Source organism: Pelecanus crispus, chromosome 6, assembly GCF_030463565.1.
Source record: "Pelecanus crispus isolate bPelCri1 chromosome 6, bPelCri1.pri, whole genome shotgun sequence".
In the NCBI taxonomy this organism is placed as follows: domain Eukaryota; kingdom Metazoa; phylum Chordata; class Aves; order Pelecaniformes; family Pelecanidae; genus Pelecanus; species Pelecanus crispus.
The window spans coordinates 56,208,775-56,425,039 of record NC_134648.1 but is presented as its reverse complement, the minus strand read 5'-3'; the positions used below and the strand labels follow the sequence as shown (position 1 = coordinate 56,425,039).

Below are 216,265 nucleotides of genomic sequence, written 5' to 3'. Positions count from 1 at the left end.
CTACTTTGTAGGACACTGATTCATCAAGAATGCCATGTTCCTGGATTTTTTCCTTTTTAATCCTAACTCTAAGCCACACTCTTGGCTACAGATCTAGGATCCCTACGGAGTCCATATGTGTTGGATTCCGAGGAGAAAACTGGCATAAAGGAGGAGAATAGGGCATGAGCCTGTGTGCTGGTCCTATGAAGATCATACCTAACCTTAAGCTAAGGGGGTTAGACTAGTTTTAGGGTAGGGCTAAGCTACGCTAAGGAATGAGGGATGAAGCACAGAGCTCCTTGAAAATGCTCACTTGCTGGTTTATGGAGGAGGAGGGCAACTGACAGAAAGGAAGACTTTCTTCAGACCCTGATAAGCTCCCATCTCCTCCTTGTACTCAAAAGGTAGGGCACAGAACAGCAAACTGAAGAACCACTGCTTTGATTGGAGAAAGAAAACACACATGGAAACTCAAGCCTCACGTGGCATCTGCCCTCAGCTCCAGATGGGCAAACACCCCTACGTGTTACAAGAAGAGTTAGTACTGTGTTTATAAAGAAATACAGAAGGGAAAGGTTTTTCAGTGAATCTTACGTAATGCACTCAACAAGCTGAGGCTGCGTATTGGGAAAAGAGAATGCCTTTAGGTTTTTTTTCTCAGGACAATGTTTGTAGTGCTCATGTGAATTTTTGTCAGTGAGTGAATGAATGCCCAGTGTTTTTGCAGCTTGTAGCAGTTTTGTTTATTACATGTAATTGCAGTGAATTTCTTAGTATCTTCTTGTGGTGTAATAACTTGTTTTGATCAGTTTCTTGTATTATCATTTGTTGTGAGTCAGAAACCTTAGTTTCCCTCAGCTTCAATTTCATATGCTTTATTTCATGTTTTATGAATCTTTACGTTGTATTTTATAACATTTGTTTTTTCTGAAAGACTAACAGTCTTCTGATTCTCCTTTTTTCTTGGGTGGTTATTTTGCCTTTACTGTTGTCTTTCCTTGAACTTCTCTGTTGGAAATATCTGTTGCCTTATGGGGGGTAGTATATTCAGTATTTTGGGAGCATGTAAGGTACTTTTCTCTATGTTGGCATTTTTATATTTTATTTCTTCTAATTTTGAATTGAAATACTATGTTTGCTTGTTTTGGCTACGTTGACCACATGAAGCAGAGGTGTTCAGTGAGCTGTGTGTAATCCACGGTGATCTTTTCCTCCTTTGACTTGCTGCTTATACTTTGAAATGTTGGGACCTTAAACTACCTTGATCTTTAATTCCTGAAATTCTGTTCTAGCCTTTGTTTCTTAGCAGCAGCCACATCTGAGTTAAGCTTCAGGCAATCATGTTGTCCAGGTTCTCTGAATACCAGCCATACTTTGTTTCTTGGTTCTGAAAATATTTACCATATTTCCAACAACTTTTTTTATATTTACAAATGGAATAGCTATCTCATTCTCCCAAAAATACACAGTAAACATCTGCCAAAGATAGGATTACACACTATTACCGTTTGTCAGAGTGCCTCTAAAGAACAGAGTCTTTTATGAAGAAGGGCCTTGGCATTTTGGACTGAACTTTTAGACATCATTACAGTGATGCTCTTTGTTCATTAGGTACCACTGAATATAAGCTTCATGTCTACATTGTTTGCGGTCAAAATAATTCTGGCAGGAAAGAGATAAAATCTTTGCTTTTACCTTCTGTTTTCAGCCAATTACAAAGTGGCTTCAAAGTTTAGCAAGAACTGACAAAACATACTAAAAGAATACCACCAGAGATGGTGAATGAATATTTCTCTCTGTGGCATTTATTTGAACAGAGGACAAATACAATTTATGCAGAAGCAATGCAGGTATTGATCTCACAGCTCCGGCAATATGACCCAGCATTGTACTGATCTAGAAGGAAAGAGAGCTATCCTGCTGAATTTTGGTCAAAGCAGTTTTCAGTTACAAACTGCATTTCAGCAAAAGCATTATTCATTACAGTTTTTTGATTTTAACTCTCCACAAATAATATACCACAAAAAATCACTTCCAAAGCTGCCATTAAACTTCCGAGAAATCTGCTTTTCCATGATTTCAGCTGAAGTCTGCTCATACTGCCAGAAAGGAAGCTACTGAATTTCCATGCTGGGTTCGCTGCTGCCAACATGTTTGTTCATGTAAACAAGTTAACTGAAAAGTCACCCATGTTAAAAAGAAAAACAGATTCACAACCAGGGGTCTGCAGGCCGAAAATGCTGGCTTCAGTCAGCTGGCCTAAAAGAGCTACTTTTCAACCATCAGCAGAAAAAAAGGTTTTAAAAAAAAGTCCTCTCTGAAGGTCACTCATTAGAGATATGCACTGTCCTTCCTTCTTCCCTCCATATACATATTCCAAGAGAAACATCTGGCCACATGAGGGAGTGACAGCACCATCCTCATGAGAGGAGGTTGCAATGACACTCTTGCTTTTTCTTTTTTTTAAAATTTCCACTAATTATCTTTCCTTCTGTGGTGCCTTTGTGAAGCAAGTCAGTAATACCATAGAATGACTTGAAAGAGATTTAGTTATTGTCTCTTCTGAGATTCCCAGTTCCCAGGCTGTGCCTGTCTTGCGTAGACTATGAACTGTGTGCAGCAGGGAATATCTATATTTAGACTTTCCTGAAGCATAACTTTCTTTTACTAAACAAACACTGAAAGAACACAGTTCAGATTAGGCCTTTTCCCACATTTAAAGGATCCCAGCTTTTTTGCATAGATCTGGATGGAAGTTCGGGGGTGGTAGAGAGGATATTGTTTGAGATTTGCTGAATTGAAGCTTTCTTTTTTTTTTTTTTTAAAAAGGTGTTTGTGTACGTGTGTGTCTTCTTTTAGGAACCTCTTCCCTGTGTCCTGTTAGAGCTTAGGAATTAGCACATAGTTACCAACTTCTAAAATGTACTGCAAGAGGCATATGTGTAAGACGTCCACCCATATAATCTGAGGTTTGATAAGTTCTTAGTCACATAAATGTTTACATACATTATAAAAAAACAGAACTCCCACTTTCCTACAGAAGTATCAATATCTTCCTTTTTCTATCATTTAAATTCATTCTGTTGTTAAAAGCTTTATTATTTCTCATTCTCTAGAATACTTCAATCACCTAGTATTTAGCCACTTCATAACATTTTTACTTGAAGATTTTGCACACTGATTTGTCTCTCAACCATAATCTTATGTGGGTTTTTTTTCAGAACTGTTCTACATATTCTTTGCTCATTCCTGAACCCCACAATTTAGGTTTTGTATGTAAATAATGGAAAGGATTGTGTTGGGCACTTGAGAGTCACATGGTCAAAATGTCACACAGTCAGTCCCATTTATTGATGGTATTTATTTAGTCTAGGCAAAATTGATAGCTTATGCTCTCCTGGTCATAAACGCTGCATTTCAGTTGCCTGTTGAGCTGCCTGCCTGATACAGCAGGTATTCCTTACAGTTCTCCTATTTTTTGGTCTCTTCAGTATTCCTTCATCATCCCTACAGAAAGAAAATCTAAGCCTGGATGAATAACAGACTTGTCCGAAGCATGGAAAATCCTTGTCAAAGGCAGGCCGAATGACAGAAGTACCTCATGATTAATCCTATCATCAGACCTGGAGAGCACCTCGTTACTCACTGAAGTGCACACTGAGAGCTGTCAGCTCAACTGGAAGGCCAGCATCTGGTGGGGAGCTTTCATATAAAGCAAATCTTCATCCTCTTCTGTATGGAGGGCTTCTGTTGTTATGGACTTTAGTGGAAGATAAAAGCCAGTTCACTGTAGTTGTGAAGCTTTTAAGTACTCACCTACCCCTTTACCTGAATTTGACTTTTTCTGAAGCCCATGCTAGAGGCCTGTGCCAGAAATCAGCACAGAGACCCAGAATGACTCAGGCATTTGAATGGAGATATTAACAGCAGTTGAGATTTCTCTCAAAGGATGAATTTCATTAATTTATTAGTAAGCTAATATTTGCATTTCATTTAACAAAAGTGCATTAAGCAGTATTTGCAAATCTTTAGTAAAACAAAAGGTATTACATGTTTGTTCCTTACTGTGCAGAGTTGGTAAGCTGCTGCTTTTATCATAGCTGTATGAAATGAAATTTCAGGCAGTAATGCCTACATCATACTCTGTCATAAAGTTCCAGGTGAATATTTAAATGTCTCCATCTCAGCACACTTATTACCACATTTGCTGGCATTCTTACAGAGGCAACATGTCTGCTTTCCCACACAAATGCATGTTCTGTTTGCCTTTCCCCAACAGAATATAAACATAATCATGACAATATGAAGGTACTTAGAAGGTAAAGAAATATGCTGGTATGAGTCTATAACAAGTTTAAGTGCATCCAAACTAACACCTTCTTCACATGACAAAGTATCTAGCCTCAATTAATGTTTCACCGAACGTGTGTTACTACACTGCTTTGTGTAATAGGACTTACAGTACCTCCCTTGCAAAATGATGCCTTTACATAGTGCAGAGCTTGTTTGCAATAAATTCATAGTATTCTGGGTAATTGTCACCAGCTGAAACGTTTCACCAGCAAATTCAGTGTGTTAATGATGTTGTTGCAATGGATTGTGATACAAACTAAAACCTAGCTTCATCTGGGTGTTGAAGCAGAGGTTACAATTTCAAGTTTTTTCATCTTCTCTTCTGTCACTTACCTTGTTTTCACCAGCCAGCCAGTATAATTCTCAGGTTGTTGCATGTTTTCAGAGTACTTCTGTGTTGTGGTTTAACCCCAGCCAGCAACTAAGCACCACGCAGCCGCTCGCTCACTCCCCCTGCCCCGGTGGGATGGGGGAGAGAATCAGAAGAGTAAGAGTGAGAAACAGTCCTGGGTTGAGATAAGAACAGTTTATTAATTGAAATAAAATAAAGTAAAATAGTAGTAGTAATAATTATAGTAATAATAATATACAAAGCAAGTGATGCACAATGCAATTGCTCACCACCTGCTGACCGATACCCAGACAGTTCCCGAGCAGCAATCGATGCCCTCCAGCCAGCTCCCCCCAGTTTCTATACTGAGCATGACGTCATATGGTATGGAATAGCCCTTTGGTCAGTTTGGATCAACTATTCTGGCTGTGCCCCCTCCCAGCTTCTTGTGCATCTGGCAGAGCATGAGAAGCTGAAAAGTCCTTGACTAGCATAAGCAGTACTTAGCAACAACTAAAATATCAGTGTGTTATCAAAACTATTCTCATCCTAAATCCAAAACACAGCACTATGCCAGCTACTAGGGAAGCAAATTTAACTCTATCCCAGCCGAAACCAGGACATACTGTTAAGTGGTCTGGCAAAACAGCCTCCCAAGCAGTGGAAAATCTTTAGCTTGAAAACCACCATAGAGGTGGAGGATGTAAGTAAAATCAGGCAGCCTGATATTTTTCTGGAGTGGCTTCACAGTGAAAATGCTTACAGAGTTGGTCAGCCAGCAGTGGGCTGGTGGGTGGGAAGACCCACACTAACCTGGAAGGCTCAGAAAGGACGGCAGAACATAAGGTGTAGATGCCACTTCTCTGGAAATCTGCACAAATGTGACCTCCAAAGCACCCATGTTAGCCAGCAACAGGAGAGGTTTGTCACTGTAGAAAAGACTGTGACACCTGGAAGCTCTCCTTTCCCCAGCTGTGTGGAGAACAATGGAGTGACAGTAAACCACTCCTTTGGGGCTATTGTTGTTGACAGCAAGTGGAGATTAATAATAAAGAAGAACTCAGCTTTGAATTCTCTCAAAATTGAGTAGGTGAGATTCTTTGACAAGACCTACATGCCTATTATATCTCATTCTCCCCCACCCTGATCCAGGCCTCATCATCTTCAGAAGAGGTCCTACAAATTGTGGTAGATCCCTCTGGCAGCTTCTTGCTTTTTTGCAGAGTAGGCAAAATTTCACCTGAAATCACTATCAGTTTTACCGTCAAGACATCTGGGCTAACTTCTACTTGTCTGGCTTATGAAACCACTGTCTAGAGAGAATTCTTTAGTCCAAGTAGCTGTAAAATGACTCCAACATATGTGTGAGATTTAAAAAATGCTGGAGGTATGATAACAAGGATGGAGGTTTCTGAGGAAGATTTACTGTGCATTAGAAATGTTGCTGTGTTTTGCACTTTGTACGTGAAAATAAGGGAGAGTATTTTAGTGAAGGCTGGGGAACAGAGCCAGGAAGGACTTTCAAGTTCTTTTGACTTTTTTGACAGACAAGATGCCTGCCGGTACTAAAATTTCCTGTTCATCAGGGATCCAGGGTTGCAGAGCAGGATTGTGGGGACGGAAGCTATGTTACCCAGTGAACAATGATAATTTAAATAAAGCCCATGACAGAAAAGGCATATGCATTTATGAATTTATATTATTAGGATTATTATGCTATTAGGGAGAATTGTGCCCAACTGAATTTATTTTCAAGAGTGCAACTTTCAAGCAATACAAACCCATTATTGATCTGACAATACCAAAAGACAGTACAAGGCAGGCTTTAGCTAGAACATTGAATGTGAACACAAAGCAGCTGTGTTCTTTGGAGAGCTTGTCCGTCTCGGCACCATGTCTGGTACCCTTTGCCACAAGGCCTCTTCTTTGCCTAGCAGTAGGAAACACTTTTATGGCAGCTCCTTGGCACATCCTGAGGCCTCATCTGTCTAAATGGTGGTGTGAGTTCTTTCCTCTGTTTTAGGGTGTTTCCCTCCCTCTCTGCTTTCTCCTGTCAGGCCTTCATGTTGAACAAGAATCCCACTTCATGGGCTTGGTGCAAATGGTGCAGAAATAACCACTACACAAAGTGTAGAGGGTTAAAGAAGGGCATTCTTCTAACCTGTCCCCCCTCTGATTTGTTTAGATTGTTTTCCTCAGTAAATAAAAGAGGGAGTGTGCATGTACCTGGATTTGTTGCACAATTTCAAAAAAATTACATAGAAGGATAGACCTCTTTAAGACATTGAACTCCTATATGTGTTGGGACAGTTGGCAGTCAGGTAATGGAAATTGTGTCCTGAAGGAGGGAAAAGGTGCAATGTGACCTCACCCCTTATCAAACAGTGGGAATCTTCATAGGCACGGGTTATTACAAACTTTCCGTCCATGTGAAAAGCTTTCTTCAGAGGTCACACCAGAAAACTGAGGCACAAGGCAAGCAGGCTTCATCAGTTTAGCCACTAGCAGTCCTTTTTTTCCCTTTTTTTTGTTTCCCCAGGAAGGGAAAATCCCAAAGGGCAGCATAGGGATTGTATGTTCAACTCTAAAGGCTCCTCTTATATATGAGGTATATTAACATGAGGCACAGAAGTGGCCTGTTCAGGGATGCACAGAACCACTAGGAATATTTGCAGTGATCCTGTCTGGGGAAGTGTCCCTTGAGCTGTCAGAAAAATGATTGGGAAGCACTACCTGCCCAGGCAGCTCCCTAATGATGCTGTGGCATTATAGCATGTCCCACATTCTGATGTTCTCGTTGCCTAGGTTTTATTTACAGACTGACAGGCACTGAATATGTGAGATAATAAGTTTAATGGCACGGTGGTACAACAAACAAGTATTAAAGGAGTTTATCATCCATGCAAACTGCGAGTGTCTTACCAGACCTAGGCAATTTAAAATGTCTGAAAGTTTGTGGTCTTAATGGGCTATATATCTCACTTAACAAGCCTGAGCATCTAGTAGAAGCTCGGAGCTATGACTAAATTGTGGGCTGTTGATTGTTCCAGCTTTTTTTTTTTTCCTTTTTACGCTACAGCTGATTATCTCCTGTTTTCTGTAACTTGCTTGTCTCCTGAATTTCCAATTCTTCTCTACATGACCTTCCTCTTCCTTCAGAAGGGCTGCATGTAGTAGGAGGTAGAAATGGGATGCTACAGGAAAGAGAATGTTGGTAATGGGGAAGAGATGTATAGTTTCATCTCTGGATATGAGATTGGTATTTTAGCAAGAAGAAAAAAAAGCCTCTTTTGGTCATTGAGTATTGAGATTGTATAATGTTTCAAAATGCACTCTGAGTGGGGAAAAAGCCAAGGATGGGGATGACTGGTGGAGCAAGACAGGTGCTATTCCTGCCTCCAGTACAGCAGTAAGGAGGAGTCAAATCAGTGCACCACTGATTCCTAAGTATGAAAGGTTTGCAAGCGTAAAAGGAACAGCACCTAACTCATAGCAGGGCTTTCCCAGCTGTGTGTCTACATTATCTCCCGGTAGCATCTTTAGTTAACTTCAGGATAGCTGTGGCATATCCTAAAGAACTCTTGGCTGTCCAGGGGAAGCTCCTTTTGATTAGGATCAGGGTTGTTTCAAAACAAACTTGTAAACCTTGCTGATGAAGCATGAGTTCGTTCTGTGAGTGCATCGCAGGCAAAAATGAGGTCTGTCCTTCTACAACATGCTCATATGCAGGAGATAGGGTCAGATGGATCAGTTCTGGGTTTTTTTCTTTAATATGCTACACTTAGTTGGCTTTGGAATAGTGCTGGCATGGGCTTTGGAAATGCTTTTCTGCACCTATTCTTTTTGCACTTGTAAGTCTACACATTGTGGTAGCTTCTGAAAAGATGAAAATTGCTGCCCTTCCCAGACAGCAAAAAAAGCCAGTGTCTCCTGGTATGACCATGCAAAATCAGAAAGCACAATGGCTTTCTGAGACTCGTGGCCTGTGAACTTTTAGTGAACTCTAAGGAAGCATTTGAACAAAACAGGAAAAGCGTCCTCTATCTTTGGAGGCGTAAGTATGAGAAGAAAGTGCAAGTGATGGTGTGGCACTGCAGGCCACATCAGACTTTCATCTTTCCTGTTTTCTCAGTTTTAGCAGTTTAAAAGGTTCAACTGTAGCCACAAACAACTCGTGGAAGTGGAGGACCACTGGAATGAGGATGTGTGCTTTAGGTCATCTGGAACAATGTGTTCTTAACACAAGAGGCAAAGACAGATGTAAGCCAGCAAAATATGGGATAATAGTGGTAGGACTCATATATGGAATTGTTTAGCCTGGAGAAAAGGAGGCTCAGGGGAGACCTTATCACTCTCTACAACCACCTGAAAGGAGGTTGTAGTGAGGTGGGTGTTGGTCTCTTCTCCCAAGTAAGAAGTGATAGGATGAGAGGAAATGGCCTCAAGTCGTGCCAGGGGAGGTTTAGATTGGATAGTAGGAAAAATTTCTTCATGGAAAGGGTTGTCAAGCATTGGAACAGGCTGCCCAGGGAAGTGGTTGAGTCCCCATCCCTTGAGGTACTTAAAAGATGTGTAGATGTGGTACTTAGGGACGCAGCTTAGTGGTGGACTTAGCAGTGCTAGGTTAATGGTTGGATTCGATGATCTTAAAGGTCTTTTCCAGCCTAACTGATTCTATGATTCTATGTCCAGGTCACTTTATACGTAAGAATTATACGCCCATGACAGTCTTATTTACATTAATCATTTTAAAACTAGTTATAGTGTTTTAAAAAATAATAAATTGTAGCAATACAAAATATATATGATTGATTTTTTTGTGGAAAGATAGCTCATTTTGCTGGAAGCATGCTCCCAGAATTGTCATAGGTACTTAAAACTACCTGATTAAAAAAAAAAAAACCAACTATAAGCTGATCAACTCTGTTACCATGAAACTGTAGGTAGAGCAAACCTCACTCCAACCTAATCCTTATCCAAGTCTTAATCCAAACCTAATGCACTGTCAGGTCACCCAAATTCTTCAGATAACAGTCTTTCAGAACTTACCTGCACATGTAGTTTGAATCATTTTAACTATGCTGAAGCAATCAGGTAAGTAAATCTCTCCATGTGTCTGTAATGAAAGAATTTGCATGAGCATTATTTCCATGTAGCTTATTCCCATAATCAAAGGCAAGAGAACTACAGCAATATATAGCAGCACAGACTGTATCCACACTTAGGATTTGACTAACAAACGTTAATCAGTTTAAAAAAATCTACTCCTACTGAGATAATTATACTGGCACAGGACTTCTCCATCTTTTGCATCTTGGCCACATGGTTTTTGTGGTTTTAAAACCACAATTTAAATTCTTTGTTCACTGATGATATGCTTCCCTTGGCTTATGAGCTCATACAGAGTCTGCACCCAAAGTGCTACAAGCCAAGCGAGCAAACTTGGCAGCCAGACCCTTTCTTACTTTCCTGCAGCATGTACATTCATCAGAGCTCAGGATAGCCAAACTTTAGAGCTGTACATAAAGACAGACATACTTTCTCATAATGGTGGTTTCAAAAAACCCCATAGTTATCCTGGTGTCATGACTGGAACATTAAGAGCTTGCTGTGTTACCAGTGTAACAGGTAGCAATCTAAGCAGCGATCCACTGGGGCTGGTGAGAGTTAGCTCAGAAATCCGTGAACGGCACTACATTGGCTCACACAGGTCTGGTCATCTGCCAGGCATCGTTGTTACCCTCTTTTGGAAGGTTTTTGAGCCCTTCTGGCTGAATTCCTTCTTCTGCTCTCTAAAAGATCTCGGAAATAACTGATGAGTCTCAGCCAGTCCTCACTAATCCTTTTCTTTATAAAACCAAAATACTGCAGTATCCGCTGCATAGGTTGTTAGGTTAGTAAGGGAGCAGTCGCATGGGTGAACACCATGCTTTCACCATCCTCTGCTGCTGCTGTAAAATGGGATTGTCACCAAAAGAGGCAGCTTGGTGCTTTCTCTACCTGGCCTCCTCCTTCCAGCCTCTTCACTGCCTTCTGCCACTATAAACGGGTAGGAAGAAGAATGGTGGTCCAGACTGGGGAATTGGTTTGGGTTAAGACTAAAATACTGTGGTTGACTTTCTGAATTTGTTTTAGTCCAGCTCAGTTCCTAGCTCCCTGATGCTGTTCACACACAGCCACATGAGCCCTTGGGCTGTTGTAAAGGAGGGCATGGCAGAAGGTGAGAACAAGTGGCAGTTTTTGGAGGGACTGTTTCTCTAAACAGCAACACCTGATTTAGCTGATTGTAAAGTGACAGTTTGATTTCCAGCTAGTGAGGCCAATCCTCCTGTGCGGTATCTATGGGCAACGGGTCATTCAGAAATGAAGTTGGGCTGAATCAGCCACTAGAGGGGCGTCCCTCCCAGGAGCCACTCACTACAGGGACCCTACAGCAGCTGGCTGAAGCATGTCCCTTGTCTAGACTTAGCCTTTGTGATTTTGAATACAAAAGTCAGAAATGAGCTTTCATCCCTGAGTACTAACTTTCACTGGTTTATCATTTAAAAGCTGCTGGTCCAGAGTACATGCCGAGAAGCTTCCAGACAATAGCTGAGATTGTAACATGTTTTGCCAGAAGTTAGGCAAAAACCAACCATAAACTGGAGAAGCTCAGCTTCACTCACACACATCCTCTAGTGAACCACTGTGAAAAGAAGTAATATCTGGCCTTTTTATGAATCTTGCAGTAATTAATCAGTTATAGATATAGCAGAGACCTGAGGAAATGGTAGCCCATCATGCTTCTCATGCATTTCTCTCTAGCAGCCCCACTGGTGATGACCAGTCCCAGATGCTGTGCAGCACCAGGCCTCTTCTTTAAGTCTCTCAAAGCCAAGAAGAAGCTACAGTGCAGCATGTGCAGGGTTTTTTCACACTCCCTCCCGCCTACAACCTCATTCCAGCAGTGCCACTTCAGCACGCAATCAGACTTGGTGGTTTGCTTGACTGCAGAAAGGGGAGGCCTGTCCTGATATGTAAAGCTCAGCACTTCCTCCTGCCCATCTGCAGCAGAGTAACATCTGTCCTGTAGTAACAAAAAATAAGATGTAAAAAGCTTAAACTACAGGTAGTGAAAATCACTTCACCTTCTTCTTTCCACTCCTTGCAAAAGATCCTATCATTACTTTTGCCAGGTGCTGATAAAATTGCTCTTAATAATTCATTGAGAAAACACACTTTGATAACTAATGAAGTGAATGGAGATGCCTCATCTTATTCCAAAATGAACTCCCACGGAATTTCACTAACTTGTCCCACATTGCAAGTGTCCAACCTCATCTGAGCCCCTGTATTTGTTGAAAGAGTTAGAAGACAAGGTGTGAGAGGTTCCAGCTAAACAAGGGAAACCTGCTTTGACCTGTAGCTGAAGCTAAGATGAATTGCCAGAGGGCTCAAGATCTTAATCAACCCTCACCCCTTTAATTAGCATGAAGCAGCTCATGAGTTGCGGCTTACAGCATTGGGCCACAGAAAAGTCACAGAAATAGTCAGCTTGCTCTTGATCAGAAATTGGGTAAACATGACCCTGGGGCTTCGTGTGGTCACAGGTTTGGCATTCCCTGAACTGGCTCTGCAATGTAAACAGAGGACTGTCATTTATTTAGCAACATTGTGCAGCAAAATGCAGTACAGTGGTGCACCAGACTAAATATATTTCCCACATCTGAAATTGTTCAAGATTCAAAAAAGGCAGTTAAAATGAAGGAATTTACCAGCCATCTCCTTCCTAAGATTGAATCTGGTCTCCGATACATGTCATTCAAGTTCATCTATATTGGAGCAAAGCAAATTCCTCCTTTGTAGCTCCTGTGCTTCATTTCCACAGGAGCCAAGAATGCTCAACACCTCTGAAAACCTGTTCTCCCATATCTGGAAAGAAGTTAATAAATCTTTCTGTCTCTGCAGACTGTGTTTTAGATTGGTCTGAAACAGTGACATTTCTTAAAGAAAAAACATTCTGAACGAAATAATTTAGGAAAATGGCTTCAATAATGTCATCTTTCAATACATTCATCTTCCATTCTGATACAAATATAAATTTTGAGCTTAATATATTGATGCAAATTTTAATAAAGTCTAAAATAAGTCCAGTAAAGTGATAGCTGAAATATAGCAACGATACTACCAAAATGAAACACTTCAAAACAGGAAACCCAAATCAATTTGTTTCAGGATTCTTACTTAATTTTAATAATGTTTGATAAAGTCTTGTATTTGGACCTTTTTCAGTTACAAATTTTCCTGAAGTTACCACGCTTCCCTGAAATGTTTAAGTATCAGTGAAACATTCTGCAGCAGGAATCCTACTATCAAAATATTTACTAATTCTAATTACATTAATTGCTAGTTTTTACTTTCATTATAAATGATCCAGCCACCAAGCCAGGAGGTGTGGGGTTGCTGCTCTACCCTTAACTGGTTTAGTGGTGGACTTGGTAATGTTAGGTTAATGGTTGGACTGGATGATCTTAAAAGTATTTTCCAGCCTAAACGATTCTATGATTCTATGAATTAATGAACCGTGCAAAAATTTGTGAATATACTTAAGATAGAAAGTGCTCTGAAAAATAAAGGTTATAAATTATTTGCCACCGATATGTTAAGATGAAGGAGAAAAATATTTATTCCTCAAAGGCATCACAAATGGAGAAAAAGTACTATAATCTACATTTTCAAAAAACATTGGTATGAGCTGTTTGGAGGCGATTCCACTCCCTGCCTACTTTCTAATTTACTCCTGGTTTAGGATGACTTTACTGTTCACGTAAATAACAACAGGAGTGTAGAATGGTCTCTACCCACTCCCTAGGTCAATGACCCCTTTCGTATTTCTTAAGGCTTTCCCCCTTCCTTCCTGTGAATGTACGCACGCTTCTACCACTCTTCCGATTCTCTGCTGAAGTTATTAAGCCGCATTTGTTGTGGCACGGTGAGTCAGCAGAACTCGCCGAGCAGTCTCAACTGTACAGGGCTCCACGCCTGTTCACAGAAAGGGTCATCGTAGGAGCATCATCTGCATCTCAGATGCAGGTACTGCCAGCCACTCTCTGAAAGACAAAATTGTTACAAAAGCTATGCTTTCCATTTGCAAAGAGACAGAGAAAAACGTTCAGGCTGGATGATACTCACTTCAGATGAAGAGGGGAAACAAAGATGGGAAAATTAGACTTGTGATGCGAGAGAACCACAGTAACTCAGACTGAAAGATTCCTCCTCTGAAATGAAGCACAGAACAGCTGCCTTGGTATTTAGGAAAGCACAACCCAAAAATCAAAATGCCAGCTCATGCTGGCAATTGCCTGCCTTCTGAAAAAAAAAAAAAAGTTGAATAAGAAATAGCTCTTATTGAAACTTCTTTTAAATCTTTACAGATACTTGCCAAACGCTGGAAGATACTTGGTTTTGCAGTGAAAACTCCTATTGACTGGAACCTTTTTCCTGTGAAAGACGTGCACCTTTACACCGAATAACCATTTTTAGTAGCTCTAATAGGAAATATAAGTAGCTGTATAACGTGTTCTTCGTTTGGAAACCCAAATCCCAGGGCTCGTCGGCGGGCCTTGCTGCCGGCGCGCACCGGACGCCTGCGGCCCCGTGAGCACGGCGGGGGCTGCACCGGCATCGGTCCGGCCCCGGGCCGGGGCGGCACCGGCACTCGGGCCCGGGCCGGGGTCCCCGAGGGGTTTGCCCGTGGGAGGCGAGGCGCGGCCCGGGCCCGGGCCCTCCCCGCCGGAGCCCCGGGGCTCGCCTCGCGGCGCCGAGGGGGCAGCGCGGGGGTTGCCCACCCGCTGCCGCCTGGAACCGTTTAAACGTAACCCCGGGCACAGCGTTCTTGCCCTGAGTTTTGACGCAGACGGCCGAGGCCGCGTTTCTTCCCTTCTCCAGGCAGCCGCTTTGCGGGCAAGGCAGCGGGGCGGCGCGGGCCGCCCCTCACGGGGGCACGGCTCGGCTGCCCTCGGCGGGCAGGCCCCGGGCCCTCCGCCCGGTCGCGGCTCCGGGAGGGGCCGGAGCCCCGCGCTGTGCCGGCAGCAGGCCGCGGCGGGCAGAGCCGCAGGGGAGCGCGGCGCAAGCGCCAGCGCCGGGCCGGGCGGCGGGGCAGGGGCCGCGCTGGCACAGCCCCCGCCGGCGGGGCACGGCCCCTTTAACGGGCCGGCGCGGCCCCGGCCGCCCCCTGCTGGCGGCGCCGCGGCGGGCGTGTCCCGCGGTCGCCCGCCCGCCCCTGTGCTGTGGGCTGGGCGTGGGGAGAGGAGGGGACGAGCCGGAGGAGGAGGAGGAAGTGGAGGCGGCCGCGAATAGCGGGCAAATGGGGAGCTGAGCCGCTGCGGCAGCACCGCGGCCGCGCAGCAGCAGCAGCAGCGGCGGGCGGGCACGGAGGCGAGCCGGCGGCGGGGTCCGTGCGGGCGGAGGCGGCCCGGGAGAGGGGCGGCGGGGGCGCCGCGGCGGGTGCCGCTCGGCGGGGAGCGGCGGCATGCCCGCTCGGCTGGCCGCTGCGGGGCTGGCGGGGGTAGCGGCTTCCCCGCAGGCGGAGGCACCTTCTCTGCCCGCCTCGGTGAGCTGCCGGCCGGTGCGGGGCAAGGCCTGCCGGGGGCTGCTCGCCGCTCGCCGCCGGCGGTGGAGGCTGCGCCTGGCTCGGTTCAGCGGCGCAGGGCGGGCGGGGGGGAGGTAGCGCCGGCGTCCTCCGCGGGGAACCGACTCATTTTCCTTTCTCTTCTTTCCTTAAAGCCGTTGCTTGGCAGGCGCCGAGTGCGAGCGGTGGCCGGGCTGCCCCCGCCGCCCCGGGCTGATCCCCCTCCTCGCGGGGCGGCCGCCGCCTCTCCGGGCCGGCAGCATGCAGACCTTCCTGAAGGGGAAGCGGGTGGGCTACTGGCTGAGCGAGAAGAAGATCAGGAAGCTGAATTTCCAGGCCTTCGCCGAGCTGTGCCGGTAAGGAGGCGGCCCTCGCCGCGCCGCGGGGAGCGCCGGGGCGGCCGCCGAGGCGGTGGGGGCGGGCGGCGGCCGAGGGGCGCGGCGGCCCCGGGATGGGGCTGGGGCCGGGGCCGGGGCCGCTCCGCTCCGCTCCGGGCTCGGCCGTGGCCTGCGCCGGCCCTCGGGCGTTTTGCGCTCGGTGCGTGATTGCCCTCAGGCGGCCCTGCCCGCCAGGACCGGGGGGAGGCAGGGCTGGCCGGTGCCCTCCGGGCGCCCCGCTCCGTGCCCGCGGGGCCGCGGCTGAGCTCTCCCGCCTGCCGCTCACCTGGGCGGCTGCAGCGCGCTCCCGGGAAGCTCGGTCCGGGGCGCTGCGCGGCGTCCGTGTGCGTGTGAGAGGGCCCGGCACAGCCCTGGCTGACTGCCCGGGTGAATGTCAGTCTGCCGCTTCCCAGGAGGTCTCCGGTATTCCCGGTGAAAGCCTCATTTGGGACCTCTGCGGACCTCGCTAAGATTTGGAGTTGAAGCCGAGTTATTATTAGGAAGCGTGAAATGAGCGGGAATAACTTTCCTTCGTGTCATGCGAAAACACATGAAATTAGGGTGCGCGAATCCCTGAGCGAGCTTGTATTCACCTGAGATGCGGATGAGATGTCTGAAGGAGGTATAACTGCATCTATTTCTGCAGTCCCAGAGGTGAAGGTTAGTTCGATAAGCTGTAATTAGACTTTATCTGAATAGCTTAGAGGATAATATATGCAGTATATTACACAATTTTATTATTTAATTGGCAATGTAAACTCCATGTGGGTCCAAGGTCTTGTGACACATGCATTGCAGCTTCTGATACTGAATAACAGCTTTTTCTTACTTATTTCATTCTAGCAGTAAATATATAGCAAGTATATGAAGTAAGTTTTGGTAATCGAAAATATTCTAAGTAACCCATGTTCTGGTTTCTGTGAAGTCTGTTCAAACTTTGCAGAATGTATTTTATGAGACTTCAAATATACTTTATTAAAGCATGTCATGCTAAAAACACCAATCCTTTTGAAATTTCTGTTGGCAGGACTTGCTCCTTTCTGTAAAGATGAAGGAGGCACATGAAACAAAAAACTATTTTGAGAAAGTGACAGAAGCCTTTACATCAGCTTGTGTTCTTGGCATTCTGTATCTTCTCTGTCAAACTTCAGCAAAACTTAGCAGAGTTTTTTAAAATACAGAAAAGGCCCCAAGTTCTGGTTTAAAGTCTTTTTAAATTTCATATGACTCTCCCAACAAAATACTTCTGGATGAATAATGCTAAGCTCTGACCTTGCCTAAGAGATTTTTGGTTAGTTTTTGTGACGCTCAAAGTAAGCATAAGTAACCTCCAGTAAGCATAAGAAAAGTGTCATTTCCAGGTTGAGGTTTGGTATAGGCCATTTTTCATGCCCAGAAATCAAGGGGAATCTCAGAAAATACATAAAAAGCTTTTTGTAATAATTTGTCTTTCATCTTTGGTATTATATGCTGTACGTTCTTATGTTTACGAATCTCCAAAAGTGACTTTCTGCCCTCCACTGTCCTTGTTTCTCTTTTTGGCTAAGTTCTTTGCTTCATTTTTATCTACTTCAGAAATTCCCTATACTTGTGTTACATAACATGGATCTACAATTTATTTGTGTACTGTACAAATCTATTAATAGTTTTAGGTCCTCGTAGTGCTGTGAAAATTGACCCCAAAGTGTCTTTCTTGCTACACTTTACTAATTTCTTGATGAAAAGTAGGCTGTCTCGTTCTGTACGGGCTAAGCTCACTTTGAATAGCATTTACAGCCATTGGGTAGATTTATCTCTTCAGTCATGCTTTGATATTTTTAAAATCATTTAATATTAGCCTTTCTCCAGAAGCAGAGTTAAGTGTTTGGTTTGAAGATCAGTACAGTCACTGGAGCAAATTGCGCTGGTATCTTGGATGCTCTGTAACTTCCATTGATGCCAGTGGGAGGCTGCATTCATTTAGGCAAAGATTTCAAGTATTTTATGCATAATATCTACTTGATTACTTGTGTGTTTATAAGCTTTTGTTGCTGTAGAAAAAGTGGTGCCAAGCTCAACACACATCTTACCAGAAATACTGTGTATGGTAGGAATAACGCACGCGTACTCATTCCCGCACAGTGATTCACGTGTTAGGAGTGGACTATGTGTCTGTCTGTCTCTACTCTACGCACTTTATGGTGACTGTTACTTGGAATTTATTTGCCCGTTGCCTAGGGATATACTTTCTGGATGACTACAAAGTTCAGTTTTGTTTGTATGGGTTTGCAATGAAGCGGTTATATAATCTGGGAAAGTAAGAGAAGCCTTCTAATGAACTCCTGAAGCATGCTGGGTTTAAATCAGGAGTATTGTTAGGATGAGAAAAATCTTCATTTCTTTGCAGTCTGTCAGTGCAGCCACTTCTACTGCAAAACACTGGTGTCCTAGAGGGATCATGGATGGACATTTCCAAATCTGTTTGAACCATCCTCTGAGAGATAGTCTTAAGTGCTGGACCACTTTCTTAAAAGCGGTTCCAGGTTTTGTCTCTAGCAGCACTCGTAAGCTGGAATGTTGTTACACTGTCCTAGCTGAAATGAGACATGAGCCAGTGTGAGTGGACCAGCAATTAAGGTGTTGCTTTGGGGCATAGGCAGGCCTGCTTTCAGGTTTCTGCCTCACAAAGACTGGGCAGGAATCTTAAATACTTTCCTCGTGTTTGTATCTATCTTTAAAGTGCAACTTAGGCTGCTGGGTTTCAATAGGGTTTCCCTGTTAAATTTTGGCGTCTGAATTCTTCCAGTTTTGTTACTGGAGCACTTACAGGCACCTGCCTTCTTTTCTTAAAATTTTCACTTGATTACGTAAAGTTCTAGTAACACGTGTGACTGACACTGCAGTTGTCCTGCCTGAACACAGTGTCTTGGGGCTTTTGCCTAACCTTTGTATGCACAAGGTAATCTGCCTTCTATCAAAGGCCTTTGAGCTCACCTGCACTTTTGGTCCTCCCTGCAGCACACTAGGTATGTCCTACCTGAGCTGTATTCTTCGTAGAGCGTACAGCCTTGGCTGTGCCTTCCAGGTGTAGCCCAAGGAGATGAAAGCAGTGCCTGTGGTGATATCTACTTCCACATTTATAGCCTAGACCAGTGGTTTCCAAATTGTTGGGTTACAGCCCACTGCAGCCCTTAATGCTTCTACATCTCTTTCAGGCTTCTGAATGGTGTGGTGAGCAAAAAGACCGTGTGGTTTCAAAGTCCTGTTGCAGAGGATCAGTGGTCCCTGCATAGCACCTTGAGAGCTGTTGACCTGGAGGACAGAGCACTTGCCTGGCAAGTGGGAAGCCCGGTTTCAAGCCTGCAGCTGATGTCTCCCAAGGGAGACTGAACTTGAAGATGGGCCAGACTCACTCTGATCCTCTGGCTGAACCTGCTACTGTGTATAGAGAGGAATGTGAGTTCCCTCCTTAGTGCCAGGATAGCCATCCTCCATGCTATGTCTGTAGCACCCTGGCGGGAGCATTCCTTTGGGATGAGGTGCTTCCTCAGTTCTGGTCTCTGCTTCCCACAGTGGTTTTCAGTTCCACCCAGCAACTCCTTTCTACATAAACTGTTGGTGGAGTAAAACTTTTATGTTCCTTTCTGTGCATGGGTACAGTTTCAGTGGGGAGAAGAGAGTCTCTGTCTCAACCTTGCTGATAAGAGGGCATTCATATTTGAGTTGTCATGTGGGATTGAGCTCTTCTGTGTGGAACAGGGCATTTAGTACAGGCTTCTTATCTCCTCAGTGAATTTATTAGTCACGAGGCAATTTAAGAAGCTACTACTGCCAAGTTGTCCTGTGCTTTTGAGTGAAGCTGCTAGTTAGGTCACCATGCTTTGTGTTGAACTTGGTATTATCTGCATGCTGGCATATATGCTGCAGCTGCAGTTCCCTGACTAGGGCCCCTTATGGGACTGCAGTGTGCAAATGTCTGGTTTGTGCATCTCAAGCAGACTTCCCTGTGAGCCTTTATGTTCAGCTTCACCAAGGTGATGGCATGGTCTCAGAGCTTTAGGTTGCTGGCTATTGGCAAAATATAGCCTGCCAGAAAGTAAGGCAAGGTTTCTAGGGACTCCTAACTGAGAATTTAGGAGCCTGCGATGTAAGCGTGTAGTTCTGACATTGTCATGTGTCCCTGCCACAGCTGAAAGGAACAGTTCATCCTTCCTCCAGCTGGTTGGTCTCGTCCTCTGTCTCGAGCTGGGTTTAGCGGTTGTGCAAAGACTCTCAATCCAATCAGTTCCCCGCTCATCACATTGACCTTGGAATGGTTGTCACCATGCAGGTGTATGAGCACTAATACAAGGTTAGGGAAATGGAGATGCCCCATTCCATTACCGAGATGACAGAGCTGTGGTGTGAATTGCAGATGGTGGTAAAGACTCTTGGATACCAATATTATCCTTTTGTAAAATATGCATAGATACACTGCCAGGTATCTCTGGACGTTGTGAATAAAAAGACTTCTGTTCAAGCCATGTGAGGAGTGGTGGTGGTAGTACAGAAGAATGCATATATCTGTTCAGAAGATGAATTGTGTGTGTGTTTGGCACCAGTTCAGATTAGTGAGGTGCAGCCATTTACAAATGGCTGTTCGCTCTATAAAAGCCTCCATTTCCTTGGTGGTTGTTCTGCATGTCATCCATTAATACAGTCTCTTCTGAGAGCCACGGAGATGTGAAGCAGTAAGGTTATGGCAACGTGGATAAGTTAGTGATAGGAGGTGAAGTGAAACATACTTCATCCAAGAGGAGATAATTTAAAGTCACCCTGTTCTGAATGATAAGCTACTTCTCGGTTATTTTGGGCAAAAGCATTCACATGTGCAACTCTTAAGTTTGCATGGTAATGTGGTAGCTTTTCTGTGTAGCTATATACATAGTGAGTCAGAATTTCCTCTTTATATCATGTAGAAAATGAATAGCAAAGGAGTTGAAGAGTTGTCTGAAGATGTAATCTGTGCCATGATAAATCTTGCAGTTCGACAGACAGAAGAACTGTGCTTGTACATTTTAATGACCAGATTATTTATGGTCAGATTTTATTGTGCTGTGTTTTTTCATAAAAGCAGGGTGAGCATCTGGGAGGAAAAAGTTCTCAGGAAATTATAGCCATTCTGCGAAAATCAGATTTTGCCCACAGAAGAAGAAAATGGAAGTGAGGTAATCGAGAATGCCTTCTAGTAAAGCCCAGTTGTCTTGATTTTTAGTGAGCAAGCCAAATTGTCTTCTTCCCTCCTTGGGAGATCATCCATGACAAACTGGTAGCGTTCATTGACACACAGGAACCTAAGGCTTCTTGATCTCTGAGCAACCTGATCTAGTTAGAAGCTGTCCCTGCTCACTGCAGGGGGGTTGGGCTAGATGACCTTTAAAGGTCCCTTCCAACACAAAGAATTCTATAATTCTGTTCTGTGATCTTGTTTGGATTTCCAGGTGCTACCCACTGCTGAAGACTGTTCTGAAACCAGACCATGTTCTTAAATTGCTATCTGCATCAGTTTAGCAGGTCTTTGTTTTGGTTTTATGCAAGGAGAAGTACTTTTCTTTGGGTATGTAGCTCCTCTTAGAACACGCATCACCTGTACTGAAGACCATTTGGGTATGACAGGTCACTGTGGTGGGCTGGTTTGGTGGTTTTGGTGTTTGGTTGGTTGGTGGTTTTTTGGGGGGCTTGGTTTTTTTGGGGTGGGGTTTTTTTTTGAGTTATGATGAAGCTGTTTTGATGCTGGTACCAGATCAATCTGCTGAACATCACAACCAATGATTTTTTCCTACTAAAATATTAGTATGCCTGATTTAAATTTCCGTGTGACTTGAACTTGCTCTTTTTTTTTTTTTCTTTTCTTTTCTTTAAACTAAATTGATTCTTCAACTTCTGCCCATTTCATTTCTGTGACAGATAGTTAAGCCTTCTTTTGGCACATATGAGAAGCTACTCTGTTTAGTAAATCTACCATAAAATGGTAAACACTGTTGTCGGTGCTGTAGATCTGTGTGGCTCTCTTTTTCTCTTCTGAACTTTATTTGTGGTCTCTCATGTGCCATGGCCTGTGCACAAGAACCTAAACATGAGTTTTAAGATAAATTTAAGAATAATGCTGGACTGCATGTATTAAATTAATCTGTTTCTTTATATAGCAGGCCATGAAGTACATTGCATATTTTTTCCAGGAAGAACTCGGGGGATTTTCTTTAACCCCAATTCCCTGTGAAAAAATACTACTTTTGTTAAATGCCTGGCCTGTTCCAGTTAGCTTTTATAGCCTTAAAAGCTATAAAAATAAAGCGTATGTGTGTTGATCAATAGCTCCCATTGTTGCTTGTGTTAGTCTGAAATACTATATCATGAGAAGTAACTGGGGGCCAGATGGGTGGGTAAGTTTCTTTGACATCAGCTCTAACAAAAACCTACAACTAGTCTAATGGTAGAAATTGTACTAAGCTGTGAAAAAGTGTTGAAGGTAGTAGCAAAAAACTGTCTTGGAGGAAAAGTTCACTGTATTTCTGGGTTCTTGCTCCTTCTTGCAGTAGTCTGTAGAGAAGACTACATCCCAGAAGAACTGGATATGTGTGCGTTTTCTTAATCTCTGAGAGCACGCACTTACAGGCATCCTTCTCACAAAAACCTTACTGCGTTATGCTTGCAGAACCATTCCATGGGACTGCAGAGCACAGCCACTGGGCAACGGAAGCGACTGTAACAATCACCCTTTCATAGCGTCTCTTGTTTCATGATCTAGCAATCATTTACCTTAGGTTCAGGAAGTTTGCGTCCTCCTTACAGTACATCCCTTTACCACAACCTGTTTGAACTGATATGCAGCAAGGAACAATAATAAGCTTGGTCAGGTGGCAGCTCTTCCGAGAAAGATCTGCATTCTTTTGCAGATCACAGGCTGAATACAAACTGTCAGTATTGCCAAAAAAGAAAAAAAAAAAAGCTCATGTCATCTTGGGGTACGTAACTTGGAACACAGCCTGCAAGGCGTGTGAAGTAACGCTTCCATTCTGCACAGCACTGATAAGACTGCTGCTGCATTAGCCTCACCTACTTCCTTTTGTTTGGGGCATGGCATTTCAAGGAAAAGGCAGATCACCTGCAAAGTGCCCAGAAGAGAACAGTGAGAAGGATCGGAGGTCTTGGATAACGCAGTACAATACACTGTATTTTCAACATAAAGAAGAGGAGGCTGTATATGGATCTTGGGACACTGTAAAAAGCTGTTGTAGGGGGGAAAAAAAGATACAACCCCCCCCCGCCCCCGTGTATTCCCCAATTCCACTAGTGGGCTTCAGTTGTGCCAAGAAGGAGGGATGATAGGTAAGTGGAGAAAATACTGTGATTGTCTAGGTAGGCAGTGGAATTCATTGCTTGAGACTTCCAAGAGCAGTGTGGACAAACATGCTGGGAATGACGTGGTCTCATTTCAAGGCAGAGATGTTGACTTCTCCGTTGTCCCTGGTTTGGTCCAATCTGTAATAGCATAGAAGGTGCCTGAGAAACAGTTCTTTGTGTACATTAAACAGTTTGAAGTCCCTTTACTGCTTCAGGAATCATGACTTGGGAAGTCTGGGCACGCAATCTAAATGTGTGCAGCTTTTTCAAATATATAGGCTCAACGTGAGAGGGGTGTCAGAGATGACTGAAAGCGTTTGCTCTGCCTTAATGTACTGCACCTGGGAAGCACTGATTGACAGTGTATCTCATGATATTGGCCAGAAAACATGCTATTCATCTCCACAGTTGACACTTTTTGGTGAGGTGACATTCTTGAACACGTTCTGAGGAAACAAGGAAGCAGAGCATGTGAAACACACTAAAATAAGCATGATAATAGATAAACAGGCACCTGTGCTGAGCACATCTGTGCCATAGTGTTGTGGAACAAACCGTCTTCTGTCTGGTTATCTTCTTTTTCTGATGTTTGAGTTCAGTGTTCAGTCCTTGAAACAATGGTTTGTTTTGTACTGATGGAATTTAACTCTCCTCAGAAGGCGTTATGCCCTTTATATGATCAAGGAGGAAATTGCTGATACTTCCATACTTTCCAAATAATACACAAATACTAGTTAGTATTCTCTCTCTCTGCAGAGAGGAACCCTATTTGGAGGACAACCATGTACTTTAAGAATGGCTTTCAAAACGACTGAGTTTCATTGCGGGGGAGGCATGTCCTTTAGTTCCAAGTAAAATGTCCTTAGTTGTAGTTCTCTTTCCTCCCTGCTTGGGCTATTTTGGCTGGGGTGTCATTGCCACTTGTACAAATGCTGTCAAATAATTCCTGTGAATTGGGAACCAAAGCAGCAGTCTGCTCTTTCCCACAGCTGGGCTACTACCTGTGTGGGCAGGAGGGTGTGCGCTCATTGAGGTTGCTCTGAGGGCTCCCAGGGGTCTGATCTGTCGAGCGGAGAAAGTAATGTTTCTAGATCTAACGGTACTTTTAGGAACGTAATTGGCAGAGCCAGGCCCAGAACCTGGAAGCAGGTTCAAGTTCATGTTGAGCTGTTTAATCGTCTCCCCTTGGATGCCAGTCAGTGAAGATTTATAATGCGTCTCATTTTGTCTTGTCACATACTGCCGAGTCATGCTTGCTTGCTTGGAAGAATTTTAAGTTGGTCCTTCTTCCTCAGAACCCAAGGCTTATTTTTGCTCTTCATCACACTCCTCCCAGGCTCTTCTTCCTTCTTGTCAACAAGCCATCTTCAGTCCTTTCCCTCGGTAACCCATTGGTTCTGCATGTTCGGTCTGGGTCCCAAGGCATTGCCTCGTGAAACTGAATTCATGGTGCCACTGGCAAAGGAGGAAGAGTACTTGAATGAGACATGTCTGTAGCAAAAGACAAAACACTAAATCATGAGCTGTGAGGCTGGGATGCTCCTGGCTATCGTTCTGAAGGTCCATGTTTGTCCTGTCAGGCCACGCCACAAACATGCGTGCATGTTGAAGGAGTCTCCCCTCCTTGGAGAGTGCTAATGGACTAAAAATTGGTGCTTTAAGAGGCCTGGTTTGAGTTGAATGTTTTGGCCAAAAGTGACATAGTTGTCCTTTTCTGAAATTGTGTTTTTTAAAGTACTAGTGACTTTTTCTACTTTCTGTAACTTTTTCCTGAATGTTTGGTATGGGTAAGTACATGTAGTAGTGTAATGTTTGTTCTTAATAGCAGAAGGAAATAGTTCAGAGGGTTCTTTGGAAACAAGGCCTTTGGCACTGCATGTTGTAGGCTTAGTAATGACTCGCACTGCCTAACCTTGATAAAGTTATCTGCGCATTGGGGCAGCTGGTTAATAGGTGATAGAACAGGTGATGTCTGGGGTGATAATGGCGCTGGAAGGAAATGATATCATAAAGGTCCACTTGTGGCATGCCACGCCTGCCCCATCTGCAGCCACAGCACTGCAGTCCTTTCTCCCTGCCACTCAAATGACTTTGGTGGTTACAGGAACTGGTGTAATGACTAGGCTTATTCCTTATCTTGTCAGCCTGGTTTCACTACAAGGATGGAAAGTGTCATCATTGTATAGGTGGGCTACGAAACACTGCCTGTTTCAGCAATATGCTATTTTAGTGAGTCCAGCAGTGACTGCTTAAACCCGATTTGGGTATGTCATTTCTTAAAGGTGTGTTTCAATGAGAATCTCGGTTCTTTCCTTGTAGTCAAAAAACGAACCGCAGAGATGAATGTAAATACTGATACTGTTGCTCTTTAGCTCTGTCTGCATGTGATACAGCTGTGTGTAGATGCTTCTTTGTTCAGCAACATGCTGTTCCTTTGTGTTACAAAAACTCATCTCAGTTCAGGAGATTCTACAGGCTGAGGATCCAGCCCTCTCTGCCTGCTGTCACTTGCGTCTGGTACTGGTGCAGCCAGCATGGGCTCTCCTTGCTGCCATTTGAAAGTCGAGGTTACTCCTGCGCAAGTTCATCAGTATGTTTTGTTTCATAGCAGGGGCCCTAACTGCTCGGATGTGTTTTGGTTGACAAGCCAGCTGACGAGTGTGAGGCCAGCTAAATAGACCTGAACCCGGCCAGCTGGGACCTGAATGATGGTTGTAGCAGATGCTTAGAGAAAGTATGAGGCACAGAGCAAATGTGCTCACCTTCCCCTTGGCAGACCCTCTTGCCTTCTGCCAATCACTGGTTTACAGACTCTGGTGGCAGCAGTTGTGTCCATGGTACTGTGTTTAAGAGCCACAGATGGATCTGCTCTACATAAACCTTTTCATGCATTTTTGAACTCACTTCATTCCTGACACCACAGGAATGTAAGAAGGCTATTGGCGCATGTTGGCTATTCTCTAGTTTTGCTGTGAGTAAAACATGACCAAATATAAAGTTGCTTCTGCTGTGTTGTGGGTTTTTTGTTGGTTTTGGGCTTTTTTTAAAACCTGTAAAAGAATAGGCATTACTTATTTTTAAGTATATGTATACACGTTCATTTTACTAAAACACCCTGGCTCTTGACCAATTAAAAAAAAAAAATATTTCAGTCAAGATGTCAGAAGTCAAAAGTTCTCCCCAAAGAGAAAAGAGTTTCATGCTAAAAATAAAAAAAGCTTGCAAAGAGGGAGGAGGAGGAACTAACTAGAAGCTGGGTACAGTTTAGGAGCCATCTTCTAACTTCATCTAGTGCATGCTAATCTGTGACTTAAAACCAGCAGCGGAGGGTTTTGTGAAACCTGCCATCCTTGTAATTGAAGAGGATGGTGTCCAGGTCCACATTTGCTGCCTGACCAGGTTAGGTGGTAACACAGCAGAGGAGCATCCTCCAAAAGTGAAGTACAGTATTAGTACTGCACTAGTAATAGAAGCCCTGTCTCTGTAGCATTTATGTCAAATGTAAATTCATTATCAAATAAAATCTGTACCCATCTTTTGTCTGATACTGAGCACATTGAATTTTTCTGGTCTTTTTTGTTGGTTTTTAGTTAACATTGCCTTTCTGTAGTTTCAGGTATGGCTTTAAGAGTTGCTTCAACTCAGCGTTCTTTCACACTGTTGTCTAACACAGATTTTCTTTGCCAGTCTTTAAGCACGCAGACTTGCGTGCACTCAGACCAGCCTCATGGTTTTAGAGTTACTGCGCTGTCTGGCACAGGTGCATGGCGATAATGTGTCAACTCATGATGTTTCCATCACACATGGCTTTAACATTAGTGTCCTGGGAGATAGTCTGGTTAAACCACATTATCAGAGACTCTTTACAAGGCCCCCTGGTATGATAGAGCTGTGTGTGAAGCTCAGCATTCAGATATGCTTGCTAGTTGAAGGGGTGGGAAGAGGAGGATAGAGGGAGCTTGTTCTCAGGTTGCCTGTGGTGCTGCTCTTGTTTTGTCGACAAAGAGGGGCTTAATTCACTGGAGCTGTCAATCTGGTAGTTTCGAAGCACTGAAAGAAAACTCCTGTAAACGTGCCTGTAAGTGTGTGTGAGGGAGGAAAGGGAAAAAGAAACTAAGCAAGTCTACTATTTTGGTGAAAGGCTGATGGTGGAAAAAAAATAGTATTTGTAGTTGCTGACCTGCACCCTGTATCTGGCAGAAAAGGGGAGAACATAAGAGGAAAAGGGGAGAAGTATTGTTGCTGGCACATTGGGTTGGAGCACCATGTGCTGTGCAAAGAGTACGTGATGATAAAATTGAGCAGCACCCTTTGTCACTCAGTAGAAGTTTTCTTTTTCAAAACTGCCGCCTTTTAGAGCTGGTTTAATCTATGGAAAGAAAATGGTTTCTGCTATGCCTTTACCTGTTCTGGTTGCATGGACTGCAAGTGGGAGCTGGGGCTATAGGAGGAAGAGAGATATTTGCCGGTGGACAAGCGCTGGATGGGGTTATATTTTTGACATTAGGGCTTGACATTGTGGTGTAATTTTTCCATCTGTCTTGAGGAATAGATCAAAGTCCAGGGACTCTATCCACGCTGGAGTGAATTTTGAAGAGAGTAGGGTTTTTTGACCTGTTTCCTGGCCTTCATAGAATCAAAATTCTAGCACACTTTGAGGAATAGAAAGTACAGGCTTGCTGCTAGATAGGGGGTTGACGCTCCATTTTCTTCTTCTCTTTGTGATGTTATTTTAGGCCCTCAGTTCTCAGCATCTGGGAGAATTTGTGCTTTGAATTTTGTTCTATGCACAATTCAGTAGAGTGAAAAATCTTTGGTCATAGACATCCCCAAGTTTAAATTGCTTTTGTTTGGGGCTAACTTTTGTGCAAGAACTCTTTAGCTAGTTTCCCTTCTGTTGCCTTTGTTAGTGCAGTGTGATCGTAGCTTTACTCTTTATATATGCTACAGGGCATTGATCTTCATCACTTTTGTTGCTTACTAGTGATGGATTGCCTATTTTCAAATGGCATTGCACCTCAAGGTAGAGCTCTCTTGTGGATCAGAACTTGCTTTTTTGCAGTAAAGACAGTGGATCTTACTATTGTCTGGTCTAAATGTAATTTAAAGTCTCTCTTGGCTGTCTTTTCCTTAAAGGATATAATAGGTTGTCACTGGTTCTGAGTATTGTAATCTGGGTATTGTGGTAAAGAACCACATGGATCTTTAGCATACAAGTTCATGTCTCCCTGAGAAGGCTCTGAAGGGTAGAGAAGACTTTACTTGATCGATGCTAGTCATCTGTGTGTTTTAATTGTGAATGTTTCTAAGAGACTGGTGGGATGTAAGTGTTCATTTGAGTCAACCAGGAGTCTGACGTTTGGAGCCCAAAATGATGCCAGAAACAGCCAGAAGGCATTGAATGAGAAAGGCATAGGATCATTGGGGGGGTTGTCTTTTTTCTCTAAGTAAAATAAACTCAGGTGCATAGTACAGAGTTATGGTTACAGCAGACTATCACTTCCATGTGTACTGTGCTGACCACCAGCTTCTCCAGTAAAACTTTTTTCTCATTTTTGTGCTACTGTGTTAAGCAGTTTCCTGATCAGCGTAATGCTGCATCTTGGCTCACAATAGGTATTGTTTGGGTGGGGGTTGGCACAATATTTTTGTGCTGTGATTCGATCTCTCGTTTGTCTTGAATAATCTATTAAAATGTAATGCTTAATCCCATTCCTTTTTGGCAGGTTTTCCTCTAGTATTGTTGCAGTGATAATGAAACAGTGCAAGAGATCACTGAAGAAAAACAGTGTTTTGGGGTGTTTCTTTTCTGTCTTTGGCTTTAGAACAGAGAGAACAGCCATGCTAGAGGCAGAGTAGGTTGGACCTTCAGTCTGACGTGCTGTGGCTGTTTGTATGTTAGCAAGTAACTTCCCTGATTTTCCCTTGTTCGTAGTTTCTTCTGTTTGCTGTTGTGAAAAAAGTCTGTAGGACCAGACAGGAGAGCTTTCTTGAAACAGAAAAATGTGTTTCTGAAACCACAGAACACAGGTAGAGCATTTACTGCAGCTACCGTGTATTTTTAAAGTTACTTTTCTTTCTTCGTCTGTCAGCTTTGGTACCAGTGGACTGTGGAAAAGCATGTTTCCTCCCTGCCCTGTACCCCAAATTACACTAACTGCAATTAGGAGACCTTAATTAAAATGCTTGGTTCGTAGCTTGGGCAAAGAATTTGGAAACAAAGTCACTTATTCTAAGGCAGCTTTACCACAGATTTCTTCTGCGGCAAAGCTGTTTCCTGATGTGTAAGATCAAGATCTCTAAATCTGTTGTTCTGTAGACAAGTTAGAAGGGGGTCAATTTCTTTGTACTAGTGCTTATTCCTAAAATAGTAATCCTTGCATATGAATTAGGCTGAGATTCTCAAAAGCTTCTACTTGTTCAGGTGCTGAGTTTTCTTGACTTTGGTGAGAGCTGAGCATGTTTGCAGACCTTGGCCTAATCCAGCTCTGTCTGAAATCTCTGTAGTTGGATTCCTTGGGAACTGGATATACCTGGTGTTCAGATTTATTTTTTTTTTTTTAATGGAAAGCCTGAGAGACAGGGATGGAAATTGAATTTGTTCACAGTGGCACAAGTTTGGTGGCAAACCTGGGATCAACATATGGACTTCTTTTGTTGGTTTGTTCTTGTGTGGTTGCACCATAACTACTGAGAGCAGGCACTTAAAAGATTTAATGGCTTGATAACAACGACTGATGGCCAAGAATCAAAAGCGTGGTAGGTAGTAATTAAAACATGCAACCACGATGTCATTGAAAGTGCTCTGAATGCCTGCTTGGCCCAGGGAAGTATCCGGTAGCGTAATTTGAAATGTTTTTGTAGGACCAAGTATAGCATTTGAGTTTCCTGTTACTTGTTAGTGCTGCTGCCACCTTTTCTTATGTTGACTGATATGTGGGTGTGAAAGCTCCCTGTAAGAATAGATTTTTAACACACTTGGCTGCTGCTGGTAGTGAAACCTGAAACACAAAATGTTTGTTTCTGGAGAATGCACATGGTCCATGTAAAATCTCCCTGTTCCCTCCCCCATTAAATAGAAGTAGATTGCTGGTTGTTTGGGGCTGATCCAGGCAGAGTGGAGCAGCCTAGCAGTGCTGCTAATATTACAGTACAAGAAGGCTTGTGCTGGAGAATGTTTTTGGTTAAATATTTTTCGGTCTTTGAAACAGTAATGTCGGTGTGGGGGTGTTCTCAGCAGCCACTTCGGCTTTGAGGGGACGATTGTTGGAGCCTTTGTAAGAACAGGGATGAAGATTCTCTTTCAGTAAAGCTTGACCTCTTTTGATGCAATAAAAACTCTTAAAGGGTTAACTCCCCCCCCTTCTCTGTATGTCTTTGAATGTGAAAATTCTTTCCCTGGCTTTTTCCCTCCCCTCCAACACTTCAGGAAATTAAATTGTTTATGCAAAATGTCTGATGTCGGTGTTGGACGCCTACACTGGCGCAGGAACTCTGAGGCATTCCTGCAAGGCCAGTCCCAAAAAACCTGAGAGGTGGCTCTTTCCTGCTGTACTGTAAATGTATAGTTTGATGAGGAAGGGTTTTTGAAGCATGCTGCCCAGACAGCTTTGAAATGCAGGTAAAGTCTTAGGTGTACGTAGATGAGCTGCACCAATTGAAACGTGTTTAAATCTTGATGTCTTCCATGTATTCACTGGGGTGGGGGTTGTACAGGGAGTTTCCAAATCAAGGAATACTCTGTGATCCAAGAGAGAGAATAGAGAAAAGTCTCTTGAATCGGGCATTGGCCTGGCAGACAAAATAGGGTTGGCTTTTGGTTCTGTAGTAGGCTTGATTGTAACTTAAGCAAGTCAATGAATTTCCCAATACTTTTTTCCCAAAACTTTTTCTACCTGTCAAATGCAGAAATAATAAAAAACCTGTCACAATGCTGTTGTATGGCTGAACTGACTGCAAATTGCTCATAGATCATTGGATCTCAAAGGAGAGCCAAAGTGTTTGTTTATCTTGATATTTGTCAGCAGCTCTTAATTCACATCTACCTACTACAAAGCATAGTTCAAATGAAGAATTGAAGTTGTTCAAATTTGTGTGCTCCTCATTGACGATTTCTATAAAAGAAATATCACTGAACCCAGTTGTAGAGAAACCCAACACGTTTTAAGAATTTCAGCTGTCTCTTAACTGCTGTTCTCTCTCAGACTTATTTAACTAGTAAATGTTTCCAGTTTATCACACACAGAGTAAGTGATTACTCAGCTTTTGCCAAGCTAAGATTTCATCTTCTTGCATTGGCTTTCCTAACGGTCATTTTAATTTGTGGTGAAAATGAAGCTATAGTTTGAAAAGCAAAGAGGAGAGGAGGAGCCAGGAGGCTGTGTAACAGTCCAGTCCAGAAGAGACAGTGATAGTGATTAAGTGTTGTTTTCTTGCTTATGTTTTTCTCTGCTTCTTGTGTGGGTGCCTGAGTTCCAAGAATGCCCTTGGAACCCTGTAGATAGAGCAGAGCAAGTAGTTGCCATTTTCCAAGTAAGTGCACACAAACCCTGATGAAATACCGGAAAATGAAAACTCTGGAAGCTATAAATAAATTTGAGCTTGAGCCTAAACCTGCTGAGGCTAATGGGAGGGTTTTTTAGTGATTAAACAGTTTACCTAACAGGGGAACTTTGGGAAAAAACAAACAAACAAACAAAAAAACCAAAAAACCTCTCAAAAAGTAGGAGTCTTTTATTCTTCTTACAGCAGCTTATCTAAGAAGGTGCTATGTAACTTACTGATCTAGCTGTGAACTAAAAAAAACCGCTTCTCAGAAGTGATTAATTTTCTTTCACATCTGCAGGTTGTTTACTGGGACTGGCTCTTCAGGAAGCCTTTACTCCTTTGTGTTTATTATACACAATTTTACTTGTAATAAATGTCTGAAACACTTGAATGATTGGCTGGCTGAGGGTTGTATCAGAAGTGGGTAGCAGCTTGGGTTTGTCATGGTTATTTAAAACTTAAAAGATCAGGTACGCTCTGCAGCCTTTTTTCTAAAGGAAGCTGCTGTTCACCATTGTACCAAGAAACTATTTTTTCCCCTCTAAATGAGGCCCTGGATCTCCTAGGAGATTTTAAGACTGCATATTTATTTTCTGAAAAATAGTCATTTGATGAGCCTTCTGAAATGATGCTTGAGAAATAGCAGAATACCTCTTTCAACTGATCGACAAGCAGCACACAGGCAGTGTTTCGGTCTTCCTTTACAGGTGAGGCAGTAGCCGTGAGCCACTGGCCAGATCACATCCTAGCAGTGAAAGTGGAGGAGTGTAATCTAAACACTCCCAAGTGAAAACAAGGAGGGCAGTTAATTTGCTTTAAATGAAGCTTAGTATTTTAAGGTGGGCTCTGTTTATGTCTTGTCTCATCTACAGGACTGAAAACAGTACGCCTGCAGAACATAGTGTGTTCAGTTAATCTGTCTGTGTATGTGAAAGTTTCTAGGAGTGGTCTCACTCACAGGAGAGAAAAAAATGCCCAAACCAGAATGAAGGCTTTTGAGATTATAAGGCCCTGTACCTCCTCTACTGGTTGCTTTTCAAATGGACAGCTGTGAGCCACATCTAGGAAAGAAGACGGATGTGGTGATCGGAGCAGGCTGCCTGCTGCATGATGCTCTGAAGTGGTGTAAGCACCCTTCCCGATCTGAGGCAAGGGGCGTTGCATGTACTTACATTGGGGTGCTGTTCCTACTCCTTCTCAAGGAAGTCCATGTTGTTGAATTGTCCTGCTGTGGGAAAGACTATTTTCTTTTTACCATGATTTTCTGGATTACTTGTGGACTATTAATAGCTTCTTTCCCTGATGTAATGCATTTGGTTTCAGGAGATCCTTATGGGTGTTCTCATTTTATGCTCAGACTGAGAGTGTCTCAGATTTCCCATGCTCTTGACCGATTGGAGGTTGCCTTTCTGCTCCCTCTGGCTTGCCTTTCTAAGGTGTGGTTTTCTGGTGGTGTTTGTTTGTTGTGGGGTTTTTTGTTTGTTTTTCTCCAATGGAAGGAAGCTTTAATATGGTCTTTTCCTTTCAGCTTTGGAAATCCTTTGGAAGGATTTCTGTATGGTCCCACTTGTGTTGAAGAAATTACGTTAACCAAAGCTATGACTGCTTTGTCCATTAGGCAGGTATGTGGCAAGTGGTAAAGGGCTGTTGGAGTAGTTCCCATTCTGAATGGAGTACTTAGTGATGGTACTAGCCCAGGATGGCTAATCCAGCTGTTGTCTTGAGCGTAAGCACAGAAGCTATGAAATTCAGGATTGTTGTTGCTATGCAGGTGCCAGTTTATGACAGGCTGTCCAAAATGATCACTGTCATCCAAAAGCTCACTATTGGTTGTTTTGGGTATGAAAGATATGACGGTCCCTAGTAGGTGCTTTTCTCTTTCCTCCCAGGCTACCCTGCTGTGGAGGATAGAAAGGGCAGGACCACAGCTGCCACCTTGTCTTGTATCACTGGAGTGAGAGAGTAGCTGGGATGGTTGCAGTACCCTCCCAGGCAAGGACTGGGAAGGCTGAGGACTCTTTAGCCCGCTGTCTTTGGGTCTCAGAATGAGCAAATGTCATGTTCAAGGTTTCTGATAACAGCAAATGAAGGCAAGTGGGTACTTCAGGATGAACATGGAAGGACTGAAGGAGAGATGTTCTTTCCACACGAAATGAGTGTAGGGTAGGTGGGCCTTTTGGAGTGCGATGCAGAAGTGGTCAGGATAACTGAGCCAGAGCCTGTGGGATGCAGCCAGTGGAAGCCTCACTGCTCCAAGGAGTATTTAAGTGAGAGAGCAGTGAGATGGGTGGGAGGGTAAAGAGCATCAGCTGAAATACTGAGGGCCAGCGTGAGAGGCAGAGCTTATATAGTCCTGGCCTCCTGTCCCTGGGACGTGTTCTGATTGAGGCGTTGATGGGACTCAGTATGTGCTCCTCAGAGATTATCAGTTTTGAAACCCATTTTATATGAAACCTCTACATTGAAAAATTGAGTTCTAACTTTAGCTCTTTAAAAACACTTTTGTATGTGGGCTTACGGAACAAATACAAACTTATGCTATGAAGAGGAGCTTCCAGAGGAACAGCTTGACTACTTTAGAGTAGTGCTCTGTAGCTTCAGTTATGTCATGGTGTCAGTTCTTGGAAAATCTGTTAAGCTAGTTATTCAAGAATGCCTTGGAAATCATCTCTATGGCTTAATTACTGGGAAGTAACTGTCATCTGTTGCACGTTTATGTAAAAGGCATGTAGCAAGTGGAAGAGTTGATGGATAGAATACAACTGTTCATATGATCCTAATGTGTGTATGTGGGAGGAGTAGTTTCCCAAGTAAGGCTCATTTCCAGACAAGTCCAGTTAATCTGTCTGTACAAGTATTAAATGACTTGCAGTGATTTTGCTTTTAGTGTCAGGGAATCAACAACAGAGAAAGATTGCTGTTACCCAAGGTAAAGCAGCATGGCACTGTTAATGCTTTTCCTTGACTGACTATTTTGATGAGGACCTACAATGAGAGGTGACAAAAATCGGAGGATTTAGCATATAGTTCTGCCTTGTGAAAGTGGTTTGGGTAAAAGCTGCTTGGTTCTAGTGGGATCTTACCTAGGATAGAAGCCTGCGGTGCTGATCTTGCAGCTGTCTGATATAACGGCAGACTTGTGCCTTACATCTCAAGGGGCAGTGCCTTACAAAGAAGAGCTCACGCAGCTCCTCTGCAAAACCCGGAAAGGAGGTAAGAAACAGTAGTGCTGTGTGAAGTGTGTGTAATAGCAAACTTCATCCACAGCTTCTGTTGCCCATATTCTCCTAGCATGTTCATCATCAGTGTAGGTGTTTGGTACTCAACAACATAACCATGCCATGCCAGCTTACACTACTAGAAAGGTGGAAGAGCAGTGATGTTTGGCTTGGTGCCGTTAAATTACAGCACAAGAACAATATGGCTGTAGGTGGCTAGAGGCATAAGACAATGCATCTTGAGCAATCCTAGCACCAAGGCAGTGGTAAAATTTGAGGAAGAAATGGAAAGAAACTTGGTCTTTGATGCTATGTTCTCTACAGTTCTCTCTCGTGTATCGGCAGAGGGAGGAGTTTAATGGCAAGTTCAGCATGCAGGTTATCTTTAGAAGCATGTGTAAATAGTTTATTGTTAGGTAGGATGCAAGACTTTGTGAGTTAGTGCCTTAGTCACAGTGAAATATTTTACAGACAAATACTTGAAAAAGAGAAATCTTTTGCTTTTAATGATACTAAAATTTTGTTTTGTTTTGACATAGGGGTGTTTTCATTCTTTCTCAGTTTATAACCTTAAATGGCCAAAAATGCAGTTTTAGATTTTTTTTTCTTTTGTTTCCTAATTGTTTGTCTGTAGGCTTTTTTTTTTCCTAGTGATGTGAGTAGAGAAGTTATTCTTCACCAGGGAAAATCTTCCTGAAAAAGTCTAGGCATGACCTTACTAGGATTTTTCTAAGGGGAACACCACAGTGTGAAAACACTGGAATAAAATCATAATGAAATGGTCTCTTATCTTTCCAGCATCACTTCTGACTGAATACCCTGAAGTAAGACAAGGATATAAAGCTGTAGTGTACCTCTGTAAGCAGGGTCTGTGGTTTAAAAGTGCCCTTTTAAAGGGGCACATAGCGGCTGTCGTAAACTCCATCTGAAATGAGTAATTGGAACTATAGGTGTTATGTCTGACCAATATGCAGGCCGGTGCTTTTTGTCGGTTCAAAAAATTTGCACTTTAGTACTTCACACTGAAACCGGTCTTCTCTTGAAGCCAGGCCTTGAGAGAGGATTCTGCTGCAAAATCAAGGCTGGCCTTGATACTGTTAGACTGACATTGATGGGCTGTTGGTTAGCTGTGCCTCGCGGAGGGTGCTGGGTGGTCTGCAGCCTTGCAGGTCTGGGAGCTGTCTGTGGGATTGGGGTGATCTTTGTCTGGTGTCCGCCTTGGGGTGGTGGGTATGGAGACATGCAGGCCAGCCTGGAGCAAGACTTTTACACGTTATGCGTGATGATGCTAGACTTCAGATGGAGGAAAAAAAATGTAGGTCCTCAAATTAGTCTTGAAAAAAAATTATTATCCTGGCAATTTTCTTGCTTTTAGCTGGAAACTAATTAGAGAACATAATGAGGGGTGATGTAGTGTTTCATTGAGATGTAAGGGTGTAGTCCAAATAAGATAACAACAGTTTATGGCCTCTTAGAGTGCAACTTTCGCAAGGTTTTGATTATCGTTTTATAACCATCGCAACTTTATTGTTCCTGAGGACTGGGAAGGTTTTGAAGAGAACGTTTTTGCTAAATGGGAATAGCTTCTGCCCTTAAGGTGATGTCCGTGTATTTTGCAGTTTATACCATGTGCTGACCAAGCATGAAACCCTGCAAATCCAAGTAGGCAGGTAATACCCACCCAGCGCGAGGGTGAAGTCAGCAAGGCTGAGCAGCTGTGTGCGAAGGGGTCACGTACAGCTGGGCGTGGAGCAGCCTCCTATCTTTATGAAACACGGCTGACTGCAGGGATCTTATGTGCAAAGAGCTGTGAAAACATGCTGCCTGGGAAAAAGACTTCTTGGGATAAGAAATCCTGCTGTTGCAAATAAATGTGTTAGTGAGGTGTAAAAGCAGACAGTTGGTCAGGGATTTTCTTTTGCCTTAACAAACAAGAATTCATGAAGATATTCTGAGCAAATGTTATTTTTATTTACTAAGAAACTGAGAGGTATCTCTTTCTCTGTATGTAAAATCCTAATAGTATTACATGCTTCAGTCATTTTCATTAATGTTACTTGATATCCCTTTAGTGACAGTGAATGAGATGGACAAAAATAACTTTCCTCAGCAGATGTAGTTCAAGGATCCATCTAAGACACCCAGAATTTTCAAAATCCTTTGAAGCTATTATTTAACACGGATTTTTTTCCCATGTATAATGAATGATTCTTCAAGTCCTTGTACATATTTCAGATTTACAGCAATTTGAAAGCTGTAACCTTTCTACAAGTCCCTTTGTTTTATGCTGATTGTATCTCCAATTAACCTGTGGTGTAATTCTGGCTGTATCTTTGAGCTGATCCTGTGTATGACACCCCCCAGTCAAAGGTCAAAGCCTGAAAGAGAGAACATGTGGAGTTAGCAGTATGCATGTGATGATGGGCAATGTGGAAAGCAACCTGAAACAGCAGAGGAATCATCAGCTTCTTCTTGCCTTGTGTTGTGCTGTCATCTATAGGCTTCAAATCCCAGTGTGTGGTACAGCATCATCTCCACAGTTCTTATCTCTTATGTCTACAAACAAAAGAAGTGAGCAAGAGAAAATGAGTACGCTTGTCCAAGGGAGATTTGTTCTGTGATCATGTTTAATCAAACATGTAATCAACATTTAATCAAACATTTAATAAACTGCTTGCATTTTCCCTTCTAATTAGTTGCTGCCAATTATTGGGATTGAAGAGTGAGTTTCAGGGCGGAGCCAGACAAAAATAACCCAGAGGAAAACAACTAGCTGCTGCTGTGCCTTTGTGTCTGCCTTTCCAGCTCCTACTCAAAAGCTGGATCAGCTGTTTATACATCCGCCTCCTTAGCAATGATAAGGACAATGGTAATTTGGTAGATTAGAATAGAAATTTAGCTTTTTATTTTTCCCTTTAAGAGGGATTTAGGTTATCGTACAAACTCATCAGTGTGTTGTGATCACACCAGTGTTGTAATGGGGAGGGGCAGGTACCAGAGAATCTAGATGAAGTGCATGAAGAGAAACAAACGTAAAAGATGCAGCTGAGCTGTTGGCTTTTTTCTGAGAGGGAGAACAAGGGTATGAGTAACAGAGCTCTGGTATGATGGTATGATTTAGCTTGTCAAGGCAGCTTCTGGAAAATCTGAGGAGGCCCAAGAAATTGCCCGCTTCTTCCAGTTACGCAGTGTAGCAGAACTCCCAGCTGATCTCAATCTGGGCTACAGTGGAGTCTGGTTAGAAAATGTAATAGCATTTTGGGATTTGTATATCAGCTCCTGTGTGCCCTGGCCAAATTTGGGCAAGTTGTAGTCTTAAAACACATATGCTCACTCACTGATGGAAATGATGGGTGTAACAGCTGCTGTGTAGGATAAATTGGGGGGGGGGGGGGGGAGAAGGGCAGGATGAATTAGAGCACCCTGTGTGTGTGTACCCCAGTGTGTCTATGTGAGAGAGATTAGTAGCAAGATGTGCGGTGGAAGGTCAGGGGTGTGGGAGACAGCAAGTCACGCGCTGCGGGTGTTGGCCCAAGGCAGAGCTCTGAAGGTGACCTTTTGGGCAAAGTGCTGCCTGCAGAAGGACTGAAGCCAATCAGAAAAAATTGTTAGGTTCAGAGAGATGGGATGCTCTGAATTTCTTGTAAGCGAACAGGATTTACGTTGAAGAACTTCTGTCTTGTCATTCACTTTACCTTACGGAGGGATGTGCGTTTTGTCTAACAGCTTGGATAAAAAACAGGCAGTAGTTGTATTTTATGATTTATAAACTTTTTTTTTTCTCTTACTGCACTGTAAACAATCCACTGAAGCAAACAAGAAAATGGGTGTTCTGGCAGACATGTACATATGCTACTGCTTAAAGCAAGAAGCCTATGGACTGGACGAAATAGGGAGAATTTTAATCTTTCTTTAACAGCAGACTTCAGTGTAATGTAAAGCAGATAAAATGCCTGATAAAATAGATCTGTTTGTAACACACACATAGATGTGCTTCTCTGAGGTGGTCTAGACACCAGGACAGGGAATTTTCACCAGATAGGGTAGAGATTTTTTGGAGACACCGTTTTGCTCTCTTTGGGTGCAGAAACTATCATGAGTGATGGAGACTTTTTGTCTTCCTGTCTAATCTCTGCTCCAGCTTCAAGTTTGCACTTTCTGACCTTGACTGATCCTATGTGTAACAATCCTATGTCCATCCCTGGCCAAAGCTTTTGGTGTATTTGTATAAATCTTCATGACTTACATTGCCTTGATATTAAAAGGTTGGCAGCAGTACCTTGTTCCATGTGTTGGATTTCCAGCTCCTCAAACTGCAGCCCTGTTACCTTAAGCGCGTATATTTTATTCATTTAGATAGAAGTAATCCAGGACAAATTACTAACTAAGAAAGAGGTTATAGTTTAAGGACAGAAACTAACACATGAGAATTGCAGTATGCATTATATTCAAGGCAAGAGACAATGAAACGATACATGCCTTGCTAACAACTATACCCACAAAGACGAACTTCAAGGATGGAAACATCCTGCTACAAGGAAGGCTGTGAAGATAAGAAGAATGCCACAAACGTGAAGTCAGCAGAAGTCACAGTAACGAGGGAAAGGTAGAGACGGCAGGGGGAGATTGCGACCACCGACTCAACTGGAGACTTGAGCACGTGCAGTAAATTAAAATCACACTGTAGCTTTAAATCGAAGCGAGGCGAATATGGACTAATGAGAGGCTACTTACTAACAAGAAGAGTTTAGCAAATGACTATGTATAATCAAATTGTATAAGTACTGTACTTGCCTGACTGAGCAGTGTGCTTGATTTGTGCAAGTATTCCACCTTGCACCCTGCGCAGAATAAAGCAACGTCTCCTCTCCTAACATACGTTGCGTGTTTCAGGAGTTATTTTATAATACAGGTAACAGCCCCATCCAACGAGACCAGTGGAAAACTCTATTCTCTTATCTGAACTTTTTGGTAAGGTTTTTGCCCAGGTTGTGTGGTGGGGCTTTTTTTTGTTGTTGTTGTTGGTTTTGTTCCCCCCTCCCCAAATATTCACATTGGCTATTAATATTATTCTGTATAATAAAAAAACACTTATTAATTTGCTGGCTCTCCATTTATATCCTTTTTACTTGTAAATAGGACCATACTCAAATATTGCATGTTGCAGAAGTTTTATTTGATTTCCAGGATCACGTGTAATTTGTGCAGATCACCAAGATGATTCACTGCAGCACTATTCAAATGCTCTATCCTGTTGCTTCTCAGGAAAGTTGGCCACATGTCAATAAATGGAATATTTTCAAACAGTATGATCATCAGTTGTTGCAAGCCAAGCTTTCGTTTTATTGCAAGCCTCTCTAATGAGGCTTCCAAATAAAGTCAAGTAATTTTTCTTTGATCTATGTTGACATAAACTCAAGCAGAAGAGTCAGTTTCGGGGGAAAGAAATTCCCATTATTGGTATTGGCATCTGAATCTGTTGAAATGGAGAAAAGCAATCGAGTTCACATTTCTTTAATTGTATTTTCTGGTAAACATCTTTTTCTTCTCAGATAGGGTACTAGGCTGCAGAATTGCACTTTTCAAATTCCAAGTGCTTCTCTGTTTTCTATTGACGTTGTTCATACAGTGTTTGGGGGGAGCTGCATAGCGAAATAAAGGTGAAACCCAGTTTCAGATGATACTGGAACTGCTTTTAGCCAGCTTTTTATTTGGGGCTTAACCAGCCAGTCCTCTTTAAAATAACAGCTGCATTCCTAAGTGCCCCAAACTAAAGGCTGAAGCTGAAGTGGATCTCAAAGGGAGCAAACAAAATGGAGGAACTGACTGGATGAGTTATGAGCCTGAACTGATGCAGAGTTTGAGGAAAAAAGATTTCTAGGAACATCTCTTGGATGTCCTTTTAACCTGATGAAACATTGGATTGGTATCTGTGACAGCGTGTATAGCTGGCCACAGTAACTTCTCAGCATAGACTCTTGTTGTCAGTTATGTCTATGAATCTATGACTGACTCTGGTTCCATAAATGAAGAGGAAAATTTATTCCTTGCATATGCAAACAGCGGTCACTTGGTGAGTGTAGGAGACAAGAAATCACAAGTGCTCTCAAAGCTAATGAAACTTGAGGGAGACTTGGTGTCTGACTTGTACAGTGCCAAAACATTAGGGCTATCCCTTATGGAGGCGGGAAAAAAAGTTGCAGTCAGGTTTCTTCAGTAAGCAGACATGTTAACTTTCTCGCGTTAACTTTCTCTTGTTTGTATAATGAAGTTTTGCATGAAAGAAAAAGCCCCAGACACATATATATCTTACTTGAAGCCTGGCTGGAGATGAATAAACTCATTTTTGCATGGCAAGTTGCTGAACTTAAATACGTCTCTAATTTCTGCCAAAAAAATGCCCAGTCTCTTTTAGAGATCCAAGAAGTGGAAAAAAAATTGTGTATTACACATTTCTTATGCATGTCTCGGTGGGTGTCTGGCCTCTATAAAAACTCCCAAAAGGTTTATTCGAGGCTCTTTGCCAAAGTCTTGGAAAGTTGCAGTGGATGTACAGCATTTGGTTTCAGGGTTAGTGGATTAAAAGCCATTTCTAGATGAAAGCTGGCTTGGCAGACATGCTCTTCTCTCTGTACCCTTGGTTTTAGCAGAGTGGAGATGTGCAGGAGACCTACAGAACCTGCAGTACCAGCCTGGGGCCCAGCAGAGCCTCATCTCACTGACCATACTGGGCTGATGGTCTTCCTGCAGCATGCTTACATTGAAGATGGGAGGAGCTGAAGCTCCTTCTCAGAACGTTGAGGCAAGCCACTGGAGTGCTTTTATTTGGGTAAAAGGCAGGAATCAAGATAAGACTTACAAAAATAAGTGGAGCACCTGTAGCATGCTGGAGAGAGGTGATGGAGAGGAGGGGGCAAAGGGAGGGGTGTGGAAGTGGCAGCTTTTAGCCTATGCACGAGTCTACTTTGAGTACCTTTTTTTTTTTTTTTCACTGCTTTATTCTGTTTAAGAAACTCAGTTCTGAGCTTTGGTTAGTGTGTGAGAACCTAGCAGAGACAGAGGGCTTTTTAGGTTGGCTTGCCATACCTATGCCATTTGTAGAAAGGCATTTGCAGGAAAGAGATTCCTCCCCAGATACTCTTAATTCATTCTTAGGATTTCAAGGATTGTGACAAAACTTCTTTGAAGCCTCTGTGGTGTTACAACAAATGCCTCAAAGTGGTCTTAATATGCTGAGCATCAACTTGGTAGGAGACCCACAAGCTCTCTGCAAACCTTCCAGAGACTTGAAGAAGACACAATGTTTTCTTGAATCATTTTTTGCTGTCAGAGTTGATTTGCGTTGCTTAGAGTGCTGTGGTAGTTCTCTGGGTCGATGGTGTGGGATGCTTTACAAATGCACTGCCTAGAGGGATTATGGTCCTGTTAAGACAAACTGGATAATGGTTCTGGTAAATGGTTGTTTCTAATACGGTTTCTTTTTCTGTATGCTTTTGTCAGGTAGCTGTGTGCAAGCTCCAACGAGATTGTTAAAAGTGACTATGGCAGATACCTAAAACTAAGAGAAGCCTGAAGGGGCCAGATTCTCACAGGGCAATTGCTAGGAACTTTCAGAAAGTCTGTTTGTTGTAGGCGAAGATAGGTTGGGCACTCAAAATTCTTATGTGAGCTTGAGAGAGCAAACCAGTTCACCTTTTGTCATTCTTTCTGTTCTTTCTTCTTCTTCGAAAAAGACAATGGCTGTCAATAGTGTTATGCACGTCATAGGTTGGCTTACCAGATGAGTTCACTTCTTCCATCTGAATTCTCCCTGTCCAAATAGAACAGGGAGGTATTGGGAAGGCTTATATGTAGGGCATGACATAAAGATATTTAATCTGAAGAACCCTCTCTAGATAGATAGATACAGTGAGATATATAGATAGGTAAATATAGCTAGATTTATATTATCAGCCCAAACCCCTGTATTATTTCTTTAACCTTGCTTGGCAGCTGATAACAGTATGCCATTTGGATTAATACTGGTAAACCCATATTCATGATTGGGATAGCTTATCTGCAATAATAGAGAAGATTAATTTGATGCATAAATCTGATTGATAGTGCTTAAGTCTAAAACCACTGATGAAACAACTTCCTGGGTGTCCTAATGTACGTTGTGATTCTGTATTGTTCAAATGAAGGGAAAAATGTATGCTGTCCCGATGTAAATCTCATCTTGCCTTACAAAAGCCCCAGAAACCTTGAATATATTTGACTAACCAAAACATGGGAGGTAGCTGTTTTAATAAGGGGACATTGGTAGTTGTTACAATTCTGAGAAAAAGCTCTACATAAAATATATATGCACACCAAGGCTAGTAAAACCTGCATAAGTTAAAAATTAAAACATATTTAACAGTAAGTGACTGTATGTTGGGTCACAATGAACAGTAAGGCAGGAGCCTAAAGGAAGCCCCAGAATAAACCAAGGCTTGCTTGTATCTGGCTTAAATCTTTTATTTCTGAGAGCTGCTCTCCTAGATCGATATCTGTAGGAGCAACCTGATTTTGTTGGCCTTCTGGTACAGATGTGGGGTGGACCAGTTTTTTCTCCCCACTCGCCTTGAGAGCCTTGCCTATGCTGGAACAAAAAGATCTATTCTCTTCTTACCACTGCTCTGCTCTTCTGTTTTTCTTTTCCAGTCAGAGTGGGCCTGTGGTTCAGTCTAACTTTGACTGTAGTACAAGAAGATACCAGTGAGATAGCTTTAAACAAACCAGTTCAGGGGATTTTGAGAGTGAAAAATAAAGTTTGGCTGCAAAACCCAGAAGCTGGCTACATCCTCAAGTGAGCACTGCAGTCTGCACTGTGCTGCCACAGTAAAATAGCTTAGTACCTGAGCTGAGGAGTTTAAAGTTACGTGAGGCTCCAGTTTCTAGACAGATTTATAGGTAGGTAGGCAGAAGCATAGATGTATGCGTTGATTCAACTCTCTATGCCTTGCTTCAGCACTTGTTAATTCTTAGTTCCTGTTGCAAAACATGTGGTCTTTAAAAGGAGGCAGACAGGCAGGAAGCTTGATTATCTTGTCTGATGCAGCTCAAGGATTTACCGGTAAACCTCTCTGTTCAAGAACTGATACCGCTCAGAAGCAATGCAGAGGCCAACATAATTACTGGTAGAGTTTGGAGGAGCGGTACTGCAACTGACTTCAGATGCGATGATATCTCAGTCTAAAAGAGTAGGCATTTGACTGTTAGCTAGTTTGGTTTGAGAACTGTCTGAGCATAAAGTTAGAAAGACCCATGCAAAGGTAGAAGGAATTCTGCATATTGCTGGACAAAGCTTACTGAAGGACACAGTATGCACCTGGCATACACTATAAAGCTGTATCAGTCTGTCACTACGTGATTTGTGTGCTGCCAGCTCTCCCTGCTGTGACAAGGAGATTCCCAAGATGGTGATGCTTTGTAGGGGAGAAACTTTAAGCCTGAACTGAACCTGCAGCCCTGCACTTTCAGGTTGCAACGCTTTTGTAGTTGAGTGTGCCCTTGTCTGTAAGTCCTCATAGGACCTTCAGCATAAGAAATCTATTAGCTGTAGCCAGGGTATTTCCTGACAGTAAATACCTCTAGTTAACTGCCAGCAGGGTCGCTGAGTGTTCCTTTACATTTACTGCTCTTTGTTTCATGTGACTGTTTGTGACTGACCATCCTGATTTGTTGTTAACTTTCTTAAAATGGCATTGTTCTGTCAGCCCTTTCTAATGTCATTTCACACAGTTGCTTACCATTACATTGTGCTTTTTGAGCGCGTAGGGTGTTCTCTTCTTTGACATGAAAAAGGTGGTGACTCGTGCCATCTAGAAAATGGAAAAATACTAGCTGCTTCTTGGATCCACCATTGGTGCCAGGGAGAAGTGGAAGTATGCCTGTCCCATTAGCTTTCAGGCTGGAGCAGTTCTAGCAGTGTTATCCAGAAATGACACTGATGAAATCTTCATCCATTGAGTCAATCCGAGTTGTCCTTTCTGCTTCAGTGTAGGCAGATTTTCATGGCAAGTCTTTCACTATGGTTTTATTTGCCTTACATTCCAATTTAGTAGTGGAGGAGTTGAGGAGACACTAATATCTGCCTTCCTACTTCAGCGTAATAGACGTTAAGAAGTGGGATATAGTTTTTCCTGCAATTTGGCAATATCTGGAAAGTCAGACGTAAACAAAATACTAGTCTGCTAACTAATTCACTACCTCTTAGTGAATAGGGGGTTGCCCTTCTTGCCCAAGTTGTGTGAAGACTCCCTTGATGAAGAAGAAAATCTGCATATCTGATTTCTAGGGCTCCACTGGCAACGGAAAATGGAAGGTTTTAGAATCTTTTTTGCTGACTAGTGACTTATTCTCTGAGTCAAGAGAATAAGATGCTAATAACTTGTAACTGCTGGCTTAAATTAATATGGGAGGAGAATTGCTAAGAATAATATGAAACAAGGTTTTAGAAGCTTGATTTCAGAGTATAAAATATTTAAGTGTTTTGTGGTTATAGTACCAAGAAGTTTTATCAACACGTGCAGAAAACTTCTGCCTCAGTGTGACAGCTAATGGAATGTATCATGGCAGTGGAGAGTAAGTATGCAATATTAAGCATCCTTCAGATTATAAACCTGTTAATGTGAGGTTATTGCTCATTTTGTTTGTAAAATGTAAGTATGTTCATATGTTTCTAGAAGCCTCTAATAGCTTCTGTAGTAAGAGTTTAATATATGTATATATATATAAAAGAGAAATACCGTATTTGTGCCGGGAAGAGATACTGTCTTCTGCCTTGTGATTCTGCTGCCTCTTCTCAGGTCTCTTTTAGTCATCAATGGTGCCTCGTGACCTTAGAAAGACTTTCGAAAGGGATGGGTCATGTGTTTGCTTTTTGCAGAGGGTCATATTAACACTGGGGTGACTAGGGTCATGGGGAGACAAAGGGAGCTGGGAGCAGAGAGGACAGGCATGCTCTTTGCAGTGCTTAAGGAAGCAAGCAGTTTATTGAAGCCAAAGGATGATGCTGGAACAATTTAGCATGCGAATTTGAAGGACTCTGACCTTTGGGAAATTAATGTCTTGTAATGGAAGATACAGTGCCAAAACAGCTTGGTGTGAAGATGGTTTTTAATAAGTTTATAAAGAGATCACATGGTGTGGCTGGCTGCCATGGCTGGGAACTGGATCTGATAATGTCTGGTGGTGTAAGCCTATGGCTGATGCTCTGCCCAATTCCTTATAATTGTCATCAGGTACTAAATATGTCTCTGACTGTCTGGTAGGATGAATAACTCATTGCCTTTAGTAATTTTTCTGTGCAGCTGTTAATCATTCCTTCTTCCCACTGATGGCTCTTCAGTTTTTTTTTTCTCGAAAGACCGTGGTTAAAGGTTTTGTGTCCCTGCTGGGAAAGCAGCAAGTATGGACTCTCAGAACCTGGGGTCACTAGTTCCAAGAGAAGAGTCTGGCAGAGCTCAGCAGCACTGATCCATCTTAAATGCCTAGTTTAAAAAGAAAACAGAAGAAAAGAGATCCTTTCGAGTTATATTTAATGACTTTATGGCTTTTATGACTTGGGATTTACGGATTTTATTTCTACAATACCTATTGTTCAGTGCTGAAATTAGTAGCCCTGTAATGTTTCATTAAATCATTACTGCAACTTTGTCTTAATATTTAGTGACTAGAGGCAGTTTATTTCCTCTAGTTACTATTTACACTGTCTGCTTTCTTTCCTTTGTGGCTTATTCCTCCCTGCTACTTGAACCTCTGAAGTCATGATGTTGGATGCTTCAGTTTCTCATTGCTCTTGCAGGGTAAGGGGTGAGTGGGTTTCTAGCTGGTTCTTTGCTGTGAGATGCTGGTGAATGTTGTATGTGTCGTGGTGGGAATTTGTGGTGTGTGGAAGCATTGCGGTGCTGCAGGTGAATGCCGGAGTGACGCTGCTGCTGCCCTACCAAGATCCTCTTTTATTTTCTAGTCATTTTTGGGCACTTTGTTCTGATACAGCACTCCAAGAAGCACTTCTGTAGCTGTAAATGGAATGATATAATGCTTTGAAGATGTGGAGATGATCAGATGGTTCTACCAAATGTCATGTGTGAATGGGGTGGTGGTGTGAAAATCACTTACAGTGTTGTAGTGTCTGATGTATGAGGGCTCTTATTGGTTGGACCATTCCCTGTTTATAAAAACAAGGAAGAAATGCACACATGTGGCTACCCTCTGTGATTTTTTTCTACTTAAAAGGTCCTCTGTGACAGCCCAAAGTCTCCTTTTTTTCAGCCCATGTAAAGGGTAGTTAGAGTTTTAAGTGATACCTTTTCTCCCCTAAACTACATTATCTGTTGCTACCAGACTATAAAGGTGTACTTTATTTTCCTTCTCCTTTGGATATATGATGCTTTACAGACTGAGAAAATTAAGGACTCCCTCCCCCAAATGCCAGCTTTTGATCCATTTCAGTCATAAATCTTTCCAAAATACTGATTACTGAAGGGGAAAAGCTTGCTGAAAAGTAAGAATAATTGGATATAAATTGGTAATATTAACTCTGATTAATTGCCTGCTTGATATCTGTGTGCAAAAAAACAAACCACAAAAAATCCCCACGTTACAGCTGGGTCTTGCCATGCTTCAGATGCCCTCAGTTAACTTCTGTGTGCACTGATGGCTGCGGCTGCGAGCCAGGGACCGTGGACAGTGAGCACCCCTGTGCTGGGGTTGCCCCATGTTGGTTGCTTCCCTGATAGACAGTAAGGTGGAGTCTGTCAGTGATGAAAAATGATAAAAGCAGGGATCCTCACAAATATTTAATAACAGCTATGCAGGGTGTTCTGCTGATGGAAAAGCTAAGGCAAATGAGCTGAGCTTGCTTTTGTGCCAGGAGGAGAAACGGGCTGTCCGCAAGGTTGCGGATAGCCAGTATTGCTGGTTTTCATGCTTTGCTTTTGTATTGCTTGCCTGGTGCCTTCCTCCATGTCTGATAATTTCAGTGTGGTGCAAAGTCTTAATGGCTACAGGTTTTTGCTCTGATGCATTAATATTTATACAACTCCCTTTGCCAATGTATTTTTTTTCTGGGAAAATGCTTTTTTTTTTTTTATATCAAAGCAGTACATTATTATTATTTGCCACTTTTTTACATGGGAAATTTTGGAGGTGAAACATTCCCCTGTCTGAGAAAATGAACTTCACTGCATGCACTAAGAACTTCTTAGACTGTTAAAACAGATACAAAGATTGCCTTTTACTTTTGAAATTGTAAACTTTGTCTGGCATTTTTCAATCTGTCACTCAGACCAGACAGCAAAAATTTGTTAGGTAATTTAACCATGGCTATAATATATGACCTGATAGTAATTTTCTCTTTTAACTGCCATTCACTATAATGTTCAGGTCCTAGATGCTGTGGGGAATTAGTCCAAACTGTTTACCTTGGACGTTAAAAAAACCAAACCCAACCCCAAAAGCCAACTATTCTACATAGTTTGAGGCTGTGGTAAAACATCAATTCCAAAACACCAATTAATGTGCTTTTAGTAACTTGATATTGAATTCTTCTCTAAATCCATACATCATTCTAACTTAAACATGAAGTCAACTTGCATGGTAATTACTTTAATCTCTATTGCATATGGTGAGGCTTGCATTATCCAGTAGAGTTGTTCACTGGTTTCAGGTATAGAACTGTGTATAGTCATAACAAGCTTCTGGGTTTTATTCGGTATTGCAGGCTAATGCAGCGGTTACTTAAAACATTTCTGGTTTTCCTTTAAATGTTGCAGTGTGTGATTCAGCAGAGCTGTGTGCTGAAGGAAGGGAACACGAGAAGCACCAGTCAAGTAATTTGTGCTGCACCTGAATAGGTTTCCATAGCTTTAGGCATACTATGCCAGTTGAAGACATTGAAGCTTTGCTGTAAGTTAGGTTTTTAGTTTTATCACCTTCAAAGACTTTTCTCCTTTCTCTTTTGTCCCAGAGGTTTTCTAACATTCACTAATAATTCCTTTTTTTTTTTTTCCCCCCCCCGGGCTGATGGTTAGAGTACAAGATCCCTGTCTAGATGATCTTTGGAATTCAATGTATTTTAAAAATAGTGACTTCTGAGAATATAGTTTAGAACTGACCATTTTTCAAACATCTGGTCAATGAAAGCGGGCAGACGCATTCTCTCTTTGGCCCAGTTGTGTTGCCTCTTTGGAGGGAGGAAGGAAATACAGCTAATAATGATCTTTTTCCCCTCAGAAAGGGAGACTTGCTGTGGGTTTTGTATAGCCTATTGCCAGTATCAGGAGGCAGCCAGGCCAGCTGGGAATGGGAGCCTTCCTCTGGTAGGCTGTGTCTCGATTTCAAGCTACATGGGAAGAAAGAAGTGTCATGGACAACACCATGAGGGACAGAAGAGTAGTGGTCAACACTTCAAGTGAAATAGTCCCCCTGGGAGTCAGCACGTTTGAAATGGGCATTGGTACCTCTGGAAGCATTCTGCCTAGCCTGGACACATTCGTGTATCCCTCCAGGTTTTTTTTAACTGTCTCATTTGTCTGGCTTGTTTGCAGAATTTGCAGTTCTCTGCTTGTGTCTGAGCCGCAGTCCTGTACCTGTGCAAGCATCTGTGTTTTGCCTTGGGAGAGTAGTTTCTTGTAGTATCTCATGTGTTTTAAGTGCATCTGCGGTGCGTGTCTCAGCATAGCTTAACAGAAAACCTGTCTGCTAAAGAAACAGCCCAAAAGAATGTATATTAAGGCTGTAGGATGCATTTTTCTTACTAGCTTTTTAAGCATCGTGTGAAGCAATGGTGGCTGGTCCATGGCTCTGTCAGGCTCCCAGAGCAGTTAATTTGGCAACCATCGTGTCTCCATTGAGTATCCCAACACAGACAGGCCCTTGGTGGGGAATTGCTTGTGGCCCACAGCCTGCTTTGTTCTCTCTGTTTATTTTTTGAGGGTCCTAGAGTTTCTCATGTGTAGGGTCAGCTTTCTTTCCATGCCTGTCCCCAAGCCCTTTCACATGTGACATGAGGCAGTTAGCGTGGTTAGATGCTATTGCATGCTTGGTTGCATAAGAGATGTCTTGCTGCCCTGCGCCTGCAGCTGCGACTTGCCCTGCCAAAAAGCCTGGAGTCACTGCCTTAGGAAATCCTTGAGGCAGAGAATCAGCTAGTGCCAGAACTGAGGTGCATGGTTGCTTGACATCCTGATTGTTTAGATACCTTTTGTTTTCAAAATAATTTCTTTTCAAAAAAAGCTATTTTGGTAGAGGATTTTTCCCAAATTAACTAATCCTCAAAATATGCATGCTTCTGTGGTTTCCGGTCCCCTGGACTTCAGTATAAAAAGTTCTCATGTTTCAGGTAACCAAACCCCCCCGCCTCCGAAAAAGGGGAAGACACAATGCTACAAGCCAGCTTTGCTAAGCGCTTCCTCCTTCCTGTAGCATTTTAAGCGTGTGTGAGGTCATACCCAACAGCAGGCACCCCTTCTCTCCCTGCCTGTGTGCTGGTCTGGCTTCTTCCCTTCTGCTAGGGCAGCACAGTCGGTTTCAGTAAGTCCCAGTAAATTTGCAAAGTCCATTTGGGGGGGATTATAGAAAACTTCTGGACTGATTCTTTCTCAAGTGGGTTTGGCAACCAGCTTGCAAGTATTTTTCTTCTTCAGAGTAGAACAAAACTTATTCAGTGTGGATGCGGGCATGGCAAGAAATGCAGCCTTTGCCATCAGCCCCTATTCTTCAAGGGGCTCTGGAGCAGTCCTGTCTGAAGCTTGTATTTCAATGGCAGTTTTGAGTTGTTCTGTTTACTCCAGGGCAGACAGAGCAAAAATGTAGCTGGTTTGGTTATTTTAAGTTTTAGCTTACAATACTTGGAATGCTTCTGAGTAGGCTGCTGCCCTAATTTACAAAAAAGCATTCTCCACCTAATATTTCTTATTTATCTTGCTTAGCTGTGTGAAAATCACTGTTTCAACAATTTGGCTATTAAGTCTTTCTCTATGAGATTCATATTTTCTTCTTAAAACACAGTTGGAACGCAGCTGGCCAGCCTCAGGTGATGGTCTGCATCAATGCTTCCCATGCCATAATGGCAGTATATTCATCACCCACCACTTACAGGCTATTGTTATCTGCAAGAGGGCTTTGAAATTCTCTGCAAGAGGTGCTTGGTTTCATTTTCTTTTTAATTTCCTTGCTGAGCAACGACGAGCTCTCTGTTGTGGCTGTGCAGTGCATGCTGCTTCTAGGCCAGAGAAACTCCAGACCGGTAAAGTGGAAGAAGGGAGCAATTTGTGTCATAGATGCTGACTGATCGCCTGTCCCTTTGGGCATCTTTGTCATGGCCTCCCAAAAGAAAGACTTACTGTATTGGGCAGAAAACTGGAGGAGCCATTGTGTATTCAGCAGTGTGCGGCAGTTGCAACTACGGACAACGCCACAGACGCTCTTAGACAGAAAAGCATTGAGGGCAGAGTTAGGCAGTCCTGCTCTGTGACCTCCCCAAAAAGGGTCTTTGGTTTTCACATATGGGGTTAGCGGGAATGAGGAAGAGAGATTCTTGTCTTATGCTTGCTGAGGCTTTTGATTTTTAAGTTAAATTTCCTGTGTCTTCAAAGTGAAGAGAAGGTTATAACATATTTAAATAGACTGCATATATTGGGAGGGTGGTGTGGAGCAGGGATGGCTGGGCTTTGTGCCAGAGATTCAGTTCTGCTCTCAAGACTAGAGCAGAATTGGTTTGTTTTGCTTGATAACTTGTCAAATGCAATGACTGAGCGTTGTCTGGCTGCATGTACCTGAATCTCAATTCTCATACCAGCAGAGCAGATAAGCATCTCTACAGATCTGCCTAAATTGGCTCTACCAGTTGCAGTTCTCAACATTTTGGTGTGTAACTAGTAGGCCTCTCCAGTCTCTTATCCCTGGCATTTCAGGATCACTATAACTATTCCCTGTATGGCCAAAGCAGTGTTCAGAGGCTTGGGCCTTTCTGACAAACCCCAAGTATCTGAAGTCTGCTCTTGCAAGAACCAGAGTGACTACAAGTCTTTGAACTGAAGTCCAGGGATGTGTCTAAATCCATGGGGCATTGCACTTTCTGGTGTCCCCACATCCAGACTGCCCGCCATCTAGAATGGGCTGTCAGAGTACGCTGTTGTCTGCCTCCCTGGTCACATATCTGGGTGTGTGTCCCTTTCTGCCCAAAGGAAGCCACAGCACTGGGGGCTGATGCACGCTCAGAGTCCCATCCCAGCCTGTAGCCTGATGCTTGCTCGGACTGGGACAATGGAGCATACTTGCTTTATGGGGTTGAATCTGTACGTGTTTGCTTGCATGGCTGCTTGTGTAATTTAGTAGCTTTTCTTTGGGCACGGCTACACGATGGAGGGGTTGTTGCCTCTGCTGAGGCCAGCAGTTAGGTCCATCTGACACAGTGCAGTACCAATCACCAGCTAGAGTTTTAAATAATTGTGGTTTTGAGACACTGCTTCCAGAATGGATTGTCTGTCTTGAGCAGTGGATCTATGGGGATGTATCTGCAATGGAGTTGCAGCGGGATGACACATCTGGGCAGGGTGCTCCAGCTGCAGGGCAGTCTCTGTTCTGGACTTGACCTGCGCCTGTATCCTTCCTTTGTCCCCTTCCCTGCTCCCTTTGCAGAGCTAGTCTGTGGAGCCAGCCTGGGTATCGTCGTGCTTGTGATGAAGACAAGCCATGGGACAGCTTAAAAATTTCTTGGCAAGGGTTTCGAGCACAACAATTGATGCAAGTCACTGTGTGTATGTAGCTCTGGGAAGCATTCAGTGTACCAAGATGATGGGGGTAGAACAAGGGTGTAAATAAGAAGATAAATGGCTGCAAGGTGCTGTGTTCATTCTCCCTGACATTTATACATGTATCTTTGGATCAAAATCAAAGATCTATCAAGCATGTGGAATGTGCTGTGGTGCAATTCTCACACTCTGAGGGCAGATGAGAAGTGAAGAGTAAAGTAGCACTGACTAAAATTGAGGTGCTCCTTCCCTAACATCACCCACTTCCTCACCTGGCAGCTGTATCAGTCCTGGCAGTGCAGCTGCCTAGTATGCATCCTGGGTCACTTCTGAGGCCATGATTCAGAAGCTGCTGAAGTGCTTACTGGGCAGGGAATGGAATTAAACAACTGCTCTCTTGAATTCAAATCAGGTTCATTAGCGCAGATTTTTATTGTTTGAATTCTAGTTTGAAGCAACCCTTTTCCAGTAGTGTTTGTTTTTACATTTTCCCCACATTTCCAACATTAACCATTTTTTTTTTCTTTTCTTTTCCAGGAAAAGAGGAGTAGAAGTAGTACAGGTGAGTAAAAACTAATTTGATTTTTTCCCCCCTCTGTTTTCTTATGAAGAAGGCTTACTGATTTTAAATGCTGTTGTTTAGATGTCAGCATGACCTGGGCTTCATTATTTTTCTTTCTTTTCCATTCAATTCTCCGCTATGGATACTGTTTTTGGAAAAAGAGGATCCCCCTTCTGTGAAGCATGTGATGAGTCCATCTAGTCTTAACAGGTGTCCTGGTGAAAATGGGAATGCAGTTAAGCTTTTCTTGCGTCTCTTAATAAGATCTGATAGTTAATTAGGCAATGTTACTCTGTGTTTATTGCATTCACGGACAGTCAGGCTTAAGAGAAACGAGAGCTGGCCTTTGAAAAAACCATGGCGGAAGGCTAGTGAACAGAGAAATGATACTAAAATGCCTTCAAGTTGTACTCCCATCTACAGATAAGCTCAGGTGTTGGCTACATGTGGTCTTTCCCAGCTCTGAATGGTTGTATTTCACACAAGGTGTTACTTAAAGGATGATGGCAACTTGGGAAAGGAATTATGTTACCATGACAGCTGTAACATAGAGCACTATAGCCCTGAAAGATCAAAGGGGAAGCATGCTCATTCCTTCTGGTTTATTTTGTATACTTATAAGAGTTGTATGTCATAGGTTTCCCTCTTGCTGATGCTTACCTAGTGCTCCTTTTGCACTCTAAGGTGGTCAGTGTTCCTCACACTTGTTTTCTCGTATCTCAGTAGCAGAGATGAAACTGCGTAAATAGAGAGGACGGAGGAGAGAGGAGGAAAATGGGGTGTTAGCCACTGATAGTTGAGGCTGCTCTGAAGTCCATGTGAAAGGTCCTTCTCAACACCAACAGGGAGTAGGAGAAAAGCACTTAAAAATTTTTTTTGAAAAATCAGGCTACATTACTTTAAAGAATCCAGTACCAGGAAAGGCTTAAAAAAATACGCATTGCTAGCTAAAGTAGAGAGAATATGTCTTTCAGGTATGTGTGGCTGTCTGACAACTGCATGGTATTACAAGGAAAAAGGGCATATACTTTACTGGCTGCATCTAACCTTTCACTACTACAGCATCATCTTCCTTACTTGTACCTCCTATTGCTCAGAGCTAAGGAGCAGCTTCTTTCTTCAGCTGTGATAGTGGCATCTCCAGATCAATAAATACAAACCAGCATTTGCAAAGCACAGCTTCACAAGCAGCACAGAGAGAAAGCTAGCCTATACGTGTGTCACTTTCTAGAGGACAGTTAATAATACCCCAGTGTATTACAATCCAGTTTGTTACACATGCCTTGTGCCTGCACTATACATTTAAGCATCAGGGTGCTCATATGAGATGAATTCAATGATGCACTGATTAGCTGAGCAGAGGGCAAATTCCATTTTACCTTGTGGATTAAAGTTGCTGTCTTTCCACGGGTTACCTGTTAGTCTTCTGATGTTTGCGTAGCTTAATGGCTAGTCATCAGATGGGCACAAAATAATTGGAAAGGATTTCTTTATTGGAAAACCATTTGGGGAGACATTTGGACAGAACTAGACAGGACTTTGTACAAAAGTACTTCACAGTCTCAAATTTCACGGCATAGTTGAGATGTCAGACTAACCTGCCCTGGGAATTTGTGCCCCAAAGGCATACTGCGAACGCTGATGCCTGCTGCTCTGCTAGAGCAGGATGAATGGCGGTGTGTGATCACCCCTCACCTATCACGCGCGTGTTGCTTCATGTATCCTGATGCATGTGCTTGTAGCCAGTAGGGGATGTATCAGAAATGGGCTCTTTCTCCATCGAGTATTAGTAGAAAGCTTTGCTTGCGTCACCTTGCATGATCTGTCCCACTAGCCCTGCTTCTAGGTGGAGGATGTCTTCGTGTTGATCTGCTGGACAAAGTTTATTTGACAGAGGGAATATTGTTTTCCTTTGTTAAGCAGCAGTGTTTCTTTGACTTGTTTCCCCTTCTCCTTTAAAGAACCTATACTGTTCAAGAGAAACCAGCTCTTACACCTGACAACAGACAAGTAACTCAAAACACAAAAATACACAGGCTATTTATGTATTTTCTTCTCTACATAAATTCAAAAATTTTCTGAATGCAGATGTCCTTTCCAGTAATAAGTAGTGAGTTGGGAGGTAAGGTTCAGTTACTGGCTTCCAGATGGCAAGCATGATGGACTGCTATGTGCTGACTTCTGTGAACAGACATCAGATTATTCTTTTCCAAAGATGTTGCACAGGAGCAGGAAAGAATTTCCTACTGCTAAAGGGAAGTCTTCGAAGTCTTTAAATAAGCACCTGTGTGACATCTGTTTTCTTCCTGCAGTGAGGAATTAGGATGGTCCTCTATTCTCTACCTAGACCATTGAAATCCACTTATTTTGTTTTCTTAAGGCTAATTGCACTGTATCAGTGAGCTGCTGCTAGACAGCAATTAAGATTCTGTGACCTGTGTTCAAGTTCTGTGTTTTGTCTTGTCTCAAACTTTCAGTTCCAGCAGAAAGAGTGGTTCCAGCTTTCTGTGTTTGAGGGGGGAAACATGCGCATCCTCCAAAGAGAAATAATGGAAGAATAGGACTGGCAGTGGGATGCTAAGCAGGCATGCTCCTTTATCCAGCAGTAAGACATTATTCAAGCATCACATTGAAAACAAACAAAGAACCTCTCAACTTGTGTGGTGATAAGTAATTGATTTTTTAGAAATACTGATTAAATTCTAACATAATGAGAATTTACTGTGAACTCAATGCACAGGCGGTGAAATGTGTGACATTATATAGTACAATTGAGTAACATCCATCACGCTGTCTGGCTTAAAAGATAGTACAGTAGATGAATCAAATAAAAAGCTTTCAAGGTTATGAAATTTCCAAAGACAGTATGAGTCTGAGCCTGCACCCAGACATTTGGGAGCATGAATGGATAACTCGTTTCTGTTTTTCCAGTGGGCAGTGGCAGAACTCCGAGTAGCAGCATCTTTAAGATCTGGCAATGCTCTGGATCTAGATTGGCTTTCTGCAGCTTAAATCCAAGTCAGTGGGGCAGCTACAAACCAGCGTTATATTGCAAGAGAAAACCAAATGTCTTCTGGCTTTTAAATATGGTCTCTTAACAGAATACTCTGCTATATCTCTTACCTTGTGGCAAGTAATTTCCTTAGTTATTTTAAGTGGGCATCACCACAGAATCAGGGTGCTTACCTGTTTGTACCCCATGAGGTAAGGAAGCGCTCTTGTTCCAGTTTTGCAGGAGGGAAGACTGAAGGTTGTACCCCAGCTCCTACAGGGAACCTGTTGCTGTGCCAGCCCCAGTGCTGTTGGGAGCTGTGCTGCCAAACTGGCGCAGCAGGAGTTCCAGCTGGAGTTGGCTCAGCAGGGGTGTTGGGGCTTCCCCGTGCTGTTCTGTGGGGCACGAAGGGAAGAGCAGGTGAAGGTGCTCAGCAGACCTGGTGTTGCTGGCTTTCTTCCAGTGAAAGACAGCACCGATTCAGCTGCATTTAGGGTATTCTGATTGTGATGCTCTTTGCGGTTCCTGTGGCAGTTACGTGCGGACCAGTCAGAGCTGTAGGGCGCTTTCTCAGTGTCTGAGTTGCTCCCTGTCATCCCCTCCTTTTTTTTTTTTTTTTTTTTTCTTTTCTTGCCAGCTCTTCCAGCCCCTTGCAGCTGCGTACTCAGCTGGAGTGGCTTGAACTGGTGGCCAGAGGATGCTCTGAACAGGTGACAAACATGGCTGAAGACCATCTGCCATGGCCTGCAGGCGGTTACTGGGCAGGCAGCAGCTGGCAAGGCTGAGGCAGAGCAGTTCTTGCACTAGCATTGGGGTGACTTGCCAGTAAATGCTTACATTGAAGCATTTCTTAATAATTTCTTTCATTACCATTTCAAGGGAAAGACTGTCTCTGAAGTTATGCAGAGGTAGTCTGATGAGACATTTGCAATAAAAAAAATTCTGGTTTTAATAATGGAATCTAGCAAAGAAGGTTTGGGTAGTTTTTAAAAAGTAAAGCTGTTCCTGATCTTTTTCTAATAAAAGCTTGGTTTTGTTCAGTTGCACCCCTCCATCCCCAAAATTAGCATAGGGCCAAATTTAAAATTGCAAGTTGACAGTTCTTCTTTAGCCTGTGAAGTATCCAGTTTCTTATGACTTTGTATGCTGGCAAGGGAAAGAGAGAACATCTCAATCTACCTTGTTTTTCAGGAAAAATCTGTTTGGCTTAGTTTGAAGAATGTAAGATTGAAAACATGTGCAGTGAAGTGGAAATGATCACAAGTACCTCTGATGGGGACATGCATTTATTTTTGTTTCACAAGCTATGCAAATCCAGAATAATTAGCTGCAGCCCTTTGGCTTCTGACAAATTGCCAGTTCAGTCTTTGTGTGACAAAGTTTGGAGCCTTCGCATTTCTCGCAACTTCAAAGCCGTTTCAAGCACTTCCACACCCAAGCTTTCCTAGAGCTCTCGCTTGCACTTTTTTATTTTAAAATAGCGAAGATTTCCTATTTTTGGTGGGTATTTTTGATTCAAATGAACACTAATGCTCTCTTTTATCTTAGAAAGATGTTCTAGTCAGTTGGCTATAAAAGTGGGACTAGTCATTGTATTTCAAGCTGCACATTTTTTAATAGCAGTGGGATATGGAGGACAACATGTTTTTCAATGCCGAACAGCTGATTGTAGTAGTTACAATGGTCTCGGCTGCTGGTTTGTTTTTCCTTTTTCCCCCAACTCTCTGGGAATTGAGATATTTGAAATCTTTTACTTTGGAGAAGAAAACTGTCTTTTGAGCTGTGGGTTTTACTGAAGCCTGCGAAGGAGAGTTGAGGGTCCCCTCCCCCCTTTTTAATTCTTCAATCAAAGTAAAATACCAATGACAACAGTTTCCACTAATTGTTGCCAGGGAACTGTTGTTTTCTTGAAATGTGGAGAGGTTTATTTTCACATGAAGTATTAACAGAATAAGCTTGGAACAGCAGTGTTCTAACCGAGAAAAGGAGCTTATAAAATATATATCCGATAGCATATACAGAAAGATATGACTGGAAAGCTTCCAAAGCAAGCAGGGTTTTTGAGATGTTAGAAAGTTGGCTCTCTAGTGCAAGGGAGAAGAAAGTTTATTTTCACACACATGCCAGCCCCTCAGTAAAGTGCATGTTCTCCTGAGGATGGCAGTCAGCTTTGCCTTGAATGCATTTTTGGAAATGATGCTACAGAAGCCCTCCCCAGTCTGGATTGTGTTAGGTACTTTGCACATGCTTGAAGGTGGGGATTGCTGGTTAAAAGCTTAAGATCCTGATACTTCTTAGTTTTGGTGCTACACAAAGTGTGCTGAGCACACAAAGTGAGGTCTTCCAAAAAAGCTGTAATAATCTCAGCTTCAACCCCAGAAATAGCAGGGATGTCCCAGTCAGAATCCTCTCTCTGGTCCTTCTCAGCAGGGGAGATCTTTCTATGTGAGACCTCTTTGGTACCTAAGAAGCAGCACTGCCCAGCACCAGTGAAGCACAGGTTCCAGTGGAGGGAGAGGTGTTTTTGGCATGCTGCTATACATTGCATCAGCAGACGGGTCAGTTCGGTACAGCGTGGCCCTTTCTGGTCCAGTGGGGAAGAAGAATAAATACACATCTGTTGGGGCAGGGAAGGAAGAGAAAACTACAGAACATTTCCACCATGTGGATTAAGCAGATTAAATAAATAAGCACTTATTCTTAAAATTAGGCAGAGTAGGCCAAACAAATCAAAATGCATTTAGATCTGATTTATTTTCACTCTTGGTGAGTGAATGAGAGAACCACGAAGACAATTTTGTGGCTTAGTGAGAGCCTCTTACTGACTGGTTTGACTGCTTTCTTTTGCCTGTGAATCCCAGTGGCCTAGGAGAGGTGTGGGCTCCACAGTCACCTGGGTGAGTGAAAACATTACTAAGATTTAGAAATCTGTAACTAATGTGTAATGAATGGCTGTCAGGTTTGAGCTTGTACCGCTTTGGCCCATGGAGCCAGCTCTGCCCAGGCCCTTTGTCTTCTCCTGACTCCTTGGTATGTCGTGATGAGGCAGTGATTCCTAACAATGCTAAAGGCTGGGAGTTGGGATGTCCTGGGTGGAAATCCAGTCCCCGTGGGACCTCTGCCAAAGATTTTGGTGACTATAATGGGACTGGGATTGTAGTGGGGAGTTGGCCTCGCTTTGTCACTTACTGCGGGCACTTCGGGCAACTGCCTTAAAAATTCTGCCTCTGTTTCCTAACAAAGGTAATATTCCCTGTAGTGGAATGCCATTTAAGTTGCTCTGAGATATCTGAATGGTGGAGATGTAGAGTAGGATGAGTGTATAAAGGAAAACGGGACTATTAATGGGGGCTGGTAATTTCTGAAGATTGCTGTGTATAATAGTCTCTCGGCCATCAGCGTGTGTCTTCCCAGATACTTCTTGTGAACTGCAAAGCTTTATAAATCCCTCCTCGAGAAACAGTATGGATAGAAATAAGACCCTGACAGAAATGCTAGGGAATAAAACTCAGTATTTGCCTCCTTTTGACTAGGAATATTTTGTAGCATACAGTCCCAGTCTTCGCACAAAACGACAATTAGACATTGCTTTTATTAATCATTATTACTGGAGTGGTGCCTATGGGCCAACAAAGGCTTTAATATGAGGCTGCATTAAATAATAGGATTATTTGTCTTGCTGGGTGCAGGTGTTCTGATATGGTATCACAGCAGGGCAAATGGAGTGTTGTTTGGAAACATGAAACTCAGGAAATGCCTTATTTTAAAACCAACCTGTCTCATTTGTGGTTTGCTGCAAAGTCTGTGTTGAAGTACAAATATGCATGTAGCGCTTTTGACCTTTTCTTCTGAAGTTTTTTCTTGGAGTAGGAGAGATGGGGAGTTAATTTGATACAGTGCCAAGGGTGGCTGTTCCTGACCCTAGTACTGAGGTATCCTCTCCCAGTGGAATGCCCCATCCTTCGTCTGTTGCAATTCTCCTGCTCAGGCAGAGCTGCAAGCTCATTCCTGTGACAGCAGTTGTAACCTTGTCTTCAGCCCTGGGGTTTTGTTCCACAGGGACAACGATATTCCTTTGGGAGCAAGGACTGGTGTGCACCATCACTCAGACTTGATTGCTTTGAACCAAAGCTTTATAGAGAGAATGTCATCAGAACAGTAAAGGAGACTATTTGTATGCCTGCCTTCCTCAGTGAGGGTGCTGGTAGGTCTGAACTTCCAGAGGACTCTACAGAAGATCAGTGGAGTTTGGGGAAGTCTTTTTAGTATATGTTGTTGACTCTTCCTTTCTCCAGCTTCTGCAAAAGTTACTTATTCCTTTGATCTTGGCTGTGACCTGAGATAATTGTATCTGGAGATCATTGCATGTTTGTTTGCTCTTCTGGCACTTCACAATTAAATGAGATAAACGTATTCATGTCACAAGATTGAATGGGGTTCCAGTAAACCCTGGTGCTTAAAGACATTAGGCCCTGAAGTGTCTTAGGTTTTCCTGTATTTGGTCTTTAGCCTTAAGTTAGAGAAACTCTTAGCACATGTACTTCAGCTGCCCCTATATAAAACAGGGCACATTCAAACACAGCAAAACCTGGAAATGTTTTCCCGAACCTGATTGCCTTAATGGAATTACAGTAGAAGAAAGCAGAATGGCTTCAGCTTAATCAGAACAGCTGAACAATTTCCCTGCCCCCCCGCCCCTGTTGTTGTTTTTCTCCAAGGTGCACTGTGTTTTAAGAATGATGTCTTTTGCTAGAAGGAATATTTATCATTCACTTCAACTCTTCATTTCTGGTGAAAGGAATGCATCTGTTTTTTCTTTTCTTTGGCAAAAAGTGTAGACCTCTTTTTGCTGTATGTCTAAAGGTAGGCAGATCAGACAGGGTTTCTGCACGTGCTGTAGATGTTTTCTATGCCTTTGTTATTTTGCAATATCTCTCATACTGACATAGCATATTGATGGAAAACACTCGTGGACTTTCTGATAGTTTATTTTAAATTACTGTCTTTGTCTAGTTTTTGAGAATATTTACTGCTAAAGGTAATTTTGCACTGGTACCAAAAGCAGTGCAATTAATAGCATAGGGTGGGAATTGTTGGATGTAGGATTTCAGTCTGAGGAAGAAAGGAGAGAGCCAGGAGAAATTTAGATGATTACAAGCATAGTTTCTGCAAAGTGAGGTAGAAATGGGTTACCAAAAATGTGTGTTTCTTTAACATAAGGTCACATTTGTGGAAAATTTGAGAACTGTGGTATGTTAATTTTATTTTTTATTTTTTCATCCCTCTTCCCTCACATGACTTGTCAAAGAGGAGACTGCTGCTGCAACTTCCTAGATGAGATTAGTGTGGTTCTCTGCTGGCTATGCCAGGAGCAAGGGTGGCCACCCACAGTTAATAAATAGATTGAAATAGTCATTGGATACCTTAGGGTATGATCTGCCCTAAGCAGTCCCTTAGCACGTGGTGGAAGTAGAGTCCCTCCTTTTGGAAAGCTCTTTTCAAAGAGAAGGTTGAGGGCAGGAATTAATTTTCTTCCCCTAGACTGGGGGGGAGCCTAGAGACAAGCCTCCTCTGGAAGGTTTGTGTGAATATATCTCTCTTGCTCAGATTTATACTGGGGATGATACCATTAGTATATTTAAAGACAGCATGCTACTGACATAGTAATGAATCTGTATAAATCCCAAAGCCAGAGGAACCACAAAAGCTGCTGAGCTTTGTCTGTGCAGCGCTGTGAGGCACTCTCATTTGTGGTAGTCACAGCCTGTGCTCTGCTGCTTCCCCTTCTGCTCACCTGTCTGTAGTTTTGTGGGTTTGTTCCTAGGAGACTCTGTATCCAGGTGCGCTCTCTGTGACTCAGCTGCACATTAAAAACAAAGGAAATCCAAGCCTGCCTTTGGTATACAGCTTAGATCCATCACTGAAATGGTGATGCTGTAGTACATTCTATTTTAATTGTTCTCGTCTTATGTTAAGGTTATTTTTGTAAAGGAGTTGAAAGAATTAATTGTTGCTCATATTATAGATGAATAAAAGCATGTCAAGAGAACTTGTCCTCTGTAGTTTTGCTTAAAGTTTGCTTGTTGATCTGTAGGATCCTAAGGCATTGCTGTCAATTAACCGGTTATTAAGATATCAGGCATTTCAGTCATAATAAAAAAACCTAAATCAAACTGCGGGTGTTGCTCCTTTGTCTTTGAAAGGTAGCACAACAGAGGTTATGAGTGGGTGATCAGAAACCACATGTATATACAAACCGTAGCCTGCTTCTGTCATTGCTAAGCAATGGGCTTACCTTGTACTATTCTTCGGCTGTTATTTTAGAATCCAGGGTAGTTCAGTGTCTTTCTTGAGTTCACTAATAATTTTTTCAACCTGAGGATGCTTCACTAAATTATAGTTGCCTCATTTAATTTCCCAAACTGCGTGCTTTCCTGAATAAAACGTGTTTTGTATTTAATTTAAAGTTGCCATACATGTTAACTTACATGTATATTGCCTCCTTGTTTGAGTATTTGTTATCAGGTGGGTATTCAGTAGTTAGTGAAGACCTTTATTTTTAAAAAAAATATTCCTCCTGGTACCTTGCCAAAGTGCAAACAAGTTATTTACAGTGTTTTGACAGAATCATCTGAAGACGGGATGGAAAAGATGCCATTGGGACTGAGCTAATACTGTTAGAGACTGAAATGTAAGGGAAACAACTGTTGTAGAGGAATTTTTGGCTGACTTTGCAAACAGAAAAGCTTTTTAGTATTGTTTTTGTAGTAAATTGTTGATTGGAGCCAAGAGCTTCCTTTACTCAAAGGTCTAAGTGCATCTGAAAATGTTTTTTGTACAAGAAGCTTCATTGCACAACTCCGCTGTCCTGTAAGCTCAGCAGCATAGAGTTACTGTGTTAAAATTGTTCATTGACTTACTGATGGCAAAGATTAGAGGACAAGCTAACTGTAGCCTATAGAGAATTTATGTTGACTGCAGAGATATCATTTGTACTTTAGGTTAGCTTGGAAAATGTTCTTTCCTGTGACCTAGATGAGCTTATCTTGTAATACCCTTTCCTTTATGATAACATCCTTAAGTGGCTGAAAAAACAACAGCAGCTGTAAAGGGAAAAACAGAACTTTTTCTTTATAACTTCAAGTACAAAGCAGTTTGAAATGGACTCAAAGCGGATTAGATGTTCATGAGCCCCCTGTGATGAGTTGCATACCATTCAAGGCCTTAATGGCTGGTTATCAGTGAACTGACTAAAAAGGAGGTAGAGATAGCATTTGCTCCCTGCTGGTTACAGATCTTCCCACGCATCCTTGGTCCTGATTTTTTCCACCTGTGAGCCAAAAAGTGCAGGTTAAGGTTGCTGGTGGTTTTCTAACAGTGATGCTCCTGCATTGGCTAGAGGACCTTTTTCCTGCCAGTAAAGTGCATGCACTGCCCTTGCACTGCTTTCAGTTCCTGCTAAGTGACGAAACTACACCCCAGTTGTGAGTCTTGCCTAACAGGTGTGTTGAGTGCTCAAGTTCTCTGCTTTCTTTTGATAAATGCTGTGATTACTTGTCTTTGATGTTACTGCCTGCTGGGTCTCTTCTTAGCTTCTTCCAGCTGCTTGTATGATTAGATTGGTGCATCTCTAATTCTTTCTGTGCTTCCTAAAATCTCGATCTTTTTGACTGAGCCTGTAGAAGTGGGTGCACCCAAAAGCCGTGTTGGCTTTGTGAGCACTGTGTGTTGCATAGATGTGATAGTGCTGAGCCTGAGCTGGTACGCCTGGTCTCTGGTTTGTATGCAGCTGCTAGGGCCAGAGCGCGTTCAGTCTATCCGATACGGCCCAGGCTTTGCAGTGCCTTTTAAGGGTCAGTTGGTGTAATGTCTTTTCACTAATTCAGGGCGGTCACCCCTTTGTACAGCAGCTCAGTGGCTTCCATTTACTTCGTATTGGTATAGAGTAGGTCCGACTTCAATATAGTGCAAGGAAGAAAAGAGGATAGCAACACACCCTGATGGTCAGTGGGTAGTTTAGTTTGTGTTGTGGAAAGTTAGAGAGCAAGTAGAAATGCATTTTCCCAGCCGTCTCTTCAACTTCTGCATTGTCGAGTTCCTTTTTTCTTAAATGGCAAAGTGCTGACTTAGACACTAAGGTTTAAATGATGTTTTCAGCAGCTCTCATCACACTCCTGGCTTTGGTTATCAAGCCCCTGCTCTGCCAACCAACGTACGCTCTTGTGTGTGAGGAGGACCTCTCCAGACAGCGATGGAGGAGGGAGTGCCTTAGCCAGAGGTTGTCCTAGGGGCACCCCAGGGAGCCAGCTGGAAGCCCCACGCTTGCAGCGTTGCAGTGGGAGAGGACTTTGCTCAGTTTGGAGGGACTGAGCTGAAACCAAAGGCGCTTCTAGAAGGCAGGTGTGGCCAGCCCACCGCCCTCGAGCTACCTGGGGCTTGAAAGCTGTTCCTGTGCAGCTGCTAAGCCGTGGTCACGCGCCAGGACTTGTGGTAGTCCCACATCAGCTGAGGTTATTGTGGGGTGTCCTGTGCTTTCTTAGCAGCAAGAAAGGGGTCTGTTGTGTGTTTTTTTATAGCTCTCAGCCCTGTGATTCTTTTGATGCATCCTTTTCAAATCAATGAATTTGTCTGGTTTTGCCTTTTCCTTAGTGCTGAGTATTCCCAGTTTTTGAGGATTGTTTTTTATAACTGTTGTCTGAGACTCTCTTGGAGTGGGTACAGCTTAACTCTGCTCACAGCGTAAGTGATTTGCAAGTAATAGTACGCTGTCTTTTTTGCTTTGTGTAAGGAATTGCAATGTAAATGCTGCATAATCATGCATGAAAAATAATCTGTCCATGGAAATGCTGTCTTGAAGTTTGTCTTTGTTACTGCCCAGATATGTCTGTCTGTAGCCAAGTTCTGGTGTGGTAATACCATCAAGTTAATGTTTAAAAGAAGAGCTAACAGTTTAATTCATCTTCAGTACATAGGAGTACCAAGCATAGTTGCTGATGACTGGGAATTTTAATTTCTTACAAGTTTTCTTAAGATTGATATATTATATATTAACTTTATATATTGAATCTATCAGGATTGTTTATGATCTTGTGTCAAGAACTTTGTGTGTTTGCAGGGGATCACTTAGCAACAGCTTACGGCACAGTGAGGTTGCCTGTGACATGTTCATGCTAGTACGATGACCCATAAAACAATGAGGAAACACCCAGAAAGAGCCAGTAAATAGAAATTTAAAGCAAGTAAGCTCACTTAGTGAAGAGTTCCATGTTTCTGTAGGGCACTGTTTGTAAAATTCTTTGCTTTTCAGTCTTTACTTATGTGTTTGTAATCCTGATCTAATGATACTCTCTGCTTCTGTAGGTGTTCATGGGGTGTCTGCAGCTGTTGTAACGAAGCATCTCCTGAGTATTTAAAATAGAAGCAACTATTTGATATTAAAGCAACTCACACTTTAATCTGTTAAATCTTCTTAATTAGTCCTTCACCAAGCAATAGCTAAGGAATAAAAGTTCCCCAGAGGGATCTAGTCTGATATGCCAACTTTACAGCTCTGTGCTAATGCTCTAAGACTCTGCTGTTTCTAATAATCAACATTTCTTTTCCTGAGAGTGGTGGGATTTTTATCTTGTTTAGGGTTATGGGTTTTTTTGAGATTGAGAGGGATTATAAATTCAAGTCTGAATGTCTGCATATTTCAGGCCATTTATTATTGTATGTGGATACCAATAACTTGCTTGACTTTTAAATGACTTAGCTTGCACTGGAGGTGAAAGCTGAATGTAATCAGAAACATTTTCTTTTTTAAAAATTGTCCTCAGGGTCTGAGGTATGACAGTAAATACATAGGAAATGCTCCACATCTGTGTTTGGCAGGCAACAGTAACTTGACAGGAACCTAGCTGATGTTGTGTTTATGGATCTTACTGATTTAAGGGGCACGCAATAGGTGGAGGAAATGTTGAATGTTGAAAGACAATGCTTTTTTTTTTTTAACTATTCTTTTTGATTCTGAGACGTGGGCTGAAGAAATTCTACCATTTCTTGAGCTTTTCAAGGAAAAACCAAACTGCAATATTTGCATTTAGGTCTAGTGTTACCTGAGTTTTAAAAGAGTTTGGGCATGAATCTAAGTTTTAATGAAAAATGTGAGATTTCAGTGCAATTCACTTTGTTGCTGGTATTCCTGCAGTTGCTTCAAATTCTTAGTCCCCTGACCTTAGAATCTGGTGTCTTCAAGGAGGAGAAAACAGGGAACGTTATTATTTTCCTCGGAAAATATCCCATGTAAAATAGACTCTCGTAGTCAGGAAGGTCTGAAGATGTAGTGCTGAGCATGAGCAGTGATATTTTGAACTAAGGGAGGCTGACTTAGTGAAGGACCTCAAGTCTTTCCTCAATTGCAAACCTACCCTGCCATACAACAAACCTGTAAGTTGGAACAGTGCAACAAGAGAACAGTCTGCTGAATTATCTCTCTCAGTTTGCAAAACCAAAACTGTGTCTATAATATATTATAACACTGAGGGGCTGAAATCTTTCGGTGTAGCATACTTTGCTGACTTGAAGGTTGTCATGCTGCACGCTTACTTCTAACGCTACAAATGTTGAAAATCATACTTCACTGTGTTGTCAAGGTTATGGGTTTATCTGAGATAAACCAGCTATAAGGAGCTAGAGCAAGGTTACACCTTTACACATGAGGTCTGTTTTGGGAAGGGTTGTCTCACAGTTTGTTTAACTTGACGGGGTAGGTCATTCCAAACTTGTCTTGGTTGTCTTGTTTTGTGCGTGGCGTAGAGATTATCTAAGGTTGTGCTGTCATTTCTGCAGATACATGGAGCACTCAGGGATTTGAAGAACCTACATTTGACAGGAACAAGAAACCATTAGTTGTGGCTAGAACTTTCATTTAAGTGCTCACATTGCACTTGTTTGCATTTCAAAGTGATTACAGTGTTTCCTGTCATTTCAGTCTGGTTTTAGGAACTTTAGCAGACCTTTTTCTCCTGCCTGATTTCTGTGTGGAGCAGTGGACACCTATCTACTTCAATATCCATTGCCTCACGTGCTTGTCATTTCACCTATATCAAAAGCTGTGCATTTGACCAAGAATAAGTGGGTAAAAAAAAAACTCTGTACAAACTAATTCTAAAACTAAAGACCATTAAAATAGTACTTGTGTATGTGTTTTATTGAGGCTAACATGAAAAACATTAGATGATGCTTTTCTACATGTTGTAGTTTTGGGATAAGATGCTCAAAACAGAGCAATGGCATGTCTACCAAAAAGTTCAAGTCACTTAATCTCCATGCTGAAAGCATGTATTTTATGTCAAGGGTGCATATAGCTTGCTGGTCATTGGTTTGCATTTCGTTCCTTGTTTTATAGAGTTTTACTGGCTCATTTGTTTAAGCTCTGAGTATGGGACTTCTTTTGAGCTGAATGTTTCTGCAGTTAGCATAAGCAGGTTAAGCTTGAAGGACAGAGCTTTTGAAGAGCAAATTTCAAACATCAAACTACTCTTCGCACTGGCTCCATATCCTTCTTTGTTCCCCTTCACAAATATCTGGGCTGTGGTGTTCAGAACAGGCTGTACTGAAGGATGTGTCTTTGGGGCCTGTCCTGTGCTTTGTACTTGAAGTTGCCTGGAGGCAAGCCAGCTTTTCATTTTGAGGTTGCAAAATTGTGCTAGCGTGGTGGAGGACTGGCTTTCTTTCTCCATGGGACTTACTAGCCTCCCAAGCCCCGTGCCACATCAGTGAGGCCAGGCAGGATCCCTGTTGGAGCCAGGTTACGTCTGCTCTGGCTGCGCAAAGGGAGGCAGATCATGCATGTTGCTGCCTGTGCCTGTATGTGACCGCAGACCTACCCAAAATCTGTTAATCCATGCGAGTATAGCATTTGAATGACTGTTTATGTAGAGAGAGCACTGATGATGGGAAGCCTCCTGCAGCGCGGTGAACTATTAGGACAGTCCCCTCTAAACTGCTCAGCTCCCTTCTGCTCCTTGCTAGCTGTGTACCAGCTTATGCTGCTGTGTTTCTCACACCTTGTTTCCTGCACCGAGATAAGCAGAAGAGTGCTTTGCACCTCGCGTGTTACCTTGCAGCACAATCTGGGTAGTAAGCTATGGTGCTAGCTGTCAGCTGAAGGTGGAAGCCTGAATGTTCGAACGCTTGCAGTAGTGTCCCGTGACCAACCTCACTGTGGAGTCTGGGCCATTGCTGAACGCTGAATTACAGCCTGAGACTGTTACCTGTATTATAAAATAACTCCTGAAACATGCAACGTATGTTAGGAGAGGAGACGTTGCTTTATTCTGCGCAGGGTGCAAGGTGGAATGCTTGCACAAATCAAGCACACTGCTCAGTCAGGCAAGTACAGTACTTATACAATTTGATTATACATAGTCATTTGCTAAACTCTTCTTGTTAGTAAGTAGCCTCTCATTAGTCTATATTCGCCTCGCTTCGATTTAAAGCTACAGTGTGATTTTAATTTACTGCACGTGCTCAAGTCTCCAGTTGAGTCGGTGGTCGCAATCTCCCCCTGCCGTCTCTACCTTTCCCTCGTTACTGTGACTTCTGCTGACTTCACGTTTGTGGCATTCTTCTTATCTTCACAGCCTTCCTTGTAGCAGGATGTTTCCATCCTTGAAGTTCGTCTTTGTGGGTATAGTTGTTAGCAAGGCATGTATCGTTTCATTGTCTCTTGCCTTGAATATAATGCATACTGCAATTCTCATGTGTTAGTTTCTGTCCTTAAACTATAACCTCTTTCTTAGTTAGTAATTTGTCCTGGATTACTTCTATCTAAATGAATAAAATATACGTGCTTGAGGTAACAAGACTGGCTGTAATGTTCTGAAAGAAAAATGTGGCAGAACTAATGCTGCCAGCACTAAATTTTCACGTGTTTCACCAGATTTTGAAAGGTGACGTTTTTTATGGAGTAGAAAGTCTAGTTGGAACATGAAATTTGCAAGCATTGCGATGGAAATGAGGTGATCTAGTTGAGGGGAAATAATCATTAAAAGATACTACTAGATATCAAATTAGCTTTACAGTTAGTTGAAACTGTTTAAAATAATGATTTTATTATTTTCACAAAGATAAGTATTTTGGCAGGTTGGCGGTTATGATAGAGGTCACGGTGAGGGGAAGTTCTGTGGCTTGGGCCATAGGACAAGTCAGATGACCATAGTGGTCCTTCTTCTATCTGAAATCTGAGGTTAGGTTGCTAAGTATTGGGCCTGCTTTTCAAAGGTGCTGAGCAGCTGCTGTTAAGGTTCATGGAAAATGCCAAATGCTCTAGCTGTTTCCTCTGGATGTAAATATGAATGCAGCAGCCCACTCTGCACAAACTTTTGTGTGTGTGTGAGTGTCCCGTTCCATCTGTCCGTCCCCGCTTCCCCCCCAAAAAAAACCTTAGCTGAGAAATTTTTCTGAATGAATTCCATTATCAAAGCTGGCAGGTTTTCTGACCATCTTTACTGTTGCACTGCTTGTGTTGCTCGAGACCTCTTTTATTATTTAATGATGTAAACGTGCATGGGTGACTTCTAGTTTTGGGGCACAGGGAGGCAGAGCCTCTCGGGTCCTTGTGCTGAAGCCAATCCATTGATCTCTTTCCCTCCATGAAGAGTTTGGCCACTTTTGAGGGACTTTCCTAACTTTGGAGCAAAATATACAGAACCCCACATAGAACAGCCTGCGTGTCATCAACAGAATTCCGGTCTCAATGAGATTATCATAGTTATACGTTACAAAATAGCATGATTTTGGTATTTTTGTTTCTCATGGGTCTATTAAAAAAATATTACATTTGTAAATCTACTACTTATTGGCAGTGCAGTAGAAGAAAGCTAAAATTGCCGCCTTTTAACCTTTTATTTCCTAGTAGCTTCACAGACCAAGAAATTTGTGTTAATGGTTCAGTCATTGCACTCTTTTTCCTTTGCAGTTAATGAGATACCACTGTATGCAAAAGGAATATGCATCCTCCATATGTATGCTAGTTACATGGGAGGGAAAGGAGGCAAGTAATAAAAATTTCAGGATGAAAACTTTTTTTTAAAAAAAAAAAAACTAAAAAGGTTTTCCCCATGCAATGAGATACTTTCAGTATTCAGTAAGGGGCTTTGGTTCTGTGGGAACTGGTCAAATTTAGCAGACATAAATATAGAAGCCAAGGAGCGTGGTGACTTGCAGAACCTCTGCCCCTATAAAGAAAAAAAAACCCAAACAAACATCACCAGCTTAATGCTGCACTTCTAATATGCCTTTTTGAAGGGGGTTGAGGAGGTGTGGGGGTGAGAGATTACTCTTTCCAATATTATAGAGAGACTTCTTGCCTCAGCACCTCTTGGAAACAGGGTTTCAGCAGGATGTTTGGTGAGTCTACACCAGGGTATAAGAAAATTAATAGGAAGGGTCTGAAGGCTGTTCTCATTGGACAGTCGAGTTTAACATTTTAACTTAACCATGGTTGACGTGGGTTGATGCTTACTTTGGTTTTGCCAGAGGGGACTGGGCCAGTTGTGTAAACAAGCCTAGCTTTACAATGTCAAGATCTGTGCAGGTTAAACACTTTTTCTGTAGTCTGGTGCGTCCTGCGGTTGGAGGAGGTGGCTCTGGGCAGGAGTTGTGGGAGTGCTGCTGCCGTGTAGCTGGGAAAGTGGGGTTGCAGGATTAGCCATTACAGGTAGCAACAGGGGCATCTTTTCAATGTGGACCGGTCAATCTGTTGAAGAGCATGAAATATGTAGTTACGTTAATAATCTGGACCAAAGTCGATGCCACTGTGTCCTCCTTTGCTCATTTTCCTAGGAAGATTCAGGCTAACACAAGTGTGTGACTGTGCCACAACCACATCTCCCATTGCATTTTAAAATAGCACAGAGCAGTTCCAGACGTGTTTTTGAGGATACCACCCATTTTCTCCAAAACGCTGGACAACTTAAAATTCTGAAATAGCAGACTAATGTCATGAGCTTGGTATGTCTAACATAAAGACTAAGAAAGAAAAGTTTTATTACCAAGAAAACAAAGGTCACCCCTCCTGCAGGCACAGGATGAAGAGAAGAAACTTTATATTCCCTGGTAAAAATAATTCCCTCACTGTTGGTTCCTAAAGTAAATCCAACCAAATCAAAAAGCCCAGAATAAGTCCAATAAATTGTTACTCTGCTGCTGTCACCTTTATATAATAGGTTGTTAGCTTATGTCTAGCTGTCTTGTGTCATTTTGAGATATAAATAAAAATGATAAAAGGCAATTTATTGGATGGGCTGGAAATTAATTGCTGCTAGGTCTTAGTTATTTCTCATCATGCTTGCTGGGAACTTTTCCCTAGAAGGAGACGGCTTGAAAGGCACCCGTTTTTCATAAACTATTTTTAATACTTAAGTTACTTGAAGCACTTACTTGAGACGTTTATTTTCGGCAGAGGAGAAAACAGCTGAATTCTCCTGTATACATTCTTAGTCTCTGCTGCAGGGTGAATCTCCTTTTTTTTTTTTTTTTCTTTTTCCCCCCTCCTTGACAGGCTCTGTCTGTATTTCTGTCTCCTGCTCCCACTTGTCTCATGGAGAGTAAGAATTTGGAAGCTTTACCCAGAGGAGGCGGCAAAATGTGCTGTAACCTCCTTTTCTGCACTTGCCTATTGATCCCAAACATATTGCGATAATCATGGTTCAGATTAACGAGGAGGACATGAGGTCAAGCATTTGGCAAGTTGCCTTTTATAAGCTTTAGTTTCTTAGCCTGCAAGTGCAGGGTTTGGAATGGAGGTGCCCCTTTCAGTGACTCGCATCCTGCTGGAGCAGAAGGGAAAAGCCGACGGGGGACACGAATGGGTGGGAAAGCTGGTCCCTCTGCATGGTGGGGTGATGCAGGAGGCTTCTGGAGGGGTCAGGCTGGCTGGCTCGTCTGCGGGATTTTATTGTTCCCTGGGGAAACGGCTGGTTGAAGGAAGTAAACCAAAAACCTAGCCACTCATGTTTTAAGCCAGTTTGTGGTGGGTGTTCCAAGCAGTTAAAATACCTGTTTCCATTCCCACGTTGGAGACTTTGGATAATTTTTCTGGGCCTTAATTTGGCCCATTAGCAGTATTGGTCTGAACCTCATTGGGGATTTAGGAGCCTTTAACTGATCGAAGAGGTTTTAAGATCCTCTGAGGGGTAGTGAAACACTTTTCCCAATGGAATTACTGCATAGTTTGGATTTTATATTTACCCTCTATTGCTTGGCACACACTTTTGCATGATGAGAGGATGTTTTCCCTAGTTAATTCACCAGATTACCGCTTGTCACCCAGTTGCTTTGATAAAGGCAGAGATGTTCTGCATCATGGGCACTGGTCTGTTAGTGACCATGGAACAAAGAGGAGACCAGAAGGGGCTACAAAAAGAGGAGGGGAGGGAAGTGATCTACTGGGGAGGAAACCTACAATGATGTATGGGGTTAATGGTCATTTGGGGGTTTTTTGGCTTAAAAATCCTTGTTGGAGAATTTTCTCCTTCATTCTGAAGGTGCAGCCTGTACCATTGGTGCTCTGTGCCCCGCCAAGTGCCAGGCAGCGGAGAGAGAAGCTACTTTCCTTCTCTCCTTGCCCCTACCTCCAAGCACCCCTCCTTACACTTAGGTGGCTGTTCAAAGCCCACCGCTGTGGTGGAGATACGGCTAGATTGCAGTGCCTCAGCTCCACTGCTGCCAGCATACACTGCCCTTTCTGCAGGAAAGCACCTGGTTTTCCATTACACCAGCCTTGATGGTTCCAGCTGCTGCTTTCTGCCAGTCTTTTCTTAAGTTTTGTTAGTTTTGCAACACCAGATCTGTGAGATTTCATACAAAATCAGTATGTTTTAAGAACATGCTCTTTCAGTTGTAGCTGCTTGGGGCGTTTTCTCACATGCTGCACCCTGTTTGCTGGTGCTACCGGCAGTGGTTAGTTTTTGCTCCGGGGTGGTTCTGTGCCACTAACTGTGGCAAGTGTGAATAAGGTGAATCCAAAATAAGCATAAGGAACTTTCTGAAATTTTCTGGATAATCCTGTTCTCCTATTTTCTTGTATATTATAGGATCAGCTACATAAAAGAAAAGATTGATGTATCTGATAGGTGTACATATGTCTTGTTGGTTTTAATCATAGGAAGAATTCCTGCTGCATATTATCTTGATAAATTTAATGGTACTTAGCATGTTTCAGCTACTCTTCCACTTTGCTTATCTACAGGCAATAAAATATTTAAAATTGAAATTGCCAGTGTGAGCAGGAAAGTGAAAGGTGAGCCTGGCCACAGCATAGTACTCAGTGCTGTCTGGAGAAGAATTGTCTAGTGCTTGTGCTTTCTGGGGTCATCCTTGGTTGTAGGGTGCATAGGGGGAGGAAAGGGAAGAAAGATGGCAGATTTCAGTGAGAAAGGGTGACGAGCCTTCAAGTCCTATTGTCAGTTACTCATTGTGGTAATAAATATGACAGGCTATCCTTTTCATTACCTACCTTTGCCTCTTACTACATCTTTATCAGGTGTAGATGCCCACAGTGTTGAAACACCTGACTTGGGATGTGCTGTGGAAGTGCATGTTCTATAATCTGTGCTGCCTAGCTACTGGTGAGCCAAGGGTGCCTCTGAAAGCTCTTATCAGACAGTAAATAAAATCAGTTATGTTTGCATAGGGCGTTTCCTAACTGCACTGGTAGCCTGTTTGGTGTCAAAGTGCACATGCTGTAGAGACTATGAACTTGCCAAATATTAAAAAAAGTCACTTCTTTAAATTTCTGTGTGAAGGGAGAGGCTCTTGTCCTTTCATGAAATGAACTGGACTTTTAAAAGTCCTGGTTGTTGGTGGTTGATAGAAGGAAGTGCCTGGAACCCCAGCGTACATTACAGCACATAGCACTTACCAAAATATATTTACATTGGTGTGTCCCTTTGTAAATAGCTATAGGTCATGGCTAATAAACCAGCGGTTACCCAGCCCTGTATTGCCCAGGTTAGTTAATGGGCTGAACTCGTAACTACAATAGGTCTTTTTGTATTATTAGTGTATTCAGATGTACTGCTGTCTACTGTATTTGTGAATGCCACAGAGCTGAGCTGTGTAAGGGCTTGTTAAACTTCAGTGCAGATTTATTTGGAAAGCTCTAGTTAAAGGTTGAACGACACATGTCTGTAGTAAGCAATATATTAATGTCCCGGAACACTAACCCTGTAATCCTGCCTCAGTTAAGGACATGGCAAATGTCTGCAATCTCTACAGAATGGTTTTAGTCAGTCATTTTCAAATGCAGGAGGTAATTTTCCTTGGTCTTAGTTTCACATCTTGCAGACCGGCAGAGTCCAGAGCTGACAGCGGGCAGCACGGAGATCGGAGATGGGCAGCCTGCGGTTGCAGAACTGGTGCTGCCTTACGGAAGGAGACAGGCCTGATTGCCCCGCACGGTGGCTGGTGTCAAGTGGGAGCAAAGCTGCTGTGGCAAATAAAGGACCCAGTTATAAAAAGACCTGTATAAAGCTTTTCTGGTTGGTTGAATTGGGGAGGGGGACTCTGTAGATGCGGAAATACCTATGCTCCGCTTCCCTCAAGTGCAGGATTCTTTCCTATGTTTTTCTATTGTTTGGTGTAAAGTTTTTCAAAAAGCTCCAACCCATTGGGCTTTCACCAGTTCCTGTGGGAGATTGCTCCATGGTCTAACGCATTTGTCTGCCAGGAGTCTTCCTGCTAATCAGCCCATACATTTCCTTTCTTTTCGTCCCATCAGTCCTAGTTAACCCATTTTGTATGTTGCTCATCTTAAGTATTATTGTCTCTCTTGTAGGGCAATGCACCTTTCAGATGCTGATACTCTTTTACCTTACCGCCCGTTCACCTTGGGTGAAAGTAGGGTTGCTCCACAGCTACCTGCCTTCAGTGTTGTTGACGAGCTGTAAATCCACAGACTTTATCTTACGGTAACTTTTTTGCTTGGTTGTAACCTGAGTTTCAGACTAACCACTTAGGAGATTGAGGTACCTGAATAAATTTAGCTGTCACCTGGGAATCTGAATCCTTATGTTGCCTTGGATCTCTCAGCTATGTTTAGCTTTCTTGGTGGAAATCAAGCACTTTTGCCTGTTTCTGTTGCTGGTCACCACGTTCCTTCCAGTGTTGTCGTGTTCTTTTTCCTGGCAGCCTTGAAAGGTGCGGAAAAGAAATTGTTTCCATTCCATGTCATTAGCAAGGTTACCGTATATTGACTTAATGGTGTTTTAGAAAAGGGCTATAATTTACTTTATGTAAAGCTTGATGTCATACCACAGAAGTTTGTTCTCCTTTTTTTCCCTTCCCTCCCATTAGTACTTGAGAAGTCTCTCCCAGCTTAGCTCCCACACCCTGCAGTAGAAAAGCTTCCTGTATTGCTGGTCTGGTCCTTTTTGCATGCTTGATTATATTACCACAGGGGTATATTTCTGAGGCACATACACTTCTGCTTTCACTTAGTATATACTTCTTGAAGCAGCCACGTGGTGAGTGAACTCGGGTAGGAAACAGAACGATGTTTGTTATGTTACAGAGCATGTAGCATTGTGAAGGATTTCATATTTTGATTCCAGCCTTACACTTTTCCCCAAAAGGTTGATTTTGCTGTGGAGCAGGCTTACAGGTAGTATTACAATATCAATTTTAAAGCAGGTAGTATTAATAAATAAATAAATACCAACCAACCACTTGCTGGCTTTCCGCTTCTTTCCCCTGCTATGTTATGAAATGCTTGAAACGTTTTCTGCCACTCAGAAGTTCCCATTGCAGTGTGTATAATCATCCTGCAAACTCTGGGGAGTGTTTCCAAGGGTTCCCATTCACTTTTAGAAAAATTTTCCTATTTCCACGAAATACCATTTGGGCAGCTCCCTTGTTTTGGGATCTGCCCTCCAGGGTTTCCTTGCAGGATTTCAGGCCGATTCAGATGAAGCCTTTTGCATGTCGATTCATTTTCACTCTCAAGTGAATTCGGCAAAACTGCGTTGGCAGTTTTTTGCATCCTTAGTGTTCCTGTTTCTCCTAAAGAACACTTAGTCCTTTCTGAAAAGGTTCTCAAAGGACATTCATCTAACTTGTCATCTTTTATTCTTATGTATTGCATTGCTCCTGGGAGTAATCGTCCAGCTGTAGCGTGGTGCTATTTTATCCCCCCGAGTGGCATCCCCAGCTGCTGCTTGCCTCTGGCAAAGAAGACAAATGGTTATTGTGTTCTGGAGCCATGCCAGCTCTTCTGTGTCTCCACTTGGTCAGTATTGTTGTGTTTTATTTAGGAACTAGCAGTGTTTGAATAACGCTGGTTTATTTTGAGCCTTTCCATCTCCTTCCCTCCCCCCTTGTTGATTTTTTTGTTTAGAGACCTGGTCTTAGTAAAGAGAGACAGCCCAGCCCGATGGGCTCTTCAGTAACCTGAGAATATGCTTTGGGCTTTTTTTCCTTCCTTCTGTTTGAGATTTTATAATAATTGTGAGGAGACTGTTAAGGCTTTCATATAAATTTCTGAGATTATTTTTGTCTTTAGTTAAACTGGTTCAGAAGAGAAATTTTACCAATTTTGAGCAAATTGTTGCATTCAAATTTCACTTAGGAGAATGTGAATAAGCAGCTCAGCCAGACTTTTATATATGCCTTTCAACATTTGTTTCAGAGCAAACACACCCTCACCAAAATCAAATGACTTCTCTGTTTTTTCTGTCCACCCTTAACCCATGTCTGCAATGCTCACTTCCTTTGACAGTGCAAACAAGGCTTCAGCCGTGGTCCCTCTGTTGCTGCTCTGAATAGCAGCTGACTTTACAGGACTGTTCCCCGCACTGCTGAAGGTTGGCTATCCCCTGCACACGCTTGTGTAACCCCCTTCCTTGAAGAGCCTGTGCTACCAGAGCAGTGACACGAACCGTGTGGGCAAAGGGTTTGCACAAGTGGCTCTCACTCAAGGCAAGCGCACTCTTACCTTCTCTAGCCAGCCCTCGTTTAGCAGTCATAGCCATAAGTAATGACGTGGCTTAGCTAAGGGTGTGATTAGGAAGTAGTTCATTCATTTTCTTAGGAAATTGGGCATGTCTCTTGGCCATCTTCTTAGCAATAAATTAGGGAATTTTTTTCTGTGCCAGTGTTGGAAAGGGCATATTTGGTCAGCATATTTTAAATACTTCATGAAGGATGTGAAAAGCTTTGAACAGCTGAAATAACTGGAGGAAAAAAATGGAACGGAAAAAAATGGAATGTCAAAACTCAAGATCGATCAATATTGAAATGAGTTTCCTTCTTTTAAATTGCACAATGGAAAATGTGACATTGCCATAAATATGCTAAATGTAGTTATTAGTTTGCTGTCTCCATGTCTTTCCGTGTTAGAAGAATGTCTGCTTATGGTTGTGTAGAGATGGGAAGGGGACTTTCAAAATGACATTTACCCAAACAGCAGAAATACCTGGCCTGTACCAGCCAGATGTTTCAAAACACATTTTTCACTTCTAATTTTAACCCTGTAACATGATTTTAAATCTGTGTTTAGTAGCAACTTGAGCTCAAATTTGGAAGGTACTCTGTAGACCGTTGTGGTGGGTTGACCCCAGCCAGCAGCTAAGCTCGCTCGCTCGCTCAGATGGGCTCAGCTGTCCCGGCCACGTCCCCTCCCAGCCTCTTGCCCACCCCAGCCGCTGGCTGCAGGGGCAGCCTCAGAGGCAGAGAAGGCCTGGGCATTGTGCAAGCCCTGTTCAGCAGTAACTATAACATGGGTGTGTTACCAACATGGGTTTTGTCACCAGTTTAAAACACAGCGCCATGCAGGCTGCTGTGAAGAAAATTAACTCTACCCCTGCCAAACCCAGTGCAACTGGCCTAAACAGTCTGCTTCTTCAGAGGTCGGTTCCCACTGTCTTGCTGAAGAAGGAGTATTTGGTAGCTCCACTTAACAATGTGGAGCTTTGTCACAGGGAAGCAGCTCCAAAACCTTCAGCATCTTTGGAGAGTTGGTCAGAGTGTGGGAACTGCGGGATGGGGTTTTGAGAACTTCCACTACAAAAAGTTGCACTTGAGTCGTCTAGTCCCATGGCTTGTTTCTCATAGGAGAAAACAATACAGTTGTCAATAAGTGAAACAGGATATTGTGTAGACCGCTTGGGTATTACAGTTAGCAAATAACTGGTGTTGAGAGATGTTTTTGCACTTCTAATCAACCGCAGGAGGGTAAGTTAGCTTACACTATTGCCATGCAGTTGGGAAGTAGTAACAGAGTCTGCTCCTGGCTAGCTGCAAAAGTGGAGTAAACAAGTTGTGCTAAACACAGCACTGTAACAACCTATGGGATTTTTGAGTTTGGCTGGTGGTCCAGAGACTTGAAAATCTCAGAGTTGAGACATAATCAAAGAGCCTGGGTGTCACCTCTGTTCTTGTAAGGCTTACAGCTGCTGTAGCTTCATAAACATCTCTCTGATGCCTTGATCCAGTATTCAAACACCAAGTAAAATGGGCTAATGATAAAAATGTGTGGTGGAGGAAATAACTTGGAAGGGCTTTAATGACCTCTTGGATGGTGAACTTCCAGATGTGAGAGCACAGACCTATGAATGAGGCACTGCAGCTTAAAGGAAGCCAGTCTGCTAAAACTAATAAAGGTAATGCTGGTAGTAATGGGACAAAAGACAAGCCTCCTCAAGGTGAGTATGATGCATTGGAGCACAGTTTATTGTGTTTTAGTTAAAACATTGCGACTTGATCGGTTTTAATCTTAGTATTTTTCCTCTGAAATGCTGCTGTGTAGAATAAAGCGTGCTTGAAGGTCGGCACTGAAGGGCACTCCCAGTGCCTGTGACCACAGCCAAACTGGCCCCACAGCGGGTCCTGCTGTAGGTCACTAGGAAGCCAGTATGGAGGACACCTCCATTGTTTTTCAGTCTGTGTGTTTTTCTGAGGACTTGGCTTAGAGTTCAGCGCTTCAGGACATGCATGTAGATCCTGCAGTGCTTCCTGTTTGCTAGCAGTTACATTTTTTTACTGCAGTGTAGGTCTTGTACGTGTTAGACACTGCATTATGGCTGCAGTTGCGTACAAGGCACTGGGAAGGTTTACCTCTGGTTTTGCGTGTAGGTCTCTGCCTTTCCCTGCACTGCCTCCCCCACACCCTGCCTCTCACTTGCATGTGAATAGGAAGAAAGAGGGAGAAATAATGGTAAGTTGCTGTTTATTAACACAGCTATGGAAAAAAAAATCCTTTATTAATGCAACATGTGGCCGAAGTTTCCTGACACAGGCAGCTTTCTGATTCATAGTTCTCCAACATCCCCTGTTCCAGCTCAGACAAGTCAATTATTTCCTGCCACCAGCAGATGTAGACAGGAACAATTGGAGCTGTGATAACATTATCTTTAATAGGGGCCAGCTGGGTCACAACACCTCGGTCTTTCCTGTCTGTAAACAGCAGCGAGGGATGGCCCCGCAGACTGCTGTCAGGGAGTCGTGGCCAGGCGAACTCACTGAAGAGGAGGGAGATACGAGTTCGGCAGTAATCCTCAGTGGCCAAGGAAGGATGGAGGGGAATAAAGGGGGCTTGTAGAGAGATGGAAAGCAGCAGAGGGGGAAGCCATGGTTGGAAAACTTGAAACGCTCTTTTTAATCTCTCCGGTAAGGTGAGAATCAGGAATTGGACAGCTCTGGATTGACTGCCTTCTGGTGGGAGCCCTGACTGAATAAGGCCATGCTCATGTTGCAACACAGCTTAGAGGAGGCAGCCTTTGGAAATTGCCTTACCAGCTCCTGCTGGGAAGCAGTTAGCTTTTTACACTGCTGTGATGCACAGGGTAAACTTCATCTGCAGGAACTCTCCTTGCCAGTCGTCTGAGGTTTTTGTCAGCTTTTCTGTCCTAGTGGATTCAGCAGGTACAGTAAGTCAGGGAATGCAAAGGGGGCAAATTCTGCTCTTTTTTTTCAGCATGGTCCATTAAAATCCTCATTAAATAGAAGTTTTCCATGAAGTTTTATGAAGCCGATTCTTATGTGACTGTTGCCATAAATTAAAATGGGAGTTTGTTCACATCTTTTGCTTTCAGTAAGGAAAGGATTTTTTTCATATGGAAATTGAGATTTGTCCTGAAAGTTTCAAGTGTGCTTGTGCCCAAAAGGTTTCAAGATTCTTTGCTTAGACTAACAGTGAAGACCAAACACTCAGGAAGCACGTGGAAGGGGTTTTATCATCAAACAGGCTCTTTTTTTCCACTTGTATGTGAAAACTTCTGGGTGTAAAAGCTGTGCCAGCGATGATATGTGGTTTCAGTTTTTCCTGCTCAGACAACTCAGAGGTGACTGCTTATGGTGAGGTGCTTGGCTCCTGAGTGTGGGACAGGCAAGGGGAAAGAGTTAGCGGTCATGTCACAGCTCAAAGGGCTGGTGTTGGAGAGTAGTTCTAATTGTGAAGTGATGTCAGTTAACTGCATCGTAATGGTTTCAAGCCCCCTTTCCTCCCCAAAATGTAGTCTTTTAAGCACTACAGTGCCGAGAATTGACTGTAGGGAAAAGCATAGAAGCTCAACATAAGTTCTCAGTTTCAGAAGATGGCTTAGAGTGGCAACATGTGAAAGCTTCTTCTGTGCCATATCCCAAGTGAAAGTTAACTAGTTCAGAAGGGAAGGAGAGGAAGAAAACACATATGTGTATCCTCTCCAACAAGGGCTGTTGGAGAGGTAGGAATATATATGTGTAAAAAAAATACGTAAAATACATTTGTGTATGTTACACTTTTCTGGTTTTTAAGAACAACTTTCTTACTGGCCAAGGCTCTAACTTCAGGTGAGATGCCTCTCTGCTCAGCTGGTCTCTGTGAATGTTATTCTGTCCTTAGTAGTTTAGCGTGTCCTTGCTGACCATCTGGAAGCTGTGTAGCCATGTTACTTTAGGTGCAATGTTGCACCAATACTCTTGTTTCTCTGTATCTTTGTGTGGTCAAACCAGCAGATGGAGTCAAGTAGCCCTTTGGAGAAAAGGCAGGAGAATTTTGGGGCTTTGGCTGTTTTAGAAGTGACTTCATGTCCCTCCAGCAAAGCAGGAATTGGAAAAAGGGATGTGAAGTCTAGCAATGACAGAGCTTTGTAAATGTTTATGGCAAGCTTCTCTGAAGTGGAAGCAGCAGGATGGAAGACAATGCAAAGACACTGGTTGGATTTTTGAAGTGGACAGTGGAAGTTAGCTTTGTGGGTAGATGAGAGGTGGGGAGAGAATCAGCTCAAGAATTTTGAAGGTGAACAGGGGAGGGCTTCTCTCTGATCCAGAAGGAGGGAGGCGTGGTGAGGGAAACAAGGAAACCGGAAGATTTGGATTGCAAGAGGGGGAGAGCTTGAGAGAATTGATGATGTCTTCTAAACAGTGGACCTGGCGGCTCGGTGATATTTTTCACAGCGACTGATGAAAGTGGGGAGTTCAGAGAGCTAACTGGGACAGGAGCAAGAGCAGAGGTTGAGGGAAGAGCCAGAGGTAGAAAAGCAGAAACTAGGATGAGCTTGAGGTTCAATTACAGTGAAAAGCAGAACTGAGGGAAGAAAGAGCAAAGTGTCAAAAGGGAGGCTGCTGGGGATGTCTGGTAGAGCCGGGGCCAGGGAGGAGACAGGAGCTGGGCTCAGCCCTCTGCCAGTTGGCAGGATAGGTCTTGCCCAGGCGAAAGCAGTGCAGAAGAGATGCGAAAGTGAAATTGGGAAGGAGTTACCCCAGTGCAAAAGAGTGGAGAAGGAAAGAAAGTGAGAGCAAATGAAGCATCATCTGTGCTGATAGACGAGAAGCAGCACAGGGAGGTAGGAAGTTGCTAGGATGTCTTGACAGACAGCTGAGTGACAGTCAAGACAAGTGCCTCGATATTAGAGCTCAGGGCAAGAGTGCATGCAAACATGCTTTGAAAACTAGGTTATCACATGAGACCTTCTAGGAGTTTATCTGGTTTTCTCTGTTATGAGGTTATAAGCTACACAGACAGGCTTTTCACACTCTAGCTGTGTTCTTATATTTTAACTATTTTCTCCTCTTCCGATCTTTGCCTTTTAAAATCGGTATGAATACTAAGGATGGGATTTGGTGTCTGTAGAAGGCATACCAACAATTTATAGACTCCATTTTCTGAGGATGTTTTATCTGTTGCTGTGACAGGAATGCTTGAGATTCCTGTACACAGAGTTGAGTGAGGAATAAGAACTACAATTTTAGCTGTTCTTTTTCTCACTCGTTTAATTACCACTGCATTCACTGTCTTCCCTGAATAGGAAGTCATTTTCCTGTTCGCTTGAGCCTTTCAAACAGTGAAAGGGAAAAGAAAATGAATAGTGGGGGGCGGGTAATGTCATTTTAAAGCCCCAACAGTCAGGCGGAAGATAGCACCTGAAACTATTCTTAACCAGTTAAGATGAAGTTCTGACCTAATTTCATGTCGCTGATAGTCCTTTAAGTCACCACAACCATCTTAGCAAGACAAGGTATCTGCAGGATCCTGCAGAAGTCCAGCGAGGCCTGGTTGCCTTGCCAAAGAAGGAGCTACAGCTTCCTTCTCCATCTGGTGAGGAAGGCTCATCAGTCAAGGTGGGTGAGGAAAAAGCCCAGAATTAGGGGTGTGCCAGACTTGATTTACGGCTTGATGGCACAGTGCTTCTTTGCCTGCTTCTTCCTCAGTGATGTTTCTGATGATCTTTTTTTTAATCTTGCCTTTGTGCTGCTCACTTAGCACTCTGTTTATGATGGAAGTGAAATGTGAGTTTGAATAATTTGAAACCTGAGATTCTTCTATCTGATCTCCATTGCTGCATGTCCTAGTTCTTTTGTAGTTCTCAGTAGTGCCTTCTATACTAGCTTGACTCTTACAAACCTCACCCAACATACCCTGATCCTGGTGAAGCTGAGTTTATCTTTGTCACAGTCATACTTCAGCTACCATACTAGCATCCTTCTCTGTGCACAGGACAGATTTTTTTGCATCATGAGTCCAGCTATATGTAGCCTTTCATTTTGTATTTACTTGTGTTGCCCTATTTCTCATTCTTCCTTCTGCATGATACTTCTGTCTGGATGACGGTGTAAATTACATTCTGTGTAATTATTAAGGTCTATCGGTAATCTACTTACTGTGCTAAGACCACTAATGAAGATACTAAATAAAACAGTCAGAAGACTAGTGCCTGGGGAATGCCAGTAGCACACCCTTTCTGGTTTGCCACTGCTGCTTTCAGCATGCAAGCCATTGTTGTCTTCTCTTCTATTTAGCTCTTATTCACCTTCCTGTTCTGCTGGTCCTTGCCTTTCTCCAGTTTACCTGACTCTGTGCTTTACTGAACTCTGAGAAAATAGCTTTGCTGTATTTTCTTTGTCTAGAGAATCAGTGGTCATACAGCCAGTTACATGGATTTGATCCATCTTTTGTCGATTCATGTCATGTTTTACTACATTTTTTTATTTACCTCTGGAGATCGGATTGTTTTTCAATATCTTCACATGTGCTGAAATGCTTGCATATAGTACTAGGGTAGATGAACAGTCAGTAGCTGCCATTTTCGCCCTCTCTTTCCCTGATATAGTTGGGTTTTTTGGATCCTTGGGAGGCACTCCATAATGGATAGTTATTCAGAACCCTTTTATCACCATCCTGTGATTTCCTATGCCATGTTTTGGTTAATAGGATTTTGTTTTCTAGAAGGTTTGTTGGGGTTTTTTTTGGTTGGTTTTGTTTTGTTTTTTTTTTTAAAGTATACCATTATGGGAGGGAGGCAGCTTCCCCTCACCTTAGCACATTAAACTCTTCTGCCTGCAAGAAGCAGCCTGAAATTACAGCGTAGTTATCAACTCCTTAAAATAAGGTGAAGTGAATCTCACTCCAGGAGTTCTGGCTTTGACTGCTGGTACCCACTGATATATCTGTACCCATCTTTGTTTACCAGCTTGCCTTGCTCCCATGGTCAGTATCTTTATTCTTGCTGAAAACTGAGGCCAGATATCTGTGTAAAGTTTGGGGCCGTTCCTATATGATCTTTAATATTAAACCTTCACTTGCTGTACGGAGATCCGAATATTTTTTGTTTTTTATGTTTTCCCGAAATACATTTCACTATTTGGCATGCCTGCAAGAAATGCCAAGCGTCCTTTCTGATCAAATCCTTGAGCTTTTCACAGCTCAGCAGTCTTTGCTAATTATTTCCTTTAATTTATCAATTTGTCATCCTGAGATCATAAAAAAATTGCTTGAGCTGTACACCATTTTATCCTGTAATTTAAACTAACCCAGCTTGATGTAGTATTCTTTGTATTACTAAATTTTGGGTTAGTTTTCCTGCTTTGGAATAGCTGGGCCATAACCTTAGTCCTAGTGCTTGTTCTCCTGAGTTTAAGAAGCTGATCTCCCCTAATGATATGGTTCCTCTTGGTTTCATTCTCATTAATGTCTGGCTATGTCCAAATAGTACTGTGAGATTGTCAGACCTCCTCAGCACAGCAAAAGCAAGACTTTTTATCACTCATTTAAAGGGAATTTACCTAAAATGTTCTGCCTGTGCCAGTGGTTCACCGTATGTGTTGGGTGGGTGCTGTGTTGGAAGACAGTTCACCTATGTGGGAAAAGATGTCTGATGCACGGTTGAGCCATGGAGCACTTGTGAGAACTGTGTCAGACATGGTAGAAAGTAAAAAGCAAAGATACCTTGCAGTTGCTGAGAAACAAACTTAGCTGTTAACTGTTGTGATCACCTTGTCTATGCCAGGGTGTTTGCTGAAGCAATGAGCCAGACCTGCTGTGCTTCTCTTGCTCATGTTAAAGCCTTGCCTATGTCCCAGCCACCTTCTCCTGGCTTCGCTTTCTGCTCCTTTCTCCAATACCTTCTAGCAGGTGCAGCACCTGAGAGGGTGGGCTGTCACAGTTGTGATCTCCATCCATGCCCTTCTTCCTCAATTTGAGAAATCATGGGCTGTTTTATCATCGTGGCTGTGTTCATTTCAGACCATTTCAAATGTCTTTAAATTCATCCTTGGAAGGAACGGTTTCATCATTTTGTCTCTCTGGGAGCAATGGTTTCAAGCTGAAGTAACACTTTTGTAATTGAAAGGCAACGTCATTCTCCTATAAATAATAGTTGCTGGAACAGGATGGAAGGGAATGCCGCAATCTCTTCTATCTGTTCATGGTCTCTCTTCTGATTTCTGCTCGTGCAGCACAGGGATATGATATAGATCAGCCTAAGCGTGGCCTTGTCTTTGTTTAAAAGCAGCCTTACTTGTTTTTATTTCCCCCTTAGGCTGACTAAGTCTTTTAAAACCTTTGTGTTTCTTCCTTGTCGTATTCCAGTGTACTTCACCATCCTCCTCCTCTATCCTTTGCAGTTGCACAAACATTAGTAGCTACCCAATGTCTGTGAGCAGCACTATAAGAATATGTTTGGATGAAGGAGGATCTTTTGTTAAGAGAAATATGTTTCGATTTTGCTTTGTTTTTCAGAAGGGATCCTAATTAGTTTAGGCAGGGGGCGAATAAAGAGCATAAAAACTTTCTACCCTGACAGCTATTGCTCTCTCCACATGTATTTGAACTCCCTAGTACACAATAAAGACCACATAAATTCAGCAAAGTAATGAGCAGACTGGATTAAATGTACTTTGGGTGCTACCTGTATTTGCTTACAACTCGGCATCATCCAGAGCCGCCTGAGAAAGGGAAATGCACCTAGAAATCCAGCTGTCCTGGGGCTGGTAGCTAGCAGAAGTGAAGGGCGTGCCAGCAGCCTGGCTGTGCCTCTGTGCTCACCAGCTGGAGGCTTTGTTGAAGGGAGAATTTCAGCAGAGACACTGGCGATCTCTCGGGAAGTGCAGCTGTGCCCACGGGAGCACCGACTGCTCTTGATGTTTGACAGGTTCTGCTGAAGCATTATCCTTAAGCTGAGCCTGAGCCATGTGGTGCAAGTCCAGAGCTGAGCTTCCTCAGCCCTTAGGATGAAGGATGGTAGCCAGGCTTTCTGGGGGATGTTTCTTATGTATCAGCTTTTCTAAATTATCTAATCCCAAAGCCAAAGGGAGGGGGGTTGTGCAGTGCATGTTTACATGGCTCCAAGAGAAACTTTCAGAAGAACACGTTTCCTTCTCTGCAGCCAGTAGTTATTAAACAAAAAAAATGTATTTGCAGTACTGTCAGATCTTGATATTATTTTGAATGTTTATATGATGTTATAATTAAGCACTGAAAGTTTCCAATAAGTGTGCCCCTCTCGCCCCCCTCGCTTTGCTTACCTGGGCCGTACTAGCTGTAGTGCTGCAGTATTTCTGTATTCTGGATTAGTTGGAGTGTTCTCCATGGATGGCTTCTCCATTCCACTCCTCTTTTAATGTCTGCTCTCCTACAGAATTGATTGATCTGTCAGTTCAATAACTGGGCTAGAGCTGACCCAGTTCGCGCAAAGAAACATTAAAATTCTTCCTTGTAAAGTATTTCTAGTCTTTCTGGATCTGATCTGCCTATTTCAAAGCTTTAAGTTCAAGAAGTGAATCAGAGATTCTGTGAACTACTTTGTAATTTTGCCAGACCTTCCACTACTGGGATTACCTATATAGCCTTTTAATCTGCTGTACGTGAACACTGTCTTTTTGAGGGTTACAGAAAGTAAAGCAAGGCAGTCTCAGCAGCAGGTTACGCCGACTGCAAATTCTCCTTGGGATCTTGTTTTTCTAGAACTTGCTTTCCTTCTTTGGAGCATTAATCTTTCCATGTCACACGTTTTCTGTTAAACTTTTCTCCTCTGCTAATCTCTGGATTTGTTCTGCTGCCCTTCCTAATCCATGGGAGCGTTGGTGACCTCAGGAGACACCCTTGGCAAGAGGCTTTTTTGGATTCAAGTAACATCGATTATTCCTCCTGAAGTGCTGAAAATCAGCAATTGCCTTTCAGACAGTCCCTGAACAAGACTGAACTCCTTAACCACTTGCCTACCAAAACCTGCTCGCTGCAATGCAGCCCTAATGGGACATGAGCTCTCAGGTTAATACCGTGCTCAGAAACAGCCGGTCCTGCATCTTTGCAAGTTCTGAACTTTCTGCAACTGCCAAAATATTGTACAGGAAAGGAGGGGATAAGCCAAGCTGAGTTACAGTTTAATTTCTAGAAATGTTTTTTTTGCATTGGGCTGTAAGTCAAAAACAATATAGTAACAAAGTTCCAGTCTTGGGTAAAAAAAACTCTACTGAAAAGAAAATCATTGCCTGTGAAGAGCTTTAGCCATAGCTCAAACATGGGATTTCTTGTTTTGCTTTTAAAGAAGTGAAGGGGCAAAACATAGTGCTAACAGGAGGATGATGCTTGGTGGAGGTTTATATGCCAGGGTCAGAGGAGGGAGCAGAGGGGCACAGTGGGAGAGGTTTGCGTAACTGCGATGCAGTAACTCGTCCCAGCATTGCCCTGCACGCTGAGTAGGAGTCGCGAGTCACTGTCTGTCCCTGTAATTGCACAGGCGACAGCAATGCTGGCTCGCTGTGTGCTTCTGTGGGAGGGTGCAGAGGAGGCTGTGGGGAGGCAATGCTCGCCGAGGTTCTGGGGGATGGCGTGACTGCACAACAAGCCTCGAATGTGCAAAGGCTAGCCAGTTTATGTAGTAGTTGGGGAGGTGATCCATAAATGGTGTCCGTGTGTGTTAGTACATGTAGTGTAAAAAAAGCTATGAGATTCCTTTTACCTCATTTTATCTAGAATACAGCTAGAAGTGAGAACTTCCCAGACGTTACGGAGATCATACCTAGCTTCCAGGGGAGTGGCAGCATGTGACTCCTGAAAATGTGTAAAGTGCTCGCACATTCTCTCTCGTAACTTGAGTCAAGCAGAATGCAAAGTAATCCGCTCTGGCGCCAGAACAAGAAAACGCAAAGAAACCATCTGTTAAACCCAGAATTTTCTCCTCTGGTGTTAAAGTTTCAGTATCTGAGAAAATGGGAACCCAGCAGGACTTCATAGCTTATGCTGTGCTGCTCCTCACCTTTAGGCATATCTTGCTGCTTGGGATGTTGCTGGCATCTGAGATTCTGAGCAATGTGTCCCAGTGTGGGACCTGCATTCCTCCTCCTTTGGAGGTTCTGTTAAACTGAGCTGGGCAGAGCAACAAAAGATGACCCGTAGAGTTAGTGTCCTGCAGTGGTAGAAAGGTAAGCTCTTTGGCTTGTCTTTAATTTCCTCGATTCCGAGAAGACTAGCAAAAAGGTAGGGTATTTTTAAGCTACATTTCCTTCCTGCTTAGGAAAGAGTTCTCCTCTGACGTGGCGGCTGTTACCGATGCTGCGATGCGCTCTCCTCTTGTCAGTGTGAGAGGAGAGCCGGAGAGCCGAGGGGTGAAGCCTCCTCACCACAGCGGATTTCCTGTCTCAGATTGCTGCCGCTGCAAGAGGGCATGCAAGTTAATTTGGCACCAGGGAAGGATGGCTGGAGAAGGCAGGTGTGGAGAGAGAAAATAGGGCCTCGTGGAGAACTTTTTGCTCTTTCTTTACAGCCCTTGATGGTTGGGTCCGTTTTTGCCCTTTGCAGTGGGACAGAACTGGTGTTTCCATCGCACAGAGGGGTTTATGTTCTCCCTCAGTATCCTTGGGCCCCGTTAGCAGCAGCAGCAAGTGCTGAATACTTGCACTAGCTGTGCATGACAACAGCCCACATTGCTTTCTTGCTTGGCCAGAGAGATGTGGAGGAGCTCTCTTAAATCTGTAAATGTTTATTTAGTTTGAATATGTGAGTATTTTAGGAGCTATGGAGAGCCTGTATATCAGTGAAAATACCTGGTTTTCATCTACCAGGTAACATAATGCCTTTCCTCATGAGGAAATGTATACCGATACATACTTCATCACCTTCCACGGGCTTTGGCAGGGAGTCACTTGTGTCAGTTCTGTGCTTGCAGAGATGTGACAGCAGGGTTTGCAGGAGTGTAGTCCCGGTGGAGGGGGACTACTAGACTGCTTCTTCAGGATTTAATTTGGGAAAGGAGGATGTGCTGGTCTTGTTTGGAAATCTGTGGATTTCCTTTGGTTTGTCAGAAGAGCAGGCAGGCTTCAGCGCCATTCTGTTCTGATGCTGTTGCTCTGCACAAGTAGGTCTCAGATGTATGGATGGACATGCACAACCGTTTTCCTGATTTCTTTTCAGGGAATTTCCCAATTCCTTTCAAATACAAGCACCTTCTCTCCTGTATTTAGACTATCGTGTGTATTTTTGCTCACTTTTTACGATAAGGTGAAACAGTGAGCTTGGCAGTATTGATCTTTGCTGCTTCCCTTCCCTCTCCAGAGCGCTTAAGACATTTTTAGAGGCTTTCATCTCTGAGCTTTTTGGGGAGAGAACAGCATCCACCAATACATCAGCTGTCAGGGTTCAGCTTCTTGAAGTCTTGGCTTTCCAACCCAGAGCTTATGACTTTTTTTCATTACGCCTTGCTCAGCATTGATGCACAGTGAAGGTAAACAGTGGGGCTGGGGTTGGGGGAAGAAGGGGAGAATTTAAAAAGCTTTGTTTTACAAGCCTTTTGATAGAAATGCATGTGATGAAGATACAGGGTAGAAAATAGCCCCAGGATAGGAGGAGGATGACTAAAAACCTGAAGGTCTATGTGTAGTGGAGTTTAAGAAGCTGAGTTAAGATTGAAATAAGCCCCACATGTTTTGGGGTCAGTGCAGCCTTAACTGAGTATCTGAATAACAGGATACAATAGATTTGTGTAGAAAATTCCACATGCAGCCTCAGCAGTCAGGGAGCAAGAGAGGTCAGGTCATAGCTGGTGCTGTATGTCCGGTTCACAGGGAGGAAAATAGTTAAATTACCACAAAGGGACTTTTGAACTAGGACTTGTAAAAATTTGTAGCAGAGCATTGACAGGTCTCTACTGGAAAATTGGACAGATTCGTTTGCTTTTGTGGCATTTTACTAAGCTTTCTACCACTTGAGATAACGTCTGATGATTTGGGGGTATCTGCCTAGTGAGAAGGCTCAGAACACACCTGTCATTTCTGATGATTTTCTCCTTATCTTCATTCATCTCCTTTGGGTGAAAGTTTCATGGGCTTTTTCCACCTGCAGCAAGACGGGCTGTGGAGGGACACATGCTCCTATTCTGTCGCTCCCAAGGAGCGCATCAGATAAAAACTGAAACGAAGCAAGAACTTAGTGCAGCAACCTGATGAGTGGAGTTTGTTGGCCGATTGAAGGCTGGGAGCAAAATGCTTAATAGATTTATGAGGGGTTTTTGGTTTGGTTTTTTTCTTAAATGAAGATATTTTAAGAGAAAAGTGAGGATGAATAGAAATGGAGAGATGAGTTGTAAATTCCTTAGGGATATAGCAGTGGACAGATCTGTCTCCAGTTTAAAGAACAGCACAGGTTGGTATTAAGACTTCGTTTCACGTGACTGATAATCCAAAAACTATTTCTGAAGAGCAGCTTTTAAAAAAACCACAAATCCTGCTCAGCCAGATTCTGAAATAGTGTTGATTTATAGTATGGACTGGAAAGACTGAATAAAACAAAAAATACAAAACTATTTTTAATCATTTAGATAAATGATATTTCTTTTTGCTAAATCCAACATTTGCACTTGTTTGGTTTTTTTTCCTGAGTGAACAAATCCAGATTTTTTTTCTCTTGGACATAGTTTTATTTTTAAACACGGCTTCCAGAAATGCATGTGTGTGGGACTGCAGTTGGGACCAGTGGAGAGCCGTGGCACTCTGCCAGGCACTCGCCCTGTCCCTGCAGCATAGATGGAGCGTTCTGGAGAAAAACAAGCCCAAAACTTTAAACAAATTACGTTTAATGGAAATAAACTTTTTTTGCCCTCCTGGGTAATGATTTCGATAATGTGCTGGCTCTGTGTTTCTGGATGACAGAGGAAGGGGGAAGGGGAGAGGAGGGCAGAGATGGAGCTCTGTCTGCCTGCAGCTTGCTCTCCGGTGGATGCTCTTGGAAGGCTGTGGGTCAGACTGTGATGTTTCTAAGCTTGGAGCATTTTTTTAACTCCCAGCCAGTCTTTCTATTAGAAGGTGAGCTGGCTAGCTACAGCCCAGCTATAAGAGCATTTATCTAGAGGTTGTTTTCTTCCATATATAGGTCTGTAAGACCTGGGGAGGCATATGCCTTGTATTTGGCATTTTCTGTGTACAGCTCTGACACTGTCCTCCATGTCATTCAGCTGAATTCTGCTGGGTTTTGATCATAAGTGATAATGCCATGAAACCAATACCTGATTGATTTTTCTTCTTTTTTTTTTTTTTTTTTTTTTAATATAACGAAGGGCGAGCAGAGTAGGCTATAGACTACTTAAATGCACCATAGTCATATCTCTCTGATTTTTCAAGCTGGTGCTGATACATCTTTTCTCTCACTTCTGTTGCTATGGTGTTAGTTCTGTGCAAAAACAAACCTTTGGGTGATCATGTCAAATGCAAAGATCATTTGGAGAGAGAGAGATGCTGAAAGAGAAGGGAGGTAGGAGGGCTCAAATTCCAGCTGATGACAAACAATGAAATCAGTGTTTGCTTCAGCAGAGGGCCATCTGAAATTTTGCACTCTACTTTCACTGATTTCTGCTTGGGTCTGATAATCCATTTGAAAAGGCTTCTTTTTTCCCCCCCTTCAAACCTTTTTTTTCTTCTTTTTATTTAACTTCTACTTTTTTTTTTTTCTTCTTGGTATATAAAAGGAAGGTGGATCTCTTCCAAATTCCGCACAGCCCAGGAATATTTGCTTTTTGCAGCATGGCCCAGAACAGAGAGAACTTACTCTTGCAAACAGTTTGATCCTCCAATCCACAAAATACCGGGTCAAATTTTGAAGGTTTGTGTGGTTGAAACATACCTGCTGTCCTTGTTGAGCCAGTTGAAGTTGTCATTGAACTTCCTATCAGAGGAGGAGCTTCCTTAGCGTGCTGTCATTTCTAGGATTGCTTTCCTGGTGAAGGGGAAGCAGAGTGCTGTTAGGAGGGGCCCTTTTTAACACTTTCGGATGTGCAAAGTAGGTGCATTTGGTTTCATTCTCATGCCAGTTGCTTTTAGCTGGCACAGCTGTTGCGAAGAAGTTATCTTGCCCAGATGTCTTATGCTTCTGGAAAACACTGTGCTGAAAATGCCTGGATATGCCTTGAAGGCTTATTTCTATTCTTGGGTCAAGGCTGAAAGGGAGAACTGTTTTCTTGTTTTCTGAATGTTTCTGTGCAGATTGAGCTGGAAGTGCAGGAAGAATGTAGAGGGGTAACCAATCTCATACTTACTTGATTCTCATTGTTTTTCAAACTGGAAGTCCTGAAAATGGATTAATTCACATTTTTGTACCTTGGCAACTGGGAACTTTCTGACCTAGTTAAATGGACCCTTTGTTTTGCTGTTTCCTTCCAGATGTGATAGGCAGATGAAAAAACCTCAGGAAAAGCAGCGTGGTCATCTGAGATTTCTTTTAAGGATATTAACTGATTTTTCTGGAATTTAGTTGCAGAAGTAGATCATCTCCTTCCAAGCTGCAGTTCACTTCATTTTGCCTTAATTTTCCAACACCTACGCTTGCCCTTAGCCGTCGTGCTGCACTACTTGCGGGAGTAAAAATGTAAGTGCCAGGACAGCCAGACCTTCTGTGGACTGCCTCACCCAGCCAGAGCTTACCAATCACCGAGCATCCACATCAAGTCTCTCTTGTTTGTCTTTACCATTGCATAGTCTTCACTTGTAGAGAGTCTGCTGCCCACCTGTGAATGGTGCCTCTGTTAGTCTCCTCAGAAGATAGATACACAATATGTTTTCCAGTTGTATTACAATCTATGTAAGTACTTCAAAGATAGTACTAGAACCTCAACCTATAACTGTTAGTAGGAGCGTATAGTAATGGGCAAGCAAAGGTGGTCTCTGTTGGGGAGAATTGGCAGTCTCTTGGTTTGCTTTTGTGCCATAGGTAACTTCAGTTATTCTACTCAAGTAAGCCTAGCCCAGGTAAGAGTGCCTACACAAGAAAAGCAGTTCGGCTACATGGATCAGTTAGATTAGCAGCTAGCAAATTATTATAAGGCTGCTAGCTAGATCTCTGCTGTTTTAGTTTTATTGGTCCTTGAGCTCCAGCCATCCTGTCTTATCGTCACCTTCCTTAAGGCACTCCTTAATTCAAAGCAGGGCCATTTCTGTGGGGTGGGAAGTTTTATTAGGATAAAACTCAAGCTAATGAGACAGTGAAGACCAGGCTTCTATCAAAACAGAGCATCAGTAGCCTCTTCTGCCCAGCCTTCCTCTCCCTCCTGTACCCCCCACCCCCTTCTCTGCCAGAGTTGAATAAAAGGGATAGCAGCAATGGAAGGGGACATGCGTGTAACTGTAAAATCAGATGCTAACTTTAGTTTAGTGAGCACACATCTGTCTTTCATTTCAAAGATGTTCCCTGTTTGAGGTTTACAAGGTTAAGTCGCCAACTGGTGCGGTAGATCTCACAACTGGTTGAAAAGCAGTGCTTGATGATGTGGCAGCTTTTGTGCTGTGGGCAGCCCAGTGTGTTGGCTAGAACATGATCCAGTTCTGGTACTTACACTGTACAAATGTTCAAATCTGATAAGTAGCTTCATGGGATCATTAAGTTTGGTAGGGACCTGAGGGTCCATAATACATCATCTTGATCAAAGTAGATTCAGCGTTAAATTCAGACCAAGTTGCTTAGGGCTTTGTCCAGTCAGCTCTTGAAAACCTTGAAGGATGGAGATCCTACAGCCTCTGGGGGGCTCTGTGCTGCAACCAGACTGTCCTCATGGTGGAATTTTTTTCCTGATTTAGTTGAAATTTCCACAGTTTTGATTAATGTCCTGATAAATCTAAGCCCTCACCATGAGATCGGCCAGTTCTCTTAGTACCATTGCATGCATCCCATCAGGACCAGTAGTCTTCTTTGCATTAAGATTTCCTCAAGAGATCCCTAACTCAATCCTTTTCCAGTACAGGTGGTTCCTTTGCTCCTTGAACCCTGTCTTGGTACTGGGGACCAAGCCCTGTGACACATTGCCACCACTTTCATGCCTTCCCATGCTGTCTGGAGCAGAGTTTCTGCACACCCCACCCAGATCTTTGTCCCCTATCCAGCTGACTGCCAAAATCTGCTAGTGGAGTGCTCTGGGAGCTGCATTCCTCTTTACCAGCTAAATAGCTGTCCCTGCAGATGAATTTGCAAAGATCTGGAGTCACTTGCTTTTGTGCTACCTGTATTACTGTCCTGGGTGTTGTGTTGTGCAATCCCAAAGGGTGAAGGGCGCAGCAGGCATTCCTTTTATTAGTGGTGATAATCTTTGTTGGCTCATTCCTTTTGCATGTATGTGTAAGTACCAGGAAAGAAGGTGGAGAGGGAAATGTTGGCTCAGGGTGGAGAAGCACAGGAAGGTGTTTGGATGAAGGGTGCTTGCCAATGACTAAACTGCTTTTTCATGGAATTAGATCTACACTGCTGAGAAATAAATGTCCAAGTAAAGTTTTCTGACATTCAGTGAAATGTAAATTCTCAGGAATTTGAGTAACTTACCAAAATAAAGGCAGCGTGTAAACTAACTGCCTTCAGTGTAGCAGCAATACCTTGGACGGTGGCAGGGGCAAGAAACTCACAGCCTCCAGGTATTAATAAAAGGTTTCTCTCTGGTTTCTTCAGCTTGACCTCACCAAACCCATTGAAGATCAGGGACCTTTGGATGTGATCATACATAAACTGACAGATGTCATCCTTGAAGCAGACCAGAATGACAGCCAGTCACTGGAGTTGGTTCACAGGTTCCAGGTAAGTGGTTCTTTCATAGTCCTTCCACATTTCGAGCAGGAGGATGATCATGGTGCAGCAAATTCAGTCTGTTTCCTGTGCAGTTGGTAGGGTCTGATGAAAAGACCTCCCTGGCACAGTGCTGCCCTGCTACTGATAGCCCAGTAAAAATTGTTTTGTCAGTCTAAAATGGATTTGCACCTTTAGATAGGTTTTACGTTGTAGTGGTAAGGTTAGTAAGAACTGGTTTCCCACCAAATGTTGTCCTGATAACCATTCCAAGCACGAGTGCTGTTCACAAAGAGGAACAGGATGCAGAGTCCTTTACATGTATCTCTCCACGACAGAAGACACTAAATTAATTTGGCCCAGTTCTGTCTAGTCTTCACAGTTCCTGGAATGCTAATTTCTGTAACATAAAGATTACTGTGAGTGATTCTGTCCTCTAAAGCTGAGAATCCTGTACTATTAATTTTTTTTTTTTTTTCTCAAGTGTACATTGAAGGTCAGAAATATGCAGGACATAGTGGTAGCGAGAACTGTTTTCCCCAAGAATTCCTATCAGTAGTCTGAACGCAGATGAAAATGACAAAGCAACACCTTTATCACTTTAAAAGGTGTTGCTTCTGGTGGATATCTTTGATCAAAGGTATATTCTTTTTTTTCTCTTTCAAAGAGAAGCAAAATTTAAAAAGATATTTTCAGAATTTTATGGAATATGCTTAGGGGGAAAAACGGCTCAGAAAAATTCTGCAATTCTGACAACTTTACTTTCTTGGGAAATGATGTTCTCTTTGCTCTGCTTAATGTTCTGCAACTAGTAATGCAGAAAATATTTTGCTTAATGGGGTCAATATTGTCTTTGCTCGAGTTACAGAGCTTTTCTGCTTCTTCCCACCTGCATATTACTCAAACACACACAGGAGACAAAAAGGTTTGACTTGTGGGTCTGGCCGTCTAGCACCAGTTCTCTGAAGAGTAGATGACTATTCATCACTAAGTAGTGCAGGTATCCACTTCCCACAGCACTGGAAACTTGTAAATGTCCAAAGAAGCATATGGAGAGGTGGGTTTCAGGGGCTTTCTGCTCACAGTCCTTCCCTGTTTCAGTTGTTAACTGGTTTGCCTTCACAATATACCCATCCTATTGATGGGAAAAAATGATGACCAAAGAGGCAAAAGGGCACATGTGTTAAGTTGCTCACAGCTGATTAAGACTCATGAGATTCCTTATTCCCAATTCTTATGTTGTTTCATGCATTCCTGAAGGCCAGGCTTTGAGGCACAGAGAGAGCAGCTCTGTGTAATACTGTGGCACCTCCCTTGTCTCCTGGAGCACATGCTGGTAGGGAACTTGTGCAAGCAGTTTTAGAACAAAAGTTGGTGTGTAGTAGTACAATTAACATCTAAAACACCTTGCTTTTATTCCTGAGCAAGAACTCTTCAATGGAAATGGAATATTTTTAATAAGAACTCCAGATAGTCAACTTACTGTATTTGGTAGCTTAAGGTCACAAGCTGATTCTTTCTCAAGAAACTGGAGTGAGGTCTGGAGGAAACGGTAGTAAGTACAGAGGATGCATTTTAATGCATTTAAAGCTGCTGTTAATCAAGGTGAAGTTTGGTACGAAACAGGGTAGAGCACTTTGCAGCTAGAGCCTTAGCTTTGGCCGAGGACTTAGTGGGCTGTTCTCGGGTCTGTGTGACAGCTGCTATGCTGCTGGAAGGCTGGTAGAGGTAAAATGACCTGCTAAAGCTAAATCCCTTACCCTGATAGATTTCTTAAAGTAATCATAATATGATACCTTGACATTATTCTGTGTACCTTTGTTACTGTTTAGATAACTTAATCCAATATTTTTGTATAGGTTAAATCTTGAAGCTTTGTTTTTAAAGATATTTAAGTTAGAAAATCTCAGTGAAAATACACTGTTTATCTAACGAGTTGGCGGGAGAGATTCTGAGAGTGGTGAGAGAGAAGCAGTATATATGGATATATTATCCATGTGTAATTATGGATAAATATCCATTTATTCTTTAGTTCAGGGATTTGCTCTTTGTATCTTTTTTTTTTTGTTAACACTTGGAAAAGAATAATATCACCTGAATAGAGATGCAGTGGCCTAAAAAATACAACAGAAACATCCCCTTATGAAAAAAATGAAAACCCAATCAAAACTGCAACTACAAGCCAAAAACCCAACGCCCTCCACCCAAAGTCTCTCCTAAAATTCTCAAATTCTACAGAGCTATGTAAGTTAATACATATCACTGATCTTACAGGATTTATTTTCTTTCAAATGATAATATCAAATACAGCAATATTTTTTAACCACAGACTATTTGAAGTTAAATCACTGATTTAAACCTTCAGAAATGTTAGTTTGCATATAACAGTTAATACAGCATAAAAATAAGAAACGTATGTGGGGATATTGTTTCCATGTTCTAAGCTTTTGTGCTTTGGTCGGGAAGAAGGTATTTTATGTAGTTCAGCTTGGATTTTTTGTAGAAAGTAAGATATAATTCAGTTTCAGTACAGACTTGCCTACTGCAGAGATCTCAATTCCCACTTTTTTTTTTTTTTTCGCCCCCAAAGTGTACAGGGAGGCAGGGCCAGGAATAGGAGACCGGAGGCAAAAGCTTTGCAAAACTTGAAGAAATTGTACATTTCTGTCAGGATTATTGAATCTGTTTGCTACTGTCATGCACGATGGCATTGATTTTACCACCTGGACCTTTTGGTCATGCTATTTATGCTTTCTCTAATACTTCAGTTCTACCAGTTCCTCGCCTGGTGCTGTTTCTTCACTCTACAGGATAAGTCCAACCTGCATGCTTAGGGCTGTCTTCATGGTCCTCAAGAGCTGACCACAGTTAGAGGAGTGCTCTCCTGCAGTGTGTTAGGCTATAAGCCTGAATTCGGAGTGGCAGCTGAAGGGCTCTTTGGTTTAAGTGTAAATTTCAATGGCTGTTTGCTCTCAGACTTCTTGAGCCCTTGGCCGTAAGGAGATTGGGATACTGGGGGAGCTGGGCAGGTGGGAAGGAGTCTGTTGACTATCATGAAGGCATTGGCCAAAGTAATGAGAAAACCAGGTGTACTCCCAGGAGGCTTACGTCCTCTGTATGGCAGTCCACGGTCACGGTGGATGTCTCTAGAGATATGCACATCAGAAGAGGCTGCAGACCCCTGATTTACAGGGATATTCTTACTGGGACGATATTATAACCTTCACTGGTGCTGGCAAATCTCACTTGAGCTGCCTCATTTCAGAGCAGCTGAGAAATAGTTGTATTAAAATCCCACATACTGTGGTATGTGGCACTGGGACCCCTCCAGTTATATGCCTGCCGGCAGCTACCACCTATTAGTGTACGTGCCTCCTTATTGTTCCTGTATGGCTCACCTGTCAGCTTGTGCCCTTGATCCTTTGATCAGAATCGCAGGCAGTGGGTGCATTGTGATTCTGCTTCATCGCAACTGCTCTTTTCCAAGATGTGATTGTCCGTGTCCTACAGTGAATTTACTGCAACATTTCCACGTCTTGCAGGCTGGTTAACTCCTCCTGTGTTAAAACTGTGGAGCAACTTGTTGCAAACAGTTTTAAATCATAGCCTTAATAAAAGCTAAACAACCAAACTCACATTGCCCTAAAATTCCACTTTATCTATTTGAGTATAGCGTTGTGTGCAAGTTCAACAATTCAGCCTTGCCTCTCCTCTCCATCCCATTAGAAGTAATAAATCAACAGTGTCACTATATTCAAGGTGATCCCGTTAAAGGAAGCTGCATAATAGCATCCCTGTGCTGTGTTGTTTCTTAGGACTGCGCTGCAGCTCTTGCTATTTTTGTTGATCTTGGAAATCACAGAGCTTTCTTTTTAGTGACCTCTGAAGAAAAGCAGTAAGAAACCTTCCCTTAAGATTTGGGGCAAACAAATCTTACTGCTCTCTGTGTTTCCTGACCCAGCTCTTCTCTCCCATACTGCCAGGTTCATTGGTGTTAACATCATCTCCCCTATCTCCTGCGCCTGAGTTTTTTGTTGGCAGTGTGGCCTTAATCTCATACAGAGTAGTACAGTAATGGGTGAGCTATCGGGTCATTGATTTGGACTGGGGGTATGCTTCTTGTGACACACTAGCTAATGTGGAGAGAACAGTTGTTGATCCCAGGGAGTCATGGAGAGTACTGACGAGGTATTTGATAAAGCATGTCAAATTCTTTCTGTAGGATTTGCGTAGTGATAAATTGATTTAAATACCTGCACAGCACAAGAGCATTCCGTTACATTAGATATTCTTGCAGACCTGTCTGCTGCCTTCTAAGAATAACAGAGAACAAAACGGGAAACAAGTTGGGCTGGAACAGGTTTGGGTTACAGTGGAGTGAAACAGGAATAACTGTAATCCAGAGACTAGATAATAGGGTTGAAATTCAGTCTTCTGTCTGTTATCGTTACTGCTAATTTGTTGCTGTAGAACGCTTATGTCTTTCTGTGCCTTAGCTTACCACTACCCTTTCATAAATTGGTCTCTATTTCTTAATAATGGCTTTCATAATTTTCCTTTAAGTATTAGTATTCAAGCAAAAATAATACTGTGGTTCTTGTGAAGCTAATTTGCAGTATGTTGATGGGAAGTTGAAACTTCTTTTTATTTTGATAATACTGTGAACTAGGATTGCATGTCAGGTATTCTAGAAAGCAAAGGTATTGTTCACATACCTGGGGCATATGCTGCATGTAAGTCAGTGCCCTTTAATTGTCAGCAAGTGTATTATTAGAAAACCTCTCTCTACAGTAATGCATGCTCCATATATATTTTTCCAGAGCTCAAGTAGTAGAGACATATGGAAGCGAGAATAAGTTTCTGAGCAAGTCAGATGGAGAAGTAGTTCCCTGTCTCCTGACTTGATTGGTAAATAGTTGAACTTGTTCAACTAACAGTATGAACTGTGTGAGAAGGAAATAAATCAGGTGAAAAGCACGCTATGGATACAGAGCATTGTCTTATACCAGTGTCTTCTGTGCTTCAATTCACAATGGTAGTGAATTCTGCTCCTGCTTTGAGGACTCCTCTTCATTTTCATCTGCGTTTCATGTTCCTGTTGATGGTGGGTTTAGTCTTTTTTGAGCACTCCTCCTAATTCCAGTTTAGCATTGCTGGGTTCACAACAGCAAGCTTCAGCCAGACATACTCTAGAAAGGCTGTTGCAGGGCTACACTAAGAAACTTGCTTAATTCTTCTTGCGAAATGCTTGGATCCAGCTGGCTGGTGCCTTCAAGGCCTTCATTTTTAGGAATATTAAATTTAACCGCAAATGACAATAATAAAAAAGCCAAGAATGTTAGAGGAGAACTTGATGTTCTTTCTTTTCTCCCTGTCATTAGTTCTTGGTTGTACAGTAAACAGTGTATTATCTAATATATCGACCCTTTTTGAGGATGCCATCTTCCTGCAAAGAAGTGCAGTGTAATGCCTAAAGGATTAGAAAGGGATCCTGGCATGTGGATTCAGTCACATGCTTTTCTACAGTTTCATTACGTGATCTAGATCGTCCCATTTGCATCCCTAAGTTTTTGTTTTGCAAGCTGTGAATTAAAGGAAATGGTATTAACTCCCTTTTGAGATTAATATGAGAAGCCTTTTAGGTCAACTCAGAACGGCTGTCATAAGGACTTGGGGTTTGTTTCTGTTTGGAGCTCTGGTATGAGTTTGTAGTAGCTATGATGACATCTGATTTACTGACCAAGTAACAGTGGTCACACTGATGTCTGATGATCTGTTTTTACAGATAGAGTGTTCTTTGGCATAGCCCAGTGGATGACTTGTCCACAATCATGTAGTTGAACTAGAATGTAGGTTTCCATTACTGGACTACACATATTTCTGACTGTGGGTATGGAATTATAATCTCTCATTATCTTCAAAACTCATTCATTAGAAAAAGATCCTCTCCCAATGCCTTCCAGACTGGGAGAGGATCTTTCTCTAGCGAATGAGATGGAGGGCAGGGACCCCTGTGAGCAGTCTTCTGAACGGTATCTTCTCCCCAGTAAACCAAGGCCCTGGGCTTCTGGTTCCACACATCTGACTAAGTTGTGCCACATCACTGGCATGCAGGGAACTTTCATTGTAATAAGACATATACTCAGGAACCAGCAGAGCAGAGGAGAGGTCTGTCAGTGTTGAATTACATGCCAAAGTGTGTTTAAAGGGTGTACTCTCACGTAATTTTGTATACAGGGCAGAAACTGGCAGGAAATTGCTGCCTGTCTCCATCTGTCCCGTATTATTTTTAAGACATTGAAAACTATTAGAAATGAAGAGATGTATATTCCCTAGAAAAAATCCATTTGTAAGAATCCATTTGTATATAGTGTGTGGGGTGGGGTTGTTGGTTTGGGTTTGTTTTTAAACTAAAATCAATGAGCATCCTAAAAAATGTAAAGTGACCACCTTGCAAGAGAGCTACTTATGTGTGTGTGATGCTGCATAAGCACTGTAGTATTTCTGGCACCTGCACGCAAGTGGAAATAGTGTGGTTCCCTATTGTTCATTAAATTGACTGAAAAAGTTCGGATGATCTTAACCAGACCAAACAGTGCAATATTCATGATGCTATTTTTCCTGCTACTGAATATAAATGTAACAGCAAGATGATGCCTGGCACCAGTCTTACCATTGGCTCCATAAAGCGGTCTTCCAGGAAGCAGAGAGCAAGGGATCCTTGACCACAGGAGGAGGAGCAGTCTGCCAGGCTACATTTATGACCTTTGTAAGAATAACTTTTTTTCAGAGCTGTATTGTAGAGGCCTTGACCATCTCATCTGCAAGAGCTGAGGAGGAAACTGGCTTCACATTTACATGAGTCTGTGTGCCTCCTCTCTGGAGTCTGTGATGAACCGTTGTACAGTCTGGTGGAGAGTGCTAATCGACTAGGAAGCCTCTTAGTGTGCCCTTTTTGTCTTAATGTTTAATGACTGTTCTCAATTGCCATGTAAAAAGTAATTATTACAGGAGACTCTGAAAATGGCAAGGAGGAGTTACCTGTTGCCAGTGGGCTTTTTGCCTGCAGAAGACCTTTAGGGCTGAGCTTTCAGAGGTCTTCATGCTAGTTGGATGTGGTCTGGACTGCAGTTTCTCAGGGGACTATTGGTGGGTGCAAACTGTTCTCCACTGCACTGAAGATCAGTGATGACTGCCTAGTGATCTCATCGAAAGCTAAAATGAAGACTGCATGCAGCACCTCGTGTAGTGCATGAAGTGCGAAGTAGAGAAATCTTTTCACTTGTTTCATAGGACACTTAGATCCTTATTTTGGGGATGATGATTAGTCTCCCTACCCCATGTTACACTGGGCTGAATGGGTTGAACATAGTTTATTTGTTGTCTAGTAAAAATTGTTAGAGTCCTTGGTGGTTCCTTCTTGACCAGAGGAACATGGAGAGAAGTCAGGTGGGAAGAGGCGTAGTCCCCAAGGGTCCCTTTCACTTGCTGGTGCTCCAGTTCCTGTCTTCTTGGTAAGAAAGGGAACCAAACTACCCCAGTTCCTGCATTCTAGACAGAGTTTATGACTTTGAAAACTGAGTATGTTTTGGCTTGTGTAAGACATTAACTGGGGAATCTTAGTTATGCTCTGATCAGAGCAAAATACTCTCTGAGCAGCTGCCCGTCATAGCTGTACAGGGGCTTGAGTATCTTCATTCATTGCAGCTTCATACTAGTCTGTTCCATTCAAAATGATGGCTCAAGTGATGGAAAATCAATAGGGTTATTAATTTCTCTTTCATAGCTTTTTCTGAACAGGTTCTCTTTGCATTAGCCTTCTTAAAAAGATAGATCAGAAGCAGGTTTTATGCCTAGGCTTCTGCTATCAGGTTGATGAAAATTGTTTCCTCCCCCCTGCCCTTCAGCTGTTGACTCTCCCACTCTGAAGTTGTCGAGGAAGGGCTCTTCTGTTCTTGATTCAGATGCTTCCTTAGAAGGCTTTGGGACTGGGAGGAAGGAAAATTAGAGAGATAGTTTGGAAGGGAAGGAGTTGGGGGATTGCTCTTCCTTGGAAGGGGAGAAGTGCATTGTTCTTGCTGCACTCATTGCTTTCTTCAGAAGTCTCAGCTGCGAGAAGGTGATTTGGGTCTGTATTCATGGAGATTATGCCAGTGGATTTTTAATGCTGGGGTTTTTTTGGTTTTGTTTTGTTTTTTAAAGATACTAGCCCATTCTGTTCCTGGTTTTCATCTTTGTACTCTGAAAATACTTACACATTTCAAATTTCTTTTCATGTGCTCTGCTGACAAAAGGCAAGTGAAAAACCAAAGGAAACTATAAAATCTTCGTAATTTTTTTCTTACTTGGGGGGCAGGGTGAGACACAAAGTTGAAATGCACCTGAATTCACAAGCCAATGCCTGTGTTTTTCCAATTTGAAAAATAATTCTGTCTTACATTTGTTGAGAGAGCCTTATAAGCTGGCAAAATGAACTAAAAATTTGTCATTCAAGTACTAACTGGTCGGATGGCTTCCTGTGGGTAGGTGTTTGCAAGATGAAGCAGTGGTGGACTTTTGAGGGCAAAACAGGGAAGCTCAGTACTGAGAAAGTTGCTTTGAGATGTACAGTGAATAGAAATGTAACAGAGAAGATCTGTCCCCACTTCCCCTTGCTGCCCTCCAAATCCTTCCCAACGACTGCAGGAATCTCTTCTAGATTTAGAGACAAACAATTGTGAGATGAGTGTTTGTTCAAGATCCAGCTTGCCTACACCTTTCCTTCTGGCAGGAGATGTCCGTGAAAAGAGAGCGTCACAGCTCAAGACAACAAGAAGGAACTTTTAAGTCTGAATATGATGCAAACTCTTTAGACAAGCTTGTGTCTGTCTTTACATCTGTTTTCCCCTTGGAAAATGTCAGTCTGTTGTTACAAGCGGTCATCTTCATGTTTCTGTACACAGGAAAACACAAATCCAAATGCTGTTATTGCTTCATTTGCTAACTTTTTTTTTTTTAATACGGAACTTTTGTTTAATATTAAACAAAAGATTATAGAAGTTTTACTACTTAGTAATAAAATCAGGTCAATGAGTGCGTGAGTCTCTCTTATCATCTAATGACCTAATATTTGCAGTAGATACTGTATCAACTTTCTGTTAAAATATTAAAAAAAAAACCCCAAATATTAGCTACCTTTTTGGCTAAAATTACAAACAACTCGCTTCTCATCTATACACAGGCTTCTCAAGAAAAGTTGGGTTTTGGTGGGTATTTTTTCAATCTCTGGGTTATATCCAGAGGTATTTAATAGGGAACATGAAATACTTGGTCTCTCTTTGATTTCAAGTTTCATTGCTGGCCTTCTGCCAGTAACAGGGCTGGTACGGAGCATGACTGAACGCCAAGCCTGGAATACAAACAAAGGAGGATCTGCTAAAAGTCCTTGTTTCTTCTTGTTTGCTTTTATTATGTCAAAGATTAGAAAGAGGAAAACATAGATGTTGTCTGGGTCAAGCTGAACTGCAGCCCAAGGACAGAGCCTTTTCAAAATATTGTTGGGAAGCCTAAATATGGTTGGACTGGATGATCTTAAAGGTCTTTTCCAACCTAAACGATTCTATGAATGTTGCCTGGGTTGTTGGAGTCTGCTGTTGGATGCCAGTCTTTGGTAAATCCACCAAAGGAGCGTGCAGAGTTGTGTTATTGGAATGATCAGAGAAGGTTTGAACATTCAAAGTTGAAAGGTTGTGCTGTACTGAAAGCTATCTCTTGGATTCACTGTTTCTCTTTTCCTTCTGCAACTGCTCCATTTTCAAGTTCATATCTGTAGTAGCTCATCTGCTATCAAAATTCTTAGACACAAACCCTTCATGTTCGTCCAGATCTGTATTTCTGGTAGTGGAGCCATTCTGTGCCAGGGGAGGAGTGCTGCTACTTAGGCTACATCAAGAGTTTTTCAATCTGTTAAGTGATCTTCGCAGTTTTATAGTCAGTAAAATGTGATGCCTGAGTGTGCAGCGGTTCCTACTAAAGAATCAAAGTTTATGAAAGGTTTCACATAGGCTACCATAATTGTTCCTGTGAAGCTAACAAAATTGATTTTTCTTACTGTAATTTCCTGTTGTGGGGAATTGGTGTTAAGGTTTGGACTTTTAAATTATTTATTTGTTTTAGTTATTTTTCTGTGCGTAGATATTGGAACTGTTTCTTTTGCATGTGCTAGTGATGTACTGGTGTGATGTGTGGGAGACTGGGAAAGTGTTGGCAGCGTACATGCCCAAGGGGAGGCTGGGTGATTTGATTGGGGATCCTGGTGCAACTTCACAATTCTGTTTTTGAATGCAGAGTTAATGCTTTGTGATGGAAATCCAAGCAACACACAGTACCTGAGAAGAGATGCAGAGTTAAAAGGACTTGAGTGCATTTTGGTGCTCCTGTCCCCGAAGCAGCTTCAGCAGTTAACCACTAGCTGTGTTCAAATAGAGATGCCCTATACAAATACATTGACCTTGTTCTGCATTGACAGACTCCTTTGCTTTAAAGGGGAGGCTGTTTCTGGAATCAGTTAAAATGAGAGATCTGTAGCCCATCCCCAGAGCAGCTCTAGAAGACACTTACTTAAGGTCCCAGTCCTTTCCTTTACTCAGATGATGCAGATTTTCACTGCCGTGCTGACAGTGTCTGAGTTTTGCCATTCCTCTGCCTTCTGGTTGTCCAAGTACCTAAGCGTGTAAATGGAGAAGAGCTGGAGAATAGTACCTGAAATAGAATCATAGAATCGTTTAGGTTGGAAAAGACCTTTAAGATCATCCAGTCCAACCATCAACCTAACGTTACCAAGTCCACCACTAAACCAATTAAGGGTAGAGTAGCAACCCCACACCTCCTGGCTTGGTGGCTGGATCATTTATAATGAAAGTAAAAACTAGGAATCATTAAGATTGGAAAGGACCTCTAAGATCATCATTCCAATCATCAACCCAACACCACCCACTAAACCATGTCCCAAAGTGCCACGTCTACCCATTTTTTGAACACCTCCAGGGATGGGGACTCCACCACCTCTCTGGGCAGCCTGTTCCAATGCTTGCCTACTCTTTCCGTGAAGAAATTTTTCCTGATATCCAATCTAAACCTCCCCTGGCACAGCTTGAGCCCATTGCCTCTTGTCCTATCACTAGCTGCTTGGGAGAAGAGACCAACACCCACCTCGCTACAACCTCCTTTCAGGTAGTTGTAGAGAGCGATAAGGTCTCCCCTCAGCTTCCTCTTCTCCAGGCTAAACAACCCCAGTTCCCTCAGACACTCCTCATAAGGCCTGTGCTCCAGACCCTTCACCAGCCTTGTTGCCCTTCTCTGAACATGCTCCAGCACCTCAATGTCTTTCTTGTATTGAGGGGCCCAAAACTGGACACAGTATTCGAGGTGCAGCCTCACCAGTGCTGAGTACAGGGGGACAATCACCTCCCTGCTCCTGCTGGCCACACTATTCCTGACACAAGCCAGGATGCTGTTGGCCTTCTTGGCCACCTGGGCACACTGCTGGCTCATATTCAGCCGGCTGTCAACCAGCACCTCCAGGTCCTTTTTGGCCAGGCAGCTTTCCAGCCACTCTTCCCCAAGCCTGTAGTGTTGCATGGGGTTGTTGTGACTCAAGTGCAGGACCCAGCACTTGGCCTTGTTGAACCTCATACAGTTGGCCTCGGCCCATCGATCCAGCCTGTCCAGGTCCCTCTGCAGGGCCATCCTACCCTCCAGCAGATCGACACTCCCACCCAGTTTGGTGTCACCTGCAAACATACTGAGGGTGCACTCAATTCCTTTGTCCAGATCATTGATAAAGATATTAAACAAGGCTGGCCCCAAAACTGAGCCCTGGGGAATGCCGCTTGTGACCAGTTGCCAACTGGATTTAACTCCATTCACCACTACTCTCTGGGCTCGGCCACCCAGCCAGTATCAACCTAAACTAATAGGGTTGATGCTGAGAAATTTCCTTGTTTTATAAAGAAAGCTCATGTTCAGGCTCCTCTGTGTGTGTGTGAAGTGACTCTCGCTTTATACTCAGTGCAGTTCTTCTCGATATTAGTTTAAGTCCTCCAGACTCTAAATGGCTTCTAGAAACAGCCCTCACCTCCTTCATCTTCATTGGTTATTTCATGTTTGCCTCACAGAGCTTTTTGGAGGTTTCTTTAAGCAACAGGATGAGAAACCAGTCACTGGAAAGTCAGCTAAGATGTTCACTTCTGTTGACACGTCGCCTGGCGTAGAAAGGCCTTGGGATCACGCCTTCGTTCCTGTTAAACTTCATTATGTTGTGTCAAGCTTACTGCTTGGATGATCTTTTAATATGATTTAGAGCTATTATCGTTACACATAAAGCACTGTGAAGTTCCTTACAGAAAGCATATAAGAGCAAGGCTCCCTCTGGAAATACTTAGAGTAACGTGAGCAAAAATAACAAGTGGAACACACCTAACCCAGGGAAGTGAGGATAGTCCTCAATGCCGAGGTGAGCATCAGGAAGATTTGGGAAGATGCACAAGGAGCTAGGAGAGGGAAAAATCACTCCCTCCTTGGAGGGGACCGAAGGGGATGGAGTCACAGGCAGGATGAATGTATGTGTGAGAGGAAGGATTAGTATGTACAGAGTAGGGGCTGAGCCAGGATGGAAGTATAGGAAGCTTGAATTCAAGGTGGAACCAGAGACTGGTTGAGGCAGAGGGATGGTCACCACTGTGTGAAACGAAGAGATAGTATACGCATCAGAAATGCCACAGGACGTTTGCTGTCAGATCTCATCTGAGGTCATGTTTCGGAGCTGTGGCTTGTTCAGTCTGGTTACCGTGTGTACTTACCTGCTACCCCACCAGGGTATTGGTTGTCTGTAATGTGCTCATCCTCTCAGTGTGCTCATGAACATGCACATTATGGTAGCTCCCTATCTTTTAAGCTGAGTCATAGAGGGGCTAAAAGAGCTGTCTTGCTATGCTTTAGATGTGTTGAGATACTCGAGTACAGTTTCATGATCCGCAAGTTTAAGCCGATGCCCTAATCACTGGATCATCGTAGCTCCACAAGGTGTCTTGTAGCTGCTGCGTAGAAGGGCACGTATGCATAGACGCATGTACATGTTTAAGATGCATTAGGTAACAAGTTACTCTATCTCTTAAAAAAAAAAAAACTACAAACCTCTTTGGTATTTGAAAGCTGACCGCTCTGCTTGAGACTCTGGAAGTATTGGAGGTAAGAGACTCATGAAAACTGTTCTCTGTATGTTCTGGGTATTAATGACTTGAAATGAACCCAGCTTCTGCTCCAGTGAGCTGAAGAGGCTTTTTATGCAGGCTACGCTGCAAGGTTGACACAACAGCTGGGTCTGACAGTCTTGATGACTGACTGTGCAAAAGGTTCTGTCCCTTACTTTTCCCAAGTGGCAACAAGGTTGAGCATATCTTTGGGGAATTCACTTTGTGTTCCGCAGGGATTATTAAATATGTCAGCCACATTTAGTGCCACTGAAGGGTGCCTCATGCCCTGTGAAGGAAAGCTGCTTGTGTGCTGTGGGTGATGCAGTGGGTTCATTAAACCCCAGTGTGGATCCTCTTAGCCTCAAAAGAATAATCCCCTTTTAACAAGCCATCAGTTCAGAGTATGTAGTCAGCAGAAAGCAACAGTTTGCCACTGCTAGGAGGAGTAGGGGGAAGTCTGCTTCCCCAGTCAATGTCCAGAGTGAAATCACTTGCTGGGAACAGATGATGCCATTCTTTTGTCTCCAGCTCGGTATCCAGCAAAGTGCATCTCCTGAGGCCACCTCATCATACTCCTAAGTAACTTCTGGAGTATGTTTTGTTCTCTGAAGGAACCAACTTAAGGAAGTAGGACCTCATGGAAGTCCATGATTTGCAGGAGCATTTAGCATGCATTTGCATGAATGGATTTAAAGAAATGAGTGGAAACGCAAAGATGGTTTTGGGAAGTTGGATAAAACAAAGGCAGATACTAAATTTGGAAATGTTTGGTTTTGGATAGGGTAAGATGAACGCTTGTTTGTTGCATTGACGTTATGGGGCCAGGTTGAGGCAATGATGGAGGAACTCTGCTTCTATTGTGAGAAACAGAAGGAAGTTTTGTTGGGTTTGCAAGGGCAATACCTGGCAGCTGTGTCTGTGTTCATGGCCAAGACGCAGTAGTGCAGTCATGACCTTAGGGAATGGAGAATTGAGTTCCCAAGATGAAGATCCATGAGAATATTAACTTTGCTTTGTTCTTGTAGTCAGGAGAGTATGAACTTGGAGAAGTAGCAAGATAGATGCTTTCAAAACTCAATGAAGACGCAGTGAAGCAGCAATCTCTTCAGCTCTGCCAGAAAAAATTCCAGCCCTTATCATCCAGCTCTTAATACTGTCTTCAGCCCAGCTAGAGGACAGCAATAACAACATTAAATAACCCAGATGTAGTTCTGAGCTTAGTTCAGACAGTTGTGATGTTCACGTGCAGTAATTCAGTGCAAGGCTGACCCCAAGATAGCCGTGTGTCATCTTTCTTCTCCTAATTGCTTTTCTCAGCCCTGATCATAGCTGTTACTGTGGCACTTTGCCACTGGCTCCCTTCTGAGTTGATGTGGTTGCAGCGCAGGTTTCACTGCTGATGGTGAGTCCAGAGGAGAAATTTGCCATCCTAAACCAGTTAGCTGTCACTTTTGTGTTTGTTTCAACTGTCAGTGTCTAGACTGTCTGGTGACTTCCTGCATTGCCAATGTCCATTTGCCTCCCCTTGAAGAGAGGCTGGACATTGGGGTTTGTAACATTGTCTGTTCTCTTCCTGTCATGGTTTAGCCCCAGCCAGCAACTCAGCACCACGCAGCCGCTCACTCACTCCCCCTGCCCCGGTGGGATGGGGGAGAGAATTGGAAGAGTAGGAGTGAGAAACACTCCTGGGTTGAGATAAGAGCAGTTTAATAATTGAAATAAAGTAAAATAGTAATGGTAATAATAACAATATAATAATGATAATAACAATAATAATATACAGAGCAAGTGATGCACAATGCAATCGCTCACCACCCGCCGACCGATACCCAGACAGTTCCCAAGCAGCGATCGCTGCTCCCCAGCCAACCCCCCCCCCCTCCCAGTTTCTATACTGAGCATGACGTCATATGGTATGGAATAGCCCTTTGGCCAGTTTGGATCAACTATTCTGGCTGTGCCCCCTCCCAGTTTCTTGTGCACCTGGCAGAGCATGGGAAGCTGAAAAATCCTTGACTAGCATAAGCAGTACTCAGCAACAACTAAAAACATCAGTGTGTTATCAGCATTCTTCTCCTACTAAATCCAAAACACAGCACTATGCCTGCTGCTAGGAAGAAAATTAACTCTATCCCAGCTGAAACCAGGACACTTCCCCATCTCACTATTTTTCCACACTCTTCAGCTAACCTAATGCCTTTTTTTTTTTTTCTTTTTTTTTTCTTTTCCTATGTATTTGTTTTGCAGGAGTATATTGATGCTCATCCACAAACCATTATCCTGGACCCTCTTCCGGCTATTCGTACACTTCTGGACCGATCCAAGTCTTATGAGCTAATTCGGCAGATAGAGGCATACATGCAAGGTAGGCCAATACTTGCTCTCCCTGAAAGCTTTTGTTGTGACTCTAGAGAAGGAAGCAGCTGGCTTCTGGAGGCTGGATGTGAGGTTTGAAGTAGTGAGTTTGGGCCCCTTGTGTTTTGTCTCTCCATGGGAGCACAAACACTGAAGCATTCCTGTGTCATTGGATTGCCCTCTGGAATCCCGTGCTCCTCTTTTTCCATATATACAAAGGAGGTTTGCATCTGGTTAAAAATATGATGTGGATTTAATGGGGAGCATATTTACTACAGTGAGCACTCCCAGAAATCTTCTGGAAAACATTGTCTTTTTGTGCGTGCTGGTAAATTGAAATGACTGTACAAACTTAGCAGCTTGTCATAAGAATCCTGAGGCCTGAATTTGGGGGGGATGTATGGAAGAAGAAAAATCAGTTTTGGAAAGGACTGAAAGAAATTAAATTGTAAATAGAGCTAAGATCTTTGAAGTTAATTGCTAGGAGGAACTTAAATGCACTTCTGGTGTTGGCTAGTTACCTGACATAGACTGTTGCCTTTAATTGGCATCATATGAGTTGTATTCCCACATTTAGAAGTTATGCCTCTTCAACCTGAATAATTCTAGTATCTTACCATTTTAACCATTGTAACTGTTGAGTTAAGTTAGTCTTTCATTCCCTTTCTACTTCTGCTACTGCCATAGTCTTGAAACATTTATTGGCTTTTGAGTTTAAATCTGGAGTAGCTCTTGAAATAACTGTTTCATATGTTAGATGACTATACTTGGGAGAAATTGCGTCGCTGAACTGTCTTCTAATGGGACGTTACTGGAATTACCATTGTAATTGTGTTATCATTATCTTGATGGGCAGATAAGAAGCTCATCAATTTGTATTTTTATAATTGTGGATTTATAGGCATACCGTTCACAGGGATCTGCCTGACCCCTTCAGTAGTGTCTGTGTAAAAATAAGACTAATAATTCACAGCACTCTCCCTTGTTTTTTGGAATCTCTTTAGCAGAAAATATTCGATTAGTTTAAAAGGATTGTGTTTTGGAGTGGTTATTGCTGTTTGTGAGTGGGAGAGAAGTGCTGAGGGAAGCCTGTGCTCTGAAGAAATGGTTGGGATTTTGTTCTAGCAGTGGAGAGATTCAGTAGGTTTGGGGTGTTTTTTTTTTTTCCTTAAATTGCTATCGGTATTATTATTGATATCTCTTGAGAACAGTATGTTCAGGAGAGCATCCAGCTTTTGCAAGTAGTTTGTCTTGTGCATATTTCGGCCTCCTCTGGTCAAACTGATGAGAAAAAGGAATAAATGTTTAAGGAGGGGAAAAAAAAGTAGGTTTGTATTCAGTTAAAACTGACACTTTAAAGAGAAGCTATTAATAAAGTTGAGGAATGAGGTAAGGAAAAGCTTCACGTGTTCTCACTGGCCACTGTAGTGTTAGGTGACCATATTTCCCCTGTCCCTGTGTCCTCTGTCTGTGTCATGTCATGTCCTGTCCATGTCAGCCCCCCCATCTTGTCTTATTTGTGTCTCATCATCAGAAATATCATGACAGAGACCTTGAAACAACTTTGTATTTAGCAGGAGAAATCTCAGGAGAGCTGAGTAATTGGCTAACTTCTTGTTCTGGCCTAAGTAGATCAGCCTCTATATTCCCGCACATAATGATCTGCAGTGAGAAATTCAGGAGACCAAAAAAGTTATATCCCTCTAGACAGTGTGGTGGTTTCCCCCCCCCCCCCCCCCCTTTGTTTTCATCTGCTAAATTGTCTTTTCTACTTTGCAGCAGTCATGTCATATCCCAAGGCCATGAGCACTTAGAAAACTCAAACAAGAAGTAATACATCTGTGAATAGCATGAGGTCTTAAGAGCCACATCGTTTTTGTTCTGGAATTTCAAAATGGAAGTCACTACCAAGCAAATAGTATCCTAGCCTTTAGCTGTAACTAGAGAGCCCAGTTTATCACAGGATACAAAATTGATGGGATGGGTTAAGTTCAGTGCAAGGGATGATGTATTCCAAAGGAATGCCATAAACTCTGGAGCCTTGAGTATGTGTGTAAGGAGAAATCTTCTGCTTTTGAAAGTCTTTCAGAAGAAAATTAAATGTTCGTTTACAGACTAGTTTTGGATTCAGGTGATCATTATCTCTATTTGAATTATGTTTTAAAGTAACTAGAAATAAAGTATAGTCTATTTATGATCTTTAGTTTGCATTTCATTTCAACCCTGTAGACCTTACAAGAACTGTATAACTAAAGATTTAAACCAGCTGGGTTAAAGGGAGGATGACCACATGCTCTGCTGACTCCGGTTTGTACAGTGCTGAATCCTCTTCCCTCTGTTGCCTGCACCTTTGAAAATGGCAGATGTTGCTGAGGTGACTGCATTCTGCAGCAGTAGGGTCCCATGTTCTATAAACAGCTTGATTTTAAATGTAATTATCTTTCAGTTGTCCAAGTTAATGCCTTGCCTGTCCTTTTGACAGTGAATTCTCCATGCTTCCTGAAAAAGGGACTCCGTTTGAAACTGGGCATCTAGACATTTTTAGACTTACTGAAAGTCCTGTAGCTTGCTCTTTATTTAATCAAGTGTCTGAGTGATAAGTACTTTGATCCAGCCTCATGAGAATGGGTTGGAAAGATGCTTTGTGGCATACTCTTTGTCTCTGCTACTACAGTCTTTGGCCACTAAAGGAACTGAGGTGGAGGAGAACTAGTAACTAGGCAAGAGGTGTACATGCAGTCTAGGGGAAAGCATGGGGTTGAACCTGGACTTTCCACGTCATAGACTGACATTGTAACTGCTCAGTCCTTGTGGAAATATGAGGTTCACAGATTTGCAGAATCATTGAGGTTGGAAGACACCTCTTGAGGTCATATAGTGCAACTCCCTGCTCAAAGCAAGATCCTCTAGAGCAGGTTCCCCAGGTCCATGTCCAGTTGGGTTTTGTATACCTCCATGGACGGAGACTGCATGACCTCTCTGAGCAACCTGCTGCAGGATTCACCTGGAACCTGGTGTGCTAGCATGCAGCGAGCAGTGGCTGAGGTGACTTGCAGAGGTGGTTATTTTCTTCAGTATAGGTAGTGGCATCTCCCTTGGAAGGAAATGGGACTCTCTTCTTAAAAAAAAAAAAAAGAAGAAGAAGAAGAAAAAGCTGTAAGAGATATTTTGGTATTTATTTTAATGGATTCTTTTTTGGAAGCAATAGTCTGGCCAGGGCTGTGACTTCCTCTTTTTCCTGTTCTCTGTTATTTTGAGTGCAAGCTCTAAAAGAGCTAGTCATTCTGAAACCTTCACTTCCAAGTCTTTTTAAAAAGACGTGAAAAAATAAAGTTTGCACTCCCAACTTGTGTCCCACATAGCTGGCAGGTCTATCTTGAAATAAATCACTGAATAGATTTTTTGGTAAAGTAGTTGAGTTCTCTCAGCAGCTGTGTTGCTTTGTTTACTTATCTGCAAATAATTGCTTCTGATATAAAAGTGCTCTAGATCAGGTTCTGTAACATTTGGTGAGAGATTAGGAGCATTATTTCACGGAAATTTCATTTTTAGCAGGGTATTGTGTGGTTGGAGCTGTCAGCCTCTTTTAGGCTTTAACCTCATGAAAAATAACTAAATTTTCTGATGCGGTGTTGAAAAGCTGTGATCCTACAGCCTCGGAAGGCAAGATCTGACTTCTAAAATTATGCTTAAGATGGTAATAGATAATCACTGTGACTAGGCACTAACTAACCTTTTTACGTTACATTTTTAGTTTGAAGATTAAAAGCTTTTAAAATTTCCTACATATCTTACAAGTGATAATCTAAACTTGAAGGAGTTTAAACCAAAACTGAGGTAAGCATGCTACTCACTCAGTGCTCTACCTAGTTAGTGTTCCATCTACTATTTGGCTTCCTTTGCAGTCTCAAGGGACTGCAGGTTTCTTTGATCGTGTTTGAACTTCAGATATTGCAGACTCTGGAGTTCATTTCTTTAACCACTTCTACCTGGCTTTTTTCCCATGATTTTACAATCTACTTGTTCTTAGATTCTTAAATTTAACTCCGAATCTAAAATTTCTACAGAAACATCTTTGTGGGGTTCCCCTAGAAGAGACAACTCCTGCATGACCCAAGCTGCAACTCCTGAATTTTTCTCTCTCCTGACAGTCTTTTTGGAAGTATGGGAACTATTCCCTCAGGGCACTCTAAACAGTAGAAAACCCTTTAGCTGTGGTATTTTCATCCCAGCATGTAATTGAAATAATTTATGTTTGATTGTTTACTATTCTATGAGATGCTGTTGCTGCTGTGTGCGCCTCTTTCTGATTTGGGGGGATATTACGGAATGGATCACGGCGTCCCTCTCTTTTCCCTGGATTTCTTTATCAGATTCTGTCCGTCTGTCTTAGAAATACTCCTTGAACAACTGCATGTAGCTTTTGTGACTAGGAGACAGGCTCAGCATGATCTAATGCATAAGGCACTTTATTTGGAGCTCTGGGTTTTCTGCTTGGTGCTGGTTCCGACTTGCTGTATGAATTTGGGCACAACATGTCACCCCTGTGCGTCTCTTTCTTCTCTTGACACTCATCTGCCTGTCTCTGCCCTTTAGATGCCACATTTTTCTGGGCAGGAACCTCTTTTCCAGAAATACATACACATACTCTGATATAGTGAGTGTCTGATGCCAAGCAATCTGTGTAGGTATTTTGTTTTAACAGAAATCATAGCTCTGTTGTTGAGGAGAAAACTGGGTATTTACAATTCAACGCCAAAGTAGGTAGTCTGGTTTTATTTTTTGACATTATGGAGCAGTGCATACTCAGAACTTCTCAAAATCAGGCCACCCAGTTAAAAGTGCCTGAAAATAGCTGTATATACATAGCTCTAGGCATTCACCTTTTGAAACTGTGGACACTACTCTCTGTGGCCTACTTTTCTTAGTAGTTTTGGTCAGAGGGGAGGGAGAAGAATAGTCACACAGGTCAACTTCAGGCACCTGTATCTGTATTTGAAGCTCCTATTAAAATGAAAGGAAAAATCTGGTTTTAATTTAAAGGCTCTAAATCACCCACCTGAGGCTCACTTGTTTATGTAGGGACGTATCAGTAAAGCATCTAAGTTAGAGGGCTGATGTTAGCTACTGCAAATAACTGCACCAATTTTTGGATGCAAAAGTCTCCCTTGTTGACTGTATGCTCTCTTTCCACCATGAACACATGCAAACAGATGTCTCATTACCTCGCTCCAAGTGTGGTGTGTGTTCACTCAATGCATTTTAATTTCTCTCTGAAAACTAGTGTACAAGCATGGAGGGAAGTAATCGGAATGGAATTGATATCCTCTGTGACTGGAAGGACTTTGTCCAAAGTGCATCAACACACAGCAGTGTTGCACATGGCGGTGCTCTGTACCCCGGCTGTCAGCACTTGGTAGGTCTCAGCCCTGCTCTGTCAAACTGGAAAGACTTGGGGACTTTTGACCCAGGGAGGTGTCACCTGACATCCTTCTCATAAAAGCTCATTCATTCATCTAGGAGGGGGTTGACAGAGGGACACGGACATGTTGGTGTTACAATAAACAAGCCCTGGCTTTGAAATTTAAAGTAGACAGCTGCTTCCAAAGGACTAACCATGTCCTGAGAGAAGTGGCAGGAAAAGAAAGCAGGAAGCCTGGAATCTCCTCTTTTGTACTGTTGCTTGCTCTTGTTAAGGTAGTTTACAGAAGGATTTTCTAAGGTAAGAATGCTGAAGTTAGCCATTTCATAAACAGAAAATATGAACCAACTCCCCTTTCCCTTCTTGCCTCTCTTCCCCCTTCCCAGGTTTTCATTATTTTGAGCAGTCAGCTCTATCCCAGCATAGGTAGGAGGGACCAGAAAGCTGGGGGCCTCTTTGGGAATGATGGTCACAGTCCCTGTTCTCGGAACCAGGAGTGGCAATCTGCTGGCCTGCTGCTTCTGGCCTGCTAAGATACATCAGCTTGGTATTGTTCAAGCTGACCCTGCAGTCCGACACAGACACAAAGTCCAGAGAACATCGAAAACATTCTTATCTTTTTGTCTCTCAGTGTGCCAGCCAGAACTCCTTGAACCAACAAACAATCTCCATCTTCGATCCTGGTAGTCTTGGTGGTCACTGAGCTTTCAAAACAAGCCTGTCTGTAAAGTTCAGATGTTACCTTTGGGTGCACTTAGGTTTAATCTTTAAATCTTGTGTGCTTTTGTGGCTGGACTTGGGGAATCTGCATCCTATTTTCAGTCTCCTTTGCTTATCTGAATCTAAAAAGAAGCAAGAGTGGACCTTTTATCCATTTATTGCATGCTAGTGTTGGAAACTTTTGTTTTACATCTACATGCATCATTTCAAAGCATTTGTGTACTTGATAAAGCTGAAGATGTGGGAAAGTTTATAGCAGTTTAAGCAAGAGCTTCTATGAATTTTGTGTTTGGGGCTTGGGTGGATCTGAAGAATGACCGAATCTGCTTTTATGGGGTAAAGATATAAGCCATGACTGCACTCCATTGCCATGGGGCATTCCTAAGACATTCTTAAAATCATTGGATTTTAAGAACAGAACATGGATTAATTCTTGAGGATTATTTTCTCTCTAGAATTAGGAAAGGAGGAGCAGGGATTCTTCTTGTCATGAGGAAGTCTTCACTGAATAAACCAGATGTTTTAAATTCCAGCACAGTTGTGTTTCAAGTTATTCTGATCCTCTTGAGCAGAAATTTCCTTGGCTGGCATCCAACAAGAGAAGATACTTTTCCAAGTATCTGGGTGCTAGAAAAAGTTAGGAAGGGACAATGAAAGATAAATTGCTCACAATATCAATGTAAAACTTAACTAGGAATACTTGCAGCAAGTGGCTTTTTCCTTGATGTTTCTACTCATATTGTCGTAAGATCAGAGGTCAAGAAATAAGTCTTGAAAAATAGGACCGTTCATCTGAATTGGAAAGCAGGACTCAGCTGGTGGAACATTATTCCAGTTCTGACATTGATGTGTTCATGTCACTTTTGCTGCTGAAGAAGCAGTTTATTTTAAGATGTGTTACAGTAGTCTAGTGTGGACAAGAAAGGTAGCATCCCTCACATTTCCTCAGACAAGTATCTAGCCAACATGTGAGACCCCTGGTTAGAGTCTAATCTCTCCTCATGAAGAGTCCAGCAGGGCCTTAAGGCTTTATCAGGATAGTGTGGGGTCAGCTGATGATAACAGTACCAGAGAGATTTCATGAAGAGGATGCTTTCCCTTACCAGGGCCACTAACATCCAGTCTAAAAGTACTATCAGCTCCTGTTTCCCTTACCTGCTGGCTTTGTGCAGCTGTTACAACATTTGAATTTATCAGCAAAGAAAATAATGAAAGCTTAAGTGCCTTTATGTTCCTTGATGTCAGTAGTTGGTTGTCTCATGACTTCTCCAAATGGCTTTCTGAACTTAGAGTGGAAGAGGCTGCAAGTGCAAAGTTTGATGAGAGGGACTTGAGACAATCTGAATTTCTTGTATAGTTTATAGAATCATAGAACGATAGAATCATTTAGGCTGGAAAAGACACTTAAGATCATCGAGTCGAGTCATTAACCTAACACTACTAAGTCCACTTAGTACATCCCTTAGCACATCCCTAAGCACCACATCTAGACATCTTTTAAATACCTCCAGGGTTCGTGACTCAACCACTTCCTGGGTTGTTATGATTGAGTGGAACCAAACTTCTGTCATCAGTTGTTTGATAGTCTTCCTAAACAAGGTTATTTGATTTGTCATTGTCATTTGATACACCTCTAACATCTTGCTTTTCTCGCTGTTTGTGGTACCCTTCTTACAGTAGTGATTGGAAAGTGCTGATGTGTAAATGCTGGATATGGGGTGGAAATGCAGATGTCCAAATGCATCCATAGGCTGGCATGGCTGTATGGAGACAGTCAGCTCTTATGGAATGTCAGTAATCACTGTTCAGGTCGCTATACTGCATTTGCATAAAGGAAGCAAAACTGATTCTGCAGGATACAGCTTAGCTCCATGAAAATGGAAAGATGCTATGCTGAGAAGGAGTGGTAGTGTTACAGGCATATGTTGCATCCCGTTATACCCTGTTTGGTGAGCAGGGTGTACATGGAGCATATTTCAGAACTCCTGGCATTTGTAGGGAAATACGCAACTTGTTTAGTTCTGTACATTGAGAGTGAACCACTACTTGTTAAATCAGGTTAAAATATTCTGAATAGTAGAAATTGTGTGTGTTGCAAATGGCACTGTGTGGCCATGTTGCTTCGATTGTTTTCAGGCCTATTAGAGTTCTTTGAAGCTGTCAGCTCAAGATTGGATAACTGGATACAAGTCAGCACATTTGAAATAACTTTCGGGGGGGGGGGGGGGGGGAAGAAAAATCACTCCTTTGAGGTCAGATGTTAAGTAAACTGAAGCATCAGAAAGTGCAAGACAGAGACCAAAGACAGAGATAAATAAACTGCTTTCAATGTGGCAAGTCAAGCATCCCATACTAGTGGTGTTCCAGGACATATTAATAAAACTCTGGAAAAGGCAGATGAGCACAGGATGGCAAATGTTTCAGATAAATCCAAGTTGTTTAGGTTTTTCCAGGCGATAGGGGAGACGGCACTATGAGATGGGTCTACCAAAAGTCAGTGAAGAGTCAGCAGGATGATAGATTCAGTTTATTGCAGTCTCTTGGGCCCATAAAGAAATAATATGGACAGCTCATGCATTGTTAACTTCTACATTGACTCACAGCTCAGGAAAGACATCAGCGTCACAGTGGGTAGCTCACTGGAAACTTCTGCCCCCTCTGCCTCAGTAGTCAAAAGAGAACATGCCAACAGAACCAAACAAAAAGATTATGGTGGCCAAAAATAGCATTGAAGATACTGAGCATACAGTTATGGAAATAAAGTGCTTTCTTACTGTCGTGGTTTAGCCCCAGCCAGCAACTAAGCACCACGCAGCCGCTCGCTCACTCCCCCTGCCCCGATGGGATGGGGGAGAGAATCGGAGGAGTAAGAGTGAGAAACACTCCTGGGTTGAGATAAGAACAGTTTAATAATTGAAATAAAGTAAAATAGTAATGCTAATAGTAACAGTATAATAATGATAATAATGATACACGAAGCAAGTGATGCACAATGCAATTGCTCACCACCCGCCGACCGATACCCAGACAGTTCCCAAGCAGCGATCGCTGCTCCCTGGCCACCCCCCCCCAGTTTCTATACTGAGCATGACGTCATATGGTATGGAATAGCCCTTTGGTCAGTTTGGATCAACTCTTCTGGCTGTGCCCCCTCCCAGTTTCTTGTGCGCCTGGCAGAGCATGGGAAGCTGAAAAAGTCCTTGACTAGCATAAGCAGTACTCAGCAACAACTAAAAACATCAGCGTGTTATCAACATTCTTCTCCTACTAAATCCAAAACACAGCACTATGCCTGCTGCTAGGAAGAAAATTAACTCTGTCCCAGCCGAAACCAGGACACTTATCACGGAAGACTGTTTTCAGTTCTACTTTCCTGAATTTAGAAATATGTATTAGAAATGAAAGGAATCCTGGAGAAAAGGGACATGGTCAGTGCCGAGAGGTGGCCACACAAGGGCAGAGTGAGATCAACCTGGGGCTAGCAGAGGTGGAACAAAACATGGGCAAACAAAATATGAATAAATGGAGAAACCTTCTCCTTTTTCTCTTTCCTACCATGTCAGAGTAGAGTTCCACTGAATATCTGTGCAGTTGCCATAAAATATCAACTAAGGTCATAGTTGGACTCCAAAAGGTAGGAAACATTCACAGTTAGGTTTAGAAGGTTTACAAACCATCATGCTTTGGAGCATATGGTACTGACTGGTGGGTGTTAGAAGGAAATTCCATTTTTGAACTCTGAACTCAGGATATGTTGGGAGACGGTATATATTCCCTTCCCTCTGATTTGAAATCCACTGTGAAGTAGCAGAAATGGAGGTGACACACCATCAGCTGAACTGTGGTCCTCATTTGATTTGGTAGTTCTGTGTTCGGTTCTCATCACTTAGGAAGCAGGGATGCCTAAAAGCGCAGTGATGATTTAAAGCATTTTCTAGTTCTACCTAAATTTTAAACCTGGTACAAGTAATAACATTTTGGCACTCTTACTGTCTTGTGAATAAAGTTTTGGGATTTTATATTAACTATTACGAGCACTCCACATGTTAAACAGGAACTTCAGATAGAGCCTGTCATGTTAAAGCTGTTACTCCTTCAGAAATATAGCTGGATGATTTGTTTATGACTATTTTTTCTTTTATATTTCTCTCTTCCGCTGCATTAAAGCCCACACAAAACCCTGTGGAGCGAGGCAAGGTGGTGTGCATGAGGGGACAGAACCGTGGCACTGTGAGGCAGGCACTCGTAATACATGATAGGGACTTAATGGTACTGAACACCCTTGAAGGAGTTTGTCTATTAGCTCTTGTTCTACTAGAGGATCAGGGAGGTTGTCCTTCAGATCATGCTGGTGCATTGTCTGGGACAGGGTGTTACTTAGCACACTGGGACTTTTCAACTTTTAAAGCTTTTTGTTTCATTTCCTCCCTTGCTGCCTGGCAAAATCATGAGGAAGACTGACTGGTTGCAAAATTTATCTCCCACATAAATATAAAAATGATTGAACAGATAGTGCTTTACAGGTCTCACCCTCCTGCCTGCCCTGACAAGCCTGCTCCATGAGCAGAATAGCTGCAGCTTTTTCTCCTTGCTGCAGCTCAGCTGCCAGCTTCTTTTGTGTCTGCCGGGGCAAAGAGGGAAGTGAGCACTCAGCTGTTACTGAGCGTGTTAACTTTAGACGCGGCATCGGGATTCCTACACAAGGCAGTGTTCATGTTCCAGGTCCTTTTTAACCAGCTTGAGGATGCTGTGGGGGTGTTTGCTCTGTCTCTGAATGCCAGCAAGCAGCCAGCAGTGAAATCTATCCTGCAGAGACGCAAAGTGTCAGTCTTGCAGGCATCTACCCACCACGCATCTTTACTGACAAAGGGTATATGAATATTCTGAATGAGGTCCTTCTCTTGACCAAGAGACAATAAAAATATTGAAGGCGATAGAAGATGTTAACATTCAGAAAGAGCTGTGTCCTTTCTGATTTGTGTTTTATTAACGTTTGAAGGTCCACTAAGATCTTGGTCCTGTGGGAAAGTTCAACATCACTGAAGCAATTTCTTCACTTAAAACTGAGAGCGTGTCAACACACCAGCAACTAAGTAAGGTAGTGTGGTAGAATAAAATGCCCATCCCGGTGAGTAGTAGGGACACTGAATTTGAGCCCCATCCTGTGCTAAGTCCTGGTTCATGTGTAGTATCGCTAGTCAATGTGCAGCATTTCAGGCAAGGTATATGTTAAGGGAATTTCTGACCTCTACCAGAATATGGTACTGAGATTTTTGGGGTCTGTAACACCAGTGCAGTTTCAGTGCAGCCAAATCTGCAGGGATACTTAAGTTTTTTCAAATAGTCCAGTTTGACTTGCCTTACCTGATGTTTCTGAAGAAATGCAAGCACATAGAGCCTCAGGGCCAGGAACCAGGCATTTTTGATATCTGTTGCTGAGATTCAGGGCACTGATGACAGCCCTGCTTACTCTCTTGATTTCTAAAATGCCAGCCAAACTTCCCTGCTTCACCAGGGAAACCTTTCGAGGGTTAGTCAGCCGGTGAGTGTGCTGTTTGAACACCGGGAGGAGGTAAGTACGATAAGATTTTTGGTTGTAAGGCTACTGTAGTGCAGGGGCAAACTAACGGAGTAGTTATGAACCTCCTGTGCTGGAGGTTTTAGGAACGGATTAGATAGACAAATGACTGTCAGTGTTGGTCTTAGCATTTCATCTTGCCTGAATGCAGTGGGACTGGGGTAGGTAACCTGGTGAGGTCCTTTCTAGACCAGTATTTTGCGATGTTGAATTGTCCTTCAGAATGAAAAGCATCAACTGCTGACAGCTTGAGCCAGGGAGCTTAACCAAGTCATGATGAAATGTTAATAGATACTTGTCCTGTGCGGGGCCAGCACGGAAGGAGACGTGCAGTGTATGCTTACCTGTGCTGGCATAAGAGCTAAGCAGTACAAGTAGTCTTGAGCTCCTACTGGGGTAAAGTCTCCACGGGGCAATGCAGGCAGACCTGAATATGTTTGGCTGTGCTCCCTTACAAAAAGCAGTATGTTTTAGCTGGGCACAGTCCCATTACTCTGGCTATATGACTTCTGGGCCGAAGCTGTTTTCATTCTGCTTTTTTGGGATGCTGAGAGAGGAGCTGTGGGCTGGCTGCACCTGTTCATGTGGATGTGGCACAGCAGGAGCAAATACTTCCCTGGTGGAGAAATCTGTGGAATGAGTTTGTCACTTGCTTCACAAGGGTGAGGCAGTTGAGCGATGCATTCCTGAATCAGCAGGCTCCTCTTGCCCTGCGGCATTAGTTAGGCAACCACACATTAAATCTAAAGCTATAAATTGTATAATTTGCATAAGATATTAGGCAGAGAAGCACAATGGGACAGATGCTAATTGCTGATTTGGGAATCCTCACAAGCATTTGCTAGGAGATAGACTGCAGTTATTTCAGTATTGGGCAATTAGCGTTCGTTTTCTAGAAGGAGAAGAGTATATCACACCAAGTGATTTCTTGTACTGTGTAATTTGCTGATGCTATTGTTGCTCTTGGGGGACAGGTTTTTAGTTCCTATTTAAGAAAATACTTTTAAAAAACCTGCTAGTTTTGGCAGGAAGGCAGATGCAGTTCGGGAGGGGCGCTTCAACCAAGAAAGCTAGCCAGTTCAAATGCACTTGTCTTGTATTTTGCTGCAGGGAAGTGAATTCTACCATAAATTCTTTGGCATTGCATAGATTTGTCCTAGGTTGTCTTGCAGGTACACCAGATTGCAGATGGATTTTTGTTTGGTCGATTTTTGCTGCCTTTGCAACCTGGAGTCTGGTATGACTTGGGGTAAAATCTATGCTGACATTTTATTGCAGTCATCATGGATTTTGACACTGAGTTTTCTAATCAGTTGTTAGGCTGCCAGTTAGTTAAACTGCTAAATCTTGAAATGTGTTTACCTAGAGAGCAGAAGTGCTTAGGGGAGCACAGAGCTCTATATTTGCTAGGTTTTGTAGTCATATTCTGAGTGTTGTGTCTTCCAACACCGCCGCAGAATATTTGAACGCCTTCCCATTTTATGAGCTGTTTATGAAATACAGGCAATTCTGTAAGCATGATGCTTCCCCTCAAGGTCCTGTGCTGTGGGAATGTAAACGTCCTAGACACTAGAGCTGATTGCAATTGCTTTTGTTTTTCAGTATTTTGAAAGAGAATAATGTTAGAAGAGGTCAGAAAATAGCCATTTTATTTTCACTGAAGAAATGATCATTTATAATGAACCTAAAAGGGGTGGTGGAGAAAGTCAGCATTTTTGAGATTTCAGAATTTGGAGAGGAAGAAAAGAGAGAAAAATATCTCCTCTTTTCCTCCCCTTCCTCTTCCACTGTTACTCCACAGTCTAATGGCCCAAGAGTCCCTGGGAGAAAGGTGACTTGTTCTTTTGGACACCTATATGAGGTGAGAGTAAAGGAGCTTTGCTTTATGGTTCACTGAAAAGCATCTTGCTTCACACCTGTGACAAAAGTGCGAGCCCTGTTGCAGGCAGTTTGGCTTGTCCATTTGTTTTGACCTTAACATTAAGGACTTACTATAGCTGTAAACTAGTTGTATGCAAAAGTAGAACACAAACTGTGCTCACGCTGGTGGGAGGCTGGAGTTACAGGAGAGTCCCATCTAGGAGGGTCTGAGGGCTTGTCTGCATTAGGTGTGTTCCTTTTCATTCCTTCCAGTGAATGGCAGCTCTAATGTGGATGCCCTTACACAACTTCCTGCATGTGAGGAGGGATGAACTGTACCAGAAGAAAGCACCTTTATAGTCTGTATAACTACATCTCTGCAGGTGTTGGGGCAGGATAACCATTCCAGGTGGTAATTGCACTTCTGGCGGGAACTGCTCCATGGATGCAGCTCTCTGCAAGTGCACACCTGTCCTGAGCCAAGATCATGCAGTGCTTTGCCTCTTCCCTCTTGCCTTAGTCCTTAGAGTGATTATTTTCAAAGACACTGTTGTGAATTAGGACAAATCCTTTGTGAAACAGGCTGAAGATGTGTAACTGGTGTCACCATCTAAGTGGTTGGACAAGCTTTCAAAGTTGTTTATGTAACGGAGTAGCTGAAACAATAGTGCTACCTGTGCCAAACAGGCATATGTTGCTCTCTGGAGGCAGGTATTGGGTGGAGGACCTTATATGGTTGGTTTGTGAAGGTTTGCCTGGGGCTGGCTTCATGCACCATATGCAGCAGCAGTAGCCATCTAAGCTATTTTTGCTGTGTCGTCCCTCCCCCTCATTCATCTAGTGAACTGGATCAGAGAACTAATCCATCTTTTAAAACCTGCCCCCACCCCCACCCCCAGTCATTATTTTATTTTTACTCTGGGTTGGTTCTCTGGTGTGTTTTCCAGCATTGCCCCACAAATACTTATCCCAGTACAACTCAGGGACAGTATGCCAGGGCTTGAAAGCAGAAACAAGCAGGCAGGAAGGAGTGTGTGCTTGCGGGGCATGGGATGGAAGAACAAATAAAAGCAGAATTGCTGCCGAACCCTTCATCATGTTAAACCCCAGCCTGGGAGAAATCACAGAAAGGCCAGAGATGCTGAAAGAAAAGATGGGAAGTAGCTGGAACAGATTCAACAAGTGGTACATATGTGCCTATGATGCTGCCTCCCCCCCCCAACCCACAAAAAAGAGAGAGTGAGACAGAGTGACTGCTTATGCACACCAAATCCTCCTTTTTTTAATTCTTCCTATAAGGAAATTAGACTTTCTGTGTTAGTTCAGTATCCAGGCTTATCAACATACATAACATAGCCAGGCTTATCAAGTCCCAGCCCGTCTGTTGTAGGCACTTCATCATCCAGCCTGTTCCAGAAACCCAGGCTGAACCAGTGGGAAGAGCAGGCTTTCCCCCCTCTCCCCACACTATTCCAACTGGCAGGTGGCTCAAGAGCCGGGATACTTAAATTGTGGAGAATCCCTTCTAATTCCAAGTCCAAATTGATTGGCGGTCAGGTTTACCCACAAAAAGAAGTACCATCTTCTTTTAACAACATAGGTTTCTGTTTGCATTGGCTGTTACACCTTTTGTTGGAGCCTGAACATTAGCACAAACAAAACCAGCTCATATTGAGACAGAGCTGGGATTCAAAGCATGACAGGCATTTACTGGATGAGAATTACATCTAGACATGCACACACTTCTCTGAAGCTGGCAGTACTTGTCTTATCTTCCCTATCTATATCTCTGATTTACCACAAGAATTTTATCTTTAGGAGAAAAAAACAGTCATAGTTCTCTACCTAATCCTACAATCACATTATTTTTTTTCCTTCTGTTTTAGGAATAGGAAAGAATCCTTAAAGAAAATTTATCTCCTAAATAGACATATATCCAATTTTAGGTATATTTTTAACCATATAAGTTAGTGAATTGCATCAAATCATTAGTGTTTGTTTAGTTGCAGTGAAAATAAAAGCCTGCCTGGTACTGAAGAGTAAAACAAATGCATTTTATATTAAATTTGATGTCTCTAGTCATAAGCAGCCGGTTTTGATCCATTTTCCTTCTGCGCTCTCATGCAGTCTTTGTTTTTCTTTTTATTTTGTCCAAGAGAATTTCTTCTAATAACTTTCCATACTTGGTTAGCCTTTATAGGAAAATTCATTTTTCTTTTTGTAAAGGTAGATCCACACGCACCGAATGTTTGTTCAGGCTTATAAGGAAGTTTGTTTTCTTTGAAACCTAAACATAAGTAGGCTTCCTCTCCTCTTCTTTTTTTGACTTTAAAAAAAACAACTGATCTTTTCAAAATGTTTTCTGGTTTGTGCTCTGGTGGTGTGATTTTTTCCCGCTGTACACACATGTACTGCAACTTGTAAAGACTAAGGTGTTGATGTGTGTTTTTAGTGGCTGTAGGGCACATAGTATTAATCTAGGCACTACATCATCATTATCTCCCTTAGAGCAAGGGTATCGTGTCATCCAGGAAGGTACAGAAAGAGACTTGAAGTTGTTAAAGACAAACCTGTAGAAGAACTCCACTGTGTTGGGACTTGAAAGGCTTGACCCTGTGCCAAGCCTTTCCAATGGTGCCTGGGCAGGTATTAATCTCTCCACCCCCTTGTTTCTTCATTTCACACCTCTGTCCTTCATCATTCCTATTTGTTTGGTTTGAAACTTCTCCAAGGGAGACACGACCTCTTATCATGTGTTTCACACAGTGCTCAAAATACTCGCCTTCCAGTGCCTCTGTAATACAAATGATCCTATGATGTTAGGGAAGAATTGTAAGGCTTCCATGGTCTCCACATAGCTTTTAATTGTAACTGTATACAGAGGAAACACTTTGAAACAGCGTTTAGTGAAAACTGAATTCTGAGCTATGACCTGGTTTCTTTAAACATTCAGGTTTTGTCATTATTTTGAAGCCTGCAGTATCTGATGCTAAAAATACACTGTGCTGAACTGCCCACGTGTAGGTAGTTATATAAATCTTGCCATAAATAATACTTGTTCACTCAATCATTATAGAAATGTCTTGACATGCAGTTCATAAGGGATTTGCTCAAAGCAAACCAAAATTGAGTAGAAAAACGCAGATTAGTATGAGAGTTCCTAGACCTATTTAGATTCTGCCTTTATAGCATCATTTCAGTCATTTAATGGCTTTGCCATTTCTCCAATATCTAGGCAAGTCTGAAGAAGGCTAAGGAGAATCCTCCTGTATTCTTCAGTCAGCTGTGAAATGCAAAGGGTTAGTAGTGCACCTCTGCAATTGCACACCTTAAAAAGGTTTAAACTAAATATCTTAATAGTCTGTCATTGTGCTATGAGCATAAGCATGGAGTTGAATGCTTTAGTCCTTTACAGTTTGGATTTCACAGCCATTTTGTAGAAATGCTTGAGACTGTAAAACAAATACTGAGTGATACGAAAGTCCTGGTTGTTCTGTAGTTATTGGGAGAAGGTATATTTCATAACTGGGAGGGAAGAAAGCATAGATGAACTGTTGGTACGTGAGGCTGAATTCTTCAGGGTGATGAGACCTGTGCTGTAGTCAGTCTCCTGAATCCAGGTATCTTGACTAAAACAAAAAAAAACCCCACAATTCTCTTTCTGGACCGAAATATTTCAGTCACAGAAAAGTCCAAGTGCATTTGAGCTTAAAAAAACCCCAAAGAATAAGAAAAAAGATTGGTGCTGAAGGGGGGGGGGGGGGGGGGGGGGAGGGTGTCTGGACAGTGGGCAGTTATGAACAATAACTCGTAGGATATCACATATAACATTGCAGGTATCAGTGTAGCAAAGCACAGATGCAAAGATGAGCGTAGGTGCAAGCTTGTACTAAGCAAACTGAAGTGAAGTCAGTGAGATGGGAGTGAGTGGTGCAGCTGAGCTGTGGAAGAGTATATGTAGCAAGCATATGACAGAAGGTCTTACTGGGATCTCAGGACTGATTTAATTAGGAAGTGAATGTTTTAGCTTAATTCTCAGAAATGAGCAACCCCTACTTGCATGAATCGCAGTTTTGCCTTAGGTTCTTCTGTCAAGTGATGAATGTCATCGGTGCCCAGTCCACCAGTCCCTCAGCCTGACTGATTGCCTTCACGTCTCCGAGTTTAGTCCTGCACACCCTGCTTCAAGCTGAAAAAATAGGATTGTAAAAGCATTGTACCGGGAACTGCTGTGAATTTTGCTTCTGCAGAGAAACAAAGCTGCAGCTTGTTAGACCTATTATTAAGAGCCAAACTCTGTAGAACCTAGTTCAGACCTTAAAATAAACCTTGAGAGTGAAGAAAATTACAGTGCACAGAAGAGCAAGGCAGGAATGCTCAGACAGCTCTGGAGGAGTGAAACCCGTCTCCCATGAAGGGTGGTTTGGTTTTTGGTGCCCAGGTCCTTCTGTCCACGGAAAGGCCAGCCTGTCTGTTCCCTGGGACCCTGCAGAGCCTTCATTATGCTAGAGCACTGGAGTGGGAAGGATCATGTATTGATTCTAAGAAGCAGAAGGATTGCAGCGTTTATTTTAAAAGTATGCCATTTTCTTTGTGGGTCCCGGATCTCATTTCTGTGCTGTGTGTGAGGTGAGAATTGTGGTGCGTAACTCTGTTTTGAGTTACCCCTGGTCTGGGTGCAGTAGGGGTAGTTTGTTGTTTTACAAAAGGCAAATGGAAGATGAATGGAATTACTCAGGCCATCCTGGTTTACCTCCAGCACTTCTCATCCAGCTGATTTGATTCTAACTAACATTTGTGGGTCAGATCTGCAAGTTCACTGCCTTTTGGTGTAGAATGACGTTGCAGAAGAATTTCCATTTTCTGACCTTTTGTTGTTCTGTCATTTCTCTGCCTTCCCTTTTTCATTCTGGCTACATGATCTATGAATGCATGATTGAGCAGGGATCCTTTCTGGGAGGATACTCATCTGTTTCCTTTAAAAAGGAGGCAGGGAACGTGAGTGAGAGAAGGCAGATTCAGAGGAATAGGAAATTCAGGCTGTGTAATGGTATTGCATTAATAATAATGAGAATAAATTGCTAGTCCTCATACTGGTTTTTGAAAAGGATATTGCAAAAGAAGTCAGTAATTAAAATTTAAGCAGTTTAGGTTTTTGTGAAGCCATTTAAAACCTAATTATTTAACAAATTATTTGATAGAACTTAATGCCAGTTATTACAAAGTAGTGAGAGAACAGATATTCAGATGTCAGAATTTTCCTGTCAGGGCATGACCGTAGCAGTTAGACTTTCAGGAGAACAAACAGTGAAAAAGATTTTTCTTTTTTTTTTTTTTTTAAAAAAAGTTTTCTCTGTCCATATCAAATAACATGCTAAAAGAGGATACCAAGAGCAAAGGAAGCAGTTTTTGATTGTTCATCCTCAGTTCCAGGTGTCAGCAGTGCTGGAAGCAGCTCTTCTCATACTGCAGCTCTCTTCTCACCCTGGTGAGAAGAAAAACATTATTAGAGAACATCTGTTCTAGTTCAGTGGATGCAAGCATCAAACAAGGTTGTGTGTAAGAGAACCTGAGGCCACCTAATTCTAGGTTGTACAGATGTACGAGACTAGAGCATGAATTCCACTGGAGAGTGCTTGTTCTTAGAAAATAAAACAGACAAAACGTTCCAATATATGAATGCAGATGCCTTACCTACATCTTAAATCTGGGTGCGGAGCTTGACAGACACCGTTTGTCTTCCGAGTGTCTGGAAATGTGTGCACATTTTTCCCTTTTCCCATTTTATTAACTCTTAGTTGTGCCAGGGCCCCCACTGGGGAGGATTTCTGACCTGCTCAGTATTTGCCAGTTTAAAATATTGTAAGTTCATTCCACAGTGAGCTTGAATTGCTGGCAATAGCCACTTTTCCTACCAAGCTGGGGACGGGGAAGTGCTGTTTATGTTCTCTTAATGAAAGCTCTCTCTATAAAGACGGGTATACTGGTGACAGTGGGATTGCTTCTCTGGGCTCTTGTGAACACTGGCCGCTTGAGCAACATCCACGCTACAGGCTATGGCCGTACGCCTGTGAGGTCTTCCAGCTGAACATCCTCTGTGCCCCATCCCAGTGTGTCCCATTGCTGCAGTCACCTGCCTGCGTGGGACGTGGCCCAAGGCTGTGCCGTTCCAGGGCATCATGTAACTTTTTCAGTTACTCTTGTCAATGAGTAAATGTGTTTATACAAGGATCAGGAGGACTGTAGCAGAAACCTTGATGGACTGACAGTGTTTAAAATTTTAGGGTTAGTTTTAGTTTGCATCTTAACAGGAAGTTTATGAAGTAGCTGGAGTGAAAGTGGGGTCCCAGATCTAACCCATGCGTGAATTAAAGTACCTCCAAACCTAGCCACACATCTCTGTGTTCATGTCATCTGGGTTAAAACTGTCATCTGAGTTAACTACACAATATACATATGTCCTTCCATACCAGCAGTAGATCTGTACTTACACGGTAGCGCTGTATTATGCACAGGGTCTAATGCCTAGTCTTTTGATTTTTGTCATTCAGACAGTGATGTTTGTCTCACCATTGCAGAATACTTCTGGCAAGCAAGAACGATGATAAGAGATGCTATTTAAGCTTCAGATCCCAGTGTCCCCCAAAGTAGCCAAAACCTAAAGCAGTGTTTTTTTTCCCTGTCCTCATCTGTCAACATCTCCAAAATTGTAGTGTCCTGTTCTTGGCTCTAGAGCCCTTCTCTATTCAGTTTGCCTAAAGCCAAGTAAAAACTCAAGTGTTTCATGTGACGTAAGGGGTACAAGAGACCTGGTGGGACCCCTGAGTACCTGTCTCCCTCCGTTGTCTTCTGCTTCCTCAGTGTTAAATTAAGGCCAGTGTCAGTGCTGGGCTTTGTTGACTGTTGACAGAAGAGGGGTTATGGAAATTCAGCACAGGTTGTCATTCAAGCAATAAAAGACATGTTTAATAAAAAGAGCCCTGGGGATCGAACATGAAGAAATTTGCACAATGAAACTCTTTTCTTGCACTCACTGTCCACCCTGACTCACGCTCCTCTTTTCTGCTTCACCAGCTAATCTCCAAAAGTACTTGTGGGCTTTCAAGTTTGATCAGATTGCAAGGAGCAGCCTCTTGGAAGAAGGGATCAGAGAAAGATGAACACCGCTGGGAACTTGGTGTTTACCATTTCAGTGGCGTGATTTAGCTTTCTCCTTCATAATGATTGTCATTAGGGTTAAATAAATGTCATGGCTTTTAAAAACAGTCCAGAAGAGAGAGATTGCTTTGTAGTTTGAAACAAAACATATCTTTAGGGCTGGGCAACATATCCAGAGTTGAGAGAGCATGGTAATTAACATTCATGATAATTTAATGTAATGATCCTTATCATGTAGGAAGACTTGTTTGCACAAAATGAAATATTACATATGTTAAAGTCAAAGTTTGATGTAGGGGAGGAAAAGTCCATGGGCTGGCAATACATCACCAAATGTAGTTCGGATAAACCAGACTGTATGTTTGTTTTTTAATTAAGCTTCATATATGTGTCTGTGAAGACTTGCAGCTAAACTTTGGTAGGCCGATTGACCAGAGCACTGCTGTTCCTAAAATAGGATTTATTTGTTATTTTTCTATTGCATTTACCATTTGAGACATCTCTAGGTGATGGCCGGATAAGATAATATTGGGACTGGACTGCCATTTGTCACAAGGCTTCCTGAAGTGTCTTTTGCCAGTGCTGACCTTTATGGTACAGAACGACTGTGCCCTTCCTGAAGGGTTTTCCATAATGGGAGAATGCCCATCGACCAAACTCTCACCATCATCCTGCAAACGACTCTCCTGAAAACCAACACCTCTGATGTAATTACTAATTCAAGTGATATTACCGAGGTCAGAGATGTCTCTTTGCTTTGATTTTCAGTCTTACAGTGTCCTGAAATACTGTGCTCACCTGTAGCAGGCGAAGCCTAAAGCAGCAGTAGCGCTGTGTGTTCGCTGTGCAGAGCGTGCTGTGTGCCGTGTTGCAGGGGGCAGGTTATTTCTGTGTCATGGCTGCATCTAGCCATGAGCATTGCATGACGCAGGAGAAACACACTTCCAGGCTGTTACCTTCTTTCCAGTAATGGGATAGCTTTCATTGCCAGGCGTGTGTTAGCTCAGAATCATAGCAGCCTCTGAATTTACAGCTCCTTTTCAAGGTAAAAGGAAGAAGATGGGCTATGGAAGGGAGTTACGCAGATCTAGTTCCTTTCACGCTGCCGTTGCCGAGGGATGCTGTGTAATCAGCTGAGCACATCTCCACTGGTAGGGGGGAGAGCGAGAGCGTTGTATGGAGTTTCTCCAGGATTCAAAACCAGCATCTGAGCAGCTTTCTGAGCTCTTCAAGCTGAGCCCCAAACCAGACATCTACTGCTACAAAGCAAATTAAAAAAAAACCCCGAAACAGTCCAGCTACAAAATCTGATTCTTGATTTGAAGTTAACCTAAAGTATAAACCTTATTTCCGGCTATATGTTATTGCTGATGTTCTTAATTGGAATTGATGAGCAGAACGTGTGGTATGGCTTTTTTTTTATTTTAAATGAGGCAAGTGAGTTTCTTGGGGGGTGGGGGACATATGCAGTGTATTTGGGCAGTGGGCGGTGTTAAGCAAAGCGATTCCCTGCAGGCATCACACTTGAATGTTGTTCCCTGCCTACCCACATACTAGTCTTTGAAAATTCACATCTGGACACAATTGTGGGTGAAAGTCAGTCTCTGACCAGCAGTACCAAGTTCTGAGCTGGGCCTGCAGTGCTTTTTTGGAGCAGCAATCTTCTTTCTTCTGAACACAAGGGTGGGAGGATTTACAACCTGCATAGGTATTACAGAATATCTCTTTGGTGATGGCCTCTGATTAGTTTTCACAAAAAAGGAATGTGGTGTGTTTAATGCTCTGTAACTGTTTAAGTGCAGCTTCTCATCTTCACTATAACTCTGCTGAAATGTGTTCCCTTCTGAACTAAGAAAATTTAAATAAAGAGCTAACTTTTAAGTATTTAATTATCTTTTTAGAGCAGTTTCTCTTTCTTAATAACTAGGCTTGTTGGTTTAGTGCACTTTAATATGAGAGGTAGAGACTTTGTGTAGGAGACTGTGTTCAAAATCTGACCTGCATCTACAAGCATAGTATTCTCTTGCATTTCTCCAACTTCTTCCAACCAAATATCTCATTTTCTTTCAGAAAGTGGCTGTTTTAGCCTTACAAGGGCTACGTAATAACCTTGTGCATTGGAACACAACCTAAGTAGCCTGAAGTCCCAAAACAAGCTGAGAGAAGTGTGATTTTCTTTTTTTTTTCCCCTCCAAATCTTGTGCAATAAATAGAAGATCATCTGGTTGTCTGTGCTGTTAAGAGTCTCTACTAAAGACTCTGCATAAGTCTTTGCAGGCAAAATCAAAGATTTTCTGACAGAAACTTGCACTGTGTTACTGAAATGCTTCACTACAGCGGCCAGACCCTTTCTTTTCCATCCCCAGTACAGTAACTTCACTGGCAAAGGATTTGATCAAACTGAAATGCAGAACTCAAAACTTCTTGAAGCAGCTGAGAGGGGAGCACAATGGAGGCCTGTGTGAATCAGGAGCAGCATGCTGGTGATGAATGGGAACAGCAATGTGGTGTTTCTTCTGGTAAATGTGAAAGTAGTATGTGGTAAGCTTAAAAAAAAACATTTTCACTATCCTATACTGCATAGCTAAACGGGAAACTCAGTGCCACAGGATATTGTAAATGCCAGTTTGTGTGGGTTCAAAACAGCAGTTAGATTGATGGCAGAAAAAACAGAACGGATAAACCCTTTGCTTCCCTGAAGAAGTCCCTAAGTGGCTGCTGCAATGGGGTATGATGTGGACAATGTCATCGTAAGCTTTCTGTGGTTTTATACTCTTCCCTAGACATCTGCCACTAGCCTTTGTCTCTGCTGATTTGTCCTATTAGGATCAGGTGTTGTCCTGATGCTGGGAAAAAACCCAAAAGCAAAACAAATTTGCAAGGGATGCTGAAGTTCTCCCTAGCAAAGACCAAGGAGAAAAGGAAGTGGGGAACCTAAAGGAAAAATAAAAAACAGAGAAACAAAGTGAATACTAGGGAACAGTTTCCATGGGAGAGTGTGGACATGTACCCCATCGCTACAAATACATGTCTGAGTTTCCATCCTTTGGAAACATCACAGGGCTCTGCAAAGCTGGAATGCAAAGGATGAGCCTTGTCCTGGGGAACAAAAACACCTTCCTGATCCAGGTTAGATGAATCTTTTTGGTCTCTTAGAGAGACCACTATTCTCTTGTGGACTAGGATAAGCCTAGGGGCATAAGGAAAACTAGAAGCCTGTGAGCTGGTTCACATGGTGTGTTAAGTCCCATCTGCTCTCATTCCTCCTGTTGGTCGTACTGTAGTCAGGAGGGTATTAAAATAGAAAGCCAACTGACATCTTTCTAGTCTTCTCTGATGAGTATCTGGAATGAAATGCATGTGAAGTTATTTTAAAGATGTTGGTGCTGGTGTGTGCAGGTTGTACCTGCTGGCTGATGTGGAACGCTGCCTGTGAGGACCCCTCCTTGTGCTGAGGAGCAGCTCTTGAACCACTCCTGGGCTGTGTTCCCCTGAAGAAACGGTCTGAAATTTGGCTGGCTGCAGTTTAACCCTGGGTTTTGGCAGCTTTACGTAAGGCAGAACATAATGACTAGACTCATGCTGCAGAATATAAGCGCTTTTGAAATGCGATGCAAAGGTTAAAAATAAAATGAAATTAAAATCCTTGGGTATTTTTTGAGGAAGCTGAAGTAAAATGAGTACAGGGCTGTGCAGAAGTGATCATGACCTGTAATAAATGAAAATCCTTTAAAAACCTTAAGTTGGTTCTTAGAAAGATACTTCATTAAATGTGGGCTCTGAGACTTCTCTAGGGTTTCCTGCTTAGTAGGGTAAACGGAAGGGGGAGAGGAAGGGGTGGTAACTTCATTCATACCTAACTCTCAAACTCGTGCAAGTGAAGAAACAATAATTGCCCAGTTGGCAATGATGTGTCTGCAGTGCTTCATTTTTCACTGTGCTATGTGAACGTCTATCCTACTATTTGCCTTCCATACAGAAAATGCATTTCTTCTTGTCTGAGATAGACTTGCAAAGTATTTATAGGGGAAGAGCTATAAAAGTACACCAATATTACGGCAAATAACATAAGCGTATTGGCTAGCTGACAGGGATATATTTATAGAATATTCTCTTACTTGGGCAGACTTCAGAAACAAGCACTGAGGACAGGGTATTCATTTCAGTAACAGACTAATAACCATTGCCAAAATGCACATAATTACTGTTTCATGGCACACAGAGCAGGGGTCATCCTGCAGATTTAAAAGCAAATTCAAGTAAGCATCTAGCTCAGCCTAATAGGCGAAGAGTATGAATTGAATAAAGCACATAGTGTAGAAGAGTTACAGTTTCAAAAGATGCTGAGCTATCATCTGTGTGCCCTGAGTGTGCCCTGGCTTAGACACGTCTTCTGCTTTGTTTTAGACAGCAGAAGCTGTGGTAGTGCCATCCTCCTCCAGATCTCACTTTGTTTGTTTGCCTTCTGTGGCCATGAGGTTGCATCCATCTAGGAAGCAGCCTACCTCTGCTTTCCTTTGCAGTAGGATTCAGTCCTGACACCACAGGAGCATCAAGCCCCTGGTTCCTCCAGCGAGGTGGTTGCATTGGTTTCCCACTGGTTGTTCCAGCAGCACATCCGCACACTAATTGCTGTACTGTCATGGATAGCTTATGGTTGAAGTAAGTGTGAATGGCACAAGTGTCCTGTCCCCTCCTGAACTGTGGGTGGATGCTTGCCCTCTTCCCCAGCCTCACACCAGAAAAATGCAGGTGAATGACAAGGGCTTGTTAGGAAGGAAGGGGTCTTGCTGGTTTTGTGGTTTCCTCGTTGATCAATCTTGGAGCTACTACTCACCTTCTGTGAGTCTGCTGTAGTGTAAAGCCCGTGTCTTTGTGCCGCTAACAGGTGGAAATGAAAAGTTTAGTTCTACAGGGTGCATTTAGTTGGTGCAGCCCCAGAAGTCCAGTAATGACTGTATTAAGTGCTCTGAACCAAGATCCTGTCCTCAATTTCTCATTTAGAAGGAGAGTTAGGGCATGAGTCCCATTAAACTTTGTCTCCTCTCTGTTCATAACTGGCCTGTTCCTACCTGGAAGCCTGAACTGTTGTTCTCAGATGAACAAAGTACACAGGATGCTTCCCTGCTCTGTGTACTGGTACGAAAGTGGTCTGCAAAATCAAGCGGCAGTAGTGACAGATTTTTGCATGAGTGAGATAGGCTTACAGCACTGCGTACTCTTTGCTGGTACCGTGTCATCTTGGTTGTGGCTCCCTGGCTCTTTGAAAAGCTGTGATAGCCTAACCACCGTCAGGATCGCAGCCGTGTCCTTTGCAGCATTACTCAGAGTGCTGTTGTCTTTTTTTCACAAGAAACTTGGCGTGTTCTCTGCTTCCTCTTTTAGTAAAGCACAAAATCTCCCGACGGTTTCCTGCCTTTGTACTCTGCTGTACGCTGTGCAGACAATTCCTAAGGAACTTAAAGAGACTATTATTAAATTCTTGACGGAGAAGCTTGAAATGTTGATGTTACATGCCTGAAGACTGGAAAATATTGGCACCTGCTGTGATTCTCCAGTTCTGAACACAGATTTTTTTTTTTCTTTTTTTCTTCCACTTTCTCGGTTCAACAGTACAACCGATTCCTCTTCCTGTGGAGACGCTGCAAGCAGTGCTCAGGGCATTTCCTCCTCTTATTCTGCTAAAACTAGAGGTTTCCCGAGGACAAGTGCATTGTCAGACTGAGCTGTGCTATATTCCTGCCTGTTTTCAGGTCCTGTGTCGCCTCTGACTCCTGGTACATTTTTGGAAACAAAATATCGCCCCTACTCTTGGAGTGAGAATCCTCCTCTGTAACTGGCAGCACGTTGTATTTTGGCACAGGATGAATGAGTTTCTGGAATTGCCTGTGCAAGTCTCATATGTCTAACTACAGCATTTGGCTGCTGCAGTTGGTGCATAAATGTGACTAATAGTCAGACTTACTGGAACAAAACAAACTCTGGTACTGCCCGGGTTGGTGTCCCGGTAGGGTGCTAACACGTCCTTGTTTGGCATACACAGCACTCCTTCCTGAGTGCTTTCCTCTTCTTGCTGAGCTGAATTCAGTAGCACGGAGAAGCAGCAGCGTCCTCCACATTGCATCTCGGAGAGAAGCTGCTGAGGTCAGGTTTTGAAGGCTGTTCCCCATAAGACAGAAGGTACATTGCTCCTGCTTTTTAGCACAGTGTTGAATTTTACAGCACCCCATCCACAGTGGCCTAATGTCTTCTGTTGCCCTTTTCTCTGGTAACGTGAAGAAATTACCCAGAAAAGCTGTATGTACGCTGTTTTGCTGCTTAACACGTGGTGCTCAGCTTTCTGCTAATGAATGGCATCAGTGCTGGCCTCAGGGAAGAGGAAGGAAAGCTAAAACGTTGTTGTCAGGGCAAATCCATGGTCTCAGAAGTCCTGTGTTTGCATAATCTCATCTTCTCCAAATAGGAGTTCAAGTCGGGAAGAGCAGCATTCCCGCCCCAGAGAACTGATGTGTTTGTACAGCATGCGTCCTGCTTGTTTCTGAAGTGCTTTGAGTGCTGACATGCAGATCCTTGTGTTTGAGAGGCTCTGCGGTACTGAGCATGTTTGGATACCTGTGCAGTGCTGGTGGCACAGTTACAATTACATGAAATCATCTGCGGGCACAAAGGCCAAAAAAGCAATCTCTAGTAATCACAACAATGCAAGAAGATAAAGTTAAAACCAAACAAATGGACAAGGATTTGAGCTTCCAGACACATGAGGAAATCTCATATAAAGCTTGAGCTATGTGTCTGTGTTATGTATCTTTGCAAATCCTAACATTATTTAGGATTCGCGTTCTGGATTCTTGGAATAAACTAAAATGCTCATACTCTATGTGCTGGTCATAGTTTTATAAACTTTTCCACTGCACTTCTTTACTTCAATATTTGTCTCCTTTCTCTGTGTTTAAATGCTTCAACAAATGTCATTCAGCTGTTGTATTGTGAGTGGCTCGTGATTTGGGGCAGACCCAGGAACTGATAAGTTCTTGGTTCAGATGGAATCGGGCACAGAGGATGAGGTTTTCCACCCCTGTCTGCAGGCTGCCTCTTGAGGAGTCCTTTTAGGGTTTTGTCTCTTGTTTTCACTGTCTGTAAAACAGAGTGGTGATGAGCGCTGCCTTTGTAAAAAGGGAAGGATCTCCAAATGAGGAGCAGTGTATGAAAGCTTGGGAGAATTGCTGGTACATTCCAAGCCAGAGCCTGCTGCTGAAACCCATCGTTGCTTTGGTCAGTTCACTGAGGGTCTGCTTCAGCTTCCCTGGTAGTAAAATGAAACACCCATTGAATAGCCCAGGGATGCTGGAAGAATCTTTGGTGCATGTGAAACACTTTGTGTGTTTGAAAAAGTTTGTATAAATGAAATGTACATCACTGACAGAAGCCTGGATTTTCTATGAGCATTCTTTTGTCTGTATTTTAGCTAGTTGGTAAGTTTAATCTTGGTATTTACTCTGTGTTTTTTTTAATCGTTGCAAATACAAGCTAATTCTTTTCATCTACTAGGAAGCAGATTAGTAAAGTTTTGACTGAAAGACATGACCACATGTCTCAGAAATCTACTAATTGCCCTTGAAGTATTTAGCTTTCCCAGACCTACAGATACGTTCCTCGTTTTGGAAATGCTGTCTCTGAATGTCTTCTGTCACCCAGACTTTGTTACAGCATTTTCAGTCTGTCAGAAAGAAAATGAGTACCCAGATTCCCAAAGCCTGGAAAAAGGTCATTAAATAGATCAGACAAAAAGGAAATAGCATGTCTACTAAATCAAAGTTGTTTTATACAAACCATGATGGGTCATGCTGAGAGCTGTCTAGCTCGTTGAGTTTAGCAATGTTTCTCTCCTTGAAAATTAGCCAAGAATTTAGCTCTTTCCATAACTTTCTAATCCACCTACACAACAGAGTTCAGATCCTACAACTGGTATGGTATGAGCACAGCATTCTTCTGACAGGGTAGTCTTTAATGCTTCTTTGATTACAACATAATTAAGAATAGAGTCTAGCCTGTGATTTTACTTATCCTGTTAGTAACTTTTAAATTCTTTTGTGCAGGGCATACCGTATGTAGAGCATAGGATTTTGACATACCTGTGCAGCATTGTCACCCACCAAAAAGCAGGTTGGAAGATAGTCAGCAGGTGCAAATGAAGTACTCCTAAGTCTTTGCAGCTATTTACTTCTCAAAGAAGTGCATTTCCTGAAGACATGGGGATGTTCCTTTTCCTTTGGGAAAGGATCTGGTGAAAACTGGGAATTGACTCTGAACAGAAGGGGGACTTTCCTCTTCACTGATCAGATACTCTGAGCCGCAAAGTATGGTGTTTTCTAAATGGACGTGTCTGTGTGGCTCAAGGCATCTTCCAGAGGGTCCATCTCTCAGCTGCTGTCATGCATCCTGTCGCTGGCTGTTGTGAAAGGGGAAACCCTTGTTATTTCATCACAAGCTCATAGGACTCCCAGCCCCCTTTGTACTGAGTAGCTAAGGGGTGGATATGGTACTAGTCTGGCCTTCTAGGAGTCTGCATCCCCTGTATTTCTTGGCATAGGTGCAGTAGGTCTGGGGAATTGTGGACAGTTGACCAGGAGTTCAAAGGGCTTCCTGTGCAGCTCCCTGCACCTACTCAGTGCCTGTTGTCTTAATGTTCCAATCTGGAGGTATGCTGTAGCTCACTATTCTTCAATTCCTTCATGATGTTTGAGGCATGTTCCTCCTGAGGTATTACTTGGCTTTTTCATATATACTTCATTGAGAAGACTAGTAAATGTAAGACTAGTAAATGTTTCTTTACAGTTAGTTAGATAGGTTAACGAGGGGAGATGTAAAAACGATCCAGCCGCTCAGGGAAGGGAAAAAAGTGATTGTATAAGCTTGAGTTTTGGCAAAGGGGGCTTGAGGAAGGACCTGGTTTTAGAAATCATAGAATCATAGAATCGTTTAGGTTGGAAAAGACCTTTAAGATCATCTAGTCCAACCATTAACCTACACTACCAAGTCTACTCTAAGCCAGTCAAGGGTAGACTAGTCTAAACCATGTCCTGAAGTGCAACATCTACCCGCTTTTTGAACACAAATGTCACAGGAGGAGTTTATCCTTGACAAAGCTTTTGACAAGACAGCAGCGTAGGTGGGAAGGGGAAGGTCAGGGGTGGCAACAGGGCGAGTCATTAGTTAGAAGAGCAGGTGGGACGCTGGGGTGGACAAAAAGGACAGCCAGCAATGTGTGAGAAGACCTGAGGGCAGTCCTTTACCTAAAGAACCCCCAGGATGAGAGGGCCTAGACAGTGAATGTTTTGCCTCATCCATAAAAGGGAGGGGATAAAGAAGAGGTAAATGAAGAAATGGCCATTACATGTAGAAGACAGCAATTTTTAGAATGTTGTAATTTTTAGGGAAAGCACCTTCTATGCACCTTAAATCCTGACTAATTCGTTTTTAGGCATCGCAGCTGTTACATCAAGTCTTAAATAGATAAACCAATGGGAAAAAAAAAAAGTATACCTCGGTACATTATGTCCCTTATGTTAGCAGATGTGAACTACTTGCAGAGGCCAGTATAGCTCCTCCAGCCTGATGCAGTACAAAGAGATACACAGAAAAAAGATTCCCCTCACTGCATGAGTCCATACCAATCAGTTAGGCAAGAGCAGGAGGTGTAATCCGGGACTAATACGTTGTTACGAGCAAAAGATTCAATAAGCAGCAGCAAGCTTGTGCTGAGGAGCCCAAGATGAAACTGGAGATACACCTACAGTCAGGTGGACCAGGGTAATATTTGCACTCCCTTTTAAACAAGTAAAATTATACTAGTAAGTTTATTTGGGAGCTAATCTTTGCCAAAGTGGAGAATATGATTCAGGAGACTATTTGTCCTGGCCTGTGTTGCTAGATATAAACAGAGGAAATCGGCTGCAAGTTCTCTGTGTTTCTTGGGCTTTCCTTCAGGGCATTTCTCCATGTGGTTATCTCCTCCACCCTTGCTGTCGTGCTTCTTTGACAGAAGATGGTAGCAGGTTCATGAATTAGGAGTCAGTGCAGTAACTGAAGCCAGAAAATGATACGTATTTCTTTGTGTATTCAGACTATACAGGTCAGTATTGTTGCCTGCAAGACAGGAATGCACGTTTCAGGAAAACAAGAAGATTACTTTGCAGCAACAGTTCTTGTGAAGGTTATTGTCTGGCAGCAAAGGGCAGTTCATGGCACCTGACACTGTCTAGCTAAAAGTCGCATGTGTATTCAGTACTAGGAGTCCACATTTCTCTGCAATCAGTGGGCAGAGATAAGTATGTCCAGAAGTGATTAATCTTAAACTATTGAATGTATAAGGTAAATCACCGTACAAATATGCCCGTTTCCACTGACTAACAGACAGCTTTTATAGACAAGTTGGCTGGAGTTAGGTGAGATGAATTCCCCCTTCTGTCACAGTTACTCATTGGCACATGGCTTCTGGGAGCTCACAGCCACACTCAGGAGGCTGCTGTTGCGGGGCGCCTGGCTCCTGGTGCTGCTATGTGTGCTGGCATGTCGGTCAGGGACTCCACTCTGGTGGAGTTGTCCTTCCTCCCGTTGCCTTTTTATTGCCATCTCTCTCCTGCCCAGGTGTTATTGGAGGAGATCAAATGCTGGACTTGCTGCTTTGAAACATTGAGGTTTTCAGGGATCAAGAAGAGGCTTCTGGCTGCTGCTAGCTGCTTGACATGCCCAGCATCAAACCAGAGACTCAGGCATCAATTGCACCAAAGATGGTGCCAAAGACCCAGCCTCACAGCACAAGAGAAAATAGAAATAGAAACCACTTTGTTCTGGATACTGGTAGAGGGCTGCCATCTTAGCAGATGACATCCACAGAAATGCCAAGTTTGGACACATGCCCCTTCCAATGCAGCAGCCACCGCCTTTTCTTCATAGTGCCAGCCAGAATCTTAGTGTACAGGATTTCCTCCTTGCAGAGCGTCAGCAGCGTGGAAATAGCGTCTGTCAGCTCCCTAAAACAACACGGCTTCGGGGTTGTGGGTAAGGACTGCTGGTCCTCCCAATAGCTTCTCACAGGTGTTGCACAGTGTTTTGCTCGTCTGGGATCCTGTGTGGGAATGCTGTTCCCTGCAATATCTACCCAGAGTGTTTTGCAGTTGTTTAGGGGAAAAAAAAATGTACAGGGCTGTCTGAAGACTTTTTAATGGAAGAAACTAATCCAGTGTAAACAAAGTGGTGTGTATGCATTCCTTTGCTGCAGTTGTACTAACATAATTATAACAGAAAATCATACACCGACAAAGCTTTCCCACATAGATAGGTCTTTGCTTTTTTTCTTTCTGGTGTTTAAAATACACGTAGCTTGTTTGTCTCAGAAGTTACTTCTTCTCATTGGTTTCAGAGTGGGCCCTATCCACCCCACTGTGGAAAAATCAAGTCGCACCAGTCCCTGTAGTCGGCAGCAGCCTTGGTTGGTGTGCCATACTCCACTTAAGCCATCGCAAAGAAGTGCAGAGCAGGATCCTTCAAGGCCAGAACCAGCGTTTCACAGTTACGTTTTTCCCAAGTGTTTCAGGATTGTCTACAGGTCTTCTTTAAGATCTTAATTTGAAAATACAAAATGTTGCTTAATAAAAATCGTTCATTTGGTGGTGTTCCTTTCACGCCACAAACTGTAAGCTCTGAACGATGAGCGGTGTGGAAGGTAAAAGCCCCCCGTGTGTTAGAGAAGAGTGCTAACCTGTGCAAAGACAGCATTAGGGCAGGGCGTTACCTTCTTCTTTCCCACATCACATGTAAACTTGGGACCAATGGTCATTTGCATATGTTGTTGAGTTGGTCTTTAAGTCTCTGCTTAGGTTTCTCTGTCCTTGTTTAAACATATATTTGTTTCAGACTAAACAGTTCTTTCCACTGTTGTTATTGAAATACCATGTTCTTATGTTTCACCCCTGAGGCAGTAAGAAGTGCATTGCTATTGTATAGTTGTGTTCTGGTGTCGCGAACGCAGATTTGTGAATCCTGCTGATTATGTTAATTTGTCGTGAATGAGTGACTTTACACAGTTTGATTTAGTAGCCGTTTAGAATTTACTTGTGGCAAATCGCAGGATTTGATTGTGATATTTTAATAGTACTCAATCATCAGCGATTAAACAAAATTAATCAAAACAGCAACTTAGTTAAAGATTCGAAGATGGCAAGGTTCACTCTTATCACTACATGGAAGAAGTGCACAAAGGAAAATTAAGTTAACACTGAGTTAGAATTATTCACAGGGAGATCATGGATGCAGGGGATAAGGAGCACCCTCCCGCTGAGTCACAAGTTCAGAATAGACCCCCTTGCTTTCTAAACTCCTTTTCAGAGAATAGCCTAGATGCAGCTGGGTCCAGTCTTAGTCTCAGACTTGGTCAAAGGTTTATGTAAATAAGGATAATATATATGTATATATCTAGCAGCAGTATAAGACTCGCTTTGTAATTAAATCACTTAAATTGGTTTACACATGCATACACACAGACATGTATGTGTGTATATATATTTATATACCTATATATATAAAGGTATACCTGTTAAAAATTCCCCTCAAGTTCAGTGAAATATTTCACGTTGAATGTCTTGCCATTTCTCAACAGGCGAGGGTTGAGCCTCGAGGAGTGAAGGGTTTCAGCCCAGGCTCCACTGTCGGTCTTCGGCAATGGACCTCCAATTTTAGCAAGCTTTAAGAATTTGCTAGCTCTGAGACGCGTCCCACTCAGAGGGAGATGCTGGTGCAGCCTGCTGCAGTCCAGAAGATCTCAAAAGGCCTCACTTAGGACTGCTGTTTTATAGGACTGTGAGATGATTGGCATCAATAAATCTCCATCCGAGCCACAATCCGGGTTGGTAATTACTGGAATTCCAGTAACGATGATACTGCTCTGTTTCAAGGCTGTCAGGAGTAACTGATTGTTCTTACTCCCCACGTCAACCATGTAGGAATTTCTGATAAGGACAGGGCCACTCTCTGCATTAACCATGTAGGAGTTTCTGCTACAAAGGGCTGCCTGACTGACCAACTCACTACACACGGCTGTGGTCCGGCAGGAATTCCTGAAGTCATAAAGCAGTCAGAGAGAAGAGGGCGGGGGGGATGCGCCACCACATCTGGGAAGCTGCTTTACATAACGAAACTGAAATGAAACCAATGGTCACCAAGTCTCTGGAAAACCCTTTTGACCTCACAGCACAGAGGTGGACCCACAAGATAGCTGACAAGATGCTCAGCCACAGGGCTTGCCATCAGCCCTGCTCGGCAGTGCAGCAGCAGTGATATGCTGCTCCTGTTATTCAGTTATCCCAAGATCTTGCTGTGTTTTAATAGATCTGCATGTAATCTCTTGCACTTCACTTTGTGTTCACATACCTGTGAGTTGGTAAAGTAATGAAAGTCAGGTAGTTATTCACATTTCCCCTGTCATTGGTGGCATGGTCTGGAACAGGAGCCCAAAGCCCTGTTCCTCCCTGGCTCCAGCTGAGGCACAGCTGCTGCAGGAGTCTTGCTGTACTATGGAGGCTTGATCTGGGCATCGGCTGATACTGTCAGAGCCCTTTCCGGCCTGTTCCTGACATGCCTCCCTACCTTGGGAGGGAGTTTTGTCACCATTGCGCACTCCTTTTGGGCTGCTGCTTTGTCTCTGACTCAGCATGTTTAGATTGGAAGTGGTACTTACTGAAAATGTGGGGCATGCATTGTGTAGTCTCTCCCAGGATTTAGCTTCCAAAAGCTCATTAAACTGATCTGGTTAAGGGCCATCAACCCTCTTAGATTAGAGCTATAAAGAACTTCAGTGGACTCTACTCTTCCGGGTACTCTAATGTCTGCAAATGAACTCTGCCATGCCCTGTCCTGGAAGTGTCCAAGGCCGGGTTGGATGGGGCTTTGAGCGACCTGGTCTAGTGGAAGGTGTCCTTGCCCATGGTACAGGGGTTGGAACTAGATGATTTTTAAGGTCTTTTCCAACCCAAACCATTCTATGATTCTAAGAAAAAGCTGCCTGTGTCGTGTCTGTCATCATGCCCCTGCCATAAATACACTCACTGGTGTTTCTCTTTTTTATTAGACAAAGTGCTCCATGTAAGATACGGAGAGTACATGCAAATAAAATCAGTAAGAAGTTCAGCATTGGGCCTTTAAGGCTCGCCTTGGAGTCCTGGGTATGGTTAGCATCCTGCTGCATGGAGCAAACTGCTGGTCTGCTGTGAATTTCTCATCTGCATCAGTTGGTTATGAGGAACCTTGGTGCCACATTATCTGTTCAAGCACATGAGGGCCCTAGCACTCACACTTTTCCTTCAAGCTCCAACACATAGTGTATAACTATATGTTTGCATGAAATCTGGTGCTCCCTGGCCATTTTCAAGCTGTGTGTGTTTATACAGGGAAGTGCAGACCACTATCTGTTGCTCTCACCCACCATCTAGGCCAGGGGGATGCAAACCAGCATCCCACCAGCTCCTGTCCCACAGGTGTGTTGTTTCCAGATGGGAATTTAGCTTGGAAATTGTTTTGTACTAGTCTAAGTAGTTTCTTAGCTCAGAATGGCAGTTCTAACTATCATTCCTGTATCCAACATATATGGGTAAGCATATGAAACAGCAGATACAAATTACTGTTCAGAGACAGTTGAATTGGCTTTAATCAGGGTTCACATATTCCCACTGAACCTGATGTTTGCATTTGAACATGGAGCAGACACGTAGACTAGATTTTGCATTGTCTCTCTTCTGGAAATGCCTTTGGGGTTTCACAGATATCAATACTTTCAATGCCAGGGTTCTGAGTAGAGCATTATTGGAGTAAAAATGCAGGTAAAGTCTTCTTTGAGCTTGCCAAACAATGCCTTTCATTTTTTTCCTTGATGAGGAAAATGGCTTTCATTCTACCTGTAACGCTGGAAACACTCCAGCCTGTAAAATGATTCCCCAAGTTTTGGTACAGCTTCAGTGCTTGAAGGAATAAATGTTACCGTTTCAACAGAAGCAGTTCTAGCAGGTTTTCTCCACCCTTCCTCATTACTTATCGGAGAGTTTTGCCTAGCATTCTTCATTACACAAAGTCTAAGACGCACCAGAAGGTTTATTTCCTTCTCATGGAAAGTTGGACCATTTACCTCCTTTCCCTGTGGTCAGGCGTGCCAGAGTGTCCCCTTAAGAGCCTTTGCATGTGATGATACTGAGAAACCTGAAAAACAGTGGAGGGGGGTGAATTGAAGTTGGTAGGTAATCCAGTCTCTTGGGTAATCCTGTCAAACTGCAGGAAATAAGCTTTAGGTTTTGTGTACAGTAAGTGTACAAACATAGCCAAAATGCTGCATTTTTCAAACACCCAAGGTCATGTGTTCTAATAATTGGGGGGGAAAGGGGGAGTGGGGAGGAGTTGTGCTTGTTTTTTTAAATTCAACTGCAAAGCTTCCTATCCCTTGCATTTGCAAGGTGGTGGGTAACTGCTCTTACCTGCTGAAAAATGAGGTTGGTTGATGATGAACACACATCTCCCAGCCTTTATTCTGTCTCCTGAATGAGGTAATCTTTCACCTCTTAACTTACATTTCCGTGAGCTCGCTTTATTGGGCTGTGTCAATGAAGGTGTTTCACCACAGGTCTATTTTAACTGAAGGCATGTCTGTAGCTGTACTCCTCTACTGCCAGGTACTCATGAGGCTCCATCACCATGAGTAAGCTGAACACTTGTTTGCGAAACGTGCCTCTTTGAACTGGAGCACCCAAGAGATGATGTGAATTCCTTTCTTGGGAATCAGAAAGGAGTATCCTGCTCACTGAGGAGGGTGGGCATAAGATGAAAGTCTAGTTCTAAAAGGCAAGGGAGGATCCTGTACAGACCATAGCTTTGTGAAATGGTTGTCTCTGAAGAAGAGTTCGGCTGGGGGAAAAAACTCCATCAGGTTGACTTTACTTTGACTTTCACCTTTATTTGTATGTCAAGCTAGGGTAAGGTTAAAATCATACCCTCAAAGCTGAGTCTGCTCTGCCCTCTTGTGTCTTTGGAATGTGCTGCCAAATGGTCCCCAAATACAGCTGCTTTATCATGAGAACTGGAATTTTCCCCCCACAGACTTAAAAGTAAGATGCAAACACATAGGTATTCAGTTACGGGTTGATTTTTGAGTGATGAGTACAGATTGACATACGTTTGAACTAAATCTGTTCTGCCAATATTCCTCATGCACGTATGTCTGAGGGGAAGGGAAAACAACTTGAGAGTATTTTTAATACAGCTCACAAGTGCTAGAATAAACCTGATCTCTCTGTAAAGTTGTGGGTTTTATGAATAAAGTTGTGGGGTTTATGAAGCTTCAACTGAAAAAGTATCTACTACAGGAAGGAGTACTTCCAGATGATAGAGACTGGCCTGTGAAGTTGTGGATTGGCTTAGCTGGTCTGACTCCTTGATGTACCAACTTCTGACCTTAGCAGAAGTGACAGTCCAAAGCTATGATAAGTTTACAGTCATTAAAGGGATTCTGAAGGACAAAAAAACCTAGTCATGTAGTGATTTAAATTAAGATACCTTCAAGATAAGGTTCAGCTGCATGCTAAAAAACCCCCTGCTGACTTCTCTGTGTGGTTGGTTGTTTTTTTGGTTGAAAATGAACTTAGGAGGCAGGGGTGAGCTGGAAGTTCAGATTTCCTCCCCTTATTGTATTAGGAAAAAAAGACGTTGCCCTGGTTGGGCATCTCTCTATCCCCTCAGGAGCAGAGGGGAGCAGTGCAAGCTGGTGGAAACTACAGTGAAGCACAGTTTACTGAAAATACATTTATTTTTAAAGGGGCTTAAGCGTTTTCAAATCGCAAAGCTGACTATGCTATTAAAAAGTGGCTTTTCTCAACAAAGTAGGAAGTTTAGAGTTTGATATGGCCTGCCGTAAATCTTTCAGATAGCTTACGACTTAACATTTGCTCCATGAGCATTGGATGATGACTGACCTGAGCCAGTTCTGATTTTGACAAGGATGTTTTTCTCCTTATCTTAATAGGTGTTTACAGCAGACGCCAGCACTTTTCAGGAGCAGCTTTGTCATTTCTCTGCGTAGATCATTGTGCGATATGGAGGTCGTGCATGCTGTTTCTTCAGAAATAATCCTGGCAGCCTTTCCAGCCACAGAGAGCAACTCAGGCACAAGTTGTGCACCGTTTGTAATTGCTAAGCAGAATTAGGGGATCACACACTCATGTGCTTTGGGTCAAGTCTGTCGCACACCCAGGGGACTCCAGGCCTCCTCTTGTGCTCCTTTGACAAACTGTGTCCTCCCTCTGCCTGTTTCAGAAATTCACTGTACCAACTTCTTTTACCTGTCCCTTCTCAGTGTGCCCCTCATTTGGGACTCCTGTTATCTTCTGTGTGCAAACAGAAAAGAAGATGCTGCTAACAAGACAGTACTGAGCCTGATCAGAAGATAGGATATTCTTGAGTAAACACACCTTTTGTTTTATGTTTTTCCAGACATTTTGTTTTATCTTTCTCCAGTAGCACTCTTAGGATTTTGGTTGCTGATGTTCAGACTGAAGCTTCAAACAGGTAGTTTGTTCCGCTCTTGTAATGACCCTGGTAGCTTCAAAAAGTCATTTTTCCTGAAACCTTCCTTAAACCAGCTCCATAAAGCACCCCCTTGCCAAGGGGAGGCGAAGCCTTCTTCCCACTTTGCAAATGGGAATGTAGAGATAGGATGTATTTTGTGATTTAGTCATGGTCTTGTGGCAAGAGATGCTGTGAATAAATACTCGTTCTTCATCCTGTATGCTCTGCTTCCTAATCCCTAAATTAGGTAGTGAAGGATGGTGAATTACTAGGTAGGGAGACATGTTGAGACTGTAAATCTGAAGTCTAATGGGCAGTAGCCTCCTCAGGGTTTCTTTTCCTAGCTACAGGTTTTGAGCTGTCCTCACAGAAGATCTCTGACCATGAATGCTGTTTTTAAATTCCATTTCTGAAGACAAAGAAATGCAGTTTGTTGATCTATGAATGCCGAGCACTGGGTCTGCGATTTATTATTTGTTGTCTTATTTCTCCAAAATCGTAAGGACCAAAGAAATCTGAATAGGAAACTATAGGAAAACTGATTCACTTGTTCTTATGGTTTATTTTTTCCCCATGGTGATCCATGGCTGCCATCCATGTCAGCACCTCCTGTAGTGCAAGGACCACCTGCCCTCACTGAAAACTACCCAGGGACTGTCTTGTACAGCCCGGTCACAGTGGTTTCCATTTACTATCACATAAGATCTGGTTCAACTGGGAACAGCCATGTGTTACTCTTATTTTTGCTATATCTGTTTTGCCTACCTGCTGTATGGGAGTGTGTGTTTAGTGTTGGGTTTCTCGTGCCTTCTTCCTTTTGGGGGCTTGGGTATCCTGGTATCCTATAACTGTTTGGCAGTCTGTCTGCAGGCCACCAGTGGTGCACAGGCCCTGGGTAGAGGAGCACTGCTCAACATCTCTTACTAAAGCAAGTCCCAAGCATAAAGATTTTTGCCAATTCTCACTGCCAGAAAATTTTTTCCCCAGCCAGTATTTAGTCTGCATCTTCCCCATCTTCGCATCGCATTGCTTCTGTCACTATACTTGAACTTCATCTGGAATAATCCCATCCTTGGCACCAACTCCCTGGTATAAGTACTCTTTCACCTCTCTCCTGTTGGTTAACTGTGTTACTCATCCTGTAAACTGGCCTTCATCAGTCATGTTTTCCACCTTCGTAATAACTTGTTGCTCCATGGGAATGGAGCAGTGCTCTGACAAAGCTCACCCCAGATGTGCCAGAGCTGACTGCCCTGACGCTGTGCATGGGGAGGCGATTGCTGCCTGTCACCCGTGACCTGTTAGTGCCAGCTTCCCTGCTGTCTTCAGAGGTCCTGCTGCAAACACTCCCCCTGTGTTTGCAATGACCGTGATCCCAGCCGTGATCTCCGTTCAAAGGTGATGGAGGGATAAAGCGTAGGTAGCAATGGAAGAACAGAAATGACAGTTGAAAAAAAGACCAGCATAAAGAAGAAATGAGGATGGGGGTGATAAAAAATGCAGAAAGTAAAAAGGAGGAGAGAGGGAGCTCCCTATGAGATCAGATAATCTTGAAGAAAAGGGAGAATAATTTAAGGAAAATACAGAAAGCAGACACCACGAAGTTTGTGCCAAGGCATACAATAAAAATGAGAACAAAGACAGGGGAGGAACACAGTGACAGCATTTTTTACTTTTATATTTAATTATGATGTGTTGTTTCTAACAACAAAAATGCTACAGATACTTTTGGTACTTGGCTGAAGTGAGAGCTGAACCCTCTCCTGATCTGAAGAGTCTTTCCTTGTTGCTGTTGGGTTGGCAGTTCAGGACCTGACATGGTCCACCTGGAGTCCTGGCCATGTTTCAGAGGCAGGTCTCTCAGAGACGACCAGGCACTTGGAAAAAGAAAGAAATACCACTCTCTTAAGTGTGCCCTATAAAAATGTACAGCCTCTTACATCACAGCAGTCCTTTGACTTATGGAGAGATTTTTCCTGCTGATATCTTCAGTTCAGTAAAGGCTTCCAGTCAGTGGCATCCCAATGCACAGCTCAGAGCTGAGTACCGGTGGTAGAAGAGCATCAGCGTCAGCTCCTTGCGCGGGTTCTGGGTTGTATCAGCTCTGTGTCCTGACTCACGTACAGAGTCACTTCTGCTAGCGATGCACAGCTAATGCAGCTCCGTGGGAGGCATGCTGTAGCTGCAACCTCATACTTCAATAGTTCTCAGACTGCTTTTGTCGAAGTGCTTCATCCTCACTAGGGCTGTCTCATGCAAATGAGAATATTGCTTGGTTTTAAACTGGAGGGTTAGGCTGTAGTGTCAATACCAAGGGTCAGTGGTAGGGCCAGACTCATGTCACCCATTCTCACCTCTAGACTGTTATGTATGTTTGTTTGTGTATTTATTGTTGTCCTTTTTGGCAATGGTTTCCCATAGTGACCGGTCACTACTGGTTTGCAAAGAAGCAGTGACAGTGGCCAAGGGTCCAGTGCCTGACCACAACTCAGAAAGATCCTGCTAAAGCAGCTTACCTCGGCAGGAGGAGAGGGGAGGGTTCAGTGTACCACTGGGTGTTTGTTTGCACTTTGTGGTTTGTATGGTGTAGTTCCTTGCTGATGTAAAACAGTATTGAGATTGACCCTCAGCCATTGAATTAGGTCTGTCCTGGACCTCAGTGCAGAGAAGGTGTGCTGAGACTGCTGTCACTCTGATAGCAGGAGCTTGGTGATGAGAGATAGCTTCAGCATGTGTTTGCCACCCTGGGAAGGAGGAGAGGATCATTGCTGGCAACTGGAGGAGTTTTTTTTAAACCTACAGCTACCTTCAGAATTGCAGTGTGTGCAGTGAAACTCAGAGCAGCAGCTTTCTAGCTGTAGGCCGTACTGAAACCTTGTGTTCAGTGAGGGTTTGTTTGTCCTCACGCCTGGCTGTGAATTAATGGTCTGTTTTAGAGGCTTCAGTGGGCTAGAATTGCCTTCTTGGTGGAGAAAATGCCAGTGCTGTGCAAAGTCAGCAGGAGCACTTTGAGATGCTAAGAGTCTTCTCTGCTACTTTTTGTTGATCCAGGTGGTCTTTTCTAAGTACAAAGTCAAAGAAATTACTGTTTGCCCCTTCCTTCATCTCCCCATGCAAGTGTCATGTAATCGGCAGGAATGCTGAATCCTCTGTCTCCCATTCCTGTTTGCATGGGAGATAAACGGAGGGAAGTGAGATGGAACCATATGTCCCTCTGCATCTGCACTCTGAAGGCAAAGTTATTTGTGAGCCTTATGGGTGGGAGAGCTGCCAAGCCAAAGTTCTTCCCAAGTATCTGTAAACTAAATCTGATTCCTTAAATGCATCCAACTAAGGAACTTTCACTCTGGCAAAGGCTTGTAAATATTACAGTACCTGTCACTTTTGGATGCCGCTTTCTGTTTTCATAGCAGCAAACTGAAAGCTTTGAAGTCTGGGATGTTTTGTTTAGCTTTGTAGAGGTTGACCTCAAACATCAATCTTTCTGCTCCTTTTAGGATGTATGAAAATAGTCTTTGCTTTTAGCAGAAAACTTCTTGTAGGAACAGTATTGCTAATGGCTGGACTTCTCAGATATTCTTGGAGCGTTGAAGCATGTATTGAGAGATGTATACCAAAATATAGAGAGTTTTGTCTCTCTGTTATTTTCAGTGATTCAATTTTCTCTTCTGTGTGAGGGAGCATGCATAAATACATACTTATAATGAAGTGGAAAGCGTTAATCTAAACAATGCTTATAAAGTGGTTTCTGGACGCATGGTGCTCTCAGACTATCTAGTTAGTTTGGATGGGGTTTTAGTTTACATGTACTTTTCAGTTTCTGCACCATCTGCACAGCGTAGCCTCTACCTGTTTGGATCCTCTGTGCTCACTGGGATAGATGTGGATGGTAATAACAGTCATATTTTGCTTATTTTCAAGACAAGTTGCTGGTTGATATAAACCTGTGACTTGAGTTTGCCAGATACAGTTGCTCCCATCATTTGTGCTGGTCTCCAGTTACTTCTTGGAGGAAGGTGTCACACTGTTTCTCGTGAAATAAGTCTTAGAAGTGAGTTTTGGCAGACCCGTTCTGAATTGCAGTTCAGTACTATGCAGGTAACTCAAGTTATAACTCATTTGTGACTCCAAAGTTAACCTGGCCATAGCTAAAACTCCATGGAGAAAATACTTTTAAGACTGTGCTCACTGAGGAGTTAAGTTGGATAGTTGCTCTTACTTGGGTGATGTTCTTGCTTTGACTTTGTCAATGTGCGCACACCTTTTGTCTGAAAGCCTTTGGGCATGCTGACCTGTCCCAGAGCCGTGGCTGAAGCCAAGGTTCTCTTTGCACTTGAAACTGCAACCCAGCCCTCTTGAGCAGGGGAGATTTATGCTCAAGTACTTAAGAGTCCTACAGTACTTTCCCCCTTTTCTGCTGCGTTCCTAGAGGAATCAAAGTTCTCTTACAGTGAACAGGATGTGAATCCTAAAGCAGTTCAACCTATTGAGTCACTAAGAGGGCTGGGTTTTGACTCCAGCCTTCCTGCAACCCCATATGAACAAGCACAACTTCAGCAGAAACACCCTGGAGCAGGCCTGCTCTGTTAAATTTTACCATGGCTTCCCGTGGTTTTCATCTTCAACCAAAGTCCACTGAGCAGTCTTGCCAAGGTGTCTCAGTGTTTCAGCAGTGCTCTGACTGGCTTTGCCAGACTAAATGGGCACTGCTTTCATGGCAGAGAGGTCCCAATGGACAGTGGAATGTATTACGTGGCTGGCACCTTGACTGAAGTAAATCCACACTGGAATCTGCCACCTGAGAGGTCCTACAGTAATGATGGCTTTGTGAGACTGCCTGCTTCAGCTACACTTGCTGACCATTCAGGTTTTTGTAAAATGTTTTCGAAAATTATGCTTGAAGGCATAATGTTAAGAGCTAAGCTCCCAATTGCTTTTCACCTCACTGGCTAAGTCTTCTGCAGCTACATATTCCTAAGCAGGTGATCATTTTTGCTGCCTAACTGTGAAAATATGGGCTTTATGGTTCCATTTAGATTATCACAAAATTAGGCTGTTCATCTTTTGAAATGTTTCCAGTAACCCAAGTCCGGGCCTGGCTGATAATCTTTCCAGTGCTTTCATATCAACTGTTAAAATAAAGCTGAATGTCAAGAAGCAGTTAGTATGGAGAGAGCTTGTAATGATGCAGCTGAGAAACTGAACCTCTCATCTCCATTTGAGTCTTTTTTTTTTTTTTTTGTCTTGCAGATGAGAGGATCTGTTCACCACCCTTTATGGAGCTGACGAGCGCCTGTGGAGAAGATACCTTGCAGCTTATAGAGAAGAATGGACTGGCATTCCCATTCAGTATGTACATGGGCTTTTCCTTGGTCTTTCTAGTAGGTTCTGAGTATTGCACATGCACCCCCCAAGACGTAGCCAACACCGTAGGAGTGTGGGTTTCATTGCCCAAGTGTCAGGGATGTTAAAACCTGAAACAGATGTTCTGAAGCAGTCTGCTTGGAATGTGGGACAAAACCCCTCCCTATCAGCTTTTACTTTACCTTTTATTGATGTTCTTTACTTTAAACACCTTGCTACAGTAAACATGCATTCCTGGGAAATGCTAAATAGTTCTAACAGAGTTAGCCTCTTGCCCTGAACTTGCGCAAGAAGTTTCTCCTGCCAGCTGCATTCATTATTTTTCTTGAGAAAATCACTTCATTGCTGACTGCCCCCTTTTTCACCCACCCTTCCCTTTCCCTGGTCCAGGCTACAAATACAATCGTAGAGGGTAGAAGAAAGAGTGTAAAAATTACCATAGATAGCAGGCTCCAAGGGCCCACAGCCTCAAACAGCTGCTATGAACTGTTTGTGCTTTGCAGCAAGTTTCGCTGGGGGGCTTGTGCTTTAATTCATTCCTTTATTTGATTCCTTGCAGTATAAAGTGAGCAGAATTGGTTAGTCGCTGTTTGTTCCCTTGGTGCTAGCATCATTTGTAAGGTTCAGAGGTAAAGTCATGTGGAAAAAGCATGTTTTGCCCTCACTGCCATAGCTCTTCCAAATGAGGCAGGTCTCCTGAAGCTAGATTGTGAAACAGTAATTTAAAGCCCACTGGATGGCTTTGACCCCCCCTTCCTCACATTGTCTTCTTGATGCAGGCTGGCTAGTGCTCAGTAGTCAGCAGCATAGCCCATATATTCAGAAGGCCTGAATAAACACCTCTAAATGATGATGAAATTAAAAAAAAAACATTGGAAACCAATATAACATGGTATTGGGGGAGTGCTTTTTCTCTCTCTCTCCCCACCTCCCCCCCTCCCCCCACCTCTGCTCTCCAGAGCATCTGTCTGTGAGACATCATATACCACCTTCCAAAATTTCAAGTTACCAACTTATTTTGGACTCTAGTACAGGTCATCTGCCTTTCATAGCTGCCTGTCCTCTTGCCCAACAATTCAACTCTTCCAACAACCCCCAAAGAAATCTTGTCCTATCCACCCCCTCATTACTTGCAAGTTTTCATCTCCTCTGCTTAATGTATAAATAACATCAGCTCTAGTCATCGTTTGGGTCCCAGGATCTTCAGTTCTTCTCTGGTCTCATGATAGCAGGAGCATGTTGTTTCTTTCCTCTTAACTGTTTTTAGGATGGAGGTGAGAACCAAGATATACAGAGGAGATAAGGAATATGAAGGAGAAAGAAGAACTGTGGGGCTCTTTCTACTTATTTTTTCACCCTCTATGGTTGCCTGGAAAAAATATGTTGTCTCTTAGTTTGGTTCACCCCATTTGGTTTCCTGCTATTCCCCAGAAACAGGGAGGTAGGAAAAGAAGTTGGTTTCCACTGTGTCCCAGCTCCCTTGTTTTCGGAACAATGGTGTTTCCTGTTACCTGGAAAGTAGGTCCAGCCTCAGGCAAAATCACATACTTGTGAGGATGCCCTCTGAGAAGGCAGGATGGCAGTACCAGTATTGGTACTAACTTCTTAGCTGATGCTTTGCACCTCTGACCAGTCCTAATAATGACCTCTGCTTACACCTTAGTTACAGGGAGGAGATGAGAGGGCAGAGCTGGGAGCAAGCCAAGCTTTGCAGTGATTGAGGACACTGTTCAAGCAGAGACTGTCACTAGCATCTGGTACAGTCAATGCCTTGGTCTGGTGAACTCAGTGTTTGCACGTGTGGGTGGGAAACTGTGTACTGTTTCAGTGGTGCATTGTTTTTTTCTTTTTTATTTACCCAGTTTGTAAAACCAGAGTGGCCCATGGAACCAACTCTCATGAGGTGAGTTAAAAAACTTCTGTAGTGTTATCCCCTTGCTTCCAGTCTCTCCAGGGTGGTTTGGCTGGTGCTTTCTGATCCTGTAGTAGGCAGAATGAGGGCTATGCCCAAATGACTTCCCTTCCTCCACCTCTCCCCTGTGTTTAATTACACCATTATTTTTTTCAGATTTATCTGAAATGAAGTTAAATATCACTTTGACCTCTTGACGTGGAGGTTCCTTCTAGCAGTTTCTAGCTTCTATCTAGTTGCTTTTAGCAGTTTGTAGTCTCCAGTCAGGTCTGTCTGCAAGGAATCTCCTTCAGCCTCTCCTTTGGTGGGAGGTCACACTAAGTGATATTTCTTCCCCACCATGTTTCTCTTCCAACTTGTATGTGGTGCAGGTGAGAAATGGTTTTGTGTTGCAGATGAAGCAGAAGTATGAGTGAAGGCCAGCTGGTTCCTGTCCTTGAGGGGAAGGGAATAGCAACTAGAGACAGTTTCTAGGCATGTTCAGTTATAATAACACGGCTGGAGCTGTGGAAAGGACAGGGCTGGTAGAGCTGTATGCTTTCCCTCCTTCCCGTAAGGCAATTGCAGTTAAAATGGTTGTGTATTCCTGGAAGGAGTGTGTTGCCCATGAGCCTAGCTTCCTCTAAATTTAGGTGAGATGAATCCTATTTTAATTCTTTTCCATTTGTGCTTCCTGCCTTCCTGCTTACCGCAGCTCGGTTTTTAGAATCCAGCCCTCACTGCTGGCTCTCATAACGCCTGGCTTCCTTTGTTAACAGCATGGTCGTCAGTCCAGGTTTCCCAGCTGCTCCTGAAGTGTGCAGCATGTTGCTGCAGCGTCTCTGAGAGCTGAAGGCCTTGAAGTAAAATGTAAACCTAGTCAAGCAGAATGCCTACAGCTGAAATCTTGAATGACCAGCACTACCTTTTAAAAACCCAGCTAGATTTTTCATACAGGCCTTAGCTTGGATTATTTTACAAGTATGACAGACGGTCCTGTTAGTTTGCCGGAGCAGCCACTGTAAATTTTTGCTATCATTCCTGAGAACACTTGGGGACTGGGTTGTGAATTAATTTAAGACTCCAGCTTCCCTGTTGATTTTTCTGTAGAGGGTTCCTCTGCAACTGCAACCTGAAATGCATGAACCTTTCAGTGCTTGTCCACTCAGGCTTGGACTTCGTTTCCCTGGTGAATCTTTCTTCGCTGTTCTTTTACACAGTGCAGACATAGCTCAGCTTCCTGCCAGAATTCCATTTTCTGAGCAAAAATTAGACTAAAATACAGTTGTAGGCTGCACTTTATCACAGGAACTTATGACTAGAGCCTAGGAGGACTCCTGGAAAAAAGCCTGAAGTCTTGCGTGGTACTTTACATAGTTGGGAGTAGTAGTCACTTTTGGAGTTGCTGTGTTCTCAGGAGTGATCCAAAAGTGTATTTATGATCAGAGGGGAACTGTCTTGTAATTGCTATTTTATGGTCAATAATGGCAAGGGAAGTGTAGAATAAATACTCTGCTTACAGTACAGTCTGTCTAAAAGGTGGAGCATAGGTCTAGAAGCAAGAAATTGTTGCCTGTTTTATTAATGACTCCTTCTTTGGCTTTTGTTAAATTGCTTCATTTTCTGTAGAGTTACTACCACTAGAGATGACACTGGAACTAGAACCCAGCCTGGTCAGAAACCTGCTTTTCTTCGCAAGATGACTATTCAGAAAGTTCAAGTACTGGCTGACAGGGACAGCTGAAAGTGCAGGCTTGAATTTGGGTTTGATGCCAGCCAAGGCCAGCAGACCCCACATTTTGCTGTGAAAACACAAGCTAGTTAAGCCAAGGTGCTGTTAGTTAGTCTTCTTGTCATGACGCATGGTTCCACATGGCCTCTGCACTAGAAGTCACATTGGCCAGCTCAGCACTTGAACCCCACTTTGCCAGCCCTGCTTGTTAGACTTGAACAGAGAGAGATGATGCCTGATGGTTGTCCTTCCTGGCTGTCAGCAGGTCAGAACATAACTGACCTTTGGTAAAGCTGCCTTGAGACATCACTGACACCTGTAACCTGAAGAAATGTGTCCAGAATTACTTTTTCTAAATGTTGAGCAGACAGGAGTGAAAAGGCAGAGAATCACTGTGTTTTTTGAGACTGAATTCCTTAAAGACATTGTCAGTAAAAATTCTTGGTGCCAAATGTTTTGTTTTGCCTTCAAAAGAGCTCTGCATTTATAATGAGGAGTGCTATTTGGAAGTTATCGTATAAAGTATTGCTCCCATGTTACTGCCAGACACAGCAGGTCTGTGCTAGATGACAAAGAGCTTGTGCACCCTGCAGGCGAATTCTTGGAGCTGTATTCATGCGTGCTAAAAACCACGAGACATTGCAGTGAACCAGCATAACGCAACACCATGGGAGTTATATGGGTTGTGTGCTAGTCCATGGGGCTGTCGGCACAGAGCCTTGCAGAAGAGAGGTTTCACATGGTTTCCAGTAGCCCGGATTGGTTCTGTGCCAAGAAGATAAACTCTCTGGGTTTCTGCACCTCACCTTTCTGTACCCGCTCATCTTATGAAAGAGTGGTTTGTGGGGATTAGTTAACTAGTATTTGCAGAGAGCACTTGAAGGATAGGAACAGCATAGGTTTGCCAGTATGATGTTGTAGATATTATAAAGCCAACAGTCTACACAGGAGGAGGAGGAGAGCAGTGTTTCTTGCCACCAGTGAGAGACAAATGAGGTATGATGATGTTGCTGTGAATCGTCTTGGTGGACAATTCTGCTGGTTAGAGTAGGTTTCTTGCACAGGTTATTACCACTCACAAATTTGGTCTGTGCTGTCAGATAGATAGCATCGGATATAATAGAGACAGAGTAAGATTATCAGCTGCAAGTATGTATTGAATGCATGCATTGACTTGAATTCAGAAAATGTTAATCTACTGAGTCATTGTGCATGCGTGCAGACAATTATGTGATCTAATGTGGAGGATAAGGAGGAAATAAGGACAAAAATGTGCTCAGACTTTTGAGTATGTAATCACTACATCATTTACCATGGTTATGTTTTTGAACAACAAAGCCTATTATATTTACTATTTTTATTACAAGAACAAACTAAGATGTTAGCAAGAATTCAGTCTGAATCAAATGAGCAGCTGATCATATATAATATATGAGAGAGAGCACAAAGTGGTAAAGTTTCTTTGTAAAATCCTTGCAGTGACCCGGACTTCACTAAGATACAGCTAATCTCAGAAAGCACAAAAACTGACAGGAAGCATGTGGAAAGAGAGAGCAAGCAGTATATCTCACCTGCACCATGCTGAGGCAGGAAGCTCCGATTTTATTCTGTATGTCACTGCGAAGTCACTGTGGGACCCACAGGAATTCTTTTAGCCTCTCTGGACTGTCTTACATCCCAAGTAAAACACTAGACCCAAGGAGGCCAGTGAGAAAATATTAACAGGCATAAGAAAAACTCGTGTTTCAGAGCTAAGGAACTTTTCTGGCAAGTGTTGTACATCCTGCACTGACTGAGGTAGGCAGCAGGCTCAAGACATGGATGGTTAGGTGTTGTCTTCGAGGCTCTTCAGAAGGGGAAGGTGCTCTAACCAAAGCATCCCTACCTGTGGGAGGGAGTTTTGCCCAGAGGAAAGGACAATAAAACGTGTGTTAGGTTCTCTGGCCTTGAACAGTCCTTACTCGTATTGACCTCACTATCAACATGCCCTTCTGCCACTGTGGACAACAAGGCCCAGCATCACTGCAGTAACGAAGCAAGGTCAATATTCAGATAACTAGAGCATAGCTTTTTCAGGGCTTTGAGGATGGAGAGCAAACCTAAGTTTATCCTCACTGCTGTGTAGGGGCACACTGATATAAAGCAATTTCATCAACCTGTGCCAGAATGGTGCTGGTTGCCAGTTCTGCGTAGGAGCCGTGGCAGCATCCATACTCCAACAACAAACTGACAAAATGGGCACTGCGGTTATGATAATTATATACGCATGCAAGCATGGTAATGGAGGTATTGCGGGAAAGAGCAGTGTAACATGTGCTGAAGAGATGCTGGCTTGTCAGAGTACTTTATGCACCTACCAGCATCGCTTCTGTGCTCTTTGAGGCAGCTGTTGTTCATCATTCAGGCCCTATAAATGCCTTCCTTTTTGGCATATTTGTTCCAGTCCCTCCAAGAGGACTATCCGTTTAGAGTAGTGGGGTGAAACCAAGCCAAGAAAATCATTAGGCCAGCATTTGCTAGCAGTAAGAACTACTGGAGTCTGAAAAAAGTTCTCTGGTGATGTGGGTGAAACTCTGGTGCTTAGGCCATTGCAACTGGACTGAACCAAACCACAGGAAGTAGAGCTGTGGGGAAGAACTCATATAGTTAGTACATAGAGCTGTTCATTCTGTTGTTCTCATGATACACACTTGTATTCAGTACAAACTTTGTCCTCTGCGTTGGTCAGATGTTTTACCCTTTCATTGTACCTGCGGTTGCAGTAGCTTCTCAACTAAAAGCAGCAAATGAAATTGCAAAGAGCTGAGAAGAAACTGTTGATGGAAAATGAAAGCTGCACTGCCAGTAGTGTTTGGAGAGTTGTGCATCAGTGAAATGAAACGTAATGAAATAGGACTAGCTGCTGAGGAGGGATTCACACGTGGTCAGTATATATCCACCAGTAGATGTTCCCCCTCACTGCTAGTCAGGTGGTAGATAAGCATGAAATTATTGAAAGATTTGTGCGAAACTGTGTGTGTGTTTCCAGATGGCGATCATCTTCAACCAGGAGGGCCTGAAAGCTGTCCGCCCCCCTTGTGTCATTCAGAGCTTCATCAATCACAATGCCGTGCTGTATAAAGTCTTCGTGGTCGGGGAATCGTACACAGTGGTGAAAAGACCATCTTTAAAGAACTTCTCTGCAGGAATCTCAGGTACGTTGTGCTGATTCAAAAGGAAGTGTCAGTTCTTGGAGCCTTGGCAGCGAACAGCTCAAAAGAAAAATATCTTTGGAAAGGCTGCTGAAGTGAAGGCAGCTGGTTCTTACATACCATGTTTCCTCTTCTGTACTATTTCAATAGGAAGGGAGATAACTCATCTGCTCTGAAATACATACGAATGACATTCGTATAGTAAATATTTATGCAATGGTAACCTGAGTCTTACCTGTTTAGAAACGGTGTTTTATGTCATATGGAAAGGGTCAGAGGGAGAGAAATTCTCTAATTTCACAGTAAGTTCATGTGTCATTTGTTCCGGAGTTTGTTTATAAATGTGCTTTGGAGAGAATTTCCTGGATTCCATCATTTTAGAACTTCCTCTCCCTATTTTTACCTTGATTATGTATGTGTGTTTAAATTAAAGATCGCTTGTGCTCTCCCCTAAACGAGCCTCTCTATTCATGTGAGGCCCAGTCTTGTAAACCTTGGTGGGAAGTGTCCTTTGGTTTGTAGATACCAGCTGTGTTGGAGGGAAGGAGGAATGGACAGTGATCCTCCTATGTGTCACTAGACAGCAGCACTTCAAGGGATTTCATTAAAGATTACTAAAATTTCCTTTATGGAAAAAAGCTGTTCTCCCAAGAGCTGCATTCTCTGGGCCTTCAGAAGCAAGAAGGAATTAGCAGGGCATGGATGGGAGAATAATCTGCCTGCAACTGGACAAATCCAGGAGGTGGGGATGGGAGGGGAGAAGGCATTAAACTGAAGGAGATGAATGAACAAGTGCCAATTTCTTGTCACCTTTCTTAGTGGTTTCTGCTGATCTGAGTGTGTCCATGTGTGCTCACCATTGCATTCTGCACACAAATGTGTATTTTGTTTGTATATGTAGAGTAGGATCTCGCTAAAAGTCCTCATCTGTAGGTATGCATACCTGTATTTATATTGAGGTCTGTTCTATGTCCTGATCAAATTTAGTAGGCCAGAATCTGTGTTCAGATAAACTATTAGGACAGTTGGTCTGTACTTTTGCTGGAAGAGAACATTTTAAGGCATCTTTCTAAAAATGCCTTAGCTAGCATCTCATCTGTTAGCGTAAGACTTGAAAGTTGTCTGGAAGCCCACATAAAAATAAGTTTTGTGGGCAGATTAGGTTAAGTGTCTGGCTTGCTTAGCCTCATCAGGAGAGTTGAATGGGGCTGTGCTACAGGCACCTGACTAGGCAGATCTGACAATAAAGCAGATCTGGCGGCTGTGAGGCACTCCAGGAGCTGATTGTCTGAAAGTACAGGGCCTTTCTAAGTGGGAGAAAAGGCAAGAAGAGTATATGGTGGTGTCAGACCACGGAGTGGATTTAGGTTTGCTTTTCACAGCTCCGCAATCTTTATCTGCATGGTCCTGTGGCTGCTCCTAAATGTCCACTCAGAGAGACCAGCACAGCAGAAACACTCTATTGCTGGTGCCAGCTGCGTGCTGAGACTTTGGTCCGGGTGTTCCCATGCCGGTTGTCTGCACAATGCCATCAGTCTGCTGTGCTGGGAATCCCAAAGGGAGACTTGTTCTGGTGGATTTCTCCCCACCAGTAAAACCTCCAGCACAGAGCGAGCGGTGCGCAAGGTGCTGGTACAATTCTCTCCATGGTTTCCACTATGGTACATTAGTGGCTTCTGTCACCTCAGAGTGTCTCCTGCATTCCTGTGATGACTCCAAAGGGAGGGCATGTCCTGACCATGAAATTTACTGCTTTCCTGCATGGTGACAGTGCCCTCCCCAGGTTCACAGGCATCTCAGTGTACCCTGGGTGCTATCGATCTGCAGTGAATGCAGCTTCTCCATTCTATCACATGCCTTCCCATTGGAACTGTCAAGTGTAGCAAATTAGTAGAAATTAATTTCATTATCTTACTAAACTTAGTTAATTTGTTCTGGTGAAGGAAGGGAAACTGGCTTCTATTAACCCCATGCAGTTCTATGTATTTGTGGTCTGAGGTCTGAAAACCATGGGCGACCTGGCGGTGCAGGCAGCTAAGTGCCAGGCAGGAGAGGCCCTATACAGGGGCAGGGTGGGTGGCGGGGGACTGCCCTGTGCTGATGAAGACTTAGATTGCCAGGGCTGCAGTGCCATCTACTGTTCCTTGCACTAATCCTTTGGAAATTAAAATCTGGTATAAAGTTATTTACAACCTTCTTTTAATTCCAGACAGAAAATCAATATTTTTCAACAGCCACAATGTTTCAAAGCCAGAATCCTCATCTGTCTTAACAGCAGTAAGTACACTTGGTCTTTTTCCCTCTAGCGCGGCTGGAAAACTATCTAGTCCTTTCTTATCAAAGCGTTAGTAGCTAGTGACTCTCCGTCACAAATTGTCTGCTTCTGTGTTGCAGACTGAGGTGTGTTTGGTACAATGAACCAGCATGACTGCGTGTCCCTCTGGTTTTCCTTACCGAGCTCCGGTGAGGAACACTGATGCAGCAGACTTGTGCTGCTTGCCAGGCCTAAACTCCCCAGAGCTAATCTGGGCAAAGGGAAGAAGGAGGTTCTGAATGCAAATACTTAGCCTTTTCCTGTCCAGAGAGCTTAATAAGCATAAATCATGCTTCTAGGACTCAGTTCTCTGAGGAAGGGCAAATGGTGAAAATTCAAGCAGTGAAACTGTGTTGGGCCTGGCCACAGAGGGCCACTAGCTGTCTGCAGTGCAAGCACGCCTGAGCTGTGGCCTCAGGACTATTTCTGGGTGTCTTCCAAGTCCAGCAGTGCCAGCACACGGCACAGTTTCATGCTTGCTTTACCAGTCCTTTTAATAAGCTTTGCGTGTATGAATCCTAACAAGTTCTCGGGCACTCAGCTGCTGAGGAAGTCCCTTTACAGGACTGGGTCCTTTCATCTCTGAGTCTCCAGATTCTTTTCTTTCTCACAAGTTCTGCTGGGGATTAGTTTCGTAGTTGGCAATGATTACATTTTGTGTGCAACACTGGTGAGTATGCTAAAAATTAAAACTGCAGTTGTGCTAGTCATAAATCCCTTTATGGCTAAATTTACTTTCAAACTAGAGAGAGTATATGGTCGTGTGGTTTGCCTGCCATCTTGCTCATGTACATACATATTCCGTACACGCTTCTGTAGGTATAACAGCATACTTCTGCTGCATAACCTGTTGTTTAAAAAGTGAGAAAAATTATGTCTTCCAGTCATAAATAACCGGAGTTATTCGTCCTAATAAATGTTTGTAGAACAACTTATACATGAAAACCTACATAAAAGATAGCCCCTTTGAATTAGCCTGTGCCCCGAAGATATCAGCTGAGTTGTGTTGTATGACTCAGATGAAACTAACAGCAGGAGTCTGGCTTATCAGTCCTTTAACATAGACCTTCATCTACATTGAAACAGCAGAATGATATTCAGAATATTTGCAGCACAGGGTTAAACACACCACCTGTATTTGGTTTTTTAAGGTATAGCTCTAGTACTTAAAATAGTGAGTCAGATTCTCCATTCATTCCTATACTGCCATCTCTGTCGAGGAGCTGCACCAGTATGAAGAGGAAGAACTAGGTGCTTTAGAGCAGGTGAACTTCCAATATAGGTAGGATTCTGAATTATGAAAGTAGTTTCTCTTTGGTGTCTTTCTCTGTTTCATGCCACCGGTGCTTTGCAATTAGATTTGGTGGATATGCACTGGAAACCTCTGAAAGTTAATCTTTCCACTAAAAAGACTGTTTCAGAGTCCCTTAGTAATGTGTCTTTTTCCACTATAGCTGGATAAAATCGAAGGAGTATTTGAGCGGCCAAACGACGACGTCATCCGGGAAATCTCTAAGGCGCTGCGGCAAGCTCTGGGAGTTTCCCTCTTTGGAATTGATATCATCATTAACAATCAGACTGGGCAGCATGCGGTCATTGATATAAATGCATTCCCAGGTGAGAAAGGCCTTTCACTCATGCTTTGTGGAAATGGCTCAGTGCCTGCTTAGTGTGAAGTTTTACTGCTGGTGTCTCACATCATTGCTTCCCAGGTAGGGGACAAGAGAGCAGCAGACAAATTGTTCTGAGATCAGATACTGCTTAACGCGGGAAGGGCAGAACCCTAATCTAGATATGGAATGTGCTACTGAAATACAAGCTCTTAGGAGGTATGGTTAAATTTTAGTGGCCAGCTGTAACATGGCTGCCATGCCCTTCCCTGCAAAGGGATGCCCAGGAACTGAAGAATGGGACTGTGTGCTGGGACCTGGCCTTTCTGGGCCTGTCCCTCATTCTGAAGATGAAAAGAAGAATAATAAATTCTATTTTAGGAGAGCCTTTTAAGATTTCTTTTTTTCCACACTCTGTGCCATTAAAACTGTTGAGGGGGTGGAAGCAGCAAACTGTTCCCTTGAAAATCTCTTCCTGTGCAAATTGATTCCCCATGAAAAGACATTTTGTGCACAAAAGCAACACCACCAGGAATCTGAAGAAGATGATAAAATTGTAGGTGCCCAGAAGTTGCTGTAAAGGGTTAAATATCCTTGCAGGTTCTCATAACTGGATCCTTGAGTGAAAGAATAGAGCATGTGAAAACTGGTAAATTTGTCCTCCACTTTTTTTAGTGCAACATATGTCTTGGAAACAACTAAACAAGCTCTTTGACCACTGGAATTGTTAAAAGGAGCTGTAAGCGTGTATAATGGGAGCAGTAATGGTCTGTCACTTGTGCTAAATTCAGTAGCCTAACACAGGAAAAGAATATATCATCTCATTTGATGCTGTTTTGCATGGGGTTTTTCTCTTTGAGAATCTCCTCTCATTACCTGAATAGTGATGTTTGTTTCCAGAGACATACATAGGCTATTAACGGTTTGTTTAACCTGTCATCGAAGACTTTGAGTTTTCAATATGGCTGAGGTATCTTCACATCTAGAGATCTTGCCCTGAGCCCCCGGTCATCTTAATCTTTCAATCCAGGTCCTCAATCCCAATGCTGCCCTGTAGTGCCTGGCCTGTCTATCTCCACAGTGACTGGCTTCCTTTTAAAACTCCAGCCCTGCTATTCTCAGGTCACTTTGCAGCTTGATTCTACTATATGGTGTTGATGCAATCTGCAGACCGATGAAAACAGCCTTCTGCCAAGAGCAGTGAAACAACCTGAATTGGGTGTCAGATGGAGCCAAATCAGTTTTATGAATGGGATTGTATTTCAGACACTGGGTCTTGGAAGTCAGTGATGCAGGGCATTCTTTTGCAGTCCTGCATCCTGCATTTTGGTTTGGTGTTTTGGTGGTTTTGGTTTTTTCATTTTTTTGGATTTGGTACTTTGCACAGACTGAAATTCCCTTTTTCTTGAAATGTTGAAAAGTCCAGATTGGGGAACAACTGGTGGAAAACTTAAGTATTTGGAGAGGGGTAATGTCTTCTTGTTGTGGCAGAAGTTTGCAGAACTGACTTAAGCCTCGTGCTCTGCTGTACTTCTACCCTAAGGCAAGTGTTTCTGATATTCAGCCCAAGTCCTGTGTTTCAATCTGCACAGCAGTTGGTCTTTGAAGAGACATTGAATTAATAGAGTGGTTTAGTCCTTGCAAGAGGCTTCAGAGCACGGGGAAGCTTCTTGTGCACAGGTCTGCATTGTGTCTCACACAGGATTTTTTTGGTGGTAAGCGTGTGGGTAGTGAAGGTAGCTACTGGCTTTATCACCATGGGATAGGTTGAAGACCAGTTGGAGAAAGTCTAGAGGATAGCAACAGTGACCAGACATACAAAAGAGAAGGCTGGGGGTAGACAAAACTGGCTTCAAATTTGTAGAAGGTAGCAGAACTGAGAGAGATGAGCTGCGCTCAAGGGCTTCTGAGGTCGAAGAAGCAACAATGGGGTAGAATACAACAGTTCCATCTCAACACAGAATACTCTGTTGCCCAAAAGCGTGTTCAGCCCAGGCAGCTGCTTTTCCCTCCAAGGGCCAATATGATTAAAGGCTGAGCAGCTTCAAGGGCTGGCTTCATTGATGGAGCCAGCACCTTGCTAATAAGAAGTTCAAATTCAGCCCTGCTCAAAAGAGTCACTGATGGGCTGCATCACCAGTGGGATCTCACTGTTCCTGGCTCAGTGCAGTCCCACGAAGGGGCTTTCCCTTGCTCCTCTTCCTCAAGTCATCCTGTCCTGCAAGGGTTGCAATAGAGCCAAACTGGAGCCAAGTTAGACACTTTGGAGACCTACTACATCATCTCTGCACCACTGCTTTGGGGAAAGGAGAGGAAGAGGTGCCCTTTAAGGAGCATTCACAGCCTCTTTCATGAAGCTCAGGCTACAGCTTGGGGCCAGGCTTGAAGCTCACTTGAGCCTGCCACTCCATGGATGTCATCTGGAGATTAGTTTAATGTCAGAATTGAGAGTAGATGTACCTGTAGGAGGATGTCATCTCTTATCCTGCTCCATTAGCACCAGCAGCTCTTCGAAAAGATTTTAAAGATAAATGTGTAAAAGGCCTATTGTGTCTCCTGTTCTATGGGAAACCACCGGGACTATATGTAGCTGGGGTTACCAGTGGAGATACTTAACTGTAGGCACAGTCACATAGCATGTGGGTTTTATGTTTGTCTGACCTCAGGTAAGTGAGAGAAGAGGCTCCTCATAGCCTGCTGTTGTGTGTCTGTGGCTGAGCTCTCCAAGCAGCAGCTTCTGCACATGTTTTGCAGCCTGTCACCAGTACAGGTGACCTGCTGGTTCTGTGTGCATATGTGTGGCAGCTGGAAGCATCAGATATGGACATGCACTTTGTGTAAATATGTTGCCACAAATGCAGGACATGGGCTGTCCATTTCTCTCTGCCCAAGGGAAGATGCAGAAAAGCAGAGAGCGTGCCAGATCAGGGAGAGTCTCCTAAAAATCAGGCAGGTAGCATCTCTAATGCTAACTTAAAAATGCTTGTAGGCATTTCTTGACTCCACAAAGCTCATGGGGGCAGGTACTTGTTTTCAGATGCATTGCTGGGTGGACATCCTTCCTATCCGTGCTCAGCCAGAGGACTCTGGAGACTCTTTTCAACATAGGAAAATTCAGGCCTCTTGTAGATAGGCATTTCCAAAATGGTTTCAGTGGGCAGTGCTAGGATAGTATCTGCTGAAGCACAACTCATGCAACTTGTGCTTTGAGGTGTGCAAAACTTACAGTCCTCCCACTGATTCCTTGTGTGACATGAACCCCAAATTCATTGCCAGTGGGTTTTGAAGGTGTAATTTAATCTGCCCTTCTTGATTTTGTTATCATCACAGCACAGTGATGTCCCACAATTGCCTTTTTTGAGAGGCCTGCAGCAGCAGCCAATGAACAGAGCGAGGCAATATCCACAGAGTTTGCAGCCTTCCCAAGTCATCCTGTGGCTCAAGAGTTCAGACACCCTGGTTCTCTTCCTCCCTTCCTTGTATTTCTTTTTTAGAAGCGTGTGAAGTTTCTTCTGAGTGACCAGGCAGAACTGCTTGGGCCTTTCCACCCACTGTACAGAGGGCTTGTACAGAGGAAGCCTGCCTGATACGTACAGCTTCCTTACACTGTAACATCTGCTCATTTCAGGACTGAATAACTGGCCATCTTATTCCCATTAAATATTTAAAGCAACTTCTTTGTGAGTTTGCCAGGTGCTCTCAAACAAGGCTGGTTTGTTTTCAGCAAGCAGACACGAAACACTCTAGGGTACTATGGATCTCCTCTCTGAATATTAAAGCTGTTACTATGGAGATGGCTTATTCCCGGGGTGTTTGAAGCACTCTGAGTAGATTTGAAGGCTAATCCCATGGCTTTTACATAAGCAAGAAAGCGTAACAAGCACCTCTGTCAAAGAGGTGGAGATCTTGTTCTGGCTCCCATGACTGGCCGTATAAGAGTCCTAGTTGCCCCCTGCCAACCAATGGATTATTGTCTGGGGCACTGGGAAACTTGACATTTTGAAATGGCCGATTTGTTTGGTGAATCTGTTTAAGAGCCTTTGACAAAGGAAAACTGGGAGCTGTTGTCTCACATTGCTAGTGTTTTGTGTGACCTGTTAAGTATCTAGGAGAATTGTGACCAAGTGCAATAAAATCCAAAGCAATGTAGCAGGCTAAGTAAGAATTAATTGGTTAACGGATGGGTTATAAATACACCATAAAATCACCACATTTATTTTAAGGTGAAATTACCCTCTTACCTTATGTTTTTCAGGAAGTTGGGTTTTTATTGCCTAAGGAAGTTGATCTTTACAGGAGAATGGAGGTTAAAATTGAATTATTTATGGATCTGAGGGACTCTTCTGCCCTGTAATCACATCACTAAAAGTGTTTTACAATGTGCATTTACTTTGTGGTCTCTGGTTCTGCTCATGTGCTGCTGTGTGAATGTGTGCTATTCACATGGGACTTTTAAACTGTTATTTATTGCTTCAGTCTCTTGTGTTAATACCAGGTCACCTTCAGAATACTTTTATAGACATTTTAAAACAAACAGCCTACCCCATTAAATACATTGCATGTCATATGTCACCTCTAAATACTAAATCAAATTGATAACAATTTTAGGTAATGCAGTAGCAGTTAAGATCCATTTCAAGACATTGTACCAATATGTTGCATGTCTGGTTTAATTTTAAAATGAATGCAAAGATACAACTGTGCCTGCACCAGAGTGTTTAAAATAGAGCCAGAAGCTCTGTACGCCTACTGCAACCCTTTGTGTCACCAAAAATGTCATGTCTTCTGGTATTTGAGCAACTGTTTTAACCAGGAAACTTGTTGAACTCTGTTCAATTGTCTGGAATCGCTTAATAGAACATACAGAAAGGTGGTTTCAGTACTGAAATAAAAGATTGATGTTTCTGCCAAATACTGTATCATTGATATACGTTTACTGTCCCTTGAGTGTTTTTTCAGACATTGCTTATAGTGGGGAACATGTTTTAAGTGTTGTTAGGTTAGATTAGATGAGCATCATGTTGCTGCTTACACAGTGGGAAACTGCCTTTTCTGTAGGCTACAAAGCCAGCCCTGCTGTCCTCTGAGGTTTCCCTGAGGGTATTGCTGGGCAAATGCTAGAGAGGGTCCAGACCCTCAAGGAAACTGCATTAGAGTAACTTTCCATAAAAAACCTGGAAACAAGATGGAAAAGATCAATATTATAGCACAGAGTTTGTAACTTATGGAAAAACCTGGACTTGGCAACAAATGGTAGAATATACCTAAATTATGTATACACATACATACTTGGGAGGGAAAAGAAACAGAAAATCTGAAAGGTAACAGTTTTTCTTATTGAACAAAAGTATTTTTGTAGCAAGAGTCTCTGTTCCTCTTTATGCTAACCTGCTTGTGCAGTCACTCAAAATGACATCATGGAAAAGGAGCCTTTTTATTATCACTTGGAGGGCATGGACAGCCAAGAAATAAACTGGTAGAAACCGCCTTATGAAAACTTACGAAAATTACTTAATTGCCTTTTTTTCTCTCCTTCATTTTTCCTCTTTTCAGGTTACGAGGGTGTTTCCGAATTTTTCACAGATCTCTTGAACCACATAGCTGCTGTCCTGCAGGGTCAGGCACCTGAGGTGACCCAGCTGAACTGCAGCAAGCTCCTGGCAGAGCAGACCAGCGGGATCATGGACGAGCGGATATGCTGCGCTAGCACAGGCTGTCTCAGCGTCATGGGAAAAGACTCCTCCTGGATTGTGGAAAACGAGACCAACAGCTCAGTAAAACTGCAACACCAGAGACTAGGCTGCAACTCGGCAGTGTCCCCCAGCTTCCAGCAGCACTGCGTTGCTACGTTGGCAACAAAAGCTTCTTCTCAATAACTTGCCAATGCCATGGACTGAGAAAAAGCCACAGGGATACAAATTGTGGTCCCAGAACCAGATCAGGCTGTAACAATATAATTGCGAAAAATTAAATAAAGCCAACACAAAACACAACGCAAAAAAGCAAAATAGAAAAACCTTCCATTTGATTTAACCTGATATGCTGATGAAATGGACTGAAAGGGGGAGGGCGAGAAAGTGATTCAGATCCACTTCATCAGATTCCAGTTGCAAATCTGTAGTGAGTTTACACACACGTGGGTTTTAACACTAGTCCTTTCATTGTGGGAGGGTTGCTCTTTCATTTCTATTGTTCTTCGTAATCACTGGTGACCAGCATTTTAAAATCGGACCTCATGGTATCAAGAAGATAATAATGTTGAAATGGAGTGTATGAATGTAACAGTGCTAGCGATTTTTGCCTAAAATATTCCCTGTTCCCTTTTTCCAGGTAGGCCATTGCGAAAGAAGACTAAGACAATTTCAGTATCACTAAACCAAATCTCTTGAAACATTGACCAGTCAAGACATTGACAGATAGCTTGCTGTGAGCTGCGGCACTTTGAGTGGGACAAAGCAAACTGGTTGTTCAGGGTGCAGAACCGAGGTGACCATCCCGGTTCCAGCTTTGCAGTTCTTCCCCCGGGCCTCATTGCTTCAGTCAAAAGCAGCTTCTAACCACGCTTGCCAGCAGTGACACGTTTGATTCAGGCAGGGTGCCGATAGTTAGGTTGAGTGATTTAGTAGATTAAATGTCATCCTTTCAATCATCTGCTAGTGGTGAAATCCTAGAAGAGTTAATGGGAGCAGCTCATCTCTTAGCGGAGAATTTAATTCTCCCTCCATTGCGCTTGTGAGGACTGTGGGACAGCTCTGCAAAAAGGCTGGCAGTCAGAGCTGCACATTTTCCTTGGAGCACTACACCTGATGTGTGGATGCTAAGGGGTAACACAGTTGCTGTCTTCCACAGATCCATGCTGCTGTGCATTTTTTTTCTTTTGCAAATTCAGTATAAACAGAATTGTGTATGTTTGTATGAGGTAGAAGTATATGACAGCTCTAGCTTAGAGACCACGTTATTTTGTTGCAAGCTGCCAGATGAGGCCGTGTGGTAATTTACAATAGTGCTTCATGCTATTTGCAAACTATAGCACAGCCAATTTGTATCTCTTGAGATACACAGTAAACCTACAGTGTTAACCCTCTACTGCATCTTCTAGCATGGCAGCATCTTTTGCTGTTGAGAATTCTTGCAACTTTTGCCAGTTCTGAACACTAAACTGGAAATATCCAAGTCTGTCAGTGCTGAGAATGGAGACACTATTTTGGTAGACAGAGTGGCCTCCCCTTCCCCATATAAGCCCTAAAATGTGTTTAAGAGGGGTCATGTTAAGAAAATTTCCTTAGTTAAGCTCCTAGCTTGCAGATACAGGAATTTCTGTCTTTCTATAGCAAGTATTCATAAAGCATCCATCACTGCAGCATTTAATACCAGTTTGGTTAGTGTCATGTGTTAGATGTCTACTCAAAAGAAAAGGATCTAGAGCTTAAAGCCCAGGTAGACCATGGAGATAGAAGTAAACTGTGTAAAAGGTGTCACCACCCTACCTGATGGTACCAGTCCTGGAGGGGAGAAAGTTTTGAAGAGTGCTGTGTAGCAATTCTTTTGTGTAAACAATGTTTTTTTCCTTAGGAGAGATTGGGTTTGTTCCCAAAATGCCATTCTTGGGAATTCCCTGCAGCCGGGATCAGATTTCCGAGGATGATTTACACAAGAGAAGATTATTGCACCTCTAGAGAGGTTACTAACTTTAAGATATTTCTGTAGGGACTGGAAGGACCTTATGAGCGTGGTATCTGTCAAATTCCAGGGCGCACATAAATGCAGCCAACTTCCTCAACTATTGCAGATCAGTTCTGAGCTGGGCACGCTTCACAACCCTCGTATGCTTTGAGGCTGCTGGATCCCACGTTGTCTGCAGCTCGCAGGTCTTGGGTGGCTGTGGTGTGAGTGAGTCAGATGTACATAGGTAAGGGTTTATAAAAGTATTCATGATAGACCAAACCTTTCGTAAAGCCATGACTGAAATAAAATTGACATCTACAGTTTGGGGTTTGTTTTTGTTTGTTTAAAATAAAAAGTGTTTTTATGTTACATGTGTAACAAAAGATACCCTCAGGAAGGAACTTGCCAGTGCATATTTTTGTATGGTACTTTCATGTAACCAGCTGGTGGAGTGTTTGTAGACTTGCCTTTTGCTCCCTTTATTACAATGGCTTGGGGTTTTTGGGGTTTTCTTTGGTTTTTTCATTTTTGTTTTTTTTTATTGGGTGGTGGGGAAGAAGCAATGATGTTAAAACTGGGTTAGTAACTCAAGACCTTGCAAACTAAGTATGTTTACATGAATCTGAGTGTTGGATCCAATGGAAATGTCTGTATGCTGTTTCTGAGTTAGAACATCAAATAAGAATTTTATTTTCCTGGCTGCCTTCTGAATTTTGGTTGGCCTATTTTGCACTGCTTTATTTCTCCAAAATAAACTACTGAAATATAATTGTGCATTTTAAACTTGTTTACAAATGATTGTTAGAAGTTTATTTTGTAATTCTCTGAAGGCTTGCAGAAATACTATATTTAAATATTACTCCAGACTTTGGCAGTAACTAGAAAACAAGTTTAGGTCATTGGTGTGATCAGTGACATTTTTCCCATAGTCTGTAATTTATTTTTTATTTATCAAATGTATCGATATCACTTTAATTTACCAGGTGCAGCTATGCAGGTACCTGTTGTGATGTGGCATTACAATAGCGTTTTCACATAAATTACCATGCAATTGCTGTACTACTATATTTCCTTGCAGAAATTATTGTTATGGCTCATATACTAGAATGTTGCTAAGTCACAGGGGCAAATTGGGAGACCAACTTTTAAAAGCCAAAACTGTAAATTACCAAGTATCCAGACATACAATTACATTATTGCAAAACATTCAAGCATGCGTATGTTATTAAGCCTGTGCTAAAGCACTTTTCTGAATTGCTGCCTCGTTTGGTAAGTTCAGGATAGTTTTGATTTAAGATAAGCTTCACAGTAAGTTAGTTAATACTCTGTAGTCTTGTCTTTTTTTGTAAACGTAGAAAAGTCTAGTAATACTAGACCATACCAGAATGCCCTTGCTCTTAAAATTGCGGACAATCTGAGGGAGATTTTCCATAATGTCTGTTTGAATTCTGTTATTGTGGGTTAGAAAAGGTTCTGCTGTGTTTTCAGAGGCATAGCTATTATTGCTGTGTTGATGGGAGCAATTACATTAAAATTACATGGTCACCAGGTAGCTTCTTAGGGATCTATTTCTGTTCTGCTTCACTGTTAGAAATCCGCAAGAACACCATTAGCTTGACTGGAATTTCTCCAGGTTTTGTGTCAGTGTGATGGAGGAGATGGGACTCTGATTTCATTATGTAATCAGCTTCAGGATGTGAAGATTTTTCCCTGCTGAAGAGAACTTGAGTGGTATTATTACTGCCTGCAATGTAAAGCCATCACCATCCTCCTTCCCCGCTAGCTGACTTTGCCGCATTATGCTTGGGTTTGTCATGACTGTACCAGAACATGCTGATCGTTATGTGCAAACCAACTGCAGAAATGCAGCCTAACGAGGAGCATCGGTGCTGACACTTGTTCGCATAGTGCAGAGCTACCACTGGGCCGATGCTGGTTTGCCGTCGGTTAACCACGTCTGGCTCTTCAACCTTTGTGCTGTACGAGCTGATTGACCGGGCTGGTCAGTAGACAGGATGCACTATTTTTATGAATGCTTTTCAGACTGTTGGAATGATAAAGCTGTTTAAAAATCTCCATCCTCAACTTGGGAATGTTTGTGCAGAGTAGGTCCGCAGCAGGTTGCTTGGGTGGAAAACTGCCAGTTTAATTTGTTTTCATGATAGGTGAGTACAAATTAAGAACCCTGAGGCTTCACAAAGTAACAAGGATTGCTCAAGACAAAGCCTCAAGTTCTCCAGATTAACTGCGGGCTGTATCCAGGCAGGGAACAACCATGTGGAGTAGTGGGTAGATAACAGAGGCAGGGTACAGTCCAAAGGCAACAGAACAAATGGGGCCAGAGGGGTTTGAATTGGCTGGCAAAAAGAGCTAAACAAAGGAAAAATGCTTCTGTTGTTTCCATCCAATAAAAAAAAAATCCAGGCTTATCAGTTCTTAGACTAACACTGGTTTCCCAGAGTCTTTGCGTGGCAGCAGTGACAAGCGAGTCAGGCTTTTTCACACTAGCTTGCAGCCTTGCCTTCCACAGCTGTGCAGAAAATCTTGGATTTTGGTTTTTTAGTGAATAGAGTCTATTTTGAGTTTGTAGCAGTCTCCCTATGTGCACACTTGCAGGAGTTCACTTGCATTAGCCTGCTAATTTTCTTTTCCTCTCTCCTTTTTAGTAAGAGATTTATTGATTTCTGTATTCAGTATACAATTACTTTATGGTGTTGCAACTGTGTGTTTTGTAATTAGGAGTATGTGAAAATGCTTTGTGTAGATTAAAATACTTCTTTAATATAATCTCCTCTCGCTTTCATAGGTAAACGGACACACTGTTGCAGATCACATTGCTGATTTTATTTGTAATATTGCTTTAATATCTATTTCAGAGGAATGTAACCTCCAGAAAAGTACTTCCCACATCTTCACTACCTTTCCTTTTCCTGTTTGCTCTGTGTGGATCCAGGCCATCAACACTTGAGGTTATGACCGGATAGGTTTCAGATCCTCCACGGATTCTGTCATGTTTACATGGCCACAAAAATTATTAAAGATGGTTGAGGTTTGAGAGGATCCAGGTATAAGTGGAGATGTTAGAGCAATTCCTCAGCAACACAAGCACAGTAGCATCTGTAGCAAGCAAAGGGAATCGTTCTTGCTGTGTGCGTGCAGGTGGCTGTTGGGGTCTGGTCCCCCCATGCTGCTGGGGCAGTTTTCCTGTGGAAATAAAAAATCCACTGGAAGAAAACATCCTGTATCTGTGGTGCAGAAGGAAGGCGAGGAGAGGTAGGGCTTGGGAGTACAGTCCTGCCCAGTGGATGTCATGATACCAGTGGTCCAGAATTTCACTCTATGCTTTTTAATAGCAACCTGGGGAGATGTTTTCTTTCTCTCCACCTTTCTTACCCTGAATTCACTGGGGCTGACTCTAGCGGATGCCTGTGGGCCACATGAGCTCATTGGCAGGTGACCTTGCCCAGCGTGCCATGAGTTTGCAGAGGGCTCCTGATGTGTTGGGAAGTTTTTGTTGATGGCCTGGAAATCTCTTGAAACTCCAGAAATAGCTGAAACAGCGAATGGAGTTCAGGAAAATCAGGTCTTCTTCCTTCATCGTTTTTAAGGAAACCCACACTTTATTTCCTCCTTCATTCTTTACACAGTAGTTTTTAGATATAAATTATTTTAACATTTTTTGTGTGAAAAGTCATATATACATATATAAAGTTATTAAAAGGTTGAGTATATGTTGAGTATAAAATAGTGACTTCTTTGTTTCAGATGTTAGCAGCCCCTAAAAATGAGTTGTTTATCCTCTTGTAAAGTCAGTGCTGTAAAAAAAATATTAAAAATAAAAGATGTATTAGACGTATCTTTTATTATTTATTTCTGATTCAGTATTTGATACAGCTTGTGTATACCCTTGTGAGAACCACATGCTAAAATGCAGTCATTCTTAAAATGGAGTAACAACAGTCCCTTGGGATCCCAACAATTTTGAGCAAACTGGCCCTCTGGGTGTCAATAGTGTTTGATATTCTCCTTCACTCTCCAGCATGGCTCCCCACCTAAGCATGGCTGAATCTTGGGGACCATTTTGTATGTGTGCCAGGTTTCGCAGGTTCATCGGTATGTGTTCAAATCCGGCTGTGCAGTGTTAACAAGTGTGTCTTGTGATTTGCTTCAGCCCAGTTCACTATGATTTCTGAAACATAATTCCCATTTTGTACTTAAATTTGTATAGAATTATATAAAACCTTAAAAGATCGTGGCTTACTGTAAAAACCAAAAATTCTTGCTATTGGGCATCTTCAATTGCATGACTGATCAGATCTGACAATGAAGATGGTGCTTTCATCTAACAGCATTGATTTCAGTGGTAATACACTCATTTTCATTTGCCAAGCACCTATTTTGGATGATGTTTTGGTTTCAACAGTAAAGCAATATGCAGTAGGTATCGTGGCATTATCTCTGTAATTGTTTTGGAGACAGAATTGTCCCTTTCCAACACATAATGAAAATAAATGCCTTATAACACGTTCTACCTTGCTTCCTCTTTATGAGCGGATAGGGCAGCGAGGTGAGCAGCTCATTGGGGGAAGCCCATTTTCATGATAATTTGTTTTTCACATCCTTCCCCAGTGCAGTTGTTTGCAGTTACTGTGGACCTCCTTGTACCAGCAAGATTTGATTTGATTTCTCTTCTAACACTAGTGGGAAGTTGGCTATTTTTATCTTAACTGTATAACACAGCTAAACATCACTGGGGGGATTTAGGCTACTGCTGTACTTAAGCATTTATTCCTAGCGTAGACTTCTGGGCTGATTCTTCCTTCATCATCCTGGATAGGGATTTCTTGATTTCTCAAAACCTAGCAGGATTTTTAATCAGGATCCTGTTTTGGCTAGTGCAGGAAAGACAGGTATCTCACCCAGCAGCATTAAATTTTGCTAAGCAACAAGCACTCTCGGCAAGGGCGCTCATGTAGACACTGCCGGGGGATCAGCGCTTGGCGTCAGCCCCAAGGCCAAGCCCTGCGGTGCCGAGCTGCGAGACGCCGCGGAGCAGAGGTGCAGCCGGTCGGAGGGCCAGCGTTTACCGGCTGGTGAGGCATCCTCCCAGGCCCCGTGCTCAGGCCTTGGAGCTCCATCTTTCTCTTTGAAGAAAGTCCTTGGGTCCCAAATGTTTGTGATTGTTTGAATATCCAATTAAGACAGTATTTATAGTAGCTCCATCAAGTAATGTTATTTTTCCTCTTGTTGATTTTGCAGCAATAATGTGTGGAAAAACTTGTCTAACTCCTTTGGAGACGGCTGCATTTCTATAGTGTGTTGTTTGGTTTCTTGGGTTTGGGGTTGGTTTTTGGTTTGGTTTTGGTTTTTTGTTGTTTTGGCGGGAGTGGGGTGGGTGGCTGAGGGTTTCTTTCAATTTACTGCGGCACACAGACCTGAGTTTGCAAGGGGTTGTATGGGTGATTCTACCAGCAGAGACTCTGCTACAGAAAAAAAAAAAGGAGAAACTAAATACAATATTCAAATTAAAATTTAAATGAAGATCAGTATGCAAAATGAGACTTTTACAGCTGGATTAACTCCACAATAACTGACATTTTAGTAATGTTTCTGTGGAACAGCTTTGTTTTCGCTTCCGTTCCTACGCGCCTTTCCCTGAGGTTAATGAGAGTGCGATCTCCTCAGGATGGGGTTGGGAGACGTGCAGCTGGCTCTGGTGCGCTTTCCCCGGCCAGGCTCTCGCCCTGTGCCTTGTCCCAGCTTGCGCCCTGGGCCGGGGCAGCTTTCGGGTCATGCTTCGGCCTCGCCACCTCCTCCTGGCGCCGTGTGGCTGCCCGGGGCCCGGGCGAGGGCGCTGCCCCCTCGGCAGCTCCTCCCTGGGGAAGCTCGCCCGGTGGGTGGGGGGCAGCTGTGGACGCCCAGCACCTCCTGCGCCGAGGGGACCCCGCGCGCCCACCTGCAGTGCGATTCACCCTACGGGCCAACAGTGCCGCCGTTTTTAGCAGAATAAAGGGCTATGTCGAGTTCAAAGCCTGGCAGCCGTTCCCTGAGCATCTCGGCTGTTCTGTGGGCTGCGGGTGATGGGAGACAACTGAGCTTCGAACTGGGGGGTGGGATACAGCCCTGGCAGTGGGATGCTCTTTTCCTCTCCTGCCGATACACATAGAAAGTCTAAAATGTCATGATCGGTGTTGAGAGACTTTTGGGGCAAGCTTCCCCAGCCCAGGCACCACCCGGTCCTCCAGCTGGCATGTGGCCTGAAGCCCAAAGGATGGGGAAGGTTCTGGCTGTCAGCGCGGTGCCAGCTGGCCACCGTGGCTCCTGCGAGCCAACACACAGGAGGGACATCCCCTCGGGACCGGCCTTCACCTCTGGGGGCACACACACCACTACTTTTCCTCATGACTAGCCTGTTTGCTAATTTTTTATTTTTTTAACCCACTTGCGCGTCATCCAAATGGCTCGACTTGGTCAAGTATTGCCCCAGTGTTTAAACTTCTAAACTGTTTTCTCTCTGGTCAAGCCCGTGTTCATCGATGAACTACGGATGTGGCCCACGTCTCGCTGAGGCCCCCAGGACACCCGGCGCCGGGGCAGGGCTGTACGGCACCGCCGGGCCCCGGGCGGGCAGGGAGAGCCCCGCAGTGCTCGGGGCCTCAGGGAGGTGCCCTGGATGCTGGGCCTCGGCGGGCAGCAGCGCTGGAGCCCGGCAAGGAGGGAAACGCCATCACAAAGTGTCTGTGGTGAGGGGAGGCCTCCACCCCCCTCCTCTCTGCCAGGACCGTGCGAGCCCTGCAGCGTGCTGACGACCGAGACTGAAGCTGCTAAAACAAAGGAAGGAACCCACTGCAGTTTTATTTTTCCTTAGATAAATTTTTTATATAGAATATATTACAGTCAGAGTTCTCAGCTTTTAATCAAAAGATAACAAGTTATTGCAGTTTTTTTACCCAGTGAAACTACCGGTGGACGGAGAACTTTCTAGAAAGCTGTCTTGTCTTTTAAAAAAAAGAGGGAAAAAAACCCCACCCGGACAGAAAATACATGTGTAAGATGCGCTTCGCGCCCACCGGCGCCCAGCCGGGCGGGTGGGCATCCGTGTGGACAGGGGAGCGTGAGGTGAAGAAGCAGCGATGGGCACAACACTATGGCGAGGGAGGCAGGCCTGGGCGCTAGCGAGGTCGGTTTCCTAGGCACGATGCTTCTGCTCCGGCTTAATTTCTTTTAAATCAGGAAATGAAAACGTGGTGGGGAGAGAGGAGGGCTGCGGCCGTGGCTTTCGCCTGCACAGGGAGGGCTGGGGCCTTCAGCCTCGCCTCAGCTCGTGCAGCTTGTGGGCAACGCGCTCCAGCTCGGCCTCGATGGCGGCCAGGCTCTCCAGCTCCTGGTCCTGCAACAAAAGCCCGGGACACACGTCAGCGGCCATGGGTGGGCAGCCCTCGCCACCCAGAGCTATGGGAAGCCTTGCCCGGGGCTAGCGGCCAGTGGTGGCACGAGCACAGCCACGCCTGGCCCCATCCCCTCAGCCTGCTCCTGCGTTTTCCCCTCTGGACAGATGTCTGTGCACAACACTAATTAGCCCTGTCCTAACGTCAAACAGCTGCAGCTGACGATGGGGACAAGACATGCAGCCACTGTCCTTCCCTAGCCCCGCTGCCAGGCAGGGCAGCCCGCAGTGGGCCTCTCCATCCAGAGCATGGGGCTGGAGGGAGATGGCTGCCGGGCAGCCAGGGCTGGGGCGGGCGCTGCCAAACGGCACTGGGTACCTGTGTTGAGGCGGTGGGGTCAAACTGGGATGGGCACAGGTGCCTGCCACCTGCGGCAAGTGCAGCTTTTCCGTTTGGGAAAATAGCGACTGAGGAAGCCATCAGTTTAAAGGCTCAAGCTGCCCATCGCTTGGTGGCCTTCTCATAGTGGCTCTTGTGTACCTGTGCCATTACCTGAAGCAATTCTATTTAGTGCAGGTACTCAAATTCATAACTGCGTGGCTTTGAACTCCGGGCATACACAACTGGCCCTGTCTCGCTACCAGCCCCAGCCCTGCCTGCCCCTCACAGCTGCTGTCACCTGGGGCTCGCTGCAGACCACGTGCTCACTCAGCACAGCAGCAGGCTCTGCGGGAGCAAACTTGGGGCTGTCGGTGCTAAAAGTGCCTTTTCCTTTCAGCAGAGCTGAGGTGACAGCCCCTCCCCTGTGCGGAGGGAGCAGAGCCTTGCTGCTGCCTGCAGCAGCCGCCACATGCGGGCTGACGCTGAGCCACTGGCCTGAACTGCATGTGGCTGGTGTGAAAAAGTATGTAAAAAGAAAGTAATTTTTCTCATCCCTGCGCTATTTTCCTGAACAGGGAAAAAGTCACCCTGCCCCTCCGCAGGGCCCTTGGCTCAGCCCCTGGAAAGGCTCCAGCTACAGCAGTGTGCGGGCGCCTCGGAGTGCCTGCCAGTGCCCAGGGGAGCCAGACTGAGCCCAAGCTGCTGTTCCGGCGTTTTGTTTGAAGCGGGTCAGGGAGCAGCCGGCTGAGGCTCGCCTTGCCGGAGGAGAGCTCTGGCTGCAACTGGAGCCCCAAGAAAGTGAGAAAATAGTGCTGTGCAGCACCCAAAGAGAGGAGAGGTCAGACCCAAACCACTGCCTTGCCTTGCACTGTGCCCATGCACCCTGGCTTGCTCCTGCCCGGCCTCACAGGCTGAGCCCCAGCGAGTGCAGGGGACGGCACGCTCAGCCCCCGTCTGTGCCCACGCTGGCCTCACTGGCCAAGCCACGCAGCCACGTGGCCCAAAAGTGAGGAGAGGGGCAGGACGGCAGCTGCTCTGGCAGAGCCGCAGCCTGTGCCTTCCCTTTCCTCACTGCTGGGTGCCTGGTCTGACACCTCACAGATTCTCAGAGACCTTGATCTAGTTTAAAAAAAAAAAACCAAACTAAAAAGTCTTTTTGCAACTGTAAACATAGCAGTTTTGCAGCCTCAACAAACTCCTTCCTAGTCCCTGTCCGGAGGCTGAGCCCACCACCTTGCTGACAAGATGCACCCCAGAGCTGCTGGCAGGGGCGGGTGGGGAGCAGCCTTCTTGGGGGAGAGACCTGGGATGTGAGCAGATGGTGGTGAGGAGGCAGATGGGGTGGGTGCCCACCTCCTTGCCAGGCACCCCACTGCACCCCTGCTCAGAGCTGAGATGTTTGGCTTTGCTTTGAACCGACATGGCTGGGGATGCCCTCTCAGCAGGGGATGCTGATGGGCGACCTTTGGGCAATGTTTTGGTGTGTAACTAAGGCAAGAGGGGTGTTTTGGAGGCAAGAGAGCTGCAGCGAACTGGCTTCACTCACCTGCTGCCCCCGTCTGTTCCCAGGCACCTGATCGTGGCTTGTCCCAGAACAAACACCCGCAGAGCCCATGCCCAGCCCCCTGCCCTATCCGAAATAAACATCGGTGCCTGGAGCTGAGCCTCAGCACAAAGTCAAAACCGCCACTCCTGACTGCCGGGGAGGTGCTGAGCTACCACATAGCATCATGCGAGGTACCAGGGAAGGAGGTATCTGACTGTGGAAGCCTGGCTCAGGTGTGTTCCCATAACTGTCAATCATTTCCACTCCAATGCCCCAGCTCTCTCACCACAGCTGCGTCCCTGGTCTACCTCTGTAGGAGGTCTGACACTGCTCACTAATCACTAAAACAAGGATAAAAAGCAAAGGCACAGCCAGGTGCACACCTCAATAATACCTAGGGCTGAATGACTAAAAGGTCACCACGCATTTCCTTAATGTCTCAGAGAACTGACGCTGGCTGCGTAACACCAAGGTACCATCCACATCTCCAAGCATAGTTTGGATTCCCAAGTAATAACCGGGCAGGATTTATTCTTAAGCCTATGTACACCAACCTCTGTTCTCCTGTTAGCACTGCCTTCCTCATCCTTCTTTTCTTCGGGCATGGGAGCAAGCGGGAAGCCTCCTTCACTGCTGTCCTTCTTTGAGTGATGCTTCCATGACCTTCTCACATCTTCAGCTGGACTACTGAAGTCATACTTGCGGGACCTAAATGCCATTTTCATGGACCTGTCTGGGTCTTCCCCACTATCATTTTCCTCCATGCGCTTCTTTGATGTCAGCTGCTTGGCCAGCTCATCCATTTTGTTCCACCTCTTGGAGTCTTCCCACTCCCTGGAGGACGACTCCTCCATCTCCTCGCTTTTGGCATCCCTGGGCTGGAAGGTGTCCTCCTCCCCCTGCATCCCCTCAACTTCCAGGTGATGCCTTCCTCCTCTCAGTGCCCGGGGCTGCTCTTCCTCCTCCTCCTCCTCAGAGCTCCGCCCGTCTTTGCCAAATCCCAGAGCATCGTCGTTATCTGAAAGAGCATTAAATACAACAGTGAGCACAAGTGTTAACCTGGCTACACTCCACCTTTGAACCGAGCCTTCAGGGGTGATGCAAGGTGGGTTTCCTGACTTAGGCCCATTTTCCCAGGATTCTGGAAATACCCACTCTCACGTCACCATGTCAGTAACAGGGCTTGGAGGCAGCAGTCAAAAACCACATAAGAATTTCAAGAAAAAGAAATTAGTTGTCCCCAGGTGCTATGAAAACTGAGCAGCAGGCAGCTGCTGGACCTGTGTTACCCACTGTGTGTGGGCCCACGTGGTCAGGTGCTTGCGGGGGGCGGGGGGGGGGGGGAGCGGGTCTGGGTGTCTGTCAGCAGGGGTATTTCTGTAAACCCGGTAAGCACCTGCCTGAACTTTTAGGCTTTAAAGCCTCTTATCCCTGTCTCAGCGCTCTCAGCTCACCCTGGGTAGGTATCAGTGCAGTCATCTGGGATACATACTGTCATCTCCCTGCATTTCCTCAGCCTCCTCGTCCTCCTCAGCCAAATCAAGTGACCTCTCTGCTTCGGTAGGGTCCTCCTCTGCAGCATCGTCTCCTCCATCATCCTCCCGCTCCACACGTTCCCCTGCCACCTCCTTGCTCTGCTCCTGGCCCTGCCTGGATCGCTGCTCTCCCTCGTCCTCGAGCTCCAGGCTGTCCCTGGGGCCTCTGCGCTGCTCCTCTTCATCCCGTTGCTGCTGATGCTCATCCTCACTGAAGCCTTTGCTGATGTGGTTGTCCAAAGCTTCATCTCGCTGGTCATCCTCTGTGTCCCCGATCTCATTGCTCTCTGTTTCCTCCCGATCCTCCTTCTCACCAGGGTTGGCATCCCGTGGCCTGGGCTCCCTCTCCTCCAGGCTGTTTTTTCCCTCCTCTCTTGAATCTTCATTTTGCTGGGTTTTCTGTGCTGCCAGCTCAGCCAGGGACCCCGTGGGCTGCTCCTCTTCAGGGCGCTCCCCTGCCGCATCTGCAGACGGAGGAGCAAGAAGCAACACCTCTCCTGAGAGCTCATTTCACAACCAGCAAAGCCCATGCATTTCTTAGGGAACTTCAGCTCCGCTCAGCAATCTGCTTAACCAGCCCATGGATCCTTTCATAAGTCACTTCAACATATGCTTGCGTTCAAGCAAGCCTGTGCTCTCACTGGTGCCTGCTCTCCTGGAGAGACTCACAAGGCTGAAGTGAAACATATGCCAAAGTGCTTTGCTGCGGCATGGTCCTCATCACCATCTCTTGAGATGCCAGCAACAAACTTGGCCCACATGAAATCAGATCGCACTTAAACCAAAATGATTTAGGAGTGTAATACAGCACTTGCACAGCTCTCCCTGCTCCGAGTGCTGCGCTAACATCACATCCTTATTTCTCCCACCAGGTTGAAGAGGGAGCCAACGCTGTTTGCCGGCGAGCCGGAGGGAGGCGGGGCTGGCTCTGCTTCTGCAAAGCAGCTACTCAGCAGGAGCTTAATGTGGGCTGGGTACTTGCTCTTGCTCATGTCAGAGACTGGCCTCTTTTAACACAATTAGCCATAGAAGTCACTTTGCAAAAGAAAAGATGGGGGGCTAAAGAGCAGTGGGAAAAGCCAGATAGGTTTGGAAAGGTGAGTGCAGCCCCAAGCAGGGCTGAGGAGTGTGCTGGGGTGAGGAGATGCAGAGAGCCGGTCATGCAGGGCTGGTGACTGCCAGTGACACTGCAGTGGTGTCACTGGGCTGCCTGCAAGCCTGGATGGCCCAAGGCACTACGCTTCATCCTCATGCAGTCTCCACACTGCTGGAGCAAGAGGTTCAGGGAAGGGAGACCCAGCACCACCCATCCTCTCTGTTGGCTTTTGGCTGTGCTGGCTGCAGCAGCAGCTCCCGGGGGATCGCTCCTCACTGCTTCGGGCAGCTTTGGGCTGACATCGCAGCATCGCTGCGCTGCCGTGGCTCAGGCACATGCCCCAGAGCCTGCTCAAGACCCTCTTCAGGAGTGCTGCTGCATGAGAAATTATCTCATCCCACATTGGCATCATCTCTTCCTGATGTGGAAAAGGGAAGGGGCCGAACCCTCCTTCCCGCTACACTGCCTGTCTCTAGCCAGGCCATAGAAACATAGCGGCAAGGGGAAATCCCAGCGGAAAGTGGTCTTTCCAAGATGCAGGTGTTTTGTGTGGGTATGTGCACTGTGCATATCCCAAGTTCAATTTTGCCTTCAGAGACCCACAACCTAATATCTTGGATGCCTCAAAACAAGGGCGGTAGGAGCAGACCCAGATCACTCTTGCCTATATCACTGAGTCTTGCAGTATGGGATTTCCCTGGCTGTGACTCATCTTAAGCATTAGGAGTGAGTGATGGTGTTGGCAGCAGGGCGGAAAAGATCAGTATCAGTTTGGTAACTTGACCATCACCAGTTACTATAGCTCAGAAATTACATGCTGTTTAAGCTGGTAAATAAGAACAAAGCAAACACCAGGTTGCTTGTGTGTGTCAGTGGCAGCATCAAAGATGATGCCTAAATGAGAAGCAGATGGACATATCAAGGCTGTTAGAAAGAACATCCTTGTTTAGAGCCTGACCTGGATTTCCTGGGGGGGAGGCTGACACTGACCTCTCTGCTTGTTCTTGTCATTCTGACTTTCAAGGACTTCGGAAAGTTCATCTTCAAAGCCACTGTTTTTCTTTTGCTGGCGAGTTCTCTCATTGGCACCTGAGTCAAGTAACAAAAAACAGGGAAAGGTTACAAGCCCTCCTGTGTTTCAGGAAGTAGAGGTAGGAAAATAGTTCTGTACCCTTTATAATTATGCATATTTTCTACAATGGACAAATCTGCCAAAGGGGAGCTGCAGGAGAAGTGAGACTGGAGGATTCGTGAAGCGACTGCAGTAACAAAGCCACCATCCAAAACATCATCTGCAGGAAAGAAAAAGGTCTCCAAATAAACAGAGAAGCAGGGTTGCTAGGAAAATTAATATCGATGGAGACCTAGGGCATAAGAGATGCTGAACTGCAGCACATTGAGGCCAACAAAAGACTTAAGTGTCAGAGTACTGAAGGATAAAAATTGCCTCCTTCCAGATGCTGCCCATGTACCTCTGCTGAGGTGAGCACTGAGGGCCCCTGTGCCCTTCTGCCTGGTGGTAGAGGCCCTCTCTCTGGGCGCTGCTTCCCGCCACTCCCCGGGAGGAGGAGCAGCATTCCTTCCCACTCCAGGGAAGGTCCAGGGCCCCAAGGCCCCACACCTTAGCCTCTGGGATTATGGAGCCAGCTCGACAAAAGCAACACCCTGGAGAAAGCATTGTCTGAAGGCAGCACAAGCTGGAGGTCAGAGCGCAGCTGTCCTGGCAACCAGCTCTGCCCAGGCAGCTCCATCCCACGGGAACTGCGAGCCAAGCAAGCCCTGTATAACCCAGCTCATGCCCTGCTTCTGTGCCTTAATGCAAAGGCAAGAGCCAACACTGCCAGCCCAGTCCTCTCTAGCCCTACCCGGGGCAGAGCTGGATGGCGTGGGCTCTCCAGCCCAAGCAGGACCAGCTGCAGCCAGCACAGAGGAGACCAAGATAAATACCTTCGCTTTTCCTTTGGGCTACATGGCTCTCCCATTCCCAGTCACTGTGATCTGTAGAGCAAATTGTGTGATGGGCTCAAGGCAAGGAAAGAGCGGAGCAAGATGCACCTCTGTGAAACAAGTCCCTTCACGTGGACTCCATGCTGTATGGCACAGCCTGCCTGATAGCTGAGCGCTCCCCCTCACAACCCTGGTGTGCCTGGGCAGCAGCAGCCCAGCGCACTGAAGAGGCCCAGGTTTTTCTTCTGGAACATCAGAGCATCCATGGAGCCTGTCTGGCATCACTCCCTGGCTGGCCCCTCTGCCGGTGGGATTTGGGCAGTGACGAAACTATTGCTTTGGGAGCTGCATGGGGCTCTCCCCTAATCTTGACTTCCTGAATTTTCCCTCTCCCTTCTCCCTGTTGCCTCTGTCACTTCCCTGCTCTGAAAGCAGTCTGGTGGCACTGTCTCCCAGCCATCCCTGGCAGCTGTGCCACACAGGAGCAGGGCACAGGGACACCCTGGTGAGGGAGGACTGCCAGTGGGGTTACCCCAAGGAGAAGAAGGAGGGAAGGCCGGGAGCTGCTCTGGCTGGGGAGAGCCCCTTTGCAGCCTCAGTTGGGCCACCCAGGCAGAGGGGCTTGCATCGGCTTTGAAAGCCTGGGACCTGCACACCAGCTCTGGGGACCTGGGCACCTGAGTATAGTCCTTTTCTCCCCTGCAAACCCCTTTGTACAGCTCCATGCTGCTGCTGCTCCCACACTGACAAGTGGTGAGCTGCCCACACCTCCCCCAAACCAAAGGAACTTGCATTCACCCTAAGGAAGCCAACAGGAAAATCGCCATTGCGGGCTTTCATTGGGGTCTTTTAGGTGCAAGTCTTGCTCAATGCTAGGTGAGGCTTCCCTTCTGCCACAGCTGGGTTTAGTGCTAGACTTCAGCTGCACAAACAGTGAAGGTTTTCTTGTCTTTCATTCTAGCTTGGGAGCTGGTGGTTGGCTGTTGAATTAAATTACAGTGTTTCCTTTTAGGGTTCTCCCACCCCAAAATGTCTATGCTCTGCATCGCCACCAAGTTACATTGACAGTCATTTAAATCATCAGATGCATACTGGAGTCATTATAAGCAAAATTCCTGTCCCCACTCACCCAGTCTCTACTGCAAGTCCTGGAACTAGATTTCCTAGGGCACATTTATATGATGTCAAATTAACATAAAATACAAAAAACCTCAAACAACAAAACTGTGCAAGGGGCTACGACAGATGAAAGCCCTCTTCCCAAATAATGGTAGTGAAACTGTACCTTGAGCCGCAATTTCCTGAAGTTCCTTCAATAAATTTTGGTGGCGAAGGATAGAAATGATTCGTTCATCTGCAATAGGGGAGACTTGGTACAGAAGGTGGTCAAAGACAACCCGCCCAAACCACCAAGAAATGAAAAACAACCCCAAATGAAAAACAACCCCAAATGCCACCTCCCTCTTCGTTTACTCTTTTCTCTCCCTTGGCCTGATTTGCTGCCACCTCTCTTAACCATGTGGTTAAGACGACAGGAAGGTCCCAAGAAAACCAGGCAGCTTCATGTCACCCAGTACCTTCCCCGGCTGCGGTGCCAGCGTGATGCATGGCCTGGGCCAAGCAGCGGCTCCGTCCCTGCTTCTGGAGCCTGATGCAGCCTGGTGGGGTGACCACAAGGAAGGTGAGTGTGTCAGGGACCCCTTGTCAGGTGCTAAAGCATGTGCCAGGGCAGGACCAGCCCCTGCTTGTGTCTCTGCCAGATCTGCTCTTGCTGATACCCAGTGTTAAATCTGAGCCTGTACCTCCTCTGAGTGTTTCTAGGCATTCCTCACTGATCGGCAGGGGGTTTGGCTTCGATAAAGTATCAGAGATGACCTCTACAATGCACTTCATCACCTAGAAAGAGACAAAAATACAAATTAAGCACTGCTTTATTGTCTTTTTTCCCTAAATCTATTTGTTACCAAGGCTGAAATATAGCAGATGATGGCACAGATCCTCTTGCTTTTCTGGTCGAGCCAGAACTGAATGTTCGGTTCCTGGTTTACCTAATGCAGGAACAGAAGGTACCTCCCAAAACTGAGAAGTGAGCAAATGACACATGGCAATAGAAAGAGCTTCTTTAATGTGATGCACACTTCAGCCGGGGATCTCACGACTCCAGCCCATCCCAGAGGTTGGGCACATCAGGAGACGAAAGGGGATCTGGATATACACATAGAGAGCTCAAAATCATCCTCTTTTAAGTCAATATATCTCAACCTGCATCTCATAAAAGGGCTCAGTGGGAGGTCATAGAGAGCAACAAGTGGTCAAGCTCTTCAATAGGTGACCTTGAAATCTTGCAAGCTATGCGAGCGCTGAGAAGGGCACCATAGTTAGACTGCAGCCAGGCATGGAGGGTGACATGAGGTAAATTGCAGTTTGAAACACGGATGAGAAATACTGCTCTCAAGGCCTAGAGAAGGACAAGACACTCTGGAGAAGTGTTTGACCTTGTGCTTGAGTATTCAAGCCATCTATTAGAGACTGGAAGAGCCGTTCACAGAGGCAGGTCATCTGAAAGCAATGAAGTTCCCACAATTTCCTCCAAAGAATGTGCAACTGCCTGAGGCAAGCCTCCCAGACAGGATGAACTCTGGGCCTGCCCTTTCCAGCAGCCCTCTTCCTTGGTGTAAAATGAGAAGCATTATTTATCTAGTTTGTCACTTGTACTGAGATTGTAGGCCTAGCTCTTCACCCATGCAACTACAGCACCACTGCTGTACGTGTGGTAGGAGAATGAAAGCCAGAGGCGCAAAGGCAAGGTGGCACCTCTGGCAGGGGTGAAGGCACCCTCGCCACACTGAGAGACACCACCAGGAGCCCTGCTGCGTGGTCGTGGTAGACCCAAATGGTCACACAGGAGAGAAAGCAGCATTCACTACAGTCCAGTGCCAGTTAGTAGTGCAGGAATCAGGCTGCTTCGTTTGAAAGGATGATTATTTATAAAGCAGCCCAGAAAGTATGCAGGGCTCACAAGTGCCTGTGGAAAAAACAGAGGCTAAATTGAAGAAAAGGATACAAGTAAGCCTTGGGGGCAAAAAGTTCACTCACTGAACCTCTTTCTTCTGATGATTTCTGCAGGCAGCCCTGAGTCCTGACCTCCCTTACAAGGTGCCATTCTCAGGAGAGCAAAGCACTGCGGCTGCAGCAGAAATTAAACACAAGTCAGCTATTCCCAGTCATCTACAATGTTGCTCATTCAAGCAATTGGATATATTCATTGACCATATGGAATGGGCAAATTTTCACCATGTATAAGGAAAGAATTCTGCTTTTGCAGATCACAGCCATAAAATGCTGAACTCTTAACTATTTGCACAGTTTGAGGGGATTGCCTGCTGGATTAAAAATGTTACCAGAAAGATCTAACAAAAAGAATGCAGGGAAATTTCCCCAGTATCATTCTCCTATACCATAAGCAATCTATTGATATTGATTTGAGATGACTTTGAGTCACTTTACCATTAAATAGAACAAATCCCAGATTCTGATACTTCCCTCCCACATTTCCCAATCTCTGGAGCCATTTATTGCAGCTGTATTCAACGCAGCTTCAGAAGTAAGGACTTTCTCAGCATGAGAAATAAGAACCTGGTCCAATGAAAGACTCTATACAAGCTTTTTGAAGACTTCTAAGCTGATTTAAGGTCTTTGTCTGAACACAAAGAATCACATCAGTCACCACAGAAATACGGCCAACTCTGTGGAGGAACTTTGTAGCATAATGAAATGAAGAGTGCAGTCATTCCACAGCACTCTCCTTGACTTTTTTTAAGAGCAAGTCTTGCAGAGTGAGGATTCACAAGGTCGTGAAATAACAGCCTGCATCAGGAAATGGAGATCCTTTCCAAATGAATGTAATTAATCCAGTGCAGAAACTCGGACTGGAATTTTGCCATAGCTATCCTGTAACTGTGAGCATGTAACTGGATCCTTAAGAGCTGCTCATGCTGTCCCCACACAGAAATCTCCAAAGGATCACGTCCTTACAAGGATAAACTTCACCACTTTTGAGCTTGGCTGTGCTCAGGTCCTTCTGAAATGTATGCTTGTAAGTGGGAAATAGTCCTTCGAGCACAAGAGTGGGCAAACACCAGGGATATTGTAAATGCTTTGGTCATGTTAAGCTTGCCATGGAAAGCCCTTGGTGTAAAGAAAGTCTGGTGAGCTGCCCAGGAAAGGCCTGCAGATGCTGGCTCCCCATTTCACAGCCCCAGGCCACCCACAAATGTTGGTGGCACAGAACACATCTACAGCAGCATGGTGTGTGGGAAGAGCTGCGGTGCTCTCTGCTGTAGCCATGTAATGATATCCCTGCCCTGATCTGCCCCGTGAGGCTAGGACTTCCTTCACTGAAATGCTGTGTCTCATAGGGCGGTGAAGGTGGAAAAGCCCTAATGGCTTCTTCCAGTTGCAGCAAAAATCAAAAGAAAGGTGTGGGCTGATTTTGCTCTCAGCTAGGGCCTGTGTCAGTGCAGTACCCAGGGAGGGGACAGGCCTGGGAGACAATCCTTCCTTGGTGGAAGCATTCCTATGGAGTCGCACCAGCTTCCACAAAAGCTAAATGTGGTTGCTGGGAAGTGCCATGTTTTACACAGAGAACATGCTGGGAATAGGTCTCACAAGGAAAATCATGGAATTAATGGCTTGTCCCACCAGATGCCCAGTGAGTATCCCACTCTGGCATGGCCAGTGGAAGGGGCAAGTGCCTGCCCTGAGTCCTCTTTCTCAGTCAGCAGCACACTGCCTGAAGCAGGCAGCCAGCGGCTCACAGCTCACGGCTCAGCCCCAGCAAGGGCTAAGCAGGCTGAAGGTCTTAACAAAGCGACAGCTCGCCAGGCCCAGGCACACCTGGCAGGACACAGGGAAGCGTCCCTCATGGCGCTTGCCCTGTACGTAACAACAAGCAGAGACACTGTACAACGGAGCCTGTGGCTGAGAGTGACATGAACGTGTCCTCCCCTACTGCTGCCTGGAGAAAAACATTGTGTGGCTAGAAGATTTCAGGAAACAAAGATGTTCAAGAAGTAGGGGGGGAAAGGCTGGTGTTTCCCTTCTGGACATTCATTTCTGGAGAAATCTTAATCTGGGCAGCTAAGAGATCAGTTCATCTGAAATACTATAGGCATTATAATATCAGGAAGGGGAGGTCTGTCACAGATCAACACAGGCAAACACCTCCCCAAAGTACCCAAAGCCCATTGGGAGTGCACACACTTGCGAAGTGCAGCTGTGAATGTCAGAGAGGGATGACACAGATGTATGCACAGAAGCCTGTAAAAGGCTGGAGAGGTCAGCCAAGTCCTGCACTGCTTGCAGACATCCAGACAGGCTGAGCAGTAGCTAAGGTCAGATTAGCAATCTGAGTAGCCAGTTGCCTATTTTTCAGGAGCATGCATGCTTAAGTAACACACCACACATACAGACACAGATGTATACACACCCCCAAACACACACAGTTCCAGCGATGCCCTTTCCTGAATCACATCTCCCCCCACTCTCCCCTGAGTCACCTCATGTTGGGAGCTTTGAAAAGCTGAAAGTAGGAGGACTGGGGAGGTTTATACCCAACCTCTATCTCCAGCCTCACCATTCTCCAGACAAGCTTGTTTGGTCCCTCTGGGACATCCTGAGGGAATTGCCTCCTGCCCAGGTGCCCAGAAGTGGGTACACAAAGGGTAAATCCTGGTCGGGAGGGAGGAGGCGGTGGATGGATCCTGCTGTAGGGATCTCATGCAGATCCCTGGCATTTCCTACAGGGCATTTCAGCAGGGGCAGCCAAAAGCCACCCAGCTAGGTGGAGGTCAAACATGGCATCCTTCAACTTCACTTGCCCCTTCCACTACAGGCCATCCTTACCTTAGTGTCCCCTTTATTCATGTCGTTTGCCACAGGAAGGGAGATGGCTGTAAAATGAAGGGAGGGCAAAAAAAGAGAGCTTGTTATTCACCTCCACTGGGAGACAAGCAGAGAAATCTTATCCTGCTATAAATGGGAGTGGAGAAGAGGGATATCTCGCTCTGGTGGAAGTGGTCCTTTGGTGCAGCAGCTGGATGTGTGCACTGTGCCCCCCTCAGCCTTCCCCGGGGAGAAGGGAAGGGAAGGGAAGGGAAGGGAAGGGAAGGGAAGGGAAGGGAAGGGAAGGGAAGGGAAGGGAAGGGAAGGGAAGGGAAGGGAAGGGAAGGGAAGGGAAGGGAAGGGAAGGGAAGGGAAGGGAAGGGAAGGGAAGGGAAGGGAAGGGAAGGGAAGGGAAGGGAAGGGAAGGGAAGGGAAGGGAAGGGAAGGGAAGGGAAGGGAAGGGAAGGGAAGGGAAGGGAAGGGAAGGGAAGGGAAGGGAAGGGAAGGGAAGGGAAGGGAAGGGAAGGGAAGGGAAGGGAAGGGAAGGGAAGGGAAGGGAAGGGAAGGGAAGGGAAGGGAAGGGAAGGGAAGGGAAGGGAAGGGAAGGGAAGGGAAGGGAAGGGAAGGGAAGGGAAGGGAAGGGAAGGGAAGGGAAGGGAAGGGAAGGGAAGGGAAGGGAAGGGAAGGAGAGGCCGCCAGGCCGGCAGAGCCCGGCGCGGCCCGCGGGCAGTGACCTTGCGGCCGCCGCTGTCCGCGGTGCTGAAGGGGCCGCGGCGCGGCGGGAGCTGGCGGGGCAGCGCTGCCCGGGGCGGGGGGTCCCGGAGTGGGGGGCACAGGGAGCCCAGCCCAGCCCCACTTACCCGGCACGGCCAGGAGCAGGACGGCGAGCAGATCTGGGCGGCTCATGCTGCTGCGGGACAGAGGGAGGGAGGCAGGGCCGAGGGTGAGCCTGTCCCTGGCGTGGGGGCTCCAGGCGAGGTGCCGGCGGGAGACCAGCGCCGTGCGCGTCTACGCCAGTGCCCTGGCTGAAGATCCCAGATGGGGCACTGCAGCAACCGGCTCATTTATATATCTCAGCCCCTCGGAAATGGCGTCAGGAGGAAGCCACCTCCTCCTCTCTGCCCCCTCCCCTCGCACACAGCCTTCCCGTCAGCCTCCACCACCCGGCGGGTGCTGGAGGAGCGGCCACACGCCAGGGTCCCCCCGAACCGCCCGGCTGCCCCGGCAAAGGGTTGCAGCGGCAAGGTGTCAGGCTCCAGGTGCTCCATCTTCTCACTCTCAGCAGGAGCAGGATGGTTGTGAGGTGTGTTTCTAGGATATCCCTTTTCCAGCACCTCACCCAACAGCGGCAATCTACAAGCACCTCTGCATATGTGCCCTCTTGTACGTACGAGCAGTCAATAGTGGGGGTCACCTCATGCATCCCAGCCGGCATAGCCACCTGCAGATGGATTTGCCCTCTAGGTGTGCCCTTGTCTTTCACTGACCACAGAAAGTGCCTAGACAAATAGTTTAGAACAGACACTGAAGTTTTTAGATGCCTGTCAAACGCCTCCACAGAGGATAGGAGTGCCTGTAAGACTGGTCAAGAACCAGAGAACTGGTCACCATGAAACTGGTTTGACAATGGAGATGATAAGTCCCAGCTATTTTATGAAAGATTTTTAAGTAGTAGGATATTATTTGCAGTAAATAGCAAAGGCTGGTAGGGCTCTTGCTCAGCTATTGTGACTCTGCAAGCAAATTTTAATAGGTTGCTATCCTTTGTTCAGTGCTTCATAACAACCTATAGCATCATCTTCACTGCTAAGTATTCCAAAGTTGAAGCAACCAAGATTACCTGGTCACTAGTTTCCATTGACAAGGGAGAGAGAGGAAGTAACAAATTGTACCATTTTCTTAGTCACAGGCATTTCCATGCTCTTGACAAAATGTCTGTCTGTTCTTTGGATGGAGCATCTGTCAGGTCAGACAGCTGGATCTTCTTTTGAAAGTGACTCCAATGCATCTTTAGGACAATGCTTCTTTTGGAATAACACCTCCGCTATTCTGTGCTATCCCTCAAGCAATTTCAGAGGTCACAAAAGCCAGGCACTTACACTAGAAAACCAAATTCGGAAAAATGCACTGTCCTTCTTCCCCACCCTACCTTATTCTGCTCACTGGGAAGTCCTGCACGCAAGAAGCTAGAGAGAACATATTTGTTCTAAGATGACAAGAATGCTTCTATGAGACCAGGCAGTCCAGACTGCACTATAGGTTTCCACCTTCTCTTTCCATATGCACATGGAAATGTGCTCCCAAATGTATCCTCCCAAATGTCCTCTAATATCTATCTGATTTGAATGCATGCTTCAAAAGGCACATTTGGATTGTAAAAGCCCACTCACTGATAATCAAAGCTCCCCTTGTCTGTTGCATTTTCTATTTAATAGCAGAGAAAAGCTGGAAATAAATTGATCCTCTGAACAGTGCTTTGTGGATGACATTGATTGATAGTTAAATGTTTATAAGACCATGAAATGAACACCCATGACAGTTCCTGTTGCACGGGGAACCTGCATCCTCTAGGAACAATCGATATCCTTTCTTTTTGGTTGTTGGGTTGGGGGTTTGTGTGTGTGTGTGTGTGTGTGTGTTGTTGAATTCTTTACTGGGGTTGGAGGCAGTGGGCATGACATACAATAGCCTTTTACTCCTTCAGGATACACCAGAACATTTTAGTCTCTGAGTCTGAAATACTGAACATTATCAAGCTTGTTAATTCCGATGTATTCCTAAGAGAGAAACAGATTGATCTGCTTATCAGGCTATGTTTACCTAGTCAATATTTACTTATCCTTACATATAAATGTTGATCTTATTAGGGCAATAAATTACCTCAGTTCTAATCCAGCTTCTTACATGAAGCCCTTTTCTTCCCTGGGCCCCCTTTTTGAGAGATGTCACAGGATATGTAGGGTGCATGACTATTTTTTTCCTCTCTTTCTGAAGCTGTGGTCTTGTATCCATTAAGTTAATTGCAAAGGAGAAATGAAATGTTTTCCAGGTATTGCATGCATTCTCCCACTGTAGTAGCATATAATGGATGATGAATTTTTCTATTTCTTGCCTGAGGAAAATGGATATGAAACTGTTAATCCAGCAATCAGTACTTCTGCTATTGGAATTTGTCTCATTAGGCACAGCTATATTAGGAACTGTCAAAGTAAAGCATGTCAGGGAAAGATTTATGTCAAAGAGCAAAAAGTGATCAAATAAAAAAGTGGAAGGTATTCTGCCACTCAGAGAAATGCAATGCCAGAAGCAGACTTCAAGGGAAGAGCAGATTTGTGAGTCTCTGAAGTAGTTTTTGGTTTAGTATATGGAGAATAGGAGTAGATCTTTAGTGGGTAGCAAAGTGATGATGATGCACATTTCTGACCAGTTTCAGTCTGACAAAAAAACCATTTATGTCTGCAGAGAGCAATTCCATTTTTCCTTATAGGTGCCCAATTTCTAGTGCATGAAGTGTGGTGAGAATGTGGACAGCCATATACCATTATCTGCCTGTGGTCGCTAACATAACATGTGTAGGTGGAGAGAGAAATGAGTTATCATAGTGGGAAAAGGATATTTGCCACCTTAGCCTGAAAAGTGGTTTGAGAAGACGGCAATGTCTGGATGGATGGAAGCAGATACCCAGCAGTGGTGCATTGCCCATGCTCTGAGCTGAGCGAACAAGAGGGACAGCCTAAAAGCCACCGTGGTATATGAATATCTTCCTATGCATAAGGTCATTTGCTCAAGAGATCATGTGGCTTAAGCGCTACTCTCAATCAACACCTAAGAGTAATTTTTTTTTTTATTATTTCAGAATGTAGGAACTAAAACCAAAGGATCTTGGGTATGGCTCTGAGCTACTTTGAGAATTTTGTTCTTCAATTTCTTGGCTGAAACTGGGTTAAGAATTCACCCCCCTCCTGTGCTTGGAAACTCTGACACTGCATTTCAGATGGCTGTGATTTTACAGATCTGGGAACTGAGGCACAGAAAGAGAAAAAGTGTCATTTTCATGAAGACATCAAAAAGGCTTGAAGCCAAGGCACAGCTATTACCCACACCTTAACCAAAAGACCACTAAGCAAAAAACAGGCAACGATTATCTTCTTGCATATGAAATCAATTGCTAACTCTTTGACTGAAAACCTGAATGTAAGCACACTGCCAAACTAGTAGCAAGGTCTATTAAAACCCCCACTTCACACCTTTTCTTCTTTCCCACATGTTAGTCAATCACACTCGCCTCTCAGTTCCCTCATACAAGCCTTGCTTGCCTGCCTGTAAATAGAAAGGAGCTTCAAAGCTCAGACTGCTGTTGTGAATATCTATCTATGCTGCTAAAAGGCAGTCCTCTCTCTTCTTTTTCAGGTCAGAGGCAGATTGATGTTGACTTGCTTTGATTTTCTTAGTCTAGACTGTGCTTGCACCAACCTGAAATTAATTGATTTTCCTGTTCAAAGGTTTACTTACACCCTATAAAAAAGCCCAACATTGTGCCCAATCCTGACAGTAGCTACTGCTATGCCGTCCATTTCCATCCTTGCCTGGCATGCAGAGCTCTCACTGGGGCAGATGGAGTATGTTCTCTCTTGGGAGAAGAGATGTCTCTGTAGCAATCACAGAATACCATCTGGGCACCCTGACAAATAGCTTGGATCTCAACATAATTTTTCTAAACCTTATTCAAACACCAATCTGGAAAATGTCATACCCCTCCAATGCCTTGGTCAGTTCACCTAGGTGAAAAAGGGAAAGACCTCACTGATTCCTGGAGCCCCACTGAATCAGTAAGAAAAGATGTGGAGATGGAGGTTGTCCCCAGTCAGAGTGATCTCAAACAGCACCCTCAGGAAATTGCTGATTGTGCCCATGGCTATGGTTTTATTTGATTTGTGACAACAAAGTCTGTGTCATGCTAATGTACATATTAAATAACACGAAACAATTTTCTAAGTTCTAGAATGGTCTAAACCAAGTTCATTAGAAGACCATCGATACTGCTGAATGTTTACTTACCTCCAAAGTGAGAGACAAATGGTCCTGTTTCTTGCCCTGCAGGCACTAACAGGATTCATGACAGTTAAGAAAAAAAATAATGACAAGAATGACTCAGGTCTTTGGGCCTGCACTCCTCTCCTGGGGTCCGTAAGCTCACCAGACTACCTCCACACTGCCAGCAGCTCATAGCTAACACGTGGACCCTCAGCAGCATCAGCATCATCCCAGATTTGGTACATTAAATGACTGACTGGTATATTTTGTACGGATTAATCTTATTCCTCATCTTCTGCCTTTAAACACCTGCTTCTTCATTCCTGAAGTGTCCCAAGCTGCCCATCCACTCCAGGCTGGTTGCTCAGTGAACACCAAGTGAGGTATAGGGGTACATGGGTCTTCTGGGTTCCAGAGTACGCATACTGATCAAATGCTGTAGTCACGGTAGGGTTTTTCTTTTTTTGGATATTAGGTTAGATGTGGCAACTTTCCCAATTCATGGAGAGGAAGTGACAAAATCCCTAAGTAAAAAACCAATTACAATTAAAAAGACATTTTTTTCTAAAGGCAGGGTTTAGGATCATGAAACACGTAAGCACTTTCCATTCTAGATGTTCTCTTTGATCTCCTTGGCTCACATTGGAAATAACGCACTTGAAGAGATGAAAAGATGACTGAACACAGCCTGCTTCCCTGCCACTGTTGCAGAAGGATGGAGGAAGGGGGTGAGGAATGGTCATCTGGGCATCTGCTTCCGACACTCCTCTGTGCCCCAAAAGTGCCAGCCACAAAAGCCAGACTTAAGGACTACCAGGGCATTGCTGTCCCCCAAGAATATTCTTCTCTAAACAATGGCCATAACATACCACTGGAACCAGTTACTTGGAGATATGGAGCATAAGGACACAGCAATTGCTATTCTGGGTTGGAGCAGGGAGGCAGGATCCAGCCAGAGACCCTGGAGCTTCCCCCAGAGGCAGGGGCAGGGGCTGGGGTGGGGACAGGGCCCCTCCCTGCCCTTGTGCCAGGCTCAATCCCAGCTTCCAAACCTCCCAAAAACTGGGCATCAGCCCTGATGTTTAACAGTGCTCTGCAATGTTTTAGTGCTAATTAGAAGCAGCTAGTTTGCCTGTCGCTCTGAACAGAGTCTCTCTTCAAACTTGGTACCTTCTCAGCCTGAGGACTTCTTATGGCAGTAAGTGCCACAGCTCGCTTAAACACTGCAAAAATCTTTCATCTGTTTGTTTGGTTTTTTTGGTTTTTTTTTTTAAATTGCCTCTTATCCTGATGCTAAAATCTGGAAGAAAATTCTTCTGTCTTCCCTAGACCAGCAAGGATCTCATAGATACTTACATTTCTCCCTTACTCATCTCCTTTCCAAGAGAAGCAACCCCAATCATCTGGTTCTCATACGGCTCCTCTAAACCTGGCTACTAGCCAGTGAGTCCACAGCCTAGTTACCTATAGCATATAATTACCTATAGTGTAGTGCAAAGAGGTGCAAGAGTATCCTGCTCCCACTAGGGCTTTTTTAGTCTTCACTTACTAGCGTCCCAGAAACTTTCTGGGGATACCTGAAATACCGGGTTTTTATTTTAGCAACGACCATACACAGATGTCTCAGGAGTCAGTTTCCTTCAAGATGTATTTATTCCCTCATACAAAAGACATCGTGGAGAGGATAGGGAGGATGGCTGGAGGTCTTAGACATGCTCCAGCAGTAAGTCAGTAATAGAGAGCGGTCTCAGCCTGTATTAGGCAATCTGACTGAGCCTGAATGAGGCAAGGAAAAAGACTCCCACTGTGGCTTCGTTGGTCTCACTCGGCACCGTGGTCCCTTCCCTCCATCCATTCACCTTGGTTTGGGTCAGGCGATTCTCCACACCCTGGTTTGGGTCAGGCAATTCTCTGCACAGTCCGAGCAGAGCTGCGGGCAGCCTTTGCAGTGCAGATGGCTCTTACCTCAGATGTTCTGTTGATAAGGCAGTTTTCAAACACCAAATTGCATGTTAATGCTAGTTAATGAATGTTCTCTTTACAGGCAAAGCAAACCATTTTCTTCTGTACTAAGCAGAGAACAGGAGGAGGGAGCCTTTCAGGTATTAAATGCCTGAGAGCATCAGCAGCTAGCAACTTGAAGAACAGCCACAGAATCTTAAATTACTGTTACTGGGCTTTTCCTCACCCCACAGGAGCTCAGGTTTCTTACCTTACCAATGCTTTTTCTTACCAGGAGAGCAGGGGCTGCAGTGCCTGTTCTTGGGGAGCAGCAATTACCTTCTGCAGAGCAAGGGACAGCAGCACGAGGCACCTTCAAATGCAGTAGAGACTCTGCTGAGCTTGCCCCATCCACATGCTCTGCAGACCAAATGGTCCAGACAGGTTTCTCTACATTGCAGAATGAGCCCAAAGAAAAGTAGGGGGGTCCTGAGGAAGCTCTCTGCCCCCCCGTTTGCTCTGTGTGGAGGGACGGATTTGGGTATCTACCACTGACCTTGCAGAGATCTCCTCTCCGTTTGTACTCAGCTGAGTTCAGACTCTGTTACGAACTGCTTGTGGGAATGTTTCAGGACAAACCATGCTTTCTACTTTGCTGGGGATTAAAAAAAAAGGAAGAAAAGACTGACCATGCTTCTTTCTCTGTTTTTAAAGGGTTTTTTTACTGAAACAATGTCTGCTGGCTCTCCACAGTTTTTCATTTTATGGAGGCAGCTAGACAACCGCAAACACGGTGAAATCCTTGTACGTGTTTCATGCCATGTAAGAGGCAATTGCTGTCATGTGTAACCCCAGGGGAGCAGAAATGGAAGGGTTTCCCCCAGGCAGAGAAGATAAATGAGTACTTCATTCACTTTGTATTAAAAGCTGCAGTGAGGACGTGACTTTCTGTACTGAGGGGAATGTTACAGCTGTTTAGCTTGACATAGATTCACTGTCCTGGTTTCAGCTGGGATAGAGTTAATTTTCTTCCTAGTAGCAGGCATAGTGCTGTGTTTTGGATTTAGTAGGAGAAGAATGTTGATAACACACTGATGTTTTTAGTTGTTGCTAAGTTCTGCTTATGCTAGTGCTTATGTTAGTCAAGGACTTTTCAGCTTCCCATGCTCTGCCAGGCGCACAAGAAACTGGGAGGGGGCACAGCCAGAATAGTTGATCCAAACTGCCCAAAGGGCTATTCCATACCATATGACGTCATGCTCAGTATAGAAACTAGGGGGGGTTGGCCGGGGAGCAGCGATTGCTGCTCGGGAACTGTCTGGGTATCGGTCGGCAGGTGGTGAGCAATTGCATTGTGCATCACTTGCTTTGTATATTGTTATTATTATTATAATTATTATATTGTTATTGTTATCATTACTATTTCACTTTATTTCAATTATTAAACTTTTCTTATCTCAACCCAGGAGTGTTTCTCACTCTTACTCTTCCAATTCTCTCCCCCATCCCATTAGGGTAGGGGGAGTGAGCAAGCAGCTGCGTGGTGCTTAGTTGCTGGCTGGGGCTAAACCACGACATTCACGCAGTGAAAAACTGGAATGTAAGGAGCAAATTTGTTATTTGCATTTCTAAACAAGTTGTTCATTAAGAGCCTGAACCCAAACATACTCAGGCCAATAGAAAGACTCTTACCCTTTACAGTGAGTTTTGGTTTGAGTCCTAGACCTGGCTTCCTTCCCTGAGTTTAGGATGCATTTCCCAGAGGCAATGATATAATTTAAGTGTACTCAGGCAAGGAGTAAAGGTAATAGCGAGGATGTCAGATACAAGGGGGAATAACTGCTGTTCAGAGGAAGTCTTAAAAATAAAAAGACGTATCAGTCAATATTATTCATCACCAAAAATAAAGATGGGAAATCAGTTTGAATTCTGCGTGTGTAATGGCAGACTTGACAATTTATTCTGTCGAAATATCAATTTAGAGCCACCAAAGACTGATCAGGTTGGCTTTGCTCAGCTGGAGGTTTATGTAGACCTAAACCCGCAATAATATAAAAAACTTGGAGAGTGAAAGGCTCTAGAAAGGCTCCTGATTGCCCAGACAAATCCTGAGCAGAAGCAGGCTCCTAATTACTGAAGCTGCATCTCGTGGTGGCTGAGAAGGGTCAGTTTTCCTGGGTCACTTTGAAGGGGAAATGCTGGCCATGTCAGCCACTGGTTATTAAGCCTGATAATTCCTCATTTTTGAGCAGACTACTTGACCCTCTTGGCAGTGGTTGCAAAACATCTGATTAGATCCTTACTCCAGGTTTCCCGCACTCTTCTGTGGAAGGATGCAAGCACCAGACAACCCACCTATGGGTCTTGGGAGCGTGATCTGGCCCTTCCTCATTTGGGAGGCTCTTGGGAAGGGGGCTTCAGGACTTGATCTTCATGCAGTCATGTTGATGGGAGTTTGACTTTGAATGGTACAAGAGCAAACTCCTTGTAGGTATAGATACCGGAAACAACCTTATTTATATTGGAAAGCCAGAACAATTTATAATGTTTCCAAAACCTCAGAGCAACCCTTCATAGGTGGATCGAAGTGGGAGACCTACTTTTGCTTTGAAAGGGGTTGTCAGGCATCATGGATGACTCTCCCCTTACCTGTACTGGCTTCACACCACCTGTGTCCTCAGCAGCTTCAGTGCAGCCTTAACTTCTGCCTTGTGCCAGGTCAGGGAGAGCCACGTATCGGTGCTCTACTCAGCTGCTGCAAGAGCTGACCCCTCGAGGTAAGTACTTCTGGCCCTCCCTGCAAGGATGTGTGAGCTCCTTGGCTTTCAGGAACCTGCTCCTTTTCAACTTGCTTTACTTGGTGCCAAGTCATACAGATGTTCCCTGAGGTCTTAGAAGTTCAACAGAAGGCAAACAGGCAGCTAAGAAACACAGCTCATCTACAGTGGCATTTCATGAAGAAATGAAATTGTTTCTGGTTTGAAGCAGATTTCTGTGTGACTACGGTTCGCACATGGCAGAGGTCAGTCAAAGATCTGCGGAACTGCCATGACAGTTCTGGTCAAAGTGCTCCTCGCCTCAGGCTGGTTGCAAGTGCCACTAGAAGAGTGGTCCCCACTGCTCCCTCAGCCACCCCGGCAGTTGAGAAGGACATTTGTTGCTTGCCTGGGTCACTCCCAGGTTGTCCGTGGGCTCAGGATCACCTGTGTAGAAACCCTCAGGAGGAGCAGAGCCTTGGAGAGCCACGTCTCCACACAGCTACCTCTGTGGGATCTAGCACAAGGGATTAGGTGTACCAGTTGCAACCATTAAGCTTTCTTGCTGACAAATACTGCTACTATGTTCACCCAGGAGCTGGAAGATCATGCTCTTCCCACGTGTCCCTTTACTTTTGAGGTAGAGCCCTTCTGCTGTTGGTTTCGTCCTTGCATGGAAGGGGGGAATCTCTCAGCAGTTTTCACAACAAAGGAGATTTCCTGCCTCCCACTGTTTTCTTTGTGTGATATGGGTCCTGCTGCAATAACATAAACCTAAGCTACATTTTCTAGCTACAGCTTTCTCCAGTTCCTGCAGATGTGAAGGCAGGAAGCCCGTATGAAGGACCTGAGCATCCTTCCTGAGCCCCAGTGTTGTCGCAGACATATCATTATTCACTTTCACTCCAGTCCATACACAAATGGCATCTGCTGCAGCTCAAGTTCTCCTGCAAAACCTTGACAAGACCTCCTCCTCCTTGAAAGGAACCATAACAAATCAGCACATCTGCCTGGGAACTCTTCCATGATTTTGGAGATGTATTTTGGCTTAACACTGCAGTCGATGTACATGTTGGCCAGTTTCTCTTTCCTCTGCTACCAGACATGGGGACAGTCCTCGTTGTCCATTTTTGTAGATTTAGCCTGACAAAACCATATGTCTCTTGGTTTGAAGCTACAAAATATCCAAAAGGTGAAGCTACAGACTAAAACCTGATATTTTAGGTGTCAGAGCAATAGGAACAACTATATATGTAGATGCAGACCTGACTTGCTTTGACTTTCTTGTGAAACTTGGAGAAACAGCTGTAAACCTCACACTGATAAAGATATCCCAAATCTTTGTGTAGAAGCTCTCTGCAGGATCAGTGCCTCAGAGAGCAACTCAGCTCCCTCCTTGAAAACTCACTGCACAAAGTGTCAATATCTAAGTTGATTGTAGTTTTAACAAATAAAAGCAGATGCAAAATGGGATATTTTTGTCAAGCATTTTTTAAAATATAAGAATACATATTTCAAACCCTCTGAACTGAAAACAACTTTGGTTCACTGAAATATTTTGCAGAAACACTTTTCCATATTTTGATCAGCTCTATTTATAACTGTGCTGAAGTCCATCTCTACTACTATCAACTGATACATTTATAGCCATCTGGATCACAGGCTACTCATGTTTTTAACATGCTTATTGCATCTATTGATGATTTGTTAACCCTTTATAAACAGCTGGTACACACTGTACAATAGCCACAAAGAGGAATCAGGTGTTCAGCCCTGATCTTCCCACCTCTGTTCACACATTCCTGGGTATCACAAGCACTCCAGTTTTATTTCATTTAATTTTATTTTAAAATTGTACATCTGAGTGCTTCAAATCATCAACCTTCTGGGGTTTATTCCTTGATTTAAGCAAAGATATGAATTTTTCATATTCTGAGAGCAGCTTCATTAATTGGAAGCGGTGGGTAAGCAGAGGGGCCCACTGGAAATTCACAGGGAACCAACACAGCACTCGCTCTTGCTCTGCTCCCAAGATGCTATCAGAAAAAGCGGTGGCCCTGGTTGCCCTTGCAGTGGGCCTCAAGCACAGCGCAATTAGAGCAGCTGCTTGTATTCTGTGGTTAAAGAAAGCTCCCAGGGGACAATGTATTGCTGTTTGGTTGGAAGAGCACTCAATTGTCTAATGAAGCTGTTATCCTCTATTTAGCTAGAGATGAGAAAAGGAAATCTTTATGTATCACTCCCATGTAAAGAAAAAAGCTAATTAGAGAAGTCAGACCCTCAGGGGTAAAATAAAACCACCACAAAACAAAGCAACGGTGGCAATGAGTAAAAGTGAGCAGGAGTCTCGGCTCAGCTATGCCAGCTGCTCTGTTTATCCAGCCCAGAGGCTGACACCCATCCTATGCCTCACTTTGCCCCATCCACCAAGAGAAGGTGCTTCCCCATTTTTGAGGGATATTGATATTTTCATTTTCATCTTACCATTTAGAAGTATCCCCTTACCACCAGAAATGATCTTGGAATATGTTTACTAGTATTGTGACAAGATCATCAGGTGAATAACAAGAAGCTTGATGTCTCATTTAACCACATTTTTTGTTAAACTGTAATCCTCACATCCACTCCTGAGTTCACTAGGATTCACATGGACTTTGGAATGACTCAGAAACAGGCCCTTTGCCTCGGCAGGACCAATGGGCTTTGCTTCGAAACCCTTAGATACATACTAGGTGCTTCAAGAAAATACAGGGCTCCTCCATATTACCAAGGGGACCTTGCATGATGTTTCTATTCCTATTAACATCGCGGCATGACACTGCTGCTTTTCTTGTATGGATTAGTTTGAAACTTTTCTTTGGATCATTAGAGCTGAATGATGAGTTTGTACTCATGGGAAAATTCATTTTGCAGTCACTGAATGCTTGCAGCCAATGGTCCCTGCTACAGTGATAAATGGGTGTTTAAAATAAAGAACTTCCCAAGACAGGCATTCATCCCACAGCAAAGCCTCCATTTTATTGACAGAGACTAAGTTTTATGAAGTATTTTTAACCACCCCCCACCCAGTATCAAGCACACTGCTGTTATCTTAATTTCATACCTCCAATATACAATAACATTTTACTTTTTATTGTGGTTTAGCCCCAGCCAGCAACTCAGCACCATGCAGCCGCTCGCTCACTCCCCCTATCCCAATGGGATGGGGGAGAGAATTGGAGGAGTAAGAGTGAGAAACACTCCTGGGTTGAGATAAGAACAGTTTAATATTTGAAATAAAGTAAAATAGTAATGATAATAATAATATAATTATAATAATAATAACAATATACAAAGCAAGTGATGCACAATGCAATTGCTCACCACCTGCCGACCGATACCCAGACAGTTCCCAAGCAGCAATCGCTGCTCCCCAGCCAACTCCCCCCAGTTTCTATACTGAGCATGACGTCATATGGTATGGAATAGCCCTTTGGGCAGTTTGGATCAACTATTCTGGCTGTGCCCCCTCCCAGTTTCTTGTGCACCTGGCAGAGCATGGGAAGCTGAAAATTCCTTGACTAGCATAAGTACTAGTTAGTAACAACTAAAAACATCAGTGTGTTATCAACATTCTTCTCCTACTAAATCCAAAACACAGCACTATGCCTGCTACTAGGAAGAAAATTAACTCTATCCCAGCCAAAACCAGGACACTTTTGAACAAGAAATGAAAGGGCACAGGGCTTCATAAGCAATGTCTATCAAACTGGCCAACAGGAAGGACTGGCTGATGGCTCTGCTCAGCACTATGGGAGGCTGTGCAATACCCAGGGATTGTGCTGGCCAAGGACCATGTCATCCACACACCCTGGGCAAGAGGATCCAAACTTCTCTGTTCCTTTCAATAATGCCCATTATCTATGCTTTCTTTTCTCCTCTCCAGAATATCCTACCTGACATTTCATTTGCCTGCTCCCTACTACCCAGTCACTTTTCTTTAAAACCACTGATCCTGCTCTCTGATTTTAATTCTGAAGGGCTTAATTGTATCCTGCATTTACTCTGAACACTGTGTCCCCACACCATCCTCACCAACACCAGAGAAGTTTTCATCTGCTTTAATGTGCAACTTGGGATGTTCAGCTTTACATGCTTGCCTGCTATAGGTATCCTCTCTAACCTACAGAAGGGTGGGTGCAAAGACCCAGTATGGCTCATCCAAGCCTTTGTAGGAGGTCTGCAGTGTAAACAGCAACCTGAATCACGAATTTTTGAGCTCCAGATTCATCACCCTCTCCAGGAGGCTCCCCTGGACTCCACTGCCAGTCTGTCATCCCTTCTGCTGAATATCCACGTGCTTCTTTGTTGTGCTTTGGCTAAAAAGGGGATGTTTCCATAGCAGTCTCAGCACAGATCTTTCTTTTCCGCTTAGTATTTCATCCCCCTGTGCCTTCCTGCTGGGCTGCACCAAGGCCAGATTTCTTACTATGAAAGCAGAGCACAGCTTCCTCTTCTTCATAAGGATTTCACATTGGAAATTTTGCTCACTAGATCCCAGATGTTCCTCATCTCCAGCACTGTTCATGAGACCTAACTCATTTTATGGATTTAGGTCTGTATTTGCCTCTGGTTACATTGCTTGAGCTGCAGATGGTAAAGATACCTAGAAGTCAGTCTGCTAACCTAATTCCCTCTATGGCCTTTGAAATAGCTGCTAGCAATACCAGAGCTGTGCAGTCCCTCAAGACAAATATTCTCTCTTTCTAGTCATAGTCCAGGGAAAGACCTACTTAACTAATCTCCCTACAGTCAGAAAATTGCCTTCTATTTGCTAGTGAGTCATACAGCTCATTTTTCCTTTCCAGTAGTCACACAGACTTTGCCGCTGTTCACCTGCCAGCCAGCAGCTCCTACAATTACTGCCAGCAGTGAGACCAGGCGGCAGTGGCACCAGGCAGCAAATAGGTGTGAAGGAGTCAGGCGACTCATTGCACTGTTTGGATCAAACCAGCACTAACTAAGCTGGTGACGAGTCAGGTAATGGACCTGCTTAAATTGGGGAAATATTTCAGCTCGCAGTAAAAGCTTGGGGACCTGGTTTCTATGCTCAGCTTTGATATTTCCCTCCCACATGACAACTGCGACACATTTAACAGCTCTGTGCCTCAGTTTACTCCTTAGACAAAATCCCAGTGGGCCATCATGTCTTTGGAGAGGCCTCTGGGACCTAGGAATGAAAAATCCAAGAAAGCATTGATCATTCATTTTCTATAGTTTTCCTATTTTAAATGGATTCCTCATCCTGTCTCTTGGTCAAGAGATAAGGCAAACACATAAACAGTTTTACTGGCAATTTTGGTACAACGAATGTTTCAGGGAGAGGTCACTTCAGTCCTGCAGGCTTGGCTCAAGCCAACAACTTTTTGAACTAAGAGGAGCCTTTTGTGCTTGCAGTCAGCAGGACCCAGGTCCCACGGAGGAGAAAGAAGAGGAACACCTAAACTTTTAACTAGCTGTACTTTATCTCTTGCTGCTTCTTGTGCAGCCTAATTAATCTAACTATGGGCTCTGCATTCCAGCAAGCACTCGGCGGCTCTATCGCATTTCCACAGAACTCATGAAGCAAAAACCCTGCACACCCCTGGGAAAGCTCCTCAGTTGCAATGAGTAAGCACAGCACCCCTGAGGTGGAGGGAGCTTTGCCAGAGGACTGCAGGTGATTGTCCACCCCTCTGGATTTTGAGGCTTGAGGACAGAGTTGGCTGGGAGGGGAGCACAGAGCACTTTGATACATATCATCTTTGCCACCGCAGTCAGCCATCTGTTCTGAGTTTATTAAAAGTGATGTACTCTGCTGGGAGGATCAGGAAGCATCTGCTAGTTTATTTACATTCAAATCCTCACAGCAATCCCATCCGTCCTCCTTTTTTAATTAATCAAACCCACTTTTTGGTGAAACCACATAGATAAACGCTTCCTCTCTAAATGGGAGCGCATATTATGCTAATGCCATTAAATAGCCAATACACAGAAAAACAATTTAGTGCAAGCAGCAGCAGCTATCTCAGGATTTAAGAAAGCTGTTCTGACAGAGATCATTCCTGTTTAAAGGGATCACCATCTAAACCTGGCTTATGTGGCAGTGCAGCTTCTCTGCTGCAGAATTGCTAATCAGCTGCTTGGAGCAAGAGTGGACCCTGAAGTGGTGAACTGAAGCACACGCGCTTTGGGATCCCATCTGCAAGGGCTGGAGGGCGCTGAGGGGCCCAAGTCCCCCCTGGAAGAGCAGTGGCCCAGGGTGTTTGCAGGCAGATGCTGCAGATCAAAGCGTAAATCCTGTTTGGCTGAGGCGAGAGCAATGGGGTGCTCTACTCGCATGGTAGCGCTGCTTCACATCAGCACTCTAATAGGTGAAGAGCTGGAGGTGCTTCTCATCACAGCCAGATTCTCTGAAAGGTGGGGAGGAAAAAGGTGGTGCCAAGGCTTCTGGGCTCGCTGTTATCTCTGCTTGGCATGGTGTGCCCGTGGCAGGGATGACCATCCCCGCTGGAGCTGCTGCCTGCACCAGTTACTCCCGTGGTATCATTTAGGTGCACAGCTCTGCATGCAGTCAGCTCTCAGGGTTTTCCCAGCGACTTCAAAGCTGGGCTGCAGAGGCAGGCAGGGCCTCCCGGGACGCCACCGGCCAGGGCACAGTGTGATTTGCTCCATTGGTGGGAATCCCCATTGCAGACCACCCTTAGCTCTTGGTACAAAAACCTCTCCTAGGAGTCTCAGGATCTCAACCTCCTCCTGGCCAGAGGTGCATCTCCCATGTATAGGGAAAGGTGTCTGAATAAAATGCAGTGGGGGCTGTTGGCAGAGGCTGCTGTGAGGCAGGGCCACAGCAGTCTCCAGACCAGGGTGGTGGGTCTCCAGGGACTGTCAGCATCCCCTTTCAACCAAACAGCAGGAAGAAAGTCCCTTGTAGGTCCCAGTCTGTGCCCAGGGACACGCCACTCTGCATACAGGGCTGGCTTGCCTGTGGGGTGGCGGAAAGGCTCTTCCAAATTAACTCTGAGACACTGGCGGCCAGTATGTACCTTTCTTGATTGCCTCAAACAGCTCCAGCTTTTCCTAATGAACAGAGCATGCACCCAGCACTTCACCAGTGGCTCCAGCTCACTCTTCTCATGTTTTGGGGGGACATGGCCAACCTCCAGCCTATGGTTTGAGGGACCAACCAGAGCTGCTCCCCCCGTCACATCTTTATTTCCAGGCTGTGAGTCATGGTGTCAAGAATTTGTCTCCATAATGCCTTTGTAACCAGGCCCTCCAAGCGAGTGAGGGTTCTTTTCTGTGCAGAGGGAGGGATCGACCTTGCTCACTGCCCTACAAAAGGGATCAATAATGTCAAAGGCAGCAGGGAAGGTGCTGAAAAAGCAGCAGTGCTTGATGGTGAGGAGAGCAGTCCTTGGGGCTGTGGGAGTGAATTAGTGCTTGTGATATAATCTCATCTCTCATTTACATGGAGCATAAGGGGCAGAGGGGATTTCTGTGTGCTTGGGAGCCATAGCCATATCCCTCCACATAGCTATCATTAATAGACAGCTGATACACAAATGGAATAGAAACCTTTTACTCTTCGGCATGCTGCTCCTTGTCTTCTTACTTTGGATATATTCTCCAGGCATTTTTTAAACACAACTTGTTATTTTCCAAATCCTCTCAGGGTTACAAGCAATAACATAGGCTGAAGCATCTGGAAAATGTAAAGTGCAGTTGATCCTGCCCTTCCCCAAACGTTCGGCTTCTGGCAGGCCTGGCTTTCAGCACAAAACACCTGCTCCCACGGCGAAGGCTTTCTCTTGTGTCAGAGGCAGTATGTTTGCAATCCTGGCCCTTGTGTTCCATTAGCAAACAAGGGAGTCACAGCCACCTAAGCCAGAGCACTCTGCAAGCCCGCAGGGAGCCATAATTTGCTTTTTTCTTTCTATTATTGAGGTTGAGTATTTTTTAACTTACATTCTTTAATTGCAAATGTTGATGAATTTGCAAGGCTGCAGTCCAGAGACTGGGCAAACAGCATTTGGGTAACTAATGGTCGTTGGCCTGGTAGTAACTGTGGAGCAAATAAATATGTACATGAAGTGATATTTAGCAATTACAGGCCTGGAAATGGAATTAGTGACAAACAGCGTGATTTAAAGAGCAATGGGTCTTGTCAGGCTCAGACCAGACAACAAGAGATGTGCTGATAAGGACAACTGTCACGCACCTTCCTCGGTCCCTCTCTAGAAGGGACTTGCTCCCCGCAGCACATTTTGATTGAGCAAATTGTTCTGTGAGCTGTGGAGTTAACAAAACCACGGGTTTTCTAGTCCCTTCCAACAGCCCCACCACGTGGTCTTGACTCCAGAGTTTTTGTCACAGATGATGTGAGCGGTCCAAATGCTTCTACAGCAGCTGCCACTGCACGAGCCCGTGCAGCATCAGTGTGCTGTGAGAGCCAGCCCTCCGCAGGCACCGACCTCTGGCTTACCCCTGAGCTCCTGCAGCAAAAGGAGAGCCAGAAATGTGCTGGGTGACACCTGGGTGCTGGGGATTTTCCCAAATCAGTTTTCTGATGTTGCCTTTTGTGGGAACTGTATTTTCACTCTTGCTGTCTTCGAACTGAAACCTCTGCTATAATAAAAGTTGCCAGTTTTCACCTGAGCCTTGTCCAGTAGGTGAAGCCAGGCATGCCACTTTTCTCAGTAAAATCCCACTCTAAATCGAATTCTAGCCAGTGCTTTCAACCAGAGCTGCCAGAGCCGGTCTGGGGACAACAGTCCCCAGACTCGAGGGGAGTCCCTGTTGGCACATCTAAACCAGTATTTCCTCAGTAAGACAGCTCACAACATCAGGAAATCCACAGTGTCTACAAGAGTCCTTGTCTCTTCCGTAATTCATTTCTTGTAGCCAACTACATCTTCCCTTATTAAATAAACATGTTTCCTTCAGTCAGCATCATGTATTTGAGTTTATCCAGCAATATGTATTTAAAGTCATTTATGTGTCGAAATAAGGAGGAAAGGATGGATTGCTTTTTAACCAAAGGGATTTAGCTTTTGAGTTTCTTTGTAAATTCAGCAGAGGATAAAATTAGCCAACAGCTCTATTAAGCGAAAGCACTACAGGGCTAAATCCCTTGTTTGGAGGAGACTTCACTCCCCCTGTGCAGATGTCCGGATCTTTCTGTCTCTCTGAAGATCTCTTCCTGAGGACTCTCCACTTGCTGATTCCCATCGTGATAAGCAGAAGACCTGTGTGCGGTGAACAGGACACTCACATCAGACTGTTGTAGCTACTTCACCTCGGCTTTCCCTAGGCTGCTGTGCTTGGGGACCAAAAATTTAACAGTTCCTCAAAAGGAGAGTTTTATCATAAGAACAGAAGTCCCTAAGAAATGTCCTACTGCTTGAGCAAAGGGCTCCTCTGGCCAAGCCTTCTGCCTCTATCCTGCCTGGCACAAGGGAGGTTATTTTTCCCCTCATGGGGCTCAGCCCTGGCACTTGGGTTGTGCTGACCCAGCTGCAGGAGTCTCAACTGCAGAGTTTGTGACAGAGGGAGGATGACCTCTTGCTCTCCTGGTGATTTAAAAGCAACCCCAAAACCACAGTGACAGTAGATATTATTCAGGAAAAGCAGCTGCTCTCTGCAGTACCTTTATGCTCCCTCAGCATTCCCAGCTGATGGATTAGGGATGGCAGGTGGCACATCCCTAACTTTACCTTCTCTTTTTGCCATGTCAATATCTGTTTCTGGTCCTGCTCTCCCTGGCTTTACCCAGCCCCTTTTTGACCCTGCTGGCCCTGTCTGCCTCTGCCAGCTCCCATGGCAGCAAGCTCAAGAGTTCACAGCCTGCTGTGCAGAGAACTACCTTACTGGTTTTAACACAGTCTCCCACTGGCTACCTAGAGATCCTTAACTTTGAGTGTCACAGAATTTAGAGAATATCAGCTCTGCATTCACCCTATCCTCCACCTTCATGATTTTGTGAATCCTACACATATCCTCCCACAGCCTTCTTTTCTCTAAACTGAAGTGTCCCAACCTTTGTGTTTCTCCTCCAGCCTCTCTCAGATGCTCCATCCCACTGATCATATCAGGTGCTTGTCATGGTTTAGGTTATTTTTCCCCTAGCTGCATTACCTGCTTTATCTCCACTGAAGCTCATGTGCCACCTTTTTGTCCATTCACCAGCTCTGTGAGGTTCCTCTGAAGCTCCCTGCCATCAGCATGACATTTGAATACCCAAAACATCTTAGTTATGACCTGCAAACCTGGTTTGCAACCCATGGCTGTTTCACCTTCTGTCGTACCTCTGTGCACATCCTTCAGGGCCTTGTTTCAGCCTTTCCTCATCAACTCTTTAACTATATATTTGCAGCTGCTTGCAATGCAGCTCTGTATGCCTGGGCAAAACAAAACCAGTGAGGGAAGCAGAGCAGCTCCAGAAGAGCCCTGCACTGCAGGGATTTGCCCTCTTCATGAAGTGGTGAGCTCTGAGTGAGAGCAGAAGCTGAGGGGCATGTTCAGAGTCCATGATCCCTTTAAAACCCTCTACCCAACCCACAGGTGACTTTTAATCTGTCTCTATTTCTACAGACTCCTGAGGTTATTAGGGAAGAAGAAAAATCCAAGTTTTTCAGGCATAATCTGCCTGTATTTGAATGGGTGGTTGCAGCATCTGCCTGTGGATACCACTGACAGCTCAGGTGAAAACTGGTAAGTTTTATTATAGCAGAGGTTTCAGTTCAAAGACAGCAAGAGTGAAAATACAGTTCCCACAAAAGGCAACATCAGAAAACTGATTTGGGAAAATCCCCAGCACCCAGGTGTCACCCAGCACATTTCTGGCTCTCCTTTTGGCTGCAGGAACCCAGGGGTAAGCCAGATATTTGGTATCTCTCGGGCAGCTGCTTTTGCTTTTTCGCCCTCATGACACAGCCTGTCATGAGAGAAGGCAGGAGAGATGTCTTCAGCTTGTTGTGGTTTTTGAACATACCCTTGATTAAAAGGGGTAAAAGTTCTGTTTCTTACAAACAAAGCACTTCCATCAAAGGCTGTGTGAACATTAAGTGCTGCAGAAGAAAAAAATATGCTTTTTGTGTAACAGGAACGTTCTTGTAGTATAGGGGAGCTCAAAGCGGAGAGCTGGTGCCTGCTTCACCTTCCTATTAATGACCTCTGAATAATTAGCAGAATAATCTTTTTAGAAATGCTCCAGTAGCAGTGCCCCTGTTTATCTGGAGTGTCAGATAAACAACCTTCTGGAGGGGGAAAAAGCTGGCAGTGATGAACAACTGGTTGAGGGAGCAGCAAGGTTACGGGCAGTCATTAAGCTGGGAGAACATTCATCAGCCCATTCAAAGGGTCCAACAAGTCAGAGCCATTTCACAGGGCAGGCTAATTGAAGAAAATTATTTATTAGGAGAGTGAACAGAGATCATTAAGCTCTGAAGTCTGGTGTTAACACCCACTGTGGTTTCAGTCTTGCAAACAGTAAAACAATTGTTTTCCCTTGACAGTCATTTACTGTTAAATCCTGGGTACCTCCTCCTCCCCCCAAGCTTTAGCCTCTGTGTGGGAATTAATCGGAAGCAGTGGCAGAACGCTCTGACCATGGGCACACCTGCTGTGCCCTCTTCCTTGCACCCATCACCTTTTTTCCTCTCATTTCAGTGCCAATTATTACCCTTCCAGAAGAATTTGTTTCAGGACTGCAAACTAAAAAGACACCCTGGGGTACTGGGCAGGACTAAGGTTGATGTGGCTCTGAATCTGATTTCTAATACAATAATTCTTCAAACTATGTCTGAAAGAAAATGGTGAAAGAAGTACCGTGTTATTGCAGCCTAGGACTGAGAGCGTATTGGATTTTTACTGCCTGTGCACCTCTGATGTGTGAGCAAATTTCAAGAAAATATCCCCCAATGCAGCTGTGGGGATCAGAGGAAGGTGAAAGATTCACTCCAAGTTCACCAAGATCTCTCCTACTGGCACTGTCATGGTTTCAAGTACTTATCACACAACTTCACTCTGACTTTCACAAGACTGACTGACAGAAGCACCAGGCTGAAGGGATCTCTCAAAGACCATTGAACCTGCCTGTGATTTCAGTGTGGATTAGGTACTGCAGGACCTTCCTGCCAGAGGAGGCACCTCTGCCACCCTTGAGAGCCACGTGGCTAATGGACACATGAAGTCTTCCATTCAGTGGGACCTTGCACTCAAAGGAGCTCATCTGAATGTTTAGCTATCCTTGTATTTTGAAAGTTGACCTCTCCAATTTTCTCCTAATTTCCATCTTGTTTGCTTCAAATGAGGTTGTCCAGCATGGGAGATAGGGAACTGGTGACAACTGCCTGATCTGTGGCTATCCTGTGCAGCTGTAAGATCGCTATCCCATTTTCCCAGGCTGCTCCCCAGCGTTCTCCATTGTAAATTAACCAAAGCTCTCCTCACACTCATGTTTTTTTCAAGCAGCCTCTCATTCGTGTTGCTGTGTCCTGGGTCTTTACCATCTCCTCTGTCTTCCACAAAGTGGGGTTCCCAAGGCTGAAGACAGCAGCTCCATCCAAAGCCTTTCAAGAGCACTGTACCACCACTATGTCTTACAGAGAAGCAAATGAAAGACATTAGCAAAGAAGCTCCTGGGTCATCCAGTCTGGGCCCGTGCTCTTGCAGCCACCTCTAATAAGTCCCTGTACTAGTTTTGGCTGGAATAGAGTTACTTTTCTTCATAGCAGCTAACATAGGGCTATGTTTTGGATTTCTGAAAACAGTGTTGATAACGCAGGGATGTTTTCGTTATTGCTGAGCAGTGCTTACGCAGGGTCAAGGCCTTTTCTGCTTCTCACCCCGCCCCACCAGCGAGTAGGCTGGGGGGGGCACAAGAAGCTGGGAGGGGACACAGCCTGCACAGCTGACCCCAACTGACCCAAGGGATATTCCATACCATATGATGTCATGTTCAGCATATAAAGCTGGGGGAAGAAGAAGGAAGGGAGGAACGTTTGCAGTGATGGTGTGTGTCTTCCCAAGTAATTGTTACATGTGATGGAGCCCTGCTTTCCCAGAGATGGCTGAAACGCTGCCTGCTGATGGGAAGTAGCGAATGAATTCCTTGTTTTGCTTTGCTTGTGTACACAGCTTTTGCTTTACTTATTAAACTGTCTTTACCTCAACCCACAAGTTTTTTCACTTTTATCCTTCTGATTCTTTCCCCCATCCCACTACGGGGGAGTGAGTGAGCGGCTGTGTGGGGCTTAGCTGCCAGCTGGGGTTAAACCACGACAGTCCCTGCCAGAAATCGTTCATTTCCATCTTGAATCCAGTAAGGATTTCCTGACCTATTCTCATCTATTAGAAAGCTGTTTCAGAATTTCATCCTCTGATACAGACATTATTCTAATTTCCAGCCCAAGTGTTTTCGTAGGTAGTTTAAATCCATTTCTTTTTTTTTACAATATCTGCACAATGTCCCCTCATATCCAGCTAGTTGCTACTATTTCGTTTGAACCTTCTATGTGGATCTCTATGTAGTTATGCATTGATTTCTCTTTTCTGCTTGCAGTACTTTGCTCTTCTCCTTGCTCAATTTTGTCTTGAGGATTTCAGAGCACTTTTTCTTAGTCATCAAGATCATTTTGAATTATGAGTCTGCCTTCCAAATGTCTTGCAAGCTCTAACAGCTTGGCTTTATTCAGACATCTTATAACCGCACTCCTTTCTCCATCATCCAAACTGTTCTTTCACATGCTGGTCAGACTGGTCTGAGCATACATCTGCTGGGTCTTACAATGTTTTTGCCCACCTTTTACTCCTGCAGTTTGTCAGGTAGCTAGGCCCTGTTCTTACAGTGACGTCTAGGCCATGTTTCCCTGGTGCATACCTGAGCATGTTCTGTAGGAAAGTGTCCAAACTCTTCTTAGAATTAAATGTTTCCCTTAACCACTAGACTAAAGAGGAAAAAATGAAACAGATTGGCACAGTTTGCTCTTGACAAATCCCTGCGGTGTGTTTCATATCAGCTGACTAACCTGTGGCTGATTATATATTAAGGGTTTAATAATTTGCTCTGGCAATCTTTCCAACAATTAAAGTTAGGCAGATTGATTTAAATTCCTTGGCTTTCCCTGCAAGGCAGGTACTAAGTGTTCCCCTGTTATTCCTC

General features: G+C 43.9%; 2 protein-coding genes across 2 annotated transcripts; one reads left to right on the top strand and one right to left on the bottom strand.

Annotated features, from left to right (window-relative positions):
• Positions 1 to 15,501: 15,501 nt before the first annotated feature.
• On the top strand, positions 15,502 to 177,077 carry ITPK1 (inositol-tetrakisphosphate 1-kinase). Its single transcript, XM_075711801.1, has 10 exons — positions 15,502 to 15,631; positions 53,100 to 53,124; positions 94,770 to 94,895; positions 110,363 to 110,480; positions 154,060 to 154,158; positions 156,036 to 156,076; positions 160,825 to 160,990; positions 163,197 to 163,264; positions 164,756 to 164,918; positions 170,465 to 177,077. Exons 1-10 carry the CDS (start codon positions 15,537 to 15,539, stop codon positions 170,785 to 170,787), a joined length of 1,224 nt encoding a protein of 407 aa, XP_075567916.1. The 5' UTR covers positions 15,502 to 15,536; the 3' UTR covers positions 170,788 to 177,077.
• Positions 177,078 to 179,882: 2,805 nt separating this feature from the next.
• CHGA (chromogranin A) lies at positions 179,883 to 193,258 on the bottom strand. The gene is made up of 8 exons (XM_075713011.1): positions 193,213 to 193,258; positions 192,374 to 192,420; positions 188,272 to 188,365; positions 187,755 to 187,823; positions 185,513 to 185,611; positions 183,384 to 183,890; positions 182,446 to 182,909; positions 179,883 to 179,966 (listed from the first exon to the last, which is right to left on the bottom strand). Exons 1-8 carry the CDS (start codon positions 193,256 to 193,258, stop codon positions 179,883 to 179,885), a joined length of 1,410 nt encoding a protein of 469 aa, XP_075569126.1.
• Between the last annotated feature and the right edge of the window lie 23,007 nt (positions 193,259 to 216,265).

What these genes read in the sequence shown, in the direction of transcription:
- ITPK1 (XM_075711801.1), top strand. Translation starts at nt 15,537, where the DNA reads ATGCAGACCTTCCTGAAGGGGAAGCGGGTGGGCTACTGGCTGAGCGAG. An exon ending in TGGACTGGCATTCCCATTCA is followed by an intron (nt 154,159 to 156,035) that starts GTATGTACATGG and finishes TTATTTACCCAG; the next exon opens with TTTGTAAAACCAGAGTGGCC. An exon ending in CTTCTCTGCAGGAATCTCAG is followed by an intron (nt 160,991 to 163,196) that starts GTACGTTGTGCT and finishes TTTTAATTCCAG; the next exon opens with ACAGAAAATCAATATTTTTC.
- CHGA (XM_075713011.1), bottom strand. Translation starts at nt 193,258, where the DNA reads ATGAGCCGCCCAGATCTGCTCGCCGTCCTGCTCCTGGCCGTGCCGG. An exon ending in CCTGCTCCTGGCCGTGCCGG is followed by an intron (nt 192,421 to 193,212) that starts GTAAGTGGGGCT and finishes TTCATTTTACAG; the next exon opens with CCATCTCCCTTCCTGTGGCA. An exon ending in TGAATAAAGGGGACACTAAG is followed by an intron (nt 188,366 to 192,373) that starts GTAAGGATGGCC and finishes GTCTCTTTCTAG; the next exon opens with GTGATGAAGTGCATTGTAGA.